Source organism: Zeugodacus cucurbitae, chromosome 6, assembly GCF_028554725.1.
Source record: "Zeugodacus cucurbitae isolate PBARC_wt_2022May chromosome 6, idZeuCucr1.2, whole genome shotgun sequence".
NCBI classification, from domain to species: Eukaryota; Metazoa; Arthropoda; class Insecta; order Diptera; family Tephritidae; genus Zeugodacus; species Zeugodacus cucurbitae.
The window spans coordinates 6,884,674-7,108,139 of NC_071671.1; the positions used below are offsets into that span (position 1 = coordinate 6,884,674).

The 223,466-nt window shown below is 33.3% G+C and overlaps 16 protein-coding genes, 1 long non-coding RNA gene and 7 other non-coding genes across 55 annotated transcripts; 10 read left to right on the plus strand and 14 right to left on the minus strand.

Moving 5' to 3' along the window:
• Positions 1-3,620: 3,620 nt before the first annotated feature.
• Positions 3,621-7,837, plus strand: LOC105210274 (uncharacterized). 2 transcript variants are annotated; one of them, XM_029039097.2, is made up of 3 exons: positions 3,621-5,453; positions 5,573-5,784; positions 5,865-7,837. In XM_029039097.2, the coding sequence occupies exons 2-3, from the start codon at positions 5,767-5,769 to the stop codon at positions 7,080-7,082; spliced, it is 1,236 nt and encodes a 411-aa protein (XP_028894930.2). In that variant the 5' UTR covers positions 3,621-5,453; positions 5,573-5,766; the 3' UTR covers positions 7,083-7,837. The 2 variants fall into 2 exon arrangements, with proteins under 2 accessions (XP_028894930.2, XP_011179406.2); XM_011181104.3 differs by having other exon boundaries at positions 5,636-5,784.
• LOC105210273 (grpE protein homolog, mitochondrial) lies at positions 7,171-9,058 on the minus strand. Its single transcript, XM_011181102.3, has 4 exons — positions 8,815-9,058; positions 8,280-8,619; positions 8,052-8,207; positions 7,171-7,961 (listed from the first exon to the last, which is right to left on the minus strand). Exons 1-4 carry the CDS (start codon positions 8,895-8,897, stop codon positions 7,854-7,856), a joined length of 687 nt encoding a protein of 228 aa, XP_011179404.1. The 5' UTR covers positions 8,898-9,058; the 3' UTR covers positions 7,171-7,853.
• A 3,618-nt stretch (positions 9,059-12,676) lies between these two features.
• On the plus strand, positions 12,677-62,713 carry Nadk_1 (NAD kinase). 12 transcript variants are annotated; one of them, XM_054234087.1, is made up of 6 exons: positions 14,778-15,116; positions 15,373-15,645; positions 59,803-59,886; positions 60,856-61,089; positions 61,194-61,821; positions 61,884-62,713. In XM_054234087.1, the coding sequence occupies exons 2-6, from the start codon at positions 15,452-15,454 to the stop codon at positions 62,190-62,192; spliced, it is 1,449 nt and encodes a 482-aa protein (XP_054090062.1). In that variant the 5' UTR covers positions 14,778-15,116; positions 15,373-15,451; the 3' UTR covers positions 62,193-62,713. The 12 variants fall into 12 exon arrangements, with proteins under 12 accessions (XP_028894891.2, XP_054090062.1, XP_011179408.2 ...); XM_054234080.1 differs by lacking the exons at positions 14,778-15,116; positions 15,373-15,645 and adding exons at positions 23,880-25,832; positions 37,598-38,556; XM_054234084.1 differs by lacking the exons at positions 14,778-15,116; positions 15,373-15,645 and adding exons at positions 23,880-25,832; positions 37,668-38,556.
• On the minus strand, positions 14,259-14,355 carry Trnay-gua (transfer RNA tyrosine (anticodon GUA)). The gene is made up of 2 exons: positions 14,319-14,355; positions 14,259-14,294 (listed from the first exon to the last, which is right to left on the minus strand). It is a non-coding gene; the product is annotated as a tRNA-Tyr (tRNA).
• Trnad-guc (transfer RNA aspartic acid (anticodon GUC)) lies at positions 41,459-41,530 on the minus strand. Its single transcript has one exon. It is a non-coding gene; the product is annotated as a tRNA-Asp (tRNA).
• Trnad-guc (transfer RNA aspartic acid (anticodon GUC)) lies at positions 51,958-52,029 on the minus strand. Its single transcript has one exon. It is a non-coding gene; the product is annotated as a tRNA-Asp (tRNA).
• Trnad-guc (transfer RNA aspartic acid (anticodon GUC)) lies at positions 53,805-53,876 on the minus strand. The gene has a single exon. It is a non-coding gene; the product is annotated as a tRNA-Asp (tRNA).
• Positions 54,263-54,335, plus strand: Trnak-cuu (transfer RNA lysine (anticodon CUU)). The gene has a single exon. It is a non-coding gene; the product is annotated as a tRNA-Lys (tRNA).
• Trnak-cuu (transfer RNA lysine (anticodon CUU)) lies at positions 55,654-55,726 on the plus strand. Its single transcript has one exon. It is a non-coding gene; the product is annotated as a tRNA-Lys (tRNA).
• Positions 56,103-56,175, plus strand: Trnak-cuu (transfer RNA lysine (anticodon CUU)). Its single transcript has one exon. It is a non-coding gene; the product is annotated as a tRNA-Lys (tRNA).
• A 6,644-nt stretch (positions 62,714-69,357) lies between the features above and the next one.
• Positions 69,358-177,168, minus strand: LOC105210283 (protein lin-54 homolog). Of its 2 annotated transcripts, XM_011181120.3 has the most exons (5): positions 176,491-177,156; positions 171,929-173,403; positions 170,756-171,849; positions 168,418-168,557; positions 166,744-168,356 (listed from the first exon to the last, which is right to left on the minus strand). In XM_011181120.3, the coding sequence occupies exons 1-5, from the start codon at positions 176,510-176,512 to the stop codon at positions 167,845-167,847; spliced, it is 3,243 nt and encodes a 1,080-aa protein (XP_011179422.1). In that variant the 5' UTR covers positions 176,513-177,156; the 3' UTR covers positions 166,744-167,844. The 2 variants fall into 2 exon arrangements, with proteins under 2 accessions (XP_054090045.1, XP_011179422.1); XM_054234070.1 differs by lacking the exons at positions 166,744-168,356; positions 168,418-168,557 and adding an exon at positions 69,358-69,571 and having other exon boundaries at positions 176,491-177,168.
• On the plus strand, positions 88,750-150,404 carry LOC105210279 (synaptic vesicular amine transporter). Of its 7 annotated transcripts, none has more exons than XM_054234076.1 (10): positions 88,750-88,822; positions 93,237-93,546; positions 98,305-98,506; positions 120,152-120,779; positions 147,250-147,420; positions 147,754-147,892; positions 148,059-148,117; positions 148,190-148,558; positions 148,624-148,850; positions 148,916-149,639. In XM_054234076.1, exons 4-10 carry the CDS (start codon positions 120,170-120,172, stop codon positions 149,408-149,410), a joined length of 2,070 nt encoding a protein of 689 aa, XP_054090051.1. In that variant the 5' UTR covers positions 88,750-88,822; positions 93,237-93,546; positions 98,305-98,506; positions 120,152-120,169; the 3' UTR covers positions 149,411-149,639. The 7 variants fall into 7 exon arrangements, with proteins under 7 accessions (XP_054090051.1, XP_011179412.1, XP_054090054.1 ...); XM_011181110.3 differs by having other exon boundaries at positions 88,805-88,822; positions 93,451-93,546; XM_054234079.1 differs by lacking the exon at positions 88,750-88,822 and adding an exon at positions 150,217-150,404 and having other exon boundaries at positions 93,175-93,546; positions 148,916-149,233.
• Positions 123,577-129,217, minus strand: LOC105210277 (uncharacterized). The gene has a single exon (XM_054234097.1). It carries the CDS (start codon positions 127,500-127,502, stop codon positions 127,089-127,091), a length of 414 nt encoding a protein of 137 aa, XP_054090072.1. The 5' UTR covers positions 127,503-129,217; the 3' UTR covers positions 123,577-127,088.
• LOC114803723 (uncharacterized) lies at positions 134,759-143,615 on the minus strand. Its single transcript, XM_029039093.2, has 2 exons — positions 136,759-143,615; positions 134,759-136,694 (listed from the first exon to the last, which is right to left on the minus strand). Exons 1-2 carry the CDS (start codon positions 136,946-136,948, stop codon positions 135,571-135,573), a joined length of 1,314 nt encoding a protein of 437 aa, XP_028894926.2. The 5' UTR covers positions 136,949-143,615; the 3' UTR covers positions 134,759-135,570.
• Positions 152,895-158,370, minus strand: LOC105210280 (uncharacterized). The gene is made up of 3 exons (XM_029039115.2): positions 158,212-158,370; positions 155,930-156,200; positions 152,895-155,762 (listed from the first exon to the last, which is right to left on the minus strand). Exons 2-3 carry the CDS (start codon positions 155,955-155,957, stop codon positions 153,529-153,531), a joined length of 2,262 nt encoding a protein of 753 aa, XP_028894948.2. The 5' UTR covers positions 155,958-156,200; positions 158,212-158,370; the 3' UTR covers positions 152,895-153,528.
• LOC105210282 (elongation factor Tu) lies at positions 173,686-175,594 on the minus strand. The gene is made up of 2 exons (XM_011181119.3): positions 175,438-175,594; positions 173,686-175,373 (listed from the first exon to the last, which is right to left on the minus strand). The coding sequence occupies exon 2, from the start codon at positions 175,340-175,342 to the stop codon at positions 173,870-173,872; it is 1,473 nt and encodes a 490-aa protein (XP_011179421.1). The 5' UTR covers positions 175,343-175,373; positions 175,438-175,594; the 3' UTR covers positions 173,686-173,869.
• A 336-nt stretch (positions 177,169-177,504) lies between the features above and the next one.
• LOC105210284 (zinc finger and BTB domain-containing protein 41) lies at positions 177,505-180,927 on the minus strand. The gene is made up of 6 exons (XM_011181121.3): positions 180,388-180,927; positions 180,228-180,332; positions 180,080-180,166; positions 179,471-180,014; positions 179,348-179,395; positions 177,505-179,276 (listed from the first exon to the last, which is right to left on the minus strand). The coding sequence occupies exons 1-6, from the start codon at positions 180,795-180,797 to the stop codon at positions 177,594-177,596; spliced, it is 2,877 nt and encodes a 958-aa protein (XP_011179423.1). The 5' UTR covers positions 180,798-180,927; the 3' UTR covers positions 177,505-177,593.
• Positions 180,928-181,151: 224 nt separating this feature from the next.
• LOC105210285 (endophilin-B1) lies at positions 181,152-187,328 on the plus strand. Of its 4 annotated transcripts, XM_011181126.3 has the most exons (8): positions 181,152-181,436; positions 181,740-182,173; positions 182,240-182,303; positions 182,512-182,547; positions 182,627-182,817; positions 183,152-183,306; positions 183,412-183,470; positions 184,697-187,328. In XM_011181126.3, exons 1-8 carry the CDS (start codon positions 181,359-181,361, stop codon positions 184,841-184,843), a joined length of 1,164 nt encoding a protein of 387 aa, XP_011179428.1. In that variant the 5' UTR covers positions 181,152-181,358; the 3' UTR covers positions 184,844-187,328. The 4 variants fall into 4 exon arrangements, with proteins under 4 accessions (XP_011179428.1, XP_011179429.1, XP_011179425.1 ...); XM_011181127.3 differs by lacking the exon at positions 182,512-182,547 and having other exon boundaries at positions 181,157-181,436; XM_011181123.3 differs by lacking the exons at positions 183,152-183,306; positions 183,412-183,470 and adding an exon at positions 184,374-184,641 and having other exon boundaries at positions 181,161-181,436.
• Positions 187,033-189,679, minus strand: LOC105210286 (protein MTO1 homolog, mitochondrial). The gene has a single exon (XM_011181128.3). The coding sequence runs from the start codon at positions 189,529-189,531 to the stop codon at positions 187,501-187,503; it is 2,031 nt and encodes a 676-aa protein (XP_011179430.1). The 5' UTR covers positions 189,532-189,679; the 3' UTR covers positions 187,033-187,500.
• A 122-nt stretch (positions 189,680-189,801) lies between these two features.
• LOC105210287 (guanylate kinase-associated protein mars) lies at positions 189,802-193,875 on the plus strand. The gene is made up of 5 exons (XM_011181129.3): positions 189,802-190,558; positions 190,612-191,839; positions 191,993-192,600; positions 192,666-193,545; positions 193,615-193,875. Exons 1-5 carry the CDS (start codon positions 189,947-189,949, stop codon positions 193,701-193,703), a joined length of 3,417 nt encoding a protein of 1,138 aa, XP_011179431.1. The 5' UTR covers positions 189,802-189,946; the 3' UTR covers positions 193,704-193,875.
• A 204-nt stretch (positions 193,876-194,079) lies between these two features.
• On the plus strand, positions 194,080-216,154 carry LOC105210292 (uncharacterized). Its single transcript, XM_011181138.3, has 2 exons — positions 194,080-194,238; positions 214,863-216,154. Exon 2 carries the CDS (start codon positions 214,865-214,867, stop codon positions 216,017-216,019), a length of 1,155 nt encoding a protein of 384 aa, XP_011179440.1. The 5' UTR covers positions 194,080-194,238; positions 214,863-214,864; the 3' UTR covers positions 216,020-216,154.
• LOC105210291 (BTB/POZ domain-containing protein 6-A) lies at positions 195,174-207,650 on the minus strand. Of its 9 annotated transcripts, XM_054234091.1 has the most exons (3): positions 207,336-207,557; positions 201,426-201,577; positions 195,174-196,668 (listed from the first exon to the last, which is right to left on the minus strand). In XM_054234091.1, the coding sequence occupies exons 2-3, from the start codon at positions 201,468-201,470 to the stop codon at positions 195,259-195,261; spliced, it is 1,455 nt and encodes a 484-aa protein (XP_054090066.1). In that variant the 5' UTR covers positions 201,471-201,577; positions 207,336-207,557; the 3' UTR covers positions 195,174-195,258. The 9 variants fall into 9 exon arrangements, with proteins under 9 accessions (XP_054090066.1, XP_011179439.1, XP_011179436.1 ...); XM_011181137.3 differs by lacking the exon at positions 201,426-201,577 and having other exon boundaries at positions 207,515-207,650; XM_011181134.3 differs by lacking the exon at positions 201,426-201,577.
• A 2,000-nt stretch (positions 216,155-218,154) lies between the features above and the next one.
• LOC105210290 (SET domain-containing protein SmydA-8) lies at positions 218,155-222,147 on the minus strand. 2 transcript variants are annotated; one of them, XM_011181132.3, is made up of 5 exons: positions 221,710-222,145; positions 221,458-221,586; positions 219,193-219,736; positions 218,488-219,126; positions 218,155-218,410 (listed from the first exon to the last, which is right to left on the minus strand). In XM_011181132.3, exons 1-5 carry the CDS (start codon positions 221,760-221,762, stop codon positions 218,258-218,260), a joined length of 1,518 nt encoding a protein of 505 aa, XP_011179434.2. In that variant the 5' UTR covers positions 221,763-222,145; the 3' UTR covers positions 218,155-218,257. The 2 variants fall into 2 exon arrangements, with proteins under 2 accessions (XP_011179434.2, XP_028894936.2); XM_029039103.2 differs by lacking the exon at positions 221,458-221,586 and having other exon boundaries at positions 221,710-222,147.
• LOC128922689 (uncharacterized) lies at positions 219,732-222,010 on the plus strand. Its single transcript, XR_008471870.1, has 2 exons — positions 219,732-220,304; positions 220,374-222,010. It is a non-coding gene; the product is annotated as an uncharacterized LOC128922689 (long non-coding RNA).
• Positions 222,148-223,466: the final 1,319 nt, after the last annotated feature.

A 223,466-nucleotide genomic window follows, 5' to 3' on the forward strand; every position in this document is an offset into this window, starting at 1 on the left:
GCATGGTAATAAATCATTTTAAGTGCATCAGTCATAATAATTAGCTCTAATGACAGTAATCTAAATTAATAAAAATACATTTTGCTAATTAACAAAGGTCATACGAACAAGCGAACAGGATAAGAATAAGTGTAGCAAAATAAATTTCACCAGCGAACAAGGTCAAGCAATAGGATAAGCATGCTACAAAAAAAAGAAACACAAAAGAAAATAAATACAATGTAACAAAAGATCACTCTGTTGATCAGTGACAATGGTGAAATATTATCTTCAACAAAGGATTACTAATTAATGAGGTCAAACGAGCAGGAGAACATGAAAAAAGGAAGAGACTGTGAGTTGAAAAAATGTTAAGGGAAACAAACAGTTTCTAACGAAGGATACATTAAAGGAAAATCAGTACCGTAGCTGAGTAACCAAGAAAATTGTGGAGAAAACTAACAACAACAATGTAATGCAAGATCTTTACAACTGTTTTAGAGTTCTGCTAGGCAAAAGGTGCGGTTAAGAAGCTATAGCATAATGTACTGCACATTCTACCTGATTGTTAATGTGTTTAGAAATTTATTTACAAGAAATTTCGCTTTCTTCTGTCACTTGGATGCGCACTTTTTGCATACGGTCCTTTCTACATGCCTGTTACTTTTTGCTCATTAATTAGTCCTTTGGAAAGGATATTATTAAGATTTCTTAACGTAATTGCTTACAGATGGATGCTAAGGAACCTTTTAAAATCACAAAGGCATTTGTTGTTTTGGTCAATTTATCAAAAATCGTTCAGTGAATTAAGATCCGTTTTTAATTATATTATTATTTTCGGGAATAGTTTCTAAAATTTGCAAGACAGTTCTTTCACAATTTCGATATTTTTGACAAAACATATAAATTTTATAAATACGATATTTGACGTAAATTTATAGTCAATTCAAATTCTTCGGAGACTATGAAGAATTTTAAATTCTTTATAAGAAAATGAAATCTTATTATTTGACTCGGATTTAGGATACTATTTTTACAGCTGCTAACCTATTCCAATAACCTTCGTTAATTGGACTCCCGCTGAGAACACGGTTTATGACACAAGTCTTGAGATACAGTGGAACTTCCATAACTCGAACTTCTATAAGTCGAAGATCTCCATAACTCGAACTTTTGAATTGGCAATAGCGCTTAGAAATCAAATTTCATACAAATTTGCTTCCATAACTCAAAGTCAAAGTTCTCCATAACTCGAACTCTTAAATTGGCAATAGAAGTCAAATTTCATACAAATTTCCTTCCATAAATCGAACTTTTCGACCAGGGCATAATACAAAATATAAAATTTTACTATCAAGGGAAAATTTTAAAGAAGTCATTATATTCGTATGGAGGTGAACAAGAAAAATGATATTACACTTATAGATTTCATAAATCGTGCAACAAAGGCATAAGATACAGACGTCGAGAGCCAAACAATAGCAAAGTGCAACAAACAAAATTACAGAATACAAGTTTTAACGTATTTAAATAAAACTTTTTGAAATAACTAAAACTGTGTGTAAATCTATATTTAACAGCTTTTTGAAAAATTTATGTTTAAATGAAAATTCTATAACTCGAAGTCTCTCTAAGTCGAAGTTTTTTTGTGGATTATGGTGATTCGAGTTAGAGAAGTTCCACTGTATATGTATCCTTAGAATATAGGAAATATAATTTTATATTTGTAAAGAAATCTACCTTACTAGTTCTCATTGTAGCCTATTACAAAATCCTTTATGTAAACAAATATATTGCAACATGAAGATGTGTACAAACTTGAAGAGAGAAGAAAGAAACGATTTTAAAATACTATATGACAATGGAAGGCATACGATATGGGTAGTCTATGCGCAAAGAAGTCCTTAAAGTTGGCTAAATGGCATTGAGCACAGGTATTACTACTGCTTTACCTAACATTATAACCTTTTTTGACCTTACCTACTCACTTTAAATAACGTCTTATTCACATACATAAAATTCTTATATCCTGTTCAAAAATCTTGAAGAAATGAAGTAGATAAGAAAAAAACGATGTTGAAAGAAGAAGGAGAAATAAATTTTAATGATTTTAAAAATTTATGTTGAAATTTGCTTGAAATCCTTATTCAAGCATAACCTTAAATTCTTAAATTTAACAAATTAAAATTTTTGCGTCTCGTTTGACGAATATTACATACATTAACTTTTTCACCAAAAGTTGCTTAATACATTTCATTATGAATTTTGGAAATTTTGGAAATATAAAATTAAATTTGTTTTAATAAAAGAATGTTTATAATTTAATTAATAATTAATTAATTTTCTAAGGGATATTAAGGGTAACTTAAGTAATTCTTCGAATTTGTAACAATATGAGTCCAATTAGCAAATGTTAATTCAATAGGTTAGCAGCGTTAATAGTATGGGTTCGCATTTGAAACATTTTAGCAATAGATTTGTCGAGCAATTGCCAAATGCAACTGCTAAACCTATTAACTACTGTTATTTTTTATATACAATAGTAAAAAAAATCCGACGACAACGTATCTATTGTTGTTTGTTAGATGCATTTATCACAAAGTGATCCTTCACAGCAAGAGATCATATAAATAGGAGAACAGAAATATAGTAAGAAATAGATATGCTGTGAGCATAATTTACACATATGAAATCTTAGAATATTGTAATAGATGGCAAAAAACGTACCTTATTTCCAAACCATTCAAACCACTTAGGCAATGTTAGCTGCAATAAACATTTGACAAAATGTATAAAATTTAATAGAAAAACAAGTTTAATAATATAATTTACCCATTAAACGTGGTACTAGACGGTAATTTCCCACTGCTGACTCTGTTTTCTACTTCCGGCAAACAATTTTCAACCATGCAACCACAACCGAGCAGGGTGCTCTTTAGCTGCAGCAGATTGCCTCTAACTATTTTTGATTATTAATGAAACTTTGCACAATAACACATATTGCCATTGATTTTGCACTATTTCCACAACACTATTTCTCAAATTACAACTAAAAGCACATAATTTTACAAAATTAACAAGGAAAATTGCATATTTCCGTAGCCGACAGCCACCCATTCGCTTCGCATAATTTTTTCACCGGAGATCTGTATTTTATTTTACACGCACGCGGAATCAATTAAAAAACAAACTACAAACAATTTTACAACATTATATTTATTAATTTAAACACAATAAGTAAGTAAAATATTAAAATGAACGAAGCGCACTGAAAATATTTTTCGCGGACACAAACTGTCAAATTGTGTAGAATAAAGGAAGAGGAAGACGCAATCAGGAAGTAACCGGACAGTGAGAATATTATGCCTATTAATATTTGATTGAAAAATATCATAAAAAAGCAATTAGAACGAAAAAACAAAACAAATTATACATATATATTACTGCGATTTATTTTCTCTGCCGCTAAAACCTATATTTTATATTAAAATTAACTATTTCTATACAATTTGTGTATCAGATTCAAATAATACCAATTTCCTTCAATCTCCTGTGTGTCACTTCAAGCCGTCAACTGCTTTTGCTTTCCGAACACTTACCAAACACATATGGCGGATGTGCTGCTGACAATTTGACAAACGTGTTTCACTTCAACAAAAGCAAGTAGCTGCTCATTGCTTCATTAACTTTTTGGCATTTGGAGAAGGCAGTGTTTACTCAATTATACTATATTAAATCGCTAAAGTTGCAAATAAATATTATTAATTCTAAAATACTACTTGCTGTCCAATGCACGCTCATTTGCCGACAGTTTCCAGGGCATTTCGAGTGCTATTTGCGGACAAAAAGGAAAATTTAACATGTTTACCATGGCTGGTTGTCCTTTCAATGGCACTATTCAAATTACAAATTGTTAAAACAATTGGAAAATGTTAAAAGTTAAACAGCGTAGTAGCAGATTGATTTACAGGCAAATTATAGGCTTGTGTATTACTATATTTGAAGTAAATTTCGAAACAAATTATTGTCCAATGCACGCTCATTTGCCGTCAGTTTCCTGGGCATTTCGAGTGCTATTTGCGGACAAAAAGGAAAATTTAACATGTTTACCATGGCTGGTTGTCCTTTCAATGGCACTATTCAAATTACAAATTGTTAAAACAATTGGAAAATGTTAAAAGTTAAACAGCGTAGTAGCAGATTGATTTACAGGCAAATTATAGGCTTGTGTATTACTATATTTGAAGTAAATTTCGAAACAAATTATTGTCCAATGCACGCTCATTTGCCGTCAGTTTCCTGGGCATTTCGAGTGCTATTTGCGGACAAAGAGGAAAATGTAACATATTACCAGTGGATAGTTGTATTTTAATGGCGCTATCCAACTTGAAAAATGTTAGAACAAATTAATATAGTAGAAAAAGTATTTGTAGAACTACTTATAATGGAAATATTAATATACTTATTTAGAACTGTAGCACGTGCTGCTGTTATGGACTCATTGAATTAAATTGATATTTTAATGTAGAAATGAGTAAACGCTTACTGCAAGAAGGCCTTAATGCCAGTCGAAGCATGTGGATATCTCGTATGCCGATGTTGTTTCTTATATTTCAATATTAATGTAAAAATTTAAATCAATATGCTTCTATGCGCCCATATATAACCTATACTGCATTGGAAGTATAATGTTCCTATTAAAGCCCTCACTTTCTGATGAAATGGTTTCATAATATATATGTTAATAAGCTATATGACTTCACATATCTCTAATGTATGGATGTGCATACAGATTAGAGGTTAATTTATGGTTAATTAGGATTTATAAACTTAAAATATTTTCCAAATGGTGCAATTTGGACACTAAAGAGTAGATAGATAGTACATTAAACCCCTCAACGAATGAGAATTTGCCATTTATTTTTCATTCTAAAATTTTTTATGATAAATTGTACTCATATATACATACATGTAAATATGTATGTACCTATGCGTAAATCCAAAAATATTGCTCTCTATATAATAGTGGTAACTGAAGTTTTCATGCCAACTTATTTTAATACTTTCAATTCAAGCTGTAAATGTTATAAATGTTCTACTGTTTCCCACTGTATGTACATACTTACATACATATGTATGTATGTATGTACATCCAGAAACTTTTTACAATAAGGCACATGCAGTCTTCATAAGAACGCAAACCCATAGCGCAACACATGGATGTTGGCTTTTCTTAACACAATGCCGTCTGCCATTGAAAAACTACGGTGTAAATTGTGCTATTCGTAGAATGTTAATTGCTTGTTACGGTGGAATCATAAAACAAACCATAAATTGACCCACGCAACACAAAACACAACAAACTCAGGTAGAATTTCTATTTTGGTGGCCATTAGACGAAAGCATCACCCACAATTTCAATGTGGCGAACACGAACAGCGCAATCAGTTAAAAATAAATAAAGCCAGATTCAGGTAGGTAAAATGTCAAAGAATATTTTTCCAATGTATGCATACAAAATACAAATAGTTTATTTGTTTTGAAAACACACATGCATGCATGCATACAAATGCGGCGTAACAAAATACGTTAGTGCTACCCGCCGGCAGCAATGTGCATTTGTGCGGCATGTTGCAAGTAAGAAAAACTGCTTCAGAAAATGCATCAGTTGGTTACTTGCGCTGTTAGCAAGTGGACGGACGAATTGGACCATACTAAACGGGCGGGAAGTTGTTAGAAGCAAAATTATTTGATTTTTGAAAAAAGTGAAGACTTGAAATAAGAAATATGTTTTTGGATTACAGAGTAAGTACAAATGCATACAAATTAAACACACAATAAAATTATGCTTAAATTTTTAACAAATATTATATTTTTGTTTACAGTTACTTTGTTTTTTAATTGTCTTAAAATGGGCGCACGCACGGCAAGCGCCAACGGCGACGCAACAACAGGCCTTATATTTTCATGCGCTGCAAAAGTATCCCTCCTATCAGATCATAAATGCGCAAGAGGCGAGATTGGCAACGAAAGAGGCTGTTAGCACTAGCACGGAGTCACCATCTACCACAAGTACTGGAACGCCATCGATAAGTGGTGAAATAGAAGCCAATTCTAGCACGGAAACAAACTCGGAGAACGCAAAAACTGACTCTACTGCAACACCACTTGAGATTTCAACAGGTAACACAATTTACACACCCGATGAGTTTCCGCACGATCTGCTAGAGATTGCTCGTTCCAAACTCGGTCTTAAGAGTCTCGATGAAGTGCCCAGCATAAGTGAGCTCGCCGACTTTCTTGGCACTGAGAATGCGGAGGAGACCATCAAGTATATACGACAGATGACAAACACAGAGCAAGGTATCGCCTTGATAAAAGCCTATCTCGAATCGGCAGACTTCACCGATCGCACAGATGAACAGCGACGTCGTCAACAGCAGCAGCAGGAAAAAGAACAACAAAAGTCGGCGCATGAAAAAATTGAAAAACATGCAGCTGATGTTGCAACAAAAACGCGTAACAATTTTCTGCAACGTGTTGCGGCCTATTTTCATATTTACAATTTATGGCCACAAAGTGGTAGCGCCGATGCGGCTGAGACGAGGAAGAATGTTGAGCAACAGTTAAGCAAATACATTAAACCACAGTTGGATTATAGAAAACGTGTGGCACAACAAACAGCTAACACTTTGGCACAGCATAAGCCAATGTTAGTGCGTAATCCCTTACCTTATCACTATCCCATACCATTGCGCGCCATTTCGGGGGGCAAACGTGTGATGCATAACGATGCTGTTGGTAATGTACCAATGCAAGTGCCTAATGCCTTTTCACCAGTACACCTGAATACACCGAAATTCTATGTGCCACCGCATATACAATTGGCACGCGCTACCAATATACCACCACAACAGCTGCAAGCGCTGCTGCAGAGCAAACCAAAACTTGCCGAATTAGCTGCGAAGGTGAGTCGTTTGCCGTTGACTAATGAACGCTCGTCACCCATTGATGCACAACTGTTGGCGGCGGTGAAACGCGCTATAGAACAGGATGATGACTTGCGTAAATTACTACAGAGCACCGCCGCAACACTCAAATAGTTGAAAATGTACTTTGTATTGTATTTTAGCATAAATTAAAAATAAGTCTAATGAATAAATAAAAATTGTAGGGAAATATACATATATATATATTTTACAAACATATCGGTTTTTCATTTTATTATAATTAACATAGATTTCTATACGATCGCGAACATGTTATGCGTGTAACGCTGTGCATATTAGTCTTTAAGAAAATCAAGTTAAACTTTTAAAGCACTCTCATACAAACGTACACTAAAACATTGTGAAATGCCTAGTATATGCGTACACACTCAGCTACATGCCATTGCCTAACTTAACAATTTTATTTAATAGCTAAATTCCATTTTTTGTATTTATTAATAAATTTTGCTGCTTCAAGTAAACGCTTCTAAAGTGTTGAAAAAGTCAATAGAGACATAAGTTAAATTTTCATAACTTTTTCATTTAGAAATTTTACGTATATTCATTGAAAGTATTCAAGTAATTCAAGGAAAGTATAACACAATAGTTGATATATATAAACATGGAAGCCATAACATGCAAGTTTAACTTTTTTTGGTTATGTATACTCTGTTTATATATAACAATTAAGTGTTATGAAAATCGCAGATTTAGTGTGGAAATAAATTTTCGTGACAGGCGTAGTAGTTGTAATTTAAAATTCTGTACCGAATCGCACGAAAATTAAGCAAAAACATATTTATAAGAGCATACTAGTTTTTTAGGAACTGCAAAGTACTTTCAAGCAGCTAAATCATTCAAGTTTTTGTCGTAGTAACACACCACTCATGACTTTGAAACACCAACAAGCGCAGGTCGTATACAACGTTCATGCAATTTGTAGCCCAATTTGGTGACAACAACAACGGTGCTTGGCTCAACAGTGGCATCATCCTGTAAAACAATAGAAGAAATTATTAACAAAATACAAACCACAATAACACAAACACCAAACATTGATTTCAAAATTACACACACACACACCTTTTCGAATAATGCCTCATGCATATTTGGATTGAATTTCTCGTTAAGTGGATTGACAGGTTCCAAGCCATGACGTTTGAACACCTGCAACAATGAAGCTTTGGTCATAACCAAACCTTCGTACAGATTCTTCAAATGTGGATTATTCTCGTTGATCTAAAAGAGTACAAAATGCAATTTTTAATTAAAATTACATAATTTATTACATAAGCCAGCATAAAAACTTACTTGATCTTTCGGCACCGCCTCCGTAGCATGTCCCAGTATATCAGCTACCTCAAGCAAATCTTTACAAAAGCTTTGTATGCCAAACACTTTAGCATCAGCTATTTGTTTGGTGAGACGTGTACGCAAATTTTCACTGTCTGCTAATGAACGTTTGTACTTATCTAATAATTCGTCATTTTTTTCTTTCAACGTATTCACTTCTTTGGATAGTATTTCAATTTCTTCTGATAGCTTTTTGGTCGCTTCAGCAACGGCATTTTCCAATTGATTTGAACCATCCGAATCCGGCTGTTGTGGTTTTTGTGCCGAATTTTCCGAACTGTAGAAACGCAACGCTGGTCTAGAACAAAAAGAAAGATTTCAATAATTATTATTTAGCAAAAGCGAATAAGTGTATACTGGAGTCAGCATAATCTATCGTTTGCTTCATTACGTCACAACGTTGTTATCACATTGCGATCACACCTCTGTTATAGCCTACCCCACCAGCACACAGCAACAATGCGCGCTGCTGGACCGGCGATAATGTGCTTACCTTGCCTCCAACACGTTTCGGCTCTGCACAGCGGCTGCATAACGATTTGTTAGCGTAAACAGTGAAATGGCTTTCCTTGACATTTTCTTTTTTTTATAATTTATCGTATAATGGCGAAGATGTGGTTTTTATTTTCCTATCGCTTTTTTTTCAAACACTGCTAAATTTTCTTATTTTATAGAATATTTCTTGTGCAATCCGAATCTGGTAATGAATATTAAACTTTGACAGCTGTAACTGTCAGTAATAAATTGTGTGTAGAGCGACATCTGTTGTTTGCAAAAGTCTATTGTACATAGCATTGGCTCTAAAACTGTTTCATAGAAAAGGAAGATGAGTTAATTTATTTATTAAATAAACAAAAACATTAAATATTGAGCAGATAATATGTAATTTAATCAATAATTGATTTATTATATGTATTTAGTTGCTTATTTTTCAATTTTCATTGCTTTTTAATATTGTTGCACCGCAGAAGTTGGCGCGCACAACTTTTCAAGCGTTCGTTATACTTTGAAGTTATAATCGATAACGCTGTGCAATCTCTATTTTTTCAAAGTACGCTGAGAGGATATTACTTGAATTTGTTTCGAAGCATTTTGTTTCCGCCCGAAACATCTATATCAGTAAAGTAATAAGTGGAAAGTACAATATTCAACAATACTCTTATACAAAAGTCATTTCAAGACCTGTGAAATTTTTTTTTAAATCAGAAAGTGAAAGTATACATAATTATATACATAATTCATAAGTGGTGTCTGTCCAAATCTGATAAAATAAGTTACTTGGAAAAGTTGAGGTATCCGCTTAGACGATCGGCAACTATTTGGGATTTTCCGCGTATTTGCATTTCTTTGAACATGCAGGTGCTCTTGAGTGACGGCTTGTAAGATCTTTTCAAAGAAGTTCGATAGCCTTACATAGCAGCATCTTTATATGAATTTACATAAATTCTTACATACATACATATATGAAATGTAAATTGTTGCACCGTATTGTATTCATAGAAAAGTGAATGCATAATTACACATACAAACAATATTAATTATGCATAACTGTCTTTAAACATGTGCAATAAATTTATACAATGCGCTTCATAAACTAATGACTAAACTGAAAATGGTTAAGTTAAACGTTATGGGTGCGCCTTTAGATTGTTGCTTGTTGAGATTTTGTTTAACAAAACGGAACTACTATGTAATTTGAATATAATAAATGATGTGTGTATGTCATCACGGTTGTGAACACACACACAACTTGCAAAATGACTTGCAAATTTCTCGTATTAAACGGCACTGAAATAATATGCATCAAATTCAAGGCATTCACTCGAAAGTGCCAACATAGTACATAGATTGGGCGTGAATTTGCACGTATTTTGCGAGCAATATGAATTCAAGGTAGCTGGCAACGACCTGCGGCAAGTTGGATAGCCCACAGCACAGCAATTAATAATGCAATGAAAGTGAAATTGCAAATTACGTTGTATGTTGCAAACATTTGTATGTAGGTAAGCGATCTAATGCGAGAGCACACTTGGAAATATAAATACATGTATGTAAATATATATCGACAAGTGTCAGTATAACAAGCCTGAGGTACAAATGCAGGCATTGAGATGTGTTTGAAATGAAATGTTTGTTATATGTCTCGCCATGTTTATTCTAACCCTCAAATTGGACGGAATCAAGCATCAAGAGGCATTCAAATTATTTCGGAATGCCAGACGGTGACTCAAAGAAGCACACTATTGGTAAATAATCATAAAATTTGGCACTTTTGCATTTCAATTTTCAACATTTGAGCATATTTTCTTTCAGGAAAAGTCGCATGGTTCTTTAACTCAATAGATATGTACGTACATATGTACTCTTTAGCAGCGATGGAACCCTTGTGTGATCTGTACTTAACCCCCGAACACGCAGTATATTGGTTAGTATTTCCTCAAGTAATAATATTATATCTAACCTCACAATTCAATTAAGTACTCACTTCCACACAAAATTGTATGAAATGAATCGGCTATTTAGCAAGTAGAAGCAATAACGAACAACAACAACAACAGCAACAAGGTGAAATAGTATTTATAGGAGCACGTATAAGGAGTTTTAGACACATAAATACTGTATCACTTGTGGAATCGAGCGCCAGGTGAGACAGCACTGCTATATACATAAATAAAAAAATCTATAAATGCGTGTATTTTATACAAAATTTATGAGTATGAGACTTAAGTATTTATTTATACATGTGTTATTATGTATGTACATAAATATGTATGTTTGTATGTTTGTATGGTTGATCGTACATAGTCAACTAACCGATCGCCACCGCAAATAATGTGAACGTTCGAACAGGAGGTGGAGGCTTGTTACTTCGCACAATTTCAAGATCAACACTGTTGGCTCGAACAAAACGCAAACAGGTAAACTACGAGTGTAATGTTTGCTAGTGTGGTTGTTGTCGTTGTGCTGATAGCGGCAGCACTGGAAATGCTGCTGACATTGCTGTTGTTTTGCTGCGACTGTTGCTATACAACTCGTGTTTGTTGTTGTTGCAACTATTGTTGTTTTTTTTGTTTATTGTGCGCGCTGTTGCTGCCGCTCATTTGTTATTGTACTCATTGCTAATGCGCGTATTGTGATATGTGTTGTTGCTGTTGTTTTTGCAACTATTTGCCACAGCCCATTGCTACTGCCGCCAAAACGCCACATACACAACAACAGCAAGCACAGCGCAAGTAGAAAGAAAGAAAAAATAACTACATACATAAGTGAGAAAAAATAAAAAAAAAACTAAAACTAAAAGAAATAAATTGAGAAAATGTAAATATTTTTTGTGCTGAATTCAGAATTTTCACAAACACACGTACTTACGTGATGACGGCGGCGGGTGACTATACGAGCGTATATGCATAATGCAGATAAACATATATACACACACACATATGAGTATATACAATATATTTATGTATATTTATTCAATGTGGTTTTGTGTGCTTAACGTTATATACATAAACATACATACATGCAGGCATGTAGATCTGTAAGTATCTAAGCGATCTCTAGAAGGCATTGTTGCTGCCGCATTGATCACCGCACATTGTTGTGTTGTTGTTGTAGTTGTTGCTACAGCCGCTGCTGGCGTTAACGCAGTTGCTTGATATTGTTGTTGTTGTTGCTATTGCTGCTACTGCTACTGTTGTTCTCGCTATTGCTACAAAATTCTACAATTTTGGTGTTAAACTCAACAGTTTGCTGCAGCAAACGCATCAGTACAAATTTGACTTCAACAACGTTCAGTTGTGATTGATCTCGAGTGTGTTATATTTCGAATTCCGTAAACGTGAAACACCGTTTTACATAAATCAATAATTTATATAAATATATGCATGTACATAGACTTCCTCTACGGCGGATTTGCGTTTGCAAAAAAATCAAAAAATACTCACACATACAAACAAACAGATATTCTGATTTGAAAGCAACAGTGTTTAAGAATTCAAAAACAAAAAAGTTAAAATAAAATAAAAAAATCCAAAGTGAGAATTAAAACAGGGTCAAATTGTGTCTGCACATGGCTGAGTACAAGTGCACTTAGTCGAGTAGTTTGCATGCGAATTGGAGTTTCGTTGTGTTGTACTCACCAAGTGATTTAATATAAGGTCATAGCAGACGCTTAACAACAAAGAAACTTAAAAATAACAACAACAACAAAAAACTCAAATATTTGTTTATCATATCAGTAGTAGTTAGTTCGTTTACTACAAAATTTAATATTAAATTCAAAATTAAATTTCGCGTTCACTTTTCAATAAATTCATTCACACACGCCCACATTAGCGCCGCTAATTATCAACAATCAAATTCAACGGAAAATGAAGGAGGAAGATTTGATTATGGCGCGTGCTTTGGTCGCCGAACAAGCAGCAGCAGCGGCCGCAGCGGCAGCCGAGTCATCGGCAACATTAACAATGATGGGTACGCAGCAAGCCTCGCCTGGCGCTTCGCCAGCACCATTGCGGCGCACACGCGTTGCCGACTTGATTGAGAAACGCAATCAGTTCAGGTGAGTCGAGAAGAATATTCATATTTATGCTACTTATAATAGTTTTCTAAGTTTTTCTTAAATGATTACATGATTACAAGCACCTACAAGTAGTAATCTAAATGCCGGAACCATTAAAAGTCCGCAATAAATGGTTTTAGAGCTTCCTTCTTCTGCTCTATTAAAGTCGAATATCTAATAAAATTGTGATTTTCGTTGTCAGAAAGCGTTCCTCAATAATTTTGAAGAATACCGACTATCTTCTGCTGTCCAAAATCTCGTATCGGGTCGGGTTACCTAGTTCTGATTGTCTTAAGAACGTTATTTAAACTAAATTTTCAATTAGGACAAACCCAAAATACGAAACCACAACGGTACAAAGGAAACACACTCTCTATTTCCTAATTTGAAATGAAGTTCTCCTTCGTTCGTGCAATGAGGCCAGGAATGTATAAATGTTCCGGTCGAAATTAAGAAAAAGCGTAACGAAACTCTCGCAATCTTCATTTATATTTTTCTTACAACTTTTTAAGCAGTTAGAATCCTCCGTCGAAGTCCGCAGTCTCGGCAATATCCCTTTACAGAGGCTCTCTTACGACATCTCAAACCGCTTTTCATTGATGTTTATTTAAGCATTGGTTCGTTCATATTTTGCCGCGTGGTCTCCATTGTTTGCATTATGGAATTATTCACGTGTCACAGTTGTGAAAATTTGCGTATGTAAATAAATCTATTTTCGAGCATTTCGGAGTTAAATTTAAAAATTCGGTAATATACAAAAATTTTATTCATTCAAGTCTTTATTCATGTTTTCATGGCGACTATTTATGTAAAAACGTACCACATCCGGTGTATTTTTGTTGGTTCACTCAACGTTTTTGTTGCGATACAAGAGATCTGAGTAGTATCTTAGACAAACGTAACCTAATCTAATATCTAAGATATTTTGAACCACTCTCAGTTACGACCTGTTCTTTCATCTTTCGATGGTATCTAAGGCTAGTGAATGTCTAATTAATGGCAGATCTAGAACCGTAACTTTGGTCTCAAAACCTAAACAATTTAAAGAGGACCGTGTAAATTAGAGTCCAACAAGCTTACACGGATCACCTTTTCACCCTTTTATTAATCAATTTTATTCATTAGAATTGTTGTTGGGTCCCTATGAATATACGAAAAAGAATTCCTACCATAACTTGGACTAATTTTCTTACATTAGATATTGTTTAATTTTCGTATAGCTCAGTTCAAATCTGTTTTTCAAATAGAGCAATAAACCCTACACTTATCCGAATAAAGTATAAAGATTATATTTTTTATTTAAATGCTATACTATTTGAAAAAATGTGTACAAATAAATAAATTTCTTAAATAAATAAAAAAAATCAACAATTGATTCCTTCGAGCCGGATTTGAACCAGCGACCTATGGATATCTGCTTCAACAAATCTATTCCTCTACAGTCCACCGCTCTACCAACTGAGCTATCGAAGGCTTATTCATTTCCCCGATCATTTTCACATTTCAACGCCAGCAATTTGGTATAAGCAACAAATAACATTGTTGCCGTATAATACATACATACATTAATTACAACAATAAGGCTGCCATTTTGTAATTTTTACTTTTTGTTATTTTACTACATTTCACATATTCCATTTACTTTTTACCTTAAGATATAAATAGCTCAAATCTATATATACAACCGCACGTACATATAGTTGGTGAAGAATAGAAAATATCGTGTATTTTTAATTATAACTCATGGTTTCTACTAGTCTCCGTCAGATGTCACAATATACTATTTTCTCCCACCTATCAGATTTTTAAACAGCTGACATCCAATCGTTTATTCTCTTTTGATTATCACTTCGTGCATTTGTCACTATTTGTGCTGTTTTGCTGCTATTATCTTATTCGTGTTGTGTGACAAATGGTGATACTAAACTTTTTCATTAATTGCGCGACGTTTTTTTACGTTTGTTAAGAAAATTAGAACACATTTTATTAAAAATAAAAACAATAATGTTTTACGTGAAAAAGTGACTATAAATGTGTGTGTTTCAAATAAATAGAAAACAAAAAATTGTGAAATCAACGAAATACTTTGAAAACGCTGCGCTACCGCCGCACTGACCTCTGCACCTGTAAAGGCTGAAAGAGAGAGATTAAGGAAATCCCAATTGGAAACTGGCTAATGTCAAAGACATGTAAATTTAAAGCAGTGTCTAAAGGTGACTTCAAAGTTATAAAGGGTACATACAATTCCATTGATTAGGATTTAGTTTAACTCATACTTCAAGTGCTTGTAAAGTACTCGCTTGTTACATGTCAACGCCTCCATTTCCACACACTCAATGGACTCAATGTATGTAATAAATGCACACACACTCATATATATATGTACAAACATACATAACTAAACAATAAGTACTTCCGTCTGCGCCAATCGTCTTATTGCATTGTGTTCAACAACATAAAAGATAATAAAACAAAACTTGCACTAAACAGTTTAAAACAAAACACAACTTTTTTACAACAAAAAAAATTAAAAAATACAGACACTAAACACTAAAAAATATAAAAAAAAATGTCGCAGTCCGCCACCAGCAATGTGAATGGCCGTAAGAATAGTTCAGCCGCCGTTGAGTGCATACCATCTGCCACAAATGCGGCTGCTGCGGCCTACAAGGAACACCAAAAACTCGGCATCAATCGCAATAGTGCTGGCGATGGGAGCAACGCTTCATCGGCGCCCAATGTGGGCGCAATGCGTGAATGGTGGTAAGTTCATCTTGTATATGTTTAAGAAAAGTTGTCCGGGGGTAGTCAGAAGGAAATTTTGCGAATGCGTTTACGTATTTTTTTGTTTACCTGCCGTTCACTTATTTATATGTAAATATATTTGCTTTGTTTATACTTCGCATTTGCGTGAAATAGCCTACTCATTGTTAGTGTCTAGACCTAGTAACAATTCTAACGTAATAGTGTGAATGAAAACGTAATTTTAGTGGAACTGAATGACTTTGCAATGCTGCGGTTAAAAATACAATATGTTTTAGGAAAATATTACATCTAGTTATTGGAATTATTTTAAACTATAAACTGTCTGTAATAGCTGTAATTGCAAATTGTTTACTCTAATATGTGTATAAATTGCTAATTGACTCAATTAAGCTGTTTTCTGGCTTATACATTTTATATGAATTTAAATACACTATAATATAAAAAATATGCTATTCATACTTAGTAAGAATTATTCACTGGCATTACATAATGTACTTAGTTTTCTTTTCTGCGATTTTTTGAACTAAAAATTTTTATAAAACAGCCTACATACAATCATGGAAATTATATTGAGAAAAGTTCTCGAATTTTCTTTAACCTTCTCAGAACCTGGCATTAATGTTAATATGCTCTCATTTTGCCGTCGATTTAAGAAATTCTTTATTTTCTAAAAAAAAAAAGTGGAATCGCCCTAATAATTAACACGTTATCTTATCTAATAAGGAACAAGTGTACTGCTAATTGTGAAAATAAAGAAAGAAGTGAAGTGTTACAAATAACAGGCGATGAAATCTCGCCGATAACAAACAAAAAGTAAAAAAAGAAATAAGAAATAACGCTAACAAAAGTGTGGTTAATTAGACTCATTTCCATTTAACGTTATATTATTTTATATAAAAAATGTAAATTATCATAATAAATCACATAAAGTTTAAACAAATAGATGACTATTAAGATTATATTAGTTGGCATAATCCAGAACATTCGGTTAAGCAGATGTGAATATCATTCGTTATTAAAGTTAATAATTCGTGTTTTGTCTAAATTTGTGTAAGGTTGTCTAATAAAGGTTCTTAACTGGAATTAAGTGGCTAAAGATTAGGAGAGTTCCAAGTGTATATGACTAATCACTTTCAATAATATATGTAATTGCAACTCTGCGTTTAAACAACTGATTCTTGGTGCTCGTGATAATCTTTAATATGTGTTTTTAAGGTTTTCTAGTGCTTCTTGTTCACAAGGAGGCTAATAAAAGCATGAAAAGTATTACTTTCATTTGATAATGGCATTTTTGACCGCAAGACAGTATCAATAATAAACAAGTGATTTAAGATTTATAATCATAATAGCAACAATGTTGTTTTTCTGGTTTTTATGTATACATACATTCATAAATATATACATTTATTGTATGAATATATGTACAATACTACATGACCAAGGAATATTAAAAGTCAAAGCTGCTTATCAGTGAATTTAAGTACTCACATACATTTATATGCATATATGTATACCGACAGCAAATAAGTAAAATTATAGACAATGGCTTGAAATTAAATGTGAATTAAGTCAATAAGTGCATAACGTTGTTATTATTATATTTTTTTTTTCATTTAATGACAACAGCTTGTCAGTTGAAAACTTGTCATCGGCGCAGCGCTGACAAACGTGATCGCACGGCATTGCCTTTGTGTACGTTAATCGCGTAGCAGTAATTGCATACTTACATATTTATAATTGGAAAAAATCTATAATTTTGCAATCAGAAATATTTACATAAGCGCATACATTTGTATGTCAGTGTGTCTGTCTATCTGTCAGTATGTATAATTGCACGTCGTGTGTGAATGCTGTTTTAAAAACAAAGTGCAACTGAAAACCGCTGGGGGAGCAATAAAATTGCAAAAAATATTTATATTAAAATGTGGAAAAAAGCAAATAGAAAGCATCAAGCGGCGTGTAATGCTAATGATCGTTGAAACAAAAGCGCTTAAGCTTTGCACTTTGTATTCCACAAACCACCAGTCATAGTCAGATGATCATTGTTGATCGTGCGCTCGTCGCTTTTGTATAACGAGTTGTATTTGATGTAACCTTTTTTGACTCTTCAAAGACATTTAATTAGTGTAAATATTGATAATTGAAAGTGCACGCGAAAGATAATGCGCGATCAGGCGAGTGCTCGAAGTTCTAAAAACAAATAAAAATAAATTCTAAAATTAGTGAAATTTAAGAAATCAGTGAAATTTAATAATTTTCGAAAATAAACATCTAATAGCGGTTTTGTGTTTAGTTTAGTAGTGCTCGTGTCTGCCGGCGTCACCGCCGCCGAGCGTGTGTCTGATTTGACATACATCACGTTTCTATTAAATAATGCGCTTTAAGCACTCAAAAGTGTTCACGCTCATATTAAATTATTAGTAAATTTGTAGCGTAATTTTGAAATAAAAAAATACAACAACAACGCTATCAACAAGCACAACAAATTTACTTATCATAATTTTTCTATGCGCTAAGTTCAAGAATTTGAACAGTGTTAAAGAGAAGTGTAAAGTGTGTTAAGAACTCTCGTACCCTCACAGTGACCCACTCAACCCACAAACAACATACATCAGTCACAGTTACTTTATCAGTGGACCGCTGTCACGGTTCTCCAGCAATTTGACAGCTGATTTTTATATTCAACAGCTTCCAAGCTTCAAGCGATAAATAATACGCGTTGTTGGCAGCGCCTAAACACCACTCTCGCCGTAGCTTTGTGTCAACATTCAATTTCATAAGCGTCTGCCTAACTGGTTAATTTGCTGTGCAAATCTATTTATATGCTTGGCGATAGTAAGTGCAACTGAATTATTATTGTTTGCTTCAAAACTATTTTTATTTGATGTTTATGAGTGATAAATATTACTATTTTTATCTTAAGTTTCTTACTTCTTCTCCGTTCTTTCTGCGTCTTATGTCTAACTAAAATGTATGGGGTTATCCCAAAAAGTTGGATTAAAAATTGTCCGTAATAGGGTTTCAAATCGCACATCTTGAGTTAAAGATGATCCAAACTTGAACATGATCTTCGAAACGCTTCGAAAACGGAAGATCATATATATGTATGTATGTATGTATATCTTTCAAAGTGTCTACAACGAGCATATAATATATGGGTTGACTTACCGAAGTTCTTCGGATTTTTTTAACTAAATATCATCCAGATCAAGATCATCTTTTCGAAGCCTTCCGAAGAAGTCGATTTCTTTGATTTTTTTTTAATTCCGATCAGTTGATATTTTCAAAGTCTTCTGTAGAAATCCAAGGCTTTCATATATTTAATCGAGGCTGTCTACATATTTTTTTAAAAAAGTTCTCAGAAATTTTTGAGCTCAAGATCAGTTGATCTTTACGAATTCTTCCAAAGAATTCAAAGATTTAGATTTATCTGATCAAGGACTGCCTACATATTATTTTCCGGGAGTTCTTCGGATTTTTTAACTCAAGATCACTTGCTCTTTTCGAAGTTTATTGAAGAAGTCTATGTTCTACATTTACATTTTTTTCCTCTAAAGTTCTTCGCACCTTTTGAGTTTTGGGGCAAGACCAGTTCATATTTCCGAAAGTTTTCGAAGAAGTCTTTGATATATATGATCTACATGTTTTTACTATTGGTTGATATTCCTGTCTCCATCGTTTAAAACACCAACTTTCCTCGAAGCTTAGAGCTTTTTCCGTTGTAAGTCAAAGCAGATGTCGACGGCCATACCTCAAATATTTCACTTCCCTGTTCATACATAAGGTTCTTACATAAGTTTCTAACTCAACAACCCCAACTGAGCATTAGATGAATTTTGCTCACCACACTTTATGAACCACCCATTAAGAAAAATTGTTAAAAAATGCTGTAAGCACACTTATTACGAAAGCTCAACTTGAGCGTTGCATAAGTGCCGTGCGCCATTAGCATTATTATTGACTTAATTAGTGGCATGTGCCAGTTAGCCGCCGGTCCGCTAGGCGGCTGCTTGCGCGAGGCGCGTTGCTACTCTATTCACGCTGTCGGCTGCTGCTTTTCATCTGCCGCGCATGCGTGCCCGGTACGCGTGAGTTCTTATATTCGAAAAAATGGCGCGCGTGCACTTGTCTCACTCGCCACACTAATGCTTATTTATGTGACTGTAGAAAAAAAATTGGTCACGTTAAATGATTAGCAAAGGCGTTGCTTTGTTTGTTTTGTTATTTAGTAAATTTATGCAAATTTCACAACTTTTTGAGTGTTTACCCAGTTTCTTACTATTTACAACTCGACGTATTTACGTGTATGTGGTAAATTAGAGATGAATGTGTGAATGAAGCGTCCAAATTAGTTTATTAATGGAATTTTTGAGGTTTTCCTAAACTAATAGATCATATTTGATGCTGAGAAGAGGTCTAACTGGTTTAAAATGAGTCCGAGAAAATATCAAATGGGTCCGCAATGTTGTCGGTTGCAGAAATCTAGTAAGAAATCTACAAAACCCCGAACTTTAAGAGCAAAACTAGAGAGTAGGAAGCAGCACTTGTCGGAACATCGCTCTCCGGTTAGCCACAGGTTGCATCTCTATCTATCCTTTCGTAGAAACCATCCCTGTAATCACTTGTTGGAATCCCAGAGCCATCAAGAGTACCTTCCTGACCGGACTTCGGACGTGACAGACTTCCGACAGGCACTGAACGCTAAACACAGGGGAGCTATTAACATCTTCCTTGACTTTCTCTTCGTGAAAGACGTACTTGGAGTCAAATCACCAGCAATTGAAGAAACTAGAGTAACCCACGTGCAACTTCGTTTTGGATAGAATAAAATCCTACCGATCCAGACCGAACCCTGACAAATCAAGTAAACACAAAACACCTCTACGCAATTAACTCCCAATAAACCCATCCATCTAACACTCATTTCTCTTTGGTCCGACCTGTCGGAACTGCTCGTTTCCTGGACCTCGATGAGGTTCAGACAGTTTTAGGTAACCGTTACAACAACAGTAGTCCTACTTTTAAACTTCTATACTTCTAACCTTATTTTCTTATATATATATATATATATATATATATATATATATTTGGCGCAGGAACCGCTTTAAGCGATTATAGCCGAATCCACCAGAGCGCGCCACTCATTCCTCCTTTTTGCTTTTTGGCGCCAACTGGAAACACCAAGTGAAGCCAGGTCACTTTGCACTTGGTCTTTCCACCGGAGTGGAGGTCGTCCTCTTCCGCGGCTTCCTCCAGCGGGTACTGCATCAAATACTTTCAGAGCTGGAGTGTTTTCTTCCATCCGTACAACATGACCTAGCCAGCGTAGCCGCTGTCTTTTTATTCGCTGAACTATGTCAATGTCGTCGTATAAATCGTACAGCTCATCGTTCCATCGTCTGCGGTATTCGCCGTTGCCAATGTTTAGAGGACCATAAATCTTGCGCAAAACCTTTCTCTCGAAAACCCCAAGAGTCGTCTCATCGGATGTTGTCATCGTCCACGCTTCAGCGCCATACATCAGGACGGGAATAATGAGCGACTTATAGAGTTTGATTTTGGTTCGTCGAGAGAGGACTTTACTTTTCAATTGCCTACTCAGTCCAAAGTAGCACCTGTTGGCAAGAGTGATTCTGCGTTGGATTTCAAGGCTGACATTGTTGGTGTTGTTAATGCTGGTTCCCAGATAAACGAAATTATCTACAACTTCAAAGTTATGACTGTCAACAGTGACGTGGGAGCCAAGACGCGAGTGCGCTGACTGTTTGTTTGATGACAGGAGATATTTCGTCTTGTCCTCATTCACCACCAGACCCATACGCTTCGCTTCTTTATCTAGTCTGGAAAACGCAGAACAAACGGCGCGGTTGTTGCTTCCGATGATATCAATATCATCGGCATACGCCAGGAGCTGTACACTCTTGTAGAAGATTGTACCCTCTCTATTTAGTTCTGCAGCTCGTATTATTTTTTCCAGCAATAGATTGAAGAAGTCGCACGATAGTGAGTCACCCTGTCTGAAGCCTCGTTTGGTATCGAACGGCTCGGAGAGGTCCTTCCCGATCCTGACGGAGCTTTTGGTGTTGCTCAACGTCAGCTTACATAGCCGTATTAGTTTTGCAGGGATACCAAATTCAGACATCGCGGCATAAAGGCAGCTCCTTTTCGTGCTATCGAAGGCAGCTTTAAAATCGATAAAAAGATGGTGGGTATCGATTCTTCTCTCTCGGGTCTTTTCCAAGATTTGGCGCATGGTGAATATCTGGTCCATTGTAGATTTTCCAGGCCTAAAGCCACACTGATAAGGTCCAATCAGTTCGTTGACGGTGGGCTTTAGTCTTTCACACAATACGCTCGACAAAACCTTATATGCGATATTGAGGAGACTTATACCACGGTAGTTGGCGCAGATTGTGGGGTCTCCCTTCTTATGGATTGGGCAGAGCACACTAAGATTCCAATCGTCAGGCATGCTTTCTTCCGACCATATTCTACAAAGAAGCTGATGCATGCACCTTATCAGTTCTTCGCCGCCGTATTTGAATAGCTCGGCCGGTAATCCATCGGCCCCCGCCGCTTTGTTGTTCTTCAAGCGGGTAATTGCTATTCGAATTTCTTCATGGTCGGGTAATGGAACATCTATTCCATCGTCATCGATTGGGGAATCGGGTTCGCCATCTCCTGGTGTTGTACTTTCACTGCCATTGAGCAGGTCGGAGAAGTGTTCCCTCCATAATCCCAGTGTGCTCTGGACATCCGTTACCAGATTACCTTCTCGGTCCCTACATGATAATGCTCCGGTCTTGAAACCTTCTGTTAATCGCCTCATCTTTTCATAAAATTTTCGAGCATTACCCATGTCGGCCAGCTTTTCAAGCTTTTCATACTCACGCATTTCGGCCTCTTTCTTTTTACGTCTGCAAATGCGTCTCGCTTCCCTCTTCAGTTCTCGATATCTATCCCACCCCGAACGTGTTGTGGTCGATCGCAACGTTGCGAGGTAGGCAGTCTGTTTTCTCTCCACTGCGGAACGACAATTCTCATCGTACCAACTGGTTTTTTGGCGTTGCCGGAGACCAATTGTTTCGGCTGCAGCGGTATGCAATGAGTTTGAGATGCCGTTCCACAGCTCCCTTATATCGAGATGCTGATGAGTGCTCTCAGAGAGCAGGAGTGCAAGTCGAGTAGAAAATCGTTCGGCTGTCGGTTGTGATTGCAGCTTTTCGACGTCGAACTTTCCTTGTGTTTGTTGACGGGCGTTCTTTGCTGCACAGAGGCGAGTGCGTATCTTTGCTGCTACTAGATAATGGTCCGAGTCAATGTTTGGTCCTCGGAGCGTACGCACGTCTAAAACACTGGAGACATGTCTTCCGTCTATCACAACGTGATCGATTTGATTGCGCGTGTTTCGATCAGGGGACAGCCACGTTGCTTGATGAATTTTTTTATGCTGGAATCTGGTACTACAGACAACCATATTTCGGGCCCCAGCGAAGTCGATCAGCCTTAGGCCGTTTGGCGATGTTTCGTCATGGAGGCTGAATTTTCCGACTGTTGTGCCAAAGACACCTTCTTTACCCACCCTGGCGTTAAAATCGCCAAGCACGATTTTGACATCGTGGCGGGGGCAGCGCTCATAGATGCGTTCTAGGCGCTCATAGAAAGCATCTTTGGTCACATCGTCCTTCTCTTCCGTTGGGGCGTGGGCGCAAATCAGCGATATGTTGAAGAACCTCGCTTTGATACGGATTGTGGCAAGACGTTCATCCACCGGGGTGAATGCCAGGACTCGGCGACGTAGTCTCTCTCCCACCACAAATCCAACACCGAATTTGCGCTTCTTTATATGGCCGCTGTAGTAGATGTCACAAGGACCCACCTTCTTCCGTCCTTGTCCCGTCCATCGCACTTCTTGGACGGCGGTGATGTCAGCCTTTAGTTGTATGAGGACATCAACCAGCTGGGCAGAGGCACCTTCCCAATTAAGAGTCCGGACATTCCAGGTGCATGCCCTCAAATCATAGTCCTTTATACGTTTGCCGTGGTCGTCATCAAAAGGGGGGTTTCTCATCCGAGGCCTGTGTTTCTTATTCACTGGTTATTCGTTTTTATGTGGTGGGTCCCAAGCCCTACGCACAACCGCACAAGCGGGCTTCGCCTTCTCACTTTAGCTCGCCTCCAAACGGATGTCTGTTAGCTACCCAGGGGATACTTGGTCTAAAACCGGAAGTCGTGAGCTGCTTGAGTCATATGCAAAAGAATCGTTCCTGGCCACTCCCAAGTGAATGGCAATCAGAAACTTTCCTCACTTGCGTGAACTTCTACATATGACCCCATCCCCCTTATTTTCTTAATACCCCAAAAATGTTCCGTCCATATGATTACGATTAACATCGTTTTTGATCATTTTTATATCTCCGATTTACCTTTTGATCTTTGATGTCTTCTTCTCGACGATTATTACTTCAACTTTCCTACTGAACTTGTTCAAAATTACTTCCAAAGTCGGATCTAGTAACATACTATTCTAAGCTCTAACTAGTGAGGTTTCCTTCGCTGCTAAAGCTTTGCAAGTTAAATAATTACTGGATTGCCTCAAGAACTCAGACTCTGATTTAGAGAACTTAGACAATTGCTCTATATATCTTGGAAAACATCTAGAGTATGAAATCTTTATACTTAGAGCCCTAAGGAAAGGTTTAAGTTAAGTCTAACATCAAATATTCTAGGTCTTAACATGGGTTCTTATGTACGAAGAATTCGTATTTCTGATTCTATTTGGACTACTCCGTCATATTAGTCTATATCCGTTGCTCTCCGATAAAGGGCGACCTTGTGAGTTTTAAGCTTTTTTTGAACGAAGATATGTTTTATAGAAGCTTCCCATTCTTGATCTATAAGGTTTTGAAGATTCATATAATAATAATAATAATAATAGGGATCGAGCTAATGCTGTTTCGTCACTTGGTTGGTTCAGGGCTCCAACTAGATCTCCACTGCATGTGGATTTATTTAATAACTATGTGTTGAAAACTCTGCAACATTAACTTAAAAAAAGACTCGCCACAGCCAGCTAATAGTGGCCCACATAAGTTTTTTGTCATAAATAAGTGAGAGCAAACAAAACTTAAGCGTATATGAAATGGTCCGTCCAACGCTATTAACTGCCCACTCGCGCAACAACGCCAGCAATACACGTGAGTAACGAAACTTTCAAGCACATTGGCATTTATCGACATTATAAGCTAAATGACGCGAGCGGAGCGCCAAAACCGACGCCCCTTACGCTACACTGCAGTGAAGCTTAAATGTCGCATAACAAAACTGTGCCAGCGCCCAAGCCCCGAGCTCGCCCGCGCCGCATTTGTAACGCTGCAACCTGTAACTGGAACCGAAGCGCGCGGCAAACAGATTAGCCTGTGGCTAGCCAACTGCAAACAGCTATGACTAAAACGAAGCCATCAGCCAACAGTCATAGCGGTAGCCAGCGGCAATCAAAATCGCTCAGCAGCTGATACAAAACTTTTGTTTTCAAAACATTTCATATTCAGTCGATACTCGGACACTCAGCTTAACGGACGCACACGGCAAAGCGAGTGTATATCTCACAGACATACATATATGGTATATATTAAGTGTAGTGTAGAGTGTTGTGGCAGTCACTCCTTCTTCCACTCATCCAACGCGCGCATACAAATCGCGACTCTACGCCAATAAATAGTCGCCATAATCGATCGGTGAAGCGGTGAAACGGTCAGCAAGTGTTTGGTTTGACTTTTTTTCCAATTTTTTTTACCTTTGGCGAGTCAGTCAGTGTTCGCTGCAGCTCATCAGCCGCACATTCGGCGCTCGCGCTCCCGCTCCCCACTCCCCAACGCGCGCTTTGGCTGAACACCATTACGTGGACGAACGTTCGTCGATTTCTTTTTTGCATTGTCGTCGTTACGGCAGTCATCGTCGCTGCGGCCGTCGTCGTCATCACCCTCGTGCGCTCAGTTCAGCTGTTCCTCAGCTCATTCGCGCGCCTTTTATGTGCTTCTCGTGCAGTTAAGCGGCACACTTGTCGTCGGTCGCGTTGTTTAGTTGTCCGGTTACGTCGCAGCTGTGCTAAACAAACGCGCTTGTACCTTAGTTGTTGCTATAAAAGTCGCGAGTGTCTCTACAACTAAATTGGTGCGGTGGCTGTTAGTTTAAAATGATTTTATATATATATTTTTTTTTGAAAATTTCAATACCTTTTCGTATCGGTGGCATATTTTCTGTTGTGTTCAGCTGTAAAAAGAGTGCTCGTCTAAAGTGTGGAGACCATAAAGTGACCAAGCAAAGTGACTCGGAGCAATGATGTTATCAAGTCAACAAAAAAGTGCTTAAAAAGTGGTTTGCCTGATAAAGCGAAAGCAAAAAATCATGCATAGTTGTTGTTGTAGTATAGCATTAACCTGTGCTTTCTGCAAAGTCATTTGTCCGCAAATTAAAACAACGCAGCTGATTGCTGATTGCGGAGTTGTTTATGCCGCGCCGCAACTGATTCTTACCGCATTTTGCAAATATTAAATGCGAAATTCATTAAGTTTACAAGTTTATGGCTGGCGAGACATGTGTTTTTTTCGCAGAGCTTTAATAACATGTGGTTGTTGGCTTTAATTAATTTTAAATATTTTTTTTAATTAATTAAATTTTCTTAAATTAATATTTAAATTTTTATTATTATTTTTTAAATTAATTGTATTTTAAATTTAATTAATTTTTTTTTTTATTTTTTTGAAATTTATATTTTTAAATTTGTTTTTAATTTTTTTAATTTTTTTATTATTTTCTTACTTTTTTATTTAATTTTTAAATTTTTTTATTATTTTTTAATTTTATTTTAATTTTTTATTAATTTTTTTTTAATTTTATTTTAATTTTAATTAATTTTTTTTTAATTTTTTTGAAATTTATATTTTTAAAATTGTTTTTAATTTTTTTATTATTTTCTTACTTTTTTATTTAATTTTAAATTTTTTTATAATTTTTTATAATATTTTTTTAATAAATTATTTTTTTTATTAATTTTTTTTTTAGAAATTTATATTTTTAAATTTGTTGTTAATTTTTTTTATTTAATTATTTTTAATTTTATTTTATTTACATTTTTATCGTATCTCTTTTAAGTATTTTTACATTGTACATGAAACTTTTTTGTTGTTGTTGTCTCTCTTAATTTTTGTTTATTTGCAATCGCTGTGCGGTGCAGTGTTGCAACCAAATTAACAGCTGCATTTGTTTTTTGCGGTTTTTTTCAATTTCTGTGACGCTTAAATTTGTTGATTTTTGTTTTTGTTCGAAAACCTTGTGACACATTCAGTTTAACTTACGTCGTTTTAATATTTACACAAAAATTATGCAGTTCCATAAGGTACACAGCACGGCAGACAAGTGGAAGCTAAATATAGACGCTTTTAAAATAACAAATTCTGCTTCTTTCTGCCGCTAATTAATAAATATTGATTTTGAGAATGATTTTCGAAATATATTTTCTTAATTTTTTTTTGTGGATTTTCGCAAGCGTTTTCATAAATTGTGAATTCGAAAATACGGTATTAAAAAAACAAAAAACTTCAGTACAAAATAAATATATTATTAAAATTTGAAATAATTGAAAAAAATTCATTCAAATAAATAAAAAAAAACAGAAATTAAAAATAAAATTTGGGAAATTTTCTAAAAAAATTAAAGGTTCAATCAAATCCATTTTAATCAAAATTAAATTTTATAATCATATAATATAATTTTTTTTAAATTAAATCATAATATTTTTTTAAATTTTTTTTTTTATATTTTTTTTTTTAATTTTTTTTTTTATATATTTTTTTTTTAATTTTTTTTTTTAAATATTTTTTTTAAATATTTTTTTTTATTTTTTTAATTATTTTTATAAATATATTTTTCACTTAAAAATTTATTTCCTATACAAACAACATATTTCTAAAAAATGATTCCATTTAGTTTCCTTGAATATTAAGTTTTTCAAGACTGCGCCCAAATGTATGCAACACTTTGCTTAATATTTTCCTTTAATATTTTTTATGTAGTTTATAAAACAATTTTGTATGTTCCAAACTTAATTAATTACTTAACAAACTCAGAAAGAAAGAGTCTCAGTTCAACACAAACTCTCAAAACACTTTCTCTATAGCCAACCTTATACGGGAGAGAACAGCCGTGTCTCGCTTCACCAAAGCAATTGACACATTCTAATCACGACTAAACAACTTTCGTTTAACTAAACTCGTTAAAGCGTCATTAGCAAGTAGTTTCAACCATTTACCAGCGATCGATTGTCCAATTTAGCGCAAAGTCACAGCTGTTTTGGCGCTCAGCGTAACGCTCACACACATTTTTGTTGTTAAAGTCTTTAGTTTTATCCCAGTGTTGGCTGACAAATATAATGTTGGTCAGTAAGCAAGCTAATTTGTGGAATATTTAACTGTTGTTTCGTTTCCACACCGTTCCGTGGTACCAAAAATATACTCGACAAGCGTGGTCTTGGCGCTAATTTGGTTTAAAGTGCTGTGGCTAATTGTGTTTTTGTTGAAATTTACTGCTGACAAGAAACAGCGAAAGATTTTTTTTCAACAAAGTTACAATTGCTAACGTCAGTGTTCGAATCGTGGAATTTTACGTGTTAACCTACTCCCGATTGGTTGGGCTTGTCGCTTGGCTGCCTGGCTTTGCATGTTACGGTGTTATTATTTTTATTTTTTTCATTTACTTATTTTTCATTTTTTTCCACCTTTTTTTGGAACTGTACAACCATTAATAGTAACGTGACCAGTTACTGCAGCCGATAACTGCATTATTGTAATTTTTTCTCTTTGTGTCAGTCATTCATTAATTTCTCTCATTTGATTCCCCCTACATCAATCTCTCCCAACTCTAATCTAGTTTTATCGATTTTAATTACAACATTTCTCACTCTTCCGGTTTGTCGGTGAAATGTTTTTTGTATTCAACACCTCATTGATAATCTAGTGTTTGCCTTGTCTTTTCCTAGATTAAATATCTAATTATTCATTAAGAGCCATGCTCGCCATACGAACGATGTCTATATTACATAATGCGTTAGTTTTAATCGCTGTTAAATGACTGTTATTTTTTTTGGCCTTTGTTGTCGTTTTTTGTGGTTAATTAACAACATATATGTAATAATAACAGTAACAACAGGCGAAGGTGAATGTCATTTGTTTAATTTCATAGCCTTCCACGCATGAGTCTTTTCTTGTTTTGTAACGAAGGATAGACATATATATTTGAGATGTCATTTAGATAATGTCAAATAAATGCTAAACTCTTCTAAGGTTTCTAAAATGTTTGAAACCACAACATTACTTGCCTTGGATTTGAAGGTTAAAGAAACTTTAGAAATCCGTAGACCCGCTTCAGCCTTAGGTTAGGTTAGGTACGAAGGCTGTTTCCCTATAGGGGGAAACCCACTTAGACTATCGAGAGCAGTCCTTTGTGGTGCCGTAAAAGTTCAACCCCCTCACTTATTTATGAATCGACAAAGCGCTTGGAACCTACCACAAATCGCGGGGGTGCTCAAAAAATTGAGATTCAAGGATTTTTTGTCTAGATCACGCAAAGGCGGGACATCCCAAAAGGAAATGCTGGGAGGATTCTACCTCACCTTCTTCTAGGCAGCTTTTGCAGCTAGCATCCGATAAAATTCTTAATTTGACCGCGTGAGTCCCAATGGGACAATGGCCAGTTAGAACTCTTATAACTTGGGAAAGATTGATCTTGTTTAGGGCAAAGAGTTCCCTTGACCTCTTGCGATTTACTTTGGGCCAGAATGATCTTGCGACAGAACAGGTGCTAGTCTAGTGACTGTCCAATGCCTGCTGACTGAGACCCATTCATCCAGAAGCAAGTTGCAAGAGGACAGCGGCGCTCCTGTTTGTTCCCATTCCACTGTATGTGCAACAGAAGTATCTGTCCTAGCAAGCTCATCAGCCTTGCAGTTTCCTGCGATTCCGCTGTGGCCAGGCACCCAAACTAGTATGATAGCAAAGTGCTCCGATGCAACTGATAGCGAGGACTGGCAATCCTTAACCAGCCTGGAGCGCACAGTCATTGAGCGCTAAGGCTAATATTGCCGCCCTACTATCAGCCTTCCCATTAAAGAAATTGCTATAAAAATGCTACTACTTGATCAATCTCTAGATATTAGCTTTCCATAACCTCAAAACACAGTCTTCAAATAGTCTAACCAAGGAAAGCTGGTGATTTGAGAATTTTTTCTGGAATTTTTTTTTTTTCATAGCTGTGAAATATAAGAATCTACATCGTGATCTACAACCGATCTACGCTGGTTTTTGTTTCTGTCTACTCAAGAAACCCCACTAGATCCTCTAAATTTTTCGTGAACCATTTTCTTTGGGTCCTCCAATATCTAATTCAACGAATAAGGGTTCTAATGACTCTTGTTCTCGCTTGTTACAGCTAATGGTTTCACAAAGGTCGTTTTCTTAATGTCACCGACTCAAAATTCACAAATAAAAATAAAGATGGAATAGAATAATTCCCGTTATTGTTTCAAGAACTTATCTCCAAAATTGAAAACTATTATAACTTATATCTAGAATCTTCGTATAGAAATCAATTATTCCACGAATCTCTTAATAAAAATTGCAAATCACTGCTAAAATTAATCAACTTCCCGTCTGTACCGTTAGCTGACCTTGACAATAATGTTCGAGCGCTTGCTTGGTACAATAATAAGATTAGCATGCTAGCAAAAACACCTATGTTTTTTTGAACTATTTTAATTTGTTTTAGTTTTTAAATCTTCTAAACAACAAGTCACAAATTATATGTGGAATCAAGTGAACTATTATAGATTTCTTATTTATATAGAGCTTGTTTTCTTTCTTTTCTTAACAACAAGTACTACTTATGAATGCAATAGGGTTACTCAATGGTGGTTTTGATGCTTGATTTTGCATTTGTCACACCTACAAGAGTCTCTGTGCAAATATTATAATTTTTTGGGTTTCTTTTTTAGTTTTATTTTTTCGTTGTTTTTTTGGTTGAACTTGTTTTTGGAGGTCAACTGAGTTCATATTTGTGATTTTTTTTTATATATTCTGCACTGTGTATCTTATAAATTTCCGATAAAAGCATTGGCGTATATGTAATAAATTTTATAGAGGGGTTGTGAGAATATTATTCACTTGATTTTGGTTGATAATGAAGATTTCCGAGTTGATATATTTCAATCTTAAAAACTTACTGAGTTTCCAAAAGACTTCACTTTTCTTGAAGCTAGCTCATCTTCTATAAAATCTGTACTCATAATAATACTGTTACTCCTGTAGTAGTATGTAGTGGTACGCCTCCGTAAATACCTTACTGATTGTGAAGTTCAACTTCTGTGCAAAGTTCGTTAATAAATCAATCATACGGTACCTGATGCTGTCAGCCATCTAGTGTGTTTGTTTGTGTGATTTTTGCTAACCGAGTTCATTGTTTATCATAGTTGTCTGATTCAATCTTTGTTTACTATCTCACTTAAATCCGGAAGTGTGACGTTCCATTTATTTATGCGTATCCATTACTGTCTTATAGAATTCTCGAACTTTTTCACTTGTTCTCTGTCTTCAGGTATCTTTCATTTAGGCCTATTTGTTTGAAATTTTATTTTGTTATTGTTGTTATTTTATATTTTGTTTCGTAATAAAGTTGATTTGTATAAAAAGTACGCAGCTGGTGTACTAAACTTTGTAGGTGAATGAACTGAGAAATTTTGAGACTTCAATTAGAGATGTAAATAATAAATCGATATTGAAAAATATCGATAATTCATAAAATTACAAAAAGAATAAGTAAAACCTTTGTTTATTTTAGTCGATTATCACAGCGATATTGTTTGTAATTGATTATTTAAAAGTGAAATCCATAGAATTCTCTCTCTCTCTCTAATACTGATTTCGATTAATCGGACGGGAAGTATAAAGTCATCACAGCTATATCGATTTTAATCGATTTTTCGAAAGTAAAATCGAACGAATTCTCTGTGAAATTGATTGTAATGATTTAATCGAACAGGGAGTGTGGGGGGTATCACTGCGATATTGATTCAATCGAAAGTGACATCAAATGAATTCACAGGTTATTGATTTTAATCGATAAATTGACCGATTAGTGTCTAAAATTCTATGCAATATTGATTTTATTAGATAAATCGAAAGTAAAATCGATAGAATTCATTGCATATTGTTTCTGATTTATTAATCCAACAAGGCTAAAAGTCTATAATTTAATGCAATATAGATATTAATCGATTGAGAAGTCTATGAATTACTCCGAGTTATCCGAGTGATTTTAATCGATTATTTTAATAAGAAATCTGTAGAATTAATTCGATAGAAGCCAGTGAGATATTGATTTTAATCGATTAATCAAAAATGAAATCGATAGAATTCACTGTATGTATCGATTAATCGACTATTGAAATTGAAATTGAATTGAAATTGATAAAAATGCACATGAGATATTATTTGTAATCGATTAATCGATAGTGAAGCTTACAGAATTCACTAATCAAATTTATTATCTAACCGTGTAGCCAAACTTAACATGTCACAATTTGGAAAAAACCATTTCCTTTGTTAGTGAAACTATATTTTAACAATTAATTAGAGCATAAAAATCTGAGCCGGTTGCACAAACATGACATGTTGGTTTAAGAGCCAACGAACTAGCCGAGAAGTCAATGCCAAAACAATTTGAAACCACAACTTAGCGAACATGAACTTTATGATTTTTGAATTGTGGCTACAGACATATGTACATATGTTTGAATGTATGTTTGTATGAATACAATATAAGCTTGTGTGCATGTTAGCGGTATTTGTGAAACTCTGTGGCTGTTCCGAAGGGTTATATACTTGGTTTCATGCATAGCATACTTGCAAGTTTTCACTAAAATTGATGTCATTACGAAAAATACGCAGTACGCTGTGAATTGATTTATACTTGACATCGATTTTTGGTCAAATGAACATTAAAATTACAATGATTATGTCTGTATGTGTGTCTATGAGTAAAGTTAAATTCTGTGGTACTAAGTTTCCAAGTACTTAAGTGATTGTCATTAAGCATAGAAGAACTGAAATTACTCGGAAAATAATTGTGTTTTAACGGTATCAATTATTACTTTCAAAAAAGCTCATAGCAATTATTGTAAGAAAAATCGCTCACAACAATTTTCCGCTCAAACATCTACTAACTCTTTCCGCTTTAATGCAAATTAACTAGACGTTTCCTAGAATTTATCTGTATTAAACTTTGTTCACTCTGTTAGTTGCCGGAACTATTAAAAAACTATAATTTTATACAATAACAATATTTGCTATGCTCGAATACACAATTCGCAATGCTTTAATATTTCAACAAATTTGTTTCCAGTCCATAATATAATGCACAATAATTTAATAAGACCCTCTAAAAAATTTTTAGAATGTCAATAACTCGTACAATGACACGATGTTAGACAACCAAATATGCAATTAAATATATACATACATATGTACAATGCCTTTAAAAAACCCCAAAAATTCAGTAGTCAAATATGCATGAAGCGTTAAAGCGTAAACTTAGTAGCTTAGCGTCTGCACTATCCATAATTTAGACGCAGAGTAAATGTATATCGGTAAAACCGGTTCACTTTTGCGGCGCCTAAGGCTAATTAAGTACACTGCAAGAATTTTAATGAGTGGTTTGAACATTGTTTTAGTTTATATGATCATACTGATAGTGGATTTTACTTAAATTTGTGTATTTTATGTATATAATTAATTTTGATACTGATTTTAATCGATTAATCGAAAGCGGAGTTAGCGATATGGATTTTAATCGTTTAAACTAAAGATAAGTCTATATGATTTAATGATATAAACATTTTAATCGATTAATCGATAGAAAAATTATATAAAATTCAAATAGAAATATTGAAATCCAAAAAGAATGTCTATGTAATATTTGCGATACTGATTTCAATCGATTTCTCGAAATATGAACCATATAAATTCGCTATGATATTAGTTACATCGATTAATAAAAAAAAAATCGATAATATTTATTGATTCTGAATGATTAAACGAAAGGAAAGTCGACTGCGATACTAATTTCAATCGATTACTTGCACATAAAGTCGATAACTTCACTGCTATTTTAATATTAATCGATAAATCGAAAGCGAAATATACACAATTCATTGATGTAGTAATTCTGCTTGATTAATCGAAAGGAAAGTCGACTACGATGCTAATTTTAATCGATAACTTGCAAAGGAAAGTCGACTGCGATGCTAATTTTAATCGATTACTTGCAAATAAAGTCGGTATTAGTCACTGGGATATTGATTTTAATCAATTAGTCGCAAGTAAAGTCGATAGACTTCACTGCTATTTTGCTATTAATCGATGAATCGAAAGCGAAGTATAGACAATTCATTGATATGTTAATTCTGATTGATTAATCAAAAGGAAAGTCGACTGTGATACTAATTTCAATCGATTACTTGCAAATAAAGTCGATATTATTCACTGTGATATTGATTTTAATCGATTAGTTGCTAGTAAAGTCGATAGACTTCACTGCTATTTTAATATTAATCGATTAATTGAAAGATGATTTTATAAATCTTCCTAGAATGTTGATTTGAATCGATTATTCGAGATAAAAACCAGAATTCACTGCTAAATTTAATTTCGATTGATTAATGGAAATAAAAGTCAATTTCGATATTAATTTGAATCGATTAATCAAAAAAGAAATCGTAAAATGATTTGCGATATTGATTTTAATCGATTATTCGAAGAAGTCCAACAACAAAATAATTTTAATAGTCGCCGAAGTTGACCCATCATCCCTTGAACTTGGTTTTAATTATTTCGTAGCCCTCGAAAAATTCACGTGTTCAATTTAACCTCAATATCGTATTTCTTTTTGCATATTTATGGTCATTTCTGCTGCGACACAGTTCGCATGGTCATTTCGTAGAAATCATTCGGCTCTTTTTGTACCATTAACACAATAAAATATTTATTGCCACTCGCATATTTGAGTGCGTATTGTGTTAGCCGCTACTACTATAACACACATTATATTGCTGATCGATATCTTAATTGGCATACAAACATACAAACAATATGAAATGTGTAGAAATACTATTTGTTGTGGCGACTCGGTGTTGCTGTCATAACCGCTTTGGGGCTTTTTTCACGCACGTGCCATTACACCGCTTTTTGGCATTTAATGGCATCTGAGCATGAATACTATTTTATTTTTATTGTAGCTCATAATGGTTTTCCCCTCAAAATTTTTTGATGAATCTTATTTAACACATTTGAGGTGCGTTATTGACTATTTTTTTTGGGTTTGGGATTTCATTTTGGGTTTTATTACTTTTTTATTTTCATTTTTATAATTTAAATTTTTTTTATTTTTATTTATTTATTAAAATTTTTCTTATTTCATTTTTATTTTATTTTTTATTTTTTTCTTTTTTATATTTATTCATTTTTTTGCTTTCCTTTTATTTTTTTATATTTTTGCTCTTAAAGAGATCAAGGTTATGTTATTACAAACATTCATATTCGCTTTCATTCAACTCAGAGAACGTATAATATATTTATTTATATAATATATAATATTTAACGTTCTCTGTTCAACTCATTCATGTTGTAAACATACATATAAACACCACACATTCTCTTTTTCTTTATTTTCTTGTTTATAAAAATGCGTAAGCTTTCAAGCGCTACCCGGACCAAGTCAAGCTTGATGGGATTATTTAACAATTTCAATATTTATTTTTATTTTTATTTTGTTCATGTGTATGTGTGTATGTTTTCATACACTTGTTGCACTAAACTCTGCTCAAAGTGCTCTTTCTTGGCCGATTTTTGGCGCATGAGCACTTTTTTCCACACGACCACATAATGTATTCATACTCACTTGAGTGCATGTTTACTGCATAAATATTTCTTTTTTTCTTCACTTTCCATTCTTGCCTTCCTCGTTGCAACTGGTGGCAACTGTTGGCATCTGTGACACCATTGTTTTGTTGTCGTCAGTTCATTCATGTTGTCGTTGCTGCTACTTTTATTGTTGTTGCTTGTTACAGTTGTCGTTTTACTGTCGCCTGGAATGTGGCACAAATATCTGTACACGGTTGTTGCATGCAACATAATGTGCATTTCAAGTTTTCTGTTTTCTTATTGTTTTTTCTCTGTTTCATAATAAATATTTTTCTTTTTGACGCTTTTACTTTCATTTTTCATGCTTAGTATTGCTGCTGGGGCTGAGTAAACCGTCCTTTGTGGTTATTTGTATTTCATTGTTTTTCATTGAATTTATTTTGTTTTTACTTTTTATATTTTTTGTTTTTATTTTATTTATTACTTTATTTTTTTTATTTATTTTTAGTTTTTTTTTATTTTATTTTATTTTTTATTTTTTTTTAATTTTTTAATTCAATTTTATTTTTCACTTTTTTTTTAATTTTTTAATTCAATTTTATTTTCTTAATTTTTTTTTCATAAGGCGAATTTTGAAATTTTTTTTATTCATATTTTTTCAGAGCAATCAATAATTGCAAGGCAAATAGTCCATTTAGCAAAAAACAATAATTAGATATGCAATTAAACTGGTATAAACAGTTGTTATGCACATTAGATTTGTTTATACCAGTCTCTAGATATTATACCAGCTGCTTGTTCGGTTGGTCACTCTCAAAACAGCTTATTTTCGCATTGATTTATCACATATGTTGATTAACACTTTCATGTTCAAGTCAGCAACTTGAAAATTTATCATTTTCTCATTTCTTATACCATATTTTACCCTTAATTGTTTAGGAAAAAAACTTAGATATTAAATTAAACTGGTATAAGCATTTTCTTTGCGCTTTATATTTGTTTATACCAGTTTCAAGCATTTATACCAGTTGTTTGTTTGATTAATCACTCTCCAAATAGCATTTTTTCGATTCAATTAAGCACTAATATTTAATTACAATTCTATGCTGAGTTCAGCAAGACGAAAATGTCTAATTTTCCCCACTTTTTACCAGTTTCAAGAATTTATACCAGTTGTTTGTTTGATTAATCACTCTCCAAATAGCATTTTTTTGATTCAATTAAGCACTAATATTTATTTACAATTCTATGCTGAGTTCAGCAAGACGAAAATTTTTCTAATTTCCCCACTTTTTACCAGTTTCAGGAATTTATACCAGTTGTTTGTTTGATTAATCACTCTCCAAATAGCATTTTTTCGATTCAATTAAGCACTAATATTTAATTACAATTCTATGCTGAGTTCAGCAAGACGAAAATGTCTCATTTTCCCCACTTTTTATACATTTTACAGCAAATTTTACTCTTGAATGCTTAGTATGAAAAATATATATGAAATTAAACTGGTATAAACACTTTATATGCGATTTATATTTGTTTATACCAGTCGCTAGTATTTATACCAGTTTGTTCGATTGGTCATTCTTAACAAAACTTATGTTAGCATGAAATATTTATTATTCATATTTCTGAGCTAAGTCCTGTAACTGGGAAATTTATAATTTTCCCACTATTTTTTTTTAACATTTTAGACAAAATTTTCCATAAAAATCAAATGACTTTCACTCGTTAAATAGTCAAATGGTATCTACTATACTATATGAATAGTAAAGTATAGTAAAGTGCAAAGTAAGCGACTTCTGCACTCATAAATCATTCATTGCTTGGTCCAAATAAGAACCACCTGACGGTAATCACACGCGCGTCGAATGACAAGTGAACGCCTTTAGACGAGCACTTTCAGAAGCTACATACATGTAGCTATATATATATGAAAAATATGTACATACATGAATAAATAAAAATAATAAATCGTTATTTAGCCCACTTTGATATGTGCATATTGAACCAACTACAATTACAACAACAAATATATTGAATAAAAAATTGCAGCTATTTAATAAAATTACATTTAATTGGGACATTAAAGTGCCAACACAAGCGATAATTGTGCAGCAGTGTAATATATACAAACATACGGACATAATTATATATTTAATATTAAAAAAATATTGAAAATCGAAAAAAAAACAAAAACAACACATGAGCGCGTCAGTGTAAAAAATACAAGTGCAAACAGTAACAAAAGCAACAACAAGTATAACAAATACCAAAAAATACTTGCAAATAAATCAATCAACAACAACAGTTATCGATAGTCCGTTATCACAATCACAATGACCTGCCTGTCGGACATTGATCTGGCCACTCTGCATAAAAGTCGCCTGGAGGAGCGTCTCAATTACAAGCTGGCCTGGGGTGGCGCTACAACACAACGCCTATCCGCCTACCATCATCAGCAGCAGCATCATCACAGCATACAACAACAACATGCGCGTTTGGACAATTATCAAGCAATGCCAACAAAAGCCACAGCTCAACCGCGAAATGCTGCTACACAGAAGCAGAAGTCGAAACAGCAGTTGAAGTCCACGAAACAACAACAGAAGTCCAATCAACAACAACAGCAAACACAGCAGCCGCTTGATAATGGCTTAAACGCGCCGACACGCTCTAGCCCGCAGCGTAATGCGCCTCAAAGTGGTAAAGCTGCCGCAGCTGATGTGCTCAATGGCAATTGTGTTGAACTCACCGATAAATTACAACATTTGCAATTCGATGATGATGAAGATTTGGCAAACAGCGGTCACCCTAAAGTACAACATAGGAGTCGCAAGTCGTGCGCCACAGTTGGACGATCCTCCTCGCGCTTGCTGGTAGATGATCCCAATTGTAATTATTTTACAGCAACAACGCGTCGTCGGCGTTCGGGTACATGGCCGTAAGTGTGATTTTTTTTAATAATATTGTTTTTGTAATAAATTGTGGTAACCCTGTTCTAAATATCATTTTCTCTATTAGGGTATTCACAAGGTGTCATATTGTGTCATATTGTCATATTTTTTTATGACTGTCATACCAGCACTGTTTCACATGCAAAATTAAAATATGACTGATACAACACTGCGTGGTATGTTTCTTGAGTTCACTTGCTGCCGAATTTTTTCGGTTTTTTGTGGCATATGCCTAGTACTGCAGTAACCGGTTACTTTTTGGAACCGGTTTTTTTGGGACACACTCGTCGCAGTGTGGGCGGTCGGTGGGTGGGGCTTTGGAGCAAAACTTCGACGAGTGGGTAGTCGGTTTTCTGTGAAGAACCGGTTTTTGGGGTCGGATAGTGGTCGGTTTTGCTCGTGCCCTTCTGCCCGAACACTTCTCAATCGATTTATACCGCACATTGTATATATCTGGAAAATACGGACATATATCTGGTTTTGGCCTCAGCAAAATCGCTGTTTTTTTTGCTAAGGTCAAAATCGGATGATCGCATATATATATTGATGATTTTTTATAGCGGATCGCGGATATATGTATAGCATTTCTGTCTTCTTAATTTTTCACTATCAGCTGATTAAGTGTAGAAATATGACAAAATATGACATACAACAGTTAAGGGTGCTCACAAGTGTCGTATTTTCTAAGAATATTAAAATATGACATAAGACATACAACAAAGCTTTTTAATTGCCTATATATATCCTAAAGTCTTAAAAAGTTTTATTTAAAAAAAAAGTGTTTCCGAAAGAAAATTTTCAACCAACATATTGTTTTGATATAAAATATATTTGGCAACCCTGTCAACAAAAGTTATAAACGCCTTACTGTTTCTAAATATTTAAATTATGCGAACTCTCACGTACTTACCACATGCCAATTTATCTCTATCAATTTTCTAATCATCGACCACTTCAATTATTTTTAAATACAAAAATAATCAATATTTTGCAATTTCATAGCTGCTTGCAATAAATGACATTAAAAAATAATAGTGTTATATGGTTTCTTTAATGTGATAACGATAGAGTAATTGAAAGATTACATAGTACTTAAATACGAGGTGTGTTCAAAAAATAACGGGAATTTTCGTTTTTTTTAATATTTATTCAGTTGTCTAAATTAATATAGTGGCCTTAAAGATTGTCCCTATTCGATATTATACTCTTATGCCAGCGCTTCTTCCAACGAAAGACTTTTCAAACTTTTTTGGGATAGTCTTTGGCTCTTTCTCGTATGTTTATAAAACGACAGCCCTTTGAGGTTCTGTTAATTTTTTGAAATAGAAAAGAATCTCGCAGAGTCATGTCCGGCGAATATGACGAAATTTTTGGAAATTTTATAACTCTAGTTACTTTTTTTCAAAACACCTCGAAGATTCTAAATAAGTACCGGGGATGTCGAATAATGCAAATTTTAAATTTTAAAGTGTTTTGAATATTATTTGAATAAGTAGAGTTGTCTAAAATACAATTAAAAATTATTTTAAGAAAACACATAACACATTTTTTTCGAAAATAATTTCAAAAGGTCTTTATATAGTTAAACAATTAAACTACTGATGTTCGAAAAGTAACTCCGAAAGCTTTCATATGATGTAAGAGACTCTAAAATAGCATTTCATAAACCTTAAAAGTTATATTTTAGTCTCTTTAAAGTGCTAAATATTTAATTTTGTTTTAATCAAAATTAAAGTGGATTTTATTTCAACTTAGTTTATGATATATCGATACAAAGAATCATTATTACTCAGCATTACGTGCATAGATAAGTTCATTTTTGATAGTTTTATCGCTGTCAATGTTTGCCATATTTATCAAAGTACTTATTCAAGTTGGGTCGATTACTTTTTTACTGTCAATGTTTTTAATTGAACTGACTATACAGTAAAAGCTCCTTATTCGCGCTTCCTTTATTCGCGATTTCACTATTCGCGGAGACCCAATGTCTATATTCGCGACTAAAATTTTTTTTATTCGCGGATATCTAATAAGTACATACATAATAATAAAATTATTCCAATAGGTATCCAATACAATATTCTTGTCAAATGGACTAATAAAAAAGTAAAATAGATCTTATTACAAGAAAATGGTAAATATTCCACTATTTTCGCAATATTTTTGAACTTTTCATAATATTTACATATAGAAGGGGCTCACATGAAACTGAACGCTTGTTCTTACCCATTTTTTAGAAAACTTTCAAAAAACACTTTAAATTAAATGGAACCAATAAACTCTTCACTCCTTTAAAATTTTTTTAACTCAGATAGTGATTGAGATTGATTGACTAGATCACCTGCGAATGAACTCTGCGATTTCTTTATGAACATTGATCCGTCTATGGAACGAAGTCTAATTTTTAAGAGACAAATTGCTAATTCGACTGCTGTGTATCAGTCTGAAGTGAAGGAGCTTTTGAAAACTGCTAAGCAAGCAAAAATTACAAAATTCTTCAAACCATTGCCTAAGTCTTAAGATAATTAATTAAAATGTTCAAAAACTTCAATGAATACATTTTTTTATATACCTATTTCTTTTTTTTTTTGTCACCTAGGAACATATCCCCTATAATCCCATATAAATTACCATCCCGTATTCACGGTTTCTGTATTCGCGGCATATTTATGGAACATATACCCCGCGAATAAAGAGCTTTTACTGTATTATAAAAATATCAACAATAAGTATACCATACATTTCCCTTCTAAAGTCTTTAGGTATTCAACACATATAATTAATTGTTAAAAAAAAGCTTCTTTGAATATCTCTAAATAATACATATATATTCTTTAAACATTATTATTATTAATGAAAAAAAATTAAAAAAAAAAATGAACTCATATACTCCCCGACGGGGAATTGAACCCCGGTCTCCCGCGTGACAGGCGGGGATACTGACCACTATACTATCGAGGATGTTGAAATAAATTCGCAAAAATGCGCATAAAAGTGCAGCCAGAGCGAGAACAATAGTCAACTCATTGATCATGCGTTTGCTCACTGTTGCATTTATAATTCCAAATTTCTCTCTCACTCTATTTCTAACACTCACTCTCTCTGCATTAACTCACTTCTCTTTTAGCTCTCCTAAATTGACGCTCAAAAACAGCTGTTTCCGATTAATTTTTTATATACTCTTTTTACACTCTCTCATTCGCTTAATTTTTGTATCATTCCAAATTTCGTTTGTTAAACGTCATCGTGCTCACATGGCATGCTCGTTCATTTGTATCAGAGAACGTATAATATAGAGAAGGTCCAATTGCGGACAAGCGTGTGAATTGTCAAAACCTATCAAGATTCTATAAGCGTGTTTCACCACGGCCGGTTCGGAAGGAGAAATATTAACAGTGCCTTTTAACAGAACTGAGTATTAATTGAAAATTATGCTCAGAAGTTTACATTTTTTTAAAGCGGAATGTTAGCTATTTGGCTTATGTGTTGATACATTTATATACAATCATATGAGCTGATATGATTCTTATATATGAATGCATCCACAATTGAAAATGACTTATGCGTTTTCAGAGCCATATTTGTAGTAAAAACCAAATTAAGCTGCATACGTGTATATAATGTTATACAATAATTAACTTTCATAGATATTTTTATTTATTTTTATAAAAATATTTTTATACTAAATACATTTCCTATATTACTAAAATAAACAACAAATTTCATAACTTAAACTTGCATATACATATGTATGTATATCTATATACATATAAGCATTTACGTTTGTACATATGTATGCAGATATGTCTTCAAAAATTCGAATTGTCTCATTATCACTTATCAGTGAAGGGCATGTCACATGTGCACGCATTGCTCTGTATGCATATACATACATATGTTTGCATGTCACTGAACAAACACATAAACTTACATTTGCATATGCGTGCACGTAAGTTTGTCAACCACCACAAAAAATCAAAAGCATTGTTCTACAAAAACAACAAGCGCCTCAAACGCATAAGCAGCATCACAAGTCAATATGGCAGCCAATCGACGCTGCCAAATATTGTCGTAAACACAACAAAAACATTTTCATTCATGAACGCAGGCGCACATTCATTTGGCAAAGTTGCTTCATTCATAAAAGCAGAGCCATACACATCTCCCCGCGCATGCCATGCCAACAAACGCCTTTTCGCGACGATGACAAAAATCATAAATTGAAGATTTTTCTAATGTTCCCTGCAAAAGGAAAAGTTGCAACGCCGCAAAATCTAAAAAAGGATAAAAATGGCAACATAGCCCTTGAGTCGATTTAAAATATTTTTCAGCAAAAATTCTGTGGCTCACAAAAATTTATGTCGATATGTTTGCATGCCCATACTTATTCATACATATTTACGACAAGCCGATTTTCTACCAACAACGCAATGTTGCGTCGCTTTGGCATCGCGCAGGCGGCCATCAATTTTTCGACACATCGAGCTTCACAGGGCCGTTTCATGTTATCCCGCCGTAATAATAATTGCGCTTAATATGCGTTGACAAATATTGAAGTATTAATGATGTATCTACACAATTAAATACATTTTAATATTCTACCAATATATTAAGACACATTTTAAATAATTACTTTTGATCTTTGTAAGAAACAAGGCATAAAAATTAACGTCATAGTATGTTGGGCATCTGGGCCTTTTTGCCTGCGTACGCTCCACAATCATTACAACTCTATGATATGAAAACAAAAAATCATAATCTTCGGCCATTGGTTGACCGTGGCAACGAAGATTTTATATAAAGCCATGAGTGCACATATTTACATATATATATTGAATGTTGACAAATTGACATATCTACACAATCAGAATGATTCTTTGACATTTGTTTACATGCACACATGATTACAAATGCGCAGATATTCATGATTTTGAGATATTATAGAAATTATTCATGAAAAAAAGTAATTAAATATACATATACATATATGGGCATTTATGTTACATTTACATATTATATGTAATATTTTTAGTTTATTAAATATTTCAAAGATTTTATAGAATAAATCATTATTTAAGTCAATTATTACATAAGTACGCATGTACTTTAATATCAAATATAAACAAAATATCCATAAATTACATATATACATACTATATGCAAAGTCGTTCGCGCATTGTATATAAGCGAATCTTTAAGCGTACATTTATTAACATTGAAATTAACACAATTTTTCTCATTTAAACAAGAAAACGCTCAAATCTGTTATTTTTGAGCCCTCTAATGTTAAACTGTGGTGAAACACGCTTATAGCTACATGTGGTGAAACACGCTTATAGAAACGAGTACCCCTTCGAAAAGCGGACCAGTGTGACAATCGGCACACCATGAACCTTCTCTATATTTAACGTTCTCTGTTTGTATCTGTGTTTTGTTTTGCTTTCTGCCCCGACGCCCTGACTTCTATGCATAATTTATTCTTAACCTCCAGCACTAACTGTTTCATTTAAATTAGTATTTTTTTTTGGTATCGTTTGTTGTTGTCGTCGTCTCTGAGCAGCGCTAAAAAATGTTGTCCAAAATTTTTATATTTCAATTTTTGTTTTTTCGAAGAAGCCACTTAAGTGGCAAAAAAACATCTTCAAATATTTAAAAAATTAAAAGCTCGTAGCTGAAGAGCAGAAAGAAACAAATTAAAAATTTAAAGAATAAAATAGAAAAAAGCTTGTACCAGTCAGCGCCAAGCGCCTTTCGCATAAACTCTGTGCTATTAATTCTATTTTTGATTAATGGAATGAAAAAAATTGTTTACCGTGGAATTTTTTTTAGTTTTGTTTTCGTATTTCAAATTGTCTGAAGCCGTTTTTGGAGAAGAAATACACTTTAATTTAGAGGATGCGGTGGAGTGGCTTGTAAAGTAGTTCAATAATAGAGACACCGTAAAATTTATTGTAAATTAAAAAAAAATATTAACTTTCTTAAAACATTTTTCATTCTTAGTAAGATTTAATATTTTTAGCTTTAATTTCAATTTTTTTTAATGATTTTTAAAATTTTTGAAATATTTTAATATTTATTTTTTTTGTAATTATTATTATTGTTTTTTATGTTTTTTTTTTATTATTATTTTTTATGTCTTCTGGTATTGTTATTATTACGTTTTTCTCTCGTTTTTGTTTTTTTATTTTTTTCTGAACAAGATATCAACAAACTTAAGACTCGTAGAACAACAAATGCTCCTCATCATTGAAGTGACACTCAATTAATGTTATTGTACGTCACAATTTGCAAAAACAAAAGTGGTTAAAAAATATTTGACGTTAGAGAAACATTCAAGTATAGAATTAGTAACAATAACTGCTGTGACAAGTTTAACCCGGATCTTCTTTCTTGTTTTTCTCACAAAACATTCTATTTTATCTATTTAATTTCTATTTATTTTATTTGCTGTTACTTGGCGCTATTTTAATTAGGAAATTCGAATGAACGATTTAAAATACCTAAAAACCAAATGTAGTTTAATATAGTATTAACATAAAGAGGAGAAAATATAACTTAATTCCTTTCAGAACTTTAGGGTTCTACTAATCCTCATGTCAACTAGATAAGAATATACTAAAAACTGAGACATAATTTAAGATCCTCGTAATACAAATCTAAGTATATGATAGGAAACCGACATATTTCGAAAATATTTTTGTTCCAAAAAACTGTCTATATCACTTCTTATACGCTTGGCAGGCTTAACCACCAAGTTTTTCTAAATCTAAAATGTAGTATTCAAACAGAGTTCTTCTTCTTCTTCTTGATATAGCCGAGTCCACAACAGCGCGCCACGCATCTCTCATTTTGGCAGTTTGGCGCTAATTGATAATACCAAGTGAAGACAGGTCCTTCTCCACCTGGTCCTTCCACTGGAGTGGAGGCCTCCCTCTTCCTCAGCTTCCATCACTTTCGTTCATTCGAACAACATGATCCAGAGCGTAGCCGCTGTCTTCTTATTCGCTGGTTCGCTGTCGTCGAACAACACATACAGCTCATCATTCCATCTTCTGCGGTATTTGCCGTTGCCAATGTTTAAGGGACCATAAATCTTCCGCAAAACCTTTCTCTCGAAAACTAGTGACGTCTCATCGGATGTTGACACCGTCCACGCTTTTGAACCATCAAGTAGGAAGGGAATGATGAGGGACTTGTAGAGTTTAGTTTTTATTCGTCGAGAGAGTTATATCGTCGAAATAGCAGGCCTTGACGTGCAAAAAAACCGTTTAAATTCCGGTAACGTAGAACCAGCTGTTGGGAGAATTGCATGGTACTAATCATATCAATGCATGCCCAGCAAACCCAACGTATCTAACACCCCAATGTCCCTATGTTTCCCTATGGTCCGATTGTTTCGAAACAGCTCGTTTGCTGGGCCTCCCGTCAGATGATCTTGATGACAACTAAGTTTAGGCTCATCGTTTCGCAAGGAATTTTTTAGGGATAATATAATCGTTACAACAATAGCTTGCCGTTAGTCCAATGCTGGAAGGTGGGATGTTCTGTCGATTTTACATAGATTTTACGTAGATTTTATTGAACATCTTCGAGCGAGTTAAATCCTTTTTTGAATACCTTAAAAAACACATAAATGAGGTTATAACTTATAGATCCAAATAGTTTACAGTTAGATCGCCACAAAATCATTATTTGATCGAATAAAATGGGTGTCAATTGTGATAAAGTATAACCGGCTTTTTCTGTGAGCGGATATAAGTTGTGACCTCTACGGGAAAGCGCAACTTGACAGTAGATTTCTCGCTCAAATTCTAAATTATTCTTGAACACTCTTTACTGCCCTATCATAGGCCTAATGCATCTCTGTAGCCAACAACGAATCACCTGTTGATCCCTGAACCTAAGTACTTCTTCTTCTCTCACCTCTGTGCCTTCTACTCTTGCCTCGGTTCTGAAAAAAGTCCCTTTCTTCAGTGAGTAGGAGGTTTAATAAATATTTAATTAATCACAAGCCTAAATTAATCAACTCACTGATCGCTGGAAACATGACAGGACAAATGAGGAACTCACATGATCAAGCAGTTTATAATTCATTAGACAACGTGACTTGGCATAAACTGAGAGATTCACAAAAATTGCCGGCAATAATACGGAGAATTTAGACGAACAGAACAACTATAGTATAAATGATATTTAAGCTACTGAAAAATCTGAAGTTTCTACAAATGTATTGTAGTTACTTGAATAGTTGAATTATTCAAACAAAAATAAATTAAAACTAAAATTCGCTTAAGTCTATGTATTTGTTAATTAAGCGCAGTTTGTACTACATACATATATAATTCAAATGTTAATTATTGCTCTCGAGCACCTTTAACATCGTTGCGAGCATTTAGAATTTCTAATTTGCAGACAACAACCGAAGCTAGCGAGTAATCAAATCAGTACTTAGTAGGTACTTAAAATATTTAAATATATTTCGAAGATATACAGACACACGTATAAACATACATATACATATATAATATATGTAGATGTGTAATATTATAGTAGCAATGCTTTTGAGAGTGCGTTTTTCCCTCTACTCGTATGTTGATATTGAAACTTCTAGTAATCAACAATTAAGTATTTTAGTTAGTGCTGTGATATGATCGTGACGGGAAGTGTTGTGAAATAAGAACTTAGTGCTTATGTTGAATGAAAATATTATATATGTATACTATACGAAAAAACCGCTATTGATTATAGTTTGCATAGAGTGAAAGTGACCTCGCAAGTACTAGTTACCCTCAAGGATTTCGCATGTTCATTGTACAGTTCATCAGTCTTTCAGCATAAGTGAAAGTGATATGTGTAAGTCGAGTTTACTAAATCGTAATAGTATTTATTTGAAGTGGTGTTTGTAAGTGTAAGTTTAATTTTGTGCTAGTTAAAGAATCTTCTAGATGGTGTGAAAAACTCTTCGAAATAAAAGTACATCTTTTTGAATGAAAATATCGATTTTTTTCTTCAAATTAGTCTTCATCTAGATTAATGCATTTGTTGTTTCATTTATAATAATAATGGTTTCGTTAACGATTCGATAGTGCGAAGCTTGGAAGCCTTCAAAGCTTGACTTGTTTCCAGGGTGAAAACTTTCTACATCGGACAATATTTTAAGTTGTAGAAAGAGAAACTGGTCGTTGGAAGCCAAATCTCGTGAATACGGTGCGTAGGGGACTAGTTCATAGATTAATCCCTTAAATATACCCGTCGTAGCACAAGTTAAAAGAGACAGAGTGTTGTCTTGGTGACCAAAGTCTGTGCATTTGAAAAAGTTCGGAAATAATATGACCTCTGCGTTCCTTTGAGATGTTAGTGATGTTAAATAACTCACATAATTTTCATAGTACGGTCTTCATAACAATTTAACGAATTTTCGCGATTTCTGGGGTTATTGCCTCTTGTGGTCTTCTAAAATGTCGACGTGATTTGGCAATTACCTAATTGAATTTGTTACGACTTATAAAGGTGCCTTTGCATTGACGGCATTTTTTCTCCTCAGGAAAGAATATTCTATGAAAGCACGATATCAACCTTGGTGACTTTGAGATCAATAACTTCAGAACGTTTCGATGAAATGCCTTGAAACTTTAAGAGTATTCTAGTAAAGCTTAGTTCCTCCAGACAAGGACATAGATCTTTTCTTTTTGGCGCGATCTCTCGATGAGGTCAAAGACCTATCATTATACATATATCAGTAAGGTTCTTCCTTGTACATAAGCTTTTAGAATCCCTGTTTTATGTATTATCAGATAAATTTTATAAAAATATCTTCAGATCATCGAGTAAAGACCTATCATTATACATATATCAGTAAGGTTCTTCCTTGTACATAAGCTTTTAGAATCCCTGTTTTATGTATTATCAGATAAATTTTATAAAAATATCTTGAGATCATCGATATTCGTATCTAAATACTGAGGAATTCTCCAATACGAAAAATAAGGCGATAAGATCTTCTTCCAACTTAAAAAATATATTAAGGAATTAAGTTCTTAATTTAGATTTTTATTTACATTTTCAAAACTGTGCCGTTTTCATATAAGATCATACATTTTTTCAAAACAAACTCTTCAAATAATTCGTATTTAATTACGCGTACTAATCAAGTGGCGTGATTTTTGATAAGACTGTGAGCTGATTCAGACGACACTCTCACATCACAGCCTCCACCCACAAATTTTCAATTAAAAAAAACGACAGACTTTCAGACATAAATTTTACTTTGCTGCTGCGGTAGACACATTGCTTAATCAATATTGTCTGCGTAAATCAGCTGTAATTGTTCAAAAAATTTTATTTGTAAATTTATTAATATTTATAAATAAACCTTTTATGTTTAATTAAGCGACTGATTTGGAGAAAATCTTTATTGAGTTGTAACAAAGGAGCTCCTTTTGACAATTGAATTCTTTTCGAGATTTACTGTATTTTTTTTATAAAATTTATATCAATTTGCTTTGCGTTCTTTGTAATTTGTCGGCAGCAAACGTGACTAATGCCAAAATAAGCGACTTCCAAGCGATTTGAGATTCACACGAGTGATTTATTGGCGCACACGTGACAGTCTCTACAGTATATAAATCGCATTTACAATATGAATGTGTTTTTATATGATATATTTTTTATTAAATTAAATTGTCAAGAATTTTTTGTGCTACTATATATGTTTTTGCTGTTGTTTTTTTTTTTGGTTGTGTACTTGACATCTTAAGTTGAAAGTGAAAAAACTTAAAGCAGCAGCTGCCAACAACGTCACTGTGAGCGACACCGAAACGGATACGGATACCGCTATACACCACACAGTGTCACTACTGTGACAGCCATTACCGCACACATATACGTACATGGTGTTGGACCTCATCAATCTTGCCGTTATGAGCTTTGACTGCATCGTCATTGCGCTGTCATCCTGCTGTGTGCGATTTTATAGCGCTACTGTTTCGGCTTGTCGACCACTTGAGGCGCAAAATTTCCACTAATTACACTGCCATTACTTGCGCTTGTTTCTTGGTATGTGTCACCACCCGCTGGTACGAGTAAGAAAAAACGCGGAACCGTTGCAACACTCCAATGTGCCACTTCAAAATTGGCAGTTAAGTTGTGCTTCAAATTGGCGCTGCGCCGACTCTGTAGTGTTTTGTGCCTTGCGGCGACTTGTGCCACCTGCGTTCAAGCTGTCGCACTTCAAACCCCCCGCCGCACACCTCCACTCAAAATGCGGCTACTCGTTTATTTGTTTATACATTTCGCTTATAATTAAGACAAAACGCCGTTGGGCATTTACAAATCGCTCCATAACAACGCTTAAGTACATATTTATTTGGCAAACAACATATATTTAATCGCATAATAAATATGGCCTTAAACAATTACTCAATCGTTTGTTATACATACGAAGCGCGCATGAAATAAATTCGTTTCATCTTTATTTACGGTTATCTCATTTGGCTCATTTGGCTGATTAATGGTCTACATGTAAATATTTTTGTTAACTCTCGAGTATGTTTAGCAACTTAAGCTGCGGGAAATATTTAGAACAATTGAGGTAAAAAAAAAAAATAAAAAAAAAAATTATAATCAAATGTTTTAAAAATATTATGTTTAATAATTTGTTATGACTGTTCGCTTGAAGTAAAGAATTCATTGTTGTTTACCACTTATTTAAATACTTTAGGTGAGGTAAAGGAAATTGAATTTAATTAATAATCTTTTCAACGAATTTATTTGAAAACGATAAAGTATGTATGGAAAGCATCACTGTTGCCTTACGATGGGTGTTCAAAAAATAACGGGAATTTTGGTTTTAAAAAAACATTCGATATCGTTACTTATGCTAGCGCTTCTTCCAATTTCTTTGAGATAGCCTTTGGCTCTTTCGGCGATTTTTCGTATGTTTGTAAAACGAGGACCATTTAAGAACCTCGTTATTTTTAAAAATAGTAAAAAGTCAGACGGAGTCCTGACTGGCGAATATGGAGGCATCAGTGTTGTTTTTGGCTAAGAATTCACGAACAAGCAACGAATTCCCATTATTTTTTGAACACACCGTGTAATTATTATTTTTAAACAGCCAAAAACAGTTCTCAAATATTTTTCACATGATTTTCGAAATTTTAAAATATTTTTTTTCATTTAAAATACATACTTGTTAAGAATTCAGTGGTTATCAGGCAATATTCAAGCATTGTAAGTTCTTAATAATTGGTTTAAAGTTATTAAAAAATTTTATTTAATTTAAACTTAAGTTAAATATATTTTTTTATAATTTAATTTTTTAAGGGACACACCTAGTGTAATGGCGTAAAAAAAGCTGATTTTTGGGAATTTTTATTAAAAAAATACTTTATCAATTATTTCAAAATTTTAAGAATATATTTATACATGTTTCAAGATATACAGTGAAATTTTTGAAAAAAAAAATTAAATATTTTTTAAGTTATAGTCGATCTCCAACGGCGCGAAAAAAAAGAACCTTCACTGCTGCTGTGATTCCGGCCATCTCCGTGGATGAAATCTAAAAAAAAAAATTCTCCTTAAACTAGATAATATTGTCTGTACAATGACCTACGATAAAAAATATAAGTCAAAAATTGACAATATGGCGGCTTTTTAAAATTTTAGTCGAATTTTAACCAAAATTTTGGTCGTTTTTGGCCAGCCAAAATTCGATTTTTTGATCAGATCAAAAATCGATAGCTCATTGTACGAAGAACTATATAAAGAACATGTAAAGAAAACTCGATAGTGATCGGATCATTTGTTTTTGAGTAATCACTGCAGCAAATTCGGAAAATGATGTTTCGAGAAAAACGCGTTTAAAGATAAAATGATCGTATTCACTGTTACCGAGCGGCTGCTCTTTAAATTGCTATAACTCAAAAACTATTTGAGATATCGATTTGAAATTTTAATATGTTATTTTTAAAGGTGTAATCTACCGAAATATGAACCAAATAAAAAATTGATTTTTTTGAAATTTCACACTAGGTGTGCCCATTAATTTGTTTTTTATATTTTCAATTTAATTTTTTTTATATATAGTATTTTTATTTTATTATTTTTTTTTTTATTTTTTACTTAATTTATTTTTTGTTTTTTTTTTATTGTTTGTATTTTTAACTATTTTTTTTTGTTTATTTTTAAACATGTTTTAGAATTTTATTATGATTCAAAAATCAAATAATAATAACTAAAATAATAATCAATTTAATTTAAATTTTTCTTACTTATCATTTATTTTTTTACTTTATAAAAACTGATTTGTATAAGATTATTAAAAATAAATATTGAATTGTGGCAGATGATATAAAAAACATTACAAAAAAAATTGCCTTTACGCTTTACTCCCCGACGGGGAATTGAACCCCGGTCTCCCGCGTGACAGGCGGGGATACTGACCACTATACTATCGAGGATTTGTTTCAACGCGGATTTAAAGAATAATAACTTTAGAATATAATGTAGAAAATAATTTTGAAAGTCGTTAAATTTTGTCGGCTACTTTTTATAATTCTTTCTATTATTCCTTACATAAAGTGTGCTATATATCTGAAATACTTTTGTACATATGTAGATATATGCATACGAGGGAGGTCTGATAAGTCTTTAGTATGCTAAAGAAAGGCGAAAGTCAACTTTTTTTCTATAATTCGACATAGTAAAGCACTGTAATAATATGGCACTTGACACATGTGATCTTTTCAGAAGTGACTACCTTAGCTACTTGAAACGGCGGTTTGCCAATACGAGATTGTGGACTTTTGTCAACTTATCCTCTATGTTAGCTGTTTTCAACTACTTTACATATTTTTACAGCTACCTTATATGTAAATATAATAAATATAAAAGATGTATGTATGTATATACATATATATATATCATACATCAATCAATCAATCATACAGTTGGTTGACCAGTGCCTCGGTCAGTCGCATGCATAACTAACGTGACGAACAAACCAAAGGTATGAAAGTGCAACGGTTAACGCTATTTGCTTAACAGTACCAAATATTTAAAAACACAGCACAAGTGTACTTTGAAGCATGCCTGCACCTTTCTAGCATCTACAATGCAAGCAATAGCACCCTTCTGCTTCTTGACCTCTCCTCCTGTACATAGTACACCGGTTGCAACTACGATTCCTCGGTGCACCGACTGAATTAATTTGCGACATTTGTTGTTGTTGCAGTAGTTTAAACGCACATATATTTTACGTTTATTGTCGCCAATCGAGTGAATTGTAAATATTTATGCATTGCATACACTTAATATTTTCCACACCTTTGCGAGTGAGCGAACGTTGGGTGGCACTTCACTCAGATATTTAAATAAATTTATTTGTGTATTTGTAGTTGTTCAAAGTGCGTTTCGCATCGCTAATGCGCCAAGTCATACGGTAAAGTGCAAATACAAACTACAAAACGGCACTACTTCAGTTGACGACCGACCGAATGCGCTGTAACAAATAAATGAATAGTTAATCAAAGTAAATAAAGCATAAAATAAACGAAAATAAAACACAGTCAATCGTTCAATAATGTCGCCTCAGCGAAAACCCGCTTACGCTGTGGGTGTAATGTCATCAAATGTGACACGATGCGTGCGCGCATGCGCCGCTGCCGCGAAACAAGTTATTAATTTCATTGAATTTTTCATTAGTAATCGCAAAAATATTTTTTATTACATATGCATCATGTGTTTTTTAGTGTATTTTTTATTGCTTTTGGCAGAATTTTTGTTTACTTGTTTTTAGTATATTCGATATTTTATGGCATCTTCCATGCTGACGTTTTTGTAATTCGTTTTCGTAGACCGGAAGAATTTATGTAAATTCTGCGAAAAACGAGTATGTATACATTGGAATTTATTGTGTGACCTTATCGCGTCTATATTACTTTATTTTACCTTAGCTGGGGTGACTATGGTAAATATTTGCATATTAAATAGCTATTAAAAGTCGGTCAGTAGTTTGGAGAATTAAAATAGAATGAAACTAATAATTTTAAGAAGAAAACAATTTATCATTGAAAAAACCTTATTTAAAAAAAAATTTATATATTTTCATATCCCTAATGTTATTAATATTCATAAAGCGAATTCTATAAATCTAGATAAGCTTCAAAAATATATCAAACTTTGATTAAAACTACTCATTTTCATTTAAAATATAATAAAAAAATTGTTTATCCTACTCCCCGACGGGGAATTGAACCCCGGTCTCCCGCGTGACAGGCGGGGATACTGACCACTATACTATCGAGGATGTTATATTTACCGTTATAAAAATTTCTAATGAGTTTTTGAAATTTATTAAAACGATATTTTATGGAACTGTGTGGAATTAATTGAATTCAAATCAAATAAAAACGTGATATACCAAAAAATGTGTCAGATATTTAGATCAAATCCTCTAACTTCGGTTAAAATCTACAATAATATAGTTTTTATACTAAATTTGAATTAATTGCAGGACATACATTTGTCCTATTGTTATTCTTCATTTCAAAAGCTTACAAATATAGAAATTTAAATTTGTTGTCAATTATATTTTATTATGTTTTGTGCAATTTTGTAAAATATTAAAAATTATGAAACTATTCTAAAGAATAAACGTTTGAAATTGTGCTACCCTAGTACAATTCCCCAGTTGCCCGGCTAGCTCAGTCGGTAGAGCATGAGACTCTTAATCTCAGGGTCGTGGGTTCGAGCCCCACGTTGGGCGCAGATCAACTTTTTGCTACCACAAATATCAAACAGTTCCTAAAAGTATTTACACTTGAAAAAATTGGTTGTTATAACTATGTATATATAACCCTCTGTGACTGATGTGGTAGTCTAGCAGACACCAACAGACAAAAAGAGTATTTTGTACCGTTATTTTCCATACATCTACTCTCTCGTTCTCTGTACCTTCTTATTGTGTACTCATGTCTATGTTACTATGTTGCTACATAAATTATAACATGAAATATTTTTTGTTTGTTAAGTCATTAGAATTGTTAGAACTATATCACGTCAGTTACAGAGGAATAAACATAAATTGAACAATTAAAAAATTAAATGCTCAAAAATTATATACATACAGTGGAACTTCTCTAACTCGAATCACCATAATCCACAAAAAAACTTCGAGTTAGAGAGACTTCGAGTTATAGAATTTTCAAAAAAATATAATTTTTCAAAAAGCAGTAAAATATAGATTTTATATAAAATCTAAATAAAGATTATAAAATCATATTCTTTGTTTGCCCCCATAGGATATAGAAAGACTCTTTTAAAATTGTTCCCTGATAGTAAAATTATAATTATTGCCAATTCAAGTGTTCAAGTTAAGGAGATCTTCGACTTATAGAAGGTTCGAGTTATGGAAGTTCAACTATATATTTATGTATATTATTAATTTTAATAATAATTTATCATTCCCGTCCTGCTTTATGGTGCAGAAGCTTGGACGATGTCAACATCAGATGAGACGACACTAGGAGTTTTCGAGAGGAAAATTTTGAGCAAGATTTATGGTCATCAGAACATTGGCAACGGCGAATACCGCAGACGATGGAACGATGAGCTGTACGAGTTATACGACGACATTGACATAGTTCAGCGAATAAAAAGACAGCGGCTACGCTGGCTAGGTCATGTTGTACGAATGGATGAAAACACTCCAGCTATGAAAGTGTTCGATGCACTACCCGCCGGAGGAAGCCGAGGAAGGGGAAGGCCTCCACTCCATTGGAGGGACCAGGTGGAGAGCGACCTGGTTACACTTGGAATCTCCAACTGGCGCCGAACTGCGAAGGAAAGAGAAGAGTGGCGCGCTCTCATCGATTCGGCTATAACCGGCTAAACGGTTGAACGCCAATAACATACATACATTAATTTTATAAATTATTGTTGTAATATAAAATACATATATTGCAGAGATTTTAATTACATAATTTATCCGAATATTTTTTTGTTCAAAATTTTTTAAAAATATTTGCGTCTATTGCGAATACTTCGAATTTAAAATTCCATTACAGTGAGCCTATATCTCGATTGCCCGGCTAGCTCAGTCGGTAGAGCATGAGACTCTTAATCTCAGGGTCGTGGGTTCGAGCCCCACGTTGGGCGCAAGCTTTTTGAACGACTACTGGACTATATAAACATTCTGAAAGGGGGTATTGAGTAAAATTTCCAGAAAATACACTTAAAAAAATAACTTTAAGTTCAAAAATAGCTGAACTCGTATATTTGCTGCCGTAAGATTTGAGTTTCTAGTTGTAATGTGAAACTGTTCTTTAAAAGGATCAATCGATCATTCTCAAGACCCTGAACTGTTGAAAATTGTTGGGGAGTTTACCCTCAATATATATTTGAGAACTTACGTCTTCAGTATTTAATAATAGAAAAAAATATATATTTTTCAAAAAATTAAAATTGATTTTTTGAGCATGATTCCTCCTGCTTGAGCTTATGTCTTTCGTTGGGGAAGGAGTTAAATTTATGTGCCCGGCTAGCTCAGTCGGTAGAGCATGAGACTCTTAATCTCAGGGTCGTGGATTCGAGCCCCACGTTGGGCGTAGACTATTATTTTTAGGTACTTCTCGTAATAATTTCATTCAGTTCATATAAAAACTAAAAATTTTTTGTTGCAAAAATGTCAATATTAATTGTCTTCATAATCCAGAGCCAGTCTGAAACTTCGTAAGCGCTGATGTTTTTACTTGGCCCGGAAATTATATCTTGTGAGACTTTAAAATATATTGATTTTGGACAAAGTTCTGCCTAAAGATGATCAGATTGTTTATTCTCATAGAGTTCACCTTAAATATTATGAGTTACTGCCTTCAATCTAACAAAATATCGCTTGAGATTGGGAACGATCTTTCGAAAAAGATCTTTCTTTGAAAATATTTTTTTTTTCATTCATTTTTCTTTGGTCCCTCCTCCCCTCCGTTGACTTTTTATCTTTTCATTTGCATTTTTGAATCGAGAGATCTTGAAAAATGTGTTTCTCACCCTTAGTATCTTCTTCTCTCCCCTCCTTTACCGTTTTGCAAGCGCTTATATCTAACATTTTCGCTTTTTTTAATGCAGCCAATTAGTCCAACCTACTTACGGTGCACGACTTGAGCGCTTAAACCATGTGCGACACCAACTCAATCAAAATAATTTCAGCTGTTCGCTGCTACCCACAACCGCCTACACACTCCCCCGAAACACGCTTCATTTCTGTAGGCAGTTAGTAGCTGAGTTGTTGCGTCTTTATAGTAACGCGACTCTCAGCGGCGCACAGCATCCGCTTGAGCAACGCAATATTTATTTGTTTACTGCTCGATTGACTTTTTTTGTTATTTTTTATTTAACTACATACTATTTTTTTTAAATATAAATTTTATAATTTTTTTTTCGCCAACGCTTGCCTCGCTCAGCAAGCTGTTTTCTTAAGTAGTTTACAACAATATTATTTAACGCTGCTTTATACACTCCCGCTTGGTCACAAGAGCGGCGTCGTCTTCGTTGTGCTCATCGTTTTATGCTTCCTACCAGCTGACTCCAGCTGAGTCTCCGCTGCCACTATTTGACTGGCTGACAGCTTTATTGTCAGTTATTGTTGTATGTTTGGAGCAGAAGAAGAAGAAGAAGAAAATAAAAACAAAAGAGATGCCGAAAAATAAAAAAATCGTCTTACCAATTGTTGGTAACACAGCACATTGTTTGGAGCAGCGTTCGGCTGGGCTTCAGTATTTTCTTAACCTTCGTGCGGGCAACAGCAATTGAGCGACAACGGCATAAATAAAGAAAGAAAAATACGGCTAATAATAAGCAGCAACAACAAGCAAGCAAAGCCAATCAAAAGGCAATCAAAAAGGCAAACGCTTGTAGACGCAACGCACAGTAGCCGCAAACGTACGAGCGCGCAAGCAACAGGCGAGACAGCCCAACTCAACTAACTCTACTACCTACGACCAACCATATATGAAGCAATAAAGCTAACAAAAAGTGTAAAAAAACCAAAAAAAAATATTGCTAAATAAATATAAAAGCTGCTAGTTCGGCGCTCGCACCAATTGTTTGTGCGATTTTACTATATACAAATATACACACGCGTATAAACTATACAATTTAATACGCTTTACTAATAAAAATCGTTTTCTTTGCCGTGCCTTTGAACTTTTCATGCGCTTTTTATCATCAAGTGTTAAGTGCTGAAACTAAGCTAAATTTACATTAAAAAAAAAAATATTTCTCGGAAAAAAGTGCGATAAAATCCTTTGAAATATGTTTCCGATACATCGGCGCCATCAAGAATTATTGCTGGATGCGGTGCCACTGAAACGCACCGCCATCGATTTGAAGGAATTTAATAGCGACATGATTGTGGATAACGGCTTTCATGCGTACAATGGTGAAACGGTGCTGGAACAGCTGTCGCTGCGAGACAAAATCACGGCGGATTGCAGAACATTAAGGTTAAACAAGGCACACTTGCTTAAATTGCTAGTGATTTGAGAGGAAAATTTAATTTAAAAAATATTTATGAGAAAAATTATATAAATATTTAATGCCTATACGAGTTGTGTTCAAAAAATAATGGGAATTTTAAAATTTCACTAGTTTGGGGTATACAAATTTTTAAACTTTTTTAAATGATTTTGGCGAGTACATTAATTAAACACATAACAATTTGTTCTTTTTTCTTAAAAAAAACTCGAAAATTCCCGTTATTTTTTGAACACACATATTATGTATAGCAGTTTGTCTAGAAATATTCTTAAAATTCCGCTCGCTCTATAAAAAGTAGCAAAATGCACGTTTTCTTTTCGTTGATTTCAGTGCCAGGCGCCAGTCGCGTTAAACAATTTTAAGGTGATCAACTAAAAATCTGGTTTCGTTACGCGTTGTGTTGATTTATATTAAATACATATATGAATATACAGTTGTTTGAGTGTATGTGTTGGCGTACAAAACGTTGTCTCAACACTTTTGGCGGCGTCGAGCAGGAATTATGCCAATAAGTGGTGGAAAAATATATATTGTTGTGGTACACGCATTGCTGACATTCCTTTGGTATTGCAGCTTAAAGGAATTCCTGTGACCTAAAATTTAGTAAAGGTCTGTAGACTGTAAAGGATACGCGCTATTAAAGAATTAAGAAAAATGTAGATTTGTTGAGAAGACAAAAATGTCGTTACTTAAAGACATTAAAGAAAGACCTCAGTTACATATCAGCCTCTACATACGATTCCGCAGCTTAAATTGCTCTCCAAAAAACTTGTCAGTTGAATTTCTACAACTATTAAGAGGCGCTTCTGTGTTCCATCCATGTCTACTAACACCAAAAGTCATTCGAGTAGCGTTACTTATATGCTCTAAGGACGGTACGAATCGAGTTCTGTGAGGTTTAACACCTACAAATTGAGAGTTTCTTCAAATTTGAAATCTAATTTTGCAAACAGATCTTTGAACAGATCGAAAAAGAATATTACATACTGAAATTTAATTAATTTTATGTTTTTAATGGTCTACTGAACTCCAAGTGACATCTGTGGACGAAAAAAAAATGTTTACTCCCTGAATGTTTCTTTAAAAGTTACATTCATTTAGATCATTGAACTTATTTGGAATAAAATATGAAAATATTGTGGAGCTTGTCAGTTTCATTCATAAACGCATAAAATATGAATAAAAAAATGCAATCAAATCAATCGAATAAAATTCATAAAATAGTAAAATATTCATTTTCGAAGCTGAGAGTGTTGAACAACATCTTGCGAGGAGTCTATAGAGTTTCAGAGGATCTTAAACGTTGTGTTCTGTTATTTTTAATAGGTAGTTTTTTAAAATCTTAACAATGATCTGATCTGCATAGATATTGGAATAAAAATCAAGCTAAAGCACTGTCAATAATTTCAATATTTTTTTTCGATATTTACTGTGTCTTTCCAGGTTGTTTTTGAGGTTATGCAGCTGAATTGAAAATGTGTAACCTTTATCGGTTTTTGATAGGAAAGGAATATTTACATTTGTTTATTCGTTAAAAATATACAATTTTGAGGTCAGGAAGTCCAGTTTTTTTTGACAATGAAACGATTTTATATTGTTTTTATTTCTGTAAATAATTTTAATTTTTATGTCTTTTTATTTATTTTAGTATCATATTTCAAAATAATTAATTTTATTTGTATTTTATTCTCTACTTACAGGCGCACCCGAAGTTTGAATGCTCCATCGCCATTCCAACAATTTGGACCATGTGGACGAATAATGAAAAATCAAGCAATGGTTATGTAAGTAACTATAAAATATGTTATTTTTAGTGAGAAATAATAATTAATATAATTATATATGAAATCAAAAATAATTAAATGATTAAAAAATTAATTACAAAAATATTAATTAAGAATATACAAAAAAAAAAAATAAAAAATAAATAAATAAATAAAAATTAAAAAATATAATAATATTATATAATATTAAGAACATTGTAAGGCAGTACCAAAAACAATAAAACTATAAAAAAAATATTTGAAGAAAAAAAGAACGAATTTGTTCTATACAAAAAATTCAAACATATATTTTCTAAATTACAAATATATTATAACTTTTATTAAATAAAAAATTAAATTAAAATAAAAAAAAAATATAATTATATATACTTAAAACAAAGAAAAAAATTAAAAATTTTGATTTAAAAAAAATAATTTTAAAATATAAAAAAAAATATGAAAGATCTTATTTCTGTTACACTTTTTTTGTAAGAAAAATAATTTATTTAAAATATATATTGGACTAAACAATATATATATATACTTAAAAAAATTTAAATTTTTAAAATTAAGTTATATTAAAAAATTAAAATTAAAATTATTTTTTTTTTTAAATTAATTTATATATATTTTTTTTAAATAATTTAATTTAATCGATAATTTATATATTGAACTAAACAACAGACTTCTTAATTATATATACTTAAAAAAATTAAGTTTTTTAAAATTAAGTTATATTAAAAAAATTTAAAATGAAAGCAAATTTTTTTTATTAATTTTATTTTTTATTTTTTTAATCGATAATTCATATTATTTAAAAAAATTTAATTGCATTTATTATTGAATATAATTAATTTATATTTATAATTTAATTTTATTATTAAAAATAATTATTTAAAAAATTAAAAAAATATATTATATATATTTCTATCGAAAAATCATTTCTTTTAATTTTACTCACAAATCTTCTTCTCCACCCATTTACTGCAGGCAAATTCAGGATCCCGCCAGTCAACGCTTGACCTGGTACAAGCCACCGCTCACCGTGCTCGTCATAAAGAAAGTGCGTGACTCAACGGTGCTGGCACCCTTCGTACAGCTGGTCGAATGGCTGGTGCAGGAGAAGCACATGGTCGTTTGGGTCGAGTCGGCAGTGCTCGATGACCCGCTACTAACAGAAGATAAGAAATTCAAGAATATCAAAGAGAAATTAGTAACATTCAAGTGAGTAAAAGCAAATCTTTAACTTTCAAAATATTAAATTAGAATTTTATTTTTAATTTTATATTTAATCTTAATCACTAATTTTTACCTTCCACGCACAACAGAGATGGCCGTGATGATCTAACCGATCGCATTGATTTCATTGTCTGCCTGGGTGGCGACGGCACACTACTCTACGCTTCGCTGCTCTTCCAGCAATCGGTGCCACCGGTGATGGCATTCCATTTGGGTTCGCTTGGTTTCCTCACACCATTCGAATTCGAGAACTTCCAAGAGCAAGTGACCAACGTGCTGGAAGGTCATGCTGCGCTTACATTGCGCAGTCGCTTGCGTTGTGTCATTTACCGCAAGAGCGATCGCCGCAAGGAATCGGAGTGCGATAATCCAATAACAAAGAATTCGTACAACAACTACCAAATGGATGGCAGTGATGGCACAAATAAGAGTGCCAGCCGTGGTTCAACGAACATTTTGGTGCTCAACGAAGTCGTCATCGATCGTGGACCCTCACCGTACCTGAGCAACATCGATCTCTTTCTGGATGGCAAATACATAACGTCGGTGCAGGGTGATGGCTTGATTGTGTCCACACCGACGGGTAGTACCGCGTACGCCGTGGCAGCTGGCGCCTCAATGATACATCCCTCCGTGCCGGCGATAATGGTGACACCCATTTGTCCGCATTCGCTGAGTTTTCGACCGATTGTGGTGCCCGCAGGCGTGGAGTTGAAGGTGAATTTGAACTCATTTTAAGTAAAGTAACCGTTATTAATATCATTTGTACACACACATAGATCTCCATCTCACCGGATAGCCGCAACACCTCATGGGTTTCCTTTGATGGTCGCAATCGTCAGGAACTGTTGCATGGCGACTGCCTGCGTGTCACGACCTCCATCTATCCGGTACCCAGCATATGCGCACAAGATCAAATTTCCGACTGGTTCGACTCGCTGGCGGAGTGTCTGCACTGGAATGTGCGCAAGAAGCAGAAATGTCTCGATGAGCTGTGCGATCTGACCGCCTCCGGTTCGGAAGACACCCTGGACGATTTGGATCGTGTCAACGACACGATATTGGATAGTGGCACGTGTTTGCAGTGATTGCCGTGGGTGGTATTCAATTTTTCCGACGATGAATTAAATATTGGGGGAGTGTAAGGGAAAAAATAATGAAATTTGGCGTTGCACAAATGTGTGTGGCACAACGGTGTTGTTGTTGTTGATGAAGCTTTGGCGCATTATGGCGTAATGAATGAAAGCGGAATGTTAATGAGTTGGAACGGCATGTTGGAAGTGTTGGAAAGCGCGCACATTTTATTTTTTAATTTGTGCTTTTGCTTTAGCGACATTTTTTTTTACTGGCGTGTATGAAAGCGTCGTTGGTTCGAAATGTTAATAATGAAAATTGTATGAAATTATGAACAAATCTGTTGCAGAAACTTAGTATAGCATAATTTTGTTAAATGATTTATGAAATACAAAAAAAAAATGCAATAAATGACAAGTTAAATGTGATGTGAAAATGAAGCAAATAAAATGTGGGAAGTGTTTAATGAAGGCACTTACTAAAATAATTCTTCTAAATATGTTTATTGTAATTAGCATTAAATTGGCAACGAAATTGCTTAGACACACAAGCAAACAAACATACAGATATATATATAGCAGCTTAATGCAGTTAAATGCACTTAGTGGAGTGCTACTATCTCCGTTTATAAACCTTGTTTTTGCGATAGCTTACTATGAGTAGTTATTAAAACATTTTTCTACACAAAACACACATTTAAAGCACTTGCAATGCCAACAAAAATAGCTCAAATTGTCTTTTGTTATTATTTATTTGTATTCATGTATTACAACAATTATTAGCAATATGCAGCAATTATTGGCGCTTTATTAGCAAGCAAACATGCATACATACATATATATATTTAGTTATAATTCCGCACTATTGTGTCACATGCACACGCCTAAATACATTTAACGGTATATTTGTAATATAGCTTTAAGGTGTGTTTAATAAATAAAATAGGCAATCAGTTTGAAATTTAAGCAAATTATAAATTAGATTTTTAGGCGTCAATGCAAATGCATTTGTTATAAGCAATGTTTTCAAATTAGGTACTAAATAATATAAATATGCTTTAAAAATCATACTTTATTTAAAAATATATAATGTTTTGAATAAGACTAAAAAGCTTAAAGGCAATATCTATTATTGAGCTAATTAAAAAATAACTATTATTATTTCTGTTTAAAATTGTAAAATATTAGGGATGAAATTTATTTTAGATTTTTTGATTAAAACATAAACGCAATTTAATTATTATTTTTTATATTCTTTATTTTTTATTAATTTGTTAAAATTGTTATGCTTAGATATTTTAATATTATTAAAAAAGTTTTTATTTCAATTTTTAGTTTTTATTATCACTTTTTTTCATTTCTTAATATCTTTCTTATTTAAAATTATATTTAGCAAGTACAGTTTTTGGTTTTATTTAATGTTCTTTTCATTTTATTGTTTTAATTTTCCTTTCTTTTCATTAATTTAATTATTTTTTTTAAACTTCACATTTTTGTAATTCAATATTTTTTTTTTATTTTTTTTAATTCCATCCATTTTTATTTCATATTTTTATAATTTCTTACAATTTATATTTTTTTATCTGTACGCTGGCTGTTATAATATTATCATTTTATATTTAAAATTTGAATTTTATTTTATTTTTCTTAATTAATATTCTTATATACTCGCCGTATGAATAAATTTTGTTTTATAAATATGCAGTTGAACTTCCTCAACTTAAATCACCGTAATCCACAATAAAACTTCGTGATAGGGAGACTTCAAGTTATGGAAGATAATTTGTATGAAATCTGATTTCTATTGCCAATTTAAGTGTGCGACTTATAGAGAACTTTGAGTTATGGAAGTTCAACTGCAATTACAAATGTTATTTCATTTCAATATTTAATATTAAAATTAATTTTTTGTTTTTAACATTTTTATTATCACTTTTGCTTATTTAAAAAAAAAATTGTTTTTAAATTTTAATTGTTTTTTAATTTTATTTATTTCTAAAAATTGTATAATATCATTTCAATAGTTAATTAATTAATTAAAATTTAATTTTTTTTTTAATTACAGTGGAACTTCTCTAACTCGAAGCACCATAATCCACAAAAAGACTTCTGCCTTGATAGTAAAATTTTAAATTTTTTATTATGTCCTGACCAAAAAGTTCGATTTATGGAAGGAAATTTGTATGAAATTTGACTTCTATTGCCTCTTCAAGAGTTCGAGTTGTGGAGAACTGCGAGTTATAGAAATTCGAGTTATGGAGAACTGCGAGTTATAGAAATTCGAGTTATGAAAGGTCCACTGTATTATTATTTTTTTTTTTATTTGGTTGTACGTTTGGTAATAATTTTTCTATTCAAAAGTTGTATTTAAAAAAAAGTTTGGGTTTACATTCTTTTCATTTTGTTTATTTATTTTATCATTTTCTTTTCATTTATTTTTAATTTTAATTTTTTTTTATTTTTTTATGGTTTTATATATTTTTACATCATCAGATATCTGCTTTTAATTAATATATTATAATTTTTATATTTAAAAATTGAAATTAATTTGATTTTCTGCTAATATTTTTTTATTCCTGTTACAAATACATATGTACATATATAATATTTTGTATATTTTTACTATTTTTTATGTTTTTAGTTTTTCTTTTTTTTTTTAATAAATTTATATTTTTTATTGTTATTATTTTATTATAGTCTTTATGTTTAAAATTTGAAATTATTTTTTTCTCAATTAATATTATAATATTTTTTTATTATATAAATATTTTTTATTTTGTTTATACATATATTTTTTATTATTTATTTCTATTTTTTTTTTATTTTTTATTTTTTAAACGTAAACATTTTTTTATTTATGTATGCTGGCTTTTAATTCTTATATTATCATGTTTATACTTTAAATTCGATTTTTTTGCTATTAATATTTTTTTATTGTTCAACATATATGTCCGATTGTTTATAATATTTTTTTTTTGTTGAAAGTTAATATTATATTAGGTCTACAACTTTGCTTCCGGCGGTTTTTTTTTTTGCAAATTTAAGGCTTTTTTCATTTAGGACAGCCTCATCGTACGTATCCGAAAGCATTCGATAAGCCTCAGTCGCACTTTTCTTAGAATTAAAAAAAGAAAAGCAAAATTTTCCGCAAACGTCGAGAATTTGGCTCAAAAAGTGACATTTTCAGTTGAGAATAAGTTTGGGATGCAAACAGATCTCTACAAAATTTTGTAGGGTTTATGTTGACACAAATGTTCAAGATCGATATAAAGAAATCGATTTAATCGACGAGTGCTTGACCCTAGAGACATCTATTGGAAAACGGCGGAAGCAAAGTTGTAGACCTAATAATTTAAAAACTTTATTTTTTTATATTATTTATTTTTATAAAATTTAATAAAAAAAATTATTGATTTAAATTTTATATTTAATTTCCGCGATAATACTCTGAGCTGTCAACATATTTTTATTTATATTTATTTTGTTGTAAATTAATGTATATTTTTATTTCTTATGTAGTTGGCATACATTTTTAATTTTTTGTTATTATGTCTTAAATTTTTTGTTTTTGTTTTGTAATTATGTCTTAAATATTTTTTATTTTTACAAATTCATTTACACACACACATTTGTTAAATTCTATTTTTTTATGTTTTTCGTTTTTATAAATTCTTTTCTTATTGAAATTAATAAATTATTTTAACTTTTAATTTAGTGTTTAAATTTTTATTTTTTTTTTATAATATATATTTCTCTATTTTAATTTTTTTTTCTATTTTTTATTATTTCTTATTTTTATTTATATTTCAATTGTTTGATTTCAGTTATTGATTTTCTATTAAATCCAAAACCTAATAATTTCGTCCCTATTCAATTTAATTGCAAAAATTTTATGTGCAAAAAAATCTATCATAACCTCAAAATTATTTTTTTCATCACACTTATTAAATTTTAAAACACTTTTGCAAAATGAAAACTTTTGAAATGAAAAGCCAAGCAATGTCGTCTGTAAATGCAAAAAGTCTACAGATCTTAGCTTTAATAACATATATACATATATTTAAATATGTATAAGAAGCATAAGGATATAAATCTTAAAAAAGCATATATATAATTATGTGCGTATGTTCTAAATCCATATTGTAGTAGAGATCACGCATACATACATACATTTGCACATTTGAGTATGTGTGTTTGTTGTAATGTTACTTTAACGTACCTTTTTTATTATAAATAATAAAAATATTACGAAAATTAAATAAACAAACATACAAATATATTTTACAGAGTTGGTGGGCACACATACATACATACGAGTATATAATTGTATATAGATTTAGTATTAAACTGACATTTCACTGGTTTATCAAATGTTTTATAATTAATGCAACATAGCAACAAAAGCACTTGAAATTAGTAAGAAACTTTTACTAAATTGTTAAAGCATAGAAAGAAGTAAATATCAAATAATTTAATTTGTAATTTATATTTAAGCCACTTTAATTTACTGAACATTCGCTCTATATGCTACACAAATTTTCCTTTCTGAATATTTTTTTTTTGTGCTTTTCCACATTATTTTTGCTTAAATATTTTCTGTGTAGCGTTCTTGTGCTGAGACCCATGTGGGCTATGTATGTTTGTAGTATGCACTCTAATGCTGTCCGATGTGCACTTAATTACTTCTTTAATTAAACTAAATAATGCAACTATTTTTACATGCTTTTAATAAAGAAGATGAAAAAAATGCGCTTTTTTGAATATCGGAAAACTTGATATTTTTCGTGTGCAAATTTACCAAATTTGCAAACCTTGAAAAAAATTAATAAAATAGCTGCAAATATAATATAATAATTATGGTAAGTGGAATTAATATTATTAGTAATTATTGATTAAAATTTTTTTTTTTATAAAAAAAAAAAAATTAAAAAAGTAAAATGTAAAAAAAAAAATTGTAAAACCAATCGTAATTCGAACCTTGTTCCTCCTACACCAAACACATATTATATGCCTGTAAGTATGGCATTGTGACAATAACAATTTCCCTGGCATTAGATTTTCCCTGCGGGGAAAACTCGGAGTGCAGTGGACAACACTGCATTATTATGCACTTTTGCAGTCACGCAGTACTAATTCCCAAAAGTTACCTGTGTAATTGAAAGCGACTGTGGTGCAAGGTGTAAGCCTGTGGCTTCATATTCGGAGGATCACAGGTTCGAATCGAGCATGGATTGCACATGGAAATAAAAATAATTAAATGCAGTAATTAAGAGGAATTCGTGGGAAAATCTGGACTTCAGCGAAAAACAACAAAAGTAGTGAAGGATAATTAATATACATATAAATGCGGCAAACAATAAACATAAAGACAAACATGTGGTTGTGGTGGGAAATATGGTTGGACAAGTGAAAATGATGGATCATAGAAAGCCGCGGGCAAAGAAAGGTAAGGTGGAGTAGGTAGGTAATGTGCAAATGGTAAAGTAAAGGTAATATAATATATAGAGGAGAATGAAAATATGCAAATGTGGAAAAGTAAAGAGAAACAACATTTCGAAAGGGGTGAGTAGTAGAGGTGAGTGGACAAAAAAAAAACAAAGTCCAAGGAAAAAACAAAGTAAAAAAACAACACTTCAAAATAAGCAAAGGAACAATAATTGGAAAAAAAACAAAAACAACACAAAGGTATATAGGCCGAATTTTAATATAAAAAAACACCCTATTGAGGTAGAAAAAAGGAATGGTGAAAAAAAAACAATTTTTTTACTGTTGATATTTCCCAACCAAAAACAAAACAACCTTCGGTAAAATGTTGTTTTTATAGCTGCTAAATATTGACCAAACGTTTAGGGGAAAGTTACGGGGTGAAAGCTCTTATCAGCTGCAATAAATACGGTGCAATCAACAAATATGCATTGCGGAGGAGGTCCCAAATAGTATTTTATTCGGTTTTACGGCGTCAATTGTCCAGTTTCATGCATTTTAGGCAGTAGTAGTCTCAATGTGTGATTTATAATAGTTTATATGGTCAAGAAAGGTAAACAGCGTCCCTTATTATCATCTTTTGGGTTCTTTTTAGTTCCATAGCAAGAAAAAAGACACGTAGCTATCTATCGTAGCTATACACGACGCTATCTAGCGCATTATAATCAAATGTAGGCTCAATATATTGAATATAGCATAAATTTGAACAAATAGTGGCCAAAATTAAAGATAAAACTTAAATAGTTTGAAAAAACTACTTTTCCTGTAGGCTTATGCAAGGCTCATTCGTGTTCCATTACATTTTGCAGGAACATCTAAATTATCAGTTCTTTTGATCACTGTCTGAGGTATGTTAACAGTTTTATGTGGATAACAGTCCATAGTTTTACATTCACAGCCCTGTAATCTTTACGCAGCATACATTTAGGTGCTGATATTGTGGAGAGTGTTCATTGGATTGCAATAATGTACTTACTCAGCTATATGTAATGGAAAAAACGTATTGTAAATCGTTTTGTCCAATCAATATTGTTTGAAAAGCAATTAAACAAGATGTGTTACGATTTATTATTTCTAATATTTAAAAAAAATACTTAAAGCTATCTTGCTAGAATTGTTTTTTACATATTCTTTATGTTTTAAAATTTTATATACACTTGAACTACCATAAGTCGAAGTTCTCCATAACTCGAACTTTTGAATTGGCAATAGAAGCCAAATTTCATACGAATTTCTGTCCGTAACTCGGAAGTCAGTCTAACTCGAAGTTATTTTTGTGGATTATGGCGATTCGAATTAAGGAAGTTCAACTGTATTTCACAGTTTAGCTACTTTTTAGCTCAGTCTCATAGAATTTGCATTACAGTTATTTATTACATAAATGAGATTATTTAAAATTATATAAATGAGATTATTTTAATTTTTTTATACACATGCCCAAACAAACTTTCTTATTCCAAAGGTCCACGGCGTATACGCAACTTCGGCTACTTTACAGCTCCGATGGCAGTAGTCAGCCTAAATGTATGCTGGTTACGAAGCGTGAATAAGCTCTCGTGTGTGTGTAATGAATTCAGTTAGATACGTACATTATATTTAATTAATTAATTTGACTGTCAGAGCAGTTAAATTGTTAAGCAGTAAAACTGTGAAAGAGAATTAAGGTGATTGATATACAAGTATACATGGTTCTAGCTACATGAAAAGTAAGTAAAAATTCGCGAAAACGTGTTGGTTGGTTAATACTTGCCTCTCATTGCAATCCCTACTGCGTATAATGCGGGCTTAATGGCTACAGTCATTGACAGTTAACAGCGGAAAGCACTTAGAGCCATCGTTGACTGCTGCTTACGCGTTTGACTAACTGAATAGGTTCCAGTGCCGGCTTTAAGAAGAGTTAGTGGAGATTACTGGAAATAAAAAATACATATAACTACATGTACATGCATCCATATTTTCTATATTTTCATGCTTTCTTGTGCCTATACTTAAGAAAGGCCGATTTCATTTGAGAGAAAACCGCTGCAAATTTTAAGCTTAAGATATTTAAATGAGCACATAATTCATTTATATATAATTAATTTGAATACTTTTTGTATGAAATTTACGTTTAAATAAAGAAATAAAATAAATAATATACAATGAAACTTATGAAATAATAATAATAAATTAATAAAAAAAAATAATAAAAAAAACAAGAAATAATATTGAATTAAATTTTGTAATAAAATATAAACTTAAAAGAAATAGTTAAAATATCATATAATACTTTTCTACAGGAAAATATTAAAAAATTCAATTTACAATACCCTAAGTAAATATAATGGTACGCAAAAGTAATATAATAGTACATAAAATTAATTTGCTTTGGAAATAGTATGAAACAAAAAAAAAAAAAAAAAAAAAAACAAATATAAAAAAGTAGGTCTACAACTTTGCTTCCGCCGTTTTTTTTTTGTAAATTTAAGGTTTTTATTGTATAAAATCGGTTACTAAAATGTTATTCAAAATATTGGCCGTCGCTAGTACTGCTTTTGACCATCTTTCTGGCAGCACGCGTATTCCGTGCAAATGTCGAGAATTCGGCTCAAAAAGTGACATTTTTTCAGTTGAGAATAAGTTCGGGATGCAAACAGATCTCTACAAATATTTTGTTCGATTAATGTTGACACAAATGTCCAAGATCGATATAAAACGATTTAATCGACCAGTGCTTGACCCTAGAGACATCTATTGGAAAACGTCGGAAGCAAAGTTGTAGACCTAATAAATTAAATTAAACATTATAAAATTGGCAAGTACATAAGTATAATATAATAAAAAAGCATTTAATTTTTTGGCAAAATAAATTTGGGATAATAAAAGTATTTTATAGTAATCTTAACAATAATAGTAATAAAATACAGTAATAATAAAAAAAAATATAATACATGGTGTTTTCAAAAAAAAATAAATTTAAAATTTCACGGGTTTGGAAAGTTCAATTGTCAACAATGGTTTTTATTTTTTATTACCGTAATTATGCGCCAGCCTCCATATTCGCCAGACATGGTTTTGTATGAATTTTTTTTATTTCCAAAAATAACGAGATTCTTAAAGGGTCGTCTTTTTACAAGCTGAATATGAAAAATCGCTGGAAGACCCAAATGGCTATCCCAAAAATCGATTTGTTTCAAGAGTTTCGACGATTGGAAGAAGCGTTGGCATAAGTGCATATATTCGAATGGAGACTATTTTGAAGGCGACAGCATTAATGTAGACGAATGAAGACATATTTAAAAAATTTAAATTCCCGTTATTTTTTTGAACACACCGCGTATTTACATATATATTTATATTAGAAAATGGGTAAATAGGTACATGTAATCAAAAATAAATTTATTTTGCAGTTAAATAAAATTAGAATAATAAAAAATTTAATATTATTAACAAGCATAATAATAATAATATTAAATAATAATAATGAAATAAAGTAAAAATGATAAAGCACAATAATAATAAAAAAACTCTAATATAGAAAATGCAAAAAATCAATAGTTAAAGAACTCACATGAATAGTAATAAATTATACGCAACTCAAACTCACTCCAAACACATTTCCAATTGACCATTGCTAGCGTGTGCGGTCATTATTATCCATCACGAATACCAAAAAAAAGCCACGATAAAAGAAAGCGCACACATTCATATGAAAGCGGGTGTAAAACAATTTATTTGCTGCCTCCAACCGCCTGTTGCCTGCGAATTGTTGGCGAAGTTTGCGTACACGCGTCGCTGTGAAAGCGCTGTTGCGTTAACTGTCTCAACAACTTGTGGCATGCCTGCAACATAAATATATATGTACATACATATGCTTATATGTGAATGCAAAGATGTGTGTGCGTTTACATACTTCCACTTATTTGCCTTCTCGTGCTGCTTCCAATAAACACAGCATCCGTTGGAATTCAATGCGATGGTAAACGCTTATGCGCCCTTCCATGCGAAGCTAACAAGCCACAGAGCGGATAAATGGCACATACATATACTCATATATAACATATGTATGTGTGCTTGTCTATTTCTAACTTCAGACATTTTATCCGCTCGCTGTCATTGGTCACTGCGCCACTGATGCTGTTCTTGTGCACGCCTCCAGCCGCCATTGTGCATGTCCTGGTCAACGGCTGCTCCACTTACACTTGTGTGTGTTGCTGTAAGCTTACTAAAATTGCGTATACGTGTATCACTGTGTGTGTGTTGTGTTGTAGCTCTGATTCGTTGACCTAATCGCAATTTCTCAAGTGTGAATCGGATTTTTGTTTTAATCTTCTAAATTACAAGCAATCAATTTTATGTCTGTCTGTCTGTCTTCGCAAATGCTGATTTAAATGTTGAGTAAAAGGATTTTACTTTGTGGACTTCTTCTTTTCTTTTGCATTAATTTTTTTTTTCATTTTATTTTTTTAATGCATACACGTGAAAAATACTGCTTGTGTTAGACGGCCTATACGATTTCAAGGCAAAACTTCAGCTTCCCTCCTAAACTCTTAACGTTGTAAAGGTTGCTGCAATCACTTACGAGTAAATTGTCAGTTATTTGGAAATTTATAATTTTTTAGGCAGTAGTTTCAAAATACATTTATAAATTTTATATGGAAATAGTATTTTGAGATGCACATTTTTGTAGAAACTATTCTATGCGGATCGTAGCATGTTCTAAATCAGGGTTAATATTCACCGAATTTTCTACAAGTAATAAAAAATCTTCTGTAGAACTCAGAAATAAAGTAGAATCAAATGGGATCTCTTACAAAAACCTAAAACATCTTCTGTAGAATTCTTCAAACATCGAATTTCGTTACAGCAAAATACAGCCTTTCTTGAGTCATTATCGTTGCGAAATACAACGGATAAGCATATTTGCTGTTTATTAAGAAACAAAATGGGTAATGCTCGAAAATTTTATGAAAAGATGAGGCGATTTACAGAAGGTTTCAAGACCGGAGCATTATCATGTAGGGACCGAGGAGGTAATCTGGTAACGGATGTCCAGAGCATACTGGGTTTATGGAGGGAACACTTCTCCGACCTGCTCAATGGCAGTGAAAGTACAACACCAGGAGATGCCGAACCCGATTCCCCACTCGATGACGATGGAATAGATGTTCCATTACCCGACCATGAAGAAATTCGAATAGCAATTACCCGCTTGAAGAACAACAAAGCGGGGGGCCGATGGATTACCGGCCGAGCTATTCAAATACGGCGGCGAAGAACTGATAAGGTGCATGTATCAGCTTCTTTGTAGAATATGGTCGGAAGAAAGCATGCCTGACGTTTGGAATCTTATCTTTTATATTGATATCATCGGAAGCAACAACCGCGCCGTTTGTTCTGCGTTTTCCAGACTAGATAAAGAAGCGAAGCGTATGGGTCTGGTGATGAATGAGGACAAGACGAAATATTTCCTGACATCAAACAAACAGTCAGCGCACTCGCGTCTTGGCTCCCACGTCACTGTTGACAGTCATACCTTTGAAGTAGTAGATAGTTTCGTCTACTTGGGAACCAGCGTTAACAACACCAACAATGTCAGCCTTGAAATCCAACGCAGAATCACTCTTGCCAACAGGTGCTACTTTGGACTGAGTAGGCAATTGAATAGTAAAGTCCTCTCTCGACGAACAAAAATCAAACTCTACAAGTCGCTCATTATTCCCGTCCTGATGTACGGCGCCGAAGCGTGGACGATGACAACATCCGATGAGACGACTCTTGGGGTTTTCGAGAGAAAGATTTTGCGTAAGGTTTATGGTCTTCTGAATATTGGCAACGGCGTATACCGCAGACGATGGAACGATGAGCTGTACGATTTATACGACGACATTGACATAGTTCAGCGAATAAAAAGACAGCGGCTACGCTGGCTAGGTCATGTTGTACGAATGGATGAAAACACTCCAGCTCTGAAAGTGTTCGATGCAGTACCCGCTGGAGGAAGCCGCGGAAGAGGACAACCTCCACTCTGCTGGAAAGACCAAGTGCAAAGTGACCTGGCTTCACTTGGTGTTTCCAGTTGGCGCCAAAAAGTAAAAAGGAGGAATGAGTGGCGCGCTCTGGTGGATTCGGCTATAATCGCTTAAAGCGGTTCCTACGCCAAACATATATATATATAAGAAACAAAATATGTTGAATTTTTCAATATTTTAAATATTTTTTGTTAATGAAAATTCCCGTTATTTTTTGAACACACCCGAAATTATTAGGTCTACAACTTTGCTTTTGCCGTTTTTTTGTAAATTTAAGTTTTTTTTTTTGTATAAAAACGGTTACAAATGTCGATATTACAAATGTCGAAGTGCCTCAGCCGCACTTTTCTTGGAATTAAAAAAATAAAAGCAAAATTTCCCGCAAATGTCGATAATTCGACATTTTCAGTTGAGAATAAGTTGGGGATGCAAACAGATCTCTACAAATATTTTTTTGGGTTAATGTTGACGCAAATGTCCAAGATCGATATAAAAAAAACGATTTAATCGACCAGTGCTTGACCCTAGAGATATCTATTGGAAAACGGCGGAAGCAAAGTTCTAGACCTAATAAGTATTTTTCTTGAAATTTGTCGTTATCCTCAAATAGTTTCAAGAAAAACACACTCACGATGCTCAAATGTGTGATCTACTACCTTTTTGTTGTTATAGCAGCATACAACAGTTCCTAAATAGTTCTCGGAAACACGTTATACACTCAGTTCCGAAAACGTTAATCCTAATGTAGTGGGAAAGAAGTGAAGACAATATTCCTGAAATAATTTACATTGAAACTTTCGATTTTTGTCATTTGAGTGATCAAGAATATTAATATTGATGTTAACCAACTATAAAACTCATACCCCGACGAAGAAATACCCTAGGAGTCACTTCAGCATAACGAAAAATTGAATATCCAATTTAAGAATCTATGAAATATAACTTCAAAACAAAGACAAATAAGGTTAAGTTGAGAAAAATGGAAGAACCAAGATTTCTGAACTTAAATTAAAAACAAGTAAGGAAAGGCTAAGTTCGGGTGCAACCGAACATTTTATACTCTCGCAATTTATTGCTATATTTTTATTAAGATCACACACAATTTGAACCATAAATTCGGCATAAAGTTTAATAGAATAACGAAAATCGTCATATACAGATATGAGGGCAGAGGTAATTCCTGAACCGATTTCATTAATTTTCACCAGCAAGGTATACTATATCCAAGACTTAACACTTAATTTTGCTTAGATACCTCACAAATTAACGAATACATATATGCAGAATAAAGCCCTCCGTACTTTTGAAAAACCTATAATTAGGTATATGGAGCTAGGAGATGTTATGACCCGATTTTAATAATTTTTGGAACAGAGGACACACTATTAGAAAAAAACAATTTTCTCTGAATTACATTAAATTATCTGAGAGATTTACCCATATTTTCGGTTAAAATTTACCCCTAGGCACTGAGTTCAACATGTTCGATATCGGGGGCCTTGAAAAGTTATAGTCCGTTTTCGACAAGTTTTTCACTAGTGAAGCCAGAGATGATATGCACTATTAGTGTACAGTTTTATTCCACTATCTTCATCGGTTGCTTATATATATATTATAAAGTGAAGGAATAAGATGGAATTCAAAATTGAGTTATATGGGAAGTTGTAGTAGTTGTAAACCAATTTCATCCATTTTCTACATGTGTCACCAGGGTGTCAAGAAAGTATTATATACCGAATTTCATTGAAATCTGTCGAGTAGTTCCTGATATATGGCTTTTAACCCATAAGTGGGCGATGCCACGCCCATTTTTCATTTTGTAAAAAAATATGAGTTCCTTCCTTCTGATATTTCTTCTGTATAATTTAGTGTTTCTGACGTTTTTAGTTAGTGAGCTAACGCACTTTTAGTAATTTTTAACATAACCTTTGTATGGGAGGTGGGCGTGGTTATTATCCGATTTCAACTATTTTTATGGTGTGTGGTGGGGTACGTAAGAAAAGCGACTGCAGAAAGTTTTGTTTATATAGCTTTATTGGTTTGCGAGATATATACAAATAAGCGATTTGGGGGTGCCCGGCCACGCCCACGTCCCAAAAAAAATAACTCCCAAATATGCCCCTTCCTAATGCGATCCTTTATTCCAAATTTTACTTTTATAACATCATTTATGGCTTAGTTATGACACTTTATAGGTTTTTGGTTTTCGCCATTTTGTGGGTGTGGCAATAGTCAGATTTTGCCCATTTGCGAAAGCAACCTCCTCAGGGTGCCAAGGAATACTTGTTCCAAGTTTCGTTAAGATATCACAATTTTTACCGTTAGTTAGACAGACGGACAGAAGGACGGACAGACAGACAACCGGATTTCAACTCGTCTCGTCATCCTGATCATTTTGATATACATAACCCTATATCTAACTCGTTAAGTTTTATGATTTACAAACAACCGTTATGTGAAATAAACTATAATACGCTCTTAGCAACTTTTGTTGCGAGAGTATAAAAATTGCAAACCAGCGCCATCTGTTGACCTATGATTGTTAAGATGATATCCTTTTTACACCCGAAAAACAATTTGTTGCTGTGTGAGTAGACAGACTTTAGAATTAATTTACGGTAAGTTCACTTTTAACGGCAAGGGAAGGTAGTCTTATACGCAGTTAGAATATCAGAAGTTCCAACAAAACATAGTAAAAGTCTCCAAACACCTAATGAAGCATTGGCTATACTTGTGGGCAATAAAAATACAATTAACTTAAAAAGTCACACTGAAGAGTGGAGAGAAGGGTAGAAGGTATTAAAAGGAACTGCATTGACCATTTACACACACACAGCTAGGCACAAAAAGAAATCTACACACATTTCTTGCTGAGTAAAAGCATATGTGACATACGAATCTAGTAGAAGTTATATAGTGGAAGCGCGCATGCAACAGGCTAAAAAGGGGATTACCTCCCTTCTTTCCTCGTCATCTACATTATGAGCAACATTCGTATGCAGCTAAGATGAAAAGTTAATGGAGCAGAAATCACTGTCGCCGCATAAATACAAAAGACGCTGGGCCGGAAGTATGGCTTGAGCAGTAAAAAAAATACACACAAATACATACTTATGTATATGAACATAAGCATACTTTAAGGGTGAAAATTAGAGAAAAAACAGTCCAAGCAAGTAGACAATAAAAAGGCTAAGAGCACGCTTTCCAAATAGCTACAAATCAAAAGCGGTCACTTCTTCACACAAAGCATTGGCTTTAAGCACTCTTTACACATACTTTCACACACACACGGACCTATTTCTTTTCTATAAACTTAAGCACTTTGCGCGCAATATGCTCACGTGCATATAAGTACATATATGTGTGGTAAGTAAGTGTGGCATGACAAATCGTAGCGGATCTCATGAATTTGTAAGCACCCCCCAGACATATCACCTTTGAATTTGTCACTTGAAGTGTCAACTGAAATCAAAATATGGGCTCAGTTGTGGTCTACATAAATATGTGTGTCTAGGTAGGGTGGGTGTATGTGTGTTGGTGTTGTTATAATATTTCGAAGCAAGAAATTAGGTTGAGTGTTTTTTTGTTGGTTCATTGATTTCTTAAACGTTTTATAGCTTCTATGGAGATTCTTAAAATCAGTTAGGCATTTAAGTGTTTTTTTGGGTTTTTTTGCAGTCGGAAGTTCGCTTACGGTTGCAATCAGCAGAGAATGAGCACAGTTTTATATTTGCTGAAATTTTAGAATTTCTAAAAAAAAAATAAATAAACTTAAACAAGCAACGAAAAACTCTCTCAGTGGTATTTTTTTTACTTTAGTAAACTTCTGGACAATTATTAGAGTGGAATTTGGAAATTTTACTATTCGCATTACCACTAAATTTTAAATTTTATAGTTTATAAAAAAAATTTATTATAGTTACTGAATAAGAAATAAAAAATCATAAAATTGTTCCAAATTATTTTTTTTTTTTATTTTTTTTAACAAATAATATAATTAAAATATAAATATTTAAATATTTGTTTCGTCGAAAAGAGACCTTTTTTCATGAATTTTTTTAGAAAACATTATTGCTGTAGGTTTATTTTACTTATTATTATATGAAAGTGCAACATTTGAAGGATACTTAAATAAAGTTTTATCGAAAAATAGCAAGGAATAACGGATTTATCGTCGATCTCTGCAGGCACCTCGAAAAGAAGTTTTTGTGCGGTGACCAGCCTACAGCATCACTGGATCATCCGAAACCAAAAAAATCAAAATGCTTTCTTTAGTTTATTAGTTTATCCTTCAATTGACGTCGAGTTTTTTTTTCATTTTTCAATTTTTCTATTTTTGGTACCATTTTCAAGCCAAAATGACGATTTTAGACGAAAAAATCGACCTATTTGTTATTGTAAAATTGTTAGTAATTAGAAGTTTTGGAAAAACTCGACATCATTCCAGAGCTATATATATGTAGAATATTTGCACCAAATTTCAAAACGATCGATGCAGTAGTTTTTTCTGTAGGCTGGTCACCGACTTTAAAAATGACATATTTGGGAAAATCGATTCAAAGTTTTGTACACTCAGCGCAGGTAGCTGGAGGTACCGTTATTCAACCTGCTGTAACTTCGTTAGTTTTTCTCCGAATGACCTAAAACTTGAACAGAATATTCTTGAGATGTTGCTGGTTTAGAAAAAAATAAAAAAAATGAAAAAAAAATGGAAAAAAAGTTGTCAAACCTTAAATGTTTATATAATGTTTTAAGGGGTTAGGGGTAGTCAGGATTTTCAAAAAATCAATTTTTTTGCATTTTCGTTAAGTCTAATATCTTAAAAATATTCTCTGAAAATTTGAAGTTGATCCGATAATAACTTTTCGAGTTATTCGACAAATAATAAAGATCGCTCGGGCGCTCCAAAACGCTCGGGTGAAACTTTAAATGTGTTTTTCTCAAAACAATGTTTTTTGAACTGGTGACAATTGTAACTCGATAACCGCTCAGTAGATTTTAATGAAATTCATACAGCTTTTAGAATACATAATAAACTCAGGCCTTATCGAAGGATTTTTTTTTTTCAAAAATTTCGGTTTCGAACTGTTGATTTTTTCCCGAAAATCTAGAAACAAATTTCCTGAGGCCGCCATTTTGTTAATTTTTGATAAAAAAAGCTTCGATCAGGCCCGGAATTTTTCTATTTGCAAAACAATTTTTTTTATCCGATTGATTTTAGATGAATCTCCAAGGACTTCTGATTGTCAACGCAAGGACCTTTTTTTGAAACTGGGTCAACACAAACAGCTATAACTTTGGAAATTATAATTTTTTTTTTTAATTTTCTTTACTTTAAGTCAAAACAACAAAGATTTTATAATAAATTAGTTTAAAGGGTTAGGGGTAGTCAGGGACACGAAAAATGAGAATTTTCAGTAATTTGTTTGCTATTAAATCATGTTATTTTACAAAAATAATAATGTATGCCATATTAATTTTTTCGTGTCCCTGACTACCCCTAACCCTTTAAACTAATTTACTATAAAATCTCTCGTTTGGAAAACCAAATTGATAAAAGTTATTTTCAAATATTTACTATTATAACTATGAAAGTGAAAATAAAAAATACTGTAAGGTAGTAAAAATAAGGATATAATAGTTCATATTCTTTAAAAACATTTATGAATGAAAATGAACAACTTAACTTGGTTTAGTATTTTTTTAATCTTAAGCCCCAAAATTAAAACATGTTATAAAACTTTAAATATATTTATCAAATTTATACTATACTTTCATTAACGAAACCAACTTCCTAAAAAGTCTTCCAAATGTTTACCTTGCAAAAATTAAATTTAAATGTGCGCAGAGGAAAATTTTTAAATTCGATTTTTTGTTTAAATGTTTTAATTAGCCCCATTTTTGCTCTAAGCCTAATTCATTTCTATAAAACTATATTTGATAATTCTATTAAAGAGAAATATTTCTAAGTATGAATTCATTCAAGTTCAAGGTTTAAATCACTTTTTAAGTCCAAGTACTCAATAGCTTCCCAATAAAAGCAAAAAAAAAAAATCGAAATTTATTGTTCATAATAAGCTTGAAAACAACTATTGAAATACTCATAAACAATAACAAGTAAGGAAAGGCTAAGTTCGGGTGCAACCGAACATTTTATACTCTCGCAATTTATTGATGTAATTTTATAAAGATAACACAATTCGACCCATATATTCGGTATAAAGTTCAATAGAATAATGAAAATCGTCATAAATAGTATATGGGGACTGAGGTAATTCCTAAACCGATTTCTCTTGTTTTCACCACCAAGATACAATATATCGAAGACTATACGATGAATTAATTTAATATTACTACTTATAATTATGTATATGGGATCTGGGGGAAGTCATGACCCGATTTTTACCATTTCAGGTACAGAGAGAAACTGTTATAAGAAAAAAAATCAGAGGGAATGAATTACATTAAAATATCTAAGGGATTTACCTAAATTTTCGGTGAAAAATTACCCTTAGGCACTGAGTTCTTCATGTTCGATATCAGGGGCCTTGAAAAGTCATGGCCCGATTTTAACAATTTTTCCACAAGTGATGTCACAGCTCAAATACAGTATTTGTGTAAAGTTTTATTCCGCTATCTTCATTTGTTCCTAATGTATATATGTATTATAAGGTGAACGAATCAAAAGAATTCAAAATTGAGTTATATGGGAAGTAAACGTAGTTGTGAACCGATTTCGCCCATATTCCACCCGTGTCATCAGGGTGTCAAGAAAGTGTTATATACCGAATTTCATTGAAATCGGTCGAATAGTTCTTGAGATATGGTTTTTGACCCATAAGTGGGCGAAGCCACGCCCATTTTCCATTTTGTAAAAAATCTGTGTGAAGCTTCCTTATGCCATTTCTTATGTAAAATTTAGTGTTTCTGACGTTTTTCGTTAGTGAGTTAACGCACTTTTAGTAATTTTCAACCTAACTTTTGTATGGGAGGTGGGCGTGGTTATTATCCGATTTCTTACATTTTTGAACTGTATAAGGAAATAGCTAAAATAAACGACTGCAGGAGGTTTGGTTTATATAGCTTCTTTGGGGGCGGGGTCACGCCCACTTTTCCAAATGTGCCCATCCCTAATGCGATCCTATGTTCCAAATTTTATTTTCATAACTTTATTTATGGCTTAGTTATGACACTGGACCGATTTTGCCCATTTTTCCTTTGCCCCCAACCTTCTCAGGGTGCCAAGGACCATGTGTTCCAAGTTTCATTTACTCAAGTTATCGCTTGCACGGACAGACGGACGGACAGACATCCGGATTTCAAATCCCCTCGTCATCCTGATCATTTATATATATATAACCCCATATCTAACTCTTATATTTCTTGGTGACACAAACAAGCGTTAGGTGAACAAAACTATAATACTCTGTGCAACAGGTTGCGAGAGTATAAAAAGAAAATAAATATATTTTTTTTTAATAATAGAAATAATACTTATTTATATATCTATGTACGCGAAGAGTCATACATCTGTATGTCTCATGTCCATGTGAAGAATGCATAATTTCTAATTTATTTGCAATTTGGCGGTAATAAGTTAATTGTCGCATTTAAAATGAAGAAAATAAAAAAACGGCAAAATGATTTTTTAAGGCATCTGAAATTTATCTCACGTAATCTTGGAGCACATGTATATGTATGTATGTGCATCAATTTCTAAATGTTCAAAATAACCACCATTTCATATATGTACATACATATGTATGTACAGGCACTCACTCTCAAAGAGTATTTGCTCATGTGCGATTGTAAAATTTCATAATCAACTCAATTTTTGCATTAGTAAAACAACCGAATTGCTGATACGCAATTACGCATACCAAATAACGGATTATATGTGTACATATGTACATAGATATACATATATATATATATTTAAAGTCAAACATTTCAAACGCCCACCCAAATACAATTTCTATAAACTTCATTCATATCAATTCACTTTTAAACACACATACAACAAAGAGTATGCACACACACATCATCATCATTACCGCATTCAAACACGTGCTCATTTATAAATATTTGACATTTCTGCGGCGTTTTTAGTTCGCAGCAACCGGAAGGAAAGAAAAAAAGCAAGAAAAAAGAGTGTTCAACAGGCTGCGAAATGCCTTGGCCCAGAATTTTGCATTGCTGACAAATCGACGACACAATCAGGCGACAAATAACCGAAGACAATGCGAAGAATTTCTTAATGAAGTTTTCTCCGGTTGCACACTTTACTACTTGCTGGTGTTTGAATTGGTGCTGCATTTTCCCATAAATGATGCTGAGGGTTGAGGGATGCCTTTGGCGCACGCACAATTCATAAAGGCACATACACACATACATACATATTTAAGAAGACAATCCTTGAATGACTTGTATTGAGTAATGAGTATGTGAATTCATGTCGTTTGACTAACGGATGGTATTGAAAACTATAAACCGGCGTTTCAGCATCAAATGGTGAACGTGAAAAAATGCGAAAGAAAGCGGATAAAGTTATGAATTATGTGCACGTGTGGGTTGCATGGATTCTAAGGGCTTTAATGGAAGGGAGTTTGGCTGGCGGGTCGCAACTAAAACACTGGGAACTGCAGAACGGATGAGCTCGTAAGAAAGTGCACTCTTGTTCCTGTTTAACTAGGCAGGGAACGAGCCAGGGCTCCGTTGCGCTCTATGTTGGATCTCTAGAACCCTCGCGAGCTCGGTAAATGTTAGTAAACCACCACAAACTGCTCCGTTCCGAGAGCATTTTGGCCCAGAGTGCAAGGCAAGAGGACGGCTGAGCTGTTTGCTCTTAAAAAGATTCATCATGCCGTAAAGTCAGAGTATTTATTGGACTCTACAGAATAGGTATATATGCGATGAGGTTGGGAAGGTTAGGCTGTATGGAGGAATGCGAGAGGGAAACATCAAGTCATTTCCTCCTCCACTGCCCATCGTCTACAAGACTGAAGTTGAGACAACCCGGTAGCTTTAAGCGAACTTCTCGTAACAGTATCCGCCTCATAAACTTTGTGGTAGGCTCAAAACGCTTCGGCGGCTCTTCATTGTGATCCATACTCAGCAATCTTTTGGTAGCACAATTGGGCGTCGCCTTGAGCTGCTTAAGTGGGACACCAGTCGCGAGAATCTAACCTAACATAATGGAAGGAATGACGAGAAGAATTTCAGAAGAATAAAACTGGTAGCACTTAGTTTTACTTAGAAAATTACGGGTTTTACAGGTATCAACAGATTGAACTGAGGTCTCAAGAATATTATGAAGAACGGAAGAACTTTATAAAATAATTTGTTGATGGATTTCTTGGGTTTTGTTCGGAGTTTGAAGAATCTATTCACCAGAGACGCATCATAATTTTTCATACCATCACATAAGAAGTTGAGTCTTCTCATTAAAATTAACCCCCGTTTGTGACCCATCATATCATAAAAAATGAATTCATGAATGCTGGTAAATATCTAAAATATTATTTCCCCTCCAATAAAGCACAGAAATCGTCACTTTAGCGGTCTTTAAATAGAATATGCTAAATATATCAATTATTTTTGTTGGGAGTATAACAATTCGTTAGCTTATGGGTATGATGGTCAGTCGCAATTCAATTCAATTGTTCGTGCACGTGTATTTGACAGCAAAAGCCTTTGGTATTACAGTATTGGTCAGTCATTCAGCGATACAGGCAGTCATTTACTCCCCACAAGAGTGGCGGAAAAAGGAAATTAAAATAGTTTGCATGAGCGGCGGCCAAAGCTTTTGTTCTTTCTATCATTCTATTTAAATACATTTTCTCTTTTTTTATAGATATGCACACGCACATTTGCAGGAATGTAAATATGTTAAAGTGACAGTTTAAGCATCACAAGCAGACACATATCCGTGTGAGTAATTGTGGGTCACATCTATATTGCATATGTAACTTCAAAGCCCACGCAATCTCGTTGACTCACATAAATTATCTATGAAATTTGGAGTAAACCAGCATAAATCAAAAGTTTCTAACTTCGAAATTGTTGCACGAATGCATACATTTATCTATCCATACATACATTTAAATTCATTAAATTTTTTGAAAAACATTAATAAAGTAATTTTATCGAAAATAATCTGTAACAAATGTTCTTCTGAGTATTAAATATGGTATAACCTATATGTAACCATCTCTGTACATATTACTATAACTGCAAGTGACACACTCAGATACTTCAGTCGATTTCTTTTGACATTGCGGCCCTATGCTGTAGACACCAACCAGATGTAACTGTTTTTCACCACCAAAAAATTAATGGAAAATTTTTAACTAATCGCATAACTAGTTCATTTTGGTCTTATACTGGTCCCACCTATTATAATAATAAAATTTTTAACTTTGCCTCTGTTTTGGACTACTTTGAACTAAACTCAACTAGTGTTTAAAAAAAATGTTATATTAAAATTTATAAAATAAAGGGTGTTTTAATAGACATGTGGTTTTCAAAAATAATTTACATATAATTTCATGTTATGGCCAAGAATTTAACTTTATCATAAAGATAAAAGTTTCCAACATTGCTTTTACAAAGTATTTCGAGCTTGTTCGAACAAATTCCACTTTTTGCAGCAATCGCGACCGTATATCAGCAATAAACGTTGTTCCAGAGTAAGTCTATTCATTATGAAATGGCAAATCAAACTGAATATAAATCAAGTGACAGCTGTCAAAAAGACCAACTTCGAAAAAAGTAGTGCCTTATTGAGAATCACAAGTCTAATAAAAAACACCCATTATTAAGGGGCTTTCAATAAGAGCGCTACAAAAAAAAAACGGTTTGGAATACAATGAAATTTTATATTCCTTTGAAAGTACAATCGTTGCCATTATGTATAGAACTCAATTTATTTTACACCCCGGTCTCACTTGCAGAAGTCCAGACGCTGAACCCAATTTTCGACGGTTTTCATGCATAAATCGGCCGATACTGCTGCAATTTCACGTACGATATTCTTACGAAGTTCATCAATCGTCGGTGCTTTGTTGGTATAAACCATAGACTTGACGTAGCCCTCCAGGAAATAGTCTAACGGCGTCAAATCGCAGACTGGGCCTGAGATAATAAACTTGGTTTTCAATAAATCGATTGTGACATTCACTCTCTTGCTTGTGGCGCCGTCCTGTTGGAATCACATATTTCCCAAGGCCATATCATCCAATTCGGGCCAAAAATATTCGGTTATCATTGCGCGGTGGCGATTCCCACAGTAACGTGCCGATCTTCATCATCACGTAAGAAGTGCGGCCCAATGACGCCGCCGGCTATAAACCGCACCAAACCGTAATTTTTTTGGACGCAATGATGACTCATGAAGTACGTGTGAATTGCTGCCTGACCAATAACGCATATTTTGCTTATTGATGAAGCCATTTAGCCAGAAAAGAGTCAACCATAAATTGGACCAGTTGAGACCACTGACTCTGAATTTCGGTAATAAATTTTAATAATTTTGACTCGTTGTTGGATCGTATATGATTATATTATTGTATTAATTTCTATTACCTAAAATAATTTTTACACCGAAAATACATATAACACAGTTTTAAAGAGTGCAAGAGCAGTAAACAAAAATGTTTCCCCAGCGCCATCTACATTTTACAGAGTCATCAAAACAAATACGATAAAGCGAAAATATATATGTCTTGGCTTTTATTAACTTGCTTGAAATCTTTAGATTCTTATTAAAACTGCCAAATTATTATTATATATATTTTTCAAAAATTATTATTTAAGGCAGTAGTCTGCTTTAGAAGCCGAAAAAAAACGTTTTTTTAGCAATTTTTTTTTGAAAGGGAAGGAAATGATTGCGGTAAACGGAATTTTAAGACATTAGGCTTATTTAAGGCTTAAAAAACAATATTTATTATTAAAAAATATTGGAATTTTTTCAAAGTTGTAAGTATTTTTCTGGAGCGCCCGGAGTCTGCACTTGTAAATCGGTGCCGGTTATGGAGGTCATGTGATGCAACTGAAACAGCTGAACTAAAAAGATACCGAAGAAGTTATAGAATTCCAAATTTTTTCGAAGTTTAAAAAAAAATATCATTTTTTTAAGAAAAAAAATTGACTTTAAGTGGCAAAACAAGTTGTTTAAATAATACTTTTGTCTTCTTCTTTTTAGTTCAAATAGAAGATAATTTAATACTGAAGCTAAATCACTTTGGTTTTTTTACGATCGGACATATATTCTTTTTGCTATCGCCGGCACCGTTGTCTAACACTTGTGAAAATGAAAACTCGAGAAAACGCGCTTTAAAGTCTGCCTGAGCTTTCGCACCTGCTCGACGCTCGGCCACTAAAACTGCTCTAGCTTCGAAAATATGTCGAATTGGCCTGTGGAATTTTAAAGACATATTCTTTGATAGTTTTGGAAGAGATTTAAAACAAAACAAACAAGTAAGGGCTAAGTTCGGGTGTAACCGAACATTTTGTACTCTCGCAATTTATTTATTTAACTTTATTTATATTATATAATACACAATTTGACCCACATATTCGTCATAAATATTATATAAAGTCCATTGAAAGTTGGAAACCATAATATTAGGTTAGAAGCACCGAGGTCCTAATGTTCGATATATGGGGCCTTGAAAACCTATAGTCCGATTTCGCCGATTTTTAGAATGGGGCTGCCACACTATAAACATAGTATTTGTGCAAAGTTCTGCACCGACATCTTCACTAGTGCTTACTTTATATATTGTAATGTAATCGATTCAGATCATCTTCAAAGTTCTGGTATATAGGAAGTAGGCGTGGTTGTGAAGCGATTTGGCCTATTTTCACAACATATCATTGGGATGTAAGGAAACTATTACAAACCAAGTTTCATTGAAATCGGTCGAGTAGTTCCAGAGATATGGTTTTTGATCCATAAGTGGGCGACGTGGTTATTATCCGATTTCTTTCATTTTTGGACTGTATAAGGAAGTGGCTAAAAAAACGACTGCAGAAAGTTTGGTTTATATAGCTTTATTGATTTGCGAGATATGTACAAAAAACTTAGTAGGGGCGGGGCCACGCCCACTTCCCCAAAAAAATTACATCCAAATATGCCCCTTCATAGTGCGATCCTTCATACCAAATTTTACATCAATAGATTTATTTATAGCTTAGTTATTTCACTTTAAGTGTTTTCGGTTTTCGACATTTTGTGGGCGTGGCAGTGGTCCGATTTTGCTCATTTTCGAAAGCAACCTTCCTATGGTGCCAAGAAATAAGTGTGCCAAGTTTCATCAAGATATCTTAATTTTTACCCAAGTTACAGCTTGCACAGACGGACGGACGGACAGACAGACATTCGGATTTGAACTCCACTCTTCACCCTGATCAATTCGATATATATAACCCTATATCTAACTCGTTTAGTTTAGGGTGTTACAAACAACCGTTATGTGAACAAAACTATAATACTCTCTTTAGCAACATTTGTTGCGAGAGTATAATGAAGTATCTTGTACTTTAATTTAAAAACTTACAAATAAAATCAATATTAATATCACATCCATTTGTCACCAGTACCGGACCAGTTTAGGAAGTACATACTGAACAAATAATTTTATGCAAATTTTCAAAAATTGTCCGCAGTACTGATGCGAAAGTAGAAATACATACAGTCACTCAATACCTTTTTAACTGTAATGCGTTGCTATTAAAGCAGAGGAAATCCCCGAAATGAAAATGGAAAAGTGAAAATATGCCAGGCTCGGCGGCACTGAATGTTTTAGGGTTGGAGTTATTAATAAACCAAAAATGCGAATCAAATGCAATTGTAAGAACGTGTGTGTGTATTAATGTCTATATGTAAAAAAGGTCGAGTTGTCTTCAATTGAGTTAGTGAGATGCAAAGTGGTCGGATTTTTAATGATATGGTGTGAACTGTGAGGGCATATTATTATTTTTGTACAAATTTGGCTTGCTAGCATTTTTGTTGTTTCTCTGTGTTGCTGAATATTTGTTTTGAATTGACGACGCTTTAGCATAGCAGCGTTTATTACGATTGCTGGGTTAATGCATGCATATATTTACTACTACAAATTCAATAGCATTTCGATAATTTAATAAAGGCGCGCTCATTGTCTGCGAGTAGGCGTTAAATTACAGCAATTTCTTCGCTTCATTTGCGCTTTACCTCGCTTGCTTTGACAGCTTTTACTTAGCTTCTTCTGCAATTATTGCTGTAAATGTAAGCAATTTGCACTAACGGTACTTTAATGAAATGTTAGAGCTTTGTAAGTCACTTAGTAATTACCCAAATTGTGTTTTGAGTGTCGAAACATTCTTTAAATGTGGATATCTAGCAACTAACGCTCCGCAATACAGATTTTGAAAGTCAATCTGTACAAAAAATATTTTTAGTTACAAAAATAAGGTTATGTTTATTCATAAGACACATTAAATTCGCTAATTAATTAAACAAAAAATATTTACGAATACTCTTTCAGTATATTTTCGTGTACAAACTAGTTTTGTTGATATCGTAAAAGATTAGACAAAACTTGTTGAAACAACTTGAGTTCATAATACTGTTATATACATATATGTACATATATTAAGGCATTTTGGCATGCAAATGTTGAAAGAGATTAACCGGAGATTAATTTTATGCTAATTATTTTCATGCGAAATGAAAGTGAATTCGAAAAAAAATCTGTAAATATTTCACAAACAAGTTCTTAGAATATTTTCAAACAATTTTTAAGGTAGTTTGAAAAACCCTGCTAGAACTAGTGTGACATTTTGCATACCATTATACAAATAACAGCATCAATTGACTCAAAAACGTCACGTTTTAATATGATCCCAATATGCTCTATTCGATTTGCTTAAATTCCAAGGCATATCTTTGAAATTTCATTTAAATAATTGAATTTAAATATTAAATAGCAAAAAACACAAATTGATAACGAGTTGCTTGCTAAAGAAGACTCGTTTGTCCAGTTGTTGGGGTAATGAACGCGTTGGATAAGAGTTTTCGGAGAAACTCGTTGCTAGACTGCGTAGAAACGGCACGACAATCAAGTGCGCGCGAAACGTCAAAGCCGGTGGTCATTATTGTCAGTAGCTCAGGTGTGTGGTTTTTTATCAACTCTGGTTTTAGAAATCATTAATTCAGAGATAAACTTTAAGAAGTTCACAATTAAAAAGTGAAATAATAAAATGCACTACATTGAAATTTAATAGTGTTTCAATTTAAAATATATATTAAAAATCTATAAAAATCTGTGAAACAATTAAGTTAAATAAATGTGCTTCATTTGTCGCTTAAAATTTCTAGAAAATCAAACCGGATTAATTTCATTCGATACAATTTGAATGTTTTTCAGTGCTTAGAAGATTTAGTAATATATAATAATTCCTAACATCGTCTTAAAGCTATTATTTATAACAAAGCAATATTCACGCAAATGCTAAGTATGTTCAAAAAATAACGGGAACTTTCGCTTTTCGAAAAAAAATATTGTTCAGTCTACATAAATTAATTGTATCGCTTTTTAAATAGTATCCATTTGTTATTGAACACTTACGAGCGCTTCTTCCAAGCGTCGATAATCTCAAATTCAATTTTTGGGATAACTTTTGGGCCTTGTAGCGATTTGAATTGAATGTTAAATTTATTTTTGGAAATAGGAAAATGTCACACGTAGTCATGTCTGGCGTAATATTATTCCCATTATTTTTTTAACATACCTTAAACGAGGTTAAAACAGTAGGATCAAAGCTACATTTCTCAGAAGCACCAACTGCATGAAAAGCTCTGTTCGATTCGTAACACACTTAGGTTACACTTGGTACAACACCTAAACATATTAGTAAGAGACTGAAGACTTTTTGAAGTCAATAAGCATATATAGAAATAATGGACTGAATTTCTAGAAAGAATCATAAGCATGTTGCAAGGTCTCTGAAAGCACTTCTTGAGGCAGCAATTTCTTTTTTTTTAATTTAAGGTTTTTTTTGTATAAAAATATAAAAATGTTCTTCAAAATATTGGCCGTCGCTAGCTACTACTTTTGACCATCTTTCTGGCAGCATGAGAATTCTTGAGAATAGGTTTGGGAGGCAAACAGATCTCTACAACAATTTTGTTGGGTTAATGTTGACACAAATGTCCAAGATCGATATAAAACGATTTAATCGACCAGTGCTTGACCTTAGAGACATTCCCGAAAATGTCGAGAATTCGGCTCAAAAAGTGACATTTTTTCAGTTGAGAATAAGTTTGGGAGGCAAACAGATCTCTACAACAATTTTGTTGGGTTAATGTTGACACAAATGTCCAAGATCGATATAAAACGATTTAATCGATTTAAACGACCAGCGCTTGACCCTAGAGACATCTATTGGAAAATGGAAGCAAAGTTGTAGACCTAATAATTTCATTGTTATATTTCACTGCTGCAACATTTACCTGTCATCCGCCGTAGATTTACCCATACTGCGAGAAACAATAGGCACGAGTGCGAAAAATAGTTATGTGAAGTATCAAAAAAAAAATAAATACAAGAAAAAGGCGACACCAAATTGCCCTAATACAGCGTGGAGCACGCAGACACAGAGTTGTTTTTACAGTATTTTTTTCATGGAATTAAATGTTAGAAGCGTGTAAAAAAGTTGCTTACCTGTTGCTGCAAAATGTCTTAGAATACTCACATATATTCTATATATATATGTAGGTATGTATGTACATTTGTATGTATGTACGACATAAGAAAATTTTTTGCTCGCTAGTTCTAGGGAAATCAGCAGCAATGCCTATATGCAGTGACAACTGAGTGATAAATGTGACTTATGATTTATTTTATTTTTTGAGTGTTATGATTTTTATGTATGTATGTAGATATATAAACAATTCGTTATATCATAGCTTTTAGCAGTACAGCATTTTTCCGGCACACCAGCACAATTACAACACGTGCGAATGAATAGCAGTTATTTTAAAACCGGTCGATTGTATTGTCATTTTTTTTAAGACTTTTGAATATTCTTTCATACACCTCATGGTAAATGTACACATGTCAATCAAATATTATGAATACAACCTTTTAATAAATAAATAAAAATATAAAGAAAACTAAAGACAAAGATAAAAAAACACAAAAAATAAAACCAACCAATATTAAATAAAAAAAAAAAAAAAATAAAAAAAAATAAAAAAAAATAAAAAAATAAATAAAATAATTGTTGGCTTAAATTCACTTTCGTAAAACTTTTAAATATTTTTCACTTATATGAAGAATCAATCAAACTTCACATTTAAAAATAATTAAATACAATGTAAAGAAAATGAAATAGAAGTTCAAGACTTTGCTATATTCTCACTTATCAGTCTACCTTCGTGCTTAAACATTTAACACTTTCTAAAAGAATGAAGTCCAAAAGTAAAGACTCACTTAATTGTTTCCCAGCTTGAGTGAGAAAGTCAAATAAGTTAGATTATTCATTTGTCGCAGAGGAATTATGCACACATATGTATTTTAAAATGTACACAGATACAAAAATTGCGTAAATCCAATCACCGAGGTGCGTACAAAAAATAACGGTAATTGTATTTTTTTGAAAAATGTTATTCGTATACATGAATGTTCTAAATAGGCATTATGCATCGTTTCTTACAATCGTCGAAAGTATTTCACTTCTCAAACTCGATTTTTATACTCGCGCAACAAAAGTTGCTAAGAGAGTATTATAGTTTTGTTCACATAGCGGTTGTTTGTAACACCCAAAACTAAAAGAGTGAGATATAGAGTCATATATACCAAAGTGATCAGGGTGACGAGTAGATTTGATGATGTCTGTCCGTCCGTCCGTCTGGCCGTCTGGCCGTCTGTCTGTCTGTCCGTCTGTGCAAGCTGTAACTTGAGTAAAAATTAAGATATCTTGACGAAACTTGGAACAAATATTCCTTGCTGAATCGCACCATTGCCACGCCCAGAAAATGGCGAAAACCAAAAACACATAAAGTGTCACAACTCAGCCATAAATGAAGTTATGAAAGTAAAATTTGGATTAAGGGATCGCACGAGGAAGGGGCATATTTGGGTGTTTTTTTTTTGGGGAACTGGGAGTAGCCCCGCCCACAAATCTGTTTTTTGTATTTAACTCGCAAACCAATAAGGCTATATAAACCAAATTTTATGCAGTCGGTTCTCTTACGTACACAACCACACACCATGAAAATAGTTGAAATCGGATAATAATCACGCCCACCTCCCATACAAAGATTAGGTTGAAAATGACTAAAAGTGGGTTAACTCACTAACGAAAAACGCCAGAAACATTAAATTTTACAGAAGAAATAGCAGAAGGAGGCTGCACTCAGATTTGTTTACAAAATGCAAAATGGGCGTGGCATCGCCCACTTATTGGTCAAAAACCATATCTCAGGGACTACTCAACAGATTTCAATGAAATTCGGTATATAATATTTTCTTGACATATTAAACTTTATGCCGAATTTATGGGCTAATTTGAATGTTATCTTAATAAAATGTCTTCAATAAATTGCGAGAGTATAAAATGTTCGGTTGCACCCGAACTTAGCCTTTCCTTACTTGTTGAAATAGCTATTGTCTCTTTCGGCGATTTCACGTACGATAGTAAAAAGACGCTCCTTCAAAATACAAAAAAAAAATTATAAAAAAATTTACAATTGAATTTTTGAACAATTGAAAATCTCAAAATTACCATTATTTTTTAACACATCTCGAATGTATCATATGTTTTATCTATATGAATATTCGGAAAAAATGAAAAATTACTGTTAAAACGATTTATGTGTGTGTATATATAAGAAAATACAAGATTTTTTTAAATACAATATTCATACATATACACATAACACACATATGTATATCAACATTTCCCTACAATCACACATTGCATATAACTCATACGCACTGGTGTACCGCACCATATACTTATTGCATGAGAATTGCACGCGAAGTCAATTAGGCATGAAACAAACTCTGCAAGCGCATTGCATTGAGCCAACAAGTGTTTCTGCATGCGTTTACATATATACACATATGTATATGTATATAATGTCTGCTAGCACTCACTATATATACATAAATGTGCTTCTCCCAACAAAACATCGTTAAACTCACAATACATATGTGTATGTACACATGCAACGGCGCAGAAAGAAAATAAAACTCCACTCAACTGTTGCTGCGCTGCCAGCAACAGGCTGTAAAAGTTGGAAAGTTATCTACAAAGCAGCGATGCATGGCTGTCGCCGCAATCAACTGCTGAGTGACTTTGTGGGATGCGCCTGTACTCTGCGCGCCTTCAACAACTACATATACATATATTTATGTGTTTGCAGCATCGGCGGCAACAGCATCCTGCCAGGACAAATGCCACTTGCTTAGTCAGTGCGAGACGAGATCTCGTTGCTGATGGAAGTGTGTTCCAGCTGCCAGCTGCCGTGTGGATATACTGGCATAAGAAATATAAATATATAATTTATTTATTTCAGCACATTTTTAGTTTTGAATGTCTACAAAGTGCTTAACAAAAAAGAAGAACATTTAATAAATAAAAAAGGTAGTTTTTGATAAACGGAAGAAAAAAATTTAATATTTGTGTGTTGACGTGAACTAAAAAAAATAATAATTAAACGAAGTTTCATAAAAAAACATTAATATGTACTTCTAGTGTGAATATAAAGTTTAAAGTGAAAATATTTTTAGTTGAGCAACGAGCTTATAAGCAGATGATGTACAGTAATCACATATAACATACGCAGCACTGTAAAAACTATGTGAAATTTTAGACAACAAATTAGAGTAAGTAAAAAAATAAATTTTTAATTTTTTTATCAATAATTCCTTAAAAAAAGTGAATTTTTATAGCAAGTATTAAATTAATATTTATTTATTGTCTTTATTTTTTATAGTAGTTAAAATAAGTACAAAAAATAACAGTATTTATTTTTTATAGTTCCCAATATAAAATATATGTATATTTAATAAATAAATAATTTTAAATGAAAAACTCAAGTAACGGTAAAAAATTAAATTTTCAATATTAGGGAGGCGAGAGTATCTGAAATTGTCATATTTAGAACTGAAAAAATCTTATAAAACTACTACAAAAAATAAAAATAACAACAAAATTAGAATTTTGAAAAAAAAAAATTCTTAAATTAAAATTACGAAATCGCTTCTTTACAAAATCACTGTGGCTACAAATTAGTTCCATGCGCTCTAATACATCGATTCAGTACTTGATTTGAGTAGTGGTTCGAACACAAAAGTGCTTAAATATGAAAATTGAAGTCAATACTATCATAAACTAATTTTTATAAAAAACTGTTTGTTATTTTTATAATTCATAGACTCGTGTTTAAAGCTTTTGGCACTATTATTACTACTATTTTTTTCTAATATTGATTTTCTCGTAATTTTTTTTGATGAATTTTTGTGCAAATATTACATTTAGCTGTGTGTCACAAAAAATTTTGACACACCGTAATAGCCTTTTCACACTGAGTAAATTGATCAATTTACCGACCTCGCTTAAAACCTTTATAAAGATCGATTTATCATACAAAATTAAAATCTGCATTAATTTTTTTTGATTGAATTTTAATCGACTTGAAAGGCAAAAACTGGTTTCTCAATCCACGTTTTAATTGATCAATTAATTTGGCTGTGTGAAAAGGATATGACAACCATTTGTAGCTGTTTACTTAAATAATAAAAAAAGAAAAAGTAATATTAATTATTTTTAATTATTATATTTAACATAAGACAAAAGTAAATGTGATATTAACAAAATTGGCATACTTTCAACTTAATTTTGAAATGTTATTGTTTTTATAACGTTCTTTCTACTATTTTCTAAGGAGCCTATAAAGTTCTGGTTCACATACTGGCTCCACATGTCTAGAACACTATGAAATGTCTAACATTGCTTCCTGAGAAACTAATGCTATTGGAAAAATGTTTTCTAAATATTTTTAAAAGTTGAGGTAACACGAATTCTAAGCCATGACAAATGTGATATAGACAGCGAAATATTAATTTAAAGAAACACTTAAGTTTGAGGCTGGATTTATGCTTGTATGGTCGTTTAAAAACCCATCATTTTAATGTGGATTCTGTTTAATATTCAACTCTAAATATCTACATACACATAAATACAAAAAAATCTATGCACTGCATTTGACAGTGGTCAAGGTTTAATAAGGGATGCCAGCATGTTTGTGACGTTATCAGTAACATTTTCTGTCACTGAAAGGCTATTTTTCCACCACTTGTGTCGGTAGAAGGGCTCTCACTTGCCAACGTCGGCCTTTATTTTAATATGTGTTGGGGGATTAACTGATTAATTGTTAATGAATAATACATTCAACCATACTCTTATAGCTGGGAATTCACTAAAAGATTATTTACATCGCTTGTTAATGATACACTGGGTGTTGGACCAAACAATTTTTTGCCGGGAGATTAGGTTAGGTTAGGTTACTCTGGCAGGCTACAATGCCACACATAGACCAGTTTTGGTCCTTTGTGAAACCAGATGGAGTGCCGTCACTTGGTTAATGAGGAGTAGTCATCCTTTAGGATGCCAGCGTTTGTTGCGAATTTCAAAAGGCTTTGTGGCTTTACCAACGAAATCTCTTCCAGATTAACGTAGTAGCCGGGAGATTAAGTTATAAGTAAAAAACGTATATTCTCCAATTTTCTATGTTATCCTCAAAAATCAAAATAAATGCGTTCGAAGTTCAAAAAAGAAGTAAAGAAAGGCTAAGTTCGGGTGCAACCGAACATTTTATACTCTCGCAATTTATTGATATATTTTTATTAAGATAACACACATTTGGCCCCAATTTGAAAATTCTATAATGAGGTATTTGAGAGCTAGGGGAAGTTATGACCCGATTTTAACCATCTCTGGTACAGAGACACACTATTAGAAGAAAAATATTTCCCCTAAATTAAACTAAGATAACTGAGAGATTTACAGGTGAAAAATTACCACGGGGCACTGAATTCTTCATATTCGACAATCGAGGCCTTCAAAAGTTATAGTCCGATTCGATAATTTTTTCACAAGGGATGCCACAGATCATATACAGTACTTGCGTAAAGTTTTATTTCGCTACCTTATGGATATATTATGAAGTGAAGGAAAGGAATAGGAGTTCAAAGTTGAGTTACATGGGAAGTTGTCGTGGTTGTGAACCGATTTCATCTATTTTCCACACGTGTCATCAGGGTGTCAAGAAAATATTATATACCGAATTTCATTGAAATCGGTCGAGTAGTTCCTGAGATTTGGTTTTTGACCCATAAGTGGGCGATGCCACGCCCATTTTCCATTTTGTAAAAAAATGTGAATGCAGCTTCCATCTGCCATTTCTTATGAAAAATTTAGTGTTTCTGACGTTTTTCGTTAGTGAGTTAGTAATTTTCAACCTAACTTTTGTATGGGAGGTGGGCGTGGTTATTATCCGATTTCAACTATTTTCATGGTGTGTGGTGGGGTACGTAAGAGTACAGACTGCAGAAAGTTTGGTTTATATAACTTCATTGGTTTGCGAGATATATACGAATAACCGATTTGGAGGCGGGGCCATATGCTGAGTGTTCTCAGATTGATATAAATTTTACATATACTTTTGAAAATACAGTTAAAGCGAGACAATATTTAAAAAAATTAGAGTTTTTGGCAATGACCTAATTTATTTTACTATTTACTTTAGGTTTGTTAACCATAATTAGTATTGAACTAAATTAAATTAAATGTGTTAGTGGCAAATTTCCAGCATTTCTGATATATTTGCATATACTTATATATTGAAATGAATTATTGTAATGCAAAAAATAAGTTAAAATTGATATATAATTTTTCAAAATTTACATATTCACATATAAAGGGTGACTGTTTTAGACAAGAAGTTTTCAATTAGAAATAAAACGGATATAATTTAATGTTATATTCAAGAAGTTAGCATTATTATAAAGATAAGTGCTTGTCATTCGGTTTTAAAAAAAATATCGGGTAAGTAACCGCCGCGGCCTCTCCTTAGTCGTAGGGGTTCTTACTGGCCATTGCTCCATTGGGATACACGCTGTAAGGTTAAAAATCTTACCGGATGCTAGCTGTAGAAGCTGCATGGAGGAGGGTGAGGTGGAATCGTCTCATCACTTTCTTCTGGAATGTCCCGCATTTGCGAGATCAAGAAAGACATTTCTTGGATCTCACTTTTTAGAACAGGCTCGCGAAATAGAGAATATAGAACTTAAAAATCTCTGCAGATTTGTAGTACGTTCAGGGCGCTTTGTCGACGCCTAATTGTTAATCTAGGGGGAACCAGGCTTCACAAAGGACTATATTTCAAAGTCTACGTGTGTTTTTCCCTTTGGGAAACAGCCTTACAACCTAACCTAACCTAACCGCCGCGGCTAGCGCGAATAAATTCCTGACAAGAGACCCAATTTTAGACCAATTTTTTTAGCAATTGGGAGCGTACATATGTCAGCAATAAACGTTGTTCTGGTCGTTGTTCAAGGCTGTTCGCCAAACTGAGTATAAATCAAGTAACAGCTGTTAAAAAGACCAACTTCGACAAAAGAATTGCCTCATTGAAAACCACACGTCCAAAAAATCAACCGTTATATTAAAAATAAATTTGAATGACTTTCTGCCATTGGAGCTACATTAAAGTACCAAGAGTAGTACATTCGTAGCCAGTAAATAATGATATGTGGAAATATATGTATGAATTTAATATTACATATTTATATAACATAATCGTTATTAAATATGTACATACATATATATGTATTTATGCCCCTGTTTAAGCACATATTGAATCGGCCTTCTTTCAATCTGCGCGAATATTTAAATTGAATAGCCCGCGGCTATTTGCTCAATATTTTTGCTTTCGATTCGCGTGAGAAAATATAAAATATTTAAAAACTGAAAATACCTTTACTGTTCAATCGATAATAATATTAAAGCAAAAAAAATTGCAAGGCTTTAATATTTTTATTTTTTTTTAAGTGATATTAGAAGCGGGATGCTTTCGATTCACAAATTATTATTTAAAAAAAATATTTTGGGAACATCAAAACAAATGTCTTGTATTTGCAGCATGAATCATTCGTTGTTGGTTTTTTTACGATTACTCAAAAACCGCAGAGGTTACAAATTTTTAAAGTTATAATCCAAAAACTAGACACTTGGAGCTATAATTTCCTTCTTAATCGATTTCTTGAACGACCATTTCTTTCGAAGTTACGGCCTGTTGAAATTTGCCCAAAAATTTGGAATTTTTTTTTGATTCCTTAATTTTTTCCAGTAGTGTATATATTTATTGAACAATTTTGAAATAATTTCTGTAATCAAATATGTTCAGCAGTTAATCCATCATTAAAAACAACAAATCCAGCATTAAATATTATTTAGATTTTCAGATTAATTACCAGCATAAGTAGCTTTTAAAATTATGGAGCATTACTTAATTGCACTGCGTCGCTTACAACAACAATCAATCTCTAATACTTTAATACTTTCTTATGCCTTTCCCACAGGAATTCAACGCTAAGCATTACCACCCACGCAACCTAACGCCGACAACAACAATAGCAATAAGACAGACAACAAAAAAAAAAACCGTAATACCACATCATCCAACAACCACAATTCCCACGAAAGCACGGTCAGCCAAAGTAGACGCAACGCAGCGATTATCCTTGTCAACATACTTGCCAACACAGACGAATTCCAAAATAGGTAAGTACGAGCATAAATATTGCGGAAAAAGCGGCACAGCTTTCATTGTATGTATCTATGCTTGTTGCAAATGACAATGTGTTACACTTATTGCTGTTTCACATTTATGTTTGTGCGGGTATTCCCGCCTCAGCCGTCAAAGTGCCTCAGGGGATACAGTTAAGTATCTCAAAATGTTGAAATGATACGGGATTTTTGCGGTGGCAGGTGATAGGTGGCATGCTGCTTAAATTGATTTCAGTTGCTTTTTGGTAACTAAGTACTCACAGTGATGCAACAAGTAGCTAAAAATGATTTTGGGGTAGATTTTAGTGTAAATTTGAATGAAGACCGTTCTTTCAGAAAAAATGAATAAATATGTATATACTTATGTACGATATGAATTGTAATATTTGCAGTCGCAATTTGGTGTATGAAAAATTTTTGAAAATTATTTTAAGAAATTTATGAATATACCGTTGATTGAAAGTGCCGACATTTACCAATAAAATACTACAGATGATTCTTGGCTAAATCAAAGAAAACTTTTCATCTAGATTCGAAACAACTCTTAAGTTTTTTCAGTCCATTTCAAAGTAAACTGAAAGTATTCTGTCATTAAAACGTCTAAGAACCCAAATGATTGAATGGTTGAAGAAGTTTTGAGAGGTTCTGATAACGAAGCCATTACATACTCCAACTACTTTAAGTCGATGTTGCAATTTAAAGACCTTGATTATTGTCTTATATAAAATGTGTACTTAAGATCTTTGAATAATTTTTATTCTCGATTAAACGAAAACGACTTCATTTACTTTAGATCTTAGCTTACAACAATCCTTGAAATAGCTCTGAGGAGCATGAGTTCTAGATAGCCGGATAGCAGGGAGATCTTGTAGCGAATTCTCAGTTAATTTTTAGGACTAAAGATCAACACAAACCTAGTCAGTATTCTGCAAATCTGAACTTAAGACCATTGAAATAAATTTATTCTCGATTAATCGAAGGCGACATCATTTACTATAGATCGTAGCTTAGAACAATCCAGGAAATAGTTTTTGTGAAGTATGTTCTCTAAATATAACAGATCAAAAAAATTGAACTTAAGATCCTTGAATAATTTTTATATCGATTAATGGAAGACGTCGTCATTTACTTTTGATCGTAATTTAGAACAATTCTGGATATAGCTCCAAGGAACATGAGATTTAGAGTGCAGACAGACAGGTCTGGATAACACACAAATTTACCTATAAATTCGGCATAAAGTTTAATAGAATAACGAAAATCGTCCTATATAGTGTATGAGGGCTGAGGTAATTCCTGAACCGATTTCATTCATTTTCACCATTAATAATTAATTAATTTCGCAAAGATATAGTATCTCACATATTAACCAATACATAAATGTAGATTAAAGCCCACCGTATTTTTGTAAAACCTATAATTAGGTATATGGGACCTAGGAGATGTTATTATCCGATTTTAATAATTTTTGGAACAGAGACACACTATTAGAAGCAAACAATTTTCTCTGAATTACATTAAATTATCAGAGAGAATTATCCATATTTTCGGTTAAAATTTACCCTTAAGCGCGAAGTTCAACATGTTCGATAACAGGGGCCTTGAAAAGTTATAATCCGTTTTCGACAATTTTTTCTCAAGTGAAATTTCTGTCGAGTAGTTCCTGAGATATGGTTTTTGACCCATAAGTGGGCGATGCCACGCCCATTTTTCATTTTGTAAAAAAATCTGAGTGCAGCTTCCTTCTGCTATTTCTTCTGTAAAATTTAGTGTTTCTGACGTTTCTGGTTAATGAGTTAACCCACTTTTAGTCATTTTCAAGCTAACTTTTGTATGGGAGGTGGTTATATACAAATAACCGATTTGTGGGCGGGGCCACGCCCACTTCCCCAAAAAAATTACACCCAAATATGCCCCTTCCTAGTTCGTTCCTTTATTCCAAATTTTACATTTATCACTTCATTTATGGCTTAGTTATGACAATTTATAGGTTTTTGGTTTACGCCATTTTGTGGGCGTGGCAGTGGTCCGATTTCGCCCATTTTCGAAAGCAACCCTCTTATGGTCCCAAGGAGTATTTGTGCCAAGTTTCGTCAAGATATCTTAATTTTTACTCAAGTTACAGCTTGCACAGACGGATGGACAGACTTTCGGATTTCAAAACTATTCGTCATCCTGATTACTTTGGTATATATAACCCTATATCGAACTCTTTCAGTTTTGGATGTTAAAAACAACCGTTATGTGAAAAAAACTATAATACTCTCTTTAGCAACTTTTGTTGCGAGAGTATAATAAGGAGTTTTAAGAAGCCTTTTCCCATATACAATTATTTAGTTTTCACGGATTGAAACCATTAGCACTATAATACGAAGATATTACAGGAAGAATGTTTGAATGTATATTGGCAGAAATACATGTTGCCTATAATAGGGGTTAATACTAAGTGTATGTCTGTTGGTCTAAATATCTAGATCATAAATATTATTGATCTTTTCTGGAGGCGTCTAAGGTCTAAGCTTGCTTGGAAAAGCGATTTCGGGTAAAAAATGCCTCCAATCACCTAGAACAAATCGCTCATTTACTTGAATAGTGTCACAACTCAAAAAAGCCGATTTTTCAGGAGAGCGATTTAAAGTTTTCAATTGTCTCTTATTAAGCAAATGTGGAAAAATTCCATCACTTTAATAACAAATATATTAAATCCAATGTTGAGCATAAATGGACCAAATAGAGTGTACTAATGCTTTTTCTTGGACATGAACGTGACCCATTTTGAATTATATCGTTATTTGTGAAAAAAATAATTCAATTTCGCCGTCATAAGTCAAATGTGTCGTTTTTGTTGAAAAAAATCAATATGAAAAATTTAATTATTTTTCACCAATATCATTGTAATACAAAATATGTCGTTCTTTCTGAAAAGAAAACCAAATTCACTCTATGACAATATGTGTTGTAACACAAAATATGTCTCTCTTTCAGAACAAAATACATGCCTAATTCTGGCACAACTGAGAAGTGTCGTTATTGCAACATGACAAGTTTAATAACGGCACATTCTAATTTCACGGTTTATTTTTCTATGCATCGGAATGTAATTTTTATACAACATGGACGCTGAAATTGCGCACATTTCTGCATACTCAACTCAAAAATCGTGTTTTTTGAGTTGTGACACTATTCAAGTAAATGAGCGATATGTCGTCTTTATCAGCGGAATTATTACAACTGCATTATGAAATATTTACAAACATGTATGCATTTCCACGTGCACCCATTGCAGTCAATATAGACAATTAAGACCCTTCCTATCCAATCGGAAGAAATACTAAATCAACAATAACATTTTTATACTCTCGCAACAAATGTTGCTAAAGAGAGTATTATAGCTTTGTTCACATAACGGTTGTTTGTAACACCCAAAACTAAACGAGTTAGATATAGGGTTATATATACCAAAGTGATCAGGGTGAAGAGTGGAGTTCAAATCCGAAGTTCAAATCTTGGCACCATAGGAAGGTTGCTTTCGAAAATGAGCAAAATCAGACCACTGCCACGCCCACAAAATGGCCGAAAACACATAAAGTGCCATAACTAAGCCATAAATAAAGCACTTATGGGTCAAAAACCATATCTCAGGAACTACTCGACCGATTTCAATGAAACTTGGTTTGTAATAGTTTCCCTACATCCCAATGATATGTTGTGAAAATAGGCCAAATCGCTTCACAACCACGCCTACTTCCTATATACCAGAACTTTGAAGACGAATTGAATCGTTTACTTTACAATATATAAATTAAGCACTAGTGAAGATATCGGTGCAGAACTTTGCACAAATACTATGTTAATAGTGTGGCAGCCCCATTCTAAAAATCGCCGAAATCGGACCATAGGTTTTTAAGGCCCCATATATCGAACATGAGGACCTCGGTGCTTCTAACCTAACATTATGGTTTCCAACTTTCAATGGACTTTATACAATATATATGACGAATATGTGGGTCAAATTGTGTATTATATAATATAAATAAAGTTAAATAAATAAATTGCGAGAGTACAAAATGTTCGGTTACACCCGAACTTAGCCCTTCCTTACTTGTTTGTTATTGTTGTTGTCACAACAGATACGTCATTAAATCAACATTTTATTGAAGTCTCATGGCTGAGTGCGCGCCATCAATGCCATTGAACGCGGCGCAGCATAATGGGAAATAGTTTACAACAACAGACGAATATACATATGTTAATATGTCGATATGTATGTGCATATCTTTGCATAACTTAAATAGTTTATATCGGCTTCTTGGTCAAGTTCAAACACAAAGCAAACAATAATCGACAGAAACAATAACAGCAATAACAAACGATACCATACAAATGAGCAGCAATTAGTCAAATGCAGATAAAGCGACGAAATGTGCAGGGGAGTTGGCGGAATTGTAAGAGCTGAGATCGGTATGGGCAAAAGATCGGTCGCGTGCGTTAAGCTGAGAAGGGCATATAATATAGATGGGAATTGACGATGAAAACGTATAGATTACTATTTCAAATAAATATTGTTGTTGTTTCTGTAATTAAGCAAGCAACATTTAATAGAATATCAAAAAGCGTTAACGGCCAAATTAAATTAACGCCATGACAATGCTTCTTATTTTAACTGCGCTAATTGAGTATACACGTCCATACATATGAATTAATAAAGTATTATTAACCAATAAATTGATTAATGCTAAATGCATTGCTTTGATTCGTAACTAAAGCATTTTGTTTGTCAATAAGTCAATAAACATGTAATTGCACATGTATATGCCTGCCCATGCACTAAAACGCCGTTTGTCTATCATATATGTAATTCAGTTATGCATCGTCAGGAAAACATTTGAAATGTAAATGAATTTTAATTGGTTCGCTGGCGTATGAATTGTCGCGCCTACAAATCGCAACCAATAAAATTGGCCGCATTTGCAAGTCAAGTTCATGAGCACTCGTGTGTGTGTGTGTGTGTATGCACGAAAGGTATGTGGAAGCTGCCGCTAGCTCTTTGTAGGCGGAAAATTTCACATTTCATTTCGTATGCAGTCACTTAACGCCATTTAAATGCAAATGTAATGCCTTTATTTAATTGTTGTGTGGCGTGTGTGAATGTGTGTGTTCTAAGCGGCTTGTTGGCAAAGCAATTGCTGGTGATTTACAAAATTTGCAAATATGTAAATTATAACAAAGCTATCATATAATCGGTAAGTATTTAATTGGTTCTATAAATATTAGATGAAACGTGAAAGTATTTTTTAAATAACAGAAATGCTTATATTTTTTATGATCTCCAGCGGAGGTTTTGACCAAGAATTCACGTAGAAAAAACGAAGTGTGAGATTTTAAGGGGTTATACATATATGTATGTTGAAGTCGGTCAAAAAATGGAATTTTTTTCTTTTATCTTAAAGGATAGGTTCTTAATATTATTATCTCAAATTTTTGTAGAGACTTAAGCAGTAGAACCGAATTTATAGTGTTTGCATCTTGCTCCGCTACAACTGAAACTTTAAACGCGATTTTCTCGAAATCATATTTTTTCCGAAAACGTGGTTGCGGATATAATCTTTTTTTTATCAAATTGTTTGTTATTTATTTGCCATGTCCTTGAACGATTTCGTTTAAATTTAAATATCAATGTTATGAATGTTTCAATACATTTGCCTTTTCGAGAAAATCTGCTCCGTTTGCAGACATTTTTTGAATCGTTCAAGGACACCATCAAGGATATTAGTATTTTTTATGTTCTTGAGCTGATTTTATAGATTAGACATTGTACTACACAAGACGTATACTAAGTATTCAATAAAAATATGGCTACATACATGTACAGAAAATCAAAATTTTCCCCATTTTACCGCACCTCAACATATATAACCCCTTAACAAATGAAAATCGCAAAGCTCATAAAAACACGACTGCTAAAGGGAAAAGGGCTGATACTTTTATTATACTTCAGGGGCAAGTATATCAGCATAATAAAAAAAAAATTGACAATTGGGCTCTCCAAACTAGCGAATTTAAAAAATAATAAAATTCCCGTTTATTATTGAACACATCTTGTAAATTCTTATCTTGCACTCGCATAATACGTTCTCATAGGAAACTTTTTGAAGACCGAAAGGTAAATCGATGCTAATATTTGGCCTATGATCTTCCTAGTGAACGTTATAAAATAACTTGTGCTATTTTTTTTCAGTACTTCAATACTCGCTTACAAGTCTTATTTTCAGAAAATTCGAATTATTCGCTAACAAATTAAAAAGAAGGCCTAATAAGGGAGGAAAATACTATATCAGTCTACACCGACGGGTCCAAAATGGACTGCGGAGTAGGCACAGGTGTCTACTCCGATGATCTTAACTTTTCTCGCTCCTTCCGTCTACCGAACTTGGCTAGCATCTTCCAAGCGGAAGAACTGGTCATAGAGAAGGCCAGTGAAGCTCTATTGGCTAACTACCAGAGGATACAAAAAACAATAATTTATACAGATAATCAGGCGGCGCTCCTGGCCTTGTCGACGCCACTGACTAACTCTAGCGTAGTCCATAACTGCTTGAAGGCATTGAGCACTCTGAAAAACAAACTACAATTAGACTTGGTCTGGGTTCCCGACCATACCATAGGAACATCTACGGTAACGAAAGGGCAGACGAGTTGGCAAAAGCAGGAGCCGTTCTAGACGAATCCGATGCTGAGCCAATACCATGCCCGCTAGGAACGACCAAAAGAGAGCTCAACATACAATTTGAACAATTAGCAGAGAACAGATGGAAGAATACAACAAAATATAAAATAACTAAACAGATATGGCCAAAATATGATAAGACTAGATCTGTAGTATTATTAAATAGGTCCAGGAAAAGTATTTTCAGACTTACAGCTACTCTAACGTGTCATTGGCCATTTGGAGAACATGCAATGAAAATGGGCATACCCTATAACATTTGTCGAGGCTGTGAACTAGAGGGGAATAAGGAAGCAATATTCCACTTTTTCTGCGAATGTCCAGTCCTATCGCAGATCTGACACAGGACACTTGGAAGCCATCAGGCATTAAGCCTTGAATGGATGTCCACTAAAAGCATATCGGACATAAGTAGCTTCATCGAAAACATAAAATGGTTTGAGCGGAAAGATGAAACGGGATAACAGTAAATTATAAGGTCTGCGAATAGTGTATCAAAATGGCACATCTATGTAGTGCTAATTGGGCCGTAAAATTATATGGCTGCACTCCTACCTACCTACCTACCTACCTACCTACCTCACTTGAACATTTCTAGGTGAATTCGGTAAAGAAATATAGCTCATAATCTACGATATCCTTCTGTTAATAATAACAATTTGAATAAACCGTTATGGACTCCACAACTCTTTTTAGTAGAAGAGTCTGGCATTTTCTTCGCCCGAATATCTTCACTAGATGCATATTCTGGGAAATTTCCAGCAAAATAAGTTCTTAGATAAATTTCATAATTTAATTTAAAAACAGAGTGATAAAGTTGCAATATCACCCTTTCCTCGAAAGCGAGAGTTCCCCGATTTATCACGATAACATCTTAAACATACTAAGTAAACCAATATTTGCATATTTACATCATCATTAATATATTCATAATAATTATTATAATAATTAATATAATCAAGTTCGCCGACATTCGTTATCGCCGAACCATTTAAAGGCAATAATACAAATTAATTGTTCATTACCATAACAAATTATTAGGCACTTGAAACTTTATTGTAATTATATAATAACTAAAAACTATTTATTTACTTAAAGTAAATTTCCAGTTAATAAATACTTTGTTTCATCTTAGTATTAGAACAATTAGCTTAGTTACTTGTATTTTCACACATTAAAATTCAGTTATGTTTTTTTTTTTTTTATTTTTAACAAGAATCTTCACAGTCAATTAATTGCACTTGAGTACATTTTTATTCGCACAAACCATATGACAATTGAAACCATTAAAAGGCAATAAATTAACATTCGAAATGGCAATAATATTGATGTATTGAAATATACAATTAATTATTGTACATGAAGAATAAGTAGCACGAACCATTGCACTACTAGAAATGCATAATTATTCAATAGACAGACGCATTAAGAATAATTTATACCCTACATGACATGTGAAAGAGTTTGAAATGCATTGGAAAAAAAATAGATTAATAAGAATTCGTATTTCTCAAACACATATTTGTTTTCGGTACTCAAATTTATCATTCGACAATTTTTTGTCTAAAATATACTTTTATAAATAATTATAACCTGGTTGAGAATTGCAACGATAAGCGAATGAAATAGTTAGTAAAAGATGTGAATCACTCAAAATATATATTGGGAAATTGTTGTGTATGACAAATACACAAATATTTAGAAAAAATCTCAGAAAGCTGTGAAGAAAGAGATCACTAGAAGAATCGAACTTTTATGAAATTATGGTCAAACTTCACCTATTTAAAATTAAACAATTTTCTTTCCATAACCTCTTCAGCAAAACTTATTGTAGACTAGTTGGGTTAAGAATCAGATTTATTCTAAGAAACCATGTTTTCAAATTCTCTTTCATGTAGGGTATTTTTTATCCCACCTACTTGAACGAAAACTATGAGAGCGCTATCATTTGCTTGAACAAGCTACTTTCATTACATCTACGATTTACTTTAATTTATTTAAGTACTAAGAAAATCTCTAGGGCTTTTAGTTGAGGATTAGCTGCCATTTATGACAGATCGTTACAAATCAATCAAAAACAAATAATTCGCGGTATTAAACAGTAATTGAGTGGAAGAAAAAAGTTATTTTATGAAAAACATATAATTTAAAATTTATCAAACAGTTAGTATTATATATAAGAATTAAGAGCATTAAAAAAAAATTGTGAAGTGAATCCTTATCGACTTCTTAAATTGTGTGTCTGAAAATAGTGAAGTGTAATAAAGAAGTGCGAATATATATTTTGATTTTGGCATTATTTTCTACTTGACAAAGGTAAACTACTGTGTGATCTTTTTATTCAGAATGAGCTTCGAGTTTTTTTTTATTAAAAAAAATCAAATTTTAAATATCCTTCAACATTTTTTTATCTCTCTTCTATGAAACTTCGCTATTCATTCGACTTTTTGGTCAATGCGACAAAAAGTAGGCAATGTTTCGACGCTTGATGAGCCCAAATGTAGACAATTATTTTTATGTAGTTTATTATTGATAATTCGTGAGTACTTATATAGGAAAGTATAATACTAGATATGTTCGAAAAATAATTTTAATTTTTTTTTTTTAATATTAATCCCCTTGAAATTTTAAAATTACCGTTATTTTTTGAATTCACCTCGTATACCAAACGAACTTTCATAATTAATACTGATTATTAAGCTTAAAGCCTCTAGCTTTAGTAGTAGTAGTAGCTAGTAGCTTTCTTGGTTCTGTCTGAGAAGAATTGATTATGAGAATTATAATACATAAATATTAATTTATGGATTACTCATGAAAGACTTCTAAAATATTTTAAAAATGTCCATAAAACTACTTTCGATGATCAAATTTTAATAACTGGTGTGATTCCGACAGTATGAATTCGACTTTAAACTAATACTTTCATATCTAGTCAGATAAGCATGAATAAAAATTATCCCCCCTTGAAATTTTAAAATTCCCGTTATTTTTTGAACACACCTGGTATATAAAATAAAATAAAAAAAAATTACAAAAATAAACTCAAGTCTGGCTCCGAATGAATAATGGATTTTATAAGAAGCTATTCATGTCAAAATTTCCTATGGTACTCATCAAAGAACTTGCAAAACTATTTTTTTTGTTTTTTTTCACTATTAAATCATAAAAAAATAATCTGAAGAAGTTCTCTACACTTTTATGTATGCCTTAACCCGCCCACGCTATTTTATTTAATAACTTTATTACGCTTTAGTATTCATACATACATTTGGTACACACACGATGTCGTTTCACTTAAGGCGCTTTGAACTCAAGCCGCCGCAATTTTGAATATGTCAGTTAAACATTTTTTTTTAATTTTTGTGTCTTTTATTCTTATTCTTTTTTTGGTCGATTTTATACTGTGAAGTGAGCTTTTTAATGCAATTGTTTGAAGAAAACATACAAATCTATGTACTTGTCAAATTATTCTTCTCAAATATTCTTTGTGTTTCGATATTTCTGATTATCACTCAGTAGATGATGCAATAATTACCTCGGGCATTTTTACGGCAAATCGATAAACGAGTGGCTATGTATATGAATTCTACATATGTATATATACAAACCGAAATTTTTTTGATCGATTGGGTTAATTTGCTTTTATTATATCGTTTGGAACCTGTTATCGAGGATTGTTGTTTGCTAAGTAATTTCCAGTTGGATTACAGTGAGTGTACTTAGAATTTAATGGCGTTATTTTTGATGGAACCAATTTTATTGGAAGTATTTATTTCGTATGTACGGATATTCGATATAATTTTCTATACATTTCTTAATAAAGTTAATCTCTTGTTTGAATTTTGAAAATTAAAGCGACACACAAGCTTTTTTGTTTAGAACACTCTGAATCCACAGTGTGATTCCCCTTTGTATCGGATGCGAGCAAATGGTTGAATAAACAGCTTAATAAATTGCTTCGCGAATAATTAAATCGATTTCGATTAGATTATCATAAACAATACGAAATTTAATCAATTAATATACAGATTTGAAATATGCTGGCAGTGTTACCAGAAATTTGTGTATTTAGTAAAATTTAGGATTAGATTTAAGATTAGTATTTAGATTTTATTCATGCTTATCTAACTAGATGTGAAAGTATTAGTTTAAAGTCGAATTCAGACTGTCGGAATCACGCCAGTTATTGAAATTTGATCTACGAAAGTAGTTTTATGGAGATTTTTAAGATATTTTAGAGGTCTTTCATAAGTAATCTATAAATTAATATTTATGTATTATATTGCTCATAATCAATTCTTCTCAGTCAGCACTAAATGGCAGAACCAAGCAAGCTACTAGCTACTACTACTACTAAAGTTAGAGGCTTATTAAGCTTAAATAATCAGTATTATTTATGAAAGTACGTTTGGTATACGAGGTATATTCAAAAAATAACGGGAATTCTAAAATAACAATTGGAAAGCTCACACATCGTTGCTTGTTCGTGAATTTTTGGCCACAAAAACATTACAGATGCCCCAGTTCTACAAGCATACGGGAAATCGCTGAAAGAGCCAAAGACTATCTCGAAAATCGAGTTTGAGAAGTCTTTCGACGACTGGAAGAAGCCGATAAGTGCATAATATCGATCGGGGACTATTTTAAACGCAACAATATTAATGTAGACGAATGAAAAAATATTTTTTTTGTCATAACGAAAATTCCCGTTATTTTTTGAACACACCTCGTATGGATTGTGTGGTATTGTGGTCTCAACTAAGCTCAATAATGATTGCTTTAAAGTTTCTTTCATAAAATTTTAACAATCATTAAACTTGTTGGAAGAGTTACTTTGTGTAGTTCTCTTGTAAGTCTCGAACAAATATCATTTTTATTGAACTTAAACAAATTCGGATTAACAAAAACCCCCTATTATTGATATCGACAATCAATAGTAGTTTTTGTTATTCCTCAACTATTTATTCCCACATATAATATGTAAGTGACATTTGAAGAGTTCAAAACAAATTTGCATAAAAAATTTGTTGTACACAAAAAGAGCGCAAATAACGTGAAATTGAAATTTCTAAGCAAATGTTGAGCGTTTTTATTTGATTTTTATTATTTTTCGACATTTGTGTGCATAAGAAAGAGGTGAAAAATGTAAATAGAAATGCACGAGTACTATTTGTATACACCATAATAATAATAATAAGCTCAGCTCTAAACACTTGTCGCGACAACTACTACGTGTGAGTCCAGAAAACGTAATGTTGTCCAGATGTGGCATACATATATACAGATATACATATATATTTATATGATATATATATTTATCGATATATGTGTGATATCAATTACTCTCTTGCAAGTACACGAATTCCGGTACGCCGACGGTTTAGTCAAATTGTTCAAAACATGCAATTTTATTGTGACTTATATACATATTTACAAATACATACATACATATGCACATATGTATATTTACCTACTTCATTGTGTGCATATTTATTTAAGATTTCTTATGATTTTTTCGCCTACTTACTAACCGACTGTTGCGCATCGAATTGAGTCGTTTGTCGGCATTCAAACACGCTGGACAAGTGTGAGTAACACGCTTGACGCTTGCCGTTAGATTAGCATTTCTTGAGCTAGTGAAAAATTTTTGGCGCGCATTTCACGCAGTTAAATTTTACATGTAAAAATTTTGATTTGAATTAATTGAAATTTGAAATAAAATTTTTTTAAACTGTGAAAAAAATTGCCAACCAACGAAAAATGGTACTGGAATTTCTAACGAAGTTTCGCGTGTTTTAAAAATAAGAAAATAATAATAATAATAATTAAAAACAAGTTACACAGAATCATAAAAATATATGTATTCATATGTACATGAATATATAAAGTGCGCTGAAAAAAAGTAAATTAAACAGTTTTTCTGTGTATTCAGTCACACAATCGGAAGTGTTGAATTAACTGTAACTCAGCTGAACACAACAACAAATAATAGAGCAAGCACAACAAAAATAGCAGAAGTTCAAAAGCAAAAGTGCACGAGAATAATATTTGTTAATTACTTGCATAATTAAGCTTTAGAGTGCCGTTTTTAATTGCCTAGCTCGTGTTGTAGCTTGAAATACATAAACGAAAATGATGAGAATATAAATAAATTATATTTGAGAATTTGAAAAATTAAAATAAAAAAAATTTAAATTAAAAAAAAAAATACAAAATTATTAATTATTATATTTATTAAAATAAAAAATAAATTTTAAATAAAAAAATATAAAAATTTAATTTTTTTTATAAATACGAAAATGATGAGAATATAAATCAATTATATTTGAGAATTTTAAAAATTAAAATAAAAAAATTTAAATTTTCAAAAAAAAATACAAAATTATTAATTATTATATTTACTAAAATATAAAAATAAATTTTAAATAAAAAAATATAAAAATTTAATATTTTTATAAATACGAAAATGATGAGAATATAAATCAATTATATTATAGAATTTTAAAAATTAAAATAAAAAAAATTTAAATTTTCAAAAAAAAATACAAAATTATTAATTATTATATTTATTAAAATAAAAAAATAAATTTTAAATAAAAAAATATATAAAATTTAATTTTTTTATAAATACGAAAATGATGAGAATATAAATAAATTATATTTGAGAATTTGAAAAATTAAAATAAAAAAAAATTTAAATTTTCAAATAAAAATACAAAATTATTAATTATTATATTTATTAAAATAAAAAAATAAATTTTAAATAAAAAAATATAAATTAAAAAATATAAATTAAATTTTCAAAAAAAAATACAAAATTATTAAATATTTATATTTATTAAAATAAAAAAATAAATTTTAAATAAAAAAAAATATAAAAATTTAATTTTTATATAAATAAAAAAAATTTAAATTTTCAAAAAAAAAATACAAAATTATTAATTATTATATTTATTAAAATAAAAAAATAAATTTTAAATAAAAAAATTTAAAAATTTAATTTTTTTATAAATACGAAAATGATGAGAATATAAATAAATTATATTTGAGAATTTGAAAAATTAAAATAAAAAAAATTTAAATTAAAAAAAAAATACAAAATTATTAATTATTATATTTATTAAAATAAAAAAAAAAATTTTAAATAAAAAAATATAAAAATTTAATATTTTTATAAATACGAAAATGATGAGAATATAAATCAATTATATTATAGAATTTTAAAAATTATAATAAAAAAAATTTAAATTTTCAAAAAAAAAAAAATACAAAATTATTAATTATTATATTTATTAAAATAAAAAAATAAATTTTAAATAAAAAAATATATAAAATTTAATTTTTTTATAAATACGAAAATGATGAGAATATAAATAAATTATATTTGAGAATTTGAAAAATTAAAATAAAAAAAAATTTAAATTTTCAAATAAAAATACAAAATTATTAATTATTATATTTATTAAAATAAAAAAAAAAATTTAAATAAAAAAAAATATGAAAATTTAATTTTTTTATAAATACGAAAATGATGAGAATATAAATCAATTTATTATAGAATTTTAAAAATTAAAATAAAAAAAATTTAAATTTTCAAAAAAAAAATACAAAATTATTGATTATTATATTTATTAAAATAAAAAACTTTAAAATTTTAATTTTTTTTATAAATATTATTATAATTAAAATAAATAAAATAAATTTTTTATTAAAAAAAAAATATAAAATATATATTTAATAACAATTTATGTGCGCATAAAAATCATAAAATTTGCAATTAAACGTAAGTGAGCATAGCCAAGTAAGCGCTACTAGTTGATTTTTAATTTAATTTAATCCAAACTCGTATTACTGTGTGCTTTTTAGAAATCGTGAATTTTGTTTAATATCAACAATGAGGCTTAATGTTTCTTTTTTTGTATTCTGAATCAAAAATTAAATATTTAATCCTTTACTTTATATATTATTTCGCTGATTATTGAGGGAAATCGAAAGAAAGTACCTTAGGATGAATAAAAATTATCCCTCAAAATAAAGAATTCACAGTATTAGACAACCATAATTGTCAATCCGTACTGCAAACAAGAATGAAAGTGATCCAATGTTGTAGATAAATCCGTAATATAGAAAAGGTGGTCTATTGTCCCTCCCGATATATACATCGACTCCATTAGTCCCAGCACTCTAATGAATTCCAGAATGGTGCCAGGAGTAAGGAAGTCGATGCGCTCCTCAATTGGATTATTAAGACCCAATATTCTGCTCTCGCTTCTGTGAAATGCACCACATTCTAACAACAGAGTTTCAGCCCCCATGCCAAAAAAGCTGCAGGTGTCTATGTGGTGTCATATTGTATAGATGCTTCCTGAGCATATAGTTACTGGTATAAAGACCCACCAGTATTCTTAGTATACAATATAAATGCATTATTTGGAGCTTAAATTGATAATAGACTACGAGCCAATAAAAAGAAACCCTGAACGAGCCAAGTCTCTCGATGAATTCCTAAATATTAATAGGGAATTGTGTATGAAGTGAGAAATGGAGCATACTCTGTACAGTATTTACCCTCAAACTTGATACCTCTAATCAACCCCTTATTTACCAACTTCTTGAAATATATAAAAGCCAGCTGTACTTTCAATCTGGATAATAACTAATAACGGTCCCTTTACTCCAAAAACTATTACCAAAGAGGAGACAAAATAGGTAAAAGAGGTGACGGAGCGGTGTCAAGAGGTTTGTCTGACAAATGGTTCTAGACCCTGTTGCATAACCCTGCTCGGTCGGACTAATTTGAAGAAACTTCGTAGTCATAAATTACACAAACCGAAAGTGATTCTGTCTTCGTGAAATTTATAGGCACTCTCTTCTCTAATAATGTTGCACACAAGTCTTCACTTCTGGTAGAGGATTGTTTGCCAGTTATTTCAGTCATTAGGCTGCTCTAAGTCACCTCTACCGGAATCATTTCGTACCCTAAAGACGACAATTTCGAAAGAATGTAACAACTCTGGCATTTCAAAACATCTGCTATGGTATATGCCAGTTTTATCGACTGATCCGTGGTCTATCTTAGGTCTTTAACCAGACAGCACGCGAATATCGAATAATATCTTTGTTCGCTTTGTAGTAATTTTGTAGCTTTGTAAGAACTAACATAACTGCTTACAAAAAACGAAATTGAATACTAGTAGTATTCAAGTCATAATAAAATAAAAGTAACATTTTTGAAAAGACACACATACACTTCTAAACACTGAAATAAATAGCCGTGTGAGGAAGTAGTAAGTAAGTAAATGAAAAGCTAGTCAATTTACAATTTACAAAATTTTCTAAGGAAATTCAATTTTCATAATTCATTTAGAGCGTCGATTGAACGCACACTTTGGCGCAGTGGCGGCATGGTGGCACGGGGTATTGGCAGCAAGGGAGTGACATGCAAAATTCAATGAAAAGGCAGTTGTGGTAAATGGCGCAGAGGAACACACGATGCATGCAGAAAGTGGCGGGTGGAGTGTTTCTCAAGCGAGCGCCGTCTTTTGCGCCTCGAACGATGATGGGCTCAATTCAATGAAAAACTTTGGCGCTAAAATTGTTTTTGCTTTGATCGCAACGAAAAGTTGTTGTTGGCTCGTCTACTTTCGGCGCCCTTTGTATTGAAGTGCGTTTGCTTTTCTGACACTTGTCAAGCTGTTGCGTTGCACTTTCATACATTTCACCACCCTCTTCTCACTTACACTTGCTGGTAGAAGTTCGTTTCATATAAATTCAATTAACCACTGTCAATTAAATCAAAAAGCTGTCATAATTGACGACTTCTGTTGAGGCCTTGGCGTCTTTTGCTTGATTGAATAGCTTGATAAGTGAGTAGAATGGCTTGAAGGCGCTTAAGTAAGTGGGTGTGTTGTTGTTGCATGTAATGTGATTATATTTGCTTTATTTAAACTGAAAGACTAAAATTTCTATAGAAAAAAAGTTTTCTAATGCTATAAAAAATATTTTGAAAATATTTTCAAAAAAAATTCTTTTGTATTTCATATCGATGGCTTAATATAGAAAAGGCGTATCTACACTTTTCGTTACTTTTCAGGAGAAGGAAAAAACTGAATAAAACCTTAAAAACTTAAGATGCAAAAAACATTTATTTTGCAATTTTTATTCAAAACTGGTAACAAATTCAATTGTGGTATAATTTTGGTATTATTTTTAATTTCACTGAAGTTATTTGAGATAGGGCTTTATGTTGTTATTGTAACTTCGAATGAGTTAGGGCTTTTTTTTTATATGACTATAAATCCGTTATTTACGATCATAGCCCAATAATTTTTTAAGGGGAGGAGTATTATACAGTGGTCTACCAGAATACAGTAAAAACGCGATTTCGAAAAAAATGTAGATACGCCTTTTCTCTATTAAGCCAACGATATTCTTTATTTATGAATTTAAAAACTCTGAAACCAATTATAAATTAAAAATTTAGATATTTAAATGCTCAAAAAAAATATTTTTGCAAAAAAAAACTGAAAAAAATATTTTTGGATAAAAATAATGAAAAAAATATTTTTTTAACAAATATTGAAAAAAAAAATTATATTTTTTGAAAAAAAAAAATAACAAATTACTGAAAACTATTTTTTTATATATAAAATAAAAATATTTTTTGAAAAAAAAAACTGAAAAATAATTTTTCCTGTTTTTTTCTCAAAAAAATAATTTTCTTTTAAAATTTGTTTTCAAAAAAAAATTCTTTTGTATTTCATATTCTTTATTTATGAATTTAAAAACTCTGAAACCAATTATAAATTAAAAATTTAGATATTTAAATGCTCAAAAAAATATTTTTGCCAAAAAAAAACTGAAAAAAATATTTTTGGATAAAAATACTGAAAAAATATTTTTTTAACAAATATTGAAAAAAAATATTATATTTAAAAAAAAATAACAAATTACTGAAAACTATTTTTTTTTTATATATAAAATAAAAATATTTTTTGAAAAAAATAACTGAAAAATAATTTTTCCTGTTTTTTTCTCAAAAAAATAATTTTCTTTTAATATTTGTTTTCAAAAAAAATTCTTTTGTATTTTATATTCTTTATTTATGAATTTAAAAACTCTGAAACCAATTATAAATTAAAAATTTAGATATTTAAATGATCAAAAAAATATTTTTGCCAAAAATAAACTGAAGAAAATATTTTTGGATAAAAATACTGAAAAAATATTTTTGGATAAAAATACTGAAAAAAATATTTTTGTAACAAATATTGAAAAAAAATATTATATTTGAAAAAAATAACAAATTACTGAAAACTATTTTTTTTTATATATAAAGTAAAAATATTTTTTGAAAAAAAAATAACTGAAAAATATTTTTTTCTCAAAAAAATACTTTTCTTTTAATATTTGTTTTCAAAAAAATAAAAAATTACTGAAAACTATTTTTTTTATATATAAAATAAAAATAATTTTTTTATGAAACATTTTTTTTTTCCTTTTTTTCCCTAAAACAATATTTATCTTTCAATATTTGTTTACAAAAAAATATTTTTTTTTTTAAATAATTGTTTCAAAATTTATTTTATATTTTTCAAAAATAATTTAAAAAAAATTCAAAATATTTTTTTAACTTTTACACTAATAATTAATATATATATAAAATATAATCACTGCTCTTAATTTAATGCACACCGACTGTATTTTGTAATTTTCTTCGTGGCTTTAAAACGTCATTAGAAAGAAATTAGCCAAAAAATGGCCTGCCATATATGAACATATGTGCATAGAAAACATACATATGTATGCCTCTACACGATTCTATAATCCATGTAAATTGTTATTAAAAATTGGTAGCACGTGTTGCAAGCACAAACACACGCACAAATAATTTTCTAATAAGCGTGAAACATTGTTGTTGTTGTGAATGAATATTCAAAAAGCAATTAAGGGTGTCTAATTAAATCGGTTGGGTTGAGTGAAATTATATTCGTAAACATATAATATAATTAACAAAATTAAATGGCAACTAATTGAAAACAAGCAAATAAAGATGAGGAAAGGAGATAGATAAATTTATTGGCTTAGTGAGGAAAACAATAGCTGGGAATATGCGCTTTTAAAAAGTAATAACTTTAAATCGGGTCAATGTTTTAGTGAGGAATAATTGTTGTTTTAAGTATGTTAAATAACATTTTTTTCGTGAAATATTTATACAGAATATAAGATATGAGAAATATATAAACAAAGCCATTGCACGCTAGAATTCTCAGTGGCATATAAAACTAGAAAAAATTTTAAAAATAAATACAAATATTTAAAATTAGTTTTATTGCAAAGCTTCGAGCACGTTTCGGTGCTATACTGCTATTAGAGATATGCAAAGTGTGTTCAAAAAATAACGGGAATATTAAATTTTAAAGTTTCAAGAGTTTGGAGAGTCCAACTGTAATTCTTTTTTCTTTTTATGCGCTTTCGCTTAATGACCCAAACGCTCTCCCATATATCGAGTTTGAGAAGTGTTTCGACGATCAGAAGAAGCGCTGGTATAAGTGCATTGCATCGAGTGGATACTATTTTAAAGGTTACAATATTATAGTAGACGAATGAATAAATATTTTTCAAAAAACGAAAATTCCCGTTATTTTTTGAACACACCACTGTATATACGCTTTTGACCAGAAATGAAACCTTTTTTTTGCAAAAATGTCGAATGTTATTTAGTTTTAATTATATTTTATGTGAAAATATAGTTCATGTTTTATCAGTAATCATATTACTCAAACTTTAAAAATTTTTGGAAAAGTTCGAAAATACATACAAAATTCCGAATTAAAAGCTTTTCAAAATCACGTTATGAAATATTAATACTAATATTAGCAGCTTTTTTTATTTAGAATAAAGGAATAATAAGCAACGTAAACACCTAGTAAGACTATCCATTTGACCATATCCCCACAACCACAACAACATGTACTTTGGTTACACTCTATGTTCTCTGCGTTCTGTCATCCATAAGCCTAAGCAGCTTTTGTCTATTAGTCGACTTTACTGATTTTGATTACACGCCCACCACTCTTACCTTCCGCACACTATCAAATGTTGCAGTTACTCTACGAAAGGCTCTCCCCTTCCCCTCACAAACACTCACATTTTCACGATATCTTATAGAGTCTTACAACGTAAGACTTACATCCATATTTTGTGCTTCTCTACTACTGCTTTCTTCCCTCACCCCTTACGTCGGAGGGAGAGCCCTCGTGCTTTTCTCAGGGCTAAATAGCAATCATTCATCAGCCACTTAACTTTTATATGATCCGATTTGTGTGTCGTCTTGTTTTTTGCTACATTTCACTGGCTTTTCTCTTTATTTTTGTTCTAGTCGTAGTCACATTTCTTAGCGAAAAATTCCCCTCTAATCTCGTAATCTACTTTTATCTGGCGTTGATTTCATTTGCATTTGAATATCGAATATATTTAATGCTTGATTTATTACATAAATGTTATTATATGAAAGTGAAATAGAATTTTCTTGGGTTAAGTGAAATGGCAGATAGCTAAAATAGAAGTGATTTAATAACATAAAGGGTAATATAGGGGTACATGATATTAAGATTGCAATGAAGAGCAACTCTTGCTCTTGGTATTTTCTTTGGCGGAAAATGAGAGAAATTTTGCTAAAAACCAAAATTACGGGCTCACTCACTGGGTATATAAAGCATATGACAATTCTCCATGACATATACGAGTATATCAGAGCAAACCGCTGATTGCCGAGACGAGTTCCTTTTGGAATTCCCTCCAAAACTTCGAGCGAGAGAATACCAGAGAAGCTACTAAGAGCGATAATAAAAACAGCGATATGAAATCCTAACAGATTACAAAATTGTTCCGAAAACATAGTTGCAGGGATTTGTAATCGGTCACAAAAACTGTAACAACCACATCTGTAGACTAGTTTAATACACATCAGCCATTACTTACAGGCGTAAGTAATCCAAAATAACCAGAATTCCCAAAGCTGATAAGCTGTTAGTTTCAACCCGTTAGAAGGCAGAATCTATAATTAACTCGGGTTCCCACGACATCTAAAGCCAATATTTACGTGAGTACCTGCCGACGACGGCCTTACCTCACGGTGCTCAAAAACACAGCGGATCAAATCAATGAGATAATCAGCGCCCCGAATATGCAAAGCATTATTCGGTACCAATTAGCGTGTGGAATGAACACACTAACCACCTTGGTGAGGTTCGAGGCCTATCTAAAACCTCTGCCGTACTTTGGGTCCGGCACCCTGTTGCAATGCAACTCCATATTGAGTAACAAAGATCACTCTCCTCCAAACAAAGAAAGCTCCTACTCACCGTGGTACCAGAATTAAGTATCCGGTCAGACCGGGTTCCCACGACAGTCGGCTCTACGTAAACGGAACTGTCAAATCGGTAGTATTTCTCAGAATTATTTTGGTAATATTTTATGCCTCTACAACAACGGCAACAACTAATTCGAGTCTGATTGCTACGGCGGTGAAACTCTCAAGTCTAATCTAAACAGAGTATATATTCGACTCATCATCGAAGGTTTCAAAGTTGAATCTACGGCTGACAAATTCGAACCTCGAAAATACTGGAGAAAGTATTAACTCGATTCCAGCTTTCGGAATTTAATTCTGATGTATTTCTATTTAAGCAACAACAACAAAAATCGAAAGCATATTGAGTACCGTTAAGATTTTGTAATCCGCTTGTTGAGCGACCTAAAAAAAATATTTGTCTTCAGAGAACAAAAAAATAAATGCAATCAATTAAATTTAATTACAACTCAGACATTAATATCATTAAAAAATCTAAATATTTCTAAATTGTAATTTTTAATCACCCATACTCTGGTTATCCTCTTATGCTCCACAGTAACAAGCGGGAGGCGCAATGCAATCGACTGATTCTGGAGATGGAGCAAAAAACTTCAATCCGCACATCACCAGTCATTTGGCATCATCATCCACAGCGGGACCAGCAGCAACAGCAACAACATTGAACGACACGACCGCAACCGCACCGCACAACAAGAGCAGCAGCACGGCCGCCCAGCACGATACACCCAGCAAGAATCCCTTCAAGCAAGCACCGACTACACAGTGGAGCAGCGAACAGCAAAGATTAGCGCAGCAACAGCAACAACAACAACCGAACGGCAGCAACAAACTATACAACAACAGCGTACAGCATGCCAACGAAGCAGGCGCTGGCATTTTTGGCGTCGGTGGCGCAACAGCAACAGCGGCGGCGGCAGCGGGCGCACAAGCAACACCGACACCAAATTCCAACACAGATCCGGCAGCAATCAAGACACCAGGACGCCATTATATGACACCGCAACCACCACCGCCGGATCATTGCCGGCAGGAGGATTACCGCGCCGCCGGCTCATGGGCCACATTCAAGAATTGGATGATCGGTTGGCGCGGCTCACGACAACTCGTCTTGATCATTGTGGCCATTGCGTTGTTATTGGATAATATGTTGTTGACCACTGTCGGTGAGTACCATAAATGAGATGGAAGGGTCGTTGTAGTGTTAGTTATGCAGTGTCTTTTCTTTCTTCTTTTTATTGCCATCATTCATTGAGCATTAATTTATTTATTCTCTGCAATCTCTCTGTCCGTATTGCGGTAATTTAAGCAATTCAAATGCTTTGCTCAATCACCTGGAAGTTGTCCATTTACCGTTATGCATTTACAGCTACTTCACTTTTATTTTTACTCCACCTACCATACGCAGTGCTGCCAAGTCATGAATAAAATACGACGACGTCTCATCTTGGTGGCGTGTGGTCGTAAGAAGTAGAAGAAGGAAGTAAGCAGAAAATAAATATTATCGCACCACTTAATGTAATGAATGTGCTATCTTGCGCATTTCCTTTAGTGGCTCATCAATGCTTTAATGCTTCGTAATTCGTGGGGTTCTTCTCAGCTATTAACTTGATTTTTTCTTACATGTTGTATTTCATCTCGAGGTTTTAAAATGTATTATGAGTGGAGAGCAGTGAAATGATTTGTGTTGAAATTTTATAGCTTGTGAATTAGAAGGTTTTCGTCCCCTGAACCAAGCCTAGAGATATATATATTATATTAATTGATAGAGCTAATTGGGCAATTCTCTCTCTCGCTTTTTTAAAATAGCTCAGAGGTTTTCGTTACTATTTTTCTTGTTCGTATTAAATAGAGTTGGGACATCATACTTCTAGATCTATACGATCACGACTATTTTCAGCAAATATTGCTTTCCGGCAGAAAATAAATTAAGAAAATCAACTTTTTAAGAAATGCTTAATCGATGAAACTTATGTGACCGTTCTATATCTCTCTCTCTCTATTCAAACAGTTCCAAGTTTCTCGCTTTTTTTTCGTTGGAAATGTAGTTGGAACCATAATATCATAACCTTCGAGACCAATATAAGCTAGATCAATACGATCATGACACTTTTCCGCATTTCTTTATGGTAAATATTGTTTTCCAGAGCACAACAAAAACAGAAAACAAACTTTTTGAGAAATATTGAATCGTTTATGGAACCATTCTCTGCCTCTATTTGTATTCAAACAGTTCCGAGTTTTTTATTATATTTTTTTTTCGTTGGAAATAGAATTGGAACCTCGATATCATAATTCCAGACAAACATAACTTAGATCCATTTGATAGTTTGAATGGAAGGAAGCTCCAAATTTTTCGTTATTATTTCATTTTATTCGTCGGAAATAGAGGTGGAACCTCGGTATAATAATTCCAGACCAATTTAACCTGGATCTAAACGAGTATTACTTCTTTCCGTTTTCTTTATGGTAAATATTGCTTTCCGGGGAACAATAATTTCAGAAAAAGTAATATTTGAAAAATTATGCGTTTTTTCGAAGTCGACAACTACACAGTTCAATATTTTCGAAGTAATATCCTTAATGAATTGAGATCTTCACTAAATGGTCAACAAGTCCAAAACGTGTAGCTACGATCCACCGATATACCAATTCTTTCTCTCTCTCTTCTCAACTTCCAAACACTTTTAACTTAAGTGCTTGGTTCAAATCACCTCCATTAAATAGAATACCAGTTATCATAAGTACTTAGAAGCATCTCAATCCAACCCTCACCAAATACACCCATTAATTTAATCCATGCGAGCATTATTTATTACTTTATTATGCAGTTGGCCGAGTGAAAACGAATGTATTTACAACTCCATACATATGTTTAGCGTAGTTTCACAGGTCAACGAATAATTTAGTGCTACATAAGATGGCGTTAAGTTGATTTAGGTTGCGATTTGATTTATGTCTACTACTTCACACACTCTACGCCATTTGGAAAAAAACGCTTTTTTTACTTTATAAATGTCTTTCACTTGCTATCCTACATAAAATTCTTCTTAATTTCACTTAGTGAACGCTATTTGCACTTTTGCCATTTCCTCTACCGGTGCGTGAGTCTTAACTTTTTGGTTAGTTAAGAAACTATTCGCCATTTGCTTACTTCCTTCAACCGCTCTCATTGTTCTTTGCTGAATGTTCTTCAATGTTCTTTCATCATTTGCAAATGCACAAAAAAATCGCTTACTTTCTCTTTTTTGTGATTTCTTTCTTTTATTTTGTTTAACCACTTGGCATTGCCTTCTTTGAATGCTTTGACATTGACTTCCGTATTTGTGGTGACTTGTTTCAACAAGTTGCTTCAATTTAATAGACAAGGAGTGACTATTTGTTGAGGTGTGTGGTGTGGAAACAGTAGGGTCTGACTAATTGAAGATTATTTTTGACAATCTCAAAATGAATCCATGGAAATTATGATGTCTTAATGATATGGTCATCATTTTTACATGCTTGTTATTTAAAGTTTACTTTAATATTTTTTAATGAAATCTATTTCTTTTAGACCCTTATAATGACCCTTAAAATTCTCAACCGTTTTAAATTGGCAAGCGATTTTGAATTATAATTTTTTATTTAAAACATTGTTTGAGTCAAATTATAGCTTTCTAACCTCTTCTAGCTATATCAAAATTTTGAGTGTATTTATGATTCGAAGAAGCTGCTCGGGGCATCTCTCTAAATGTGTGACTTCTAATTTCATACTAAGCCTAAATGTAGGCAACAGTTTGTCACGAAGTTTGTAACACCCAGAAGAAAGCGTCGGAGGCCCTATAAAGTATATATATAAATGATCAGTATGTTGAACTGAATCGATTTAGCCATGTCCGTCCGTCTGTCTGTCTGTATATATACGAACTAGTCCTTCAGTTTGCAGATGTTATTTTCTCTTCAAGAAGCTGCTCATTTGTCGGAACTGCCGATATCGGACCACTATATCATATAACTGCCATACAAACTGAACGATCGGAATCAAGGGCTCGTATGGAAAACTTCTGCATTTTACTGCATATCTTCACGAATTTTGGTGTGAGTTATTGCTCATAGAAATAATTTAATCTCCGAAAAAATTGTTCAGATCGGTTCACTATAGCATATAGCTGCCATACAAACCGAACGGTCGGAATCAAAGGCTTGTATGGAAAACTTCCGCATTTTACTGCATATCTTCACGAAATTTGACATGGATTACTGCCTAAGGTAATAATATAATCTCCGAAGAAATTGTTCAGATCGGTTTACCTAATAACCTTAATGTTTCTAGCAAACAACCCGGCTAAAAAGAATTAGTAAAATGTCTTCTTTTTTTTACTTACGTCTTTAGATTTGCTTAAACTAACTATGTGTCTAAAAGAAATGCACCTGTGAAGGGTATATTAGCTTCGGTACAGCCGAAGTTAACGTTTTTTGTTGTTTTTCACATTATTTTAATTTTTTTCCATTTCTTCAAGCATTTACACACTGTACAAAATACAAAAGTTCACTTCACACTCACTTTCCACTCATTTAACAACATTTACACACTTTTCCCCTACCTTCCTGCGCTTCTTCGTTCGGTAAACAGTTTTGAGAAGACATTTCTTCAAAGAAAATATAAAAAAAAGAAAGTAGAAGAAAAGAATCCAAAAGTTTTCACGCAAGCAATTCCTTTACGCCAAATGCTTGTAACGGCATTAGCTGCACTCGCAGCCACTTGTTGCTTTGTCAGCGGCGTTTTCGTTTTACCCACATGTTTACGCAGTAGAAAAAAAAAGAAAAGAAAAATACTTTCAAACGCTTTCTCCAACCATCCACTATGCTATGAATTTGTAATGCCAGTCACTTGAGCTATTTCCACTGCTGTGTACGCTATGCGCCAACCACACGAATTCTACGCCATTCCCCGCCTTATTATCCTGTCGCCAATGCCGATTTCAATGCATCAATTCCACTTGAATGCGAACGCCATTGTTGTGCGAGCCTTTGCTTGTGCTTGTGTGTGTTTGTGTGTTGGTGTTTTCAGTGAATTGGCTGCACTTGGTTTGTATGGCATTGAGGCGTTCAAGTGTTGCCAAATGCAAACAGAAGTTCGTACAATCGACCGTCCTCCAGTTGCTCGCATCCTGCGTGTAACCCCCGCTCCGACTTCCCTCCTTCCACTTTTAAAGCCTCTCTCTCTCACTCCACAACTGTCCACACTTAAGTAGCTGACCATGTCGCTCTTACAGCACTGTCCGTTTCATTATGTCCAACCACTCGACATAAGCACTTCACTTTCCGATTCGATTTACTGTCACGACACAAATGAACTGCCAACACCGGATTTGTACGGTACGGAAATGCCCGCACCACATACCTTATAATATTGACTCTAGAGCTCGATGTGCTGTGCTGAAATTTATTTATATATTTATATATGCAAGCATACATCTGTACAATCATACATATCCACCTTATATTTGTTTAATTGATTTCCTCACCCCCGCCAATCAATTTTACCCTCATCCATCTCGGTCGACAGCTTGAGTATTCGCTTGTGTGGGCTCTGGGAGTCGATAAAAGTGCGTGAAAGGTTAATAACGCAGACAAATATCACTTCAAGTTTGATTAACGCAGCTACTGTGCTATGCAATCGTATGTAGGTATGTTTGTTTGGTGGCAACAAATGGTCTTGGTATAATTGGTCTACCAATTATGTGGTGACGGCAATTGATTTCATTTGGTTTGCTGTTGATTTGTCTATGTTGAAGTGGATTTGGAATTATATAATAGCTCCCTAGTTAATTCCTATAGAGGTTAAAAGTGGCGTGTTGCTTGAGATCGAGATCCACCCTTTCCCAATTCCGAATGTTTATGTTATGTCTTCCTATGTATATTAGGACCTCGTTTTTTTTTTCAAAGGATTGCTTTAGTTAAAAGGTAAAATTTTCTACTGAAAATATAGACATTTGAAAATTCATTCTACCATATACATTTCGGCTCCCAATTGTGCTGGGTTATACGGTTTAACAAATCGGACATATTGGAAATAAAAATTATAAAGCGTTTCCCACTACGATAGATCGAAATATAACTTTCCAAACAGTTCGAGAGTCGCCTGGGTGCAGTAAGAGATCGTGATATATATTTAAAGACGCTTCAGACTTGTCCTAACTCTTCACTCCGGACAGTCACAGGTCGTCTCTTGATGTCTCCGGTCGAGCACTTACACAACGGTGCCTATATGCTGCCTGTTAAGGAGCATAATGAATTGCTCACCAAGCAGTTTCTATTGGAATGCTTTCACAGTAACCAACCCTGCAGTCACTTGCTGGAAGCTGAGCCGCCTCCCAGAATATTCATCCCCATCTAGAGTGTTTCCTAAAATACGTCGACGTCTTGCACTTACCGCCCGGATTACGGACGCATTTGACTACCCACAAGCACTGAAGGCCATTTATAGATAAGCTATTTACACCTTCCTTGACTCAGACACCGAGCTCGAACTGCCCCGCCAAAACTAGAGTAACCCTCGCGGAACTTCGTTCTGGCTACTGTAGTAGATTAAACTCCTACTTATCCAGACTGTACCCCGAGATAGCCAACATATGTCCGGCATGCAATGACACTAACCACTTCTTTGCATGCCCAATTAACCCCATCCAACTAACATACCTCTCCCATTGGTCCGAACCTGTCGAAACAGCTTATTTGCTGGGCCTGCCGTTCGATAACTTCGACTATAATTGATTTGTGCTTGTCGTTTCAAGTAGGTCTATATAACCGTTACAACAACAACATATGTTTACAACAAAAAAGTGAAACACTTGCTTTTAGTTTACGAAAATGATTATATGTAAAGCTTTATTTAGACGAAATTTTCAAAATTGAGCTAGACTCTAATATACTATATGTATTGTATAAGTATCAATTACTTCGCGCATTCAGAATTTTTTTTGTTTCATAACCTTAAAAGTAGAAAACAAACAGATTTAAAAATTAAAAAAAAAAATTATTCTTAAAGACCAGAATATCTTATTAAAATATTTTTTTAAATGCATAAAAAACATATTCTAAAGAAAGTGTTTTTTTCAATTTCAATTATAGAATATCCTAGAGGGATAGCTGTCAAAGTAAAAACAACAAGATTTTAGTATTTTTACTGAAAAAATAGTGAAATTGGACCGATGGAATATTAAAAACATATTTTTTACAATTTCAATACTCAATACTATCTCAAACTTAAAACTTAAGACTTCAAAGAAAATCTTGACAAGTTCAGAAATTCGAAATAGAATATCCAAAAATGTAGCAAGTCAAGATAATTAAAAAAAAATGTTTACTTAAGTATTCAAAAAATATATATTGGAATTTCAATACTTTTTTTTTGAACTTAACTTGTTTTCTCAAAAAACGGCGGCTCATCATATACATATGCATCTTCATACAAATAACCGTACAAAGTGATTTTACAAATCGCCAGCAACTTTCGCTCCCTGCAATTCGGCAATATCCACAGTTTCTGCTTTATCCAAAGTCTTTCTACTTTCCACTCCAGCACGCTTTGAACTGCTCTCCTGCTGCTGTTGCTCCTCGCCTTCCGTTGCGGCCTCAGTCACATTTTCATTCACATCTTCCTGAGTAGACCCCTGTCGTTTCCCGGCACCACTACTGCCAGCGCCACCGCAAGAGAAATATGCATTGATTTGCCGCTGTAGCGCCTCCTTATTCACGCCCGTCTCCAGTATTTGCTTGTGTATCATGTGACTGTAGCGCTTCTCGAAACTGCGTTGATGTGGTAAAATATCGGGTACCGTCGAGCGACGTTTTTCGGGACTCGAAGTGTTGCTGCTCAAATTGCCATCCATGCTGTCGTCCGACATGGTTTCGATCGCTCGCTCTTCACTTTTCACGCGCTCCCACTCTTTGTATTATTATAGTTGGTGAATTCAACTTTTTTATTATTTATCGATTAATTTAGCGGTTGTCTTTTATCGATTTTAATTATTATTATTTTTTATTTTTATTTCTTGCTTTATTATTAGCTTTTCTTATTATTCTTGAACTCACTAAATCTTATTTTTTCGACTTCGCGCTGTCACTTCGCGTTGCCTATCACGATTGTCGTCCGTTCGTAGGCACAGCAAGTACTAGAATAAACCGTAATTTGCGAAAAACAACATTTTTGTTCGGCGAATGAATGCCACTAAAACAACAAAAATATAATAACAATGTCCTTCCCAGCAACTCAAACTTTATACTATTTAGTATAAGCGCTTTTGTTGCGCATTTTGGACATGTCATTTGGTGGCAGACACATCATCAAACGTACATACATACTCGTATGTTTATATTTATATCATACATTATAGTCCTGCAGCTAACGAAGTCATAATAAAGCAACAACTAAGTTTGACGCGCAACAATAAAGAGACAAATTGCCATTTCATTGATGACGAAGTTGGTTGGTGTTTTAAGAAAAATAAAACTAAAACAACATATGCGCCAACTTATAATTTCATAGACCCGCAAGACTAACTGCATACATTTGACATATGACATTTTAATATATATATGTATGTATGTATATGTGCATATTAAATTTGTAGGGCTTATAAGCCTGCCTGCCTGCACGTATACCACATGCATATATACTACAACTACAACCACAAGTATTATTTTCGAAAAGGTCACCCAACTTTTGTACTTAAAATAATGTAGAAAATCGTGCAACAGCACGCATTCAACAGCCAATCATGAGTGACTCACAGTCGCGACATTTGTTTTACCAGTGACAGCTGTGGTGGGTACAAGGTTGGGCACCCCCTAAAGAAAAGTGAATACAAAATTAAGAAATGTTGTATTTGAAGCTCGGGAACTGCCGAACTGCCAAACTGATTTTGGACTAGACTTTTAAGCCGCTAATTCGTAACCCGAAGTGAAGTTCTGATAAAGCATGTCGCTTCGAAGCTGGAGAGGTCTTTCAGTGTGGAACTTTTACGTTTATTACATTCTTCTTTCGACACACTCCTTCGAAATTCGTCTCTATGGACAATATAAAGCGCAAGTCTGCACCCGAAAAAACCGAAAAATTTTAAAAATGTTTAGACAGTGAAAGATACCTTCCAGGGACGCATTCCATGAAGAGTGGAATCGATCTCGTGTTCCAACCTCTCTTCTAAGTTAGTAAAAACTCATTGTCGGATAAACTTCTAAGCTCATATTCTGGGTGAGATTGAAAAAAATGCTTACGATATCTCTTAAACCTTACAGAACTGGAATGATTCAACAAATATTGTCATCGGACTATCCGAAAACGGAAAACGTGCATAAGTTAAAAAAATATTCAGACAGTTGGAAGTATCTTCTAGAGACCCATTCCATGAAAAGTTCTAACCTCTCTTCAAAGTTAGTAAAACTTCATAGTCGAGTAAACTGCTAAGTTCATAATTAAGGTTACATGAAATGGCATATCAGCTCTCTAAAACTGGACAGACCTGGGATATTTCTTTTCAAATTTACCGAACTGCACATTTTGATTGTTCGGGTATTTCATTTTCATAAGGTTTCCCTTCTCCAGCTAGAAACTCTTTAGGCTTTATTATAGTGTGCGCGAAACACCACAACCCCCCCCCCCCCCCCCAAAAAAAAATAAAGAGAAAAAATGAAGTACTTGAAGCTAGGGAACTGCCACTAGGCCTTGAGCATGTGCTTCTTGAAACGCCAACCCGATTTGGGACTAGCCCATAATGGTGCTAATTCAGAACCCGAGGCGAAGTTCTGCTATAGCTGGTATTTTTTTAAGCTAGAGTGGTCTTTCAGTACGGAACTCTTATATTTATAATCTCTTTCTGTCGACACGCTTCCGAAATTCATCCTTATGGATAAAATAAGCCTCGAGTTTTCTCCCAATGATACTTATGGTATCATTAGAGATTGATTCCAAGAAAAATGGGGTCGGTCTTGCGTTCCAAGTTAGTAAAACTTCATAGTCGGATAAACTGAGAGGTTAATAATCGGAATTCCCTTAAAAAAAGGGTTATTATCTCTATGAAACCTGGCAGATTTGGAGCTTTCCTTCGATAATTTGCCGAACTGCAAATGTTTCTTCAAACTTTCTCAAGAAGTTCACCCAGCGCACAAACTTTCGACGATACCATTTTTCGACCAAGATCTTAAGTCCCCCAACGACCTTTTTTCCAACCAAGTGTTCCAAGTTAGTAAAACTTCATAGTCGGATAAACTGAGAGGTTAATAATCGGAATTCCCTTAAAAAAAGGGTTATTATCTCTATGAAACCTGGCAGATTTGGAGCTTTCCTTCGATAATTTGCCGAACTGCAAATGTTTCTTCAAACTTTCTCAAGAAGTTCACCCAGCGCACAAACTTTCGACGATACCATTTTTCGACCAAGATCTTAAGTCCCCCAACGACCTTTTTTCCAACCCCTCCCCTGGTCATAGCCACACACACGTCTCACACCAACCAATTACCAGCAAAAATCAACAATCAACAAGCGCTGCCACTAGCTTAAATGGTCGTCAGTGAAGTACTATGTAACTAAACTTTCTTTGCCTGTAAACAACAATAAAACCAACAAGAAACAAAACTACGAATAATCAAAATGACTACAACAACGTGAGCTCAGTGGCGACAGCGGATTTATTGCATTTACCTTTTGTAGTTTGCCTATTAAAATTATATTTTTGTATCACTTGTATTTCACTTGTGTTGCCTACCTCAAGGCGCTGTGGCCGTTGCATGCCAATTATTTATAACATTTTGACGGCTTTTGAAATTTCGCAGCAACACTGAGAGTGTGGCAAAGCGCGTGGCATTGTCATATGTGTATCTATGAGTATATGCAAAAAAAAAAACGTGTTGCCATATGCGTGTTAATCAATATGTGTATTCTTAGTTATGAATAGCTAATGTGTAGGTTATATTTAGACAGTTTCATACTATTTTGTTTCATTAATTAATATAAGGTAGCTAACTGTGCGATATTAAGGAGTAGTATACAATTGGTTGCAAATTAACTAGTTGTGGACTAGTTGGATGTAACAAAAGGGTATATTAAAATAGTTTTAGGTATTACACAAATTATAAAAATATATAGAGACTATGGTTTAAGACAAAAAATATGAAATTCCCACATAAAAATCTTTGTTCTGCTCGATACATTCGAAAAAAATTCGGTGACAAGATTTTCCTGCAGGGTTTTCTAATAGACTTATTTTTATACCCTGAACAGACAGGGTATGTTAAGTTTGTCACGATGTTTGCAACACCCAGAAGGAAGCATCGGAGACCCTATAAAGTATATATATAAATGATCAGTATGTTGAGCTGAGTCGATTTAGCCATGTCCGTCTGTCTGTCCGTCTGTATATATACGAACTAGTCCTTCAGTTTTTAAGATATCGTTCTGAAATTTTGCAGATGTTATTTTCTCTTCAAGAATCTGCTCATTTGTCGGAACTGCCGATATCGGACCACTATATCATATAACTGCCATACAAACTGAACGATCGGAATCAAGGGCTTGTATGGAAAACTTCTGCATTTTACTAAATATCTTCACGAAATTTGGTGTGAGTTATTGTTCATAGAAATAATTTAATCTCCGAAAAAATTGTTCAGATCGGTTCACTATAGCATATAGCTGCCATACAAACCGAACGGTCGGAATCAAAGGCTTGTATGGAAAATTTCGCAGTTGACGTGGTATCTTCAAGAAATTTGTTATGGATTACTGCGTAAGGTAATAATATAATCTCCGAGGAAACAAAAAAAACAACCCGGCTAAAAAGAATTCGTAAAATGTTACTAAAAGAAATGCACCTGTGAAGGGTGTATTAGCTTCGGTACAGCCGAAGTTAACGTTTTTTCTTGTTTTATATAATTTTGACTTTTATGTGTCTCGTATATGACCACCCACTATCCTATATAAGCCAGCATATGAGCTTACATACAATGTACAATGTATGATGGAGTGCTTTTATATTTACTTTATGTCCCCTTAGGTTACGTATACGCCCTGTGGTGCTATCGAATAATTGTACACAACAGACCAAATAAAAGTCTTCTGTTTCTATGTATGCATTAGCTTTTCGTATAGAGGATAGTTTTTGTTATGATATGTTCGAACTGTTAGGGTTCGATTAGAATAGGACAAATTGGGTTAGATATGTGTTCAAAAAATAACGGGAATTTTAAAATTTCGCGGATTTGGAGGGCCAAATTGTCAAAAATGTTTATTATACTCTCGCAACAAAAGTTGCTAAGAGAGTATTATAGTTTTGTTCACATAACGGTTGTTTGTAACACCCAAAACAAAAAGCAATTAAGATATCTTGATGAAACTTGGCACACTTATTTCTTGGCACCATAGGAAGGTTGCTTTTGAAAATGAGACCACTGCCACGCCCACAAAATGGCGAAAACCGAAAACACATAAAGTGCCATAACTAAGCCTAAAATAAAGCTATGGAAATAAAATTTGTTTTGAAGGATCGCACTATGAAGAGGCATATTTGGATTCAATTGTAATTTTGGGGATGTGGGCGTGGCCCCGCCCCCAAATATGTTTTTGTACATATCTCGCAAACCAATAGAGCTATATAAACCAAACTTTCTGCAGTCGTTTTCTTCAGCCACTTCTTAATACAGTCCAAAACTAACGAAAAACGTCAGAAAGACTAAATTTCACATAAGAAATGGCAGATGGAAGCTGCACTCAGATTTTTTTACAAAATGGAAAATGGGCATGGCGTTGCCCACTTATGGATCAAAAACCATATCTCAGGAACTACTCGACCGATTTCAATGAAACTTGGTTTGTAATAGTTTCCTTACATCCCAATGATATGTTGTGAAAATAGGCCAAATAGCTTTACAACCGCGCCTACTTCCTATATACCAGAACTTTGAAGACAATCTGAATCGTTTACTTTACAATATATAAAGTAAGTACTACTGAAGATATCGGTGCAGAACTCTGCACAAATACTATGTTTGTGTGGCAACCCCGTTCTAAAAATCGCCGAAATCGGACCATAGGTTTTCAAGGCCCCATATATCGAGCACGAGGACCTCGGTGCTACTAACCTAATATTATGGTTTCCAACTTTCAATGGACTTTATACAATATATATGACGAATATGTGGATCGAATTTTGTATTATATAATAAAAATAAAGTTAAATAAATAAATTGCGAGAGTATAAAATGTTCGATTACACCCGAACTTAGATCTTCCTTACTTGATTTTTTATTATGTTAGTAGATATGCCAGAAGTTCTTACTTTGTCTATAGCAACTGCTAAGGTTAGAGGATTTTTTGTGAGCTTGACGACTTTCTCATATTTTCAAAGAATAAAGAAGAATCTCAAAGGGCCTTTACAATCATACGAGAGATCTCTGAAAGAATCAAAGTCTATCTTAAAAATCGAGTTTGAGAAGTGTTTCGACGATTCGGAAAAGCGCTGGTATAAATTCTAAGGGGATTATTTTAAAGGCAGCAACAATTATGTAGACGAATGAATAAAAATTAAAAAAAGATATTCCCGTAATTTTTTGAACACACCTTGTACAACCTATATACAGATATTTGCATCAAGTATCTGACCTTTTAGCCTTTTCGTCGTCTGTATTGCGCAGTAATTATAAAGACAATAAAAGATTTTAATTCACTTTTGACATGATATCAATCATTCCAGTCAACCGTGGGTGAATAAAAAGTGACGAAATAATAATAAAAAATTATTTACTAAGTATTTGATAAACAAACAAATATTACGACTTAGACTTTTTTATAAACCCTGCACAAGTACATACTAGACAGACATACAAATATGCAAATACGAAACGAACGAATCATCAGCAGAGGTGGGCGTATCGCGTTCATGGCCGTTCAACAGTACGTACTTTCCAATGTCTCATTGCGGTTCAACGTTAAAATGCAGTTGCACTAAGACAAATTACTTTCTACTAAATTTACGCTGTGCGGGTTTGAACTTTTACGAACTGCATTTAGGGGAAAAATAGACGCTTGGAAACTTTTGTCATTCTTAGTTGACTTAATTCCGCATTACGTGTTCTCGAATGAGTTCATTTGGGCTTTTTGACTAATTTTACAGTGTCAGCTCTAGCCTTGGTATGGTATTATATACAAACATTATTCTTACATATGTAAGTGTATACTTTTTAATCACAAGACAGAAAAATCGATAATTTAGGTGACGTATACGTCATGACGGAATGTCAAAAAAATAAATTTTAATATAAATAACGTAGTTGATACTTGGGCGCAAAATGTGCCTGTTGCAATATTAATGTAATTTTTTTTTTAATTGCAAATAACGTATACGTCGAAACGTATACGACGGAAACATTAACCGTTAAATATATCAAAAATTATGTATACGTGAGAACATCGCAACACAAATGTTTCAAAATTAAATCACAAGACAGAAAAATCGATAACTTGGGTGACGTATACGTCATGACGGAATGTCAAAAAATAAATTTAAATATAAATAATGTAGTTGATACTTGGGCGCAAAATGTGCCTGTTGCAATATTAATGTATTTTTTTTTTTAATTGCAAATAACGTATACGTCGAAACGTATACGACGGAAACATTAACCGTTAAATATATCAAAAATTATGTATACGTGAGAACATCGCAACACAAATGTTTCAAAATTAAATCACAAGACAGAAAAATCGATAACTTGGGTGACGTATACGTCATGACGGAATGTCAAAAAAATAAATTTTAATATAAATAACGTAGTTGATACTTGGGCGCAAAATGTGCCTGTTGCAATATTAATGTAATTTTTTTTCTTAAATTGCAAATAACGTATACGTCGAAACGTATACGACGGAAACATTAACCGTTAAATATATCAAAAATTATGTTTACGTGAGAACATCGCAACACAAATGTTTCAAAATTTAAATAAAAATCAAATGACGTATACGTCACGACGGAAAGATTAAATATGTAAAAAATGACGTATCTGTGAAAAAATATCGAAAAACTGTTTTAAAAATAAAAAAATTCAAATAACGTATACGTCATGACGGAATGTCAAAAAAATAAATTTTAATATAAATATTTTACTTGATACTAGGGCGCAAAATTTGTCTAATACAATATTAATGTCATAAAAATCAAATAACGTATAAGTCAGATTAAGAAAGATTAACAGTAAAATATGTTACAATTGACGTATATGTGAAAATATCACGACAGAAGCGATCAAAAATTAAAAAAGAAAATCAAATGACGTATACGTCACGATGGAGAGGTTGACAGTTAAATATGTCAAAAAACACTGTACTTAATTTTAGAGAAATTAAAAAGGAATCACAAAATTTACACTATTAGAAAACCGAGATCGAACCCAGGACTCGCAACAGAAATTGTAGGCAGATTTAACCGCCTAAAGGGTGGGAGACTAACCTAAAACTATATAAGTTAAGAAAGAAGAAGATGAAAGATTAATTTATGAAGTTAAGCGCAATAATATTGTAAGAATTTGCAGACTATCAATATATATGACAAATGTCTCATGTTTATCTATATTAAAAGTCTACGAATTCTTAAATTATTGCAGAATAATAGTTTTTCCTCATTAAAATGTAAGTCACTTTATTTCCCGGCTGATGCCGAAGGTGAGTGCCTCGTCTCCATAAGCAACCAGCTAAAGACGGATATGCCTTCAAGTATCTCAGAGCCCAAACAAACATGATCTCTATCATGCATTTCAGTCACAACACCTTAGAAAGCTCCAGGGTACGAATTCATTTCGTTACTACCACTACCAAAATACCGAGTTTCTAACCCTTTTACCACTATATATTTATAGCCCCCTTTGCAAATTTTACTTTTTCGCACATTTTATTGAAATCTTATAATATTCAAGATTTGAACCGCCTTAAATTTTACAAAGCTCACTGAATGTATTGCTCAAACCACTAACCGTATCATCGACACTGCCACAGCCACTGTCGTTCGTTTCGCCCGCTGTTAGTAGACCTTTCTTCGGTAAATTCGGCATAAAAATGTGCAACTGTTTTTTGGTATCGAAGACACTCGCGTCGTGGGCACGTTTTGGCGTTGACTTCATTGCAATATGCTCCATCTCAGAGGAGCGACGCTGCTTTGATGGCACATTTTTCAAAGATGGATGCACAAAAGAACGCTCAGCTTCATTGTAGAGGCGAGCAGAGGCCAGCGCACCAGCCATGCGACGAACCGTGTTCGGACTGGTGCTCAGAGTGCACAAATCAATATTACGAACGGGCCGATTGAAACGCACTGGCACGCCTTCACGATCGAAGATGATTGTGATGTGTTTAACGGCGTCCGCGGAGCGTGGTTGATCCGTCTGACACGCGCTTGGCGGTTGTTCCGGACGCACAGCGCTCGCATAGCGTACTTGTTTGCGTGAACGCGATGCACTGGCGGTAGATGGCGCTGGAGTTGCTTGCGACTGTAAGTTCGACTGGGTTTGTGTGGTGGCCGAACGTTGCGTCTGCGGCTTGTTACTGGTAGTAGCAACACTTGAAGCTTGTGGACTTGTTAGTGCCTTTGCTGTTGGCTTTTTTGGACGTTTCACCATTTCACTGATGTCTGCTTGAGGTTGAGTTGGCTGTGAGTCAGTACGCTTGCCAGCTAAATCTAGCCAATTCAGTACACGCTCCGCCAGTCGCTCGTCCGCATGTGAGTTCGCTTGCGAAAGCGTGGACTGCAGATCTTGCAGTGAACTATGACGCGAATAGAGCTCGTAAAGTTCGTGCAGCGGACCGTGGCGTGGTGGACGGTTGCGAAAGAAGAGTGTCGCGCGTTTTGGACAACGACCCGACTGCGTGGGTTGTGGTTTGTTAGGGTATTTCTGCTGAAACAGCTGCGACTGCTGCGCTGAGGCTGTAGCTGGTGGCTCTACTTTGGCTGGTACAATGAGTAATAGATCTCTTTGCGACTCTTCCGCAAATCTGCACTGATTATGAGCTTGCCAATCTCCAACAAAGTCGTATGAGTGGGAATGTTGCAACGTGGCTGTGCACAGTTTGAATACAAGAAATTATTAATAATGTTTAGTATTTTAGTTGTATGGTCTTACCATGCGCCTTATTTCTGCGTATGCTCGCCGCAGACTTCGAATGTATACGCCTCTGTCTGGGTTCGTAGTCCAGTATGAAGTGTCGCTGTGCACCGGCACGCCCAGTTTTTGGCGCTTCCAGCCAAATTGAGCGCACAAATAGCGGGCGACTGGCGGATTCCCAAATTGTGGTTGATTTCAGCATTTCCATAACGAAACTTTTAATTTATGCAATGATTATGCATTTATTCATTGAGTACTGTGCCGCACGAATACTATGTGTACCGTCATTAACTTAACAAACAATCAAAGGTATGTATCGTCAATGCTTTGGCATGGCGCGGCTTGTATTTGACCGCGATTTTTTTTTTGTTTGTGCTCCAAATAGCTTGTCTCGAATTGACTTCCGTGCGACGACTAAAAGTTGGATTTTTAGTAATAGTCGCGTCCTACTGCCACCTTTTTCTTTTGATAGCGTTAAATATGCTCAAATGCCAAGACAAACTGTATGTTCGTCCTGCGACCAAACACAAAAGCCAGTCATCAAGCTCGGCAGCCAGCCAGTCGACGCTACTCATCAAACAAACTACTAACTCGCAATGTTGTCGACATAAAAATTGTGACACATCAAATGCTGTTCGTCTTCGACTGCTTCGTCATTTCCTACATTCCTTGAACTTAATGCAAAACGACATACGCTTGCAACTCCTTCGTTGCCGCCACCAAGCAGCATAACTAAACAAATCTGTTTAAGTTGCCGGTTTGCTTCCAGTCTGGTTGCGCTTACTCTTGCACCGCGTGTCTTCCCTTCGCACCAACCTTTGGTTACTCCTTAGCGACCGTCCGAACTGTTGCAATGTTACCGTTTGTTATTTTTTTTTGTTTTGTGGTAAAAGTGTCTCTGACACGCGATCCCCAACGAAGACTACACAACTCACCAATGATTCATTTACTTGACTTTTCCCATTAAGCGAAACCACGTGGAGTTCAGTGGATGGAACTTTCATTCATGCAATTTATCATATATAGAAATTTGTTTATAGTATTTCCAAAAAATATGTACTCAGCAATAGATCTCAACGTTTTCTAATTGGAAACCTTAACAAACAACTCCTTCGATTGTGTACGGAATCCACTTTGTTTAGCAGAGACCCGAAAGTCAGAGTACGAGTATAGGAAAATCTGAGATAAAGGTTGGTTGGTACTTTCTACCGGAAACACTTTATTCCGTATTCGATCCGTTATATGTTAAGATTATCCGCTGTTCTATCGAATCTAAGGTCGAAAAATTCGTGCACAGTCCGTAACATATTCTAATCTCAAAGCAAATTGAATACTAGAATTTGTAATTATTTATATAAATCTCCATCGAACTTTTTAAGTGTCGTAAATCACGGGTCTAATGTCTATAAAGCTCCAAGTGCTGATTGATGACCTTCACTTTGATCTGGCCGAGCCATCTAAGCAATTACTATGTTGATCTATCTATCCATACAAGAGTTTCTTAATTCTATTTCGAGAATAATCAAAGCCAAGATCCATTAAGGATGGCTGATTGATGACCTCCAATGATCCGGCCGAACCATCCATCTAAATAATTACTATATTGATCTAACTATCTATCCAAGAGTTTCTTAATTCTATTTCGAGTATAATCAAAGCCAAGATCCATTAAGGATGGCTGATTGATGACCTCCAATGATCCGGCCGAACCATCCATCTAAGTAATTACTATATTGATCTAACTATCTATCCAAGAGTTTCTTAATTCTATTTCGAGAATAATCAAAGCCAAGATCCATTAAGGATGGCTGATTGATGACCTCCAATGATCCGGCCGAACCATCCATCTAAGTAATTACTATATTGATCTAACTATCTATCCAAGAGTTTCTTAATTCTATTTCGAGTATAATCAAAGCCAAGATCCATTAAGGATGGCTGATTGATGACCTCCAATGATCCGGCCGAACCATCCATCTAAGTAATTACTATATTGATCTAACTATCTATCCAAGAGTTTCTTAATTCTATTTCGAGTATAATCAAAGCCAAGATCCTTAAAGGATGGCAGGAGAGATTTACGTGTTAACTCAAAATACCGACCCGAACTATACTAATCGTATTATATGCGAGTACTTTAGCTATGTATTCTAGTATTCCCATATTCTCCGACAGACAAAACTTAACGCAACTTAGTTTACAGGAATGATTTATTGATTTTATTCTTATATGAAACAATAATGCTGCGCAACATCCTAAGTAATCCCTGATTTCAATCGAAATTAGCTAAATTTTATTATGATTATGTAATCCCATTCTTACTGACTGTATAAAGGCGTAAAATAATATGCAAATTACTTTGGTTACATAATAAAATATTATGCATGCAATAAACAGGTTTGATTTGAATTTAATTGCAGCTATCATAAGTGCACTTAAGTGCCCACTTAACGACTTAACATACGTTATGTAAATGTTTTGGAAGTATACCGAGCCTACTAGAATAATTTCAATCTATTGGCGCAATCAATAATGGCACGAGTTGATGTATTTACATATCACATTGTAAACTGACACTTAGGTCATTTGTAAGAATAACGGGATCCCGAAATTTTTAGTATGAATATTAGAATATGACTCCGTGTGACCTTTTCCTATATCCAAAATAAAGAAAACCTTAGACGACCGTCGTTTTAAAAACAGACAAGAACATAATATTTGAAAGAGCCCAAGACTAACCAAAAAATCGAGTTTGAGAAGTATTTCGACGATTCGAAGAAAAAATGGCATAAGTGCATACTATCAATCGGGGAACATTTTGAAGGCGACGACATTAATGTAGACGAACAAATAAATATTTTTACAGCTCTATTCTGTGCACTTGACAAAATAATAAAAAAATTGAAATTTTTTTTTTCAGATTTTTATCAAGTAAGATTTTTTTTTGGTATTCTGTGACAATTTTAATAAAATAAAAAGCTTCAGAACGCATAGCTTTTCCCCACACGTGTGAGAAACAAAAAATGTAAACAGAAAAAGCTGATTTCTGTCCAATTATATTTATTTGAATTGAAAAGTTTATTTGAATTATTTTATAACGTAAGTTTTCACATGCATTTCAATATTTGTTGCAAAATAGTTAAAAGTTTAACTTCAATTTCACAATAAATCCTTTGCTCTTGGTCTAGACGTAAAGTTTCTGAGAGAGCGCAAATATTCCATGCTCCGAATCTAGCCCCATTTTTAACCGAGCCTTCTTCATTGTGGCTTCGTTGATAAGTTTGGTTTACGATTGACCGGTTATCAGCCTATCTATCCGATTCTGATGTATCGAGAATTCTGAGATATCGACTGAAGCCTTTCAGGTCTGATGCAAAGAATTTGGTTTGATTTTACAACCCCATGTACTCTATATAGATGACAAGGTTATACCGAATTTACGCGGTCGCCAGAGCCTCGCTAATCCCTCTAACCAAACAAGGAGAGCCGCGCGTAAATGAGGTTGATTGATAATCGGATGACAGAGGCTATATATTCGCTTTTCCATCCCAGCTCCCTCCCTATATTTTGCTCCCCTCAAAGCCACAGAATACTAAATAATATAATACATATACATATGTCCTTTATAATATATTTAAAACTATTTGGAATGCAATTTTGATTTAGGTGGTTGTTATGTTTCGCTTCAGAAAAGTTCCTTGGGGACAACGAAATCTAAACTCTGTTCTTTATTGGCAAAAATTTGCTAAGCTGTAATCGCATGCAATATATAGAAAACAATTTCGTCAAAGTTACCCTCATTACATTCATTTTTTTATACAAAAAAGGGAAAAATAAACTTCTTAATATAAAAATGACTCAATAACGCGAGCCATCAACATATTCATATTTTTCCTCTTTGTATAAAAATAACAACAAAAGTAAAATATCTCCTTTACAACAAATTCATTTTCACAACTATCTACAACGAGATATTTTATTTGTCAAGAGCATTTTACTTCATAACAACTTATCAAGAAAAAAGCTTTTTATTTTAGACACAGAATACGAAATGCTTGTTAAATTTCAATTTTTTACAAATTAGAAATTTGTTGAATTTGTAAAGTGCACAGAATAGGGCTGTTAGAATATAATAAATACTTTTTTCAAAAAATCTAAATTATTGTTATTTTTTTTAATAATCCTCTACGTAGACCAAGTATATAAGACTTTATGAGTTTCTTTCAAAAATGTTGAATGTAAGAACTGATCTCTCGATATGTAGTGACTGATATATAAAAATAACCAATCAGTCATAACTTCGAAGTTGTAGATAATTTCGTATACCTGAGAACCAGTATCAACAACACCAACAATGTCAGCCTCGAAATCCAGCGCAGAATCACTCTTTCCTTGGATCAGCTTGGCCGATGTCAACATCAGATGAGACGACACTAGGAGTTTTCGAGAGGAAAATTTTGCGCAAGATTTATCGTCCTCAGAACATTGGCAACGGCGAATACCGCAGACGATGGAACGATGAGCTGTACGAGTAAAAAGACAGCGGCCACGCTGGCTAGGTCATGTTGTCCGAATGGACGAAAACACTCAAACTCTGAAAGTGTTCGATGCAGTACCCGCCGGAGGAAGCCGAGGAAGGGGAAGGCCTCCACTCCGTTGGAGGGACTAGGTGGAGAGCGGCCTGGTTACACTTGGAATCTCCAACTGGCGCCGAAGGAAAGAGAGGAGTGGCGCGCTCTCATCGATTCGGCTATAACCGGCTAAACGGTTGAACGCCAATCACATACATACATACATCATATTAGGTGTGTGACGTCACTAGAAAATCTATTATTATTTGTCAAAGCGCCTAATAGTAGGCAACGTTTTGATTAAAACGTATTCGGGCTAAGACAGGATTTATGTATTTATGTTAGATAAATTATTTTAAGGTTAGAATAAGAGTCGAGTCAAGATTTCGAGCTCTATAAGTATTAAATATAAAGTAAAATTTTAACTTTCAAAATGGGATCCCGAAAATCTCGAAATTTGGGAAATAATTTTCGGGATTTTGTACACTATTACCGAACGCTTTATTAAATACCAAAACAGCTCATCTACTACATCCAATAACAACAACCGACCCGTAAGCAATTTGGCACGAGCCAACTCATTACAGGCAAGATTAGCGGTTTGCAAGGGTTGCGAATAACATTGTAAAAACAACAACAACGCATAAACACATCATCAACACGCGCAATAATTATCCGCATAACGGAATACACATACATACACACAGACCAAATGTTGCAAATTTATATTGTAATTTACTGCGAATTGTCTATGCACCTTCGGTAGCGGCGGCGCATGCCATACGTCCAACAAAACACTCGCAGAACGTAGAATACAAGAATGAGGCACGGGTAGACGCGTGAGTGAGTGCCGCACTGCACTGCATTTGCTGAGTAGCTGCTAAATAACAAATTGAATTTCGTAAAAGTTTATAACGATCCACTTCCGGCGCCAAGGCAATGTGCATACATACAATGTAACCCCAACGACCCAAAGAGTCTCACCCCTTTTAGCGTCAGTCTAGAGCTGCCGACAGCTGCTCATAAACCGTGTAAACGGTTGTCGTCTCTGGCCGACTAAACGACCAACCTGCGGAAATGTGGTTTATTTTGTTTAAATGCAATTGATGTCTGCGCACGTCAGTTTATTTTTTGTTTTTGTTTGTTTCCTGAAGTGAGCCTACGACTTACTTATGCTTGCTTTTTGAGGTTAGTATTGGTTTCATAGAGGTATGGTATGGGTACAAAGGTATATTAGAAGCTAAGGTAGTGCAATTTCAGAGTGAACTTTAGTTCGCGCAAAAAATAAGTGGCTTGAGGAGAATATTGCCTTTAAGAATAACCATTTATTCACCACACTGGCGATGAAACTCAAAACCGACAAGAAACTCCATGTTAATTCGAGTTTATTTTGGGATCCTTCTTTGAGATTGTCACTGTAAAAAGTTATGTGGACTTGGCTAAGCCTAACATAGTTCTATAACCGTTCACAAAACATATTTCCGTAGAACATGAACAAAGGTCCATAAATTCTGCAAGGATCATGTCTCAAACAACCTACGTGATCGATCTCATTTTTGAATGTTCTGAGCATTCCCATATTAGGTTAGGGAAAAATCATTGACTGGACGAAATCAAGCAGTTTTCGAGGTCTTTGTTGAATACAACCTAACCTGAAGCAACCTAACGAATCCAACTCATGGATACTGTCAGTATCACAATCAAAAAATCATTAATAAGGATGAAAACGAGCAGTTTTCGAAGTCTCGTTTGTTGGATAAATAAGACCCAATGAGGTTCAGATATGCTATGTTATTTTTATACTCTCGCAACAAATGTTACTAAAGAGAGTATTATAGTTTTGTTCACATAACGGTTGTTTGTAACACCCAAAACTAAACGAGTCAGATATAGGGTTATATATACCAAAGTGATCAGGGTGAAGAGTGGAGTTCAAATCCGAATGTCTGTCTGTCCGTCCGTCCTTCCGTCTGTGCAAGCTGTAACTTGAGTAAAAATTAAGATATCTTGATGAAACTTGGCACACTTATTTTTTGGCACCATAGGAAGGTTGCTTTCGAAAATGAGCAAAATCGGACCACTGCCACGCCCACAAAATGGCGAAAACCGAAAACACATAAAGTGCCATAACTAAGCCATAAATAAAGCTATGGAAATAAAATTTAACATGAATGATCGCACTAGGAAGGGGCATATTTGGATGTAATTTTTTTGGGGAAGTAGGCGTGGCCCCGCCCTCTACTAAGTTTTTTGTACATATCTCGTAAACCAATAGAGGTATATTAACCAAACTTTCTGCAGTCGTTTTTTTAGCCACTTCCTAATACAGTCCAAAAATGAAAGAAATCGGATAATAACCACGCCCACCTCCCATATAAAAGTTATGGTGAAAATTACAAAAAGTTTGTTAACTCTCTAACGAAAAACGTCAGAAACACTAAATTTCACATAAGAAATGGCAGATGAAAGCTGCACTCAGATTTTTTTACAAAATGGAAAATGGGCGTGGCGTCACCTACTTATGGGTCAAAAACCATATCTCAGGAACTACTCGACCGATTTCAATGAAACTTGGTTTGTAATAGTTTCCTTACATCCCAATGATATGTTGTGAAAATGGGCCAAATCGCTTCACAATCACGCCTACTTCCGATATACCAGAACTTTGAAGACAATCTGAATCGTTTACTTTACAATATATAAAGTAAGTACTAGTGGAGATATCGATGCAGAACTTTGCACAAATACTATGTTAATACTGTGGCAGCCCCATTCTAAAAATCGCCGAAATCGGACCATAGGTTTTTAAGGCCCCATATATCGAACAAGGCCCCATTATCTCAAACTCACTGCGTACCGCTGCAGCCGAAACAATTGGTTTTCGGCAACGACAAAAAACAAGCTGGTACGATGAGGAGTGCCGTCTCGCAGCGGAGAGAAAACAGACTGCCTACCTCGCAACATTGCAAACGACCACAACACGTGCGGGATGGGATAGATACCGAGAGCTGAAGAGGGAAGCGAGACGCATTTGCAGACAAAAAAAGAAAGAGGCCGAAATGCGTGAGTACGAAGAGCTTGAGAAGCTGGCAGACAGAGGGAATGCTCGAAAATTTTATGAAAAAATGAAGCGACTTAACGAAGGTTTCAAGACCGGAGCATCCTCATGTAGAGACCAAGGTGGTAATCTGGTAACCGATGTCCAGGGCATACTGGGATTATGGAGGGAACACTTCTCCGACCTGCTGAATGGCAGTGAGAGTACAACACCAGGAGATGGCGAACCCGATCCCCCAATCGATGACGATGGAACAGATGTTCCATTACCCGACCATGAAGAAATTCGAATAGCAATTACCCGCTTGAAGAACAACAAAGCAGCGGGGGCCGATAGATTACCGGCAGAACTATTCAAATACGGCGGCGAAGAACTGATAAGGTGCATGCATCAGCTTCTTTGCAGAATATGGTCGGAAGAAAGCATGCCTGACGATTGGAATCTCAGTGTGCTCTGCCCAATCCATAAAAAGGGAGATCCCACAATCTGCGCCAATTACCGTGGGATCAGCCTCCTAAATATCGCATACAAGGTTCTATCGAGCGTATTGTGTGAAAGACTAAAGCCCACCGTCAACAAACTGATTGGACCTTATCAGTGTGGCTTTAGACCTGGAAAATCGACAACTGACCAGATATTCACCATGCGCCAAATCTTGGAAAAGACCCGAGAAAAGAGGATCGACACACACCACCTTTTTGTCGATTTTAAAGCTGCTTTCGACAGCACGAAAAGGAGTTGCCTTTACGCCGCGATGTCTGAATTTGGTATCCCCGCAAAACTAATACGGCTGTGTAAATTGACGTTGAGCAACACCAAAAGCTCCGTCATGATTGGGAAGGACCTCTCCGAGCCGTTCGATACCAAACGAGGTTTCAGACAAGGTGACTCACTATCGTGCGACTTCTTTAACCTGATGCTGGAAAAAATTATAAGAGCTGCAGAGCTAAACCGAGAAGGTACAATCTTCTACAAGAGTGTACAGCTCCTGGCGTACGCCGATGATATTGATATCATCGGAAGCAACAACCGCGCCGTTTGTTCTGCTTTTTCCCGCATGGATAAGGAGGCGAAGCGAATGGGTCTGGAGGTGAATGAGGACAAGACGAAATATCTCCTGTCATCAAACAAACAGTCGGCGCATTCGCGTCTTGGCTCCCACGTCACTGTTGACAGTCATAACTTCGAGGTCGTAGATAATTTCGTATACCTGGGAACCAGCATCAACAACACGAACAATGTCAGCCTCGAAATCCAGCGCAGAATAACTCTTGCCAATAGGTGCTACTTTGGACTGAGTAGGCAATTGAACAGTAAAGTCCTCTCTCGACGAACCAAAATCAAGCTCTACAAGTCGCTTATCATTCCCGTCCTGCTTTACGGTGCAGAAGCTTGGACGATGTAAACATCAGATGAGACGACACTAGGAGTTTTCGAGAGGAAAATTTTGCGCAAGATTTATGGTCCTCAAAACATTGGCAACGGCGAATACCGCAGACGATGGAACGATGAGCTGTACGAGTTATACGACGACATTGACATAGTTCAGCGAATAAAAAGACAGCGGCTACGCTGGCTAGGTCATGTTGTCCGAATGGACGAAAACACTCCAGCCCTGAAAGTGTTCGATGCAGTACCCGCCGGAGGAAGCCGAGGAAGGGGAAGGCCTCCACTCCGTTGGAGGGACCAGGTGGAGAGCGACCTGGTTACACTTGGGATCTCCAACTGGCGCCGAACTGCGAAGGAGAGAGACAGGTGGCGCACTATCGTCGATTCGGCTATAACCGGCTAAACGGTTGCAACGCCAATCACATACATACATATCGAACACGAGGACCTCGGTGCTTCTAACCCAATATTATGGTTTCCAACTTTCAATGGACTTTATACAATATATATGACGAATATGTGGGTGAAATTGTATATTATACAATATAAATAAAGTTAAATAAATAAATTGCGAGAGTATAAAATGTTCGGTTACACCCGAACTTAGCCCTTCCTTACTTGTTAAGAATCATTTTCTCTCCGATTTTTTTAGTATATATTCTGTTTACTTTGTAAGGTGAAACATCTTACAGGATGGTAGATGTAGTAGCTGCAGGGAGGAGGACGAGGTGGAATCATCTCATCACTTTCTACTGGAATGTCCTGTCTTTGTGAGATCAAGAAAAATATTTCTCGGATCTAACTTTGCCGAACAAGCTCGCGAGATAGCGAATATAGAACTACGACAAATCTCTGTAGCTTGGTTGAGTGCTAATATCTATCTAGGGGGATCCAGGCTTCACAAAAGATTCTGTCTTTCATAGTCTGCGTGTGTTTCCCTCTGTGGTACAGCCTTACAACCGAAGCTAACCTAACCTATTCTGTTTACTTCACTAATTTAAACTTTTTGCAAGCTTTACCACAACTTCACTGAAAGCAATTAACTAGTACACTTAGTGACGCGCACCCAGCTCTCGACCACTGTGTGCTTGGCCTAATTCAATTTCTACACTTGCAAATTGCTTTCGTCTACGCAAGGCCGTCAAGTGGACGCACCAACAAAACAATACCCCACAAACACTGTCGCGGGGTCACCTCAAGCATCAAGAAAAAAGTGAAAAAAGCTCCATGGCAAAATCGCTGCAATTAATTTACAACTTGTCTACACAATTTACGGCGACCATTAACTGTTTTTAAACCCATTAGAAGCCATCAACGTGCTACTAACTTTTCTGCAGCCTCGCTCAATTGTTTGTAAATTGTTAAACGGTACACATGCTTCGCATAGCAAGAACAAGGCACTGCAATATTAACTTAATTGACAACATCCTGTCAAGCAATGTGCAATAACTTTTCTCACTCTTATTTTTCTTTTTCACTTCTCATTTACAGTTCCTATAATACCCGAGTTCCTGTACGACATACGCCATCCCGATGCACCGCTTGACAGCTTTCCGCGTACGCCACTCACGACGCACACACCGCCGCCACCAACTCAGTCACCCTGCAATGTGAATGGCGAACCACTGCCGGAAATGGAAATATCAACACTGAGCCCGGAAGGTAAGACACTAATGGGAGTATAAAATATTATTTGACAAATAAGACTTCTTGAAATTGTAAGCGTTCATAAAAAGTATTAAACCAGAGCTCGCGAGCTTGTTGGTCTCTAACCAGAACTACGGAATGAAACTCTACGGAAATCCAAGCTTAGAAAGTAATTCAATCAGGAAATTCGGAGACTAGAGCGATTAAGCAAGATCCGTGTATAAATTCAAGGCACGAGCCAACTCATTGGATTTTAAGTTCGATCTGGGTCTTAGCTGTACTTCTTTTAGAACCTTTAACTCTATCTTAAATGTTCCGATTGTGTTAATGTTTTGTTAATTTTCACAGAGAATTACACACTGTACCGAGAGATGGAAGAACGTCATAATGAATTGGTGGGCGAGACCGTTGAAGTGGGAATTCTTTTCGCATCAAAAGCTTTCGTACAATTGTTAGTCAACCCGATTGTCGGACCATTGACACATAAGTGAGTATTTAACCTATTTTGGGTCTCTTTAGCGTGGTTAGACGGTCCCAAAATTACGCACAAGTGTGCTCGAAACCCCGACGTGTAGAGCTTTAAAGTCTCTCACACTATTATTTCACATTTCAATGCATTTTTTCTCATTCTTTAACTACTTCTTCAACCACAGAATCGGTTACAGCATTCCTATGTTCGCCGGCTTCGTTATCATGTTTATATCGACAATTAGTAAGTACCCGCACTAGTGCTTAAGAACATCATACGTAGATCCCTTTTAAAATTTTCATTTTATCCGTTTAGTCTTCGCTTTTGGACGTTCGTATTTGGTGTTGTTTGTGGCGCGTGCACTACAAGGTATCGGCTCTTCGTGCTCCTCCGTCTCCGGTATGGGTATGTTAGCCGATCGCTACACCGACGATAAGGAACGTGGCAATGCAATGGGTGTGGCGCTGGGTGGCTTGGCTTTAGGTGTGCTCATCGGTCCACCATTCGGTGGTGTCATGTACGAATTCGTTGGCAAATCCGCACCATTCTTGATACTTTCCGCATTGGCTTTGGGTGATGGCTTGCTGCAGCTCTTCATGTTACAACCGTCGATACAACGTGCCGAAACGGAGCCGCCATCATTGAAGGCGCTGATCAGCGATCCGTATATATTAATTGCTGCTGGTAGGTTTAAGCGTCTAAGCAAGTTTGAAAGCAAGTACTCATTTCCACACTTCTGCATTCTACAGGTTCTATTACCTTCGCGAATATGGGTATTGCTATGTTGGAGCCATCGCTGCCACTCTGGATGGTTGATAATATGGGTGCTACGCGTTGGGAACAAGGTGTTGCCTTTTTGCCAGCCTCCATCAGTTATTTAATTGGTACAAATCTCTTTGGACCTTTGGGACACAAGATCGGACGTTGGTTTGCCGCTTGTTTGGGACTGATTATCATTGGCTGCTGTTTGATTATGGTGTGTGAATAATGTTTGTACTATAATCACAGATTTTTAACTTTTCTTGTCACAATCGTTCACAGATCCCCATGGCCACCTCGATTACACATCTCATACTACCGAATGCTGGCTTGGGTTTCGCCATCGGCATGGTGGACTCCTCAATGATGCCCGAACTTGGTTATCTCGTCGACATACGTCATTCGGCCGTCTATGGCAGTGTATATGCATTGGGCGATGTGGCTTTCTGTGTCGGTTTCGCCGTGGGTCCAGCGCTGAGCGGTACTCTAGTGAAGACGATCGGTTTCGAATGGATGTTGGTCGGCATTTCGGTTTTATGCTTCATTTATGCACCACTACTGACACTACTCAAGAATCCACCGACCAAGGAGGAGAAAAAGGTTGGTACCGACACTGACGCCGTTAGTGAAGCGTCTGCAACTGCAGCAACGACATTGCCGCATGAGAATGGCAATTTGAATGCTGGCAATGATGTGATGATCATGGCCACGGCCAAGACTCCGGCCATTATGCATGACGGCATGACGAATGAGGCTTTTGAATGTGAACGTCTATGAGTTGCAATATTATTTTTATTTTTTGTTTATATTTTAACTGCATTAATTGCTGATTGTGTCTTTTCATTCAGTACGTTCCTTTTCAAATGCAAAATATTTGTGTTAGAGCCAAGTTTTTGTTGCAATTATGTATATAGATTTGTTTATATTTTATAACTATATTTTTTATAAATTTAGCAACTAAATTTAGTGCATATTTTAGACGTAATTAAAATTTTTTAGTTAGTAATCTATGATTTAGAAAAAAAGCAAAATTTTGTCTTTGTTTTATATTAAAGCCGTTAGCGCTGATTTTTATATATAAACAGTTAGTGCAATTATATATTTAGTAAAAAAATCCTTATTTAGTCTTCCTACTTTTTAAGCTTCTAATTTTGAATTATGTTCACATTTTTCCAATAAAATAATAAAATATTTTTTTAATTGAAAAAAAAAAATTGTTTTTATTGAGTTGATTTTGACTTAATTTATATCTTATTATATATTTTTATTTTTAGTTATTTCTTGAAAATATTTTTTTATATTTTTATTTAAATATTTTTTTTGTTTAATATTTTTTTTTAATTTTTTTTTTTTTGATATTTTAAATATTTTTAATATTTTTTTTATTATTTTAGCAGCATTTTTTCTTATACGATGCTCTTTTTGCTTGCCTAAATACACTTTTTCACCACACCACAACCATTTGCTCGCTTTTGTCCCACTGTGCGCTTAATAAAAATGCATTTTAAGCACTTCAATTTGCATTAACACTAAATTTCAATATTTTTTAATCTCTTTTTCATCCAACACTTTCATCAACACAGTCACTGATCACTGGCGAAACCTCGGCGGTACGCTATGTCACATACCAAAATTATGATGACGATGAGTAAGTATCGGAAAAAAGCTCGACACAATGACTTGAAAACGAAACACGGCAAGTATCTATGGTAAACTGAATTTGAACAACTGCGAACATTTTTTAATACAACCAATAATATCAGAAAAAATCATATGAAAAATTATTGCTTCCAAAAAAATTATAAAAAAAATTCAACATTTATAAAAAATTAAATTACTCCCAATTCATATATAATTAAGAAAACGGAACGCAACCCACCAAAATACATACATACACATACATAAAAATACGTTTACATAATTGTGGAAAATCAAAACTAAAAAATACATGCATATACATATGTACATATGTATGTATTAATTTACATATATATATTTACGAAATTGTTAATAACAAAATTGCAGAGGAAGCAACAATTGCTAATATTAAATTTTTTTATTTAAAATTAATTATTTTTTTTATTTAAAAAAACTAAATTTATGCAAACATACATATGTCTATGTAAAGCAACTGGTTGACAATGCGCCACAAAAATTAACAAAAAAAAAACAAGAAAGTGAGGTTACGTCACAAAAAATTTAAAATTGTGTAATTTATGCTTTTAGCTATATAAAGCTTTAAAGACAAATATGTAGCACTATAAACGTTGCTTAAGTGGTGGGATTTATTAATTTTTGAGAAAAAAGATGTTGAAAATTTATTCGAAAAATATAAAAATAAAAATTTTGTATAAAACATATATCATTTGGTGATTTCCCAGAGTTGTGGGATGTTTTCGTTTTTTTTTTTAATATTATAAAATATAGTAATCATAACAAAAAAATGTTTTTTTGTTTAAAAAATTAATCAAAATAACCTTAAATTTTTATAGGATTTTTTTTAATTTTTGGTTTCAACTATAATTTTATATATAAAAATAAAGAAAAAAATTTTTTTTTTTTTTTAAATTAAAAAACGTTTAAAATATTAAAACAAAAGTGAGGTTAGTTTTCAAAATATACTTTTTTAGTAAGGTTTCAGTTATAATTTTATATAAAATTTAAATAAAAAAACATTTTAAAAATTTATTTGATTAAAAAAAAAAATAAAATAACCCCACATTTTCAATAATAATTTTTTTTGTAATTTTTCAAAATGATTCAAAATGATTTCAATTAAAATTTTGAAAAAAATATATAAATTAAAAATAATTAATTAAACTAATCTCAAATCATTGATGATTTAAATTATAATTTTTTATATAAAATTTTCAATATATAATTTTTTTTGTAATTTTTCATCAATGATTTCAATTAAAATTTTTATATAAAATTTTGCAATAAAATATAAATTAAAAATAATTGATTAAACTAACCTCAAATTCATAAATGATTTCAATTATAATTTTTTGTATAAAATAAAAAATTAAATTAATTTAAAAAATTAAAAAAAGGTTAAAATCTAAGAACAAATAACCTCACATTTTCAAAATATTATTTTTTAATTATTTTTCATATAAACATTTTGAAAAACAAATTGTCATTTTAAAAAATTAAAAAAAAAAAACAATTTTAAAATTAATAAAACTAACCTCACATTTTCAAAATAATATGTTTTTTAGTAATTTTTCAAACACTTTTAAAATATTAAAACAAATTTGAGGTTAGTTTTCAAAATATACTTTTTTAGTAAGTTTTCATATATGATTTCAATTTTAAATTTTTATATAAAATTTTGAAAAAGATTTTATAATTAAAAAAAAAATAATTTACCAAAAATTTTTTCAAAATTAATAAAACTAACCTCACATTTTCAAAACAATATTTTTTTAGTAATTTTTCATATATGATTTCAATTATAATTTTTATATAAAATTGTGAAAACAAAAATTGTTAAGCTAATTTTAAATTTAATTAAAAATTTTTAATCAAACTAACCTCACATTTTCAAAATAATATTTTTTTAGTAATTTTCATATACGATTTCAATTGTTAAACTAATTTTAAATTTAATTAAAAAATGTTTAATTAAGCTAACCTCACATTTTTGAAATATTTTTTTTTTGGTTTTTTTCATATATGAAATTAAAAAAAAAATAATAATTAAATTAAAAACAAAATTATTCGTTGAATTTGGTGAGGTCACACAGCTTTCTCTATACTTGTTGGTATGTGGCTTGGCTCAAAACGAATACATAGCTGAGGCACAAACCATTATGCCATTACTAGTGACAACTAGTCACTTTATGTAGGATTTTATTGTATTTTTTATTATCAATTAAGTTTATAGAAGACGATACTTTATTTTTTATTTTTTATTATTAATATTATTGAATTATTTCATGTTATGTTGATTTATATAATTCTCTATTAGATTTTATTTATTTTAAATTTATTATTTTAAACATTCATCATTTCATATTTCTGCTTTTAATTTTTTTTTTTTGTATTTTCTGCAAATTATTGCGAAAAAACTATTTACTTACTCCCAGTAGAGAAGGTCTGCCCTACGATATTCAATCACCCGGATTGTTGTGGTTTAATCATGGATTATATCGAAAAAATAGTCAAAACAGAAAATTTTTTAAACAGTTTTTTGGCTGATAATGCTTCTTCAGTAAACTTACTAAATTCACACTAAACCCACAAAAATTTAGCACACTTATTTACCATCAAAAATTTTGTTTTATTAATTATGTCCATGCTTAGCGCGAAAGCCTTTCGATTTCTTATAATTTGTACTTAAAGATTATTGTAAAATAAATGTAAAAATATATAATGTATGTCATTGTATACTTATAAATTCGTTTACAACCGCTCTTGGCGTCAAAGGATTTTGTGTAAATTTCAATTTCACGACACAGCATCCCAAGTTGAGGCTTGTGGTATTTGAATTTCGTTGAAATTTAGAATTTTTGTTACTTTTTAAATTTGTAAATAACAGGAACATATAATCATATGCATAACGGTTATAGAATTTTATTGTTAATACGCCGATCAGATTTCAACGCTTGTACGATGGTAAGAGCACACTTAAAGCGCAAAGTTTGGCTAGGAATTGCGACGACAGTTGAACGCCTCAAATGCGCAACGTCTTGCTGCACTTCCCCCAGGAAGGCAATGCGTACGCAACACATTTCAAAAGTTCAACCACTGTGCGCCGTCCAACACCAAAAGCGCACTCAAAAGCTCTGATTTCGTGTTTAGTTCCGGTAGTTGTTGGTAGAACAAGTACTACTCTATTTCGGTTTTGAGACAATTTCTGATGGATCAATTTTCGGCGTGGTTCTCTCTGTTCAGACACGTAGCAATTTCAATTTGTCTGCAAACACATTGATATTCACATTGAGCGGTGTGGTGACATGACTCTGACTGTCGCTGTTTGGCTGTCGTATGCTCGAACGGCTGCGGTGCATAATCATGGTGGGCGAGCGTTTGAGCTCCAATTGTGAGCTCGATTGCGAGCGTAGCGTACTCTTGCTCATTTTTGAGCCACGCAGTGAGTGATGCGATTGCCGATGTTGCAAGCTGTCCGCGCCAGCCGTCTTCCGATATTGTTGAGATTTGTCCAACAGTTTGTGCGCATCATTGCTGATCGTTGTGCTGCCGGGTTTATTACCGGTATTTATAGGGAAAATTTCCGATTTACGCGCACGCAATGTGGAACCCAAGGAAGTATGTTGTACACAAAACGGCTTGTATGCGGCAACAACCGCTTGACGACGCATTTTGCGCACATCGTTGAGTGTTGTATCATACGAGGGTCTTGAGGGTTTCACTACTGGCATGGGCTGTACGGGCGGCAGTGGTTTCGCATCATCGTCGTCATTTTGTTGTGCAAACCCATGACGTAGTGTGGTGTCTAAGCACCAGGGTACCATGCTCGGCATACGTTCTTTGGATATACTACGCGGCGCGCGTTGTATCACTTCGGTGCTATTGGAATTGCGTAGTGCAGTATTGGAGCTGGTGAAACCCAACGCACGTGTAGTGGATGTTGTTAGCGGTATGCGGGAATGTGAGGAGCTACGTGGTTTGTGCTTACTACGCTGCCCACATTCATCCGTTGAGTTCAGCGCAAACTTAGAGAGCCGTTTGTCGATTACAAATGATGAGGATGAGGTATTACGCATAGCTGTTCTCGGCTGGTGCGCGGCTGCTTTCGGCTTAATGTCGAGATTGTGATTCATTTCGGAGTTACGTTTGATTTCCACCAACTTTGCAATGGCGACATCATTACGCTGCGTACAACCGGTACCGTTGTAAATATTATTCAATGTACTGACCACGGGCGTATGTTCGGTTTTGGTATTCGTTTTACTCGGTGTCAATTTGTCGGACTCAATTTTGATCACGACATTATCGCCCAGCTGCGTTGAGTCCAAACCTTTTATATTGATATTTATCTGACAGACAGAGCAAGCGCCCTCCGTCTTCTCCACCGTGGCAGTTACCCGATTCGGGGAAGCTGAGCGTACGGTCTGTAAGGGTTGTCGCGCATATTTCGACGGTGACGTTCCTGCGCTTGACAATTCGCGAAAGCCAGCGGTCTTTGCGTTGCCTTGACTGGAGTCAACGCTGCTGTTAGCTTGCGTAAACCCGTGCCCGTTACCCATGGATTCAATACGTGGCCGCCGTCCGCGTTCAAGTGACGTGCGGCTGCTGCAACGTCCCCGACCAAGGAAGTTTGGTTGGTTGGCCGACTCATTGATGTGCGCGGTGGCGAGCGCGCGTAAATATTCTCGGTTCCCAGTAGAGCGTGCAGTCGCTTTGCGACCATACTTGTTGTTGTGCCCGGACATGTGCGACGTGGTGCTGATATTGTCACGTCCATAACGCAGTCCGGCAGCTGTGCCGATGCTGCTCGTATCTGTGGCACTGCAAAGTGTTTGGTAATGTCGACCGCCGCCACCGCTTTCGAGTTGGCCGCTGCGCAAACGGTCGTAACCAAGCCGGGATTGGCTCGCACGGCCAGCGGCATGTGTTGGGGCTGTGACTGCTGCTGTTGCTGCAGCTGTCCTAGCGGCCGACGCAATGGCTGTTTGACTGGCGCTTGTGCCGACACGTGCATACACGGTCGCATTGGCGATTGGATGCAATTGCTGACACATGTGCGCTGGTGGCAATGTCGACGACTCTCGACTATTTGATGCGGCAGCGAGTTGAGCTCCTCCTGCTGCTGCTGCTGCTGCTGCGGCTGGATGTTGCTGTTGCTGTTCCAGCAGGAATTTTCGGCGACGAAATTCGCGAAATTTGTTTGTTGGAGGATTCTCTTTGTCATGCACAGAAGGAGTGAAGTCATAATTGTAGAAGAATGTCTCAAAACGTTTGTTCGACGACGAGGGCGATGGATGTACACGATTGTTGTACAAATTCGGTAGCGGATATGAGGGACGCTCGGCGTAACGGAAATTATACGATTGGATTTTAAAGGGATCACGTTCAAAGGGATCGGAATTTTGGCGTCGATTCTGTTGTGCCTTAATTTGATGTGTTGGATTTGGATACTGATGATAATCGCCCAAAGTAACTGTATTATTACGATTGAGTTGTTTACAAGTTACAAGCGCGTTGTTGATTGTTTGTTGCAGAGCCAAAAATTTTTTCGCACGCATAATATTTAGAACAAAATTTATTGTTATTAACAGTGTTAGGTGAAATTTTAAATGTATTTAAATCAATTATTTATTTTCTTACATATGTTCCTGCGACGATTATAATTCATTGCTAATTTAAAGGACGAATTTTTTTGAAAAATTTTGTGGATTTTTTCCTTTTGCTTGCTGAACTATCAAAATAGCAAAGAAAATATACGACTAATTTTTCAAAACAAACTTGGGAAAATGCTCGTTGAATTTAGTTAAAAGTTTTTTCACTAGCAACATTATTGCTGCGGCTATTTGGTTGGCTGCTGCTTGCTGCTTGCTGCTAATGCGGCTCTTGCTGCTGCTGCTGTTGTGCAATCGTTCTAAATTTTTCAAAAAATCAAATCAATCTAACGTTATTTACAGCCAAAATGCTTTTTCACAAATCATTCGAGTTTTATGTAGTATGTAATTGGAACGAGAAAGACATTTGGATTCTATTCTAATTGTATATGTATGAGTGGGCGTTTTTCGAAATTCGTAAACTCATTTTTCAATTTGTTGTGACTTTTCGGAAAACTCATGAATCATGATTAAATCGCAAAACATATTTGAGTGAAATGTCTAGTGGCACTGCAGCAGTAATGCGTTTACAAAAGCTCTTATCATACGAACTAATACTGGCATATATTTAACGGAGCTTTGCGCAGCTGGAAACCTTCTTTAATTGAATCAATTCAAAATATGCATGCTAGTTAATGTTAATAGTTATTATAGCAAATATATAATATATATAGATTTTATAAAAAAAAAATAAATAAAAAGTTAGCAGATTTAAAAGCTTTGGGGAAAAAGCTCCTGAAAACAGTTTAAAAAGCTCTTTAAATCTCTTGCTTTCTTATGTTTAAACTTTACTAAGCAAAATATAAATGTTTATGTCTGACGTTTATAAAAAAATAGCAGATTTAAAAGCTGTAGGAAAAAAGCTTCAGAAAACGGTTTAAAAAGCTCTTTAAATCTGTTGCTTTCTTATGTTTAAATGTTACTAAGCAAAATATAAATATTTATGTCTGACGTTTATAAAAAATTAGCAGATTTAAAAGCTGTAGGAAAAAAGCTTCAGAAAACAGTTTAAAAAGCTCTTTAAATCTGTTGCTTTCTTATGTTAAAACTTTACTAAGCAAAATATAAATATTTATGTCTGACGTTTATAAAAAATTAGCAGATTTAAAAGATTTAGGAAAAAAGCTTCAGAAAACGGTTTAAAAAGCTCTTTAAATCTGTTGCTTTCTTATGTTTAAATGTTACTAAGCAAAATATAAATATTTATGTCTGACGAGTTTGAAACGAAATTCACAACAATTTTTGACGGAAAGCGCTGACTGCAAATGCAAATTAGAGAAAAAGTCAAGACGAAAGCTTATTTTATTTTGTCGTAGTAAAAATACGAAATTAATGAAAAATCTTATGCAACACTGAAGAATTAAAAAAATTTGTTTTTGAGATTTTTTTTTTTTTCAAAAAATAATGCCAGAAATTTTGAAATTTAAGCAGGAATATTTAAATTTTAAACTTTTAGAGAATTGACATTTCTAAATGGACTTTAAACTTTAAGATAAATAAAAATATTTCGAGCTAGTGGAGAATTGTTTAATTTGCAAAGAAAAAAGATAAAAAATTGCAAAGCTCAAATGTCCTTAGAGCTTAAAAGCTCAAACTTTTAGAGAATTGACATTTCTAAATGGACTTTAAACTTTAAGATAAATAAAAATATTTCGAGCTAGTGGAGAATTGTTTAATTTGCAAAGAAAAAAATTGCAAAGCTCAATTTGTCTTTAAAGCTTAAAAGCTCATATGACTATGAAATTATTAAAGCTTAAAAGCTTGAGTCACGCGTACTAATTATGTTAGTAAAAAGCGCTTATATAAAATTTTGGCAGTTAATCAATGAATAACAACAAGCTTATAAACTTCAAAGCTCCTCAAAAACCAACTAAGAGCGTTACACAAACTTTGATAATTGAAAAATGCTGGTTTAACGATTAATATTAAGCTTGCTTAGTGTTAAGCTAAACCCACAACAACTTTGAAGTTGTTGTTCACTTTACAAAAAGAAAGCTTAAACTTGAAAGCTTGCAAAGTATTGAAGCTTTCAAGCTTAATTTACTAGCACTAAATAATAGTTTATATGAAATACTGTTTCAAAAAATATACTGTTTCAAAATAAAATCTCAAAATTGTTGCTGGTTCAAAAGCTCAAAAGCTCATATTTAAATTAAATATTTTGGTTTTAATCTAAACCGCAAATGTAAATAAAATTTTAGATCCAATAGTCTTTCGAGTACGAAATTTTCTTAGTAAATGTCACTTTTCGTTGGTTTTATTTTTAATTACCTTTTATACCGAATATTTACGAAATTTCCAAACGCTTCAAATGCACTTTTCCCACCAATAATTTTGAAAGAAAATATTTATACTAAATCATAATATTTGAAAGGAGCAGAAATTTTTGAATTTCAAGGATATCAAAATGAATTCAAATGTCTTGGCAAACTGTGTGTTTTGAAATAAAGAAATATTGAATTTTTTAAATAAATCAATTCTCAAATCAACTTTACTTAATTGGAAATATGCCAGAAATGCAATGAATTGACCCATGTTGCAAATCTTGTACGTCTCCAAAATTAAGTACCTTTAAATTATTCCACAAAAGCTTAAAATCAAAACTTTATTCACACGGAATGTGTTAAAGTTTCAAAGCAGTCGCATAAGCCGTAGTTTAGACGTTCAATTTTAATTGTGGGTTTGACATTTATGGCAACACAAAATTTGACACAAGCAATTTGACAGTTCAAAATGACAAACTCGTCAGTGTAATGTAAAATTAATCAGAACAATCGTTTCTTCTATGTAGTTGTATCTATGTATTAACGCACTATTATATAATCTATGGTAAATAGCACATATATTTGTAAAAATTAGCAAACAGCACACAAGTTATCTGACACAAAAAGGGAATTCGTAGTTTATATAGAAAGTAGTATATAAAGCAAAGTAGTAAACAATATTTTTCGCAAACTAATTAAATATTTCAAGTATTATATAACTATTCAAATCCAACTATATATTAAATAAACAAATCTCAAAAATGTAGTAGTTTAGTAGTAGAAAGTGTTATGAGCTTTAGAAAAAATATTAAAATTATATATACATTAATACTCTCCATCTACATACGCACTAAATATAAATAATATATTTATTTAAATTACTTACAATATATCTATATATAGTATGTGCGCACAAATTGTACTATTTTTTGCTCAGGTTTTAGGTGGTATTTTGGGAACACGGTTCATATTTAAAACAAAATTATTAAATTAAAAAAACTGTCCAGTAATATAAAAATTCAGTGCGAAAAACGCTGTTAAATATAAATTTATTTAAAAATTATTTTTTTTTAATATGTTTTACTAATTAATATTTTTTCTTGCAATCCAAAAAAATTAATCTTCAAAAATTTCAAAACATCTCTTAAAAAATTGTTTCTACATTTTTTTTTTTACTGTTAACCTTGCAATTTTTTCTCTATGTTTTACTGAGTTCCCAAAAAATAGCTAAAAATTCTGAAAAATAATATATTTTTTTTATTTGAATGACGTTTGGTCAAAAAATGCGTGTGTATCGCGAAGGGCTTGAATGGCTGCAAGTCTTTCTACGCGTTGTTCTACAATAAAGAATGTAAAACCGTAAATTATTAAGTGTGCTACGGTAATTATTGAAAAATTGTGAGAAATATAAATACTTATTACTTTGTAAAAATTATTATAGTAAACAGAATACAAGCTATCTGACTCAAAAAGGGAATTCGTAGTGTATATAAAAAATATCTTTTTTTTAATTTTTAATTTTTTTAATATATAAATAAATAAAATAAATTTTTAATAATAATTGTTGATTTTAAAATTTTTTAAATAAATTTGAAACATGTTTTTTATTAAAAAAGATTTAATAGTTCAAAATATTTTTTTTAACTTTAAAAAAGTTTTTGTTTAATTTTTCAATATTAAATATTAATAAAAATATCTTTTTTATTTTTTTTTATCTTTTATATAAATACATTTTTGTTTAATATTTTGAAATGAAATATTTGATTGAAATTGTTTATAATAGTTTGAAAACAATTTTTTAATTGGAAAACTATTTGAAATTTTTTTTCAAATTAGAAACTTTTACCAAAATTTAAAATTTTAAAGTTTTTTTTAAATATAAATTTTTGTTAAAAAAAAATTATAATTGCAAATTTATTAAAAAAAATTTTTTTTAATAATTTCAAATTTATTTTTTAACTGTAAAAAATTCTTTTTTTTATAAAAAAAAATGTGGTTTAAAATTTATTTAAATAAATATTTTTCAACTAAAATTGTGTTTAAAATTGTTTCTAATAGTTTCAAATATATTTTTCAACAAAAAAAAATATATTTTTTTTATTTAATAAAATTGTTTTCAAAAATTTATTTTCAACAATTTTCTCAAATATATTATTTTTGTTAATAAGAATAAATTTTAGTTTAAACTTTTTTTTGTGCATAATTTGTTAATTTAATTTTATTTTTAAGTACTATTAACATTTTTTCTTAAAATTTTTTTTAATAGTTCCAAATATATTGTTTCACTGTAAAAAAATATATATATAATATTTTTTAATATAATAAAATTGTTTTAAAAAATTATTTTTTAACAATTTTTTCAAATCTTTTTTTCTTAATAAGAATTAATTTAAGTTTCAAATGTTTTGGAAATCAATTTTTTAATTTAAATCAATTTTTTTGAATATTTTTATATTTTGAATATATTTTTAATTCAAATATTATTTAGTTAATTTTTTTTTGTTTAAAAATGATTTTAATAGTTTGAAATATATTTTTTAACTGTACAAAAATATTTTTTATAACTCTTAATATTCAATACTAATAAAAATATTTTATTTTTATATTTTTAAATATTTTATTTTTAATAAAAATAAATTTTTGTTTAATTTTTTTTTAATAAATGGTTTACTGCAATTTTTTGAAACTGTTTTGAAATATATTTTTTAACTGTAAAAAATATTGTTTTTTATTTTTTTTAACTGTACAAAAATATTTGTTATAACTCTTTTTTAATTTTTTATTTTTAATAACAATAAATTTTTGTTTATATATTTTTGAAATAAATGTTTTACGGTAATTTTTTGAAAATATTTTGAAATATATTTTTTAACTGTAAAAAGATATTTTGTATAACTCATAATATTGAATATTAATAAAAATATTATTTTTTTATATTTCTAAATATTTTATTTTTAATAACAATAAATTTTTCTTTAATTTTTTTTTTAATATATGTTTTATTGTAATTTTTTGAAACTGTTTTGAAATATAAAAAAAATATAAAATAAAAAAAATAAAAAATATTTTTTTTTATATTTTAATTTTTTTTTCATTTAATTATTTTTATTTTTAAAAAATTTTTTCCTCTTAAATACTTTTTATTTCTATTTTCCCTTACTTATCAACAATTATTCAATAATTACTTCAGCACACCAACAAAAAAAAAGTACATTTACTTGAAACACTTAAACAATTTTTGCGCACATTTGCACTGAAATTATATAATTAAATAAAATATGTTGGATATTTGTAGATAAGGCAAAAAGTATAAGCAAACCAAATTCGTATTGAATGCAATAAATAAATATAATTAAAGAGTTTAACGTTATCAAGCAAAATATAGCAAAATACTTTAATATATAATCTAACTATCTATGAATAACTATAACTATGTATATGCCTACTTCAAAGTAATGTTAGCGATTTAAAAGAAAATAGTTTTAAAGAAAAAAAGAAAAAAATGAAGCACTGTATAAATATGGCACGTTGTGCAGCACACGGCGTCAGCGTTGGAAAGTTAAAAAGCAAACATTATGTAGTCAATCACAAGCATACACGCAGTTATACGAATTTGAGAAAAAATAGACATTTGCATTTGTACATAAAGCATAGCTGGCATGCTTGGCGATTGAATATGTAGTCACTAGTTAGATTTGTGTGTGTAATAAATTTATTTTTAATTTTTTTTTTAATGTTGAGATTTTCATGTGCGTGCATTAAGCGCCAAAAATATATACATACATATATAAACAATAAATAATTAAACCGCAAGCAAATAGAGAAACAATCACGTAACACAAAGCTTGCAGTATAAATTTTCAAGCAACTAAGAATTGCCAGATGCAATCAATTTATTGATTAAACAAAACAGAAAAATAATTAAATTTGAAAAGAACACACAGAAAATTATGCAAAGTAATAGTTTACACAGTAAATACGAGTATTCAACAAATATATGCTTATAAATAATAATATTTGAAATTAATTGAAATTTAGAGCAAAACTTTAAAACAAAAGCTTTGTACAGGGTAGTACGGCAGTACAGTTTTCATATATAAAAACTATAGCTTATGAGTAGTACAGCTTACATACAAGTCTAGCAAAAACAAAAACAAAAAAATAAATAAATAAAAATATAAAATTTAAATATTAAATATAAAATAAAAAATTTAAAAATATTTATATTAACAGTTATATTTGAAAAATATTTCAAAATTATTATAAAGCACTAAAATTATCGAAATTTCCATATATTTAGATTAAGATTTATCACATCTTATATGCAAAAGTTAGTATTTTTTTCGAAAGTAATACAGCTAACGGTTTAATGTACCGTTTACGCATACTTTTTGTGTGAGTTAGACAATATATTGGCAAAAAAATACTAGTTGCAGCGTTGCATTTTGACATTTAAATATTGCACATAACCTTTAAAAATTAAAGTATTTGATGGAAAATTGAAGTTTAATGAAGAAAAAAAGCTTAAAATACGCAAAAAATTTATAAGTTTAAGTTGCAAGAATGTGGAGACGAAACACCAAATTTCAAAAAAAAAAACTATTCATTAAAAAAAAATTATTCAAAAAAATATTTATTAAAAAAAAAGTATTACAAAAAAAAATTTCCAAAAAAAAATTATTACAAAAAAAAAATAATTAAAAAAAAATATCCATTAAAAAAATAATAATTACAAGAAAAAAATAATATTATAAGAAAAAATAATTATTAAAAAAATTAAATTCATAAAAAAAAATAAATATTATAAAAAAATAATCACAATAAAAAAATAATAATTAAAAAAAATATATATATATAATAATACAAATATATACATATATATAAAGTTTAAATGCAAAAACAAATAAGTTTAAATAAAAAAAAATTACACATAAAATTAATTCCATGTTTGTGTGTCTAAATATATACAATTTCTAAATAACTGCATATATACAGTAATATATAACCTTAAATAAAAAAAAAAAAACGTATAATAACCGTTCTCAAAATATCACTATGTAGATGTCATTAAATTTACAGTTATAAAAATATATTTATTGTCAAAAATTTGAATTAAATGTTATTAAAAGCAACTAATAAAAAGCTGGTATGGGGTCAAACACTGTATAAAATTTGAAATTCAACATAACCTAACTTAAATTAAAGCTTTAGTAGTTATATGGTATATATATATATGTGTTAAAAACTATATACTTAAATATGAATATATGCAAAAACTTAAAAAAAAAAAAACAAAAATCAAAAAACGTGGCAACACAGATTTTTTGCTTGATTAATGACAGCGTTGAAGCGTAAAAAAGGTTTTGAAGATGGAAAGTAGCGAAAAAAAATTAAAATTATATAGAAAATCATCAATGTATATGTATAAAATTTAGCAAAAAACTACAACAAGTGTATTTACGAGTATTAGCAATGCATAACAACAAAAAAAAAAACTTATGTATGTCTACTAATATCGCATAAAAAAGCTCTTTGTGACCTACAAAAATACGCTAGAAATCATATTTATGAAAATAATATGAATAAATAGAATACTTATATTATATAATATGCAGTGTTGCATTTTTCGCTATTAAATATTAAAAAAAAAATATTTAAAATATATATAAAAATATAAATTGCTTATTACACAAGTTTACATAAAGTTTAGCGTTGAGCATAAGAGTCAAAAGTTAGAAAAAAAATGTTTGAAAAAAAAATATTTATTTAAAAAAAATATTTATTGAAAAAAATATTTATTAAAAAAAATATTTAATTAAAAAAATATTTGCTAAAATAAAAATAAATATTTAATTAAAAACAAAATATTAAAAAAAAAATATTAATAAAAAAATATTTAATTTAAAAAAAGGCTAAAATAAAAAAAAAATATTTCATAAAAAAAATTAATTGAAAAAATATTTAATTTAATAAAAAATATTTAATCAAAAAAAATTTAAAAAAATAATTATATTTAACAAAATTTGCAGTTTTCAAAATGTATTGTTATAAAAAATACAAAAAGTGAGTTCGTAAAAAAACTTAAATAAATATTAAAACAACACGCTTGCATTAATATGGCAAAAATTTATGTGAAAAAAAACAACAACAAAACACATGCATATTATATTTATATATGACTATGAGAGAAACCAGTTTGTCGTACTTGTAGTATATAAAATAAAAATTAATTATACATACAAACATATTCAAAAAACTTTCAACAACAACACAAAATATTACTAAAACAAAAATAAAATGCAAACATTTAACCTAAAAAACAAAAAATAAATCATAATTATATATAAGTGGTACTAGTGTAATGTATAAGTAATTCAAAACAAAAAAACAAAAAAGCAAAAACACATTTATAGTTATATAAATATTTAAGTACATGCAGTATTAAAAACAATGTGGTATATGGTACATAATATTATTATGATTGTAATTTATATATTGATGCGCAGTATGATGCTGCAGATACAGAAATAAAATTCAAGTTGTTGGTGAATAAACGAGCTACACCCACTCAAAAGCAGAATTGTTTTTATTTTAATGGTGGCCATAATTTATTATTTATAACGGTAAGTAAATAACGTATTTTTTGCGCTGGTCAACAGTTATAAATAATATTTTTTATAACTAACAGTTTATAATAATTGCAATAAACAGAAAAAATCCCGAGATAACGGAAGATAATTTTTTTAAACGGCTAAGAATTGTCAACTCGAGTAAGTTTCTGTCAAAAGAACGAAAAATATTGAAGAGCATGCTCGAGCAAAAAATAAGATAATTAGTAGTGGGGTAATAAGATAATTACTAGAAGATACATGAGGTGCGTTCAAAAAATAACGGGAATTTTCGTTTTTTGAAAACAATATTTATTTCTTCGTCTACATTATTAAAACAAGAATTATGAACAAAATAAAATAATTCCCATTTGAGGAATTTTGAGATATATGAAAATGAAGGTGTGTTCAAAAAAGAACGGGAATTTTCGTTTTTCGAAAACAATATTAATTCATTCGTCTACATTAATAAAACAAAAATTATGAACAAAATAAAATAATTCCCATTTGAGGAATTTTGAATATATATGAGGTGCGTTCAAAAAATAACGGGAATTTTCGTTTTTAGAACCAAAAAATATTTATTTCTTCGTCTACATTAATAAAACAAAAATTATGAACAAAATAAAATAATTCCCATTTGAGGAATTTTGAATATATATGAGGTGTGTTCAAAAAATAACGGGAATTTTCGTTTTTTGAAAAAAAATATTTATTTCTTCGTCTACATTATTAAAACAAGAATTATGAACAAAATAAAATAATTCCCATTTGAGGAATTTTGAGATATATGAAGTGTGTTCAAAAAATAACGGGAATTTTCGTTTTTCGAAAAAAATATTTATTTCTTCGTCTACATTAATAAAACAAAAAAAAATTATGAACAAAATAAAATAATTCCCATTTGAGGAATTTTGGAAATATATGGGGTGTGTTAAAAAAATAACGGGAATTTTCGTTTTTTGAACAAAAAAATATTTATTTCTTCGTCTACATTAATAAAACCAGAATTAAAAACATAATATAATTATGCCTAGTAGAGGAAGATACATATTTAAAGTGTGTTCAAAAAAGAACGGGAATTTTCGTTAAAAAAATGTCGACATTAATAAAACAGAAATTAAAAACAAAATGAGGAATTTTGAAACATATATAAAAAATAACGGGAATTTTCGTTTTTTTTTTAATATTTATTCATTCGTCTATATTATTAATGTCGCCTTGAAAATACTACCCATTGGTTATTATACACTTATGGCAGCGCTGCTTCCCATCGTCGAAATGCCACTCATTTTTGGGATAGCCTTTGACTTTGACTTGCAGCGATTTCTTCTGTTCTCCTTTGAGGTTCTCTTTATTTTTGGAAAGCTTTATATGGCGAATATGGATGCTGTGGCATTGTTACAGTATTGTTTTTAACCAAGAATTCTCGAATAAGCAACGAAGTGTAAGCTTTTAACAAACGAAAATCGTCAAGCTCATAAACCACGTCTAACCTTAGCGGCTACTACAGAAACAGTATTAAATACAACTGAAAATCGTTTATCGTACTTCAGTGGCATGGATATCAACATACATAATAAAAAATAAATACGAATTTTTTGCAAATTTTATAATTCCCGTTATTTTTTGAACACACCTTGTAGACATTAAATTAAACTGCAACTGCTTGTATATCAACATAATAAAAAATAAATAAGAATTTTTCGAAAATTTTACAATTCCCGTTATTTTTTGAACACACCTTGTAGACATTAAATTAAACTGCAACTGCTTGTATATCAACATAATACAAAATAAATAAGAATTTTTCGAAAATTTTACAATTCCCGTTATTTTTTGAACACACCTTGTAGACATTAAATTAAACTGCAACTGCTAGCAACAACTTTCGAATTTATACAATTAACTGTAAAATCAAACATAATAAATTTTATATATTTTTCAAATTATTAGCCTTTATTTACAATGGGTGTCAAGTTATACAATTGTAGTACTTAAGTGCTAATATAACTACATTCATCACGTCTTGAAGTTACATTATTTACCTTTGGGAGGAGACGTCAAATTTTGAATTTGTTACATAAAGGGTGTGTTTTTTGTTTCATATTTTATTCAATTACATATATATGTACATATATATCTAGTACATATTTATAAAACATTGCTTACTATACCTTTTGGTGTTAACGGTGTTTTTTTTTATTTATTTTTCTTAAATCGTATAGTTATGCATGTGTGTAAATTAAATATAAACAAATATATATGTATGTATGTATGTAAAAAATATATGTATGCTTGCATAACTCATAAAAAAAGCACGCTTTGAACATTTTGCTTGCTACGCTGCGTTGTTGTTACTACAAAAAAAAGGCAACAAAAATTGTATAATAAACCATCGTTAAAACTATATACCGTTATACGTTAAACTTAAGCATAAATAAAAAATATAATTAAAACTAAATTAAAAAGTGAAAAAAAAATTATTTGTTGCTCTTCAAAAATGTCGAACACACATTTCAAAATTTAACAAATAGAAAAAAAGAGTGCAAAACTTTATAACTTAATGCAAAATAAATAAAGAAAAAACTTTATTTGCTTAACCACCATTTTGTTCGTATGCACGAAACATGCACGAGCGCACGAATGCAGCGCAAATATTTTAAATCAATCAATCTAATGCTAAGTGACTTTTTTGCTATTGCTAAATGTACTAAAATTGTTTGCGAACAAACAATTACCGCCTTAAGACTACTTGTCGCTTAGCAAAAGCACTTGATATTAGTAGTATAGTGAAAAAAAAATAAACGAAGAAATTGGCGTTATACCCTATTTACAAAGCAGCTGCTAATTGTTGGTTCTGACTTTATTTGCAACATTTTCAACATAAATATTTGTTTATATTTTTATTATTTTATATATGTTTGTGTATTAGTAAGGATGCACTCAATGCAACTATTTATAAAAATGCGCAGGCCTACGCATCTTAACAATTCTACGCCTACTACACCACACGCAGACACCTAGTGTCCTTAGTCTTGTGTGAAACTCGTATCTGTGTTGCGTATGGAGAAATCGATAATTTCCACCAAACAACGTCCCATCTCCTCCATAACCATCTTTTCGGTTTGATAGGCGGGTAAACCATTCTTTTCACATTCATCCGCCTGCGAGATCATGCACTGTATGGTGGCATCGACCACTTCTTGTGTAATAAAATTGCATTGTTGCTTCTCCGACGCTGTACCAGCAGCCAGGCCGGCTGCAGTGCCATTGCTGGCGCTACCACTACTACCGCCAGCAATGCTGTTGCCAGCGCCAGCGAGTCCCGCTAACAATTCATTGCCCATAGCTAAAGCTTTAGCCGTGTCTTTAAGGAGTTTATCATTGCCTAGACTAGAAGACACCGGTTTGTTGTTGGCGCTCTTATCGTAGGCGCGTTTCTGTGTGCCAGTTGGTAGTGAGACACTTGCAATGGTGGCCAAAAGTTTCGGATCGATGGGATCCATGTCCAAATCGGGACGTTCTTCGATATTACGACAACCTATAAGCATATTATGATTATATTTTTTCAATATTTTATTTTTAGCATTTGTAAGACTTACCGATACATTTACAGTTGGAGGAGCAGGGTATTTTCGCCTCATAACATTCGCAATAGTTCTTCAGACAACCGGATCGCTTGCAGTTGCAGCCTTTGTTATGTCGCATATCGCCTTGTTCGCGTGAGGTGGTTATTTTCGGTCTGAGAATACGTTAAAATTGATATTTTCGTGGTATAATATGTTTGTGTTTGAATACTTTAATTAGCACACAGCGATATGTTGATTATTTTGATGAAAATGATGTGTTGAATTATACCGAAATTTGTTACACCCAAACGTAAAACCACAAGCAAAATTTAAATGAAAAACAATTTGTTGCGTTGGATTTTCTCTTTTTCTCTCTTCTCTTTATGCGCATACTTCGTACTTCGCAAAGCCTACTTGTTAGCAGCAAAATTTTCAAAATTTGAATTCAAAGTTCTTTGCACGTACACACGCAGGTGTGCAAAATAAACACAGTACACAACAATAACAAAAACAAATAGCACAACTGACTGTATGATGAATTTTGGAGGTTATGTTGAAAGAAAATTTTATGATTGGGTTAAAGAAGGGGTTTTGGGGAAATAAGATGATTGTGAGACAGCATTTAAAGTGATGAAATGAAGATTTAAATTTTAACAAACTGAAGTTAATGAATTTTTATAATTTTATTATATAGAATTTCATTTGTAAGAAATATTAATATTTTTTTTTCGTTGAAATAATTTTTTAACCAATTATTTATTTTTTAACCAATTATTTTATTATTGTTTAAATTGTTTTTCAATTATAAATTTAATACATAAAATATCATATGTATTAAATCTTAATATTTTTTTGCAACTTCTATGTCAATTAAATTATAAATTAAAAAATTTTTTATATTATAAATATATTTTTTTTATAAATATATTTTTTTATTTATAATTTTACTTTTTTATTTATAATTTTATATTTTTATTTAAAATTTAATTTTTTTATAATTTTATTTTTTTATTTATAATTTAATTTTTTTTATTTATAATTATTATTCTTTTATTTAAAATTTTATATTTTTATATTTTTTTTCTTTTTTCTTTTTTCCATTTATAATTATATATATTTTTCATTTATAATTATATTTTTTTATTTATAGTTATTATTTAAAAAAAAAAAATTTTTTTATTTATAATTTTATTTTTTTATTTATAATTATTATTTTTTTATTGAAAATTTTATTTTTTTATTTATAATTTTTTTTTATTTATAATTTTATTTTTTTATTTATAATTTTATTTTTTTATTTATAATTTTATTTTTTTATTTATAATTATTATTTTTTTATTGAAAATTTTATATTTTTATATTTTTTTTCTTTTTTCTTTTTTCCATTTATAATTATATATATTTTTCATTTATAATTATATTTTTTTATTTATAGTTATTATTTAAAAAATAATAATTTTTTTATTTATAATTTTATTTTTTTATTTATAATTTTATTTTTTTATTTATAATTTTATTTTTTTATTTATAATTTTATTTTTTTATTGAAAATTTTATTATTTTTATTTATTATATATTTTTCATTTATAATTATATTTTTTTATTTATAATTATTATTTAAAAAAAAATATATTTTTTTATTTATAATTTTTTTTTTTATTTATAATTTTATTTTTTTATTTATAATTATTATTTAAAAAAATATATTTTTTTTTTATTTATATTTTTTGTAATAATTTATTTTTTATTACTTTTGATAAAATTTATCACTTTATATACAATTTATTTTAAGTTTAACTCAACTAAATATTAATATAATATTAAAAAAAATTTAAATGAAATAAACAGTACGTAATAAAACAATAAATAGAATTTATAGGTTATGAGTATACTTAAAAATATGAATGTGCGGTAAAGAAAGTGTAAAGTATTTGGGAATAAAGGCGTTGTGTGGCATATAATCAAGTGATGCAGATATTTTCGTTTCTGTTTGTACTAATGATTAATGAAATTAATAATGTTTGAACTATTTCTTTTAATTTTTAAAAATTTTTGAATGCTACTTTTTTTACTTTTTTAAATTATTTTTAAAGCAATTCTGCATTTAAAACTGGGCAACCAATTATTTAAAATTAAAAAATTTACAAAATTAAATAAAATTTTAAATTAAAAATAAATATAACTTAATTTTTAATGAAAAATTTTCGTGCAACCGGCTGTTAGTGTTATTTATGTTTTTAATTTTTTTTTAAATACATTTTTTTCTGCACAAATTCGCTTGTTTCATATTTATGTGTGTTTAAACCATAATGATGTGTGTTTGTAATAAATGATTATGCAAATAAGTGTATATAAATCATTATGTACTCACTTGAATGCACTGGGATTTCGCTCAAGACAATTTTTAATTGCCCGCTGCCGTTGATCCTCATACTCTAGATTATTGAAGCAATCTTTGCACGTACAATCTTGACAGAATTCACCGTTGGCAAAACAATCGCAATACAATTTCAAACACTGTGATTTGCTGCAGTTGCAATGTTTACGCCGTATACCACCATTCGCCGCATCCGGCAGCAAATCCAACGCATTGCTCTCCTGTTTGTCCTCAACGGGTTCCAATTTAATTTTAAAATTCAATAAAGCGCTATTCGCGTTGTGATTGCTGTTGGTGGTGCTGCTGTTGTTGCTGTTACTTGTCGCCGCGCTACGCTGTTGTGTTGGCAATTTTGCATTGTCACTTTGTTGTTGCTCTAATAGCTCTTGCTTCTTTTGTTGCAGCAATTTCTGTTGTTGCTGCTGCTGTTGTTGTTGTTGCAATTGTCGCTTTAATTGTAACGTTTTATTTTGTTGCTGTTGCTGCGCAAGCAGCGACTGTGCCTTACCATTAATTAATAATGATTTCTGTCCGGAAGACGATTCTGATGGCGTAAAATTATTATTGCTTTTGAGTATACTTTGCATTTGTGGTTGTTGTTGTGGCGTTATTTTACGCATTGCCACTTGACCATCACCGTTATTACTCTCCGCCGCTAAGCCAGCATTTGACTGTAACGTAACCTGACGCACTTGTCCACCAGCTGTAGTGCGTAACATTGAATGGGGCAACATAAAAATGTGACTGCCGCTCGCCAAGCGTTTCGCCTCGGGCGGCGCATCCATATCTACGCTGTCATCCTCCATCGCAGCGGCCGCTGTCACTGTTGTTGTTGTTATGCGCTTCAGTTCCGAATTGATTTCGGAGATTTTATGTTTACGTATTAGCGTTGTGGCACCAGCCGTAGCATTACTCGTCGCATTAACATTACTCTTGATCAACGATTGGCCAGCATTGGTATTGACCAATTGCGCTGTAGTGGATGACATGACATTGGCGGTGGCGCTATTGGTAGTGGAGGTGACACTTTGAGTGCGTTGGCCATCGCCTAAAGCGCGCAAATTCGGCATCGTAACTATAGTCTTTTGCTGCAAAAGTAGATTAAAAATGTTAAATTTTGAAATTAGTAAGTTTACACAGAAGAATATACAACTTAACCTCACTTACCACTTTCGAAGTGATCGGCGAAAATGTTACCGGCACACCGCTCTCCTTCTTGGGCGACTGCGTTAGTATCACCTTGGTAGAGCCCGTTGGACTTGGACGCACCACGGTGAACTTGGACGGCACGCCGCTGGCATTCAATATTCTGAATGTCGAAGTTGTCGTGCTTGTATTGCTTTGCGTGCCGCTCACCGCTGACGCACTACTTGCCAATGCGGTTGTTGTTGTTGCTGATGACACTACACTGCCGCTATTATCGGTGCTGCTCTTCGGCGGCAACACGCGCAAGTACTGCACTTGTTTACCCGGCAATTGTATAGTCTGCAGTTGACGTGTGTTCGTGGCGCTGGTGTTGCTTGTTGTCGCACTAGTGGCCGTACTGCTAGCTGTGGCTGACGATGTGGCGCTTGTATTGGCACCAAGTGTGATGGGCTTTGGCGACAACTTGATCAATTGCTGTTGGGAAACTAAGATTTGCTTGCCATTGGCAGATTGTACGATTATTTTGTGACCCGGGAGAACACCTTTATTGGTGTTAGTTGTATTGGTTGATGCGCTGCTATTACTAGTAGTGGCACCGCCCGTTTGTAAGCGATATGTTGCCGTGTTTGCCACTGTTGTAGTTGCAGTTGTTGTCCGGCTCATAGACGCCGCATTGGTGGTGGCCACCAAAGCTGCGGTGGTGGCTGTAGACGATTTGATGACAACCTGTCCGCCTGAAGTGGAGATGACACGTTTAGCGCCGATAGCGCCTTGCAATTGTTTCGCAATAGTTGGTGATAGTGTAAGCTTGTTCTTGATTGTTGCTTCTGTTGTGTTTGTGGCGGTGGTTGCTCCTGACGCAGTAGTTGCAATTGCCATAGTGCTTTTAGTGGGCACCAAACCACCACCAGCGGTAGTACGCATCAGTTTAAAGGCAACGGTTTTATTGCTATTCGCAGTCGCTGTAGTTGTTACGCCAGCCGTTGTATTGCTAGCTGCGGCATTTATGAGTGTTGCGCCACCAACTGCTGTGCTCGTTGCTTTCTTCTGTATATAAACTATTTGTCCATTTGGTGTCTTTATAGCTCTTTTGGCGCTAGTCGCCGGTATAGCAGCCACTACTGGCGTTGAGCTCTTAGCTAGTGTTGTTGTTGCCGTCGCTATGATTTTCGGTGAAATTTTGACCAATTGACTGCTGATTGTTACCGATTTTGGTAAAATATTTCTGCTATTCAGCACAACTGGCGCTGTTGTTGCTTTAGTGCCATTGTCCGTTGCGGATTTTGCCGTATTTGATGAATTTGTTGTTGTTGATGTAGATATGACTGGTGGTTTTTTGGGTCCCGGCGTATTTAGCGTATCATTTTTTATGGCGCTGAACTCTTCATCGATCTCTAAGGGGTCATCAACAACGCCAATTGTCTTCTTCACTGGTGAATCATCCAGTAGATCTTCAAAGCTCAATTCCGGCATTGGCGCTGTATCATTGAGGGTATCTAAGGGTTTGTTAAGAAGAAGAAGAGGGTTTAGTGGAATGAATTTTAAGGACTACTATTTTTAAATGAATAATTGAGGACTAGTATCTATAGTTAAAACTAGGAAGCCAGGATTATTCGAACTTTTTAACTGGTGGCGTTAATACGTAAGTACTCATATATATATAGCCTTATTACTAGAATTTCTAATATTTTTGGGTTATAATAAATAAAAACCAAAAATTATTCCGCTAATTTATCTTAAATAATTGTGCTGAAAATTCAGCAGAAAAACAACCATAATTCATTCAATTTATTTCGACTTTTATTCAACAATCAACTTGCATGGAATTGTAATGCTTATACTTTCATATACTAATTAATGATCAAAAGTCACAATTTTCTTTACACATTTCGTATCGCCTGCAGGTATAATAATCATATATAAAACTAAAATTAGAAAACATTTTATTTTATTTTAATTAGTTCATTTCTTGCCAGCCTCCTTCTTCTCGCGCGCCTTCTTGCCCTCCGTCAATGAGGAACGTTCATGCTCACTAAGTGGTGGCAGTACTTTGGTAACAACACCAGTACCCAGTGTTAGATTGCCGTCACGCAGTGTGAAACGTTGTCCTTGTTCCAAAACCATGGGACGAATGAGACGTAAAATCAATTTTGTGTCCTCACCAGGCATCACCATCTCTTTATCGGGTATCTGCACTTGCACGGCACAATCCCATGTACGCGAAAACATTTGCAATTGGATGAAGGACATAAATGGTTTGTGACGACCACCCTCTTCCTTTGCTAAAATATACACTTGAGCTTCGAGTTGATCTAGCGCTTTAACTGAACCGGGCTTGCACATGACCATGCCACGTTTGATATCGTCACGCTTGACACCACGTACCAGCGCACCCAATTGATCACCAGCTTGGGCTTCATCGAGAATTTGATGGAACATCTCCACACCAGTTACTGTTGATTTAATGACTTTATTGTAACCCACAAATTCACAATCCATGCCTTTTTTGACTACACCACGCTCCAGACGACCGGTAACGACTGTACCACGTCCGGGTATCGAGTAAACGTTTTCAACTGGCAACAAGAAAGGTTTATCCAATTCACGTGCTGGTGTTGGGATAAAGTTATCGATTTCTTTTAACAACTGCATAATGGCTTCAGAGCCGATTTCCGGATTGCGTCCTTCTAAAGCGCACAGCGCTGAACCCTTCACAACGGGCACATTATCACCATCATAACCCATTTCACTCATCAGCTCGCGAATTTCCATTTCGACGAGATCTACCATTTCTTGATCAGCAGCATCAACTTTGTTGATAAATACTACGATATGGTTGATGCCGATTTGCTTAGCCAACAATAAATGCTCACGGGTCTGTGGCATAGCACCATCAGTGGCAGCAACGACAAGTATAGCACCATCCATCTGCGCTGTACCAGTAATCATGTTTTTAATGTAATCAGCATGTCCAGGGCAATCGGTGTGACCGTAATGCCGTGACTCTGTCTGATATTCAACGTGCGCTACATTAATGGTGATACCGCGTGCCTTCTCCTCTGGTGCATTATCGATTTCATTGTATTTCTTGCTTTCAGCCAATTCTTTGTCTGCCAATACTGTGGTGATTGCCGCTGTCAATGTGGTCTTTCCGTGATCGACATGACCAATGGTACCAACATTACAATGTGGTTTGGTACGTTCGAATACTCTTTTCTCATTGGCATATGTACGTACATAGTGTTGGAAAGTTGGTGTGGCAGCAGCAAGTGAGGGTAAACGTTGTGGACAACGCAAAAGTGCAGCTGCTGATCCTCTGGTGCAACGTATAAAACGGCCAGTGCTCAAAGCGCGGCGGGTGGCATTGGAACGACCCACAGTGGCGAGCGCAAAACTCAAGGCAGTGGATTGACGTACGGCAACAAAAGCAGACATTGCTTAGCTGATTATACACTCAAAGTGCTAACTGTAAAAATATATTTGTTTATAACTGGGATGTTTTCGAAATAATTTAAGTGTTTTAAACTTACACAAGGTTTTTCTTTTATATTGTAAGAATTGAAATGAAGAAAAGAATTTCACGCCGCCTAATAACCCGTGTAAAAGTCAATTGCGTAAAACTAACCCTAAATCGGCCGACAAGAGGCAAATGTCAAATAAGAATTAATGCCAGCGCCATCTGTATGACATGATTGGTTAATAATGCCTAACCCAATAAGAAAAAAGCTTTAAAGTGGCTAAATAATTATAATTACAAATTATTAAATTGGCAAACATTTTTATAGGATATTAAACAAAATACTTGTTATAAAACTTTAATTGTAACGCAACATAAAAATATCTGCTATGAATGTAATAATTATATTTTCTATATATATCGAAAAAAAAAACTTTTTAATAATAGTCCCACTCCTATAACCGTTTTTGTAAAACTATTTGTTTATATGAATAAATTTGTATTGAGTTGTATTTTGCTATAAATAATTAAAATTATAATATATAATTAACAACTACAATGTTTGCAGAATAGCTACATAGCTAAAAATAAATTATCTGGCAACCCTCTTTCCAAAAATGTACCATTAATGGGAAATTCTGATTTTGGAGGCATTGTCGTCCATCTACCATATAATGACGTTAAAGAGCTCGCAAAGATTGATAACATGGCCAATATTAAATATGTACAATAAAATATATAACAATATTGGCAACCGAAAAATACTTATAATATTTCATTAGTAAAATATGCATTATACGATTGTAAATGTTGACACACATACTTTCTTAATTAGCATTGGCAATCAGAATTGCTTAAAGACCACCCCAATTTTAGCTAGTCAGCAAATCCAAAATTTCTTTAAGTAGGCTAAAAGCGAAAAGTATTTCGCCAAACCATATACTTTGGTGATGATGTGCAACCATATCACATTTACTTAACATTACTATAATAGTTATTACATATTTGATTTCAAATTCAAAATATATTTTATAATGCATGTGTCGCTCAACCAACTAGCAGCTAAATTGAAAATTCAATTTGAAAAGCGAAAATGGTAGAAGATATAATAGAACAATTTACTCACCAATATTTGTGCTTGAATCCATTTCGATAGTGTTATTTTTGTTGTTTAATATTTAAACTTTTCACAATTTGATTTCAAAATTCAGTTTTTAGCAAGTTTAATGAAGTTTTGGCAACAACATAGTACTTTCATATGTGGCTTTTATTACTTAGATGAATGGAACACGAGCAAGTCACTATACCCGTGGCCAACGGTTGGCCCAAACGCCACACAATACGGTCACTATAATTATCATCAACTCGTAGTGAATTCAGTGATAATAAATAATTTACGTAGTTTTTAATTCATCACTTTACACTTGAAAACAGTTCGTAGTAAATGAAATACAAACGCAAGGGCATGAGTATGAACGTATATTCTAAAAGTTTGTCCGAAAAAACAAAAACGCACCAAATACACAAAAACGCGCGATCGCTTATCACACAACTAATATTTTTGTAAATACGTTACACTTAACGTGAACTCCTTTTGTGCATTATAACTAGGCCCTGCAAATGTGTACTTTTACGAAATTCGAAAGTGTTTTTGAATAAAATTTCAAATGATTTTAACACTTCTTATGTTCACTATTGCATTGAACTGGGATTTTTGCACTTTTCCTTCTATTATTACACTCGTTTACTACACGCTTTGCGTTGACATTCGTCATTCACCCGTTCAGAAGGCCTTTTTCATTGGGTAGATGACAGTGCTGCCGCTTTTTATTTGACATTACTCGTGTAAATGACGTTACGGTTGGTTGCACTGTTGAGTTGCCATTTTTGTCGGTACAGTGTTGTATCATACCGTTTTTGCATATTTAAATATGATTTTGAATAATACTATGTATGTATATATAGTTGGAAAAACGAACCGGAAAAGAACCGAATTTATAGCTGCAAGTAGATATTTCTCTGCAAATGTCAAACTATTACTTTAATAATAAATAATTAAACACTAGTCTAGGTACAATGTTTATCCGGCATTATTGAATATAACCAATGTCTTATTAAAACAAAATATTGCGAGAGATTAACACAAATAGACTTTTCTCTTTTCTTAAATTATTCTTATTTACACATACATTTACATAAAGCATTAGAAAATCTAGTTTACACATAAAATTATTTATAAGAAAAATTTAAAGGTGAACTGTTGTTTAATATAAACTCAAAATCTGTAAGAGAGTTTTCCATTTTGATAGATGTTGCTGGATTACTTTCTTGAGCAGCTTCATGTTGGTTGGCAGTGTCGGCAACTAAACCCTTATTTGTACATATTTCTTTAAAAATATGTGCAAAGGACGATTTTGGTGTTATATCCATGAACTCTTTATTATCATTTTCAACAGCCGTTGTGCTTTCATCACATTTACTTATTCTGCTATTTTGACTTATTGGACTGCTAGGTTTCAGGTCTGGATTATCGATAATTGCGCTAACAGCGACTGCTGCTTCTTCATTAGGATCAGCTAGCATAGATTTAGCAGGGTTCACATGTCTTTTTCTAGGTTTATTAAATAATTTTTGGTTTCCTGTTGGTCGTCTGGTATAACCAGGTACTGTAGAGCCATGTACCTTTTTATAATGCGAGTACAAAGATTCGTATTGATTGAAACATTTATCACATTTATCGCATTTCAGCAAGCGCTTTTTCGTAACAGGATCCACAAAGGATGTATACTTTCGGCATTTCAAACGTGGTCTACTCGCTACACTTTCACCATTTGCGTTAACTCTTGTCAGTTCTTCAATTGTACCAATTAATGGCCGATGCTGAGTGCGTAAATGTTTAAAAAATATACAATTTTTCCCATAAACGCGATTGCAAATTTTACAATATCCATAACCCATATGCAGATACTTCACATGATCCATTAAATAGGTTTGTCGTGTGAAAAGTTTGCCACATGTTTCACAAACATAGTCATAACTACGTTTATGCGTAGTCATATGCTTTTTTAAATGGTGCGAAAAGTGAAAACGTTTCGGACAATGTTCACATTGAAAAGTGGGCTCACGATGACGTTTCTTGTGCGCATTTAGCAAGCCAATAGCAGTACAACGATAATCACATTCATCACATTCATGACATTTTTCTTTTACACGTACTTGATGCCGGCGTTTATGGTAATTCAACAGGCCTGCCGTTTTAGACCGAAATCCACATATATCACATGTAAAATGACAATTGCCCTTCGTATGGAGTTCCAAATGTTTGAGAAACTCATGTGGATCTTTAAACTTTTTGCCACACTCAGCGCAAATTGCCTCTGACTGGGTAGATAGAGCATTTTTCGCCTCCGTCTCCTTTTCCGCGTGCTTTTGCAAATGTGCACGCAATTTATGTATGTAATCGAAACGCTTATCACACTTATTGCAGGAATATGGCAGTTGACCAATGTTGTGCTTACGATATTTATGAATTTGCAACCCTATTGCATCGAAGCAGTAACGTCTACATATATCACAGTACATCCTTGGTGGTTTCCTAGTGTCATCGCAAAGCATATATTCAGCACATTTCGTATAGTAGTCGATGTATTTCTTTGTGAATTCCACATTCGAACGGCCTTCTTTTGCTTGGGTCATAGCAACAAACCAAGCTTTAATGTTTTCTAAATTTTTACGTAGAAAACCTTTTTTTAAATTAAGTGTCCACTTTTCATTCATTATTGTCATCAAATCTAGCAGATCGGTGTTATATCTTTCGATATGTAAATTGGTGTCTTGCCATAAACTAGGAAATCCTTTTAAATGGTCCAAGAAATCAAAGACAATAGCATGGGAGGTATTTTCGAAGCTTATCTGTAACATTCCAAAACGAATATGTACATTTAGGAAAAGAAAACGAGGTTACGCATTTTATTTATTGTTACCTGATCTATTGCTTTTCCATCGATTGTAGATTTCTCAAGTATTTTTTTCTATGTTTGAATGTGTTAATATATATAAAAAATTATTAAATAAATATTTATTAGTTAGTAAAATTATTCACTTACTTTTTTTCTGCTTCGACAGTAACAGTGTTCTAAGCAGACTTCATAATTTTCTGCTGACATATAAATTGGTTCGCCATCAGAAGAACTGTCCCAATCATTACCAACATCAAAGTCTTCTGGTAATAGTTCTTTCACCTCAGTTTCATCTTTTATGGACTGACTTAACTGATCTTTATCGATTAAATTAACATACAGTTTTTTTGATGTGGTTTTCTTCTCATCGTCTTCATCATCGTCAGTTGTAATTGGATCATTGAAAATATTGTCATCATTGAAAATATTGTCTTCATCATTGAAAATATTATTGTCATCATTGAAAATATTATTTTCATCATTGAAAGTCTGCTCGTCGGTTACAGATTTGGCATCATTTTCGACATAAACCTTTTCCAAGTCACTATGAGTATCGATAACATGATCCGAAAATTCAGACCAAAATGATATAGGAAATTCTGCATCGCAATAAAAACAACGAAGATTAAAATATTTGTCTTCGCCAGTTTTTGAAACATTTACGAAACCACAATTAATGCGATCTTCGGCGCTATGAAAATTGAGAAAAAAATATAAAGATTTTATTATCAATAATTATGAACCATTTCGACTTACGGTTCCTCCGTTTGTATACCATTTGTTGTAAATTCTATGTCTGCTTGTGTGCCAACACTGTTGGTTCTTGGTTTCTCTAATACATATCTAAGAATATAATATGCTGTAGTAGGCAAAGTGTTTACTAGAAAATAATGTTAACTATTACTCAAGTGCTTCTTCCTCAAACTCTAATACTTCATCGTCAGAATCATCCTCTGGTGTAACAGTCGTTTTCGCCAATTGCTCTTCATCAAATACAGCTTCATTTATGCTGAGATAAAAATCATAAATATTACTTCAAGCAGAAATAATATAAGCGTACTCACAATTCAATATACTGTACAAGTGGTGATCCTTTCGTTTCGTTTTGAAGTGCTTGGTTTAACTGCATAGCTGTTTGAAGCGTTTGGCGATGCTGAAGCTGTCTTTTTCTTTTATAGTTTTCTTTTATTTCTTGTATTTTTCTTTTTTGCGCAACGCTCAGTGGTGGAAATAACAGTTTTGTTGGCTTCTGTGTGGGTACCTCTAACGGCTTCACAGTTGCTGAAGGAACTAATGAATCGGTTAATTTTAAAGTCTTCATATCAATATCCAAAGGAGCTGATTTGTATTTGCCATTTGGAGGTTTAATAATTGTATGCACCACTTTTGTTTTAGAAAAGGATGTGGGATCAATTATAATTACACCTGAAGCATCCACATCCTTTTCCGACTTATCGTTGGAAGACGTTTCCATGTGTCTTTAAATTTATAGTAATACACAATAGCAAGTTATAACAAATTGCTAAGAGGAAGAAATACTACAAACTTAATACAAAATATGTTGTATGAAAAATAAGCCGCCAGAAATTACAATTACGATCAGCTGTGCGGCAGAGATAAAACAAACAATTAAAGTCGATACATTATCGTATGTTAATCGAAATAAAACACAGTAAATGTTATAAAATTATCAAAAACGGCTTTTTAATAATAAAATAGCATAAATCATATAAAAAGCTTTTATACATAAATATACAATGCGAATTTTGAGAGGTATCAATGAAAACGTTAACAAAAATTTACATAGTCTCTATGAAAAAAATTTTTTAATTGCAACCCTGTGTTTTCATTTATTTCCTTCAGCATATCATCAAAATTTTATTTTCTTATTGGACTCTATTGGATATCTTAAGCTAAGCTAAAAAATCTCAATTCAATAGAACGGATATAGCAAAAATACAGCAAATATACAAAAATCATTATAAAAACAGTGTACTAACGTTCTCAAACAACAGAAAGACGATATAGTGCAAAAATGAATATAAATTTACCAAATTTCAATGTGAAAAATTTGGTGAAGGAGGCGGGGAGTACTCTGTCCAGAGTGGTGCAGGTAATATGTCTAAATATGCGTGCAATCTTAAGTGTACTGTTATGTCAGTGGGTGGTGGGCGCAAACCAAAGCTTTGTTATGACACCGTTCGAATAGACCCATTGTTAAAGATGAATGCTCACTTGATTAATTGAAAAAAAAAAAACAATACAAAAGATTGTGAGATTTGGCAGTTTGAACCGTCGAGATGCACTTCCATTGAGGACATTGTTTTTTTATATTTCCAATAATTTTTTGTCTACCAGTACACCCCACATCGATTGTTTACAATATGTATAAACGAGTGTATATATTTATTACTAGCTAACGGAGGAAAAACTCGGCACTACAGAGCGCACCGAATACGATAATGAGTTCCAGAATCTCGCTGAACGTGCCGATATAACCAAGTCATGGACAGAGAAGATAGTACGCGATACCGAAACAGTATTGATACCGAATCCACAAAATCGCATAGAAGATTTTATTTTTGAGAAAATCGAAAAAACTAAACCACAACGACTGAGCAACTTAGAGCACTTGGCTTTGGATATGATAGAGGCTGGTGGTGATTTCGGACAAGACTTACCATATGGGCAAGCGTTAATAAAAGTTGGTCAAGCCGAACAGAAACTAGGACAATGCGAACGTGATTTTATTGCATCTTCCGGTATATGTTTTACACAACCGTTGCGGAAATTCTTAGAGGGTGAAATGAAAACCATTACGAAGGAACGAGGCATATTAGAAACTAAACGGTGAGTTTAATGATAGCTCTTTAATATATAATTGTTGTTGATTGAACGCAATTCAACTAATTATAGGCTTGACTTGGATGCTTGCAAAAATCGTGTGAAGAAAGCTAGAAGCATGTTGGGACAACAGGCGGTAAGTACGGTATTTGAATAGAACAAAACAAAAATACAGCAAAGAAATGAATTAGCGTTATAAGAGTTAATTACAATGTAGTTGATTATCGTTTGAGTGCATTTAAAAAAGTTAACGCCTAATGTAATATTTAAGCGTTATATTTAAAAAAAAAAAGTTGCTAATAAACTATAAATATATGCACGCTGCTTTTGTTTGGAATTGTTAGAAAGATGGTGTCTCTCCGGAGGCAGTGCTTGAACAGGTATTTAAAGATAAATGTCTATATTATTTTATTATTTATATTTATTCATTAACTAAAATTACAATATTACTCCACACAGGCTGAACGAGATTTGCGTGTCGCCCAAGCGGAATTCGATCGTCAATCAGAGATTACCAAGGTATTGCTTGAGGGCATCAGCACATCACAGGCATCGCATTTGAGACATTTACATGCGTTCGTTGAAACACAGGTGCGTCATTACAAGCACTGCATGGATGCAATGAACAATTTGCAACGCGATTTGGCCAAGTAAGTGCAATTAATGTGTAATTTTATATAAAAAATACTAAAAATAAAAATTAGGTTAAGTCTGAACTACATTGAATTGTTGCAACTAATTTTAAGCTTTGACGTTTTTTTTTTAAACTAAAACATGAAAGTATTTTGCGCACCTTAGTTTTGAGTAGCACTTTATAAGCACGCCTAATTTTAATGCCAGCATAAATATATTGAATTCTCATAAGGACTTATGTATGTACGAGTATATTATTTATTTTACATTAAATACTATTTAATAAGTCAAATGTCACTTTGACATACATAAATATTGTTATAAATAAGTGAAACATCAATTGGTTTGCAGACTACGTCCCGCAAAGCCACGACTACGCATTAACAGTGAAGATGTGGATGGGCCTCCCAATCCCGTAATGCATACAAATATCCATTCAACGCTTAACAGTAACGTAACGCATGAACTTAACGAATTCGTTGACAATGATGATGATTTAAATAATTTTCACACAGTCGATATCAATAAGGATAATAATGTTAATACTAATGAAAGTGAACAAAACACTAATAGCATTACTAAAAGTGCAATTAATGCCACAAATCCATTTGCAACAACACAAATTTTAGAACAATACGATATTGAATTTGATACCAGTGCTATAACATCAGTTTAGAGACAAAGTTATAGTGAAAGTATGTACATAAAAAATACATACATATATACACAGTCAGGTTGTGCTTTTCATTATAAGCAATATTATGAAATTGCATAAAGCGCGAATATTGTGCAGCTTGTTAAAGTTTAATAATTCAATGAAGAATATTTTATAATATTAAAGTGTTGTTTAAAAATTAAAATTATGCACATTTTAATCAAAATATAAAAAAAATTATTATATTAACTATTTGCTAAATATTTCTAATAAGAACTGTTGCTGTTGTTGTTGTTTTGCCATGCACTATTAATAATACAAATTTACAACGAATATAAAATAATCTTAAATAGTATATAAAAATACTTTTTTAATTCTTTATAATAGCACGCGCTCTTAATATTAAAGTTTATAAAAAATAAGAATAAAAAAAGACGAAAGAAGAAAGAAAGGTTTCAAATACAAAAGTTGAAATTGTAATTAATTGCCAGATAAATAAATATAATTTAAAATCAGATAAACTGCAAAGTTATATGAATTTTACTTTTAAAGCACGCGTTTCAAGATTAAATAATTATTATAAGTGAGAAAAATTATTTCGAAATGTGTATTAAATGTAAAATTGTACTCAAAAAGTTTTGCAAAACAGTCAATTCGAATTATTTATTGCTTAACATTATTTATGTAGCAAAAGGTGCGAAATTAGTATAGCCAGTGTAAGCTAGTATTCGTATATTTTCATATATGTATTACTAATCCTACTGCAAATGAATATGTTTAACTTATAATTGGTGCGTAGTAAATATAGACACTAGACAAAGTATTTGCCTACAAATACTTTAGTGTTAACTATAGTTTTATTTCGCAAAGTCCACGTAATGTCGCTGTGCTCATTATATCATCTATTATTTTGCTTAGTTTGGGAGGTCCCACGCCATATGTACCGATCGATGTATACAACGATAATGATGGCAGTGCCGCTGGTGGCATTGGACTCAATGCTGGTGTTGGTGTTGGCAACGCGGGCGTTGGTGCTGCCGCTGGCGCTGGTGTAAGTGCTGGTAGTGGTGCTAGAAGACGCAATCCCGGCGATCCGACGCTGAATGCTGAACAAATGCGACGCGCACGTGTACTATGCGCTTACGATGCAAAAGATCATACTGAATTGAATTTAAATGCAAATGAGGTAGGCATGGCAGTATTTATTTTTGTTATATGTATTTATTTATAAATTTTTTTAGGTGATTTTCGTAACTGAATGTTCACCGGTAAACCCGGATTACATGTATGGCAAGCAGGGCTTGTTGAAAGGGCTAGTGCCACGCGCATTTCTCGAAATGCTCGACGACGAAGAGAATGACACGTATGCTGGCACGAATGCTTATTGAAGGAACGTCTAATAAAAGCATTTCAAGTGCAAAATTCCACAAATGCAAAGCCAAAAAAAAAAAAATGCACCAGCACACGTTCCATAAGCAAAAACAAAACAAAAAAAAGCAATGTTAAGATAAATCCACAAATACTCATACAATTTATTTAATTTATACATATTTATTTAACGTTGCGCCAAAATGATGCAAGCAAAGTTATAACAACGTAAACGGTATATAATTAGCAATGTTAAATTGAACTAGAAATTGCAGTACAATAATAAAAATAATAATATAAAACATAAATAATAAATAAACTAAATAACACGCCAACAAAGAGTAAGCGAAAATATTTAATGCCAACAACAAGTAAGAAAAAATATTTAATGCGTGTTTGAAATGTGCAAAATTGTAAGCTGCGCGCGAGACATGTTGTAGTGGCATTGCTTAGCGACTATTAACAAGCATTGTTGTAGTGTTGTAGGTTTGCTAAACAATAAACAAAGTATAAAGCAGTGGTACATAATAATACAGACGTATAGTAACTACAAAACGCATGATAATCACAATTAGCGTATATTCATATAAACATACAAAATGCATATTAAATACAAAGCGTGTAATTCATATTTTTAATTTTTAAATAATTCTGCGCATTTTGGTACTGCATATGTATGTAGATATAAAAAAATATGATTTTTTTTAATATGCTTTTTTAGTTATAAGTTTAATTGTAGGGTTTTTAATTTAATTAATATTTATTTTTCTTTATGTGTCTTCCAGCAGCAGTAAACAGTATTTTTTGTTTAATTGATTTTAAAGAATCTCAACACATTCCTAAGTGTAATTGCAGCATACACATTTTAGCGAAAAAAAAACATTAAAAGACAAGATGAAAGACAAACAAAATAATCGTAACGTAGAACCGGGTGAATTGTGAATTGCATTGAATTAATAAAAATATATTCTTAATAATTTAACAACGCAATGTAATTTTTCCTTTATTTTACAATTGTTTGTGTAATGAAAATTTTATTTTTTGTTTTTTTCAATATTTTTTTTTTTATAATATATTTATGAAAAAACTTCAAGTCGTGCTAATTTTTGTCTAAATTTTGTAGGTTTTGTGACAATAGCAAATTTTATGTTGAAAAAAAATCCAAAACAAAATAATATTTGCCTATTTTAGTACTTAAAGCAGCTGACCTAAGCCTAACGTCAATTGAAATACAGTTAAATAAGTACATATAAGAAAATAGTTAAAGTCAAGCTAAATAATTTAAATGCATGTACACTTGCATATCACTTGCAATAAAAATTATGCTAGATTATTTAAGGTGCAATTAATGTGTGTCAATTAGACAATATGCAGTATTTTTTTTTCGTTGCTCCGTTATAATAGTAAATATAATAATAATAAAAAATAATAAATTTTAAAATAATAATAATAAATACAAAAGTTTAAACAAATTAAAGCAAAAAGACAGCTCAATATATTATATTTAAACGTACATATGTATGCATATAATAATAAAAAATAACAATATTATAAAATTTCCAAGTTATTTGTGCAATTTTGTCCAATCCAGTGCAATAAAAATTTAAAATATTTCAAATTTAAAATTCCACAGTACTTATAAAATTTGTTGCATTTGCTTAAAAATAAAGAAACTACATAATTTCTATATTGTTACGGCTTAAATAATTAACTAAAAAAAAACAATAAAAAAAATTTTATATAACAAAATTAAAAATCCAACAATTACAACGAAACATAATGCATAGGTTTCCACAAAACTAAAAAAAAATATTGTTCTTTTCGCTTTAAATATATTAATACTTTGAGGTTATGTCATTAACTTCGTAACATAAGTTATGAGAAATATTAAAATATATATATATTTGAGTTCAACTACTAAAAATTAAAAAAAAAATATTAATGAATACTTGAATACATGAATTTCAAAAATAAATGATTAAAGCAGAAAAACGTATAAAGAAGTAAATAACAACAACAAATATCTGTATGTACACCAAGTGTTAAATGTATTAACATGGAAAACGTATGTGAGTGCCTCGTGCATGTGGCAATAATTTATTTTTAGCGATTTGTTATTTAGTAGTTATTTGTTTATGTACAATAGTAGTGAGCAAAAAAAAAAAAAACCAAACAAAATAGCAAACGTAAACGTGTATAATTTTAAGAAAGACATACATATATACATACATACATAGACTCACATAGTAAAATAGTGCTTGAACAAAAAAGTAACTTCCTTTGTGTAATTAAATAACTTTTTGTCTAATATAACTGTATTATTATTGACTATTAGTAACGATTTAGTTATTTCAAGCAGCTATGTATGCCACGATTTGTAAGCACTATGCTTTGCGAAATATGCAAGTGAATTTCTATAAACAACTTACTGCATTCCGATATTATTATTAAAACCATAAATGTATTGCAAATAATAAAGCAAATATATAAACAAATAAAACGAGACATTGTTGTTGTGTTATTAAAAATAATTATATTTTACAAATCAACTATAAGAACAAATTATATTTGTTATATTTATTTCTAATGCGTTCGACGACATAATTTCTTTGAAGTTTCATTAAACCTAACTAGATTATGCTAAATGAGCATTTATTTATACATATAACACTCGTTTTTACGCATCCATTATTGGCGACGCACCGTGTCCACGTTTGACATACTTCAGCAGGCGCACAATGGTGGCCGGTGTCACACCCTGTATGCGACTCGCCGCTGCTATAGTCTGTGGCTGTATTAAGGCTAACTTTTGTCGCTCCTCATTCGAGAGACTCAACGTTTTGGCAAAGTAGTCGATATCAGTTGGTATCGCTAGTCCCTCCTCGCGCCGCACATCGTCTACATCACGCTGCTGTTCGGTCACGAAATATGCATACAACGCTTCGATCTTTACGCGTTCGCATATCACGCGCTCGTCACGTAACCAACCCAAAACTTCTGGTTGCAATTCTATCAAGTGCGTCAGTGTTATATTATCTGCCGGTATGCCAAGCATATCGAATGCGCTTTTTTCCACTGATGCTTTGGCTTCGCGTAAGCCAAGCTTACGTCGCCAATAATTGGAATGTTGCTGCAGTGATTTTAGTTGTTCAATGGCAAGATAGAGTTTTTGTGCTGTTTCCTTGAAATGTTTGTAACGTTTTTCGCTGACAACACCAATGTTGTAGCCTTTTTCGGTTAGACGTATATCCGCATTATCTGGACGTAGTGATAGACGAAACTCTGCGCGACTAGTAAACATGCGATATGGCTCATTGGTGCCCAAAGTGGTTAGATCATCGATGAGTACGCCAATATAACCTTCAGTTCGACTAATTTTTAGTTGCGCCAGTTTATTGTCTTCACTTTTAGCGTTGTGTGAATTTTTTGCTTTGCCAGCCGCATTTGCACCGGCAATTATACCTTGCGCTGCTGCCTCTTCATAACCCGTCGTGCCGTTTATTTGTCCGGCAAAGAAAAGGTTTTCCACTCGTTTTGTTTCTAGTGTAGGCGAAAGTTCACGTGGATCAATGAAATCATATTCCACTCCATAACCAGGTTGCACCACCTTAGCTTTTTCCAAGCCGTCGATGCTATGCACCAATTCCACTTGTTGTTCGTATGGCAAAGTACACGACAGTCCTTGTGGGTAGATTAGTTCACTTTCGAAACCCTCTGGTTCCAACCAGATTTGATGTTCCTTTTCACCAAACCGTAATACTTTTGACTCAATGGACGGACAGTATCGAGGACCAGTGATCTCTTCAGTCACATGCCGATTTACGTGCAAGTTTTGTCGCACAATGTCATTAACACGCAATGTTGTATGCGTTAGATAGCAAGGCAGTTGTTTGTCTGCTTCAATCCAAACTCTATCGTTCAGAAATGAGAAAGGCACTGGCGGATTGTCACCCGTATGTCGCGTTATGCGTTCATAATCAATGCTATCTTTAGCAATGCGTGGCGGCGTTCCCGTTTTTAAACGTCCCATACGAAATCCTATTGTCTCCAGTGATTGACCCAATGCCATTGCCGGTTCATCTCCTATTCTGCCTGCAGGTCGCACTTCAAGTCCTATATTGATGTTTGCGCGTAAAAATGTACCCGTTGTCAAAATGACTGTGTGACTATATACAATTTCCCCACTTTGCAATATTACACCTTTGCAAGATTGTGTTTTTCCATCCCCAACTGCGTCGATAAATAAATCATCCACAGCTGCGCTACGTATTTCCAAGTTTGCCATATTGAATAGTTCGCTTTGCACAGCTTTCTTATATAGTTGACGATCGATTTGTGCGCGCGGTCCCCATACAGCAGGTCCACGTCTCCGATTTAAAACTTTATATTGCACTCCAGAAACATCACAACAACGTGCGCACAAACCATCCAATGCGTCGACTTCACGCATTAAATGTCCCTTGCCGATTCCACCAAATGATGGATTACATGACATTTCACCAATTGTCTCTATTTTGTGTGTTAATAACAACGTTCGTGCATTCATTCTTGCCGCCGCCGCACATGCTTCTGTACCGGCATGGCCACCTCCAATCACTATGCAATCGTAAACAATTCCTGTGTCCTGTAGTGATGTCAAAGTTGAGTTCCTTCGGTGCCGCAACAATAACCTATTTAGTCCCGTTGTTATTTTTAAACTTCGTAACATTTTTAATTCTTAAACTTAGTCTTAATATATATTATTTAATATAATTAACAATTAATTTAGCTAGTCCAATGTGTTATGACGGCAAATCAGCTGATTGTTGTTTGTTTCCATGGTAATGTGGGGACACATCTGGCAACAAAATTTCTAATACTTTATATAACCCCTTTCCTGACATCTCCTAGAAATATGTCCCAGCGGTTACAACTGGAAAACTACGATTATTAAAATAACTTAACATCTGGCAACGCTAAAAATTTCCAGTTTGGGAAATTTCAGTTTAATATGAGCGAAAATTTCAAAGCGTTTGAAAATTTTGTCCTGTTGGTGTTTATCCATCAAGTTATTTTTATAAAGTGATAAAGTGTTTGGTAATCTGTGTACATTTTAATAAAAAGTTAAATAGAAAACGTTGAACATGGATCGTTATCGTAGTCTATATAAAGAAAATTCCGCCATGCTGAGTCCGGCGCAACACAATCGGACAAATCGAGAACTGCATAATGCAAATCGCGCCAAAAAACGTAGGCAAATTTTTGAAAGTGGACGGAATTTCGATGTGAGCCCGACGCCCAAAAAATCGTTTGAATGCGAAAACCGAGTAGATATTAAGCAAAATAAAATATCCTTTGAAAATAAAGAAAATCTAGATATGGTTGACCAAATCTCAACTGCCGTGAAATGCAATGAGACAAAAGGTATTGATCAGACAGAGATCAATAAGTCACGTATAGCGTTGGTAGCGTCGGGTAAAACACAAACTGAGAAGTCTACGCGACAAGAAACATATTTGTTGAAATTCATACAATGGAAAGAAGCGCACAAACAAAAAGAGCAGAAGAGACTTGAACCAAAAAAACGACCTTTTATACCCTGCGGCGGAGCTGGCGGCAGTGCATTTAGTGATGGAGGCAGACCGGTTACAGCACTCGCAAATAAAGTGAAAAGCAAAGAAATTGCAACATTTGTACCAAAAGATCATAAAACATTTAAACCACCTATGGGTCTAAAAAATCCAGTTTCTAAAATGGTAATTTTTTATCTTTAAATATTATTTATAAATTATAATTATTTTTATTATAGACTCCAGCTGCTAAAAGAATCTTTGAAAATGATAGAAAGTCATTTTACACTGCTGTGCCAACACCACCAAGAAATAAGCTGGATAATGCTACAAAGGCAGATGTCAAAAAGCCATCAACAATTATTAAAACCCCGGCTATTTCTACTTTGGGGAAAATGAATCCGAGTGCAACGCCAGCTACAACGTCACTGAAAGCAATAAAAAATGCTACAATTACCAAGTCAACGAATACAAAAACTGCGAAAATACCACAGACTGTAGCTAAACCTACAGCAATAATCGCGCCTAACAAAAAGTGTCTTACATATCCAAGCAATATAGCAACTCAAGCATCTGCTGCACAAAAACCCGCTTCGAATGCAAATCAAAAGTTGCATACAAACGAAGATTTTAAGAAGAACGCTGTTGCCAAAACCAACAATGGTGACACTGTTAAGAAGCCTTTTATAAATCGTATAAATAATGCAATAAAATTTGCACGTCCGCAGCCGGTAAAAGTTTCTGGTACATTACCCAGGAAACCACTGACAAATCCTCGAGCAACAGCAACAAACGCAAAAATGCCTAAAGTCGGTACAACAGTTGGAAATACGGGGGCTATAGGAAAAGCACATCTGCTTCAAAGCAAACGGATTATGACCGAATCAAACGAACGACCAAATATACAACGCAATGCGAAATTGGCAACTAATTTCAAAGCAAAAAAGACTCAGGTTTCAACATTGAACCGTCCAACAGCCCCTAACAAAATTACCATCAAAGGTAAAACATTACTGGGTGGTATACGTACTTGTACCACGGACACGGCATTCGCTATTGCGGAAACGCCAACCGATTTGTTAAATATCAATCCATTTCAGCCATTTGTTACATCGACGCGTGTCAAATCGCTGTCACCACATAGTGCCAATGCGCCCAATATAAGTCCTGTTAACTCCGAAACGGCTGTTCATAATAATAAAAAAGAAACCGAGTCTAATCATATCCGAGTCCATAGTTCAACTTTAGCCAAACGTGCGCTGCTACAGAATACAGCTAAACAATTGCCACAAAATCAAATACAAAAGAACAAATTTAATTTTGTACGATATTCGGTTGGGGTGTCAGATCTTGAAAGTGATTCAGACACAGGCGATGTAGAAAAGGAAGAAAATGATGTTTTATCCAGCAATCAAAGACTGCAAACTACTGTTTTGGAAGCACAATCAAAAGACTCAAACGATGAAGGTATGCACATAACAAAATAAATATAACAAAATGTATTATGATAAGCTGGAGTATTTTTAATTTTAATTTGTTTTATTGCTAAGTCGGAGTATTTTTAATTTTTATTTGTTTTATTGACTTGAAATTCCCATACATTTATTTGTATTATGACAGGCCATATGACATTGGTTCCGGAAAATGGAATAAATTGCGAATCGGCTGAACCGAAAACTCCACCTATCGCAGAAACGGAACGCCCGTTAAACTATATCAGCTCATTTGTTTCTGTCTCGCGTGGTAAAGTTAGTGCGCGTAAGGAACGTGAAAAACGCGACAGTATTTACCTTCCAAGTACAGAAGACACTTTGTTATCTACGACATTGACAAAGACCGAAGAAACCAATAAACCAGAAACGCCGGGCAAATCATCAGCAGTCACACCAGTTAGTATTGAGGCCCGACGTATACTTGAGGCGGTGCGTTATTTCCGGTTACAGCTGCAAAACGAAATCGAACGCTTACATGCTTCATGCGACCAATGGGAGGAATACAAACTCCAAAATTTACAGCTTTTACAAAAGACCGGTGGCGAAGACATGATCAACGTTACCATTGGACAGACAAAACTGCTAACAAGCAAAAAGTTTCAACAATTCAGAGGGCTAATTGATCGTTGTGAAAGTGGTGCGAGGGGTACCGCAGCTGCTGATGATGGTAGCGAAGATACTAAGCTGATTACCGATGTTGATTTGGAAGGCTTTTGGTCTATGTTAAATTTGCAGGTGACACATCAAGCAGTAAAAATATATTCTTTAAATTTTACCAAACATTAAATTTATACACGTAGGTGGACAATGTGGAGAAGCGTTTCGAAAATTTGGCACGTTGGAAGGCAAATAATTGGTGCGATCCGGACGATGTGGAAGAAATCAAACAGGACAAGACAAAAGCCAAGCCGAAATTGAACAAAGTGAAAAAGGCAAAGGCCCCGGTAAAAACAGCAAAAGCCAGTAGTGGTTTACAGGCAATGTTGCGGAAAATGCACGCAGAGATGCGTAAAAACAAAGAAACTGCCGTTGCACCAGTCGGAGACAAAGATGGTGTCACAATGGTGTTAACACCAACGCGTCAACGTCAACGTCGCTCTCAAAGTGGCACGCCGAAAATGGGTTCGGCTAGTGAGCGCAATAGTACACCGCGTCGCGTTTCAGTAGTCGTACGCGATCGTAAATCTTTATCAGCTGCTGCAACAGTTATTAGTTTGCCAGCGAATAGTGAAGTAATTGCTGCTGCAGCTGCGCACCGACGTCTTTCACGCATCGCGGCAGAATCACCAAAAACTATTAAGGCATGTGGCAATGAATTGCGCCGCAGTATTAATAGCATGGAAAGAGCGTTTGCTGGCAGCAGTGATTTATTGCGTAACGCTCTTACCGGGAATACATATAAATCTCGTCGTAGTGGTACCCCAAATTTCATCGAATTACCACTCGATGCGGATGTTGTGAGCAAAAAGTCGAAGGTGCCTACACCCACGCAAACACCACCACCTGAACCAGCTGTGCATGTTGGTCGAAAATCTATCCTTAAGACACCTGGCACGGCTAAGGGTAAACCGAAGAGTGTACTCTTTAGTGAGAAATTACGTGTTAAAAAATTCAAATTTACAACAGAAGAGGATGATTCTAGCGAAGATGAAGAACATCGTATGCAAACTAGCACAGAAGGTAAATAACGCAAATTAATGATAACCTTTATTTGATATCAATTAATTATCTGCCCAAATTTCATTTCAGAGCCGCTAGACGATCAACGCACTTATTCCTTACGTACGCGTAAAGTTGTTCTACGTCCATCAAGTGAATTTGAAATCCCCAAAGCTTAAAATTTTTATAATTTACTTTTCATTTGGTATTAGATTGTTAGTTATAGAACTGTTTCAAGTACATTTGTTTACTTTTGTAGCGCATAATATGTCAATTTTTATATATATTTGAATTATTTAAATAAATACGAATAAACATTCCGTTTCTATTCACTTGTTATAATACGAAAAATCTGAATTTTTTATTGAATTCTCTTAGAATGGCATATATTTTGCAGGGTACTCAACAAACTTAAAATAATAAATTAATTTAATTTAAAATGCATTAAAAATTGCAAATAAACAATCGGATTTCCTGAAAGCACAGAGTTGCATTGCGAAAGTTTGCAAACACGTAAAAGCATTTTTGCACAACACTGATTGCAGCGAACAGCTGTTGACGTTTAATTACATTTATGTGCTAAGCGCCAAAGTGCAAGTTTTAGTTTTATTTGTACATATTTTTGTTGATTTGTTTATACTTTGCAACGTTCTAGTGTTTATTTTTTTAAATAAGTTTAACAATTTACATACATATATAGATAAATTGTAGGCGGTAAGTTCTAATTCATATCCTTTTGTATCTATGTAGACACATAATTGTAGAATTGTGCATATCAGTCAACGAAACGTAGAATTTGTACGTACAATAGTGGTCGGGCTACAATAAGTTGTATTTTGTGCGTGCTCCTATTATGTCTTATAAGGAATTATTACAATTAACTGTATTATTATAATTAGCTTGCGTGCGAGCCTTAAACGCTGCAAATAGTATAACCTAACCTTACAATATTGATAAGCGCTTTTCAAGGATACGCTGTGTAGGATAACGCTTGTTTCATGGATCAAATATCCAGATAATACATACTATTATCACCCAGTTTTCAAGTTAAATGGAATCATATACATATAAATATGTACATATGCGTGGTTGCATTTTCGATTTCTATACGCTGTCCGCACAACGTTGCTACTGCAGCGGCTCTTGATTGGCAGTAAAAATATGCACATAGATTAATTTCTAATAAAAAATTATAAATTAATTCCTTGGTGAAATTAGGAAAGTTTTGAAAAATGCTTATTTAAATATGGCGAAAGTAGACACATGTAAAATATTTGCATATGTCTGATTGATGGAAAACAAACTCGGGCTTTAGCGACATACAAACGTGTATACAACAGATATAAAATCATTGAATACAAAAAACTGGTTTTTAGAGGCGAGAAAAGGTTAAACACTGTTTAATGAGGCAGATTTGAATATACAAAAAAGAAATGGTTAAACATATGTTTGTTCTTAAAGCTGAACAAATGCCGGTTAGAAATGAACCTACATACTACATACATATGTACAAAAATATATGTGTGCGTTTAAAATATTGAAAAAACGAAGTTAGTATAAAGAACGTGTATAGGTCAATAAACCATATACGTAAAAAGCAAAATGATAAAAAGCCACTCATATTTTAGCTAATTAATCAAAAACTTGGGTTTTTCATTTATTTCATTTAATTTATTCCTATAAGTTAGAGCAAAATAAGTAATTAATAAATTTAATATTTTTTCTTGTGTATACTTAAACTAAATTTGTAAATCGCAGACCCTTCACTATGCTACCAGTTTGCGTTGGCACGTCCCTAAAACGTATGCCATCTACAAAATCCGATTGTAGACTACATGGATACTCCGAGCCGTAAGCATCTGTACGCCACAACAGTCTGATTTTATACTCTATGTCCGGAGTTAGTAATAAACCATCGCCCCATTCAATATTCATATCACAATTGTATCTTGTCAGCTGTTTTGTAACAAAATGCTGCCATAGAACAGTCTCCATGTTATTCGCTGCATTTGGCTCTTGATCACTTTCGTCACCTTCACCTTCACCATCACTACCACCACCACTACCACTCTGTTCCAGTCGCTGTTCGTTAGCATTGACGGCAGGTGCTATAATCTCAATTTGTAAATTTTCACAATACTCGCTGGGTATATTGAAAGCATAATGCGCCAGTGGTGATATGTTTGGCGTTAAGCGACTGCAAATGACGAGACCGCGTAATGCAATAAAACGATTGCATTTCACATACACCACCCATTCGTGTGTGTCCTGATCGACGATGAAGGGTCGACACGCTTTATAATAGCTGCGTTCAATCGCATGACATTGTTGTTTGTGCTGCTGCGACGACTTGAGTGCATGATCTTCACACTCCACACCGCTAACGGGCAATTGCAGATCATTGATAATTAACGCACAATCTTCCTGCTGCAAACCTAATTCATGACACTCCCGCTGACACCACTCGTACACGAACCACAACAACTGTTTGCTCGTCTTCTCACTCTTATTAGCGGCTATGATCGCCTTAATACAATCCTTGGACACATGTACATAGTGATTCTTATGCGTTGTCATATATTGTGGATTATTAATGCAACAGCGGCTGAAGAACGACATGCAAACGTTGAGTAAATCACGCAAATCCATGCAGACACAAAGCTCCAGCGCGGGTAATATATTATTGTAGCGTAGCTTGCGCGCTATCGCTAGCAGACAACTGGTGGTCAAATCGGTGACTAAATATTTCTCAGCACAGTAATACAGCTCGATAGCCTCCTCTAGTGTGAGTGCCTCAAAGTCTATAACGCCTGCGTATATGTAATTTAAGAGCAACTGAAATGTCTCGGCGCTAATATCTAAAATTTCGATTTCCTGTTGTTGTTCGCGCAGCGGTCCATAGAACATCGCTTCGAAAACTGGACTCGCTGTGGATAATATCAATTTGTGGCACTTCAATTGTGCGCCAGCAATGTGAAAAACACAATCATAGAATTTCTCAGAGCGCAACAGTTGTTCGAAGCGGCGACTGAATTGTGCCGCCATCGCGGCGTTGTCCATAAGCTGATGTGCCAGCTGTACGGATTTCGTCTGTGGTGGCGGCGGCACCGGTTGTGAGTAGCTCGGTAAGAATATTGAGTTCATCTGAAAGTGAAAAAAAAAAACAATATTGTTCAATATTTTTTTTGAAAATAAATACTTAATTAATTATAAATAAATACTATTTAAGTTATAATAAAGTTCTAAAAACGATAAATGTAACGTTTCTGTCTATTTGACATATGCTTCTCAACTAAACTTAACTTTAACAAAACCTGCCTTTAAGCAAACTGGTGTTAATTCAAAAGTCGTATCCAACCTTTTCACAAGATAGAGCCGAGCGCTTACCATTATTAGAAATGACTTTAAGTTTTGGTTTTAATCGGCTGGCTAAGTTTTAAACGAATGATTTCCGTCCTCTGAAAATAATATTTTGCAAAATACTACTACCTATTTCCGTTTGTTTGAAAAATAACGGATATCAATTCGTACCGTAATAGGTAAACTGGAATATTAACAGCTGAGAGCCAATTTCAAGCACTAAAACAATCTTGCACTTCTGCATGCATATTCTTCCTCCAGCCATTTATAAACGTATGCAAAATATTTTGATTTTTACTCACAACTTTATAGCAATCTTTGAGCACATACGTAACATTCTGCACTTGCAGACTATAATAAATCAGATTGTACGCTAGCAGCCAAAACATTTCGCACACTTGGCCAGTGAACAGCTCGTGCGCGTCTTTGTTTTGTCTATTTTCAACTGTAGCCGGCAACGTCACATTGCGACTAAACAGCGCTACATTTCTTGTTCTTCTTCGTTTTTTTTTTTTTTTTTAATTTCTGATTTAACGCTTAATGTCATGCTAATTTCATGGTCGGTGTTTTAATATTCTTATCAAAAATTTCAATATTTCTATTTCAATATTCAATAAAGCATTGACAGACACAACACACCACAATGTTGCAGAGCAATTCCTTAGTTTGCTTTTTATACTCTCGCAACAAAGTTGCTAAGAGAGTATTATACTTTTGTTCACATAACGGTTGTTTGTAGCACCCAAAACTAAACGAGTCGGATATAGCGCTACATATATCAAAGTGATTAGGGTGAAGAGGGGAGTTCAAATCCGGATATCTCTCTGTCCTTCCTTCCGTCCGTCCGTTTGTGCGAGCTGTAACTTGAGTAAAAATTAAGATATGTATTTGATGAAACACTTGTTTCTTGTTTCTTTAATCTTTCGAAGATGGCCAAAATCGGACCACTGCCACGCCCACAAAATGGCGAAAACCGAAAACACATAAAGTGCCATAACTAAGCCATTAAAAAAGCTATGGAAGTAAAATTTGGTACAAAGGATCGCACTATGAAGGGCATATTTGGATGTAATTTTTTTGGAGAAGTGGGCGTGGCCCCTCTCCTAATAAGTGTTTTGTACATATCTCGTAAACTACTTGAGTTATATCAACCAAACTTTCTAGAACCGTTTCTTTTAGGAACTACCTTATACAGTCCAAAAATGGAGGACATCGGATTATAACCACACCCTCCTCTCATACAAAGATTATACTGAAAACTACTAAAAATGCTTTAATTCAGTAAGGGAAAACACCAGAAACCTTAAATTTCATTATAAGGAAGGTAAAGAAGGGCTCCACACAAATTAGTATACAAAATTTTATGTGGGTGTGGCTCCGCCCACTTATGCATCAAAAACCATATCTCCGAAACTGCTCGACCAATATCAATGAAATTTGGTTTGTAATATTTTCCTTGCATCCCAATGATATGTTGTGAAAATAAGCCAAATCGGTTCACACCCACGCCTACTTCCTATATACCAGAACTTTGAAGTCGATCTGAATAGTTTACTTTACAATATTTAAAGTAAGCACTAGTGAAGATATCGGAACTGAACTTTGCATAAATACTGCATTTATAGTGTGGCATCGCTCTCTAAAAATCGCCGAAATCGGACCATAGGTTTTCAAGGCCCTTATATATCGTACATGAGGACTTCGGTGCTTCTAACCTAATATACGAGCCGACGAGCAAGTGATTTTTTGCTTTTAGTTACGAGCGAAATTCGCGATACGAGTCCGGTTCGGTCAGAGTCAGAGAAGGAGGTTATTTCTACAAGTGAGATAAAGGAAATCTTAAGAATGTGGGAGAGAGTTTCACAGTTCGTAAAAAAAAAAACACCAGAAAAAGTTGCAACAGGTCGTGCATCTGATCTTTTTAATGACACTTGCCTAACCCATTTCCGGAACATTCAGAGAGGGAGGAAGAAACAAACTTCCTTGGACATGTTTTTTCTAAACGGCCTACAGGTGAAAGCGAGAAAAATGTAGCGAAAAAGGCAAAGACCAGTGAGGATATCTAATTTATTTCTTTACATTCTCTTTTTTGTTTTTGTGTAATAAATATTTGATATTTATAAATACGTTTTTATTATTCAAAACCACGTAATTAAAATAACTGGGGTGACATTTTGGAGGTTGGAACAGATGAATGGTAGTTCAATTGTTTTGTATGGGGAAATTTGCTTCGAAATACGAGTAATTCAAGATACGAGCAAGGTTGCGGAACGAATTAAACTCGTATGTCGAGGTACCACTGTATATGACGAATATGTGAGTCAAATTGTGTACTATTTAAAAAAAAATTAAATAAACAATTTGCGAGAGTACAAAATGTTCGGTCACAACCGAACTTAGCCCTTTCTTACTTGTTAAGTATGTGTGTTCATTAAGTTTTCAGTATTTTTGTTCCGCTTTTTAAATTCCATTTCACCCATTTGCATTGAAGTTGAACATTTTTTTTTATAAATATGCATGCAAAATGCATTTGCCAAATAATTGTTTGTCTACTCTAAACCACCTGTTAGCGCTATTGCATATTTACGATTGATTTGAGAAATTGAAAACCTTAAGCAAAATACATATGTGCAAATTGTTTTAGTAAATATTCGCAGCGACTACTAAGCATTTTTAAATTGTAATTTACACACATACATATTATATATGTATAACATATTTGTTTATTAACAAATACATATTTACTTTATCTGTTGAAAATAACTTGTAGTTTGTTCTTGAACTTGAAAATACGTACATACATATTTTATATTAATGATGGCATACACCAGGTGTACACAACAGAAACTTTAAGGTGGCCAGCGGCGTCTCATTCAAAACTCCCTGCACGATGCAAACGTGATTTGAATAAATCTTATGTCTTTACATATGTACATATACATATAATTGCGGCTAAACTATAGTTTAATGTTATGTTGGGCTTATTTTTTATTTTTTTTTTTTATTTGCTCAATGACTTCATAATATTCCGCTTGTTTCTCCTTTCAAACAAACACGTTTTAAGTTTGTATATAAATACAAATGAGACAATACACGTGCTAAATAGTTTATTTGTAAATATTGGAAGTTAATTTACATTATTCCCATGTGGTTTCAACAATAAAGTGCAAAAAAGCACACACGTGGGCGAAGGACGAAGGCTCCGTTTTTAAGAGGCTTTGGCTTTCAATACTCAAAGTCACAATAACTGAAAACCACGTTATGGAATTACAGTTTTTAACTTTGACTTACAGATCAAAGTCATTTTTCGAAGTAGGTTGCCAAGTTCTTTAAGAACGTCAAATATTATAAAACGTATCACTTTAAGTCGTTACTTAAGACGCCTCTCTGTAAACTGCACAATTTTCGAGCTTGTGTCTAAATTTTGAGTTGGTTGTTCGTATTTGGATATAGAGTTTTTCAACTACAGTTGAACTTCCCTAACTCGAATCATCATAATCCACAAAAAAACTTCGGATTAGAGAGACTTTCCAGTTACGGAAGCTAATTTGTATGATATTTGATTTCTATTGTCAATTCAAGAGTTCATGTTATGCAGAACTGCGTGTTATAGGAGTTCGAGTTATGGAAGTTCAACTGTATGTCGGTTGCTATGACTTTTCAGATGTAGGCTTTTCAGCACTAGGTTAGGTTAGTTAGTTAGAGAGGCGTATAATCCCATTAGTTGGATATTGAATCTCAATAAAACGCGCTGAACATAGCACAAATCTGTTTTCATTACTTCTATTTCCACTAATTCGCTTATTTCCACTAATATGAGATCCAAAATATTCGAACAAGGAAATGTCATTTGGTACCTAATTGTGATTTGAGGTCTTGCAGAGAGCTCAATTATAAAAAAAATATACTGTAATCAAAAATTATTTTAAAATGAAGAATTTAAAAAGCTCAGCTTTCAAAACGATGTTCGCAAAGTAATAATAAACGATTTCCAAACTGGAACGAGTTTTATAGACAAAACAAGAAAAACCCCTTCACAGGTACATTTCTTTTAGTAACTATGTATGTGTTTAAGCAAATCTAAAGACGTAAGAAAAAGTAAGTAAAAAAAAAAGAAAACATTTTTCTAATACTTTTTAGCCGGGTTGTTTGCTAGAAACATTAAGGTTATATAGTTAACCGATCTGAACAATTTCTTCGGAGATTATATTATTACCTTAAGCAGTAATCCATGTCAAATTTCGTGAAGATACCACGTCAAATGCGAAAATTTTCCATACAAGCCCTTGATTCCGATCGTTCAGTTTGTATGGCAGCTATATGATATAGTGAACCGATCTGAACAATTTCTTCGGAGATTAAATTATTTCTATGAACAATAACTCACACCAAATTTCGTGAAGATATGTAGTAAAATGCGGAAGTTTTCCATACAAGCCCTTGATTCCGATCGTTCAGTTTGTATGGTAGCTATATGATATAGTGAACCGATCTGAACAAGTTTTTCGGAGATTAAATTATTTCTATGAACAATAACTCACAACAAATTTCGTGAAGATATGTAGTAAAATGCGGAAGTTTTCCATACAAGCCCTTGATTCCGATCGTTCAGTTTGTATGGCAGCTATATGATATAGTGGTCCAATATCGGCAGTTCCGACAAATGAGCAGCTTCTTGAAGAGAAAATAACATCTGCAAAATTTCAAAACGATATTTTAAAAACTGAAGGACTAGTCCGTATATATACAGACAGACAGACAGACGGACATGGCTAAATCGACTCAGCTCAACATACTGATCATTTACATATGTACTTTATAGGATCTCCGACGCTTCCTTCTGGGTGTTACAAACAACGTGACAAACTTAATATACCCTGTCTGTTCAGGGTATAAAAATAGACACTCTTAAGTCACTCAAAGAACAATTCTAAGATTATCACTTAGTCTTTAGCTCATTTTATAACAATTCAACCTCATTGAATTTTGCACACTCATCATTCATTATCAGCATTGTCTATATTAAAAAAAAAAAAAAAACTATTAATGCATGAGAACACTCTATATAACCTTTATCTCCAACATTTTTTGAGTGCCATTATTTCAGAAGTGGTACATTTATCAACACTCCATCACCATCAGCACAATCTACCGTATTTGAGCGCAGCTGTGATGATAAAGATAAGTGTACTATGAACACATTAATAGCTGGTCACCTTTAAATAAAATCACGATAATTCTTATGAACACACGTCCCAACAAATCGACATTTGTTTACATTCAATGTACATAGTATAGTATGTACATATATTTGCTATTGGCAAACAGCTTTTCAGAAATGCTTGTGTAGCTTTTGTAATTGTGTCTATGCCAAGACTCGGTATTTACCCGCACTTAAGTCGTCATTCGTTTGTTTATCTAAAGCAGATATTTGTGTTTTTTTTTTCTTCTCTCGTTTCTCAAAAACAGAAATGAAAACATATAAAATAATAAAGGTGGTTTTGATTTGTCATCGCCGATTACCTACCGGCATTGTGCGAGCAATTTGCTGTGGGTCGTCGTCTAAGGTAAATGGGTGTAGTATAGAACAAAACTGGGTCGCAACAAATACTAGAACATATAAATTAAAAGAGCAGAATTAATGAAACTTACACGCATACAAACATACATAACATACATAAGCGTGTTGTATGGTTGAAACGTGAGTTCAAAATCGCATAAAAATTAATGAATTGCATTGAATATTGAATTTCATAGAAATGCTTAGTAGGTGTTTCACGAAATTCCCATAATATATGTACGTATTACGAATATGTCATTAATAATTATATTCCATGCTGTTGTTTTCTTTTCCATAACTGCTAGCTGTGTTGAAATTCTAGACTTGGTTTTAAAATATCAGTTTAGCAGAAAAATTACTTTATAAACAAATTTTTGCACTTTTCGTTCAATAAAAAAATTGCTGACAATATTAAAAACGGTAAAGGAAATCCCTCAGACTTTTTATTGGCTCAGGTAACGAAATTGCAATCCGAACCCAAATTTGTAAGTAAACTGTAGAAATTTACTATTTTTATACACACACAAGAAAAACAACTGAAATCACTTATGGGTCAAAAATCATATCTCAGGAACTACGCGATTTATTTTTGGCATCACAATGCTACAGCTCGATAATGTGCGAAATCTTTGTACAACCACGCCTACCATCTGATTCGTTACATATACAGTTGAACTTCCCTAACTCGAATCACCATAATGCACAAAAATACTTCGAGTTAGAGAGACTTCCGAGTTACGGAAGGTAATTTGTATGAAATTTGACTTCTATTGCCAATTAAGGAGTTCAATTTAAGGAGAACTTCGAGTTCCAATCGCCAATCTAAAAATCTTCGAAAACGATCTATAAATTTGCAAGGCCCCAGTTACTGCACATGAAGACCTATACATAAAATTCTCAGTTACTCTAAAGAAATTCATAGGAGATATGTTCTTCTGTGCCGAAAATGGACAAGATTGCGACAATAGTTCCTCTAGCGAACATATACCTTATATACGGCTTACTTTATATCGTATATGTACATCGGTTAATATGTGAAATGTCTTAGGAAAATTAAGGCAGTAGTCTGCTTTACAGGCTTCAAAAAATCGATTTTTTTTGTTTTGCTTTAAATCTTTTCCAAAACTATCCAAGAATATGTCTTTAAAATTCCAGAGGCCAATTCGACATATTTTCGAAGCTAGAGCAGTTTTAGTGGCCGAGCGTCGAGCAGGTGCGAATGCGAATCCGAAAACTTTAAAGCGCGTTTTCTCGAGTTTTCATTTTCACAAGTGTAAGAAAACGGTGCCGGCGATAGCAAAAATAATATATGTCCGATCGAAAAAAACCAAAGTGATCTAGCTTTAGTATTAAATTATCTTCTATTTGAACTAAAAAAGTTGGACAAAAGTATTATTTAAACTACATACTTGTTTTGCAACTTAAAGTCAATTTTTTTTTTTCTTAAAAAAGTGAACTTTTTTTTCAAACTTCGAAAAAATTTGGAATTTTATAACTTCTTCGGTATTCGGTATTAATTCATAAAGAAAAAAAACTTATGAAAATTAAAAAAAAAATTGGTTCGACTGTTTCAGATGCATCGCATGACCTCCATCACCGGCACCGATTTACAAGAGCAGACAACTTTGAAAAAATTTCAATATTTTTTAATTATAAATTTTGTTTTTTAAGCCTTAAATATAGTACACTATCATCTTAAAATTCCGTTTACCGCAATCATTTCTTTCCCTTGCTAAAAAAACGATTTTTTTGGCTTCCAAAGCAGACTACTGCCTTAAGTGAGTGTATAGTCTTCGATATAAAATAACTTGTTGGCAAAAATAGTTGACATCGGTCCTGGAATTATTCTCGCTTCCATATAGTATATATAATTATTTTCGTTATTCTGATGGACTTTATATCGAATATATACTTGTTTTAGATCAACATAGATTTTTTTCAGTTACAGTGTAAATTCTCTAACTCGACTCACATGTATTTTGTAATTTTGTTTGTAGCACTTTGCTATTGTTTGGGTCTTGACGTCTGCATCCCATGCTTTTGTTACATGATTTATGAAATACGTTAAAGTAATATCATATTTTTTATTCTCCTCCATACGATATAGAGGGACGCTTTTAAAATTGTGCCTCGATAGGAATATTTGAAATTTGGTATTAAGTTCGAATTAATTTGGTATTAAGTTCTGGTCGAAAAGTTCGATTTATGGAAGAAGAGTTGTATGAAATTTGACTTCTATTGCCAATGCAAGAGTTCGAGTTATGGAGAACTTCGAGTTATAGAAGTTTGAGTTATGGAAGTTCCACTGTAGTTTCAGGCTCAAGAGTTAAAATGAGGTTTAGTTTTTATTTTTTTATATTTTTTTCAATTATTTTCAGTTTTAGTAGAGTTAAAATAGGTTATATTATACTCTCGCAACAAATGTTGCTAAAGAGAGTATTATAGTTTTGTTCACATAACGGTTGTTTGTAACACCCAAAACTAAACGAGTTAGATATAGGGTTATATATACCAAAGTGATCAGGGTGAAGAGTGGAGTTCAAATCCGAATGTCTGTCTGTCCGTTCGTCCATCCGTCCGTTTGTGCAAGCTGTAACTTGAGTAAAAATTAAGATATCTTGATGAAACTTGGCACACTTATTTCTTGGCACCATAGGAAGGTTGCTTTCGAAAATGAGCAAAATCGGACCACTGCCACGCCCACAAAATGGTGAAAACCGAAAACATATAAAGTACCATAACGAAGCCATAAATAAAGCTATGGAAATAAAATTTGGTATGAAGGATCGCACTATGAAGGGGCATATTTGGATGTAATTTTTTTGGGGAAGTGGGCGTGGCACCGCCCCCTACTAAGTTTTTTGTACATATCTCGCAAACCAATAAAGCTATATAAACCAAACTTTCTGCAGTCGTTTTTTTTAGCCACTTCCTAATGCAGTCCAAAAATGAAAGAAATCGGATCATAACCACGCCCACCTCCCATACAAAAGTTAGGTTGAAAATTACTAAAAGTGGGTTAACTCGTTAACGAAAAACGTCAGAAACACTAAATTTCACATAAGAAATGGCAGATGAAAGCTGCACTCAGATTTTTTTACAAAATGGAAAATGGGCGTGGCATCGCCCACTTATGGGTCAAAAACCATATCTCAGGAACTACTCGACCGATTTCAATGAAACTTGGTTTGTAATAGTTTCCTTACATCTACATCACATACAATGATATGTTGTGAAAATAGGCCAAATAGCTTTACAACCGCGCCTACTTCCTATATACCAGAACTTTGAAGACAATCTGAATCGTTTACTTTACAATATATAAATATATAAAGCAGCCCCATTCTAAAAATCGCCGAGGTTTTTAAGGCCCCATATATCGAACACGAGGACCTCGGTGCTTCTAACCTAATATTATGGTTTCCAACTTTCAATGGACTTTATACAATGTATATGACGAATATGTGGGTCAAATTGTTTATTATATAATATAAATAAAGTTAAATAAATAAATTGCGAGAGTATAAAATGTTCGGTTACACCCGAACTTAGCCCTTCCTTACTTGTTTTTATTTTATTTTATATTTGGATTGTTTAGGTTAAGATTTTGGATTAAAAAAGTACAGTTTTCAGTAAAAAAACTAAATTATTTATATTTTAATTCTTTTAATAATTTTTTGTTATGTTGTATTTCATTCCAACATTTGCGCTTTTGGTATTTAATTACATTAATATTATTTTTTATATTTTTATAATTTTTAAAAAATATTTTATACAATTTCTTTTTAACTATATTGCACAATTTTGTTTATTTTTATTTTACTTTTATTACGACATTTTGTATAAAAACTAATTTAATTTTTATATATTTACAATTTTTAAAACTATTGTTTGTAATATTTAATATTAGAATTTTTTGTTTTACATTATTTACATGATTTATTTTACATTATTTCTAACCAATTAATTTATTTATTATTAAATTTATATTTATTTATTTTAATTTTTTCATATAATTAATAAAATATAATTTTATTTTTTATATTCAATTTTATTTTTAATATTTTTTTTCGCCAAAAATATTTCTTCACTCTCATATAATACATATTTGGTTAATTCAAAACTAATGCGCATATGCTATGGAAATCAAACAGGTTTTGAAAATAGTTTCTTTTTTACTAAATTTGTTATATGCAAATATTAAACAAATTAACTTTCTACAAAGATATGTATGTATGTATGTACGTTTTTTTTTTCAATCAATCTTAACGATTGCCTCATCAAAAAGAGAATGCTGATGTATTTTTTTTTCGAGCACATAATTATACGATACGCCGTTGGCCAAACAGAAACGATATATCAAAAAAATATATTTGAAAAATCATTAATTACGCAAAACAAAAATATTTTTTTTTGTGAATTCATTGCAAAAAAAAATTTTTTTTTTGTAAATTTATTGCAAAAAAAATTATTTTTTGTCTATTCATTGGTATAAAGCACAAAAATAACAATTCCTTTCCAAAAAAAACTTCCAACACTTTTTGTTATTAAATATATATAAAAAGTTGATGCGCTTAAACAGCTGGAATCTAAAAATTGTGCCCATTTCCGTCATTTCAAAGCATTTTTTTTTTCGTTTTTTACATTGCAAATAAGTGTTTTGACACTGCAAATTCATTACGTAAATTTCGTTACTAATCTGTTCTCATCTAGATATATCGCATTTTTTAATTATTGTACTTGACCGATATTTCGTGTTTTTGTTGTTGTTTTCTTCTAAGTAATATACATAATTTACCAGCTGATTTTGTATGTTTTTTTTTCTTTTATTTTAACAGCTTTTATTATATGTACGCATTTACCTTCACCGATGCACTACAATTTCATTTACCTTTCGTAGTTTACACGCACACACTTGCACTCAGAGAAGACAGCACTTAAATAACACAATTGTTTGCTTTCTTCGCTGATTTTTTGCACTATTTTCAATTATTGTATTTCATATAGTATACTCGTGCTAAGGCGAAATGTATATTCACTTCTAATCTTGTTTAATGCTTTCACACAAACCTTTTGCCTCGACGACTTGTACACGATTGAATGATTTTAACGAAATTCTGAAATAGCTTTCTGCCGCACAGCGCCCGCTTTCGAGTATTGGCGCTCATGTGGTAGTATCTGAGCATTTCACATCGATCAATGCCGGTTGTGAGTGCGTAGAACAAATGTTACTCAACTAACGTTAATAAAAAGCATATGTGCTTAGGGAGAGACTGATAAATGTTCTCTCATGTTATGTATATAATTTTGTATGTTCAAAAAGTAACGGGAAAAATTTAAATGTTCACGGTTTTGGAGTGTCCAATTGTCAAAATTTCAGCTGAATTCATTGCTAACTTGGTCTGTAGCAACTGCTAACGTGTTTTTATGACCTCAAGGGGATTTTCGTTTCTTAAAAGTTCACACTTCGTTGCTTTTTCGTGAATGCTTGGACAAAAGACAATACTGTAATGATGCGCCAGCCTCCATATTCGCCAGACATGGCTCCGTGTGACTTTTTTCTATTTCCAAAAATAATGAGAACGTTAAAGGGCCATCGTTTTACAAGTAGAATACGAGAAATCGCTGAAAGAACTAAAGGTTATTCCAAAAATCGAGTTTGAGAACGATTTGTAGCAATTAAAAATTTTTTAAATGAAAATTCCCGTTAATTTTTGAACACACCTAGTATTTAAATTAATTTGGAATTTTGTAGATTTAGTCACAAAATTGTACGTCCGTTGGTGTAAAGTAAAAAAAATATGCATAAATTAAAAAAAAATGTTTAAACGAAAATTCCCGTTATTTTTTTAACACACCTAGTATATAAATTAAATCTGAGTTTTGTAGATTTAGTCACAAAATTGTACGTCCGTTGGTGTAAAGTTAAAAAATTATGAATAAATTAAAAAATGTTTAAACGAAAATTCCCGTTATTTTTTGAACACACCTAGTATATAAATTAAATCTGAGTTTTGTAGATTTAGTAACAAAACTGCACGTCCGTTGGTGTAAAGATAAAAAAATTTTAATAAATTAAAAAAAATGTTTAAACGAAAATTCCCGTTATTTTTTGAACACACCTAGTATATAAATTAAATCTGAGTTTTGTAGATTTAGTAAAAAAACTGCACGTCCGTTGGTGTAAAAAGTATTCTTAAATTAAAAAAAAAATTTAAACGAAAATTCCCGTTATTTTTTGAACACACCTTGTATATAAATTAAATCTGAGTTTTGTAGATTTAGTAACAAAACTGCACGTCCGTTGGTGTAAAGATAAAAAAATTGTAATAAATTAAAAAAAAAATATTTTAAACGAAAATTCCCGTTATTTTTTGAACACACCTAGTATATAAATTAAATCTGAGTTTTGTAGATTTAGTCACAAAATTGTACGTTCTTTGGTGTAAACTTGTAAGAAATAAAGAAATTGTGATTCCCAGTGAACTCCTTTGTAGTACATTTGAGAAATTAAGCATCTAGAATTCTTTCTAGACATCATTTTCAGTTATTTGACCACAGTACCTGCTACATAATCTTATTAAAATATCTATTGGGTTTAAAATAAACTGTTACTCTGTTACCAAATTAACATTACAGCTGTTAATAACAGTATCAAAGTTATGTAAATATGTAGTTAACTGAATTGAGTTCTTTAAGGGGATTCGACTTCTTAAAAGCTTGAAATATATGTAAGGTTAAAGGCTTCGAATAAAAATGTTTTTTTTTTGTAATTTTTTGTTGCCTGCATTATATAATTTTAACACGTTATTTAGAAAATATGTCTTAATTATTTTTCACAGCAGTCTTAGTACTAATCAATTCATTCAGCTCGCCGAACATTTATCAGTCTATTAGCACAACTAAAAATGAGCACATTTAAATTTGAACAAAATCTTATTACTCAATGTTCTTAGTAAGCGCTCCGATTAGTTGAATGTACTCTCGTGCAGAGAACTGGTCTAAACGCGCTGCAATTTCTGGCTAGCTGACTAAGTTGACGCTAAACAGTCTGAATGCTTTTAGTCTCAATGAATTAACCAAATATATATGTACTTATATGCGTATGTATGTATGTATATAAAAGTGCAAATTTTTGTTTATTTATAAGGTGGTTTCTAAATAATGTGACATTTTAATTTTTATATATAGCGAGTATAAATGTACATATAAATTTTGAGTTTATTACTCCACACACGAGTTTATTTATTTTTATTTTTGGAACAACAACATTTCGTGTTTTTTTATTTACGTTTGCAAGTTTTTAACGAAAATGTATGCAGTCATATGCCTGTCAGCTGTTAGTACATATAATGTGCTTAAAAGATAAAAAAAGCAGTTTTCAACCATTTGTATTATATTTGCAAATGTGTCGTGGTGGTTTAGTTCGCTATTTTCGGAATGTCAAACAATTAATTTAGGTTAGCATATCAGTGAGGAACTAGGTTGCAGTTGTGTTTTTCAGATAGATAGATAGATAGTATATTGAGGAAAGCACCACGACCAGTGGTCTATTGTGCCCTCTCCAAGTTTACAGCGACTCCATTAGACTCAGTACCCTGAAAAATTCCAGTATGGTACTAGGACTAAGGGAGGCGATGCGCTCCTCTGTTTGGATGGTATATCCTAAAATTCTGCTTCTGCTTCCGTGAAGCGCTGCACATTCCAGTAGTATGTGTAGGGAAGTTTCGTCCTCCATGTCACAAAAGCGACAGGTCCGAGACGAGACCAACCCCAGATAATTAAGGTGTTTCCTGAGCTTGCAATGGCTCGTGTATATACCCACCAATACCCTTAGTTTGCTCCTTGAGAGGTTTATTAAGCACTTAAATCTTTTAGCGTTATAACCTCCCAATAGGCCTTTTGACTGGCGCAATTCAGCTGCTCTCTCTTTTTCTTCTGCCCGGAACCTAACTCGGGTTTTTCACATTACTTAACCTCAAGATATTTTGAAATAATTAAAGAAATTACGTTGTTATTGTTGTTGTTGTAGCCATAGAAAACATTCCTCGAATAATTTTTGAAGTATATTATCGAACTTAGAGACTTCTTCTTCTCATTTGACACCACAAACGTGGGTCGGTCTGGGCCGAATATACAAAACTTCAGCAGTTGCAACCTTCCTTTGCGAAGTCACCAGTCGCCAGTTGTAATATATTCCAAATGCAAACAGCTCCCTATGCACTTGGTCCCAACATTGAATGCGTGGGTGCCCTTGTTTCCGTTTTTCTCACATGGCTTTCGACACTAAGAAGCTTTTCACTCCATATATTCACTTCGCTGTAGAGCTCACACACAGTTAGTGGTCCCATCATCTTTAGTACTCCTCACTCTCGCGGACGGCTCCAAAGATCTTGCAAAGTTCACATACAAAGATTTCTCTCGTCTGGAAAACTATGCAACTATTGGCAGTTGTGAATTTGAAAAAAAAAATGAAGGGCCTTGTCTATCTCGGTACCAGCATCTAAGCCTGGATATTAAGCGCAGAACTTGTCTTGCCAACAGGTGCTATTTTGGGATCGGTAGGCAATAGAGAAGCAGATCCCTCTCTCTCGAGCTGACAGTCATTGGCTGAATAATATGACGAGCCTTTTACGTGGAGTCAACTCTCGTGAGTAGAAAGTCCATTTGAAGTTAATAATAATTTTACGTAAATTTGTTATAAGTTTCAACCGACATCGTCTGGTATTCCTTCAGCGAATTCTTTTTTCGACCACAATCGTGACTTGTATTCACTTTTTGTAGTGAATATTTGAGTTTCGTGAACAGCGGTAAGTCACAGGGAATCAATTTGTCGTCTAAAAAGTTAGAATGTTTTTTTAATCAAACCCCTTATTTTTAGTGAGAAAATTCATATTGCTCTAAGACTGGACCACGTCAATTGAAAATATTTCTTTTCACACATATAAGTATATAAGAAGCTGCAGTCACATATTAATAGGAACCCATTGTGATATGCTTTATTTTCATATTTTTCTGCCTCTTTCCCGCCAAACAACCTTGAACTGTGCGCCAGCGGAAAGTTCGTAGCCAAGCTACCTTTTGCTAATTTTTACAAAAAAAAAAAATAATGTTTCGTTTCACTTCTTTGTGTACCTGTTCAGGTAGAGTTGTCTATATGCCAAAGCCGGTGGCATCATCATCGTCAGCCTCAGCCAATGCCGGCAATAGGGATAGCAACAAGCCAAAGTGCGAGGATTTGCAAATTAAAAAAAAAAAAACTACATCACAAGACGAAGAGGAAGGATGAAATAAGACACGATGGCAGCATATATTGATATACTAGAACTCTTTTGCTACTGCATACTTGATTATGTATGTATGTATGTGTATCGCTTTGTAGCTACGAACATAATAATCGCGGCGCTTTGCTGCCAAACAGGATTTCTTCGTATCTTAAAGACTTCTTCCAGCTGATTTGCTTTTGCAGTCAGCATTCATAAAATAAATTGTTCCCTTAAAGCGAACGAAAATGCTTTGTTACGTTAGTTATCGAGCAACATGGTACAGTGGGCTGGTGCCTTCTAAATAATTAATAACATAATAAGTCCTAAAACTAAAAGAGTTATATATACCAAAGAGATTAGGCTGACGAGATGTCTGTCTGTTTGGCCGAGCAAGCGATAACTGGAGTAAAAATTGAGATATAATGAAACTTGGTACACGTGTTTCTTGGCATCATAAGAAGGTTGGTATTGTAGATGGACGAAATCGGACCATTGACACGCCCACTAAAATGGCGTTAAACGAAAAGCTATAAAGTGTTATAACTTAGTTATGAAAGCAAAGTTTGGTTGGTAGGGGAATATTTGAGAATGGTTGAAATCGGATTATAACCATGCCCACCTCCCATACAAGTTTGAAGTAGAAAACTACTAAAAATGCTTTAATTCACTAAGAAAAGACACCATAAACCTTAAATTTCATGCTAAAGATGGTACAAAAGGACTGCACTCAGATTAGTATAAAAAAAATTTAAATAGACGTGGCTCCACTTAATGTTCCAAAATCATATCTCAGAAACTACTCGACCAATTTCAACGAAATTCAATTCGTTACATTTTCTTGGTATCCCAATGCTATAGTTTGAAAATGGGGGAAAACCAATTCACAACCACGCCTACTTTCACTGTACTACAATTTTGAAGTCCATCTGATTCGTTCACTTACTCTTCGAACAATATATAAGTTAAGCACCAGTGAAGATATCAGAACAAAACTTTATACAATTACTGCATTCCTAGTGTGACATCGCCCGTCTGAAAATCGCCGAAATCGGACTATAACTTTTCAAGGCCCCATATATCGAACATGAGGACCTAAGTTCTTGTGGACTATTTTTCGCCAAAAATATCGGTAACTTCCTCAGATGGTCTAAAGAAATTCTGGAGAAATGTTCATTTTATAATAGTGTGCCTCTGTGCCACATATTGGTAAAATCGGGTCAATAGTTCCATCATATACCTAATATACGGATTTACAAACTTCCGATAGACCGTGTATCGATAAATATATATATATATATTTGGCGTAGAAACCGCTAAGCGATTATAGCCGAATCCACCAGAGTGCGCCACTCGTTCCTCCTTTTTGCTTTTTGGCGCCAACTGAAAACAACAAGTGAAGCCAGGTCACTTTGCACTTGGTCTTTCCACCGGAGTGGAGGTCGTCCTCTTCCGCGGCTTCCTCCAGCAGGTACTGCATCGAACACTTTCAGAGCTGGAGTGCTTTCATCCATTCGTGCAACTTGACCTAGCCAGCGTAGCCGCTGTCTTTTTATTCGCTGAACTATGTCAATGTCGTCGTATAAATCGTACAGCTCATCGTTCCATCGTCTGCGGTATTCGCCGTTGCCAATGTTCAGAGGACCATAAATCTTATGCAAAACCTTTCTCTCGAAAACCCCAAGAGTCGTCTCATCGGATGTTGTCATCGTCCACGCTTCGGCGCCATATTCAGGACGGGAATAATGAGCGAAATGTAGAGTTTGATTTTTGTTCGTCGAGAGTGGACTTTACTATTCAATTGCCTACTCAGTCCAAAGTAACACCTGTTGGCAAGAGTGATTCTGCGTTGGATTTCAAGGCTGACATTGTTGGTGTTGTTAACGCTGGTTCCCAAGTAGACGAAACTATCTACCACTTCAAAGGTATGATTGTCAACAGTGACGTGGAAACCAAGACGCGAGTGCGCTGACTGTTTGTTTGATGACAAGAGATATTTCGTCTTGTCCTCATTCACCACCAGCCCCATACGCTTCGCTTCTTTATCTAGTCTGAAAAAAGTGGAACAAACCAATATCATCGACATACGCCATCAGCTGTACACTCTTGTAGAAGATTGTACCTTCTCTATTTAGCTCTACAGCTCGTATTATTTTTTCCATCCAGTAATAGATTGAAGAAGTCGCACGATAGTGAGTCACCCTGTCTGAAGCCTCGTTTGGTATCGAACGGCTCGGAGAGGTCCTTCCCGATTCTGACGGAGCTTTTGGTGTTGCTCAACGTCAGCTTAGACAGCCGTATTAGTTTTGCAGGGATACCAAATTCAGACATCGCGGCATAAAGGCAGCTCCTTTTCGTGCTATCGAAGGCAGCTTTGAAATCGATGAAAAGATGGTGAGTATCGATTCTTCTCTCTCGGGTCTTTTCCAAGATTTGGCACATGGTGAATATCTGGTCCATTGTCGATTTCCAGGTCTAAAGCCACACTGATAAGGTCCAATCAGTTCGTTGACGGTGGGCTTTAGTCTTTCACACAATACGCTCGACAAGACCTTATATGCGATATTGAGGAGACTTATACCACGGTAATTGGCGCAGATTGTGGGGTCTCCCTGAGCAGAGCACACTGAGATTCCAATCGTCGGGCGTCGATTAATAGGTAGTGAGATATCTTAACAAAATTAAGTGAAAGTAAAATTCTGCATATTATGTACATTGGGGACAAAATAGTTGAAATCGATCCAGCCTCCTTATACCAGATATAATGAATTTCGTTATTGTAGTGGGCTTTATGCTTTATGTATAATACATAAATAAGTTGCGAGAGTATAAAATGTACGGTGACAACCTTATTTAGTCCTTTCTTACTTATTTCGTTTTTATTTCATCTTGTTATGTTCAATTTAGTGATTTTGACCACTTTTTGTGTGTGAAATGAAATTGTCTTAATGCGTTCAATACTCTGTATGTAGTATATTTGATGCTCGTGTACTCGTAAGTATAGTGTTATAACTGAATGAAACTCGGTAAACTTATTGCTAAATTGTTTGTATATTTATTTTAAAGAATTTGTCTACATAATTTCCTATATTATATCTCTGAAAACCATTTTGTCAAATATAAATTGGTTTCAATACAAATTTCTCTCATTTCAGTAATGATTCTTATGTTCATTTTACGTTTTTTATTGAGCAAAAGGTTTATGATATTGCTAATTGTAATTTTGAACGCTCGTGATTTCATAGATCACATGATTAGTTTGAAAGTTAAAGATATTCAACTTGATCATATTTTTGGTAAAAGCCTAGTTAAACAATGCAACTATATACTAGCCAATGTGGAATATGATGAAGCAAATACACACAATATCTTAGGCCATCTGATAAGCAGGTTCGGAAGTCACAGACAAACGGCAATGTTTCAATCGAAAATCAATCAAAATGACAAAATAATCGCAAAGAGCTATCCGAAAAGTATGGAGATCATGCGATCACTTACCTATCCACTAAACCGTGAATATCTGAGAAAAGAATATATGGCTAAAGTCTTTAAATCCGATTTGCACATCTGTCCACACGAGAGTGTACAGCAATTTGTCAACTTTTTCACAACGCATAGTGGACACAATGAAACCGCGGTGTGGCTGTTCCTGCTCACCAATCCACAGGTGCTGATACATCCCTATCTGCAGGCTCACGGATTTCCGGTGCCGCCGTTGTTCGGCATATGTGGTTTAACCATATTTCAGATGCATGTCGGCCAAACGCTGCACCACTTCTACGAGGCAAATTTCGATATCAAATTGCGCATAGCCAAGCAGCTGCTTGAGGCCGCTTTGAAATTCACAAATGGCTTCGAGGGTTTTCGCATGTATATAACCGATATAACGGCCGATAATCTAATCTACAATGTGGAACGTGATAAACTATATTTCATTGATCTAAATACCGCGTATATAGTGCATGCGGGGAGCACAACGAATAGCGATGACATAGATCAACATGAAAATATCGCCTGTGATGATTGCTTTGCCTTCGTGCCGATACGTTTGTGCACGTATGGCATAAGCGATATGAATCTACTCGAATCGTGTCGATTTTTGCGTGAGGACCTGAAACGTGATCGCACGAAAGGTTTCTTAAAACCCATACCAACGGAAATCACAACGAAGTACACCGATTTGGAAACACTGCTCGATAACTGTGTGGATGGTGGCATTAAAACTGAAGCGGAGACGATCGAAGAAAATTCGCGCTTTCTCACAACCCTTAAGTTAATCGAATTAATCTCGAATATTTTAAATGAATTTTAGGTTATGTTAGAAATTAAGTAAACATTGTAAGTGCATTATGTCACATTTGTAAATTGTTAGTAATGTAAAAAAACATTTAAGGTGATATTAAAGTGAAAATAAATGTGAAATTGTAAGATTTTTTATAGTACAGAACTATGATCTAATTTTATTCTATGGTGGGTGATCATAGCTTTAATGCACAGCAACAATATTTGCATTTTTTGAATTTATTTACTAGAAGGTCTTAATTTTAGGGTTACGTTGCACAATCACTGAAAAAATTTCGCTATTTTTCTGATAAAACTACTTTTGTGACAGCTTACCGCTAGACTTCTGGAAAACGTCAGAGTTCACAAGAAAATCTACACAAAGGTAAGTAGAAACTTAAAGTCATCATAAACAAGTAAAAAAGAAGAAGGATGCAACCGAACATTATATACTCTCCAATGAGCCTGAGGTGATTCTTGCACCGCTTGCTCCTTACTACTAAATTGACCTACCTTGACTTTAGACTTGAACTTCATTTACCTCGCTTGTAAATGTTAACAAACTAAGCTTGATCTCACGTAATCCCTTGCTTGACTTCGCGTAAAAGACAGCTGGCCCTTACTTGTCCCTTAAAACATTGAACTTAACTTGAGCTTCCTTGACTGTAAACTAGAACTTCTCTGACCTCGGTGACCCCCCAGCTTGACTTTACTTGAAAATGTGAACAAACTAAGCTTGATCTCACGTAATCCTTGCTTGACTTCACGTAAAAGACAGCTGGGCCGCACTTGTCCCTTAAAAACTTGAACTTAAATTGAGCTTCCTTGACTTTAGACTTGAATTTCATTGATCACGTTGACCCTCTAGCTTGCTCGCAAATGTTAACAAACTAAGCTTGATCTCACGTAATCCTTGCTTGACTTCACGTAAAAGACAGCTGGGCCGCACTTGTCCCTTATAAACTTGAACTGAACTTTACCTTCCTTGACTTTTGACTTGAATTTCTTTGACTTCGGTGACCCCCCAGCTTGACTTTACTTGAAAATGTGAACAAACTAAGCTTGATCTCACGTAATTCTTGCTTGACTGCACGTAAAAGACAGCTGGGCCGCACTTGTCCCTTATAAACTTGAACTTAACTTGAGGTTCCTTGAGACTTGAATTTCATTGATCATGATGACCCTCCAGCTTGCTTGAAAATGTGAACAAACTCTCTTGTTTGGCTGCTCGTAAAAGACAGCTGACACTTATCCTTTAAAAAACTTGAACTTAACTTGAGCTTCCTTGAGACTTGAATTTCATTGATCATGATGACCCTCCAGCTTGCTTGAAAATGTTAACAAACTTGCTTGACCTCACGTAATCCTTGCTTGACTTCACGTAAAAGACAGCTGGACTCACTTGTTCGTTGAACAAGTTGGAATCAACTTGAGTTCCTTGGCTGTAAACTAGAACTTCATTGACCTCGGTGACCCGCCAACTTGACTTCACTTGAAAATGTGAACAAACTAAGCTTGATCTCAGCTAATCCTTGCTTGACTTCGCGTAAAAGACAGCTGGGCCGTACTTGTCCCTTAAAAACTTGAACTTAACTTGAGCTTCCTTGAGACTTGAATTTCATTGATCATGATGACCCTCCAGCTTGCTTGAAAATGTTAACAAACTCTCTTGTTTGGCTTCTCGTAAAAGACAGCTGGCTCTCACTTATCCTTTAAAAAACTTGAACTTAACTTGAGCTTCCTTGACTGTAAACTAGAACTTCGTTGACCTCGTTGAACCCAACTTGACTTCACTTGGAAATGGGAACAAACTAAGCTTGATCTCACGTAATCCTTGCTTGACTTCACGTAAAAGACAGCTGGGCCGCACTTGTCCCATTGACTTGAATTTCATTGATCACGATGACCCTCCAGCTTGCTTGAAAATGTTAACGAACTTGCTTGACCCCACGTGATCTCCTGTTTGGCTTCTGGTAAAAGACAGCTGGCTCTCACTTATACTTTAAAAAACTTGAACTTAACTTGAGCTTCCTTGATTTTAGACTTTGGGGTCTATTTTGAAGGCGATAACATTAATGTAGACGTACGAATAAACCCAAAATTCCCGTATTTTTTTTAACACATGTAATTTATGTATGTATGTATGTCAGTAAGCAGCTGGGTATATTTTTATAGCAGTTAGGTATATTATTTTATATTGGCAACTCTTAAAATATGTTAACACTTCTGTTTATTATTTTATATTTACACCAAATATTGCTATTTTCATTTAATTTTCCTCCAAATACTTTACGTCGCTCTGCAGATCTTTAAGCTCTTTCAATATGCACTTCGTCATTTGACCTTCTGGTGTTTCGGGTGGTTCATAAAGCAGCATGCGTACCGACTCACGCAACATCAGTTCAACACGTTTAAGCAACTCCTAAGTGAAGAACAATAAAATATAATTAGACCACAGTCACACAGACAACATTTGCCGGCTTCTTCTCGACAACTTACCACCAACTCTGACTTTTGCAACTCCTTCTGCTCGTAACGCATGCGATGCAATTCCGCAATCGTATTCGCCATTTCGTAGAGCACAATTGCTTTCAGCCGTGAAATACCGGGTAAGATGATTTGCAACACACCGAATATATCCTGACAGAGACGCACTTTACGCTCGTACACCTTTCGACCCGGTTGTAGAGCGAAATTTTGCAGAATCGAACGTAAAATCGCGGCTATATTCTGTTTGATATCCAACAAGAGATAATGATTGGGATGAAAGTAGCGTGTGAGTTTCGACAGCAAGAGTTCATAACGCGTGATATCCTCTTTGGCGTGGAACATCTCTTCTTTGGCGCGTTCGATGAGCTGCTGTACTGTATCAGCGCTTAGAGTGTGTTCACACTCCTGACACTGCCACATCCACAACTGTTTAGTGGCGCTGCTATTCACTGGTTTTTCCGCCTGTGATGGTTGTTTTGCGGGTTCCTTCTTTATTTTGACAATGAAACCAGTGCGTTTCTGCTCCACACAACGCGCGCACATAAAACTGCTCATATGTGAACCCAATTCGGTGGGATCCTCGCAACGCGCACATTTACAATCGAAATATTTGCCTTCCTTTAGCAGCTGAAGACGTTCATCGGTGCCCTGGCATAGAGTAAATATATTATATAAAGCAAAATGAATACATTTTCGAAAATCTCCGAAACATACCAACAAGACATTTGTATAACAGTTATATAGTAGTTCGCCTTTCATGACATCGTGCGTCGCGTATGCCTTCATCAGATAGTTTTCATCATTGCTAATCTGTACATTCGCCACACAACTGTGCGCCATAAGCGCTGTACGCGGATAGAGGCCGCGCAGTTGTCCCTCATCGGGCGCACGTACCTCAAAGCAATTTACATCGATGATACCCAAGAATTTTTGCAGCAGCGTTTCGTCCACGCTCTCACCGTCCTTTAGCTGTTTTGTCAAGCCCGCTTGTAGTACGGGTTCGACAGCACACTTCTGCAGTTCCTGCCATATTTTACTGTTGCGCCGCTCTTCTAAATGCGATTCCATTTGTAATAACTGTTCGTAGGCGGAAGCGTTTTCCGGATTCTCACGCAACAGCAGACACTTGAGCAGCCCATAAGTATTGGGGTTTTCTTGCAGCAATCCGATGCGTAAATCCTTCATGTCGGCGAGCAAACGGCAATCGTATTCATTGTGTGACGCACAATCGTCGCAGAGCGCAAAGACGTGGCAGGTTCTATGGAAAGGAAAGGTTTATGATATTTTTAGTTAGTTTAATTACTTCTTTTTCATTACTAAATATTACTACTATGAAAGTTTACTTTTTTCTCTCGGGTGACCCAAGTAGAGGTACTTTTTTCAATAGGCTTTTTGAACAGATCACGCGTGAATCGTCGTAGAGCATAGTGTGGAAAATAAAACAGCCGTAGCTGAGAGTGTACACGAATACGGTGAAGATTCGAGATTTACAAGAACAGAACCTGATCGACCTTCCCAAGTAACAACGCTTATCTCTTTCTATGGGCTCTTGAAAAAGTCCAAGAAGACCCGACGTTTTCGAGCCAAATTCTGTTCGACGATGAGGCCCATATCTGCAACCTGAACTGATTCAAGAGCTGACATTTCATCCAGAAAAAAAACGATTTGGTGTGATTTGTGGGCCGATTGAATCATATTTCTTCAAAAATGGTGTGAATCAGAATGTAACCGTCAATGGCGACTGTTATCGGGCCATAATAACCAACTATTTGTTGCCTGGAAGTGAAGCTTGTTTGAAATACGTGTCGTTTTGTGAGCTGCTAAAAGTGAGTTTTTCGTTTTTTTGCGATAAATTTTGTTTAAGGAATCAATTTTCTGCTGCGGATACGTTGAAGATGGTGCAGAAAGCCTTTAGTGATGAGGCTATGTCTAAAAAAATGTTTACAAGTGGTATAGTGAGTTCCAAGCCGACCGTGAACGTGTCGAAGACGAAGTGTGTCCAGGGCGACCATCAACCTCAACCGACGAAGCTCACGTTCAACAAATCAAAGATTTAGTGTTGAAAACCCGTCGATTAACAATTAGAGACCTTACTGATGAAGTTGGCATATCGAGAGGCTCAGCCAATACCATTTTGAAGGATGTTTTGGGCCTCAAGCGCGTCAAATCTCGACAACCACCGTATTCACTTGATCTGGCGCCGTGCGACTTCTGGCTGTTCACCAAGCTCAAAAGACCGCTCCGGGGACACCGTTTTTATACGATAGAGGAGATTCAAGCCGCAGCGAAGACGGAACTGAAGGCCATCCCGGAAATTGACTACAGCCAGTGTTTGGAGCAGAAAGATTGGAAAATCCGTTGGCATAAGTGCATTGCATCGGGAGGGGATTACTTTGGATGAAATTGATTTGGAAGAATAAATAAAGAATTTTCAAAATAAATACAATGTCACCTTATATTTTAGGCACAGTAAATATGTATGCGAATAATCCCACTTCGATTCAGACCTTGGCGCAAAACATCACACGTGTCATTCGCCAGTTACCAGTCGAAATGATCGAACGAGTCATCGAAAATTGAACTCAACCGAAGGAACATCTGAGACATAGCCGCTTCAAACATTTGAAAGAGATAATCTTTAAAAAATAAATGCCAAAGGATGTTCTTTCGTTTGGTAATAAAAATTGCACATTAAATTTGAATTTTCTGTATTTTTTTTTAAGCAGGATCCTCGAAATGGATCACCCTACACATTCTCTCTTTTCAGCCTTTGAAATATATCACGCTTGAATACGCTTGCCGGTCTCTTATACACTTACTGTCTGTGTCTCTCTCTGTACTCATTACTCGTGAACTAACACAACGAATTTAAAGAATTTTTCGAAAAACTGATTTTGAAAACATCTCGCAGTTAGCATACTTTCATTACACTTGTTTCTGAGTATATCTGGCTTTTTTATAAAATATTCCATATATTACCTGCAAAATTGTGTCGTTAATTTCAAACAATTCGTGCAACGTCTCTCGCCAGTCAAAGCCAACAACAATATCGGCTGTTCTAGCAGAAAAGTCTCACCGGCTTTGATATCTACAGCTGCTGTGACATATCTGCACGCAAAATATGAATTATTTAAGCAGTGTAATATAACATTGCTGCTAATTTCTTAAAACAAAAATAGAAAACAGGCACAACGAAAATGATTGCACTAAAAAATCCATATGTTCAAATACCTGCCCAATTCGGCGTTGCTCTCGATATTACACTTCTTCGCAAACACATCCATTGTAGTTTTGTGATGATGATTAAAGCAATTTTTTTTGTATCTTTAGTAATGACTTCTTAAATATTTTACTTTTTTGCGTTACACAACGCTTCAAGTTACTTTAGGACTTTTTTTTAGAGACTAAGACCCGTTTTTTTTTATTGAGCGCAAACCGTTTAGTTTTAAATAATATTAAAGTTGATTTCAAACACTTTGAATATATATATTTTTACGAAAATATTTAATTTTTCAGTTAATCACTACTTGCAATACTCAAAATTTCAAAATTTTCCCGAATGCCTCACATTGCCGCAGAATATGCGCCCACAAATTGGTCCGTGTAAATTTCAACTAATTACACAAGTAATACATTTGTCGACTGCACTTTGTATGTGAAATCGTAAATTTAATTTTAAAGATGCATTTCTAGACTGCGAGCTAACAATATAAGACTTGTATATACATATATGTATATAGTTATATTTGTTTGTTTGTATTTATACCCGAATATATATTACAATTTAGAGCAGTGTGTATTAAATAGCAAATTTATCACTAACAATACATAAGACACAATGGGAGAACAATGCAAAAAGACAGAGCACATGTATTTGCATTACAAAAGAGTTTCTTCGCGTTTCTGTGTAGTTGCTCCATTGCGTCAGAAGACGTGACCTCAGTATCAGATCATAGAACACTAGAACTTCAATAATATAAATATGTAAGTGCTTTATCTTGCGATGGAAAATATATACATTGCTTTGAAGCGGATCCATGGGTGAAGTCATCTCGACTGACTGAGAGTTCGTGCAAAATTGTAATACGCATTTATAGCATTCAACATAGATATTTAGCTTAATTTCGTGCGATTAACGAAACAAACAATCTTTCTTCTAAAACCAAGTTCACCTTTCGCCGAAAATCACACAAGAATAGCTAGTTTAGTCTATGTAGCGATAAGCAGTCGTCGTAATGGCTTTCGACCAGTAGCTCTACAGATAAATAGAGTCGAACACCATACCCAAAAGTATTAAATAATTATTTTTTTATTAAAGAAATAACGATGAAACCTCTAACACGTCCATAAAAGCTTTAAAAGCTCTTAAAAACTGCTTAAGTATTGTAATTTGCTTCCTGTTAAATAAATATATTCTAATTATGATTTCTATGTTAATGAAATACCTATGAAAGCTCTAACATGTTGATAAAAGCTCTTAAAAACTGTTTAAATATAGTAATTTCCTTCCTTTTAAATAAATATATTCTAATTATGATTTCTTTGTTAATGAAATAACGATGAAAGTTCTAACAAGTCGATAAAAGCTTTAAAAGCTCTTAAAAACTGCTTAAACATAACAATTTGCTTTCTGTAAAATAAGTATATTATTATTATTATTTCATTATTAACAAAATATGGATGATGGATTAATAAGTCGTTGGAAGCTCTAAAAGCTCTCAAAAACTAATTAAATATTGAAATTTCCTTTCTTTAAAATAAATATATTATAATTATTATTTCTTTATTAACGAAATATGGATAATGGATTAAAAGTCGTTGAAAGCTCTAAAAGCTCTCTCTCTACTTTCCTTTCTGTAGAATAAGTATATTCGAATTTTTATTTCTTTATTAACGAAATATGGATGAGAATTCCAAACTACAGTAAACATAACAGGTCGATGAAAGCTCTAAAAGCTCTTAAAAGTTTAAAGATAGTAATTTTCCAT

What these genes read in the sequence shown, in the direction of transcription:
- LOC105210273 (XM_011181102.3), bottom strand. Translation starts at nt 8,897, where the DNA reads ATGTCAAGGAAAGCCATTTCACTGTTTACGCTAACAAATCGTTATGCA. An exon ending in CGAAACGTGTTGGAGGCAAG is followed by an intron (nt 8,620 to 8,814) that starts GTAAGCACATTA and finishes TTTTTGTTCTAG; the next exon opens with ACCAGCGTTGCGTTTCTACA. An exon ending in ATGAGGCATTATTCGAAAAG is followed by an intron (nt 7,962 to 8,051) that starts GTGTGTGTGTGT and finishes ATTGTTTTACAG; the next exon opens with GATGATGCCACTGTTGAGCC.
- Nadk_1 (XM_054234080.1), top strand. Translation starts at nt 37,952, where the DNA reads ATGACCTGCCTGTCGGACATTGATCTGGCCACTCTGCATAAAAGTCGC. An exon ending in CGGCGTTCGGGTACATGGCC is followed by an intron (nt 38,557 to 59,802) that starts GTAAGTGTGATT and finishes CTCTACTTACAG; the next exon opens with GCGCACCCGAAGTTTGAATG. An exon ending in CCGCAGGCGTGGAGTTGAAG is followed by an intron (nt 61,822 to 61,883) that starts GTGAATTTGAAC and finishes ACACACACATAG; the next exon opens with ATCTCCATCTCACCGGATAG.
- LOC105210279 (XM_054234076.1), top strand. Translation starts at nt 120,170, where the DNA reads ATGCAATCGACTGATTCTGGAGATGGAGCAAAAAACTTCAATCCGCAC. An exon ending in GTCGGACCATTGACACATAA is followed by an intron (nt 147,893 to 148,058) that starts GTGAGTATTTAA and finishes CTTCAACCACAG; the next exon opens with AATCGGTTACAGCATTCCTA. An exon ending in TTGGCTGCTGTTTGATTATG is followed by an intron (nt 148,851 to 148,915) that starts GTGTGTGAATAA and finishes AATCGTTCACAG; the next exon opens with ATCCCCATGGCCACCTCGAT.
- LOC105210277 (XM_054234097.1), bottom strand. Translation starts at nt 127,502, where the DNA reads ATGTCGGACGACAGCATGGATGGCAATTTGAGCAGCAACACTTCGAGT.
- LOC114803723 (XM_029039093.2), bottom strand. Translation starts at nt 136,948, where the DNA reads ATGGAAATGCTGAAATCAACCACAATTTGGGAATCCGCCAGTCGCCCG. An exon ending in ACGCAGAAATAAGGCGCATG is followed by an intron (nt 136,695 to 136,758) that starts GTAAGACCATAC and finishes AACTGTGCACAG; the next exon opens with CCACGTTGCAACATTCCCAC.
- LOC105210280 (XM_029039115.2), bottom strand. Translation starts at nt 155,957, where the DNA reads ATGAATTATAATCGTCGCAGGAACATAT. An exon ending in TAATCGTCGCAGGAACATAT is followed by an intron (nt 155,763 to 155,929) that starts GTAAGAAAATAA and finishes GTAATAATACAG; the next exon opens with TTACTTTGGGCGATTATCAT.
- LOC105210282 (XM_011181119.3), bottom strand. Translation starts at nt 175,342, where the DNA reads ATGTCTGCTTTTGTTGCCGTACGTCAATCCACTGCCTTGAGTTTTGCG.
- LOC105210283 (XM_011181120.3), bottom strand. Translation starts at nt 176,512, where the DNA reads ATGGATTCAAGCACAAATATTG. An exon ending in CGCCGATCACTTCGAAAGTG is followed by an intron (nt 171,850 to 171,928) that starts GTAAGTGAGGTT and finishes CTACTTTTGCAG; the next exon opens with CAAAAGACTATAGTTACGAT. An exon ending in CGAAATCCCAGTGCATTCAA is followed by an intron (nt 168,558 to 170,755) that starts GTGAGTACATAA and finishes ACGTATTCTCAG; the next exon opens with ACCGAAAATAACCACCTCAC.
- LOC105210284 (XM_011181121.3), bottom strand. Translation starts at nt 180,797, where the DNA reads ATGGAAACGTCTTCCAACGATAAGTCGGAAAAGGATGTGGATGCTTCA. An exon ending in GGTATACAAACGGAGGAACC is followed by an intron (nt 180,015 to 180,079) that starts GTAAGTCGAAAT and finishes CAATTTTCATAG; the next exon opens with CGCCGAAGATCGCATTAATT. An exon ending in ATGGAAAAGCAATAGATCAG is followed by an intron (nt 179,277 to 179,347) that starts GTAACAATAAAT and finishes GGAATGTTACAG; the next exon opens with ATAAGCTTCGAAAATACCTC.
- LOC105210285 (XM_011181123.3), top strand. Translation starts at nt 181,359, where the DNA reads ATGAATATAAATTTACCAAATTTCAATGTGAAAAATTTGGTGAAGGAG. An exon ending in CTCTGTCCAGAGTGGTGCAG is followed by an intron (nt 181,437 to 181,739) that starts GTAATATGTCTA and finishes ATTTATTACTAG; the next exon opens with CTAACGGAGGAAAAACTCGG. An exon ending in GGCATATTAGAAACTAAACG is followed by an intron (nt 182,174 to 182,239) that starts GTGAGTTTAATG and finishes AACTAATTATAG; the next exon opens with GCTTGACTTGGATGCTTGCA.
- LOC105210286 (XM_011181128.3), bottom strand. Translation starts at nt 189,531, where the DNA reads ATGTTACGAAGTTTAAAAATAACAACGGGACTAAATAGGTTATTGTTG.
- LOC105210287 (XM_011181129.3), top strand. Translation starts at nt 189,947, where the DNA reads ATGGATCGTTATCGTAGTCTATATAAAGAAAATTCCGCCATGCTGAGT. An exon ending in GGTCTATGTTAAATTTGCAG is followed by an intron (nt 192,601 to 192,665) that starts GTGACACATCAA and finishes TTATACACGTAG; the next exon opens with GTGGACAATGTGGAGAAGCG. An exon ending in TATGCAAACTAGCACAGAAG is followed by an intron (nt 193,546 to 193,614) that starts GTAAATAACGCA and finishes ATTTCATTTCAG; the next exon opens with AGCCGCTAGACGATCAACGC.
- LOC105210291 (XM_054234088.1), bottom strand. Translation starts at nt 197,273, where the DNA reads ATGTTTTGGCTGCTAGCGTACAATCTGATTTATTATAGTCTGCAAGTG. An exon ending in TCAAAGATTGCTATAAAGTT is followed by an intron (nt 196,669 to 197,186) that starts GTGAGTAAAAAT and finishes TTTCACTTTCAG; the next exon opens with ATGAACTCAATATTCTTACC.
- LOC105210292 (XM_011181138.3), top strand. Translation starts at nt 214,865, where the DNA reads ATGATTCTTATGTTCATTTTACGTTTTTTATTGAGCAAAAGGTTTATG.
- LOC105210290 (XM_011181132.3), bottom strand. Translation starts at nt 221,762, where the DNA reads ATGGATGTGTTTGCGAAGAAGTGTAATATCGAGAGCAACGCCGAATTG. An exon ending in AGCAACGCCGAATTGGGCAG is followed by an intron (nt 221,587 to 221,709) that starts GTATTTGAACAT and finishes TTTTGCGTGCAG; the next exon opens with ATATGTCACAGCAGCTGTAG. An exon ending in GTTATACAAATGTCTTGTTG is followed by an intron (nt 219,127 to 219,192) that starts GTATGTTTCGGA and finishes ACTCTATGCCAG; the next exon opens with GGCACCGATGAACGTCTTCA.